General features: G+C 44.4%; 5 protein-coding genes across 16 annotated transcripts; 3 read left to right on the plus strand and 2 right to left on the minus strand.

Moving 5' to 3' along the window:
* Positions 1 to 35,164: 35,164 nt before the first annotated feature.
* ESRP1 (epithelial splicing regulatory protein 1) lies at positions 35,165 to 93,340 on the minus strand. 4 transcript variants are annotated; one of them, XM_084848009.1, is made up of 15 exons: positions 92,843 to 93,340; positions 91,931 to 92,059; positions 88,919 to 89,032; positions 83,050 to 83,164; positions 70,848 to 70,946; positions 69,910 to 69,964; positions 66,741 to 66,851; positions 63,607 to 63,739; positions 63,476 to 63,518; positions 59,917 to 60,218; positions 58,651 to 58,869; positions 53,125 to 53,323; positions 42,621 to 42,789; positions 38,961 to 39,066; positions 35,165 to 36,616 (listed from the first exon to the last, which is right to left on the minus strand). In XM_084848009.1, the coding sequence occupies exons 1-14, from the start codon at positions 93,170 to 93,172 to the stop codon at positions 38,976 to 38,978; spliced, it is 2,109 nt and encodes a 702-aa protein (XP_084704135.1). In that variant the 5' UTR covers positions 93,173 to 93,340; the 3' UTR covers positions 35,165 to 36,616; positions 38,961 to 38,975. The 4 variants fall into 4 exon arrangements, with proteins under 4 accessions (XP_084704135.1, XP_084704138.1, XP_084704136.1 ...); XM_084848012.1 differs by having other exon boundaries at positions 35,169 to 36,616; positions 39,023 to 39,066; positions 53,137 to 53,323; XM_084848010.1 differs by having other exon boundaries at positions 35,169 to 36,616; positions 53,137 to 53,323.
* A 10,290-nt stretch (positions 93,341 to 103,630) lies between these two features.
* Positions 103,631 to 149,886, plus strand: VIRMA (vir like m6A methyltransferase associated). Of its 2 annotated transcripts, XM_084849112.1 has the most exons (25): positions 103,631 to 103,725; positions 108,042 to 108,157; positions 110,275 to 110,361; positions 111,950 to 111,998; positions 113,509 to 113,680; positions 114,126 to 114,248; positions 115,491 to 115,811; positions 120,496 to 121,645; positions 122,629 to 123,120; positions 124,247 to 124,384; positions 124,807 to 124,961; positions 128,166 to 128,248; positions 129,205 to 129,298; positions 130,767 to 131,311; positions 132,885 to 133,120; positions 133,793 to 134,045; positions 135,790 to 136,007; positions 138,184 to 138,316; positions 139,778 to 139,930; positions 142,028 to 142,188; positions 143,513 to 143,609; positions 144,295 to 144,461; positions 145,885 to 146,216; positions 146,787 to 146,930; positions 148,811 to 149,886. In XM_084849112.1, exons 1-25 carry the CDS (start codon positions 103,663 to 103,665, stop codon positions 148,966 to 148,968), a joined length of 5,640 nt encoding a protein of 1,879 aa, XP_084705238.1. In that variant the 5' UTR covers positions 103,631 to 103,662; the 3' UTR covers positions 148,969 to 149,886. The 2 variants fall into 2 exon arrangements, with proteins under 2 accessions (XP_084705238.1, XP_084705239.1); XM_084849113.1 differs by lacking the exon at positions 124,247 to 124,384.
* A 546-nt stretch (positions 149,887 to 150,432) lies between these two features.
* Positions 150,433 to 181,130, minus strand: LOC146346773 (RING finger protein 151-like). Of its 3 annotated transcripts, none has more exons than XM_084849124.1 (7): positions 180,933 to 181,130; positions 162,602 to 162,829; positions 161,063 to 161,202; positions 159,907 to 160,069; positions 154,021 to 154,141; positions 152,068 to 152,286; positions 150,433 to 150,827 (listed from the first exon to the last, which is right to left on the minus strand). In XM_084849124.1, the coding sequence occupies exons 2-7, from the start codon at positions 162,805 to 162,807 to the stop codon at positions 150,813 to 150,815; spliced, it is 864 nt and encodes a 287-aa protein (XP_084705250.1). In that variant the 5' UTR covers positions 162,808 to 162,829; positions 180,933 to 181,130; the 3' UTR covers positions 150,433 to 150,812. The 3 variants fall into 3 exon arrangements, with proteins under 3 accessions (XP_084705250.1, XP_084705249.1, XP_084705248.1); XM_084849123.1 differs by having other exon boundaries at positions 151,908 to 152,286; positions 180,933 to 181,020; XM_084849122.1 differs by lacking the exon at positions 180,933 to 181,130 and adding an exon at positions 177,339 to 177,414.
* FSBP (fibrinogen silencer binding protein) lies at positions 180,945 to 198,027 on the plus strand. 3 transcript variants are annotated; one of them, XM_084849119.1, is made up of 5 exons: positions 180,945 to 181,198; positions 182,612 to 182,765; positions 184,449 to 184,623; positions 190,589 to 191,029; positions 197,080 to 198,027. In XM_084849119.1, the coding sequence occupies exons 4-5, from the start codon at positions 190,659 to 190,661 to the stop codon at positions 197,609 to 197,611; spliced, it is 903 nt and encodes a 300-aa protein (XP_084705245.1). In that variant the 5' UTR covers positions 180,945 to 181,198; positions 182,612 to 182,765; positions 184,449 to 184,623; positions 190,589 to 190,658; the 3' UTR covers positions 197,612 to 198,027. The 3 variants fall into 3 exon arrangements, with proteins under 3 accessions (XP_084705245.1, XP_084705246.1, XP_084705247.1); XM_084849120.1 differs by lacking the exon at positions 180,945 to 181,198 and adding an exon at positions 182,373 to 182,454; XM_084849121.1 differs by lacking the exons at positions 180,945 to 181,198; positions 182,612 to 182,765; positions 184,449 to 184,623 and adding an exon at positions 190,249 to 190,317.
* Positions 180,955 to 243,573, plus strand: RAD54B (RAD54 homolog B). Of its 4 annotated transcripts, none has more exons than XM_084849118.1 (15): positions 180,955 to 181,198; positions 182,612 to 182,765; positions 184,449 to 184,623; positions 211,793 to 211,984; positions 213,496 to 213,609; positions 215,067 to 215,229; positions 224,475 to 224,700; positions 226,682 to 226,889; positions 227,406 to 227,545; positions 229,551 to 229,841; positions 233,015 to 233,190; positions 236,873 to 237,134; positions 239,595 to 239,661; positions 239,958 to 240,158; positions 243,429 to 243,573. In XM_084849118.1, the coding sequence occupies exons 2-15, from the start codon at positions 182,628 to 182,630 to the stop codon at positions 243,440 to 243,442; spliced, it is 2,367 nt and encodes a 788-aa protein (XP_084705244.1). In that variant the 5' UTR covers positions 180,955 to 181,198; positions 182,612 to 182,627; the 3' UTR covers positions 243,443 to 243,573. The 4 variants fall into 4 exon arrangements, with proteins under 4 accessions (XP_084705244.1, XP_084705240.1, XP_084705241.1 ...); XM_084849114.1 differs by having other exon boundaries at positions 213,496 to 213,780; positions 241,974 to 243,567; XM_084849115.1 differs by having other exon boundaries at positions 241,974 to 243,567.
* The last annotated feature ends 8,241 nt before the right edge of the window (positions 243,574 to 251,814 follow it).

Here is a 251,814-nt window from a genome sequence, read left to right on the forward strand (position 1 = left end):
TGTTACTTCATTTAAGGCAGACTTCTGAACCTGTACTATTAAGTAATTATATACTCCTTCCATAGACTCCAGGGAGATTCCGCCTAAAATAGAATTTCATAACTCCTTATCCTAAGGCACATGTTTGGCCTTTGGGTGAACGTGGAAGGGAAGTTTCCAAAATATAAGATCTATTGAGCAAGCATCCAAGGTAAAAGCAATTTTTCAAACTCTTGCTTGTTCTCCATCTAACAACATGAAAGCAAAAGTTATTCAGGGATGACGGTTCACGCCAAGAATGGCAAAGGTAAAATAAACAGAAACGTTAGTGATTCCAAAGTTTATGTACCATTCAAACATATGTAGTACAATGGAGCTTTTAGATTTTAGACAATCTAATCTTAATTTATTTGTTTGCCCTTCCCAGCAAACATTCTCTGTGCTTTTAATGGATCACTTCATCCATCTGGCATGTTTCTTTTATTATGGCAACATTTGTTGATTAAAGGAATATTCATGTATGTGAGAGGCACGGAAGTCTTCATCAGATAGAACAGAAATGTGGATATTTGCAAGATATTGAAGAAAATGTATTATCATGTTTGGATACATTCTGTTAGTATCTATAACTCCCATTTTAATAATTGGAGGAAAATAAATCAGAACAGGAAACACCTAGACTACAAAGATTAAGACCTTCAAGATTATCTGTATCAATATACTTATAGGGCAATCCTGTACATGCCTGCTCAGAAGTAAGTGTGTATTGGATTTCAGCCTTCCTGGCAGCATTACATTCCAGTAAAGTTGGTGCAGTATGACCACAAGCCCATGCACTGTGAATTCTTGTCCCCCACTTTACAACTTCAAATGTAAATGTAAACTGGACATTACTGTCAGGTGTAGGACGCTCTCCATCAGCCTTCCCCAACCTGGTACCCTCCAGATGTGTTGGATGACAACTCTCATCATGCCCAGGTGTTGTGGTCCAACACACCATGTTGGGGAAGGCTGCTCTCCACAAATGTTAACCATCTGCAGTTAGTAGGGGCTACTAATTTTAACCATCTGCAATTAGCAGTATTATTGAGATAATAACCAAAGCTGCTTACATTAACAAATAATTCAATATAACAGGACATAGCAATAAAATTATACCTTTGATTAAAATTTAGTTCTGTCGGTATTTATTAGTATCTTAATGTTGTAAACCATCTTGTGGGCCTTTTTGAGGCATGCAAGGCAGTATATAAGTGCTCTTATATAAATAATTAAGGCTGCAATCCTATATGCACTTACCTGGGAATAGGTCTCATTGAATCTAATGGAACCTACTTCTGAGTAGAAATATATAGGATTGCACTGTGCAATAGTGAGAGGAAGAGGGTCCTAAAACCTCAGTGGAAACATAACAGCAGGTCACTGATGTAAAAGCTACCTTGAATTTTCAAAAAATCTTGACCATCCACCAAAAGAAGGAGCCTAGTATATTTCCATTATGAAGGAGTTCTACAGTTGTAGTACCACCACAAAGAAGACACTGTCTCCTGTACCTCTGTAGCGAATATTATGCATTGACAGGACAGAGAATGGTGTGAAATTAGTCAAACCATATATAAGAGAAACAATTAGATCTTTCCCAGAAAAAGTTATTGTCTCACATTTTCTGATGGGTGTGTCAGTTATGAAACAATGGGCAGTATCCAAAGTTGAACTACCAATAACATAAATAACAGTTTACTAGTGTAAACTATCTCTAATGCAATGCCAATAATGCTTGCTAGTGTCATGAGTTTTCTGGGGTTACCCCCTTGTGCCAGCAAGAGCTAGAGTTCATTTAAGATTTAAGATAGTGCAATGACATTTACATAAGCAGTAGTATAGCACTGAATACTACCCAATGGCCACAATCAATTGAACAGCTGTTGCTTACATAGGTCACTTTGAAATCAATAGGTTTAGGCATGCTTAACTTTATATTGGATTGTGACAAATGTCTGTGGTTCCAGATTTGTTATATGTATTTGGGCCTCCATGAACCAGTTTGAGAGAACTGATGTGGAAACAAACTACAGCATTACTTAATGGAGCACTTAAAGATGCAGGTAGTATCGAAGGTGGGATAGAGATCCAATATATTGATGAATTAGTAAGAACATAAGAAGGCCCCTGTTGGATCAGAAAAAGTTCTGTCTAGTCCAGCATCATGTTTCCCACAGTTGGATTTGTTTTACCAACTTTGTAAAAAACACACACACAAAAGCCAGCAGCCTGGGAATACAATCCCATTCATATCCACCCATGGAGTCCCATTGAGTTCAGAAATTCAGAAATGTAGCAGGTGAAACTTTTTCTGGCATGGAGATAAAGAGATGGAGGAAAAACAGCATGCCTCAGACACGGGCTGGAGGAAGATGAGTGCCCCCGCCCTGCCCCCAGCAACCTTAATTGAACCAGGACACCTGTTCAAGGGCTAAAAACCTGAAGAAAAGACCTCATGAAGATTCACTGGGTGAATGGTTCTTTCATTAAAAGTAAACTAATCCAAGAATGTAGCCCCTGGACTGCATATGACTACATACTGAGGTTTACTGATTTTAGATAAACCCCATAGATATGCTTTTGAATGAAAATCTCTAGGAGAGCTTTTGACATGTTAATCATGCAAACAGGAGCATCATACCGCAAAGCCTTACTCTTTCTCAACAGAGAGGTGGAACCAGTACCTGGCTTTAGATTTTCATCAATGGACTGTTCCCGCACAGCCACCCCATTTTTCTGCAGAGTACTTTTTAAAAAAGAAACCACTAAGCAGCTTGGTTGATATAGTTCTCTTTGAACTGGGGATAACTATAGTGCTATAATCTCCAAAGGGGTAGCTGTGTTAGTCTGTTGCAGCAAAAATAGCAAAGAGTCTTGTGACGTGTTAAAGAGTAACGATTTTATTCTGGCACAAGCTTTTGTGGAGACCGTCCACTTCATTACATGCATAAAGTGTTAACCTCAAATTGGCAGATTTATATTCATATTCTGTGGGGTGGGGTGGGGTAGGTGAGATATAAACGGTGTTGTCACAAAACATTGTTGGTGATAACACAGACATAACTGCAATATTTATCTATTTCATGTATAGCCTGCCTTTTTTCCTCTTGCAAGGAACCCAAGGCAGCTCACATGGATCTCCTCTCCATTTCATCCTCACAACAACCCTGTGAGGTAGGTCAGGCTGGGAGGCAGTGACTGCCCCAAAGTCACCCAGGGAGTTTCATGGCTGATTAATATATGTAGTGTGATAATAAAACTCTTTGCCCTTATTCGAACCACAGGAAATAAGAGTCGAATACCTTGATGATGTCAGGGTGGACACTGAGCCCATAAAATCCCAGAGTAGTTCTGATTCGGAGGAAGAGCAGTCGCTCCTGGGAGAGGAGCGCGCCCCTTTTTCCCAGGGCCCGCAACTGACAGAGATTCCTCCCACCAACATTCCTAGATTAGAAAGCAGTCCAGGGAGTGACCCAGCACCGATAGCAGACTGGTTGGATACGCGGCGCAGACACAGAGAGCGGCACCAAATGGAGAGCGCGGAAAGGAGGTGTAGCGCCCAGTTGGCGCTCAAAGAACGGTTGCACCCAGAGGATCCAAGGGAAAAGGGGAGGGATTCTCCCTAGTCCTTATATTCAGGGGTCTGCCAGTAATTGCCTTTCAAACGGGGACCAACTGTTCCAACTTAGGGCATAGGGATGCTGCTGCTCAGATCTAGTTGCTACCTGTAGAGTTGTTAAGTTGTAAAAGAAGAATAAAGCTTTGAAAAGAATCCCTTTGTCTGCGTCTGGACTTGGCTACTGGATTAGACTGAGAGAGCCCTCCAAGGAGCCCTTGACAGATGAATTCATCCAGAGATTCCAGTCTATTTCTTGTGGTTTGAATAATCATATGTTAAATGGCTCACCACTGCAGTGATGTCTGTGCTATCATCCAACAAGGTTTTGTGAATGGCAACTGTTAAGGTAATCGTCACCATCTTTACTTTTTACATTTCAGTGGCAAGTGTTATGGTAATCATCACTGTACTTTTTGCATTTCAACTCCTTCTGACAACACAGTTGTCCAAAGGGGATTTTTTTTTGAAATGGCACATGTGATCCCATGTGTCGGTTTTGCTAAATAGCCCAGTGTGCTAGTCGACTGTACACACGCTCTGTGTTCAGTATAGTGCCTTCCAAAGTCTTAATACATAGGTTTCTTTGCCTGGCCCAGAGTTATGTGTCATCAATAACAGTGAGATTGCTGAAAGGACAGGTATGATTGATGTGTGGAACACAAGACTCCTTCAGCTTTAGCACCTTTCCTAGTCTTAGCTGTTAGTTGCCCCTCCATCTTGTGTGAATTGCATGAAAAAGGAAGGGTTGGGATTTGAGACATCAGAATGTGTGTCAGGCTTACCTCTGACTAGTATGTGTGATGATTGCAGGAGAAAACCAAGCAGCTGATGTAATATACTGACAATATAATGCTTGTGTTACTGCAGCAAATGATCTAGTTCTAATCACATGCACGCTTTTGCCTCATTTGGCTTCACTCTTCTGATTTTTCCCTCCTCAGTGGGGCTAATAGCAGCTGAGGGTAGAGGACACACTCAGATAATTTAGATAGAGAAAACAGTGTGGGAAGAAGGATTAAACACCCTCTCTTACAATGCTGTTGCTCCTGTCAAAATTAGAACCCCTTTGCAGCTACTTTGTAGTTTTAAAAAAGTTGACAGAGACACCAAACAGTTTTCCCATACTGTGTCGCTTTTGGCCCTTGCTTATAGCAGAGATGGGACACATTCTGCATCAGTTTCTTTACTGAGTAACTTCTTGTCTCTTCCATGGTTGTCTCCCTTATTTTGAAATGTAGTTGATAATTTCCAAAGTGATAGGGACTTGGGGGGGGGGGGTTGACTCATGTTTTCCTGTAAAGTGCCATGTACACGGACAGTGCTCTATGAATAATAATAATACAACTCAGGATACTAGCTCACTATTTCGCACACATGCAGCATGCACTACATACGCACACAGCTCCTCCACTGGTTTTAAAGAGACACATCTGGTGGTACTAAAAATAGGGGCTTGTCAGCAGCTTGGTAATTTTAGGCTCAATGAGAAGCTGTCCCTATGGCAACCGTACAGTTGTTGAATCATTTATTATTTGAAGGAGAATACCATAATAGTGCTGACAATTTTCAATTCCAGAGCATTTTAAGGGTACTTCATTTTCCTGTATTCCCTGTTTCAGATCATTAATATTTATTGAATGGCACCAGCTCTTGAGCTTCTTGCTTGCTTTCATGCTAGGCACTAACAATGTGATGTGTGGAGCCCACGTGGCATTTTAAACAGTGGGAAAGGTACAGACACAACTTGTGATGTACACTGCACAAGAATGGCTAATTTGTGTCCTCAAAAGATGTATGCTCAGGCATCTCCTCCCACACAGCCAGATTGTTCTTTGTTGCATCGGTGGCTTCCTATGAGTCAAATCCTTCAAAATACTGTTTGCTCAGAAGCCTAGACAGCAGAACTTACTGAAGGAATTTTGTACATGAGGTGAAATGCCCAAATGTTCTCTCTCCCTCTTGTTTCTGAGGGACTGCCTGCTCCCTTTGGACCCCGCACATGCTCTAAGGCCATATCAGAGGCCTTGCCTTTAGAGCAGGTATGAAGAACTCTTCATCCGCAGGCCTAATACGGCCTGTGGAGTTGTGGACAACTCCTCCAGGCGGTGGGGCTTGGTCTCCAAGCCTCACCCCCTGGAGGAATCTGCATGGTTACCTTCAATCTCATAACCGCAGGAGTTCCCCAAACGTCTAGGAAGCACAGTTCCTCCACACACTTTCAGAATGGGTCTGGAAACACAGAGGCAGCCATCCTTTTTCTGTATGACCTCTGGAAACTATGCTTCGTGATGACATAGTGTCATTTCCAGGGACATTTCTGGCTCTCTTTTGAAAGTGTGCAGCAGCCTCTCAGCTCCATTACAGAAGTTAAAGAAAAAATAAAACCAATCAGACTACCTTGTATTCCTGAAAGTTGACTACCCACCCTAGCATAAGTAAAATGATTTCTTCCTCTTGCTTAATTTTTCTCCCCACCATCATTGGAAAGAGAGGCATGTCAAAGACTTTTGCTCAGTCCTACTTCTGCCACTGGTCCACATGCAACTGATCTGGTACCTGATCCCCAGCTTGTCCCCAATCGTATCTTCTGCTTCAGGCCCATCAGATCCTGCCTGCCTCAGCACCTGCCTGTCCTAGCCTGTTTGGACCATGCCTTTTGCTTCTGGCTCTGCTGAGGCTTGACAGGACCTGACACTTTGTTAGTTTTAGTCTCCAGATCAAGGCAATGCTATTCTTCAAGAGATTTTAATGGGCAATAATTTAATGCCATTCTTGCTATTTTATTAATGTACACATTTTTATGGCTGACAATTATTTTGTGGTCGGCATGTTGATTACTGCCTTTTGGGTTTGGTTTTATGTTTTAATGGATTGTTGTTGGCCACTTTGAGAGTTTGTTTTTGTACTAAAAAGTAGAGTAAAATGTTCTAAATAATAATTAAAAAGCAACAAATAGGGCACCCTTTTCAGGATAGACAGGCTTCCTTTCATTTAAATTGAGCTTGTGCAGAAAAACTTCCCTCTTGCGTTTCGTGTGTCTTAACTTCCACCACTGCTTTCTTCCCCATGCTCAAACCACTTAAGCTAGCCTTGTATTTAACAACTTGTATAGTCACCAGAGGCAACAAAGAATTCCATGCAGATGAGCCAAGCAAGTGGGTTAGCAGCTGAGGGATGGCTTTCCCCATCCTTACTACTCCAGTACACTTGGTTTCCATGCTAGCAACAGAGGAAGGGACACAGAAGAAGGCACACAGGTGTGTGCCTCTTCACACATGTGTGTGTGCTCTATCGCTGACCTTCCCAAACACAGAAAGTGGTGCCTTTGCAAGGGCTCTATATCTACATTGCTGTGCACAGAGCATCAACTCCTATGACTGATAGCTATGGTGCATGGTTAAAATCAGTGCTTTTTATTGAATAGAGAACAGAAGTACAAGCAGAAATCATCTACAGTTGTTGAAAATCTAGTCCAGGGGTGTGTTTCCACACTATGGCTTCACTTAGTTTGCAACTTTGTTGCGATGTTTCCCCAATCGCAGCTTCTTTTCCAGTTTCCATACGGCTTAAAGTCCCAGTTTATCATTGCTATAGCCTGGGTATATCATGGCTGTAACATGGGGCTCTGTGCTGTTTCCACTGAGCATTAATCGAATTATTTTCTTGATGGCTGGGTGGGGTCTGAGTGGAGTCTGGGTTGGGTCTGGTTACCTCAGCAGTGTGCCCGCCTCCTCGGCCGTGTTTCCCGGACAACGGAAGGGGAAGCTACTGGAGGAGTACCAGCTTTTTTAGAAGACAGCTTTGCTGTGAAGAGAGGCTTTCCCCCTCTCCCCCCTTCTCCTTTCCCCTGAAAGTCCAGATGTACCTGCATTTCAGGAGCAAGCCTCACTGAGCACAATGAGAGTTACTTCTGCTGGGAAAGGTGGGGGGAGAACACAAAGGGGGAAACTAGCCCCCATTTTAACCCAGAGGACCTCACTGACCACAGTGGGAATTCCTTCTGTAATGCGTTTGTTGTGGGAAAGAGAGTAGTAAACAGAATTCAGCCCCCATTGTAACCTGCAGAACAGAAGCTGCGAAGTACTTTCTTCCTAAGGCAATTCACTTGCTTGGTCGCTTAAACGCATTTAAGGAATTAGGCTTTAATGTGTGATATTTCAATGGGGGGGGGGAATCTCAGCCTTATCCACCCCAATGGGAGTTACTTCTGAGGAGACAGGAATGGGTTTGTTGTGGGGGAGAAAGTGAAACCAGCCCTCATTTTAACACAGATCTATATGGAAGCTGTTCATAACAAATTGTGGCAAGTTCTTGGTGGTATGGGGATATCAAGTCGTCTGCCTCCTGAAGAATCTGTATAATGACCAAGTAGCAACAGTAAGAACAGACCGTGGAACAACAACGGACTGGTTTAAGATTGGGAAAGGAGTACGGCAGGGTTGTATACTCTCACCCTACCTATTCAACCTGTACGCAGAACACATCATGAGACGTGCTGGGCTTGATGAAGCCAAGGCTGGAGTTAAAATCACTGGAAGAAACATTAACAATGTTTAATGATACCACTTTGATGGCTGAAAGTGAGGAGGAGCTGAGGAACCTCATGACGAAGGTGAAAGAAGAAAGTGCAAAAGCTGGGTTGCAGTTAAACCTCAAAAAAACCAAGATTTTGGCAACCAGCTTGATTTATAACTGACAAATAGAGGGAGAAAACGTGGAGGGAGTGACAGACTTTGTCTTTCTAGGCGCAAAGGTTACTGCAGACGCTGACTGCAGCCAGGAAATCAGAAGACGTTTACTTCTTGGGAGGAGAGCAATGACAAACCTTGATAAAATAGTTAAGAGCAGAGACATCACACTGACAACAAAGGTCCACATAGTTCAAGCAATGGTATTCCCCGTAATATGGGGAATGGCTGTGAGAGCTGGACCATAAGGAAGGTTGAGCGAAGGAAGATAGATGCTTTTGAACTGTGGTGCTGGAGGAAAATTCTGAGAGTGCCTTGGACTGCAAGAAGATCAAACCAGTCCATACTCCAGGAAATAAAGCCAGACTGGTCACTTGAGGGAATGATCTTAAAGGCAAAACTGAAGTACTTTGGCCACATAATGAGAAGACAGGATACCCTGGAGAAGATGCTGATGCTAGGGAAAGTGGAAGGCAAAAGGAAGGGGACTGACCAAGGGCAAGATGGATGGATGATATTCTGGAGGTGACGGACTTGACCTTGGGGGAGCTGGGGGTGGCGATGGCCGACAGGAAGCTCTGGCATGGGCTGGTCCATGAAGTCACGAAGAGTCAGAAGCGACTGACCAAATAAACAACAACAATATGGAAGCTGTGAAGGAGTTATGTCCTAAGGCGATGGACCAAAGCCTCGAGATCACACTTAATCGCACTTTGGGCTTAAAAGTGTGCCATTTCAATTGAGGGGGAATCTCTGTAAGTTCTGATGTAGGCATTCAAAGGCACGCCTCATTCAGCACAATGGGAGTAACTTCTGAGGAGACACTAATGGGTTTGTTGTGGGAAAGAGAGTAGTAAACAGAATCCAGCCCCTATTTGTAACCCACAGGACAGCTATAATGAAGCTGCGAAGTACTTTCTTCCTAAGGCAATTAATTGGAGCCTCACTTGGTCACTTAAACGCATTTAAGGAATTGGGCTTTGATATGTGCCATGTCAATTGTGGGGCTTCTTTGTTATTTCTGTGGTCATTGAGGGGGCAAGCAAGCCTCATTCAGCACAATGGGAGAAAACACCCCTTGACTGGGGTCATGGGCTGTGTTCTAGTGCTTATTTTCAATGATGATTTAAAAGTTGGTCCCTCAGCATCCTGCTCCAAATGGTGGTGAAACTTCCGGAAAACAGGGAGGGAAAGGGTTGGGTCACTGAGGTCAGAGCGACACACCCACAAAGGCTGGGCTACATGCCCCATGGGCAGGACTATGATACCGGACCCAGTGCGACTGTGGAAACAGGTCAGTAATGGAGCCGTGGTAATCTGGAAAAGTCACATTACAAGCAGTCTCAGCAGAAGCGGTTTTTCAGCAATAAAATGATGGGCTGGTGCTGAATGGCCACAACATCATGGAAACACAGAGACCTCACTGCGCAGCCAAGTTGGAGTAAATCGCTGGTGGAAACACAGCCCAGCATGTATATAAGTAGTGGGGTGGGGGAAAATAGCAGTTGTTGTTCAGTCGTTCAGTCGTGTCCGACTCTTCGTGACCCCATGGACCATAGCACGCCAGGCCTTCCTGTCCTGCGCTCTCTCCCGGAGTGTGCTCAAGTTCATATTCATTGCATCGGTGATGCTATCTAGCCATCTCATCCTCTGCCGTCCCCTTCTCCTTTTGCCTTCAGTCTTTCCCAGCATCAGGGTCTTTTCCAGAGAGTTTTCTCTTCGCATTAGGTGGCCAAAATATTTGAGCTTCAGCTTCAGTATCTGTCCTTCCAATGAGCACTCAGGGTTGATTTCCTTTAGGATTGACTGATTGGACCTCCTTGCAGTCTAGGGGACTCATAAGAGTCTTCTCCAGCACCACAGTTCGAAGGCATCAATTCTTCGGCGCTCAGCCTTCCTTATAGTCCAGCTCTCACAGCCATACATTACTACTGGGAAAACCATAGCTTTGATTAGACGGACCTTTGTCGGCAAAGTGATGTCTCTGCTTCTTACTATGCTGTCTAGGTTTGCCATAGCTTTCCTCCCAAGGAGCAAGCGTCTTTTAATTTCATGGCTACAGTTACCGTCTGCGGTGATCTTGGAGCCCAAGAAAGTAAAATCTGTCACTGCTTCCATTTCTTCCCCTTCTATATGCCAGGAAGTGATGGGGCCAGATGCCATGATCTTAGTTTTTTTAATGTTGAGTTTCAAACCAGCTTTTGCACTCTTTCACCCTCAACAAGAGGCTCTTTAGATCCTCTTCGCTTTCTGCCATTAGGGTGGTATCGTCTGCATATCGGAGGTTGTTGATAATTCTCCCAGCAATCTTAATTCCGACCTCTGATTCATCCAACCCGGCATTTCTCATGATGTACTCTGCATATAAGTTAAATAAGCAGGGTGACAATATGCAGCCTTGTCGTACTCCTTTCCCAATTTTGAACCACTCGGTTGTTCCATGTCTGCTTCTTACTGTTGCTTCTTGACCCTCGTACAGGTTTCTCAGGAGACAGGTAAGGTGGTCTGGTACTCCCATCTCTTTAAGAATTTGCCACAGTTTGTTGTGATCCACACAATCAAAGGCTTTAGCGTAGTCAATGAAGCAGAAATAGACGTTTTTCTGGAATTCTCTTGCTTTCTCCATGATGCAACGAATGTTGGCGATTTGATCTCTAGTTCCTCTGCCTCTTCGAAACCCAGCTTGTACTTCTGGTAGTTCTCGGTTCGCATACTGCTGAAGCCTAGCTTGTAGGATTTTGAGCATCACCTTGCTGGCATGTGAAATGAGCGCAATTGTGCGGTAGTTTGAACACTCTTTGGCATTGTCCTTCTTTGGAATTGGAATGTAAACTGACCTTTTCCAGTCTTGCGGCCAGGTTAGCTGTTTAATTTAAAATAGCAGGATAGCTGTTTAATTTCCAGCTCCCTCTTCTGGAATACTTCCAAGTAGCAGGGTTTGCTCTACTACTCTGGTAAAATACTTCAAAATAATCTGCTGCTTCCTGGAGTTGATGTTCTTTGATGTTAAGTCTGTTTAAAAAAGGAGGGTAAGTGTGCATAGCAGTTTTGAATGGTGTCAATGTACACCTAATGTGTGGACACACAAACTATCAGTCCTTAAACCTAAACTATCTCAAGTTCCGTTTTCTTTTATCGTCAGAGCAGCCAAGTGACTTGCATTGGTTATGCATGCAACCAGGCAGAATCTGTCTTACTCTATTTTCCTTTTCTTAGATTGAATATATATATATATATATATCCCCCTGTAGTTTAACCACCACTAGCAGCAATTTTTAAGCTGCTAAAGTGAGCCATAAAACATACTATTTGCTAATGAGATGAAATACCATAAAGAAACAATGTGCCCGATGAAAGTGAAAGCTATTTCTAAGCATCTTTTCACTGCATGAGCTTTTAAGAAAATAGAAGGGAATCTAATGTGGATGGAGCTTTTGAAGTGGCTTTCCCCCCTATTACTAGGTTGCTGAGTTGAACAAAACAAGGTGGTAACATGTGAGGCCTTTGTGTTCATACTGCAGATGTTTCCTATCTCAAACAGCTTATGTAAGGGCCTTTCTCCCAGATGTTTAAAAAGAACCAGATTCCACTCCCAATAGCACTATACTCATGTTAGGCCCAACTCAGCCACACTAGCATGATTTCCCATTGCTAACTTATTGACAGGGAATAATGACTGGTTGCAGATAGGAATAGCTGTACTCTTGTTCCCAATTTTTCTTAAAAGGGGAGAAAGATGTGCTTTCCAGCCTTGAAGAGGGAGGGTGCATAGCCTTCACGTAACTATTTAAAAAAGAGGAGGAAGCAAAAGATTCAAGAAATAGTGTGGTGTTGCTGCAATAATGAAATAGTAGGGGATATACATTCTGTATATATTATACACTGAAGCTTCCCTTCAATATAAGATATTTTCACAGTGCCATATTCCTTCTTATAAAACATGCTGATACTTCAGCCCTCTTTGCCTACTAAGTCCTGTTCGGTGCCACTGTCAGGGCGGGCCCTACCGTTAGGCAGGGTGAGGCAGTCGCCTCAGGCGGCAGATGCTGGGAGGCAGCAGCAAGGTGTTGGAAGAGAGAACTGTGTGCCTTGCAGCTCCCTATGTGCTCCCTAAGTTAACCTGCTGCCTTCAAATTTAATGGAGAACATTCTCCCATCATTAGTGGTGAAGACAGATTCATCCGCCAGTCCAGTCAGCTTTTGTACATGGAATGGGAGGGGGCACCATCTTGTCCTTTGCCTCACCATGGCCATGGTGTTGCCTGGGTGCCGCAACGAGGTGATGCTCTCATGCTGATCCTCTGTGTTGCAAGCTGCCAGATCCCCTGCTCCTTACAGCCCTCACCACCTAAGCTGTAGCATTCTGCCTCTCGACTCCACTGCTGCTTCCAACATCTGACCACAGTTCCCACCTCACGCCACAAGACTCCAACAACTTCTTTCCTTTTCTCCGCATCAGCTTCACACGCTTCTCTCTTTCTCCCTGGACCAACTGCCCAGATTTTCCTACAGTTTAACTGCCTGTCTCCCCAACAATCTAATCTCCTTGGCAACTGTTGCCAGCAGCTACCTGTGCTGCTTTGACCCTACTTTGCCTTATTTATTTATTTATTTATTTATTTACATGTATTGATAGTTCAGAATTCATTTCCTACATTTCTAGGCAGATGTCTTCTGAAAAAGCAGCTTCTAATATAACCAAACTAATTTAAATACATTCTAAACAATATCATAAAAGTAATTACAAATAAATAGTAACTAACTAACTAAATACTTTTAACAATAAGTCAATAATAATAAATAATTTTAAAACTTTTTTAAAAAATGAAATACGTTAACTCTAAGGCAGCAGCATTCAGAAACACCCCACTTTAGATAAGGCTTTTTATCACACCATCAGTTTCATTCACAGACAACAGTGGTGCTGACAAGGAGGAGCAGTAGATGCCACTGCCCACTTGTGGAACTGGCTGTCGGCCTGTCAAGCAAGCAAGTGGTAGCAGTGATGGAAAAGAGAGGAGGAGCAATAGCAGCTGGTGACAATGGTGGTAAAGAAGGTAGAATCACTGAGGGAGGGCGCCCATTGAGCATGCCTTTCCCAACGAAGGGCCCTCCTAAACCTAGAGCCAGTACTGCAGCCAGCGGTTCCTGCCAGAAAGCGTATGTGCGTGCGTGCATGTATTTATGTGTAGGAAGGGTGGATTCACTTATACACAAGTTGAAGTCCTGTATTCAGTCCGGCATAATTACCCTATTACTGATGCACATTTATTTTTCAGTCATCCTGCATTCTAGCTTTTGGAGACCCTAAATTAAGAGCCTCCAACGTAGCACCTGCACAGACCTCCAAGAGCACCCATGAAACTCTCCATGCCCTGCCCCCTTAAAAATAAAAACCTTGAAAAGCATTAGGGTAGTCTTCTTTCTCTCCCTTTCTCTCTTCTAGCCTTGCTCTTTCTCTCCCCTCTACCTTGGTATTTTCCCCTCCCTCCCTGCCTCTAGCCTCATATTTCTCTCCTCACTACCACCTCTTTAGTTCACTTCTGACTAGTGAGGCCCCACAGCAGCCATTATGTGACTAGCCATATCCTCTGCGGGAGCCATTTTATGGTGGTGCCCACAGCAGTTTCTTAAATCCCCAAATGTGCCCACGGGTCCAAAAAGGTTGGGGACTCCTGCCCTAAATTGCCCTGAAGGATTAGGAGCTTCAGAACATCCAGGCTTAAAAGGTGGGGCAACTAGGACAGCAAACTGAAACTGGAGAGGGGATCAACTGTAATGGGGGAAAACAATTCCTGGATTCTCTAATCGGGATAATGTTACCTTGTCAGCAATTGAGATTGTTGCCTCAAATTCATTTGTGCTTCATTCTCTCTCCCCCTCCTCAGGCAGAACATCTCAAGAGACTTACAAAGAAGTGGGTTTATCCCCATAGCTAATTAATCATTTAGTATATTTTTAGTGCTGGGCTAGATCTACACTAGTGCTTTGTACTTGTCAGGGGGCCCTAGCTGGCCTCTTTCAGTCTACTCCAGTAGCCAACTCCAGACACAGACAAAGGATTCTTTTCAAGGCTTTATTCCTTTTACAACTTAATAACTCTATCACCAGTGACTAAGCTATGAACAGCAGAGTAACCTGTACCCCAGGTTGGGAACATCTGGTCCCCATTTGAACGAGAATCACTTGCAGACCCTGAACTTATGGGCTAGGGAGAGTCCCTCCCCTTTTCCCTTGGGTCCTCTGGACGCAACCATTGCTTGCGCGCCAAACGGGTGCTACGCCTCCTTTCCGCGCCCTCCATAGCTCGCTGTTTGCGTCTGCGTCGAGCATCCAGCCAGCCCTCCTCCTGCACTCTTTCACTCCCAGGACCGCTATCTATGTCTGGAATGCCGGCAGGAGGAATCTCTGACAGCTGCAGGGCCTGGGAGGGATGAGCGCGCTCCTCTCCCACGGACGGCTGTTCCTCCTCAGAATTAGAACTGCTCTGAGGTTCTATGGGCTCAGTATCCACCCGGACGTCATCCCCGCTCCCATGAGGGCCCCCCCAGGCTTGTGGGGGTACAGCTGGTGGAAACGCCTCAGCAGCAACGGAGTATGTACATATTCTGCGGGTTCCCAGGATTGCTCATCTGGCCCGTACCCCGTCCAGTCCACCAGATATTGCAGGCGTCCGCGAGAAAGATGGGAATCCAGAATCTCTGCGACCTCAAACTCCTGCTCCCCCTCCACCAGCACTGGCGGCGGCAGCGGGGGGAGCCGGTTGAGCGAAGAGGGTCATCAGAAACCAGGGGGGACAGCAAGGACCGATGAAAAACAGGATGGATCTTCATGGAGGGGGGGAGAGCCAGGCGAAAAGCAACAGCGTTAATCTGGGCCGTAATCTGGAAAGGCCCCGTGCGATGAGGCGCGAGCTTCCTTGCGGGCGAGTGAGAGGGGAGGTAGTGGGTGGACAACCAAACCCAGTCTCCCGGTTGCAGAGATGGACCCGGCTGGCGCCGTCGGTCCGCAGAGGCCTTGTAGGCTGTCTTGGCTTGCTTGAGGGAGTCCCATAAGAGGTGGCGTACCGCTCGCAACTCCTCTAAAAAGCCATGGGCCGCTGGCACCGAAGAGGGAGCTAGGGTGGACGGGAAAGCCTTGGGGTGGTAACCAAAACTGGCAAAAAATGGAGTTTGGTGGGTGGAAGCATGGCAGGCATTGTTATAAGCAAATTCTGCGAGAGGCAGCAAGGAAAACCAGTCATTTTGCTGGTAATTGACATAACAGCGCAAATATTGCTCCAGAGTCACATTGGTGCGCTCGGTCTGACCGTCTGTCTGTGGATGGTGGGCAGAGGAAAGACGGAGCGTCACATGTAGAAGCCCAAGTAGCTCCCTCCAGAAATGGGCAGTGAATTGGGCCTCCCTATCCGAAATGAGACCCTTGGGCCATCTGTGGAGGCGGAAAACATGAGCCAAAAAAAGCTCCGCCGTCTCCCTGGCTGTGGGCAACCCAGAGCAGGGGATGAAATGGGCCATCTTAGAAAACAAATCCAGCACCACCAGAATGGTGGTCTTACTGTTTAAGGGAGGCAAGTCAGTGATGAAGTCAAGGGAGAGCAGTTTCCAAGGTCCTGAGGGGGTAGGCAGGGGGTGAAGCAAGCCTGTGGGCTTGCCTGAGGGGGCCTTCACCCACTGGCAGGTTGGGCAGGAGGCGACATAGGACTTGACGTCCTGACACACATGAGGCCACCAAAAATCCCACGTCACTCCGTGCAGGGTCTTGGCGACGCCAAAATGCCCAGCGGTGGGGGAGTCGTGGCACTGATGGAGGACCTTCTCGCGGAGGGGTCTAGAAGGCACATAGACCCGGCCGGAATGCTATAGCAGGCCACCTCGCAAAGTGAAGGGGGTGGGGGGGGGACTAGCCCCAATTCCTCCACCTTTGTGCAAATAAAAGCATCCTGAGCCTGTGCAGAGTGAAGGAGCTCCTCCCAAGAGCGAGGCACCGCAGCTGCCACCAGGCTCTGGGGGGGAAGAATCAGAGGGGGGGGATTTTCCTCACCCCCTGGCTGGAGGTCCGGCTTACAAGAAAGAGCATCTGCTTATAGGTTGTTGGAGGCCTTCACATGGCAAATCTTAAGGTGGAACCGGGGGAAAAAAAGCGACCACCTAATCTGCCTCTGATTTAAGGGCTGTCTGATAGGGATGTACGAAAGTCACTTACCTTTTACGAAATTTGATTCGCGGTGGGGGGGAGGCACTCCGTCCTCCCCCCCGAAATTCTGGCCGGGGGGGGAGGCGCCCCGTCCCTCCCGCCGCGAATCCTGTCTGGCCGGGTCTGCAAATGGTGGCGGCCATAGCCGCCGCTGTTTGCGTCACTGCAGTCAGCCGTGATAGGCTGCGTAAATGTTTACGTAGCCTGTCACGGCTGAGTTAAAAAAAACACACAACCGCGCATACGCAAATGGCGGCGCCCATGGGCAGTGCCATTTACTTTCCTTATTTTGGCACGTCTAGTCTACGTAAACATTAACGTAGACTACGGCAAAAATAAGGGGAACGCAAATAGCGTAGACACTACGCTATTTGCGTTCCCCTTATTTTTGCTGTAGTCTACGTAAATGTTTACGTAGACTAGACTTGCCAAAATAAGGAACGAAAATGGCGGCGCCCATGGGCGCCGCCATTTGCGTACGCACGGTTTGGTTTTGTTTTTAACTCAGCCGTGATAGGCTACGTAAACATTTACGTAGCCTATCACAGTATTTTTTTAAAATCTAGCCGTGATAGGCTACATAAATCTTTACGTAGCCTATCACTTTTTTTTTTTTAACTTGGAAATGGTGGTGGTGGCAGCCGGTCGGTAGACCGGCTGCCGAACCGCCACCGACCTGCTGCCGACCCGCCGCCAACCCGCCGCTGCCAGGGAGATTCGCCCAAGGTAAGTCCCGTCTCGGTGGGGGGCAGACCGTTTCACCACTGATTTCGGGGGGCCAAATGCACTGGCATTCGGCCTCCCCGAGATTCGTGGCAAAATTCTCTGACATCCCTACTGTCTGAAGATGTTCGAGGTTGCGATGGTCAATTCTAACTTCGACTGGGCACTGTGCCCCCTCTAGAAGATGACGCCAGGTCTCCAAAGCAGACTTGATGGCCAACAGTTCCTTCTCCCAGATGGTATAATTCCTCTCAGATATGTTCAGCTTCCTGGAGTGGTAGGCGCAGGGTTGCAACCCACTGCCCGCCCGATCTGGTTGAAAAAGCACCGCCCCCACCGCAAAGTCAGAGGCATCAGTTTGCACTACAAAAGGTCTCCTTGGGTCAGGATGTAACAGGATCGGCTCAGAACTGAAAAGCCTCTTAAGTTCCTTGAAAGCCTGTTGGGCAGATGCCGTCCAATGAAAAGGAGATTTCCTGCCCTTAAGGAGGTCTGTGAGAGGAGATGTCAGCCGAGCAAAGCTGGGCAGGAACTTTCTGTAAAAATTTGCAAAACCCAGAAAACGTTGCAAGTCCTTGTTGGTGGATGGAGCCTGCCAGGAGAGGACAGCCTGGACCTTTGCAGGATCCATCCTGATTCCGTTAGCTGAGATAATGTGGCCAAGAAAGTCCAAAGAGATTAGGTCAAATGCACATTTCTCCAGCTTGGCATAAAGATGGTTCTCGCGGAGGCGCTTGAGGACAGCGGAGACATGATGCTGATGGGCGTGGGGGTCCTCAGAAAATATAAGTAAATCATCGAGATATACAATGAGGAAAGTGTCCAAATAGTCCCGGAAGATGGCATTCATAAAACACGAAAACGTGGGGGGGGGGGGCGCAGGCGAGCCCAAACAGCATCACTAGGTATTCATACGCTCCATACTGGGTTCCGAAAGAGGTCTTCCACTCATCCCCCTCCTGGATGCGAATCAGATTGTAGGCACCACGCAGGTCCAACTTTGTGAAAATCTTGGCTCGCCCCAGGCGCTCCAGCATCTCAGGTATGAGGGGGAGGGGGTACTTGTCGGGGATCGAGACTGAATTGAGGGCTCTATAGTCATATACCAGGAGGAGTTCTCCAGATCGTTTGACAACAAAAAAGGTAGGGGCGCAGGCGGGGGGGGGGGGAGGAGGGGCGAATGAAGCCACATTTGAAATTCGTGTCCAAAAACTCACGCAAAGCTCGAAGTTCTGGCTCCGACATCGAATACAGTGGTCCAGCGGGGATGGTCGCCCCTGGAATGAGGTTAATGGCACAGTCAAAAGAGCGGTGGGGGGGGAGCTGGTCTGCCTCCTTCTTGTCAAAAACATCCCAAAAAGCCGCATACTTCTCTGGGAGGATGACGGTAGCTGAAGAACTGCCAGAAACAGACGAAGAGGGAGAGGAAAGGGTTAAGGCCTGGGCTGGGACAGGCGCCTCCTCCGGGAGGCAATGCTCCCGGCAGTAGGTAGACGCAAACTCCACCTGATGAAGCCCCCAAGAAATCTGAGGATTATGCTTAGAGAGCTAGGAAACACCCAGCACGATTGGGTATAGGGGAACCTTGGCCAAGTGAAACTGAATCTGCTCAACGTGGGACTGGGCGCGCAGAGTGGAATTGTAATACGGGTCACCACGCCTGAAGAGAGAGGACGCCCATCGATGGTCTCCACTGCCAAGGGGGCAGGAAGGGGCAGGGTAGGAATCTTGTGGAAGAGAGCGAATGTTTCATCCATGAAACTGGTCGTAGCTCCAGAGTCCACTAAAGCCAGGGCTTCCACCCCACCCCACTGGGAGGAGCAGAGGTGAACCGGCAATAGCAGATGGGGGGGTGCAGAAGGTACACACCCGGTGGGGAACCGACCCCTACATTGGAGTCCCCCAACAGGCTTGGGGGGCAGTCTAGTCAGGCCTGGGGACGAGGAGGAGGAGGAGGGGGAAGGAGAGGAGGGGGAGGCTGAGGAGCTGCGGATCTAATGCAGCAGGTCTTGGCAAAATGGCCCAGTTTTCTACACTGAAAGCAGCAGCGCTCAGCTCACCAGCGCTCAAGCTCCTCTGGCGGCAGCGGGGCTCGGGTAGCCCCCAGCTGCATCGGGGTCTCCTCCGCCCCCACCGCAGGGGCAGGGGGAGGGGGAGGGGGCAGGAAAAGTGGGGGAATGGGAAGAGGGAAATCCCGGTCCCTGGCACCCTGCCGGGTCTGCCAGTGCCCCTCCAGCCAACTATCTATCTGGAGGCAGGTCTGGATGAGGTCCTCCAAAGTCAGCAGGCTGGGCGTACATGCCAACTCATCCAAGATCTCGTCGTTTAAACCATCCAAAAACTGAGCCACCAGCGCGGAATCATTCCACTGTAAATCCTGCATTAGCAAGCGAAAAGTTGTCACATAGCTGGAAACAGAGTCCTTGCCCTGCCTGAGGCAGCGAATCTCCCAAGAAACTGTCTGCATACGAAAGGGGTCACCAAAAAAACGGGCCATCACTGTCATGAAACCTTGATAGTCCCTGAGCAGGGGGTCGTTAGCGAGAAGGAGTCCCAAAGCCCACTTAGTGGCCACGCTGGAAAGTAGGTTAATGATGACGCCCACATGAACCTGTTCCGTCGGAAATCCTCAGGTCAAAGGCTCTGATTGGGCCCTGAAAATCTGAAAAAGTCCCTTCTCCCCAGAAAACTTCTCTGGCAAGGCCACCAGGCACTTGCGGTGGGGGGGAATCGGAGGTGGCGGGGGTTGAACCGCAGCCTGTAGATTCTGCACAGCAGCCATCAGTTGAGCCATTTGATCACGGAGAATCTGGTTCTCTTGCGCCAGAGCCTGCACCGTCGGGTCTCCGGTACCCTCCATTTGGCAGTAGGAGGAGTGCGAGAAAGAGAAAGAAAAAAAAGAGGAACGGGAACCAAGCTGTCAGGGGGCCCTAGCTGGCCTCTTTCAGTCTACTCCAGTAGCCATCTCTAGACACAGACAAAGGATTCTTTTCAAGGCTTTATTCCTTTTACAACTTAATAACTCTATCACCAGCGACTAAGCTATGAACAGCAGAGTAACCTGTGCCCCGGGTTGGGAACAGTTGGTCCCCATTTGAACGAGAATCACTTGCAGACCCTGAACTTATGGGCTAGGGAGAGTCCCTCCCCTTTTCCCTTGGGTCCTCTGGACGCGACCATTGCTTGCGCGCCAAACGGGCGCTACGCCTCCTTTCCGCGCCCTCCATAGCTCGCTCTTTGCGTCTGCGTCGAGCATCCAGCCAGCCCTCCTCCCGCGCTCTTTCACTCCCAGGACCGCTATCTATGTCTGGAATGCCGGCAGGAGGAATCTCTGCCAGCTGCAGGGCCTGGGAGGGATGAGCGCGTTCCTCTCCCACGGACGGCTGTTCCTCCTCAGAATCAGAACTGCTCTGAGGTTCTATGGGCTCAGTGTCCACCCTGTCAGTACTGATATTGAAGTGTGCTGATAACTGTTGGGGCACATTAGACGTTCCGTATACTGTTTTTCTAGCATTATAACCCACTTTTTATTCTGTAGTATCCAAAATACTGCAACCGATGTCATTGTGTGTCCTACAAGGTATAAATGTGCAAGAGGGATATAGCATCACCATAATGGGATTGTATTGATATGACACGAGGTGTAGATCTCGCCCTGATTCCAAGATTTGTGGTGTCCTTGGGCACAGCACTCTCATGGGTCCATCTAACCTGGAAGAGGCAGGATGTGCAAACTGAGTTTTCGTAGGCTGCATTTGATCTTTTGAATACCCTATACAAAATAGAAATGGTAGGACTCTTAGAATGTTAGACCCCCTGAGGGTCTTGGAGCCCTGGCAAAAGACCAATCTTGCCGCCCTTTGGAGCTGCCCCTGTACATTCTGTCTGAATCCCAGCACTGCCTGCAGAAAGCCCTCTTGGCTGTGCCTACAGGAACTGAAGCAGGATGTACAAACTAGATGCTCACAGTAACCTCCCTTCCCCCAACAGATAGCCTGCTCTCCACCTGCTATTTATTGCTCTACCCCTATGGTTGAAGACATACACAAACACACACCCTTTTAAGCAAATGATTTCCTGTCTTCGGTATGCGTACCTGGTACGTAAGTCCATTTTGTTATTTAGGACAATAATCACATTCAGCCCACTCCTGTGCATGTTTACTCAGAAGTAAATCCCACTCAGTTCAATAGGACTGACTTCCAAGTAAGTATACACTGGACTGTCTGCAGCCCCAGCATGAGTCCTTGTCCACCCTAAATGGCACTCTTGAATAAGCTTGCAGAACCATGTTCCACATGGTATTTGCAACTGCTTCAAGTAAGTTATGTTTTCACCCATGGCACAAAAAAATGGGCACCGATATCTTTTCCTCAATGGGTGAAAAAGATGCTGTGGGACTGCTGAGCAGAAAAATGGCCAAAGGGGAAAGGATCAAGCAGCAAATTTTCCCTGTCCCCTTATACTTACACACACACAGACACACGGACACACACACACACACACACACACACACACCCCCAATCAAACTAGCAACCTCCCATGACTGCTAGTGATTTTAAAAAAGCACCCAAACCCTAGGGGTAGGATTGCCAGATTCAGACCTGAGAACATTCATATACCTTTACATTTCCCAGTGTGGCAAGAGACAAGGCAACTGCGACTTCTCTTGCCTATTCTCTCCCTGGGCCCTGTTGTTACCCCCTTCCCACCCAGCTGTAGTTAATCAGGGGCCTCCACCAAGTATGTCATGTAGCAGGCAATATCATCAGGGCATAGATTATAGGGCCAGGGAAGGAACAGGAAGTAATGAGTTGCGGGTGTGTTTTCTTCTGCCATTTTGGGAGTTTTAAAAGTATATGAATGTTCTCTAGCTTTGAATCTGGTAACCAAGTTAGGAGACTGCTGCCTGCATCTCTTGTATAACTTATAGTTGATGGGATTATTTAATAATTATGCCTCCTGTTAGAAAGGCAATTGTTGTTGTTCATTCGTTCAGTTGTGTCCGACTCTTCGTGACCCCATGGACCATAGCACGCCAGGCCTTCCTGTCCTGCGCTCTCTCCCGGAGTGTGCTCAAGTTCATATTCATTGCATCGGTGATGCTATCTAGCCATCTCATCCTCTGCCGTCCCCTTCTCCTTTTGCCTTCAGTCTTTCCCAGCATCAGGGTCTTTTCCAGAGAGTTTTCTCTTCGCATTAGGTGGCCAAAATATTTCAGCTTCAGCTTCTGTATCTGTCCTTCCAATGAGCACTCAGGGTTGATTTCCTTTAGGATGGACTGATTTGACCTCTTGGCAGTCCAGGGGACTCGTAAGAGTCTTTTCCAGCACCACAGTTCGAAAGCATCAATTCTTCGGCGCTCAGCCTTCCTTATAGTCCAGCGCTCACAGCCGTACATTACTACTGGGAAAACCATAGCTTTGATTAGACGGACCTTTGTCGGCAAGGTGATGTCTCTGCTTCTTACTATGCTGTCTAGGTGTGCCATAGCTTTCCTCCCAAGGAGCAAGCGTCTTTTAATTTCATGGCTACAGTCACCGTCTGCAATGATCTTGGAGCCCAAGAAAGTAAAATCTGTCACTGCTTCCATTTCTTCCCCTTCTATATGCCAGGAAGTGATGGGGCCAGATGCCATGATCTTAGTTTTTTTAATGTTGAGTTTCAAACCAGCTTTTGCACTCTCCTCTTTCACCTTCAACAAGAGGCTCTTTAGATCATCTTCGCTTTCTGCCATTAGGGTGGTATCGTCTGCATATCGGAGGTTGTTGATAATTCTCCCAGCAATCTTAATTCCGACCTCTGATTCATCCAACCCGGCATTTCTCATGATGTACTCTGCATATAAGTTAAATAAGCAGGGTGACAATATGCAGCCTCTTCGTACTCCTTTCCCAATTTTGAACCACTCGGTTGTTCCATGTCTGGTTCTTACTGTTGCTTCTTGACCCTCATACAGGTTTCTCAGGAGACAGGTAAGGTGGTCTGGTACTCCCATCACTTTAAGAATTTGCCACAGTTTGTTGTGATCCACACAATCAAAGGCTTTAGCGTAGTCAATGAAGCAGAAATAGACGTTTTTCTGGAATTCTCTTGCTTTCTCCATGATGCAGCGAATGTTGGCGATTTGATCTCTAGTTCCTCTGCCTCTTCGAAACCCAGCTTGTACTTCCGGTAGTTCTCGGTTCGCATACTGCTGAAGCCTAGCTTGTAGGATTTTGAGCATCACCTTGCTGGCATGTGAAATGAGCACAATTGTGCGGTAGTTTGAACACTCTTTGGCGTTGCCCGTCTTTGGAATTGGAATGTAAACTGACCTTTTCCAGTCTTGTGGCCACTGTTGAGTGTTCCAAATTTGTTGGCATATTGAGTGCAGCACTTTAACAGCATTGTCTTTTAGGATCTTAAATAGCACAGCTGGAATACTGTCATCTCCACTAGCTTTGTTGTTAGTAATGCTTCCTAAGGCCCACTTGACTTCACTCTCGAGGATGTCTGGCTCAAGTTCAGTGACCGCACTATCATGGCTATCAGGGACATTCAGATCTTTCCTGTATAGTTCTTCTGTGTATTCTTTCCACCTCTTCTTAATCTCATGTGCTTCTGTTAGGTCCCTGCCTTCTTTGTCCTTGATCATGCCTGTCTTTGCACAAAACGTTCCCTTGAGATCTCCGATTTTCTTGAAGAGATCTCTAGTCTTTCCCATTCTGTTGTTTTCCTCGATTTCTTTGCATTGTTCATTTAAGAAGGCCTTCTTGTCTCTCCTTGCTATTCTCTGGAACTCTGCATTCAGTTGGATATATCTTCCCCTTTCTCCCTTGCTTTTCGCTTCCCTTCTTTCCTCAGCTACTTGTAAAGCCTCATCAGACAGCCACTTGGCTTTCTTGCATTTCTTTTTCTTTGGGATGGATTTTGTTGCTGCCTCCTGAACAATGTTACGGACCTCCGTCCATAGTTACTCAGGCACTCTGTCTATCAGGTCTAATCCCTGAAATCTATTCCTCACCTCCACTGTGTATTCATAAGGGATATGATTTAGGTCATATCTGAATGGTTTAGTGGTTTTCCCTACATTCTTCAATTTAAGCCGAAATTTTGCAACAAGAAGCTCATGATCTGAGCCACAGTCAGCTCCAGGTCTTGTTTTGACTGACTGTATAGAGCTTCTCCATCTTTGGCTGCAAAGGACATAATCAATCTGATTTCGATATTGACCATCTGATGATGTCCATGTGTAGAGTTGTCTCTTGTGCTGTTGGAAAAGAGTGTTTGCTATGATCAGTGTGTTCTCTTGGCAAAACTCTATTAGCCTCTGTCCTGCTTCATTTTGTACACCAAGGCCATGCTTGTCTGTTATCCCGGTGATTTCTTGACTTCCTACTTTAGCATTTCAATCCCCTATGATGAAGAGGACATCTTTTTTTGGTGTTAGTTCTAGAAGGTGTTGTAGGTCTTCATAGAACCAATCAACCTCAGCTTCTTCGGCCTCAGTGGTTGGGGCATAGACTTGAATTACTGTGATGTTGAATGGTTTGCCTTGGATTCGTACTGAGATCATTCTATCGTTTTTGAGATTGTACCCCAGTACTGCTTTTCCCACCCTTTTGTTGACTATGAGTGCTACTCCATTTCTTCTAAGGGATTCTTGCCCACAATAGTAGATATGATGGTCACCTGAATTAAATTCGCCCATGCCTGTCCATTTTAGTTCGCTGATTCCCAAGATGTCGATGTTCAATCTTGCCATCTCATGTTTGACCACCTCCAACTTACCTTGATTCATTGATCTGACATTCCAGGTTCCTAAACAAAATTGTTCTTTACAGCATCGGATTTTCTTTTCACCACCAGACACATCCACAGCTGAGTGTCCATTCGGCTTTGGCCCAGCCGCTTCACTCTTTCTGGCGCTACTTGGAAATGCCCTCTGCTCTTCCCCAGTAGTATATTGGACATCTTCCGACCTGAGGGGCTCATCTTCCAGCGTCATTTCTTTTAGCCTTGTGCTACGTTCCATGGGGTTTTCTTGGCAAGAATACTGGAGTGGGTTGCCATTTCCTTCTCCAGTGGACCACATTTTGTCAGAACTCTCTGCCATGACCTGTCCGTCTTGGGTGGCCCTGCACGGCATAGCTTATGGCTTCACTGAGTTACGCAAGCCCCTTCGCCACAACAAGGCAGTGATCCATGAAGGGGAGAAAGGCAATTAGCTGAGAAAAAAACAAAAAGGCAAAACAGAATGAGCGTTTGTTGTTGTTGTTCAGTCGTTCAGTCGTGTCTGACTCTTCGTGACCCCATGGACCATAGCACGCCAGGCCTTCCTGTCCTCCACTCTCTCCCGGAGCGTGCTCAAGTTCATATTAATTGCATCGGTAATGCTGTCTAGCCATCTCATCCTCTGCTGTCCCCTTCTCCTTTTGCCTTCAGTCTTTCCTAGCATCAGGGTCTTTTCCAGGGAGTTTTCTCTTCGCATTAGGTGGCCAAAATATTTCAGCTTCAGCTTCAGTATCTGTCCTTCCAATGAGCACTCAGGGTTGATTTCCTTTAGGATTGACTGATTTGACCTCCTTGCAGTCCAGGGGACTTGTAAGAGTCTTCTCCGGCACCACAGTTTGAAGGCATCAGTTCTTTGGTGCTCAGCCTTCCTTATAGTCCAGCTCTCACAGCCATACATTACTACTGGGAAAACCATAGCTTTGATTATACAGACCTTTGTCGGCAAGGTGATGTCTCTGCTTCTTACTATGCTGTCTAGGTTTGCCATAGCTTTCCTCCCAAGGAGCAAGCGTCTTTTAATTTCATGGCTGCAGTCACCGTCTGTGGTGATCTTGGAGCCCAAGAAAATAAAATCTGTCACTGCTTCCATTTCTTCCCCTTCTATATGCCAGGAAGTGATGGGGCCAGATGCCATGATCTTAGTTTTTTTAATGTTGAGTTTCAAACCAGCTTTTGCACTCTCCTCTTTCACCCTCAACAAGAGGCTCTTTAGATCCTCTTTGCTTTCTGCCATTAGGGTGGTATTGTCTGCATATCGGAGGTTGTTGATAATTCTCCCAGCAATCTTAATTCCGACCTGTGATTCATCCAACCCAGCGTTTCTCATGAAGTACTCTGCATATAAGTTAAATAAGCAGGGCAACAATATGCAGCCTTGTCGTATTCCTTTCCCAATTTTGAACCAATCAGTTGTTCCATGTCCGGTTCTTACTGTTGCTTCTTGACCCTCGTACAGGTTTCTCAGGAGACAGGTAAGGTGGTCTGGTACTCCCATCTCTTTAAGAATTTGCCACAGTTTGTTGTGATTCACACAATCAAAGGCTTTAGCGTAGTCAATGAAGCAGAAATAGACGTTTCTCTGGAATTCTCTTGCTTTCTCCATGATGCAGCGAATGTTGGCGATTTGATCTCTAGTTCCTCTGCCTCTTCTAAACCCAGCTTGTACTTCCGGTAGTTCTCTGTTCACATGCTGCTGAAGCCTAGCATGTAGGATTTTGAGCTTCACCTCGCTGGCATGTGAAATGAGGGCAATTGTACGGTAGTTTGAACACTCTTTGGCGTTGCCCTTCTTTGGAATTGGAATGTAAACTGACCTTTTCTAGTCTTGTGGCCACTGTTGAGTGTTCCAAATTTCTTGGCATATTGAGTGCAGCACTTTAACAGCATTGTCTTTTAGGATCTTAAATAGCACAGCTGGAATACTGTCATCTCCGCTAGCTTTGTTGTTAGTAATGCTTCCTAAGGCCCACTTGACTTTACTCTCGAGGATGTCCGGCTCAAGTTCAGTGACCGCACTATCATGGCTATCAGGGACATTCAGATCTTTCCTGTATAGTTCTTCTGTGTATTCTTTCCACCTCTTCTTAATCACATCTGCTTCTCTTAGGTCCCTGCCTTCTTTGTCCTTTATCATGCCCGTCTTTGCACAAAACGTTCCCTTGAGATCTCCAATGTTCTTGAAAAGATCTCTAGTTTTCCTCGATTCCCATTCTCTTGTTTTCCTCGATTTCTTTGCATGGTTCATTTAAGAAGGCCTTCTTGTCTCTCCTTGCTATTCTCTGGAACTCTGCATTCAGTTGGATATATCTTCCCCTTTCTCCCTTGCTTTTCGCTTCCCTTCTTTCCTCAGCTACTTGTAAAGCCTCATCAGACAGCCACTTGGCTTTCTTGCATTTCTTTTTCTTTGGGATGGATTTTGTTGCTGCCTCCTGAACAATGTTACGGACCTCCGTCCATAGTTACTCAGGCACTCTGTCTATCAGGTCTAATCCCTGAAATCCTCTTTCCTCTTTTCCTCTATTCCTCACCTCCACTGTGTATTCATAAGGGATATGATTTAGGTCATACCTGAATGGTTTAGTGGTTTTCCCTACATTCTTCAATTTAAGCCGAAATTTTGCAAGAAGCAGCTCATGATCTGAGCCACAGTCAGCTCCAGGTCTTGTTTTGACTGACTGTATAGAGCTTCTCCATCTTTGGCTGCATGGTACATAATCAATCTGATTTCGATATTGACCATCTGGTGATGTTCATGTGTAGAGTTGTCTCTTGTGCTCTTGAGGAAGAAAACCCTTCTCATGGGGTTTTCTTGGCAAGAATACTGGAGTGGGTTGCCATTTCCTTCTCCAGTGGACCACATTTTGTCAGAACTCTCTGCCATGAGCTGTCCGTCTTGGGTGGCCCTGCACGGCATAACTTATGGCTTCACTGAGTTACGCAAGCCCCTTTGCCACAGCAGGGCAGTGATTCATGAAGGGGGAATGAGCGTTTACCAGTCCCATATGCACGCAGTCTATCTGAGAACAATAAAAGACCACACCTTTCTTTAGTAAATAAAACAGTTTTACTCACAAATATTCTTGCATACACAACGCAGGTACAGCGTAGAGTTTCAGAAGAGTTTGTTCAGTCTGTTTTATGTTCCATTACACTACCAGGAGCAAGAGAGCAAACACATGTACTCCCAGCAATGGAAGAGGTTGGGCGGGGGGGTGGGGAAGGAGCAAAAGGAAGAAATCACAGGGAACCACATTGTAATCTATAGAGATTCGAAGGGTAGCTGTGATCAAGAGTCCCATGAACTAACTAACTGCAATACAGCCCCCTTCCAGTAACTTGCAGATGAGGTTGCAATATTCCTAACAATAGTTTGGTCCTAAGGCACCAATTGTGTGGAAATCCAGTGACTGGACAAAGACTTAGATAGCAAGTGTGGATAATTTCATTCTTTCCATGTGATCTTAATTCACAGTAACAGATCAATCAAATGGATCTTTGGTTGCAGCTGTTTTAATGCTCCTTCCAATGGAACAATAGATTCCATTCTTAATATGCAGTTGCTTCTACCGTGGTGCAGTGACCAGCCACTCACATTCCATTGTGCATGTAACACAAAACAGAGTGAATGCAGAATGTGGACAGAGCTTCCTCATTGGCTGATGTCGTACTTTGTTTGCTAATGTTCAGTAAAAATAAAAAAAAATATATTTAATAGATATACTTAAATACTTAAAATGCTACAGACTGCTTCACACATCCATTTTTGAGACAGAAGAATCCCACGAGGTGACGTTCCACCACAACAGAGGCAGTGTGGTGTAGCATTTAGAGCAGGGGTGGTGAATCTTTTTTCTGTTGAGAGTGGTGGCCTTCCCTCAGGGGGAATTTGTCAGAGGCCACATGCTGGCAATGGGTAATGCTGAAGCAAGTGGTGGCAGGCGGGCCCTTCTCTCTCTCTCCCTCCCCTACCTTCCCATCTGGCTGCCAGGGGAGAGACAGATCACTCTTGCCCAAAGTATGAACTGACTGCTTGCAGAGGGCTTTTGAAATTAGGCTGAGGGGCACAGGTTGCCCACACCTGGGTTAGAGTATTAGGACTGAGGAAACAGGCTCAAATCTCTGCTCAGCCACAAAGCTTACTGGGGGAACTTATGCCAGTCACTGTCTGCCAGCCTACTTACCTCACAGAGCCAATGTGAGGATAAAGCGGGGGAGGGAGAAAACTATATATGCTGCCCTGAGCTCCTTGGAGGAGCGATGAGATATAAATGTGTAACAACAACAGTAATTTCATTTATTACATTTCTATACCACCCAATAGCCAAAGCTCTCTGGGCAGTTTACAAAGATTAAAAACCATTAAAAATACGTTATACAAAGTGTAAAAACCATTCACATAGAAACATATAGCACACCCACACATATCTAAAACAATTTTAAACAATCAACAACAACAGTAATAGTATATTTTAAGTACTCATAGGCCACCTTTTGAGGCGAAAGTAGCTTACATAAAGGGTGGCTTACATAAAAAGAACATTAAAAATTCCAACAAGATCACATTAGAAAAGCAGCTAAAGTATTCGGAAGGCCAGCAGCATCTCATTCATATGAAATGAATCTTAGCAACCAGGAAGAGCAATGTAAAACCAACATTTTAAAACAGCAGCAGTAAGAGCCATTGAAAACATGCAGTACTGCCTAATAGCCAGTGTGATAAAAGGGTGAAAGAGTCCACACATGCTAAAAAACCCTAATTATCGTACGTTAGGAAATATGGGAGGCTGGTGTGCACATGGAACAACTGCCAGGTGCAGAGACTATTCTGAATTCCTGCCTGTAGCACTTTCCCCATGCAGCATGTTATTTGCATTCAGAGGCTCATCAGGGGATTTCCCCCATACCACGTCATCACACATTCCTCCCTGCCTGCAGTCTTTTAAAAGAAAGAGAAAATTCCCTTCATCACCATAATAAGCAAGTGAATGGTCTGCCACATGGAGACAGTGTTGTAGAAATGGGTGACGACAGTGAACCCCGCATTGACTGGATAAATGCAGGTTCTAGACATGACAAAGAGGTTACATTCCAATACCCTTAATGACTGTGCCCCAGAACATTTGGTCACAGACCTGACCAGAAGGGAGGTGGCCCTGAATGTAATCCCACCTGGTACTGCCCAGGACCTAGTGCGAGATATGAGCGTTGTTGAACCAACTGGAAACAGTGGGTTGTATCCAACATTAATCCTACTTAGAGATCAATGTAAATGAATGGGAGTTAACTGGATACAACCCAGTGACCATAATACTGTCAAATTTAATTTATATGCAAGTGAAAAATTTCCAAGGAAGTCCAACACAGTCACATTCAATTTCAAATGAGGAAACTGGTAAAAAGGAAGTTGAAAGGGCGAGTCAAGAGGGTTAAATCTCTTCAAAATGCTTGGAGGTTACTCAAAACCGCAATAATAGAAGCTCAGCTATAATGTATACTACAGGTTAGGAAAGGTAGCACCAAGTCCAAGAGGTCACCAGCTTGGCTAACAAGCAGTGTCAAGGAAGCAATTAGAAAAAAGAAGCCTTCCTCCAGAAACTGGAAGTCTTACCCAAATGAGGAAAACAAAAGGAACACAAACTTGCAGAAAGGAAATGTAAGCAGACAAAAAGATGCAAGAAATGATTTTGATGAGCATATCGCTAATAATATCAAGGCCAACAATAAAGAATTCTTTAACTACATCAGAAACAGGAAACCAAGTAGGGAGGCAATTGCCAGTTGACAACGGATTTAAGGGGAACTAAAGAGAGTAAGGAGGTTGTGGAGAAGCCGAATGAATTATTTTTAATTTGTCTTCACTGCAGAAGATGTAGGACAGATACATGCCTGAACTGATATTTTCAGGAAGGGAGTCTGAGGAACTGAGGCAAACAGTGGTGCGAGGAAATAATGTGGAGGAAGTGGATAGGGAGCCATTTTTCTGTCTCTCTCATAATACTAGAACCTGGGGTTATCCCATGAAGCTGATTGGTGGGAGATTCAGGACAGATAAAAGGAAGGACTTCTTCACACAGCGCATAGTTAAACTATGGAGTTCTGTCCCACAAGATGCAGTGATGGCCACCAACTTGGATGGCTTTAAAAGAGGGTTACACAAATTCCTGGAGCAGAAGGCTATCAATGGCTATTAGTCCTGATGGCCATATGCTACCTCCAGTATCAGAGGCAGTGTGCCTGTGTACACCAAGTGCTCGGGAAATGGGCTGGAGGGTGCTGTTGCCCTCGTGTCCTGTTTGTGGTTTCCTGGTCAACAACTGGTTGGCCACAGTGTGAGTGGAATGCTGGACTAGCTGGACCGTTGGTCTGATCCAGTATGGCTCTTATGTTCTTACAGCTGCCATGGGGGGAAATGCAAAGTAACCACTATTGAGCAGCTCTTTCTTGCTAGTGCTTGATTTTTTAAAAAATGTTGGCCTTCTTGGGCAGGGCCAGAGAGGTGGAACCAGAGTGGCCAGGGACAGAACCCTGGAGGTCACCAGCAGACCCAGGATTGAACCTGGCAGGTCTTAGAGAGCCCCATTGACCTCATAGTGAGTTTTCCCATTAGTTAATTAATTAATTACATTTCTATACTGTCCAACAGCCGGAGCTCTCTGAGTAGTTCACAACAATTCACTCCCATGAGGTCAATAGCAATATATCCATCTTTGCACCAATTCTTTACCTGTTTTACAAACCCTGATACTGGTTACTTACCCAGAATACAGTTTTATGAACCCAGGCCTGGATATAGGAGTGCACCACTTTCAACTTACTAGCCAGCTATAGTGGTTGTGACCACCATCCTCCTCTGCATCCCCAAGTACTGTAGGATGTTTCAAGACGTTTCAGCCTTGAAACATACTGTAGGATGTTTCAATCAGAGAAAGGGCAGATGTGTGTTTTTCCCTCTCCTCATACAGGGTAATGTAATAAGCAGAAGGTGCAAGCAGCTTCTTGCTACTGCTGCCACCTACTGGAAAAGCCCCACAGGATAAGCAAGAAACTACTATCCTCTCCTGAGTTATCTCTGGGGAAAGGAGGAGGATTCTCTCTGTCTGTGTGTTACCTTTGAGTGAATACTGAGCTGTTCATAGAGAACTCTGGAGAAAAAGAAGTGAAGGGGTCTTGCTGCTTATGGAGCAGGGGCAGTTGCCAGAAGAGGGACTGGTGCTCACTGTCAGCGAGCTAACAAGTGGCTTTATAGAGCCCTGCCTGCACAACAAAGGGCCTGTGGGCTTATTGCATAGCCCTAGGGAAATTTCAAATACCCATTATTTGCAGTCTTTTTCTGACCACATTTTGGGAACATAGAAGACCCCCTTCCTAGTAACATGGGAGCTGCTGTGGTTCATCTCCTACTTGGACCACCATCATAACATTAGAAGCCCTAACCCAGGTGGGAGGAGCCTATTCTATACCAGCGTTAGGAACGCCACCACCAAAAAGGCCCTGTCTCTTGTCCCAGCCAACCATCTCTCACTTGACTGTGGAATGCAGAGCAGGGCCTCTAAAAATGAACACAACTGACAGGCAGGTTCATACAGTCCTTTTCATTAGTAATAGCACTGTTCAGACATTACTCTGAACACAGAGATGGGAAGACATGGGATTGTGCCTACTTGCAGCTACTGGCCCTGCCTCAACTCAGCATGTTCAGTGTCATGCCTAAAATAGCATAGGCATCTACAGACTGTGCAGACAGGCTCTGGCTGTAGAATTGGGATGCTTGATGAAACGGGAGCTGAAGGCTGCAGTCCTTCTCCTCTGTGTGTGTGTGCAAGGTAACATCTAACCAGCGCTAACAAGTCTATGGACATGGTGGTCATGATCCTTCATATTTGGACACCTTATTGATGTATGAGTCTAGGGCCAGCTCCAGGTTTGAGGGGGACCTGGGCAAGGTGCCTTCAGGTGGGCCCCCTCTTCTGTCAGCAGGCCCTGCTGGTGGTAGCAGGGGGGCTGGGTCCATTTTAACTTCCCACAATGCCTAGAAAGCAGCATTGCTTTGGGGCTTTGTGGGAAATTACATGGCATCTAGACCCAGCCACCTGACACTGCTTGGAGCACTGGACCAGAAAAATAAAGGTACCAGCCACCAAGACAGGTGTCAGTATCAAGCCCTGGTACCTGCCCAAGAGTGTCGGGCACTGACTGCAGCCCTGTGAGTGGTCGCACCTTCACTTCAGCAGTATGGGCACAATTTCCATGGCAACACCAAGGTTTTTGTGGATGTGGCTTTTGCATCAGGTGGAGGGTGGTTAATCAACCTTGTATAGCTTGGGTGTAATCCCACATGGTCAACACATTAGAAATGAGTGATGACTAGAAAAGCATATGCCTAGATAGATATACGAGGGAGGGGAGGGGGGGAAAATGCAACCACTGGCCACAGCGAAGCTTATTTCCCCACATGGGGAAGCCAAGGGATGAGCTAAATGCACTTGGCCAGCACTTCCAGAAGGTGGCTAAGTCCTGCGGCCGGGACTCGGCCAGCTCCTGGAAGTGCCAGCTGATCGGGAAGCAACCAAGCGCTCCATCGCTCTCCCACCCCTCTGCCTTGAGGGAGTGGGTGTGGCTTTGGCCAAGTCCCTGCAAGCCAGATAGGCCCACCTACTAATCCACATTGACCTGTGGACTAAAGGTTCCTCATCCGTGCTTTAGAACCAAGAGTTTATGGGCCCTTATCCAGGGAACTCTAGGCAGGGCTGGCTCCCAGTTTGAAGAGGACCTCGGCAAAGTATCCTCTGGTGGCCACCCTACTGTCAGTAGACCCTGACAGGCTTACCTAGCTGCGGTGCCACTACTCAGAACAGTACCAGGGGGCTGTGTCAAGCAACCCTTTTAATTTCCCACAATGGCCCAGATCTACAGTAGGTTAAATACAGTGTGGAAAATTAAAGGGGTGGCTAAATGTAGCCACCTAGGACTGCTTGGAGTGCTGGGCAAAAAGAAACAAAGGGGTGGCACTGTCTCAGTAGTAGGCTGTAGTAGGGGATTGGGGCCACAGCAGCAGCCCAAGGATGCTGGCTGTGGATGCCAGTCATGACTCTAGATCTTATAGGCTGAGATACAGAGAGATGTGTGCCTCCTGGTGTGCCATGCACTCTTACAAAGTGCAAGTGGCAGCAGCATGCCTTAGTTCCTGCTGCCAGGAATTCCCAGGGCACAGAGAGGAGCCACCAACAGTGTGTGGCTTCATACTGGTAACAAAAGGGGGGGGAAGGCCATGTGATCCCAGGGACAGTGTGAACAGTGCTGCCATGATGAACATATGTGAGTAAATGACTTAGGGCACAATCCTATGCATGTTTAGACAGAAAAAGTCCTACATGCATAGGATGGAGCCCTTAGGCCTGTAGTCTCCAGACTGCAGAGCAGAACTGACACTAGATCCTAGGGTCAAAACAGTGTGAAGGGCATTTATTACCCATGGGCATGATGTCACATCCATGTCTCTCTCTCTCTCTCTCACACACACACACAGAGAGAGAGAGAGAGAGAAAGAATAAGAAACTAAGAAGAAACATAAGGTACTTAAACAAAGGAGTCTAAAAGAAGCTAAAAGACAGTAATTCTCCATTTTTGCAAAACAGACCAGGCCTTTTGTGTGATGGAGAGACCCATATTACAAGTTTGTTCCAAGCACAGGGAAAATTATGCTTGTCCACTGGAATGACTACTTGTATAAACTTTTGGGGGTAGGGCGCATGTTTTGAATTGATCTTTCCATAACAAAAGGCTTGCAGTAAATTCAGTTCCCTTGGAACTTTAGCATGATACTAAATATGCAGAACATTCCAGTTGAAGAGCTCAATGCTTAAAGCATCTGTTATGAAGCTGTAAAGCTAAGCCAACCAGGGTTTCTATCAGGAAAGCTCAGGATCATGCATCGTTATTTGGAAAATGATTTCTACACAGTTTGACACTACACTGATTGCCTTTACAAGAACCAGCCCCTTTCAAGGATCCCAATTCTGTACTGTTCTGTTTAGCTTGGAGAGCAGGTGGTTGACATGCATTATTGTAAGTCCTTTAAAGCCCAGCCCTCGATTTTCCCACCATTCTTGCTTGAACACAGAATTCAAACCAAGAGGTCAATACATGGATTTAAAACAGTTTAATACTTGTGGAAGATGCAAATGCAACATGAGTCATAAGTCAAGGAGCAGAGCATCTACATGGCAGGTTGGTAAAGAATCCATGTAGAGCAGCTCAAAAAATTTTCTATGACAGTGATATAGCCCTTTTTAATTTAATTTTTTAATGCTTTTGGTAAGAATTCATTCTTGATCACAACAGAGGGGCAAGGTGTTAAACGTTAAAATAAGGGTTCCTGTACTACAGTCCCCCAATAATCTCCAATGAACTTCCAATATCATCCACCTTAGTTATTTCTACTATAGTCAAGAGCAGGGGTAGGCTACCTTGGTGCCCTTCAGATCTTTTGGACTACAAGTCCCATAATCCCTTATCATTGGCCATGCTGGCTGGGGCTGATGAAGTTATAGCCCAAAACATCTGGAGGGCACCAGGTTGCCTACGGCTGAATCAAGACCGCTGTGAGCAAATATTGTATCCCCATGATTTCCAAAGACCAGAGTTTAAGATGATACCAGTAATTATATGTTTTGTATCATAGGCTTCATGGAAGAGCAGAATTGGAGGTTTTGTGCACCATAACAATCCCCCTATTAGTATATCCTGGGAAGTAACTTAAATATACAGTAGTCATATGTGCAATATACAAGTTTAGAGCATTCCTTTTTATACTTTATACATATATATTTAATGTATTTTACAAAATGTTACAGTATCACCCCCCTCCCCTGAAAGGTATTGCATTTTGCATTCTTATCCATTTCTACACTGTCAGGTAAGCCTGGCTAGAATCCAAAGATACATTTTTAAATGTACCTCCCCTGAAAGGTATTGCATTTTGCATTCTTATCCATTTCTACACTGTCAGGTAAGCCTGGCTAGAATCCAAAGATACATTTTTAAACAAATAAATATATACAAAATAAAGAATTTTAATAAAAAGCCAAAAAGCATAAACCCTTGGTCTTAAGACCTTCTTTTTTGTTATATAAAAAATCATTTGTGTGCAAATAAAAAAGAAAGATTTGTTTGTCATGGCATGCTATTTCAAGAAATTTCAGCAGTGTCCTAATCTCAAGGAGGGTTCTTTGTGTGATAGGAGAATAATTTAACATTTGAATACAGGAGAAAAGAAACCCAACAATATTCTTTCCTTGTGAATTTGGCAACTGTGCTCTCAAGTAGTGAATGTCCCCAAAGCTTTAATGGCAAGTTTGCATTGCAGGGAGGAGGGCGGGGGTGGGAGGAGACAAAGGAGCATCCCTGTGGTCAAGTGTGCATGTGTTTTGTTACTTAAAGAAAATGCACAAAGCCCCCAACACAGGCAGATATCCAAGACAGTGGAAATTTTTTGGTGTGTGCGCTAGAACGTTTCAGCCACTGCAGAATTAGGAGCATAATAAAAGAGTTCTCCATTTGGCTGGTTGAAGTTGTGCAGGAAGTCAGGTGGAACCTGTAAGAAATACGGAAAGTATCTGAGCATTCTATAGACTGGCATGAACGTTCACTTTGCTCATAGTGTTAAACGACTGGACGTATTTCCAACCAACAGCTCATTGCCACATTTGATTTATTCTCATACAAGCAGTAGAAACTAGGACCATGATCCAGCCCTTCCATAAGCATGCACACATGGAGGGAAAGATGCAGGAGGATAGAAAGCTGGTAAGCAACGGGCCGCTAATGAGCTAGGAGATGAGGACAGGGGAAGGTACAGGCCTGCCCAGTTTATTCTTCCTTTTCCCTTGACTGCTTCTCTCTTGCTGCTCACTGACAGTGCCCCATGGTGGCATCCTCCCTTCACTGCAACCAGCAAGCCACTGTCTACGCCACTTGTGTGGGGGGCACAGTTGCTGAATGCAGCCCATCGGAAGCTGCCTTACACCAAGTCAGACTCTTGGTCCATCTGGCCCAGTATTGTCAACACTGACTGGCAGCAATGGCTCTCCAGGGTTTCAGGGTGGATTCTTTTCTAGCCCTACCTGGAGATGCTGGGGTATGAACTAAGGACTCTGCAAGCAAAGTGTGTGCTCTACCGCTGAACTATGGCTACATAAATGACACCATTAATATATGTGACATGGGCAGATTTGGGTATGAACAGGGAAATGGGATGGAACTTGCTCCCCGGTAAGCTCCCATTACAGCTTACTCCATAAGGCTGTGGCCATACCCTTCGCAGACTGTAAGCCCCGTTTAACGCAGTAGGACTTGCTTTCAAGCAACGTGCACAGGGTTGCACTATGAGGTTACATAGGAAGCTGCCTCGTGCTGAGTCATACCCCTGGTCCATCTAGCCCAGTGTTGTTGACACTGACTGGCAGCAATGGCTCTCCATGTTTTCAGGCAGGAATTTTCCAGCCCTACCTGGGGATGCCAGAGATCGAATTGGGATCTTTGGCACGCAACCCATATGCTCTGACACTAAGCCACGGTCCCGCTGGTGTGCACTATCGCTGCGTGGTGAGGAAGGGGAAGCACTGTAACCCCACTTCTCCCCCTCATTTCTCGGCTACTAGTTATGATGGCTATACACTACTTCCAGGACTGGGGGCAGCATGCCTCCCAATAACAGTGGGAAAGAGTGATTACCCTCTGTCCTCCTATAATACCGCCATAATTTTCCTCATAATAACCGCATAATACTCGACGCTGGGGTCATCCCATGAAGCTGAATGGTGAGAGAGTCAGGACAGAAAAATGGAGGTATTTCATCTCACAGTATGTAAGTTACACTATGGAATTTGCCACCGCAAGATGTAGTGACGCCACCCAGTTGCATGGCTTTAAAAAGGGGATTAGACAAGTTCATGGAGGATATGGCTGGCTACTAGTCAGAATGGCTATATATTACCACCAGTATTGGAGGCAGTATGCCTCTGCATGCCAAGTGCTAGGGAACACAAATGGAAGGTTGCTGTTGCACTCATGTCCTGCTTGTGGGCTGCCTTCGGGCAGCTGGTTGGCCACTGTGTGGACTAGGTAGGCCTGTGGTCTGATTCAGCAAGCTCTGATTGTGTTCTTCTGTGCATAGGAAGGCTGCACCACAGTCAGTGCTGGAAGGCATCATGACATGCAGCTCTATCTAACCTAGTTGACAGTGTAATGCTAAGCACATTCATTTGCAAGTGTGGAAGGCAGCTGAGTCTATCATAAGTCAGCAGCCATAAATAGCTGGACATGGAACATCCATGTTCAAAAGTTGTACAAATGTCTCTGAACATCAAATTCAGGGTTAACCCAGGGAAGGCTGTTCCCCTCAAGCCCCACTGGCAAGCTTCCTACTGGCAACTGGCTGCCCACCACAGGAAAAGATCCCTGTATTCACACAAGCATGTGTGAAGGCTCACCCCCATAGGATGGAAATTCAGACAACTGCCCCTGAATTCAGGAAGCCAGCGTTGACCAACCTGGTGCCCTTCAGGTGTATTGGACTACAATTCTGGGAGTTGTCGTCCGATACATCTAGAGGACACCATGTTGCAATAAGCTAAGCATGCATACAGATGCAGCCATAACAACTCTGTGCTAATGTTTAAAAATGGCAGAATTGGGGTTACTTCAGCTGCCAATCCTGGCTTTAAAAGGCTTGGACAGGAACCCAAAGCAACATGGGGGGGGTGGGGAGAGAGTATGGAGGAAAGGAAAAATACCCTGGGGGAAGACCATAGGTGACTGGAGGAACTGTAGGCGGGTGGGGGGAAGCTTTCACTCCCAGAATAGCCATTTGCAAGTTTGGAGGGTGTAGCAGAGGGTGTAGCTTATGCATTTTGGAGAAGCCCTTTGTTGATCCTTACCTTGGTTAAGAAAATCTAACTGCTCGGACCTTTAAAGACAAAGCCATTCTTTGGGCACTGACCTGGCCGACTCATCTGTGTGTACAGATCCATTCTCTGCTGCATACTATATAAAAGTACAATTAAATCCATGGTCAAAGGGGGGACAGTTGTTAACATAAAGTATTGCTCATTACATTGTTATTCCACAAAGGTTTGGAAGAGCTTCTAACATTTGTCTAGCGGTAGTGGACAAAACAGCGTCGAGGGTGAAGTGATTGGGTTTCAAATGCCTGATCAATATTTACAACATCCAGCTCATACCTGGTGCCCTCCAGCTGCTTTGGACTACAACTCCCAGCATCTCTAACCATTGGCCATGCTGGCTGGGGCTGATGGGAGCTGTAGTGCAACATATCTGGGGGGGGCACCAGGTTGGGGAAGGCTGATTTACAGTAAGCACAAATCACATTCCAGAGAGGCCTTCTGCCCATCATAAAATAATTGCCATACAACGTCCATTACTTGTGTGTGTGTCCTGCATCCTGTAGACTTGAAAAATGTCTAACTTTTCACCATGATGGTTGCAGAGAAGATTGATTAGACAAATTTTTCAGATAGGGTTTTGTCACCGGGGTCAGGTTTGGAAGATCCTTGCTCTCTTGGGGCAGCCTTTGAGTGAACAGCTTTTACAGCACGGATGGGGAACCTCTGGCTGGAAGGCCTAACAGGTCCCCATCATGCCAGCCAACTTCCCTACTTTATCTCTGATTGGAGACAAGACAGTTTCCCTGCTCCATTGCCCATGATGCCTCAAGACTTTTCAAAAGCCTCCATTGGTGCCATTGGAGGCTTTTTACAAGCCTAACTTGCAGTGAGGGCTGCGTTTAGAGGAGGGGGGTTGATGGGGAGGGGGAGCTAACCCTCCCCTCCAATACTGCAACCCACCCTCCAGAAAAATCACCCCTCCCTCGCAGCAATCAGGCTTTTAAAAAACCTGCGTGCAGCAGGGAAGGGGTAATGCATGAGTGTATGTGAGGGAAGGAGTGTGAGAGTAATCATACTGCAGGGCCACATGGGAGCAGTGTGATGGCCCCACCCACTGTGGGCATCTGGCCCCTGACATGCTTGCCGAGAACCAGTGTGGCCCTTGGGCTGAAAAGGGAGGTACTCATCTGCTTAACTGAGTTTACAGGTACAACCCAATGCCACAATTCAGAAAATTCACCCTGTCCCATCAGAAAAGTCAGGATCCTCAGTCCCAGCCTAAGTGGGCAGTGGCTGCCTTTCCCAAGGGGTTTAGGGTTTGGTAGCAAATTAATTCCTTCTCACCTCACCCTTCACTTACATTTTACTTACGTTTATGCATTCATTTAAAATTACTTTTTGGCTGTCTTTAACAGTAGAACCCTTGCATGGTGGTGTAAAAGATAAAAGCCCCATGAAGTGGATATGATAAAAATCAGTGAGAACATAAATCAACAAAACCCCATAAAATGGAGATCAATACAAGTCAATAAACTTTAAAATAATTTTATAATAAATAATATGGGGGGCGGGAGGAGATCTTTTCTAGATCATAGAATCACAGAATAGTAGGGCTGGAAGGGGCCTACAAGGCCATCGAGTCCAGCCCCCTGCTCAATGCAGGAATCCAAGTCAGAGCATCCCTGACAGATGGCTGTCCAGCCTCGTCTTGAATGCCTCCAGTGTGGGAGAGCCCACCACCTCCCTAGGTCATTGGTTCCATTGTCGTATTGCTCTAACAGTCAGGAGGTTTTTCCTGATGTTCAGCCGGAATCTGGCTTCCTGTCACTTGAGCCCATTATTCCGTGTCCTGCACTCTGGGATGATTGAGAGGAGATCCTGGCCTTCCGCTCTGTGACTACCTTTCAAGTACTTGAAGAGTGCTATCATATCTCCCCTCAGTCTTCTCTTCTCAAGACTAAACATGCCCAGTTCTTTCAGTCTCTCCTCATAGGGCTTTGTTTCCAGTCCCCTGATCATCTTTGTTGCCCTTCTCTGAACCCTCTCCAGTTTGTCTGCATCCTTCTTAAAGTGTGGCACCCAGAACTGGACACAGTACTCAACATGAGGCCTAACAAGTGCTGAGTAGAGGGGAACTAGTACTTCCCGGGATTTGGAAGCTATGCTTCTATTAATGCAGCCCAAAATAGCATTGGCCTTTTTTGCAGCCACATCACATTGTTGGCTCATATTCAGATCAAGCCAAGGCAAAGCTCATGGGCTGCTGCAGCAGCTTCTGGGTGAGCTCCTCCTATTTCTTCATCCAACTCCTCCCCCGCACAACTTTACGAACCCTCATGCCTAAGATTTACTGGGCTTCCAAATCACATTTTCCTGCAGCTCACTCAGTGTTCCTGGGGCTCATTCCTTCTATCCCTGCCAGCCTCTGGCAAGTCCCTTGAGTGATGTCACCTTCAGCCACAGCCAAACCAGTCAGACTAGCATCAGGTGGCAATTGAGAATGCAGGAGGCATGCCCCACAGTGACAAAAAGCCAGTGCTAAACTGGTTGCTGGGGCCAGCTGACAGAAAATGCCAACTAGCAGCCATCATAAAATCATCAATCTATATGAGACCTGCCCTGTTATTGGGCCCTAAGAACCTGTTTAATGAATGTGATCACTTACTGTGGTACATCATTTCTGACCAACTAGAGCAGACGGCCACATTTGGAATTATGAATTGTTGCGGGCACTCTCACAAAATGGCTGTTAGGGTGGTTGTGCATTCCTAAAATGGTTGCCATGGTGGGCAAGGCTGGTCACAACACACTTAGAAGACAAACTGGTGAAGCTGAAAGAAAAATTACTTGCCCAAGAACCTAGGTACGAGGCAAAAGTCTGAGCTCCATACACAAGACCATTCCTTTGAACCCAAATAAAGATGGCACCAGAGGGCGGCACTTCCCTTTGCAGCATTGCCAGCCTCCCAGTTAATTTTTTTTATTACAAAAGAAATCTTAATAAAATAAAAATCAGGAGGGACAGGGAGCCTGGTGGGTGCCAAGAGCAGTTTCTGTGGGCACATTGGTTCCCATGGGTACCCATGTTGAAGACCGCAGAACAAGAGTTACTGTTTTTCCATTTCATCATATTTGTAGAGCAAGTCACAGTGATTGACTAACCAGGCCCTGCTGAAAGGAAAAATTGAGGGGCTTGCTTCCAGGGGTAGCTCCTCTACATGAAGAACTGGCCCATGAGAGTTGTCTGCTTGGATCCCAACTTCCCTTCCATGAAAGAAACAGGTTTCATGGAACGGGGCTTTCCTACCTCACCACTTCCCTCTGCAGCCCCCTCAAAACCTGCTCCTGGGGGTTGGGGGCATATGGTGTAGGAAAATGCAGATGGAGGGGGAGCGTTGGCGGAGAGGATATCCTCGCACAAGCAGGAAAGCAATGTAGGATCCAAGTCAAGTCTCTAATTTCGAGAAACGCCCTTTCCAACTGGTAAAACACAACACGCTGATTCCATGCACAAAATGTACAAGGTACAAACCAAACTCACTCCCCACCCTGACACAACTACATTCTCTGCAAGGCATCTTGACCAGGGTAAGCAACAGCTTGTTTACCTGTGGTATAACCATTTGCAACAGCAGGCATTTCCTGCATGAATTCCTCCCACCCTCTTTTTTTAAAATGCTTTGTTTCATTTACCTAGGGTAATATGCTGTGTAGTTCATGAAGAGTTGAGTGCCAGCTGGATAGTATGCAGTGGAAGGCTGAAGTGTCCGCGGATTGAGGAGCACGGACGGTTGGTAGAGTGCTGCTTCTGTTGGGATTACTGCTGTGGGAGCCGGAAAGGTGTATGAAGGTGGAGAAATGCCTAAAATAAGGGAACAAGACAACACAGATGAAGAGCCTCAACATTTCCATGTGGACTTGTTAAAAGCAAGAAACAGGAGAAACCAATCTACACCATGGGTCCAAAATGTCATTGGATATAAGTGACCTCTTTAATTCCACCCATTCCTTGTCAAGAAAGGAGCATATAGCGGCTATGTCTTGCCCTCGCATTTTTAGGAAAAGCTTCTCTGATTGACACAAGCAAGAGGTCATAAAGGACCTGCTTCCTTTCTATCAAAACCGCAAGATGTTGAACCACGTTGGACTCTTTGTCAGAAGAAAGCATTCAGATCGAAATAAAGAAACACTTACATTTTGTATTTTACTCTAAATATTCACAGGAGCCATGGCTTTGTTTTTTACTCTCATGTGCATCCACATTCATTAACTGAGCAGATTTTCCCTTGCTAGTCTGCTAACAGAGAGTAACCATGCAACTCATCCGTGGGCCTTTCCAAAGTTATAGAGATTGAGTAGTATCCGATATTAGTCCTACTTAGAGGAGACCCACTGAAATGAGAGGGACTTATTTTAGAACAACATTGGATACAACCCTTTGCCACAACTTTTCTGACAGGGTAGGCAACTCGGTGCACTCCAGACATTTTGAACTCCAACTCCCATAAGGCCCAACCACCATGGCCAATGGTCAGGTTGTCTAGAACTAAAGCTACCCAACAGCTCCCATGCAAATATTTTCTTGGAACTTAATGCTTTCCAACAAGATGAATTCACTAAGCCATAGAAGCGTGTGCATTTGTTATGTACAGTGATTGTGTTATGCACAGTGCTGGTGTGGTATATTTCGCAAGTGCATTATTTTGTACCTGGGGAAAAACCAAGTATGTTTCTTTCCCCAGCCCAAACAATGCAATCATGGCTATTGTGTTTACATGGCTGCCCAAGTAGCACGTGCACCTGTTTGGAACTTTTTTTGCGACAGTAGTGACTAGCATACATTACTACTTCATCTCCATATCATTTTGCAAACCTTTAAGTTTATGTTCAATGAACTGTTTTAAAAAGTACTGGATGTAATCTCCTGCTTAGAAGGAGTGCAGCAGAAAGTGTCGAGAGCTCAGGAAGAAATGATTAAAAGTATTAAAATATTATTAAAATTTTAAATAATTTCTTCCTGGACACTTTCTACTGCACTCCTTCTAAGCAGGAGATTACATCCAGTACTTATTAAAATAGTTCATTGAACATAAAAGACTCCCTCAGCCATGCACAGCCATTTTGAGAAGCTGCATTTGACGTTTCAGTCCTTTGGTGGCTGCTTCTAACCTGCATGGGACTAAATATCTAGCCAGGTTTTTTTTTTAAAGGGGCTGTTCAAGGGGCTGCAGCAAGACTCCCCTCCACAAATCTTTTACATGCAAGTAGGATATACTGTGCTATTTTCTGTGCAAATGGGGTTGCGGCATTTCACACCTAACTGTAGGGGTAAACCTGGGTTTGTAAGCAAGTGTATACTCAACTGGGAGCTGTACACAACTGCAGCTTCCTGGTGAAGATACCTATATAACACATATATCCTAAACCTTTTGGGATCTGGGTAACTTAATGACTGCTTTCCTTCCCATGCCTCTTATCAACATCTGAGATTCTATTCTGGGTCCCCCTCCGAACTGAGCTTTGGCAGGTGGGAATAACGAGCAGGGTCTTTTTACTTGTGGCACCAATATTTTCCCCAAGGAAGCCCACCTGGCATAGTCTTGATGTTATGTTTTTGTTTGTGAAAACATAACTCTTCAGGGAAGATTTTGTGGGAGTCAATGGCTTCCATTTTGTCCATCTTCTCTGAGTGGAGGCCAATTCCCTTTTATCCCACTGACTGTTTTAATATTATTTTTGCTTTGGTGGGTTTTTAGTTTCTTCAGCTAATTGTTGCTTTATATTTCATCTCTACTTGTCTTTTAAGATTTTATTGTAAGCTGCTTTGTGATAGAAAATATCGAATTATAAATACATGTGTTAGTAAACACATTTTTATCATAACACTACTTTATTTTTAGGGACACCCCTTAAAATTAGCGTGTGTTAAGTAGTGCGCGGAAAGGCCATTAGGCAGAGAAGAGACAATGATCTAGCGTGGCTACAATGACTATTCTTTGACCAAGGCGTGAGCGACCTGAGGCCCTCCAGATATTGTTGGGTTCCAGCTCCAGTCACCCACAGCTGGCATGACCAATGGTCAGGGATAATGGGAGTTGCAGTCAACATTTGGAGGACTACAGATTCCTTACCCCTGATTTAAGCAGATACCAGGTTTTAAACCAAATACCTTCCTACTTATAAAGCAGAGGTAGGCAAAATGCACTCCCCCCCGGAGAGTTCTGCAGCCCCCATTGCTGTGGAGGCATGGCCCCCACCATGGTTGCGATGTCAGATTCCCAGCAGAATTGCACTTCCCTCAGTCTGCCAAACAGTTGTTTGGTGGGTTGGGAGAGTGTGTTTCTGCCAGGAAATAAGGTGTGTGCTTACTGTGTGTTTGGTTTTCCAGCACAGATGGCGGTTCTGCAGAAAAACAGAGAGCATGCACATGATGCAAGTTGTTTCTCTGCAGAATTGTGCTCCCCTCAGCCTACTAAACCACAGTTTGCCAGACTTGGGGGAGCGCATGTCCGCTGGGAAACAGGGTACATTATCCCTGCATGCCTTGTTTTCCAGCAGAACTGCTAGGAATGCAGACACATAGCCACTTCTATTTGTGGCGGCTGGGAAGGAGTGCAGTACCTGGAGGGTGCTAGGGTGTATGTGTCCAATGTGGCCCTCCAACCCTTCAAGTTACCCACCCCGGCATGCACTGTACAACTGAGCCAACAAGCCACTACTCCATGAAACCATTAATTCCTCTAGCCCCAGTACCTCTACCTTGATTGGTTCTAGGTCTCCTATATCCTGTTCCTTGGGAATTTGCAAGAAGAAACCCTAGCTGCTAGCATCTGAGACAGGATCTTAGGGACTTAAAGCTTCCCACATTCTGTTCTGTGCTTGATGCAATAAACAAACAAACAAACGTGTAGGAAGCAGTCCCTGGAGAAGTAGGCATGAATGTGGAGTGGGGCATTTTCTACACCAACAGCATTCCATCACCATGTGGTCAGCACCACCCATGTGCATCCTTTGATTCCCAGCCTTGTGTGTGGGCAGAGGACGTCAGCGTGGGCTTTGTATGCGTGTCTTGCGGGTTCAAGTGTACTGAATGATATCACCAGAGACTCACAGTCCGCCCACCCCCCACCCCAGGTAGACATGACCTACCGTGCAGGTTACATGGAATGCCAAACATACCTTTCTGCAGCACTGTCTCACTGGGGCATATGTGCAGCAAAACTTGAAATGATATATCAAGCAGTTGGACTGCACTAACGTCCTCTTTCTGAAAGCATCAGAACACTGCTGGATTTGACTAAAGGCCCATTTAAGCCAGCACTCTTTCCAACAGTAGCCAGAAGGTTTTTCCCAGGAAGCCCCCAAGCAGGGCAGGAAGGCAACAGCACTTCTCAGCCTTTTGCCTCTCAGTGGTTTGGATTCAGCAGCCCAATAATTCTGAAGCTGGAGGATCCATACAGCCATCATGGACTAGTAGTAGCTACTTAAAAGAGTAATTCTATGGTCCCTAGGAGAGCATCTCAGGGATCACAGGATTGTTTGGATTTCCCCTTCCAAGGTCAGAGGCAGCGTTCCGGTCTCAGAAGGGGGAATGAGAGATTCAACCCTTCTCCCCTGCCCCCTTGCAGCCAGCATTGAGAGATCCGTGCCTTGGAGGAGGAGAGGCGGTGTTCCAGTGGGCGGGGAGAGGAGGAGACTGGAGAGATCAGGATATGAGTTATTCTGAGCCTCCTCCAGCCTCCATCCCTCCCCCTCCAAAGCGCCCTTGCTAGACGGGCTAAAAAGCCTGTCTAGTGAAATCTGCAGGATGGGAAGGCGAAGATTGCCTCCGCTACTCCTTCCACCCTGCATTGGATGATTAGACCCCTCCAAGTTTGGGGGCTTCTGACCACTGAGAATGCAATCGATAGGATCACGCCCTTAGAAACGTATCCCCCATGAATCTGTCTAATCTTTTTAAAAGATGGGGGTCAAACTACATTTTAAGGACAGATTATGCAGCTCTACTTTGATTTTACTCAAAAGAAAGAATGCGGGTTGGAAAAATTTGGATCACAGTACTTGGGAAAGAGATACATAATTCTTTCATCCACCATCACAATACTGAAGGGAACCCACACCCTGCATGGTAGTTTTAAAAGCCCCCATTAGCACCAATGGGAGGTCTTTTTCTACTGCTAACTGTGAGGTAAGGCTGACTTTGCAGGCAAGAGGTCACAGCTCAAGAGGGAAGAATTAAGCCTTCCCTCATGCTGTGTTCCTGATCCGGAAGGCAGCTCCCCGTGCTTCTGAGTAAAATAAAAACAGAGCTGTCCGTTCATGTAGTTTGGCCTAAGACAGTGGCCACCTCCCAACGCTGTGGCAGTGAATTCTCTAAATTAATTACGTACATCGTACTTCCTTTTAACTGTCCTATATATATTGCCAATCCATTTCACTGGGTGGCAGCGAGCTCTGGGAAGGGTGAAAAATGTTTAGCCATCCTCATGCACACACACTCCACAATGTATTTTCTCTACGAGCCCATGAAAACAGGAGGCAGGACTGGAATCCAACGTGAATGTTAATGCCGAACAGCTCAAGATTCACAAATTCTTTCCATTTTTTCTCCTTTGCAGCTTCAAGTGCTTGATATCATCAGGAATTGTAGGTTTACAGATGGTTAATTTAAGAACCTAAGGGCACAATCCTATGCATGTTTAGACAGAAAAAAGTTCTACAACTGCTAGTATTCCTCAGCCAGCCATGCTGGCTGAAGAATGCTGAAAGTTGTAGGGCTTTTTTTAAAAAATCTAAACATGCATAGGATTGCACCCTAAATAATCTTTCTACAATTGCAGCCCTGTTCATTAAATTATTTTTTTAAGAGTTACTCAGAATAGATACACATACATCTTGGGAAGATATTCCAAATTCAACATCCCACCCCTCCCTTGCCCCATCTCTTAGTTCATCATGCAAAGCAGGAGAGCGATAAGTAATTTTCCCGTTCCAGAAGCCTTAAAGTAAATGTTGTAAGCCTTTTATTTCAATATTCACACGTCTGCCCCTGCCTCAAAGGAAACCCTTGCCATTTTACTTTGTGCATGTTCACTAGCAGCACAATAGGCATTACACAGGTTGGCTAATCTTATGGATTTAGGTTTGGACACACAGCTAAACCTGAATGGTAGAACAGACTGTCCTACATCAGACTGCAGGGTGAAGGATGCCATTTTAAAAAAAGCTTTCCTGACACTAAAACAAGCAAATAAACTTCCCACAGATACAGAACTAGAACAGCTGAACCAGAGTCTTTGTCCAGGCTATGGCAGCTTTTTACCTGCAAGGAGCGTTTTGATCTCTCTCTCTCTCTCTCCCGTTCTCTCTCTCTCTCACACACACACACACACACACACACAGTATTCACGAACTGAACCCCCTACCTCAGTCTGAAGTGACAGAGCCCATTCTACCCACCAATTAGCACGCTAAAACCTCATTCCGCTGCATGTATGGAATAGTCACTGCATATCCCATTCAGAGACAAAACACACTGACACTTCTATAAATGGTTATTTGACAGGTCTATAAGCCAGGTGTTCAGAACACCCGGCCTTTGGGCCTAATCCAGCCCTCTGGGCTCCCCAGTCCAGCCCATAGAGCCCCTTGGAGGAATCCTACCAGAGATAAGAGCGGGGATGCATCTTGCCAAGTTGCACAGCACCCCACAGGACACCAGGTGCCATGTGAAGCCAGGGATGTGGCCACTCTTTCCAGTGCCATCCACAGCCAGGGACTCAAAGGGTATTGGGAGAAGTGCCCAGCATTGGCCGAGTCCTTTCTCTGTGCTGGGAGAGGCACGGAACTCTGTGCTTCTCCCAGGTCAGAGAAATGCTAAAATATATGGGATGATTATGTCAATGGGTGTGGCCACACTCACTGATATCATATGGCCCATAGAGGGCCTGTGGGAGAGCGGGTATCTGCCCCCCAACTAGGATGTACAGATTGTGTAAAATCTGTTCTGTTTGTGTTTTGTGGGTTGTCAGGCACCTTTTGTTCTGTTGTCTGCCCACTGACAGAATTAGACTTTTTTTTTAGTTTCCAAATTTGCACAAATCTGCACTTGCGCAAATGCAAATTTGCATAAATTCACATGTGCAAGAATTTCCACAAAATGTGCAAATCCCCCCAAATGTGCATTTTCGGCTGAGTTTTTTTTATATTTTTGCATATTTTTCTACAATGAAATTTGCACAAAAGTCCCAAAGGTTAGAAAAATAGTCCACAAGTCCACAGAATCCACCCAACAGGGGAAAAGCTGGTCTACTGTGAAATCTGCAGGTCAGATTCATAGAAATCCAAACTCATCTGGTTCCGCTGTGGATATCTCCGGCATCCCTACCACCAGCAGTGTTCTGCGCCCCTGCTATAAGGTATTGTTCCTTGTAAGCAACTTCCCCGAAGCAAGTTGCAAGTGTATGCATACACAGACACTGCAAATACCAAATGTTTGTGTGAAGAACAGATAAGTCCATTAGAGCCATGAAGCACACAACCTTTCTAACTGAATACTGGTCTCCTTCCAAGATCCTTCTACTCCAAGTTTAGTTGGGGCTATTCATCCTCAACCAACCACAAACCTGAGGGGCAGACATGTTAGGAGTTTGTCTCAGTGACAAAGAACACATCCACTTCAAGGGAGATGTCATGCTCCCATTGAGCTGCAAGACTACTAGAAGGCAGACTGGACAGAGAAGAGAGCTCTTGGCCTACATGTTATAGTCCTACTCCCAACACAGAGAGACAAGTTTCTTTTTCATTCCCAGTCACCTTTCTGAAAAATGTCTTCCCTGTTTTTTGTGACCACAAATAATGACGTATGGAGTGTTTAATTTCTAATGTAAGATGTTAGGATCAAAGCTTGCCTAGAAAGCACAACTTTTAAACAATGGATGGGGAACTTGTATCCTTCCACACATTGTTGAACTCCAATTGCCATCAGCCCCAGCCAACAGGGCCAATGGGGGCTACAGTCCAACAATATCTGGAGGGCCCCAACCTCCTCCATGTTTTTAAACTTTTAAGCTCTTCTTCCTTCCCTCATATTTCTTAAGTTTATACTCTGCTTTATGGCCCCAGCAGAACCCAAGGGGCAGCTTATAAAATAAAATCCCATATATGAACATTGATTAAAATCCCCAATAATAACACCAAAGAAATTAAACCACTAAACATCAGCACCATACAATTAAGCACCATCCAGTAAACACTTCAGCCAGGTATTCCAAAGGTGTCCTACAATTGCTAGGTCTTAACTGACTTCCAAATCTAAGACAGAGCAACCTGAGAAGCTTCCTTGAGATGGAGAATTCCACAAAAATGGCTGTTTCTCATAGCCAGATCTTAGATGGTTGCATCATGTGTTACCAGGCCTCCTCAGATGCCATGAGGCCTGGTTGAAGTGTCTCAGAGGTAATGAAGAGGCATTCTGAACAGGCTTCCGAGGCATTCCTCCTCATTTGTCACTATGCTGCATGTTCTAGAGTGGAAATACACAAATAAGTGTAGGCCCATCTATGCTCCAACTCAAAGTAAGCCCTGGAAAATATGGTTGACCACCAAGAACCTGGTTCAGATTTTTGCATCAAATTTTGTGCTTGCTCAGCAATCTCACAGAATCCTGGCCTCTCAGAACCAGAGTTGCAATAAGAAGGAGTAAACATATTTCATGTCTTTTGACTGGCAAATAAGGGATTAAAAATGTGCAGGTGCTATCTGGAGGAATCGCAGAAGCTAGAAAGAGGATGAGCAGGACATCCTGTAGCTGCAAGGTATGGCTTAAATGCCTTATCCTCCTCCCACATGGTCCTCTAAGTACATCTGTTCCCAGGCCCTAATTTTCAGTTTCACTTACCACCCAAACCTTATCAAGTAGTTTTGATAGGTTTTGAAACTTGATACACAATGGGTTGTATCCAATGGTAGACCTATTTAGAGTAGACCCACTGAAATGCATGAGACTTAATTAGATTAACACTGGATACAATCCAATAATTCTGCAGACTCAATCTTGAGTCCATGGAATTCAGCATACTTTCCAACATTTCACATGTGAAATATTGGGACACACTTCCAACACCCCCATTTTCATCACAAGGATCACTGTCTGAGTGCCCCTGCCCCAACTGTTATATATGACTGAAGTCCCTACTCGTCCTGCTGTATTCATTTACTCCATAATGGCTTATTTTTCACTCCTTTAGAAGTAAAGAGGATTAAAGATAGACAAATATTGTCCTACAATGCATCAGCAGCAGTTCAAAATATGTATCGACAGCTGCAATGTGTGAATTGGTGGTCATGCATAGGTATTTATATGCTTGTGCACTAGACTTAAGATCTGTCCACCCCCACATATGGATTTATGAACTAGAGATGCTGGGGAGGAAGGTGAACCCAGAGAACAACTGCTCGAGCAACTCACGTTAACTCAACAAAGGCAAAAGCAGAGACATTTATTTTCCAGGGACCAGTGTGAGAAAAATAGGACTGTCCCTGGTAAATACGGATAGTCGGGTGTATGAGAATAGGCCAAGTAAGAAAATATATCCAAATATAGCAAGGGGGTTGAGCATCAGGCTGGGAGGCCAAATCCAGCCCATCTGGGTTGCTCAGACGGCCACACCCCCTCCCCCTTGCTGCCAATTGCTTGGTGGTTTTCCAGTTTCTGCATGTTTTTTCCCCATTCTAAAAGGCTGATATGCCTCTCGGGAGTTTAGTTACTGGCAGTAAGGGCTTCAAGCTAAAACATGCTGGCATCTCGGGCATCTAGGCCCCACCCACTTTTGCTTTGGGCCCCGCCCACCACGGGGATGCAGCCCCCTGAGATCTTCTCCAAAAGTAAATTTGGCCCTCAGGCTGAAAGAGGTTCAACACCCCTGAAATAAAACTTCGGAGAGTGGCGAACTCTCCTTTACTGGAGATCTTTAAGCAGAGGCTGGATGGCCACCTATCAGGGATGCCACAGCAGTGGGTTTCCTGCATTGGCAGGAGATTGGACTAGGCAATGCTTGAGGTCTCTTCCAACTCTATGATTCTAAATTGCTTGATTTAGGGTGCAATCCTATGCACATTTAGACAGAAGTAAGTCCTACAACCCCCAGCATTCCCCAGCCAGCATGGTTGGACTTATTTCTGTCTAAGTAGGCAGAAGATTGCACCCCTAAACAGATTCCAGATGTGGATTTCTTGGCACAGAACTTGGCGGCAGGGGGAGTTGTTTTTGTTTTACTGTGCCAAGTATGCAAAAGCCTGCTCGAGATCAATACGTCCATACATTGGGAGACTTCTGCCAGGGGCAAATCTTCAGTGACGGCGATCAGAGGGAGCAATGTTTGATTATACTTGACTTGGACTCAGTGCTAAACCCTCTCACCCCCAGGCCTTCAGCTGTGACCATTAAAGGTACCTACCCAATCTGTGCTTCTTAAGACTACAAGGATGGATACGTGCACACTGTCTTCTTCTGCTATTTTCTTAGATTCTACCTGGGCTTTGGGCAACTTTTGGCCCTCCAGATGTTTTAGCCTACAACTCCCATCAGCCCTAACCAGCATCACCAATGATGAGGGATGATGGGAATTGCAGGCTGCAACGTCTGGCAGGCCCTAAGTTGCCCATCCCTGGATTAGACCATCCAGACTACTTAGATGCCACCTAGCTGCACTGAAAGTACACAGTTCTCCTCTAATTATTTATTTGGCTAACTACAGGATGTCAAAATACTCATATTTGCTCCTTAGCATACCTACGCATTCATATTTGATCTTGGCTTGTGCTGCCTATCATTTTGAAAGCTAATCATGCGCCTGATCGCCAACTGTAATGTTCTTCAGGAGCTAGGCCACCAAATCGTTCTTTAAAATCATCAACACTTGCCCAGTGCCATTAAGCCCATTGGGGGGGGGGGGGAGTTTGTGTTAGCAGAAAAGCAAGAGTAAGGAAGCCAATTCCTCTTCAAATCACAGTAGTCCACACCCAAAAGGAGAACAAAAAAATCAAGTCTGCTACCGATTTCAGGTGGGAAAGTTTTGCATTCCAGACCCCAAATGCTGAACCTTTCCAAGAGAGGGAACACAAGAGTCAGGAAAAGAAGCTCCAGCACCTACCAGCGTACAGCATAGAGTAGCGCCAAGACCCAAGCAAAACTTACATGGTAACTTACATGGTGGTGGGGATAAGCCATTTCGATTTAAAGTGCCCCCCATTAATACAAAGTTCATCTCCTCAGCAGAACACTGAAAGACTTCAACGTATCTGTCCTTCATTGTTTTCTTATGGCACTTCTGAGCAGCCATAAACGCTCGGTCTGAAGATTTCATTTGGATAAAAGCATCTCCGGAAGGGCGACCCTAAGGACAAGAGGAGGAGAATAGGAGCTGTAGCATCACGACATATGCATTTGTCCAAAGCAGAAGAGAAAAAAATCCGCAACAATTGCAGCTACAAGTTTACATTTGGAATGAAAGCATCGCCCCTGGTTTAAGTAACCATGACCTGCACCATACTGTTTAGCAGAAGCATGGGCTATGCATCATGGAAGAGGAAAAGATGTTGAGTCCACAGCTCCTGGGTGAGAGGCAGTGAGGTAGTGGTAAATTTAGAAATGCAGGTGCTCATCATGATAGCCTCCATAGCCATGCCCCCAAGGACAGTGCAAAAACTCAGGCAGCTGCATTGATCCATTTCATCAAACCAGCTCTAGCAGTTTTCATCACCTTCTTTTGTAAATCTTGCATGTCTTAATTGACCATTCAAGACCAAGACACCAGAAAATACTTTGCATTACAACAGGGAACAATTGTTGCTGGGAAAAGTCACTACCTTCCAGGTACTGTGAAGATTGCAGATAAGATCAGAGGGAATAGGAAAGTTTGAGCAGGGTGGCAGATGATGTCAGCATTGCTAATAAAAAAGTGCTTGCACTATGTACCTGCGATCCCTGGCTCCACTATACCATTCGTAAGAGGGGGCCCACTCAGTGGCCTTTTTCAGATGCATCACTAGATAATGGTTTAGTGTTACATGAACAAATCTTGGCTCATGCACTCCCCACTCTCCAGTGCAGCTGCAAAGAGATCAGAAACTCTCACTTCTGTTTTGAGCTAACTGCAGTTTTTATCCAGACCACAACGAACTGTGGTTAGTTTTAACTATGGTTTAGGGAAAGAAGCCAATTCCAAATCAGGGTTTATGAAGTTGGCTTGTTTCTCTAAACCAGGGGTAGGCAAATTGTGGCCCTCCAGATGTTTTGGCCTACAACTCCCATCAGCCCTAGCCAGCATAGACAATGGTGAAGGATGATGGGAGTTGTAGGCCAAAACATTGGGTGACAAGTTGCCCACCCACGCCCTAATCCATAGTTAAGACTACGCCCAGTTTGTCACGGTTAGGACACAACACTAGACTGCAGCTAATTTAGAAGCAAATGCTCCTGATCTCCTTGCTGCTGTGCCAGATAAGGAGAGGGCAGGGGTGGGGGGAGTGCATGATCCTGAGGCTTGTCCATGTAATGCTAAACCACAGTGTAGTGTTACATCTGAACCAGGCCACTGAAAAGTGTTTCTTGAGCAAAAAACTCCAGAAATACTCAGGTGCCATACTCACAGCACCTTTCAGAGACCCTGATACATGGAATGTACCAAATAATAAAATTTAGTTTTCCACAAACTAAAGTTGCACACAGCGATTCTCTCTCCAAGTTATGCCCGCTGCACGGGGTAGGATCACTCCTAAACCCACTTGAGCTGGCAGAGGACAATGCTGCCGTGGCATAACAGCTTCACACTGGCAGGAGATTAGCATCTTTGGGGCAGAAGTGGGGTGGACCACAGCAACACCGCAATGGGATGAACACCATCATTCAGCTTCACCTATTGCCAAGTGCTACCCAAAGACTTATGACTCATATCTGCCTTGCATGATCAAAGCCAAGGGATATGAAGCAGAATAAACGACAGACAGCTCACAGATGCAATTCCCTACAGTGGATGGGTGAGTTATCCTAATGACAACACTATCTTCGCAAAAATCGATATAGGGAACCACAATAGGAGAGCATGAATCTAAGCCAATGCCAATGATGAGCACCACCCACTTTTACTCATCAACTCTTATGACACAGCTTAGAATCATGGGACTTAAGAGGGAACAATGATAAACAGGAACTTTACAAGAATAAAGCTTTTGATTAATATTTCAAGGGTTAAATTCTGGAAAAATATGCCTTGCCTGGACTCCAGAGGCTCAGAAGCTAGGGGAATTTCATATTATATTTAAAAGGACCCCAAATTTAAAATAAATTGGGGGGAATTGTAGTAGACAATAACTTGTAGACAAAAAAACTGTTTGCTACAGAAGACACAAAAGTGAGAGAAAGCAAAGTAATCCTTCTGAGAGCAATTGTGATCAAAATGCAAGCTTAAAAACCTACTTGAATGTTTTCAATGGTCTCCATAGCACTTCTCAGTATAGCTTTATCCTATTTAAATGTGAATCACTCCCATGATATAGGTCTACATTAGTCCCTCCCCAGTAGCAACCTCTTCAAAAATGCCCCACGCACTGTAATTAGGCTTTTCAAATGCCCTCACTGGTACCAACGGAGACTCTTTTAAAGCTTCACTTGCAATGTGGGAAGGAGGAAGGGAAATCCCTTATCTCTGATGACAGAGAAGGTCAAACTTCCCCATCCCTGGTCTACAAGATGGAGCCTTGCTCACAGCCATCTGCTGAATTTCAGGTAGAGATCTGAATCCAGTTCTCCAGTGTCAAGAAACTTTAAATAGGAGTTTCAAATGACAACATGAAGTCTTCCAACCTGAGGCTCCTAAAACACATGTACAGTGAGAATACGTTTGAGAGCTACAAGCTAGAACATCCACTAGTATTGAGGGAGAAGACAATCAATAATTGACAGCTTGATCAGAATTTTTTAAAAAGCAGGAAAGGGATTGTATCAATAGCCATACACATTCCCTTGTGCTTCCTTAGATTTGGAAATTAGTTGCAGCAAGGAAAAGTTATAACCCTGACAACAGGGCCAGGAAGGTCTTTTAATGGAGACTAGAATTTTCTAGGTTTCTGAGGCTCTCCATTGCTGCAAATTCTACACTGCTGGCAGGCATGCAAACAACCCAGCATTACTGTTCTAAGTTTTGAGATCTTAATTCCAATCCCCAAATCAGTATCTTTGCTCTTGACAATGCCACATTTTAGACTTGGGTTTGAGACCTGATTCATTTCTGCTTCAAGGTCGAATGTATTTAAAGAATCGTCTCCACAGAAACAGCAGCAAAAGTACAACCGTTTGTTCCAGAGAATAAGGGATTCAAATCAAGGCATTTAAAAGCTTCCCACTAAGTTCCCGGGTTTCACTGAACAACCACTATGTTTCAACAGAAAAAAGGACTAACCTTTTTCATTTGCTGTTGACCAGTAATATCTGTGTTGGGCAAACGTCTAGCACATTTTTCAGAATATACATACCTGGAAATTATTTTCAAGAGCACGGCCTAAAATAGTTCCTGGTGTCATAAAAATAAATTGCAGAACATCTTCTCCAAGTGATGTTTGTAGTCAAGATGTCACCGAAACCATTTCTACATTGCCAAGGAGCGGCTGGAAATTGTCCCTGAGGAGGGGCGGTGTCAAGGTTTGGCAAGGCCAGGCACCTGCCGAGGGCCCACACCCCGTCAGGGGGCCCATTGACAAGAGCCCCTTCAACCTGCTCCTCATCTTCATCATTGCAGCCTGCTTGTTCACCCACCTCTTCCCCTGGCCTGGAGGGGTGTCACCAAACATACAAACCAACAGTAGTGGTGAGGAGGAGGACCTGCCAGTGCCTGCTTGCTCACTGGCTCTATGTGTGGCAAGTAAACAGGTGGTAGAAATGAGGAGGAAGAGGAGAAGCATCCACAGCGGATGGTGATAATGGTGGTGTGGGAGTAGACACTGAGTAAGGGGAGTCCCTTGAGGGGGTCTTGCCCAAAGACCTCCCAAAACCTGGCGCTGACCCTGTCCCTGACAACTGCTAGGCAACTGAGAATGCTCTTTCTATGTTCATCCAGCAGCTATCAGCGGAACAAGAACTGGATCTGATAACCAGTGCTGACTAGCACTGAAGCACAGCTGTGGTACAGCCAGGAGCAGTGGGAGCAGCATTTAGCTGATAAGATGGAGGCACAAACCTAGACAGGCTGTGAATCCTGCTCAAAAGTATCCAAGTACATAGGTCCACTGGTTTTTACAAGCCTTTGAGCACAAATGATTGTAGCCTTACTGCTACTTAAACCATCTGGGACGACAAAGACATCTGTCCTAATTTAAAGTTGTTTAAACCGGGCATTCAAGCCCCCAAGCAGCTTAGTAAAGGGCATCTGACATTTCTCTGCATTCCTTTTCTTTGTAGGTTGCATTTTATTAGCTTGTAATATTACAGGTAGGGCCCTGTCTCTTAACTTTTGTGTGGTGCCTTGTATAATGATAGGCACAGCAGAAGTAATAAATGATGGTGATAATGGTGATAATAGACTTGCAGCATCATAGCGAAGAGTGAAAGTCCAAAAATATCCCCAGTTCAAATATCACCTCAGCTATGAACTCACTAAGTGGGCGTTCGGTAAACTTTCCTTTAGACCCGTTCCCTCATTTGCAATATGGGGAAAACGCTTACAGGGCCAGCCCTACCATTAAGCAGAGTGAGGCAGCTCCTCAGGTGGTGGATGCTAAGGGACAGGGAGTAACGGTGAGGTGTTGGAGGGCAGAGCTGTGTATACCATGTGGCCTTCCCTATACTCCCTAAACTAGCCTGCTGCCTCAGGTGCATTGGACGATGTTGTCCCATTGCCAGTGTTGAATTAAAATTTGACTGCCAGTCTGAGCGGCTTCTGAATGAGGAAGGGAGGGTGCATCTTGTCCTTCTCCTCAGGACAAGATGTCCTCAGGCAGCAAAATGTCTTGGGGCAGTCCTGAATACTTATCTATAAGGTTTAGTGTAAGGATTAGAGATGATATATCTGAAAGCAGTGTTGGCTCCACATTTTGGGGGGCCCTTGAGCAAGATGTCTGCAGCGGCCCCCCTCTCCTTCAGTAGTCCCACCTCATTGCCATGGTCGCCACTGCCCATTCGATTGCCCTCTCCCTCTGGGCCCAATCTACACCACAGCCCAGAATAAGAGGGCAAGGGGCGGCTATTTCTTCTTGCTCTTGTCACTAGTCATACTCTTAGGGTGCTTCCTGATGGAGGGCTCCTAGTGCTAACAATCAAAAGGCATTGGGTAGTAACTCCATCTTTTTTCCTTAACGGATTTTCTTCAGGGAGGAAAAAGACGGACGAAGTAGTGGGAAAACATAGGAGGAGCACAACTGAAGATGTCATCTGGACCTCCCGTAACATACTATGAAAAAGGCAGGGGATGGTGGTGCCATGAAAGCCTTGTCTTGAAGCGTCCTCAGAGAAGACAGGTGAACAAGCAAGGCCCAGAGGCTCTTAGGTAACGAGTGGGCCCTGTGCTGGGAAGTAGGCCTCAGAGGATGCCCAACAATGTCAGCTCCTGATGCCAGTCCTGTGTGAAAGGATTGAGTAACCCCCCTTAAGCAAGTATTTCATACAGAGAACTTACAGGAAAGAGTTTCTATACACAAATAAGCAAGACTGATTGCTCTCTCCTTCACCTACCTGGTGATTTAATACCATGTGAACCCCATGAGTTCTGATATCAGCAGAAAACTCCCCCAGGAATCCCAAAATATCGTCTATAGTGGCAGCATAGGGAAGACCACGCAGTCGTATGCAGTCCCTGACATTGGTGGGAGGTACGAATTGCTGAGGTAGTACAGGAAGGATAGGTGGAGTTGGGAGAGGAATGAGAGGAGTGGACGAATATCTGTTCAGTACCTGCAAAAAAAAAACCCACCAAAACAATGACCACAGAGTGGTTTTCATATACATTGGGAGTACAGCTTGCACTATCACAAAACCATTAAGGTCCCCATTTAGCTATAAGCCAACCAAAACCAAAAACAGCCAGATCAGTCCCACTACGGATCATTTAACCTTTTTTTAGGGCTGAAATGATTAAGGGCATAATCCTCTGCATGTTTAGATAGAGAAAAAGTCCTACAACTCCCGGCACTTCCCAGCTAGCCATGCTGGCTGGGGAGTGCTGGCAGTTGTAGGACTTGATTCTGTCTAAACGTGCAAAGGGCTGTGTCTTAAAGCAACAAGGGAACACAGGAAGTGGCCTTTTATCAAGGGAACACAGGAAGTGGCCTTTTATCAAGGGAACACAGGAAGTGGCCTTTTATCAAGTCAGACCACTGGTTGGTCTGTGGGCTATTCTGTCTCAAGTGCCACAGTAACCTGGCTTGCATTTGGTACGGTGTACCTTGACTTGGAGGGCGGGTGGTGATGGCGGGGGCAGACATGCATCATCTGTTGCTCCCCCTTAGACAGCAAAATGTCTTGGGTCAGTCCTGAATCTGACAATGCGCCACCCCCATTCATTTGCCTCACGTTGCTTTAGTCCTGCTATCAGTTCCTTTTATTCTTACAACATAAGAAAAGCCATGAGGGATCAGACCGAAGGCCTGCCTAATCCAGCATTCTGTTCCCACAGTGGCCATACAGATGCCTGTGGGAAGCCCACAACTGGGACATGAGTACAACAGCACCTTCCTACTTGTGTTCCCCAGCTACTGATATACAAAAGGATACTGCCTCTAATACTGGAGGCAAACACAGCCATCCTGACTAGTAGCCATTGATAGCAATACCCTCATGAATTTGCTGAATCCCCCTTTAAAGCTGTCCAAGTTGGTGGTCATCACTACATCTCCTGGTAGCAAATTGCGTAGTTTGACTATGCACTGTGTGAAGTACTTCCCTTTATCTGTCCTGAATTCGCATCTCACACCATGACATTAGTAAGCACCAGTCACTCACCTGCTGGACCTCAGCTGCTGTACTCCTGAAGAGTTCTATGTATCTTTTACCCAACAAGTCCTTGTGTTTTTTCAATGCATTCTGTGCATATTCTTCACAGGCAAACAACACAAATGCATCCCCTGTGGGCCTGTTGTCAGGATATGTCACAAAAAGGATTCCTTCTTTCCCCCCCGTCACGGGACAGTGCTGACCAAAAAATGCTAACACTTCTTCTGTCGTTACATTGAACGGGAGACCCCGCATCCGGACAATCACTTGGTTCTCTTTAGAGAGGAACTGAGCTACTTCATTGGATGTGCCTTGAAGAAGAACCAGAAAAATGAGAAGCTGAGACAGCTATTCATGTCCCATAGTTAAAGAGAAGGGGTGCTTCTAGACTGAGGGCTGCTGGCACTGCCAATCAAATAACACGCAGCAGCTCTCACATCTTTTCGCCCTTAACTAGAGATATGAAGGTATGAAAAAAAAGGGGAAGTGTGTGCGTGTGGAGGGGTGGGAATGGAAAAATTCAATTTTTCCCCATTTTTTCCATAAGGATTTTTGGAAAATTGGAACACTATGGCTCCCCCACCAATCAGTGGGGGGGGGGGGTGGAAAGAAAAAAAAGATGGTGGTAGAAATCGTGGGAACACACAGACGGGATACAAATAGAAGACGATGTCATCTCGACGCCCCATATAATTCCATTAGACTTGTCCGGAAGAACTCTAAGACAGCAACCTTCTCTGTGTGTGGCCTTTATTCATTTAAGACCCACCGAGAATTGATGCTTCCTTACTTCTATGTAAGAGCCAGAAATAATGCCACAGGGGACACACCCCAACAAGTCTGACAGCGCAATTCCTTTAGTCGCTTATGAGGTCCCCCCTCACCTGAGATAATGTGTTGGCTTTATTTAGTGTTCAGAACCTACACAAGCCTTCCTCAGCCTGGTGCCCTCTAGATGTGTTGAACTATAATTCCCGTAATTATTGGCCACACTGGCTGGGAATTATGGGAGTTGTAGTGCAACACGTTTGGAGGCACCGGATTTTGTAAAGCAGGTCTGCACTCAGCAGCGCTTTGAGATGCTAGATTTCCAAATCAAGAACAAAAATTCATATATTGCCATCAGTATGCATTGTGTTTTACAGAATACAAGACAGACAGATCCCAGCCCCAGGGAGTTTGCAATCCCATTTTATAGCCTAACAATAGCAAACACGGTTGGGGAATTTACCATAAGAATTATTCTAGCTAGCAATGGAGCGTAAGACACACATTCAATACTCAATGAATTCTGGGGGAAAGCCACCCAGTTTTCCTCAATAGGAAAAATGAACTCTTTTAAAAATCCTCATCTTTCCACTCAGCTACGGCCCCTTCTCAAAGCCCCTCAACCAGGAGTAAAGCAAATGCTTTGCAAATAGAAGGTCCTAGGTTAAACTGCTGCCATCTCTAGTTAAATGAAAATCAGTAGTAGGTGCTGAGAATAGCAGCAGAGTACACAATAGGCAACATGACTCATTGGTCCACCTTGTTCAGTATTGTCTACACTGATTGACAGCAATTCTCCGTAGTTACAGTATAAGGTAGCTTATATATTATACACCAGACTTACCCAACATGGTGCCCTCCAATTGTCTTGGACTACAAGTTCCATTGTGATGAAATGGTATTTTGTTTTGTTGTTTAATTGTATATTTTAATGTTTGTTTGCTTGATTGATCTAACATATCCCTTTTCCTAAAGGCTATGGTAAGTGGTGGTGGTGGGGAGTTAAAATTTTCAGATTTAAATGGTGTCTCTTGATTGGCTGTTGCTTTTGCATTTCGGGGAGAGAGGGAATAACAGGCACTTGGTTTTCTTTAGAGTGGGAGATAGGGTTTGGCTTTCTGAGGCGTAGGATTAGGGCAATGGGCTCTAGCATTGGGGGTGATTAGATTCGCCTGGGAAGTATATGAATTGTTTTGATATATTATTATTAGAAAGGGTAGAGTAGGTAAGGAATTAATAGAAACTTGAAACAAGAATTTGACCACATAAAACTCAAAACTGCATTGAAACATCTTATACTGTGTAAATAAAGTTTCATTTTTAATTTGTTTTTTCAAACCATGCCATTCTCGGTTTCATTTGTTACCAGTAAAAGGGTCAGATGAAACTAGGAAAGAAGTAAGCCATGGTCTATGAATCTACGCGCGCGCGTGCACACACACACACACAGAAATTGAAGGTTTTCTCCTCATGAGGAAGAGGGTGGTCCTAATAAAGTGGCTGCTTGGGTTGTATTCCTTCCCTGCACACTCGCTCTAAAGTATTACTTCAAGGAAGAGGATGATAGATTTTAGAGGTACTGAAATTCTGGAGCTAGAATAATTACTTGATGTTGTAAAAATATTTATTAGGAGTGGTGATGTTACAATAATCACAGGTGGGGGAGGAAGAGTGATAGGTCACACCCATCATCTCAGCCAGCATGGTCAATGGACATCCTGGCTGGGGGATTATGGGAGTTGTAGTCCAAGACAACTGGAGGGCACCAGGTTGGGGAAGGTGATATGACAGAGATATTACTCGTGCACGCGCACACACTAACAACTAACCAGTTGTTTTCCGGGCCAAATTCAAGGTGTTAGTTTTGACCTTTAAAACCCTATATGGTTCCGGCCCAGCCTATCTTAAGGAGCGCCTCCAGCAACACCAGACAGGCCGCTTAACAAGATCAGCCTCAGATGGCCTTCTCTCTGTCCCATCAGCCAGGACAGCTAGACTGGTGGGGACGAGGGAGAGGGCCTTTTCTGTGGTGGCCCCCACTCTGTGGAACTCCCTCCCTAGGTAACTCCGTCATGCCCCCTCTTTAATGAGCTTCCGTCGTGCATTAAAAACGTGGTTGTTCAGGCAGGCATTTGGGGTGGGTTAGGGTATTTTAAAAAAAATTTTATGGTAGAAGTTTATTGTTTTGAATTGTTTTGTGGTATGTTGTGCATCGCCCAGAGTGGCTGGGTGACCAGCCAGATGGGCGATTAATAAATTTAATAATAAATAAATAAATAAATAACACACACACACACACACACACACACACACACAGTGCAGCTGCCTCTCCAAGGAGTTGTAGCTTACACATAGTGAGGCACATTCATACCATTAACGTTGCAGCTTGGGAGCGCCATTTGCATGTTTCTGTTCACTGCCGCATTGGTAAACATCACAGACAAGAAGCATTGCTCTCCACCCCTCTTCTTAAGCTTGTCACTCCAAACACTCAATTTTGAAGCAACATTGCTATATTACACACTCTTAAATTATTTTCGGTGCTCCAAAGACCTATGCCCAGTATACAATATGCAACTCCTTGCAACCCCGCAAAAGAGGGTGGGAGTGAGAAAGCAAGAGGAAGACACACACACACTCACAGAGAGTTTTGAACCACACTAGATGCACCAACGGTTTGATTCAATCTAGGTAAGACAGTTTAATTTGATCACCAGTCTCAGCTTTAAAAAGGAAGACCTTGCCATTAAACTGTAGCTATTTATAGTTTTAAACTGAGTTACAGGAAGACAAAGATTACCTCCAGCAATTTTCAGGAAGTCTTCACCTGTTGCTTTGTACACCTGGGGAAAAGGAAGAAAAAAGTAATTATGCTGGGCAACCCTTCAGCCACTGCCTTCAAATTCAGATTTTGAAGCTTGAGCAACGTACCTCGATGTAGCGGTTGCCCATATGATGCTTGTGTCTTTGCAACGCTAGATCTCTGTGCTCTTCACTTACAAACCTGACAAGAGCTTCTCCATTCCTCCTCCCTTGGGCATTGAGACAAAGTGCAGCTCCTCCTCTAAAGGGTTAGACAGCAAACAGAAGCAGCAATAAAGCCATATGAGCAAATGTTCCTTTGCACAAAACCTGCGCTTACATGAATGAAAGCAAACACCATAAGGTACTCCTGGGTGCATTCACACACCCCTTTTCAAAAACAGGAGTAGTTGTTACTCCTATGTGGACTTCAGTTGCAAAGGACTTCACTTCTGAAATGCTCACGCTACTTGTATTAAAAATAATATTTCTGTTTTAAAAAATCTATGTCCAGTCAGACACCATTTTAGTCAATTAAAGGGGATGTGTTTGTTTCACTGATTAAACATTGCTGCCCTAAAAAGAAACACATCTGCATAATCATAGAATCATAGAATAGTAGGGTTGGAAGGGGTCTACAAGGCCATCAAGGCCAACCCCCTGCTCAATGCAGGAATCCAAGTCAGAGCATCCCTGACAGATGGCTGTCCAGCCTCGTCTTGAACACCTCCAGTGTGGGAGAGCCCACCACCTCCCTAGGTCATTGGTTCCATTGTCGTATTGCTCTAACAGTCAGGAAGTTTTTCCTGATTTTCAGCCGGAATCTGGCTTCCTGTCACTTGAGCCCATTATTCCGTGTCCTGCACTCTGGGATGATCAAGAAGAGATCCTGGCCTTCCTCTCTGTGACTACCTTTCAAGTACTTGAAGAGCGCTATCATATCTCCCCTCAGTCTTCTCTTCTCAAGGCTAAACATGCCCAATTCTTTCAGGCTGTCTTCACAGGGCTTTGTTTCCAGTCCTCTGATCATCTTTGTTGCCCTCCTCTGAACCATCTCCATCCTTCTTAAAGTGTGGTGCCCAGAACTGGACACAGTACTCCAGATGAGGCCTAACCAATGCTGAGTAGAGGGGAACTAGTACTTCCTGGGATTTGGAAGCGATGCTTCTATTAATGCAGCCCAAAATAGCATTGGCCTTTTTTGCAGCCGTATCACATTGTTAGCTCATATGCGGCTTGTGATGGACAACAATTCCAAGATCCTTCTCGCTTGTAGTGTTGTTGAGCCACGTAACCCCCATCTTGTAACTGTGCATTTGGTTTCTTTTTCCTAGGTGCAGAACTTGGCATTTATCCCTATGAAATGTCATTCTGTTTTCTGCCCAGCGCTCCAGTCTATCCAGATCACTTTGAATTTTGTTTCTGTCTTCCAAAGTATTAGCTATCCCGCCCAATTTTGTGACATCTGCAAATCTGATCAACATTCCCTGCACCTCCTCCTCCAAGTCATTAATAAAAATTTTGAAGAGCACTGGGCCCAGGACTGAGCCCTGTGGTACCCCACTCGTTACCTCTCCCCAGTTTGAGAAGGTCCCATTGATAAGCACTCTTTGAGTCCGATTCTGTAGCCAACTGTGGACCCACTGGATCGTTGTTTCATCTAGCCCACTTTGAGCTAGTTTGCTCATCAGGATAACGTATACAGATGGTAGAATTCAGTTGCTCCTCTTCAAGATTTTGGTTCTCTTTGCGCAGAATTTTAATTATTTTTATTACAGCAAAGGGCTGAGTGTGCCCGATCTCATCTGATCTCAGAAGCTAATCAGGGTCAGCCCTGGTTAATACTTGGATGGCAGACCGCCTGGGATTCAGGCTTCCTGCATTGAGCAGGGGGTGGGACTCAATGGTCTTGTAGGCCCCTTCCAACCCTATGACTTCCCCCCTTTATTTACGGAAGTAGACACAAACCAGAATACCCCTTATTCACATACACTAATTATGGGAATATAAAAGAAGAGGTCTGAAAAAGGGCCTGTTCCCCAACTATTTCCAAAAAGGAGGATGGGAGATGTTACATTCTACCCCTGAACCATCTGCACTGCCTCTTTAGAGCTCTTTCCACTAGAATGCTTGGGACTACTGATATTTCTTCCAGCACTTACTGAGTGAGTCATTAGTAGAAGGCAGTTTGTAGAGAGTAGGGCATTGTTCAGGAGTACACAACTTACTTTTGTACTTTTCACATGCTTTTTGTCCAAGGATGACACACCTGATTTCTGCTCCACAAAGGAGGAGCATACATCCAAGTCTGTGCTCCCTGCAAGTCTAGCAAATTCTTTATGGACTTCTGTGCTACTTTTGTCTATTGTAGTTTCACCAACATTCCTAGTCAGCTCACAAATATCATTGTACTGGAAGCAAATGCCAGGGAATTGTTCCCTAGAATTATGGATTTGTTCTCCAGTAAAATCTATAATCTTAACTTCGTTTGTCCCAACCCATTTTTAGCCATTCCACTTATATTCCTTGGAGATTCTTCAAGGTTTACAATGATAGAAACACGCTTTTCTTTGCTCAGCATTTTGTACTTGAGATCACTCTCTGCTTTAAGCCCACTTTCAGTGAAGACAGAAACAGAGTTAAAGCCCATTTTATCAGCTGGAAATAATTAAAAAAATTATAGTTGCATTTTTGCTGCATTATAATTGTATTTTACGTAGTTATTTTTAATCTTGTCACTGTTTTCTCTTGTAGACCAACCAGAGAATTAATGTTACAGTGTGGCTTATATGTTAAATATAATAAATAAAAGATCCACAGATGCATCCTCTAGCTTGCCATTGGCGAGTGCATCTTTATTTTGGTAAAATAATGGATTCAAAGAAGCCCCCACACTTCTCCTGTGCCTGGAGAAGTGTGAAGATAGAGTGCCAGTAAAACTGAGGCTGGTTAATGAAGGAAGGCTTCCTGGAAAAAAGCTGTTTTCAGGAGGCGCCAAAAACAACCCAGTCTTGGCACCTGCTTGCCCTCCAAAGGGAGGGAGTTCCATAGGAAGGAAGCCACCACACTGAAGGCTCTTCTCTGGACGGACTCCAGTCGGGCCATAGGTCCATGTGGAACCACTAGGAGCATGCCCACTGACTACCTCAGTGATTGGGCAAGTCGGTAAGGGAGAAGGCGCTCTCTCAGGTCCTGCTGACTCTGGAAATAGTTTGGGGACATGGCCAAAGGTAACAAACATGCCATACATAGAGAGAACTAACTTGGCAATATTTAGGCCTTTGAAGAACCGAGCAATGTCCTGGTCCGATGACTGCCACGGTAAACCTCTTGCCCGAATTATGGTGTTATCGTCTACAAGTTCCATCTTGCTGCTGCAGATCAAGGACAAGGCACAGTTTTAACATTCCCATCATTACAACCCATGACTTGAGCTAGGGTGTTCTTTCAGAAGCTAAAATCCACATTCTTCTTCAAAACACTTCCCAAACAAGCAAGTGGGGAGGCTTAACAAGAAATCCACCAGTCTTTAAAATTTAAAAGTATGGGTTTATCCTCCAAGATGTCGTAGTCTTTACTACCGCTGGACTCTACTCATTTTAGCCATTCCACTTTCATACCTATGTGTTGAGTGTTAAGGCAAAAGGGGGCGGGTCAAAGGGGCAGGGCCAAAACTAGCAGCACATTTTAGCTTGAAGCTCTTGCGGCCAGGAACTAAACCTGAGGAGAGGCATTTCAACCTTTCAGAATGGCGGTGCGGCGGGAAGGAAACCCACAAAAGCCAGGAAACCACTGAACAATCGATGGATGGGTGAGGGGAAGGGGGCAGGGCCTTGGGAAAGGACTGGATTGGAACACCAGGTGGGCCAGGTTTGGCCCAAGGGCCTGAGGTTCAACACCCCTAGTGTAGTGGTTAGAATGATGGACTAGGTCTGGGAAGACTCAGGTTCAACTCCCCACTAAGGGCACAATCCTATGGCCGCTAAACAGTGGCTAGACGGCCATGGGATTTTTCAGTTTCTGGGAACCAAGCTCAGAGCCAGCCCTCCAAGGTCGGTTCCCAGAAAACCGCCTCCCCTCCCCCTCCCTTGCCATCTTGTAGGTGGCACGGTTCATCCTCGGCTCTGCAGTCAGAAGAGCAGTGTGGAGCAGCTGAAAAGGGGACGTTCCTGAGGTTGGGGAGGGCGGAAGCTCCATTACAACGCTTCCTATGCGCCATCCAGCCTCCCCCGCTGCTTTGAAGCGTCCTGGCTAGACAACTGGAACTGGCCATCTAGCCGCAAACGCAGTGCAGCTGGAGTGCGGAGGAGACGATCCCCTCCGTGTGCTGCACACTCTGCATTGGGTAGTCGGCCACCTCCAAGTTCGGATATGACTAACTTTCCCCATGGGATTGCGCCCAAAAATACTTAGCAAGTCACTGTCTCTCATCCTAATCCACCTCACAGGGTCACTGTGAGGATAAAATAGGAAGTGAATGATGTATGCCACACCAAGCTCTTTGGACTGAGGGTGGGGTTTAAAGGCAATAAACAAAATGTTTGGGTCACAACAATAGTCAATCTAGCTCACGTTTTTGCCTCTTAACCATGGCGACCCAGATACCACAGGGCAGCTCACTAGCAGGATAATATCTATCATCAGCATCTGTCCGTCAGAGGTATTCTTTCTGCACTTTTGTCTCCACCAGTAATCATATTTCTCTCCTTTGAAAAAGCCATACAAAGAATATCCCATAGCAATGAGTTCCGTATTATCATAATTCAAGGGTTCAGCTGAGAACAGCAAGTGCACATTTTCATTAACCAGCTGCAGGGCAGTTTGTAAGGCATTTGTTCTATGAGGCTCTTCCAGATCAACCAAAAATATTTTGGATCCCAAGAAAGGATCAGTGGAAATAATCAAGAACTGTCACATAGCAGGTGTCAATCTGTAAGATGCAGAAGATGGGGGAAGAGAGAATGAAGTAGGATTTCAGAACCAGCAGCCAACCCCTACAGTTTTATCTTATCCAGGGTTAGAGATCAACAGTTCTTCCTAGCAACTCCATAAAAGCTTTGTTTGCACATGACGACAAATGAAACACCCTCTGCACCATCATAAAAGGATACAGAGTGCAATCACCAAGAAAGAGCTTCTATTTCGGTTAAAATATTTCATGAAATCCAAAGACGGGTATTTTGTTTGGCGGAGAGGCCACAACAAGTTTGTTTTTTTTTTTACAAATTTTACCATCGCATATCCATAGTTATTCCTTCATCTGCAAAAACTGGAATAGTGTTTGTTGACCAATAATGGGTTTCTTAAAATTCTACATCACCAGGATTCACACAAAAACAGCTTTTGGGCCAGAGTTGGCTATAGGGTTGACTGCCTCGGCTAGTAATTTTTTATGTCCATGGGCCCTTCTGGTAGGTTTATCTGGGGGCGGCAGCACTGCTCCGATTGGTGCTGGGTGGTCATAATTTCCCACAATGCCCCGGAGCAGAGCTTCACTGGAGGCACGGTGTGAAATTAAAATGGTGGCTGCCAGGTGCTGAATGCCAGAGGAGGAAATGTAAAGAGGGCCCAGGGTAGGCACTGATGGCCAGTGGTGACATAGGGCCTGATAGGAACACATACGTTAGGAGGAAACAGGAACACAGTGGGTTGTATCCAAGTTTAGACCTACTTAGAGTAGACCCATTGAAATGAATGGGACTGAAGTTAGTAATGACCAACTTAAGTCTCATTCATTTCAGTGGGTAATATCCAATGGTAGTCCTCCCAGGCTAGGCCCATTCACTTCAATGGGTCTACTCTGTGTAGGAGTACCACTGGCTACCTCCCAATGAATTATTGGGGAGGAGGGGCCGTGGCTCAGTGGTAGAGCCCCTGTTTTGCATGCAGAAGGTCCCAGGTTCAATCCCCAGCATCTCCAGGTAGGACTGAAAAAGTTCCTGCCTGAATCCCTGGAGAGGTGCTGCTGCCAGTCATTGTTGACAATACTGGGCTGGAAGGACCAATGGTTTGACTTGGTATAAGGCAGTAGGACTAACACGGGAAATAACCAGTTACACTTGGTGCCAGTAGCTCCACAGCCCTAGAGCACTGTTACTCACTGGAACTGCTGCGCAGAGTTCTGCATACTAAATCTTTAAGAACAGGAACTCCCCAAATCACTTTTGCTTGAGCCAACATGCTGGTGCCATCAACTGTCCCATGTACCTACAGTTCTCTGTAGTGCAGGAACCTCAGCTCTGGGCACTGTGCTCTATAGGATATTGTGCATGTACTACAGTATCCTAGGGAAATGTAACAGCCAGGACTGGGTCTGGACAGGTCTTACCAGTGCCTATTAGTTCTACAAAGCTGCAGATTTTAATAATAGGTCAGATTTAATCTTGACATAAAACTGTTGGGTTTTTTTTCTTTTAAAAAGTAGATACTTACCAGGTTCCACTTTCAAATTTGTAGTTCACCCTTTCTGGATCTGAAAACCTGTGATCTACAACACATGGCATGAAATTAGTTGCCTTTTTAGCAACACTGTCTGGAGAGCAAGGTGAAATACCTCCTAACATGGCACAGGGACAACCCTATACTTTTAAGAACACTCTGTTCTCACTGGAAAGATCGCTGCTCAAGCACCCTTTCTCTCTTTCCCACCCCCACCACACATTAAAGATAGCCCTTACCAGATGTAAGTAGTATACATTTACTCTCCAACAGCCTGTCCTGCATTGGCTTCTGAAACAAGTGCATCTTTAGTCAACCAAAGCTTTAGCTTAGTGACAGAACACCTGCTTTGCATGCAAAGGGTCCCAGGTCCCCTGGCAACCTGGGTAGGCCTGGGTGTGACCGGCAGAGCCACTGCCAGTTAGCACAGACCAGCTTTCCCCATGCTGGTACCCCCCAGATGTTTTGAACCACAACTCCCAGGATTACTAATCATTGGCCATGCTGGTTGGGGCTGATGGGAGCTGAAGTCCACAACACCTGGAGGACACCAGGTTGCAGAAGGCTGGTGCAGACAATACTGAACTAGATGGACCAACGGTCTGACAAGACAGCTTTCCTATGTTTTATATCAGTCACCTTTTTACCCAGTTGATTTTTAAATTTGTACCCCCACCTTTGGCCCTCCAGCTAAAAATATTTAATGTTGCAATCGACCTGGTTCAACAGCCTTCACTCTCTGGATAGTCAGTGTTGGAGAGAAGGAAGCTAGGGGACATCTGCATACTAAACCCTTAAGAATAGGAATCCGCTCAAATCAGTCCAAACAGCAAACTAAAAGCAAAAGTTTACCAGGGATGGGCATCAGAAAATAGGAACAGCTGAAGTCTGAGTGAAGTACTCCCTCCCCCAAATGTATCCCATTTGCTTACTGTATGGTTCCGAAATTAGCGTTAAAATGATGTCGCCCATGTCTTCCACCTGAGACGCTCCAAGCTGCTGCGTTGAACTGTTCTTGTCAAGATTCAGATCTGAGCGTTAGTGTTAAGTAAAGAATCTTAAAGCAATATTTTAAACAGATTATGCTTCAGGGACAGTAATAAGTAATTTAACCTGTATTGATTCATTGCTGCATTCAGACATAACAAAAAGACAGAATGGCTAAGAATTCTGGCTTACCGCACATGGGCAGTACACTCATACACGCTACCCAAACAACCCTGCTTGGCCCCTCCCACCAGCAGAAGCAACTAAACCAACCAGAAATTAAAAAGGAAGCAAAAGCTTCACATAGAAAGGGAAACCAACTTCAAACCCTGACTTCAGACTCTGGTTTGTTTGGGTCCAAGAGTTCAAGTTCGGATGTAACTGAAAGCTTCTGTTTCCTCATTAGTTTACTAGTTTAGCCCAATGATTGGAAGAGCGGGGCGGGGGGGGGGGAAGCACAGAGGGGGCATGCTGCTCATGAATCATAGAATAGTAGGGTTGGAAGGGGCCTACAAGACCATCGAGTCCAACCCCCTGCTCAATGCAGGAATCCAAGTCAAAACATCCCTGACAGATGGCTGTCCAGCTTCACCCTGAATGCCTCCAATGTGGGAGAGCCCACCACCTCCCTAGGTAATTGGTTCCATTGTCATACTGCTCTAACAGTCAGGAGGTTTTTCCTGATGCTCAGCCAGAATCTGGCTTCCTGTAACTTGAGCCCATTATTCCGTGTCCTGCACTCTAGGATGATCGAGAAGAGATCCTGGCCTTCCGCTCTGTGACAATCTTTCAAGTACTTGAAGAGCACTATCATATCTCAGCAATTCTGGTTTATCTGGTTATAGTCAAACGTGTGTTGATACTAGGGATGTACAATCATATACTCTACTTTTAGGATCTACCTATCTACGTTAGACTTGTACACCACACAACTAGCAAATGCCTTTGAGGTGGTTTACAATCATAAAACCAAAAACAACAAATCCACCAAACAAAAAAATATAATAAAAGTATTAAAATACAATATGAAACATTAAAAACATTAACAAATATTAAAAATATACCCAGGCCATATCTGTTCTTCTGGCTCACCAGACACTCCACTATTAAAAGAGGAATTGGAAGCAGCAGGCTTAGATCCTAATTTGGTTTCTGTGAAGAGAAGGACTCTTTCTGTTCATGGACTGAACTGAGATCTAATGAAAGAACCCACTGCTGGAAGGGAAGGGTGATTTTCACTGACACCCTGCCACTGCAACCTTCCTACACAGTTTCAGAGACTCTGGGGACAGGTAAAAGTTGATAGCCCCCTTCTACTGGTGGGAGAAGCCCATAAGTGGAGCTCTGCTCAGAGATGCTCCTGACAAATTCAGAGAACCAGGTGCTATAGCTGAAAAAGCACAAAAGGAAAATATTTGTAATCTTGGTGAAATCTGTCATACTACTTTTTTGTTGTTTAGGGTGCAATCCTATGGGATGTGCCCTGGCTACTCGTAAGCCTCTGAACTTGGAGGATTATGAGTATCCTATGCCTTGCACCTCCTGCTCTGTATATTAGCTAGATGGGTGATTGCAGTGGTTTGGGGGAGGGAAGGAAGCTGGGGATGGCTGGGGATACCTCATTACTCCACGTCCCCAGTCTCCTCCCCTCCCACTTTTCATCATCTCCGTGTGCCGTGGAGAGATAGCCAGAACCGTGCTGGCAACAGGGTGTGGGGCAGGGGAAAGGAGTGGGAGTGCAGTTTCCTGGCTCCCAGCTCGGAGCCCCTACGAGCTTGGAGCCTGGAAACCGAACAATCCTATGTCCCTGCAGACACTTGTCTACAAGACATAGGATTGCTCCCTTAAAATAATACATGGTATGGGCAATAATTTCTGCATCCAATCTCATTAAAACAAATAAATCCAAAACACAACCCTATGCTGCAATGTATTTATTTTTAAAGTAGGAAACAAGCCTTTTGAAAAACTTCATGGCACTGATAGCATGCCTTTTCACAGGGATTATTCCTTCTCCTATAGGACATATCATTCCCCTGCTACATTTTAATATTAACTGTTAGTCTACAGTTAATATTACATGTACATGTAATATACATCATTACTTTCTATTTTCCCCCCTTTGCTATTCCTGAACAGATTGGTGTTTTTCTTTTGCTGTAATCCCTCTTTTTCCTGTAAATTGATCACCAACTACAGCTTATTTCTTCCTTTTTACACAGTTCCTTAGATTGTAAGAGTTTCCCTTAACAGCAACATTTGTCAAAATTGATATCAGACATGCTTGATGATGTCAGAGCCTGGAGACAGTAGATCTAACATCATCTATCCCTTCTTACAAACCACTAACTTATCTCAAAGCCAATTCAAAATGTTCAAAAAAAGCAAGTAATATAATCCTCTCTGGACTGTACCACCTCAGAATTCAGGTGAAGATCTATGTTTGAACGCTTTCCATACACAAACTCTCTGCAGATGGCATTCCACCTAATCTTGCCCCTGATGTGCTAGCAGTCCATGTGCAAGAAGATTATATGTGCAGGAACATCGCTTAGCAATATTATTTGTGTTAAAAATGCAGCTCGAACATCTCCTCCTTCTATCACTTTTACGACATTTTATAGTTATAAAAGTTAAGTTTCTACTTGTTCTTTATCTGCCTTCCAGTAACTTTGTATAATTTTACATTGCTACCAAATATGTAAGAAGCCTACTTCCTCAGCCTGTATTCTAAGTGGTATGGTCCTGCACCATGTACTTTCTCTAGATATTTGAATGGAGTCTCAAAGGATTCTACATAAACACAGGCATTAACAAATTGACCAAAATGAGTCACACAGGTATTCTAGCTCCAAGTATGCTCACTATTGACTGGGTAATGGTTTCTGCATGACTAGTTGTTAAAATAATAGGAGAATGTGTCCTCTGAAGGCACATGATTTATGAATAGCCATGCAAGATTCACTCCACCCTCAAGGCATTTGCAACCATGAACTGGCCAAGCAAGCTTTGCAAGTAGAGAACTGCAGTGAATTAGGCAGGACAGTAAGTACAGGCAGATCATAAAGTAGACGTGCATTTACATTTACAGAGATGTTGAGACACACAAGCCCTTAAATCCCTAGTTCATTTGTCAGCAAACATACCAAAGTCAAAGTGATCTCAAACTGAAAAGGCATGCAGATAAAGAACAAGTCAAAACTTAACATTTATAACTATAACATGTGAAGTAAATAGTGAAGTATAACATGCCGGCTAACTGGCTAGGTAGCAACGTTTCCAAGAATGATGCAAGAATTATAGCAGATCAAGTGAACATGAGTCAGCATCAATATGATGTTGCAGCGCAAAGGGCCAATGTCATCTCATGTTATCACAGGAACATTTATTCCAAGACTTAGGAAGTAATAGCTGATCTCCACTCAGCATCAGTTAAATCTCTTTTGGAATCCTGTATCATATTTACATATTACAGCTGAAGAGATATGAAAGGATTCAGAGAACATAGCTGTAAGACGATAAAGAAAGATGCAACTTCAGAAGCAATGAGGTGTTTTCAGTAAACTGAAGGTTGAAATTTGGTTGATGTGGAGTGACTACAAGTGTTGGAAAATAAAGTATGTTATACTTCTTGCCTAAAATATACAACAGAAGATCTACCTTGCAGACAGCAAGCCAAGCTACACCATGGAGGGGCAGCTTAGATTTTACATGGTAGATATATGCAACCGTCTCCCATCTTTCTTGCCTTTTTCATGTAAGCTTTTAGGAGCTGCAATCAGGAGTGAAATAGTGACAGAGGGAGCTTGCTTAACCCTTTCTGTTCTGGTTGTTTTTCCAGCTCAAAATGTGCTCTCCCCAGCTAGTTCCCCTTTATAGTAAGAACAGAGCAGTGTAAATCCAAGAAGGTTTAACAGCATGATCCCATCTGCAACTCAGGCTTGTTGGAAGTGGAGATGATAGTTTCCAAGTCCCTGAATCAGTGGAACCTGAAAATACACCCATGTAGGGAATCTAAGCTGGTGTATCGTCAAACTTGCCCTAGCACAGAGGTGGGCAACTTGTGATCCTACAGATGTTGGACTGCAACTCCTATCAGCCCTAGCCAGCATAGACAATGGTGAAGGATAATGGGAGTTGCAGTCCAACAACTTCTGGAGGGCCACAAGTTGCTCACCACTGCACTAGCGGTATCTCCAGAACCAGAGAGAAACCCAGGTGGAGTGGGGGAAGCACATATTGGGAGGAAGGAGAGACGTTTAATCCATATTCTGTGCTCACTCCATGGGCCCTTCCACCCCTTGACAACAGCGTACTGTTATGGATGCAAAAGTAGTGGCATAAGTAAAACCTCCCCCATTGAAGCCAATGGAAAATCTTAGGGAACGGCCCCCTCCTTCCTGTCTGCTCCGCCACATTCCCAGCCCCAAGTGTGGTCACTCAGGAATCACCAAAAAAAGTGCTGTGGACCGGATCCTTCAGAACACACTCCGGAATTCTGACCCAGGTCACCTCAAATCAGTGCAACCTTTTATTGTAGCAAGTCCAATGGTAAAAGCTTAATGGTTACACTCTTCAGAAATCATACAGCTGATGTAATTAGCTATAGGCTATATGTAATTCTACAACAGTCCAAAGCGAATAACTATAACTGTGTCAGAGATCCATAGAACTTGGTTTCCCGTTGCAATCTCCACAGCTTGGAATACAGGGCAAAGGGCTCAAAAGATTCCTGGCATAACCCATCCCAGGGAATCAAAGACAAATGTCCCCCCCCCCCGCCCCCCAGAGAGAGGACAAAAGAGAAGACACATTTGCATAAAATGTGCATATGTTATATATACAGATACAGATTTAGAAATAATTATTATAATTTGAATATAAATACAGTACATCTCACCATAGTGCGGAAGACTGTGACCAGGGGACCTGGGTGCCTGAGTGTCCAGTCTGCTGTTCAGGTGCTAATTGTTGATGGGCAACAGCTCTCCTTATGGTTCTTTGTCTTTAAACAGGAATTGGACAGGAGAGCCCTTCAAATAGAGAATGGTCCTTTGGCAGCCCTTCAATTAAAGGACTGTCCCCTGCAAAACAAGGGACACATGGCCACCCTAGTTCTGATCAACCTTGCAACCAATCATGGTACATCACTAGGCAGTGTGGCTAAATATATTTAACATGTTAAAAATCTGGTTAAAAAAAAAAGGACTTTGGAGATTTCAGTTATAGTAACAGTAAGCATCTCTCTTTAAAAAAAAACATTAAGTCCACACATCACTTCAATAGAAATCATATCCAAATAATGGCTACGTTTTATGTTAAAAAAGCAAGAGAAGCACAGGTACGTGGAGAAGAGATTCAGACTTCTGAGGCTAAACATTATAAATGACACAGCAAGTCATGTATTATTTGAGGTTTCCCACTGGATTTGAAGACTAAAAATTTGCCACATGCACTAGAAAACCAGGAAATGCCATTTTAAATCTCACCAGATCATCCATACGGATGACTGTGGACTCTTATTTTATGGCCTCCAACTATGTGAGCTCTGCAACATTTTCAGATCTCAAATATTTATGATTAACAACTAACACACTATGGATATTTATACTTCACCATGGGGGTAAAACCCACTCTTTTGCCCAGTAATTGCTATCCCTCTCCTAGGAAGTCACAAATTATTACAGCTTAATCATAAGCATGTTACTCAAGAGTCAGTCCCACTTTGTTGCTTCCAAGTAAATGTGCGTAGGGTTGCAGCCTTTGCCTTGGAGTGAGCAATCTCAGGTCAGTATCCTTGCATGCAGACTGAGCATGTTAAGTAAATCTGTCTCTTATCATACACAATGGTGAAGTGCAAAATGTACATGCAGGCTGCATGGCCACAGGTTTCGGATGATGTTTCTGGGTGGTATAAAGGCTCTATTTAATTGCACAACCAATATGCTTTAATTGTTATAGCAACCGGTTAGTAGGCATAGTTTCCAACCTCACTCCACCACTTAACGCTGTTCAACAGCTTATGATTATTAGCCAAGAGGGAACCTCCCCGACTTTCCATGTTGCTCATATCTGATGTCTTCACATGCTGGGACATGCACAATGGAGAGGGGAGCACTGGGTTTCATTCTCATCCCACACAGAGCAGAGGCCTTGAATCTTGCCCTCAGAGGCCTTGGAAAAGTGAGGGAGGGGCAGGGGGAAGAGATCCCGCCAGCCTAGTAAACTCCCTCTTATTAATGCTGATGTGATAAGGGTGGACTTCATATAGGGTGGGAAGGGGAGGGGGAGACTGATCACAAGGTGCCCTGGGATAATAACCAGCAGTTGCCGGCAAAATAACCAAATTACCAAGGGAGGTGGGCAAAGAATAAAAGGTATCCTGGGGCATAAATGAGTGAGACGGTTACCAGACTATGGCCATTCGTTCATGTGCTAGTCACGATTATAGTATGGTGAGTTGGTAAGGCCTTAACGTTTTTACAAATGTGTTTTAATGCATTTTAATGTGCAGTCCTATGCATGCTTAGACAGAAAAAAGTCCTACAATTCCCAGCATTCCTCAGCCAGCCACGTAGGGCTTTTTTTTCTGTCTAAACATACATAGGATTGCACCCTAATGTGTTTTAATGTGCTTTTTGTAAACCACTTAGAGATATTTTTAAAATACGGTAAGCAGTATATACATCTATTAATAAAATAATTTTAATTAATTTTTGTGAACCGCCCAGGGAGCTTCCAATATTGGGTGGTATAGAAATGAAATAAATAAATAAATAAATAAAATATATTGGTTATGCACATTCTCCCAGGTGGCCCTAAGCTGGGACCCCGGTGTTCTGAGCCTGTGGTGTTCAACTGAGCTACAGCTCCACACACGGGTCCCTTCGGTCCTGGGCTAAATGGCCAAGAATCTTCCAGAAAGGAGGGGTTGTTTCATAGGATGGGCCCCTGGGAGACTACAAAGGCCTCACCACCTGTCTGCTGTCTGACTCCTCCTGTCACTGCGTGGTTATAAGGTGTTGTTTGTGGCTGCAGGTGTTGGTTGCTGCCTTTGTGTCTGTTGTGCCATTGGAGGCCTGGCTCTGACAAGGGAGGCACTGTGGCCTCTCCCCAAGAGCATGCTTGTGCATTGTGTACACAGAGGGATGTGGACATTAACGCCATCGTGGTATTCTAGCCACTGCTTCTCATCCATTGGTGTTTTCTATTAGAGCTGGATTTAGGGACAGGTGACCCAGGAAACAGTCTGGGGCACTGCGCTGGGAGGGAGGCCCCCCACCTCTCCCTGTCTGTCTTTTTAACCATACTGTCTTTGGTATATGGGAAACAGCAGGAGCACCACCACGTATCTTCAAACTTAAGTGCTATTTATAACTTACAGAAACATAGAGCATCCTTCTTCGACTTGTAAGAGGGGCATAAACAGCTTAACTAAACACTTGACCTTGGTAACTACTATAGTCAGAATGGCCCAGGAGATTATGCAGGCCCAACTGCTCCTAGTGACTTCTGCCCCAAAGTGAAAGCATGCCCTTCTATTCTTCACCCATGGCCTGCTACCGCTGAGGCCTTCTGGGCTTGCCTCTTGAAGAGTTAATACATAACGCTCTCAACACCTGAAGCAAACAGATCAGCTTCAGTTCAAGTCAGCTGGCAACAGTGACCAACATGGCCAGTATTTCGTTTACACCTTTAAAAATCTGTGGAAAAATGTACATCCTTCTTGCCATTTCAACAAATGGGGCATGCATGTGAGTATGTGTGTGAACAGACCCAGGTATGCAAATAGATCAGCTTATTTTTTTATTTTTAGCAATATTTATATACCACTTCTCATGTGAAACAAATCCCAAAGCTATTTACAAAAGAACAATGAACACACACGTACGTACGTATCATGAGGCTGGTACAAAGATAGCTCATGACTGAGAGAAAGCTAAAGCAAGCAGATATGTTTTCAATAAATGCCTAAAGCACACCACCGTTGAGGCCTGATGTATGTCAGGCCTGTCTCTGTACCATCGCCAAGCAGAAATCTGTAGGCCACAGCACTGACCACAGCCCCCGCCCCTCTTAAGACTGTAGTGGCCTGGGAGGTTGGTATAGGGAGAAATGTTCCTTGAGGTAACTTGGTCCTGAGTTGTATAGGACTTTGTACACTAATACCAACACCTTGAACCTAGCTCGGTAGCAGTCTACCTGCTAGTGTACATCCTGTAGCTCAGGAGTAATATGTGCACGGCAAGGAACCCCAGTCAGTGACCTCTCCACTGCATTCTGCACTAGCTGCAGCTTCCGAACCAGCCTTAAGGGCAGCCCCACATAGAGCACATTACAGTAATCCAATCCCGAGGTTACCAGCGCATGGATCACAGTGCCAGGCTATCCCTGTCCAGGAACAAGTGCAGCTGGCATTCTAGCCTAAGCTTGTAATAGGCGCTCCTAGCCATGGAGGTCACTTGAGCCTCCAATGACAGTGATGGATCCAGGAACGCCCCCGAAGTGTGAACCTATTCCTTCAGCAGGAGTACTGCTCTGTCCAGAGCTGGTAATTCCCCTAATTCCCAGACCCACAGTGCATCTATCTTACCAGGATTCAGTTTCAATTTATTGGCTCTCATCCAGCCCACCACTGCGTTCAAGCACCGATCTAGATTGTGCATGGCCACTCCTGATTCAGATGTAATGGAGAAATAGAGTTGGGTGTCATCAGCATACTGATGGCACCTCTCCCCCAGTCTGCTAATGACTGCACCCAGTGGCTTCATATAGACATTCAACAGCATTGGAGACCAGATGGTACCTTGAGGCACCCCACAGCAAGACTGCAAGGGGGGTTACATATAATCCCCCAGTGGTATTCCCTGGAAACTAACCTGTAGATAGGAGTAGGACCCCCACAAAACAGAACCCCCACTCCACAGGGGTGATCCAGGAGGATACCATAATCAATGGTATCAAAAGCCACTGTGAGACTGAGTAAGATTTACACAGTCACACTCCTTCTGTCCCTCTCCTGATAAAGGCCATCTATCAGGGCAAAAAAGGTTGATTCCATTACTGGGCCAGAACCCAGACTGGAATGGGTCTAGGCAATCTGTATTCTCCATGAATGCCTACAGCTGAGTCACCACCATCCTCTCGAGCACCTTGCCTGAAAAGGGAATAGTTGCCATGGGATGGTATTCATTATAAACCCTCTGGATCCAAGGAGGGATTTTCAGGAGTGGTTGTACCACTACCTACTTATGGGCAGCAGAGACCACCCCCTGGACCCACCCAGTCAAATCCCCTCAGCTAGCTCGAATAAGCCTTGTTGGGCAAAAGTCAAGAAGACATATGGTGGGTCGAACTGCTACAAGCATTTCGTCCACATCCTCAGGCCGCAGAAGCTGAAACTGATCCCACAAAACTGGATAAGATGGTGCATCAGAACTTCATTAGGACCTGTTACAGCAGGGCTTTTAAGATCATTAAGAAGGTGAGCAATTTTTCCCCTCAAAAAGCCTTGCAAAATTGTCATCAGGCCTCTGAGGATTGTACGATCACATTTGTCGGGTTAATAATCCCAGCACCACCTGGAACACCACAACTGTTAATAATCCCAGCACCACCTGGAAAAGCTTTGCTGGATGGCTACCTGAAGATGTAATGGCAGCAGTGAAGTAAGCCTTCTTTGAAGCCCTCACTGCCATGCAGTAGGCACAGTTATGAGCTCTAATGTGTGTTTGGTCGGCCTTGCATTGAGTCTTATGCCACCTGCATTCTAGCCATCGTCCAGCCTGTTTCATTGCTCATAGTCTTCTAGAGATCCAGGGAGCAACTTGGGCTCTACTTTATCAGAGATGGCACTCAGGAGCGACCATGTTCATGGCCCATCTTATATGACAGGGATAAATCAATGGAAATTGTGCATCAAGATTGTGAAATGGACTACAAACAAATACAATGACCTGGTTTGTACACAACAACTACACATGGGTTGTTTAAACCATGGGTAGTTGGGGCCGTGTGGGAGCGGGCACACTGTCTCCCAACTGCTTGCTGCTTCTGCTTTCATAAACAACCCAGGAATGCCTCATTCCTCAGTTGTACTCCGACTCTGGATTGTTTCTCCCTCAGGTTCAGACATAACGGAGGTTCATACATCACCGAGCATGACCCAGGAACGGGTTGTTTACTGAAGTAGAAACAAATTGGAAGCTGGAAGTGGTTGGGAGACAGCACACTCACATTCTTCCCCCTCTCTCATAATACTAGAACCCAGGGTCATCCCATGAAGCCAACAGCAAAAAGGAAGTACTTCTTCACACAGCACATAGTCAAAGTATGGAATTTGCTACCACAAGACACAGTGATGGCCACCAATTTGGATGGCTTTAAAAGAGGGTTAGACAAATTCATGGAGGACAAGGCTATCAATGGCTACTAGTCCTGAAGCCTATATGCTACCTCCAGTATCAGAGGCAGTATGCCTGTGTACACCAGATGGACTCTTGGTCTGAAGCAGCATGGCTCTTATGTTCCTGCGCAGTCTCAACTACCCATGGATTAAACAATGCATGGGTTGTCATTATGTGTGAACCGGGTCACTAAGAAGAAAGCACCCCAAAGTTTAACAAATGGAAGGAGAGGGTGCCAAAATGCTCATTGCTGGGGGTGACATTTGGTCTACAGATGGCTCTGCCTTCCAGTTATGAATAACACAGGGGCATTGCCAATACATCATATTGTGGCAGGCGAGCAGTGCAACATCAGTTCTGATTTACACAGGTGTCATGTTACTTTCTATGTTGCTTTTTAGCATAACATAACAGTACAGAACACTGTTATGTTACGTTAACATTAGGACCCACCAGCATAGCAGGGCTACAGGATGGGTCTCCTCAGCACAAGTTTTACAGTGATGAACCTCTCTAAATTAACCCTAACTGTTTGAATACCATTGGGGGAGGCTCAGAAGACAAACATCTCAGGTCTGGAGAATATGCAGATCAGGAAGAACAAGGCTATCATGAGTAAAGGCACCCTTTTAGGCATCCAAGAAAGGCAGTGTCAAGAGCCTGCAAAATGAAAAGCCTGCAAAAACAATGCAGCTGTCCTTCAAGATGAGAAGGCTTGGGGGGAAAAAAACTGGGGTGGGGGGAAACAGAACAATTGCAGGAGGGAACTTCCCTCATCTTTTCCACAAATGTGGGGGGTGGGGCAGAAGCAATGGGAAAAAACAGGGTTTTAAAAAAAAAAATCTAGTTCCCCCACCCCACATTTTTTCTGTCCCCCCGACCCCAGGCCTTCACATCTCTAGCTGTCTTGCAGGACTGTTATAGGGTGCAGAGCTGGTACACAAAGCATATTGTACTAGTCAAAGTGAATGTGAAGATGGTGTTTGACCTCCAGTCCAGACATAAACAAAACAACATACAAGCAGTGTGAATGGAGGAGCTTCTCTCTCTCTTTGGCTTTCTTCACAGACAACTTTTGTCCTGTGATTGAGATTGCTCCCTCACAGAAGTTTGCTGGCTCTTTGCATGACACCGTGAACCTCCAAGGCGTCTCCTGCACTAAATGCCCTTTGTTCCATTTTTAAATAGATCGCAGATAATGAGCTATCAAATTACGTTGAGTTTCCTCTGTGAAAAGAGGAAAAGCAGCAAGAAGAGGAGCGAGATCAGTGAAAGATAATGGAAGTCTCAGTTATGTGGAGTAGGAGGGGGGAAGGGGAGGGGGGAAAGGAAGCAGGTGGAAAAGGGAGGGAGTCGTTGTGATCCTGCATTTAAAAGGGAAGCAGGAAGCCCCATCTTAAATGCAGGATTTACACTGGTGTAGAGATGCCCTTTATCACCCTCCCCCACTCTGTGCTCCAAAACTGACACCATGTGTCATTACATAGGCCTGGCTCACATTTTGGGAACAGAGGGCTTGAAGGAAAGCCAACATGAAATGCTTTGGCATATCGGTCCAATAAGTGTACTTGGTGTTCTGACGCTGCCCTAAAAAGCACCAAGCAGGAGACAATACTCAACATTTTAAACTAAATTATACTGTTTCTATTCATTGGAGGGGGGCACTTACAGTTCTTATTACTGAAGATGCAACTTGTACTTAACGCTTGTGTGCGAGCGTGTCTGTTCTTTAAAAGGATACATTCTGACATGGCTTCAGCATCCAATTTGTCAATGTCAGGTGAGCCAGGACAACACTTCTTGAATTCTTTTCGCAGATCGAAAAAGGAGTAGAAACATTCGGGCAACAAGATATTCTGCAAGGCAACAAGTGAGCTCTAGTAAGCCAAGGTAGCAGCCACCTGCATTTTGTAGGTTGAACAGTCAGGTTGAAAGCATTCTCAGTGAACTTACAGAAAAGCCTTTTAGAAGCCACTTGCCAGTCACTTAAGTATCGGAGTTTCTCCCTTGGCAGTTCTCGCAACACAAACAGGCTGCTGTATGCTGCAAAGCCACAGCTCCTAGTTGCACTACAAAAGGAACTCTCGCTACATCTGGGTACTACGTTTTTATCAACCTACTTCAGTCACTCACAGAAGACAGAGACTACGGGCGGTTCCAAAGGACGCTTTTATAGCGCCATTAGCTTGCCTCATTCACAGAATTTTATGGGACGTCCAGATGCCATAGTCAATGCGTAGTCCCGTGATTTCTCACTGCTTCTCCCATGTTTTTTCTTACCAAAGAAAATCCATCAAGGAGGAAAAGGTGAAATAGCTGCACAGTACCTTCTAATTAGTAGAGCTAGAGGCCCTTCATCTGGAAGCACCCTAACACAGTGTTCCTCGCTGCAAAGCCCAAGGGCCTCGTGGCAGCTCCCAGTTTCCTCAAGCATGACTCTGCCTCTCTCTTTCACTCTCTCTTTTTTCATTCTCAGCAGGAGCTCTCTAGCATTGCCTTGGTGTTTGCTTTAGCGACGGTCTGGCTGTTACGATCTAGGCTACTGGAGGAAGATTCAGGGGTGGAGAGTCAGGAGACCTTGTCAGCTGTAAGATGCCTGGGGGTGGGCTGGGGGGGGAGAATGCAGGAGCAATCAGCCAATTAGCTGTGGCTTCTGCTTGAACAACAGTGAGGATCAGTGCCCTCAGAGAACCAAGGCAGATTTTACAGATGCCATTTTAAAAGCAGGAACACAGAACAGCTGATTCCAGTTACAGCTCTGTCTTTCCATACTACAGCATTAATTACTTCCAACAGAAGGCCAGAAGTACAAAGACCACATTGGGTGGTATCCAATGTTGCCCGTGCGACTCTGCTCATTCTGTTGTGTCAACGGGACCTTCTGTGAGAGCTGCTGACCTGTTCCATTCTGGCTGGAAGTGAGCATTTCAGTTCATTTCCAGTAGTTTTAGGAACTGCAGACTTCCAGTCGCACTAGTGGCGGGTCCCACTGGTTCGTGGGCAGCATGGGATACTGCCCATTTCCTTCTTTTCCAATACAGATCCTTACTATGAAAGGCATTATATAAAATTGACAAGGAAAACTCCCCTGATTTATGTAGAGGAGTGTTCTTCACTGCAAGGCCCGAGGGCCACTGGCGGCTCTCAGTCACCTCAAGTGTGGCTCTCCTGCTCTCTCGCGCGCACGCTCTCTTTTACAGTAGCTGCTCACTGTCAACAGGGGCTCTCTGCCTTTGCTTTGTCAGGAGGCCTGCTCCTCCTCAGCTGTAATGTGGCTGGGTGGCAAAGAGGAAAATGGAGGAGCAATCCGCCAATTAGCTATGGCGAGGGAGGAGCCTCAGAGGCAAAGATCAGCAAGACTGGCTAGCTTAGATAATGTGGAGGAAGGTGGGGCAGAGAGGCCCCAGAAGTTCTCCAGCTGATTCTGTTGCATAGCATCAGCACTTGACCAGGGGGGAGAGGAGAGGCCGTCCCCCCGCCCCGCAAGCCTGGAGAAGGCTCTCAACAGCCCTCAGTGGCAACGCTTTGAGCCAAGTTGCTCCTGCTCAAAATTATTTATTTATTTGTGTATTACATTTCTATCCCGCCATTTTTCCTCCTTAAGGAACCCAAGGCGGTGTACACAGTCCTCCTCGTCCTCCATTTTACCCTCACAACAACAACCCTGTGAGGTGGGTTGGGTTGAGAGTCTGTGACGGGCCCAAAGTCACCCAGTGAGCTGCCATGGCCGAGTGGGGACTAGAACCCTGATCTCCCAGCTCCCAGTCCAACACTCTCACCACTACACCACACTTCGAAAAATAGCGAAGGTCATTGATAGAAGGGGTTTAGCCAGGTAGGCTGTCCTGCCCTACCCCATGGCAACGTTCTACAGATTTGATGCTCATTTTATTGCAATTCAAGACAAAATGTGGCTATTTCATGATACGCACTGAACAGAGATCTAGATACATTACACACGCACCTGTGTGGGCGCACGCACGCACACAATGGGATGATGCAACATTGGAACAACCTGCATTACTCATGAGAAGCAAGAACTATCAGCGAGTTAATTGCAGTTCATCCCAAATGCATGCCAATAAAATCCCTTTTGTCTTGTCATTTTCTATAGGCTTAAAGACCAATTGCCTCGAGGTTTAATTTGTTACGTTTCACTTTTAAAATGCCATGCTTCCTGCCCATCAAATCAACTGCAGAGGCTTTTTGATGAAGAACAAAAACCACAGTGCTACTTTAGAGCTTTGAAGAGGGTTAGTTTTCCTTGCTGCTATTGTCATGGCTTAGAACACTGGGCATGCTATAATAAAGTCAGCCCTGCCCAACCCGGTGCCCAGTGTGCTGGGCCACTACTTCCAATATCCTAGGGATGATAGGAGTTGTAGTCCAACACACCTGGAGGACACCAGGTTGTGGAAGGCTGCTGTAAGTATCCCCTCCCTCTAGTTGTAAGGAGTTGCTTTTGGTGTTATCACTAACAGCAATTGATATTCTATAGTCGGGGTGGGCAGAAAGTAGATCTCCAAATGTTTGGGACTTCAACTCCTAGCACTCCTGACCATTGGCTATGCTAGTAAAGGCTTCTGGGAGTTGAAGTCCAAATGATCTGCAGACCTACCTTCTGCCCTCCCCTGCTCTATAGGACAATACGCTGCAGGCAAGTGCAAAGTATTGGCATGATTCAGGGAAGGGAGAGGTGAAAAATAAATGAGAAGCATGCTTTTGTGGCAGATTGATTTCTGTTTTGCTGTACTTTGGCAAGCATCTGCTTCGAGCAATTTTAAAGGTCTGGAGTGAATGCATTTCTGGAAGACTGATTTGTTGTAGGCAGTTTGACATGAAAAAATGAAATCATATGGATAGCATCACAATATATTATATATATATATATATATATATATATATATATATAATCTTATGCTGAGAATGAAGTACTGAAATAAAAATACTAGTGTGTTCATGCGGTGGCAGCTGAGTGTAGCTGAACATAAAATGTGTCTTCCAGAAGTTTGTGAGGAGGATCAATTTATTCATAGCCTCTCTCTTTTGCATATCATTCCAAGCACCAGTACCAAACCTCAGAAAAACTAGAATATAGCTTAATGTTTGTTATTATGAGTAACAAGATCTAAGAATATATAAAATGCAAAAGAAGGTACACAAAGGATGTTCATTGGGTGAGAACATGGCAATTATTAACATTTAGGGTTGTGTTTTTAAAGAAAACTCATAGTGTCTTGGAATTTTATGCTGAAAAAAATAGGACAAAGTCTGCTTAAACCATGTGAGGTCTTTGGTTCCAGTTCTTCGATATACAAGTTCTCTATTCAGTGACATAGATGCAAGTAGCATGATCTTTTAAAGGGATTAGGACAATCTAATCACAAATTAGGTAAACTGCTGTGTGAGAAATGTTATACATTGCCACAAAAGAATAAATATTCTCTTTATAATGTAGCGAAGGAAGGCTGATCAAATTACAAGCACATCGGTGGCATTCTTTCCTGTTTTCAAAGAAATAGTTTTCAAACTTTTCTAAAGCCACAAATACTCAAGTACCAAGAAGATTCAAAATGCACATGTATTTTTGTACTTCTTACATTTGCGGCAATGGACACACTTGGTAGAGCAAACACTGCTCGCTACCAGAATTTCAAGATCTACAACAATGTGATTTGAAAGGTGTGGAGTATAGATTTAATCTCTTAGAAAAGATGAACGATTAAAAACCCCCACAGCGAAACGCATCAACTACAGCCAAAGCAGAAATTGCTTTACATGTGACTATATAAGGCAAGTGCATATGCGATAGCATCTACCAGTCTTTCCTAACCTAGAGTCTTCCAGGTATGTTGGCTGGGGATGATGGGAGCTGCAGTCCAACATATCTGGAGAGCACCAAGGCGGAGAAGGCTGGTGTACACATTTCTTACACGGAAGTAGCAAAATGCAAGCGTCTCTTGTGAAGCACTCCAAATAGAAACATCAACCACAGCAATTATTCATAACGTGTACGTACACCACATCTTTTCATAATAATTTCAGGTGATTCACAAAAAGGTTAAACAGATACAAAGTAAATCTACAAATAGACAACACAATAAAATTAGCGGCAGATAAAGACATAGATAATAGTTGGGGGATTACAAAATACTTTGAATTTTTAGGAAATTTTAAATTTCTAGGTGAATAGAACATTTTTGTCTGGTGCCCAAAAGACAATAAGGTCAGTGCCAGGCATGCCTCCCAGGGAAGGGCATTACTACCTGGGATGCCACTGGCAAAAAATGCTTACTTCCCTTGTTGATTTTAGTCTGATGAAACTGTCATTTTGGAGAAGGGCATTGGGTGATCACTGTAACATGCGGGCAGCATTGATATGGGAGTAAGTGAGGGCTGAGTGTTAGACTGGGAGTTGGGGGATCTGGGTTCTAGTCCCCACTCAGCTATGGAAGCTCACTGGATGACTTTGGGCAAGTCACAGACTCTCAGCCCAACCTCCCTCATGGGGCTGTTGTGAGGATAAAAATGTAGAGGAGGAGGATTACGTATGCCACCTTGAATTCCTTAAGGAGGAAAAATGACAGGACATAAATGTAATAAATCAACCCCCACCAGCCCTCACCATTGGCTACACTGGCTAGGGCTGATGGGACTTCTAGGCCAAAACATTTGGAAGGCCACAAGTTGCCCACCCATGGAGTAAGCCCTCCTTCAAGTAACTGGACTTTAAAGGTAAATGTCACCACCTTGAACTGGACCTGGAAGCAAATAGGCAGCCCATGAAGTTCTTTTTAAGACTGGCGAGATATGATGGGAGCAAGTAGGACTAGCCAGAACTTAGGCTGCTGCATTCTGCACTGACTGAAGCTTCCAAAACATTTTCAAAGGCGGCCCTAAACATAATGTATTGGAGTGATACAAATGGGATGTTACCAGAGCATGAACAACTTCATAGGATTTTCAGTTCAAGGTTATGCATATTGAGATATGAAGCCCAATCCTACACATGCTCTACTCAGATGTAAATCCCACTAAATTAAATAGATCTTACACCAAGTGCATATAGGATTGCAACCTTCGGGTTTTATCTAAGGTTAGTCCTACTCAGAGTAGACCCATTGAAATGAATGGGCCTTAAGTTATATCATCATTGTATTCCATCTATAGAATTTAAATGTCGTTGCTGACCATAGGGCAGGGAGTATCTTGGAAATGTGTGATCTAGAGAGCCATTTCATTTTGGAGATGCATTATAAAGTATGTACTCAGTTGTGCTTGATACCAACATTCATGTTGAGCCATTCTTCCATTCAGTACAAATTACAGGCAAGCACAACTGTTAAAATGGAATGCAAATACATAAAGATCGAACCTACCCTTAGTCCTGTCACTGTTTTAAAGTATAAAAATATTGTAAACAAGGTGCACTCCTTCTAAACATCCCAAACACCAGTAATTTCAGACAGCCAGAGACTGCCATGAGCCTGGACAAGAGGAAATGAGACCACAAACTTCTGAGTTTCTAAGTAAAAAGACACACAATATGTCATGGCTAACCTGGTCAGCTGTGTGTGCGGGGAGGCAGAATTATAGGAATTTCCTCTTACCTTTTTGGAAGCTTCAGGATGCAGAACCTGTCTGATATGAAGCTGCCCATCAGTGCAGAGACAGAATGAAGTACCTACGCCAATATTTAGTTCATTGCTCACAGACTGGTTAAACTAAAAATTGCAAGACACACAAAAAAGAAGAGATTTGTTTACAACATGGAAGTACATTTTGCAATACTAGATGAACATTATTTTGTTACGGTTTCAGTGGGATGCACTACCAGCCTAAATTGGGAATACTGTTTATGACATTTTTTATCCTGTCTTTCTATCACAAAGTTCCCCCAAGTGGCTTACAAATCAATACATTAAAAAACAATTTAATAAAATCACAGAAATCCAAAAACAGCTAATCAAGAACCAGTATAGGTACAGCAAAATCCATAGTGAATATTTTCATTTCAGCAAATTAAGTCTACTGCAAAGAGTAGAGATGGAGTAAGCTGCTGCTACATTTGTTTTCTAGCTTTAGATTGTTGCATTTCTGTCCTGCCCTTTCTCCAGGGAGCAAAAGGTGGCACACAAGGTCCCCCCCACACACACTTTTATCCTCACAACAATCCTGTGAGGTAGGATAGGCCGAGAGTGAGTGACTGGCCCCCAAAGTCACATAGTGAACTGAATGGGGATCTGAACCTGGGTCACCCTAGTCTATTCTGACACTCTTAACCACTATACAACATTGGCTCTGTCTTTTCACTACACTAATGCGATGGTAATTTGTGGTGATAATATCACCAACTTACCTTACATGGCTATTGTAAGATTATTGTGATAATGTACGTGAAACATTTTGCAGGTATGGAAGGCTCCATTAAAATATAATGGGAAAGGCAGGACTCTTTCCATAGGATCATGACTAGGGACATACAGATTTTGTTAAATCCATTCCATCAGGGTTTCACAGACTGACAGGCATCTTTTGTTCTGTCCTCCACTCACTGACAGAATCGGATTTTAGGGGTGTATGAAATTTTGTTCCACTTGTGCAAGTCTGCATTAGCGCAAGTGAGAATTCGCGCAACCCCCCCAAAAGTTTTTTTAAAAAAAATGGTCCGCAAGTCTGCAGAATCTGTGCAACTCAGAAAAAGCTGGTCTGCTGCAGCCCACAGATCAGAGACACAGAAATTCAAACTCATTTGAATCCGTTGCAGATTTCTCCAACATCCCTATTCTCAACCTTCTAGAGCTCTCTGTTATCAGCTCTCAACAACTCTTTGCAGTTTTCAGAATTTAACCAGAGCACAATTAAAAATATTTATCTTCATACAACACTTAGTTGAAAAAAAAATCCACAGCCACTTATTCCCTTATCTTATACAATTCTGTCCTAGTCTATAATTTCCTCCATGATTCTCTACGGAACCAAACTTTTTAAAAAGCACCCATACAGGAAAATGTGCCCATTGTTGAGTGCAGTGGCTTATCAATGTGTTCACATAACAATTTGCATGTGATACTACGTTATTTTTCATATATTTCAGACAGACAAAGGGTAGGGAGATCAGTCCCCAAAGTTTCTTCCTTGTTAGAGAAATGTACGATTGGGTCAATTACCAGTCCCTTTCACAAATCACTGCAGAAACAGCAGTTTCAAGTAAGTTAGCCTGGTGTACCTGTTTGATAGTCAGTTGCAATTTCCATTGACTTGTGTGGAAGTAACCAGCAACTTTAAAGAAACAGTCTACATTGTTTAGGGTGCAATCCTATGCATGTTTAGACAGAAAAAAGTCCTACAACTCCCAGCATTCCTCAGCCACCACTGGGAGTTGTAGGACTCTTTTCTGTTTAAACACGTATAGGATTGAGCCTTTAGAGGTTGAAAGAGTTACACCATTCTTCAAAGCTTTTCTGTAGTCAACTTGCAGGCAAAAAATGGGATGGATGGCAGAATCAAGGTAAATGTGAGATGTGCTAGCTTTGAATTGGGGAATCTAGATCTTTGGTTTGCGAAGAGAAAACTCTCTGGAAAAGACCCTGATGCTGGGAAAGACTGAAGGCAAAAGGAGAAGGGGACGGCAGAGGATGAGATGGCTAGATAGCATCACTGATGCAACGAATATGGACTTGAGCGCGCTCCGGGAGAGAGCGCAGGACAGGAAGGCCTGGCGTGCTAGGTCCATGGGGTCACGAAGAGTCGGACACGACTAAACGACTGAACAGCAACAAGGGTTGGAAAGGGCCTATAAGACCATGGAGCCCCACGGAACACAGTCCAGCTTTCCATTAAGGTGGTCATTCCTAGGGGTGGGTAACCTGTGGCCCTCCAGATGTTGTAGGACTACATTAGACCCAGCCAACATAGCCAGTGGTCAAGAATGATGGGGATTGTAGTCCAGCAACATCTGGAGGGTCACATGTTACCCATCCATACTACCTGCGAATAAGGTATCACTGACTTCAAAGAGACTTACAGACTTACAGCCCACTTATGTCTGTTTATTTGGAAGTTATGCCTCTAGTATCCGCAGTCATCATCAAGTTAGCTTTTATTGGAGAAAATGTGCTGGCCAGGATTTTAACCTAGTTCACTTTCTTCATGGAAAAAGCAGTCTGGACATACACACTCCTCTCTTCCTGCAGCACTGCTGGGTACTGCTATTGGAAGGCGTCCACCCCTCATGCTTAAGCTGTTTGTGTGACTCACTCTGCCTCCCCTCCCACAACACGCCCAACCCATCCCCGAAGTGAACTGGAGTGTCTTTTCGCTCTCCTTTCTTCTTTTCTTACACACCCGATTACACATCTTTCTTAACATACCCCAATGCTCACAACAGTAACTCAGGGGTAGGCAACGTGGCGCTTTCCATATGTTTTAGACTACAATTCCCATCCACCACCCAACATGACTTCAGTGATCAAGGATTATGGGAGTTGTAGTCCAAGACATTCGGAGGGTGCCAGGTTACCTATCCCTAACTTAGAGTCACCCCACAACAGAGGACCCCGGACAAGCTCCTTGTAGAGGGCCCTCCCTGGAAACAGCAGGGGCAGGGTGGCTTTTTTTACCTGTCTCAGAGCTTCCTCCAACTGCGGGGCGAGCCTCAAGCTATCCTCGGTGATGTGGGTTGCTTCTTTGCACTCGTAGGTCAACTCCAAGTGATCAGGTCCGACCAACACTTCATGAAGACTTCCCACCTCCAGGGAATTCAAAGGGGTGGGGGTAAAAGGAAGAGATCAATTCTTCTGCCATCACTCCAGCAGGGATTTCCTGATGAGGCAGGGCCGCAGAAGTGTCTCGCAAGCAGGATTTAACCCAGGCCAGCAGGATGTTTGACCCACGGAGGCCTAGCCTCCACACCAAAGAAGAATGCGGGCCTTGTTTCTCCAAACGCTGGTTCAGGGCGCAATCCTAGGCGCACTTATCTCTCGGAGTAAGCAAGCCCCCATTTACCATGGTGGGGCTTACTTCGGGGTAGACATAGGTAGGATTGCTCTGTCGGGGGCTCTAACCCTGCCCTACCCGCAAAACTCAGGGGGCATCCCACAAATCAAACTTTTTTCTTTCTTTCTTTAGCTACTTGGAGAAACAGTAACTAGAGTCAGGCGGTGAGTTTACACAGCCCAACCTGGATCTGAAATCGGGGCCCTGACTACGCCACTTTGGCCTGCGCAACTTCAAACCCCTGCAATGATGCCCTGAAGAAGACCCTTTAGATTGTCAGCCGATTTTCCCCTCACCCCCGGGGATTTTAACTCATCTGCTGTACTCCACAAGCCCCAATGGATGGTTTGACTTGGAAGCCAGTCTCATTGAAGCCAAGAGGGCTGACTCCCGGAAAAGCGTGCATCGGATTGCTTGGGATTGCAACCCATGCTGGAGTTGGTTAGGGAGGAAAAATTCAACCAACCAACCTCCCCAAAATAATGCGTGTTCTACGCTCACAAACTAAAAACAGAACACCCCCCCCCCCCAAGTACCTTCTTATTGGCTAGATCGACCACTTTCCAGAGCAGCTGGATCAGCTCCCTCTCATCGGAGCCCAGCCGGGCCCCATGAGCTCCTGCGGTGGTCCCAAACAGGACGACCAGGTAGTCGGGAGACGCCGTCATGCTGACGAGGATGAGCCCCACAGAGGGAGTGCTGCAGAAACGACCTTCACCAAACTTGGCCAAGAAGAAGAACCGCACAGCAGCCAGCCAGCACCCCCAAGTGCAGGAAGAAGAAGAAAAACCCTTCCCTAACCCACACCTACAGCCACCAAAGCTCTCCCTCACTGCCCTGGCCCTGCTTTTAGGAGAGAGGCGCATGCCCCGTGTGGCCTTTTGCTGGGGGCGGGGGGGGGGAGGAAGAGAAGAGAAGAGAGCTTAATTGCATGGGAGCCAATTCCGACGCACAGGTAGGGCTACACCCCTAGGAGGCACGCAATGGCTGCAGGCTTGGCTGTTTGGGGATGTGGCTGTACCTGCCCACTCCTCCCCCCCCCCCACGTGGTGCAGGTAAGAGAAGAGAGAGACACACCTGAGGGAGCTCGCCCATTGGCTCCTTCCCACAAGGACGTGGCAACAAGAGGGAGGGGGCTGGTTGCTCAGAGAGAGGGGCTCCGACCAGGAATGGAAACTATGCCAGAGTTAAAGGTAGGGGGCGGAGGAGGGGGGGAAAAAAAAACTATAGCCGAGAACACCTGACGGACATCAAGGCGCAAAAGAAAGGGGAGTTTGAGGAACTTCTGGATGAGCCTCAGACGCGGATCTCTTCTTCTTTCTTCCCTTCAGAACAGACATCTTAGCGCTTGATCCTTTGTGTTGATAATAATTGATGATAATAATAACAATAATAGAATAATAACAATACATAATTGTAACAATAACAGTTGTATACTGCTTTCAAGTGTTTAAAGCGCTTCACATGCATTTTCTAGTTATAATCCTTACAACGACCCTGCCAGCTAAGTAATCATTATTATTGTTGTTGTTGTTGTTCAGTCGTTCAGTCGTGTCCGACTCTTCGTGACCCCCTGGACCATAGCACGCCAGGCCTTCCTGTCCTGCGCTCTCTCCCGGAGCGTGCTCAAGTTCATATTCATTGCATTGGTGATGCTATCTAGCCATCTCATCCTCTGCCGTCCCCTTCTCCTTTTGCCTTCAGTCTTTCCCAGCATCAGGGTCTTTTCCAGGGAGTTTTCTCTTCGCATTAGGTGGCCAAAATATTGGAGCTTCAGCTTCATTATCTGTCCTTCCAATGAGCAGTCAGGGTTGATTTCCTTTAGGATGGACTGATTTGACCTCCTTGCAGTCCAGGGGACTCGTAAGAGTCTTCTCCAGCACCACAGTTCGAAAGCATCAATTCTTCGGTGCTCAGCCTTCCTTATAGTCCAGCTCTCACAGCCATACATTACTACTGGGAAAACCATAGCTTTGATTAGACGGACCTTTGTCGGCAAGGTGATGTCTCTGCTTCTTACTATGCTGTCTAGGTTTGCCATAGCTTTCCTCCCAAGGAGCAAGCGTCTTTTAATTTCATGGCTACAGTCACCGTCTGCGGTGATCTTGGAGCCCAAGAAAGTAAAATCTGTCACTGCTTCCATTTCTTCCCCTTCTATATGCCAGGAAGTGATAGGGCCAGATGACATGATCTTAGTTTTTTTAATGTTGAGTTTCAAACCAGCTTTTGCACTCTCCTCTTTCACCCTCAACAAGAGGCTCTTGAGATCCTCTTCGCTTTCTGCCATTAGGGTGGTATCGTCTGCATATCGGAGGTTGTTGATAATTCTCCCAGCAATCTTAATTCCGACCTCTGATTCATCCAACCCGGCATTTCTCATGATGTACTCTGCATATAAGTTAAATAAGCAGGGTGACAATATGCAGCCTTGTCGTACTCCTTTCCCAGTTTTGAACCACTCGGTTGTTCCATGTCTGCTTCTTACTGTTGCTTCTTGACCCTCGTACAGGTTTCTCAGGAGACAGGTAAGGTGGTCTGGTACTCCCATCACTTTAAGAATTTGCCACAGTTTGTTGTGATTCACACAATCAAAGGCTTTAGCGTAGTCAATGAAGCAGAAATAGACGTTTTTCTGGAATTCTCTTGCTTTCTCCATGATGCAGCGAATGTTGGCGATTTGATCTCTAGTTCCTCTGCCTCTTCTAAACCCAGCTTGTACTTCCGGTAGTTCTCGGTTCGCATACTGCTGAAGCCTATCTTGTAGGATTTTGAGCATCACCTTGCTGGCATGTGAAATGAGCGCAATTGTGCGGTAGTTTGAACACTCTTTGGCGTTGCCCTTCTTTGGAATTGGAATGTAAACTGACCTTTTCCAGTCTTGTGGCCACTGTTGAGTGTTCCAGATTTGTTGGCATATTGAATGCAGCACTTTAACAGCATAATCTTTTAGGATTTTAAATAGCTCGGCTGGAATACTGTCATCTCCGCTAGCTTTGTTGTTACTAATGCTTCCTAAGGCCCACTTGACTTCACTCTCTAGGATGTCCAGCTCAAGTTCAGTGACCGCACTATCATGGCTATCAGGGACATTCAGATCTTTCCTGTATAGTTCTTCTGTGTATTCTTGCCACCTCTTCTTAATCTCATGTGCTTCTGTTAGGTCCCTGCCTTCTTTGTCCTTGATCATGCCCGTCTTTGCACAAAACGTTCCCTTGAGATCTCCGATTTTCTTGAAGAGATCTCTAGTCTTTCCCATTCTGTTGTTTTCCTCGATTTCTTTGCATTGTTCATTTAAGAAGGCCTTCTTGTCTCTCCTTGCTATTCTCTGGAACTCTGCATTCAGTTGGGTATGTCTTCCCCTTTCTCCCTTGCTTTTCGCTTCCCTTCTTTCGTGAGCTACTTGTAAAGCCTCATCAGACAGCCACTTGGCTTTCTTGCATTTCTTTTTCTTTGGGACGGATTTCGTTGCTGCCTCCTGAACAACGTTACGGACCTCCGTCCATAGTTCCTCAGGCACTCTGTCTATCAGGTCTAATCCCTGAAATCTATTCCTCACCTCCACTGTATATTCATGAGGGATATGATTTAGGTCATACCTGAATGGTTTAGTGGTTTTCCCGACGTTCTTCAATTTAAGCCGAAATTTTGCAAGAAGCAGCTCATAATCTGAGCCACAGTCAGCTCCAGGTCTTGTTTTTACTGACTGTATGGAGCTTCTCCATCTTTGGCTGCAAAGGACATAATCAATCTGATTTTGATATTGACCATCTGGTGACGTCCATGTGTAGAGTCGCCTCTTGTGCTGTTGGAAAAGAGTGTTTGCTATAATCAGCATGTTCTCTTGGCAAAACTCTATTAGCTTTTGTCCTGCTTCATTTTGTACACCAAGGCCATGCCTGCCTGTTATCCCAGTGATTTCTTGACTTCCTACTTTAGCATTCCAATCCCCTATGATGAAGAGGACATCTTTTTTTGGTGTTGGTTCTAGAAGGTGTTGTAGGTCTTCATAGAACCGATCAACCTCAGCTTCTTCGGCCTCAGTGGTTGGGGCATAGACTTGAATTACTGTGATGTTGAATGGTTTGCCTTGGATTTGTACTGAGATCATTCTATCATTTTTAAGATTGTACCCCAGTACTGCTTTTCCCATCCTTTTGTTGACTATGAGTGCTACTCCATTTCTTCTAAGGGATTCTTGCCCACAATAGTAGATATGATGGTCACCTGAATTAAATTCGCCCATGCCTGTCCATTTTAGTTCGCTGATTCCCAAGATGTCGATGTTCAATCTTGCCATCTCATGTTTGACCACCTCCAGCTTACCTTGATTCATTGATCTGACATTCCAGGTTCCTAAACAATATTGTTCTTTACAGCATCGGATTTTCTTTTCACCGCCAGACACATCCACAGCTGAGTGTCCTTTCGGGTTTGGCCCAGCCGCTTCACTCTTTCTGGCGCTACTTGGAAATACCCTCTGCTCTTCCCCAGTAGCATATTGGACACCTTCTGACCTGAGGGGCTCATCTTCCGGCGTCATCTCTTTTAGCCTTGTGATACGTTCCATGGGGTTTTCTTGGCAAGAATACTGGAGTGGGTTGCCATTTCCTTCTCCAGCGGACCACATTTTGTCAGAACTCTCTGCCATGACCTGTCCGTCTTGGGTGGCCCTGCACGGCATAGCTTATGGCTTCACTGAGTTACGCAAGCCCCTTCGCCACAACAAGGCAGTGATCCATGAAGGGGAATCATTATTATTATTTCCTAGCTAATTATTATTATTGGAGAACTGAGGCAGAGAGAAAGAGTGGCTGTGAGTTTATGTCACAGGCAAGATTGGAACCCAGGGCTTCCTCTTAGGCCCTAGGTGCTACTCACTAGCTCTCTGGAGACTAGTTAGGTTAGGGTGCAATCCCATTCATGTTTAGACAGAAAAAAGTCCTATAACTCCCTGCATTTTCCCCAGCCAGCTATGCATAGCATTGTGCCCTTAATAAAGTATCCTTGGCTGCAGTCCTATGCTCACCTCATATACTTGTTGTGAATAAGTCCCAGTGAGACTTACTTCCAAATTAACATGCATAGGATTGTGGGGGGTTTGGGGTGACAATGATAATGGCAGGATGTGGGGAGAACCACAGGAAAGATTGGGTAGCACTGACACCAGAAAATGGAATATAAAAGGATGGCAGAGGAAAATCAAGCCGTGCTAGCCTGGATGGGAAGCTGTAGGAAATCAAGTTAGGTGCAATCCTATGCATGTCTAGACAGAAAAAAAAGCCTACAATTCCCAGCATGCTCCAGCCAGCATGGCTAGCTGGGGCACACTGGGAGTTGTAGATTATTTTTTCTGTCTAAACTTGCATAGGATTGTGCCTTTAAGCTCCAACCTTAGCAGCCAGCTGGAAAGCAAAGAAAAAGCAACTTATTCATTGTAGAATATTTAGCTGTACTACCAAAAGGCAAAAAAGCAAGGTGACATTGTAAAGTCTGAAGACAGACTAATCCTAGCTTTTTTACTTAAGCAAGAGCCTCCTTGGCTTCAATGCGACTTACTTCTAAGTCAGCACACTTAAAATGGCAGCCTGGTTTACTGGGGCATGACCTGAGCAAGTTCACATTATGCATCCGATGAAGTTAAGTGTTGCTTATGAAAGTTCATCCTAAACATGCTTACTCAGAAGTAAGTCCTTCATAAATGTGCCTACAATTAAGCTTTAGTGAGACTACATTAGATTTTACTTCTGAGTAAACATGCACTAGAAGTGCCAGATGACAGTCGCAATTTTCTGCACGCTGGTTTGATGGGAGTATGTCTCATTAAAGCCAATGGTCCAATGAGAGTAGGAGGTGCGACTCCAAGTTATTCAGCTTCCACACTGAACACTTTTTTCAGATGCAACCTAGAAGACTCGTTCTGAGCATGGCATAAGATGGCTGACCCACATTTTGAAGGGTGAGGTGCTGCATGGATGCTGGGGTGGGGTAGGGCCATGGCTCAATGGCAGAACACCTGCTTTGCAGACAGAAGGTCCCAGGTTCAATCCAGAGTGTCTCTCCCAACCCATATTTAGCCCAAAGCAAGTCTCAATAAGCTGTACACTATGGGGTTGTATCTAGTGTTAGTCCTTAGAGCAGACCGATTGAAATGAATGGGGCCTAAGTTATACTAACACTGAGTGCAATCTTTAATTAAGACTGAGTTTTGAGTAAACATGCATAGTAGCCTTCCCCAACCTGGTGCCCTCCAGATGAGTTGGACTACAGCTCCTAGCATCCCCAGCCAGACTTGGGGATGCTGGGAATGGTAGTCCAACTCATCTGGAGGGCACCAGGTTGGGGAAGGCTGACACACAGGATCAGGTCGCAATCATCCCATGCACCGTTCTTGGGGAGTATGCACCATGGGACTCCACAGGGCTTGCTTCTAAGTGACTGCGCATCAGATTGGACTGTAGGGAGCCTTATGCTGCTATGCATACTTGCCTGTAAGCTCCATTGGGTAACGTTTTCAAATAAAACATGAATAGGGTCATGTGGCAAAGTTGCAATCCTAGGTATTTAGAACACCATTGAACAGCAAAGGGCGGGGGGGGGGGAGGTTGCACATGCATGTATTTTACAGCAGAGGTGGGCAGAAAGTAGATCTCCAGATTTTTGGACTTCAACATCCAGCATTCCTGATCATTGGCCTTACTGGCAGGGGCTTCTGGGAGTTGAAGTCCTAAAAACCTGGAGTCCTACCTTTTGCCCATCCCTGTTTTACAGTCTGATCCTATGCATGTTTATTTGGAAGTAAAGAATTGGGAACAGGGGGGACAAGGTAGGAGAATAGGTTGGCTAAGTAGATGCCCTCCCACCATGTCAGGAAGGGAGCCCTGTTCGGTGAGGTTCATGTCTCTGAAATGTGTGCTGCAGACTCATCAGCAGGGTGAAAAACAAACAGAAAATGGGTGGGGGGAGAGGGAGGGTGCATCTTTGTTTGGATATAGGCTTGCAGATACCTGTTCCTTATTTCAATGAATGGCTCTTTACTTAATATTAACATGTTGTGTTCCTTTTCCAGTTAATAAGATGTAGATGTTCCATCAGCATGTTGGTTATAGACTAAAAATTATAATTAGTGAATTCCTATGTTTCTTTAATGATCTTGATTTTTTATGTGTGTTCTTTTTGTTGCCTTTGTTAACTTTATTTCGAAATAAAATTCCATAGGGAAAATGTAAGGAACACAAGTTTGTTCCTTTCTATTATTGTTTCCATAGGGGGTAGCCAAGTGAGTCTTGTTGCAGCAAAAACAAAGTCTTGTGGAACCTTAAAAGCAGGGAGGAGGAACTTGTGTGGCCCCTTCAGATGTTATTGGACTCCAACATCCATCAAGCCGCTCCAGCAAGGCAAAGGGTCAGGCGTGATGGGCTTTAGAGTCCAATAACAGTTGAATCTTACTTCAGCTCTGGAAATGGAACAACAGTATCCTCCACTGCACCTGAGGGCATCAGGCTAGCTTAGGGGGTGCGGGGTAGGCTGTGTGCCTCTAACAACTCACTGCCACCCCCTGCCACCTTACTCTGCCTAAAGGTAGGGCCAGCCCCATCTGGAGGGCCACACGTTCCCCATCCCTGCCTTATAGCATAATCCTATGCATGTCTACTCAGAAGCAAATGCTATTAAGTTCATGGGGGCTTTCTCCTAGATAACTGTAGCTAGGATTGCAGAGTTAAAGACTAACTCTTTTTGTTGTTGCCTTGGCCACAGCACTGACTGCAGTGCACGCACCACATACTGCGACAGGTAACTTCTGACAGATGGACAATGTCTTCTTCTTGCCGTCTCACAACATGTTCCTTATTTTGGAGCTCTTTGCTAGCACTTGGGCTTGTATTAGAGCTTGCTAGAGGAGAGGAAACAGTCATGACTGGCCCCTCCACCACCTCAAACTCAAGTCCTGTTAATTCATTCACTTTTATCAGCTCCATCTATCGGTCCTCTGTCTCCCTCTGAAGAAACTTGCCTGCATGCATCTGGCAGCTGTGTTGTTCTTCCCTTATTACTCTAGAGTAGGCACAGAGCCTGATCCCAAGCAGGACCCCTGCATGGAGAATAGGCAGTGGCTTTTAAGTTCCAGATCTTGCCCCCTCTACACCTACTCTAGGGTAAAAATGGAAAGACAACATGGCTGCTAGACACACATCTAGGGCACAATGCTATGCATGTTCGTACAGAAAAAAAGTCCTACAATTCTCAGGAAGGAAGGCAGGACCTGCTAAGGTTACAGCTTTAGAGCTCTGCCTGTATAGATTGATTCCTTTTCAAGGTACATAATAAAAAGCAGAGGTGGTAATATATGCACTGTTTTCTTTTTTTAAAAAATAAAACTTTTAGGTCGAAATCTTATGCACCTTTAGGACACAATCCTGTGCATGTTCAGACAGAAAAAAAAGCCCTACAACTCTCAGCATTCCCCAGCCAGGGAATGCTGGGAGTTGTAGGGCTTTTTTTTCTGTCTGAACATGCACAGGACTGTGTCCTTAAGTAATGTCTATTTCGGCCTGTAGAGAGAGGCAGCTGCTGCCGGGAAGAAGGGCTCAGCGTCAGGCCCGAGCGAGCAGCTGCCTGAGCTCAGCCCCGCCCGAGGGGGCAGCGTTGCGGCGCAAACAGACTGGCCGATCTGGTTTTGGAGGCGGGCGCTGCCGGCGCGCTCGGAGCTGATTTGCTCTTTTAAGGGCGAAGCGCTTCGCCCCGCGGGCAGCAGAGGGAGCCGACCATCAATCTTCCCAGGCTGGCGGTGGCCGCGGAGGGGGAGCTGGGCGGCTCCAGCAGCAATGCCGGGTTTAAGAAGCCGCAGCAGCTGCCGGCAGATGGTCTGCACCGGCCGTGGCTGCCATTCATCAAAACGGCCGAAATCGCTTTTATTTTCCTCAATGGAACTTTTGGAGTCTACGAACTGTGCAGGAAAGCCCACCTGTTCGCTTGGAAGAGTCGTGCGTGGGAGGTTGCTTCGGGTCAGAAAAAGTGCCTTTTTGCCGCCGGCCAGAGTCGTCATGCCGGGGGGGGGGGAGCGGAGAGTAACATCGCAATCCGGTATAGGTCTACTCAGAAGTAAGCCCCATTGCCAGTAGGCATGTATAGGATTGCACCAAAAATGGCAGGTAGCTGTGTTGGGCCATGAGGGGAGAAAAGGTCCAGATGTACCAATATTTATAATAAATATTTTTACCCTGCCTTTCCTTCGAGATGCTCAGATTAGCGTGGTTTACACAATTCTCCCCTCCCATTTTATTTTAATTGAAAACTTGTACTCCACTTTTCTTTATAAACACAAAGCCATTTATAAAAAAAGTTTTGCCTTCAGAACAGCCCTTTGAGAGAATGGCTCGTATGAAATGCCTTACTTCCGAAGGTCACCTAAACGTGAGCAATTTTTGGCTCGTCTGTTGAGTGAGTGCTGTGTGGGGAGGTGACGTTCTTTCTGTTTTTAACATTCCCTGATCTCGAGGATTGCGGTCTTTTAATTAAACTAGTTCCTTTCAGCCCGGTCCTTATGTGAGCTCATGGAAAGTAACTCTAGCAGGTCCCGGGGCTTACTCCCAACTATCTGCTTTCGTCTATGAGACTGCAATCCTAAACAAACGTAGAGACAGGACCCCATTGGATAAAATAGAATTTATTTTCCAATAAACGTGCATAGGATTTCGCTACAATCCTAAACAGACAGCGCAATCATCTACATGTGTATTCAAAAGTAAGCCCCATTGAACTCAGCGTGTAAGTAAACGTATATAGGATTGCAGCCTTAAGGATAAACCCAATTGAACTCAGTGGGAATCATGTAGAGCTATTGGGCTGCGATCCTATGCCCACTTACTGACGATCCTTCCGAACTCGTGGGACTATGCCAGTAGAGGCTGGTGGCTCCGATTGTGGTGGGGCAGTGAATCCATTCTGGGTTCTAGTCAGAACTCTAACGGAGCTATCCAAGGTGCTGAACCTATTTTGGGGCGGGGGTTCAGCACCTTGGATAGCTCCATTAGAGTTCTGGCTGGTTCTGACTGAAACTCAGAATGGATCCATAGCCCCACTGAAATCAGGGCCACCAGCCTCCACCGGACTATGCATAGGATGGGGCAGAATAGTTGCAATCCTATGTACACCTGCTTAGGAGTAAGCCCCCATAGAACCCAGCTGCACAAGTTCTGGAAGGGATACTATTGTCCCCGAGGTTCTCCCCTAAATCGACCCGTGAGTTGAACACCGTTGAACACAGTGGACCGCCCAGGTTCACGCAAGGGAAGGGTCGATCTGGTGCGAATTCTTGGCTGCCACATTTCACTGGTCAGGCGTTTACTACTCGCATTAAAGATACTAGGAAGCGGGCGGCCAGATGGTATGCAGTTAGGCGCGCCGAGCGTCGGTGGGTTCAGATGTGCCTAGCTCTGCGTAGGATCGGGCTGTAATAATACACCGTCTTCAGGGCCACATGGGTCAAACCCACGGCGGCAGGCCGGAGCGACAGCAAAAGGCAGCCAGTCCACCGTCCCTGGCGAGAACAGACAGTAAACAAACGTTCGTCGCATTCACAACCCGGTAAACAATAACCACCAGGTGAGCGTTTCTGTGCGACGTGGTGCTCCCGCTATTGCCAACATGAACCCATTTCGAGGGCTGCAGCGGCTTTAAAGAAAGCGAGCGCTTTTCAGCTTGATCCTACGCGTATTTACTCAGAAACACATCTCATTGTCCCAGCAGGGCTTACTCCTAAGTACGCGTGCCTAGCAGCCCGATCTTACGCAGGTTTGCTTGGAAGACAGTCTCGCTATCCAGGGGGGGTCTTACTCCCCAACAAAGTCCGCGTACGAGTGCAGGCCGAGCCCACCAGGCTTACTCGGAAGTAACCCGCACTATTTCAATGGGGGTTACTCCCGAGCGTAGGGACTCGATCTCATGCAGGTGTACTCGGAAGTAACCCACGCTGTTAAAAGGGGCTTACTCCCAAGCAAGGATGCATAGGGTAAAATGCAACGTAAGTCCTGCTTAGAGTAGACTCATTGAAATGAATGGGACTGAAGCTGTTCATGGCTAACTTGGGTCCCGTTCATTTCAATGAGACTACTCCAAGTAGGACTCACGCTGAATTTCCCCCATAGTATTGCACCCCCAATTCCTCCCCTCCCCCGGTCATTTGCTACTTTCCCTCGCTTCGCTCCTCCAGAGTGCAGCCACGTGGCGCTCTTTCAAGCCAGCCTCCGCAGAACGAGGAACCACGGCAGGGCCTCGCGGCGAGGGAGGCGCGCGGAGAGCCCCTCCTCGCCTCCGGAAGTGCTCGTGTTCTCAGGCCAGGTGCTTCCGCCGACGCAAGATGGCGGCGGACACAACAACGGAGCTTTTGTTTTTAGACACTTTCAAACACCAGAGCACGGAGGTAACGAGGCCTGCGAAGGCCTTCCCTTCTTTCTCGGCTGGCATTTCAGAAGGACGGGAGAGCGGGGTGTCCGTCTTTCTGCCCCCGGGTCGGGGGTTAATGTCGTGCGCAAGTCTCAGGGCGGGGCTAGAAGCGCTTTCTCTCCGTATCCCCACAAAGGAAACCGTGGTCACCAAAGGGCGATTATAGTCTGGACTCGCCCCGTTTTTTAAGAAGGAGGCTCTGTGTGGTGCATACGTACGTTCGCACCCAAGTACAGACAGATGTGGAAATAATACTTCGAATTCCTTGATGCCTTGGTAAAGTTTCCAGGCGTCCAGCAGTATTTGTTGTTCAGTCGTGTCCGGCTCTTCGTGACCCCATGGACCATAGCACGCCAGGCCTTCCTGTCCTGCGCTCTCTCTTGGAGCGTGCTCAAGTCCATATGGATTTTTTTTCCCCCTTTGCGAAGTGCGCTGAAGTGTTCGCCAGTATTTAATCAGGAGTATCTACTACCTGCTGGTAGTTTGTAATGACTACAGTATGGGTAACGATTAGCTCTATAAGCGATGATAATGCTTTGTTGGGATAAAATAATCCTACGTTTGTATTAATGTTTATGTAGGTAGCGACAATGATAGAACAGGTAAGGAGAAGCCATCCTTCTCATCCCTTTTGTATGTTATAGCAGAAAGATGAGAGAAATGTCTGATAGATGAGTGTTATTGATAAGAGAAAAGGTTAGAAACTGTTGCACATAAAGCTATCAGAGTTGGGTATTATTTGCTTTCTGAGTATTCTGAGATATTAACTTGCATGTTATAGTTGTATAATCTTCATTTGTACCTTGCTGTACAAATAGAGCCGATTACGCATGTTCAGCAAGCTTCTGATCCCCCCCTACCGGTGCGGTCTTTGTATGGGGGTCTAACACATCCTTCCTGTGCTAGAAGGTTAACTAACCTATAAAGTTCTAGGCCAAGTGGTGAGATGGTTGTGAACCATAGGATGCAGCTGGTGCCTTTTGCCATTGCCTGCCCTAATCTGCCAGCAGCATAAATATGCAAGGGAGGGTCAACTATGTGGCTCAGTGAGAGGTCCCGTGTGAAGCATTTGTACTTGCGCAAATCTGCGGCACCTATTGTCATACAGGTGGGTTGGAGTTAACACTTGCAGTGATGATACATCACTGCTTGTGTAGTTGCAGCCAGCCACACAAGCAGTAGAATTAATCTGTAGAATTTGGTTGGCCATAATTCAAATGAAAACCATATAAATCATTTGTAAATGTATTCTTTTGCACTCCTCGTACACTTAAGCATGGCTATTTATTTTCTGTAGGGTATGCATGCCAAGTGACCCATGTTATGACCATTTGTTTGGATTTTAGTGCACTTAATCATGCCAGTGTGATAATGCTGTGATTATACTATGCAATGGCATTTAACATTTAGCCATTAAGACATGCGTGTACTCGAGTGTATGAAGAGTTCTATTGCTTGCCGCATGTACTCATATGCTTATAGGGAAGTATTAATTAGATGGGTTATGCTATCAGATCTGTGAAAATCCAATGAAAGATGTCTGTTAAAGTGAGATCTTCAAAGCAAATAAGTCTGCATTCTTTCAGAAAGTTATACCCAAGAATATTAGTTTTCTTCTTTGAAAAAAGAAAAGTCTGACTTGATGTGCATGATTGTACAATGCAAGTTCGTTAGAACAGGGATAGGGTAAAAGTTATCCAGAACATGCTTATAAATAGCAACAATAACATTAAATCACTCCAATATTTTGCTACAAGATGTTTAGTCTGTTGGGTATCCCCTCTTGTGTTCCTCAGCAGGGAGGTCCCTTACTTGAACTATTTCTTTAATCTGCCAAAGTAGTATGGAAATTCTGTTGGGCATATCTTATGTGGGAATAGCAAGGCACTTTAAAAAATAAGTTGGGAGTAGAAGAACTTCATGAGAGAGAAGAGGTGTCAAGATGTACAGCAAAACTTGTGCAGGGGGTCCTGGCTGTAACCCTGCCTAAATAACATGAAGCTTGCTGCTAAGTAATCAAACTGTGCTCTTGCTTATAAATAATGGCTTGATCTAGCAATTTCTTATGGACATCTTTGGAGAAACCCCAACTGAAAAAAATGCCCTCAAAGCCGTCTGTCCCTTGGAAGGGCTGCCCCTTCCATTTGAATTGCTTATGTTGTGCCATCAGGTGTGCATCAGAGCTTACTTGCAGTTCTGGAGCAGGTTATACTTATAGTGTAGGCCAGCATACATTTGACCCACCAAGCTGAACACAGTTTGTCTGCTGTGCATTGTGGTCTGCCAGATGTTTAATGACACTCCCTGTTCAGTTTATTATTGATTTATTTGTTAAATGTGTATCCTGCTTTTCCACCAAATGGTGCTCACAGCAGGTAACACCAATAAAACGTAACAGTAAGTTTCAGGCAGGCAGGAAAAGAGGAAGATCAGTAAGTCACTGGTAGGCTGTGCTTGGCTTGATGGATCGCACACATTTATTAGTTTGGAAAACGTCTGTGCTGCCCTTCAAGAAAAAATCCTAGGTGGTGAACAATAAAACAACAAAAACAGTAAATATATAAAACACTACAAAAATAAAACTACAGAAGTTGTGCAGGCCTTTTTATTTCATTCTTATGGATTACTTACCTTTTGGTGTATTAAAGCAATTTGTTTGATAACCATTGGGACTGAGATTCTTTATTGAGCATAAAATAAAATTAATATTTTATTGAAATCCTGTAAAACAGTACTATTTCTGAGTTGGGCTCAATTTGCATTAACAGTGCAATCCTGTGTGTGTTTCCTCAGAAGTAAATCCCACTCTAGTCAAGGGAGGGAGCAAGCCTATGGCCCCTAGATAGGGTCTGAGGGGCCATAGGATTGTTCAGAGTTTCCTTCCAAGGTCAGAGACAGTGCTCCGAGCTTGCAAGGGGGAGCCATAGAACTGATCCCCTGACCCCTTCAGCTGGTGCAGAAAGAACCATCCTGGCTGGCTTGCGAGGTTGGAAAATCGACCTTGGAGAGAGGGAAAAGGGCGTGTTTCAGTAGGAGGGGAGGAAATTGGAGAGGACAGGGTACGAGCTATCCTGAGCCGCTGCCACCCTCCCTCCCTCCCTCCCCCTCCCTCCCTCCCTCCCTCCCTCTGAGACTCCTTTGCTAGATGGGCAAAAAAGCCTGTCTAGCAAAAAATGCAGGGTGGGAGGATGGGGAAGCGAAGATCGCCTCTGCTACTCCTCCTGCCCTGCATAGGATGATCATAAGCCTCCGAGTTCAGGGGCTTACTGTCCTATGGATTATGCCCTAAGTGTTTTTAAGATTGCAGCCTAAGGATCTGGTGGTAGTAGTGAAAGGTTGTATTCCTTTTGATTTGGTAGTTTACTCCCTCCGGTAACATTTATTTGCACTTTTTGAATTATATAATGTGTAGCTATGTTATTTTAAATCTGTATGCTATGGCCATTGAGTAATGTATTAAATAAAAAGCTGATAGATCACTGAGTCAGTGTGTGATATTCAGGCACCTGTGATCACAGTCTTTGTGCCTTCCCTCCTGTTTCATGCTATCACATACAGCTTTTCCCCTGTTTTGACCAACTGTTAGGTTTTCTCCACTCGACCCTTTCTGCTGTTTTTTTCTTTGCTTGACACCCTGCAACCCTGTTCCTTGAATCACTTTGTTCAAACCAACTGTCCTGGTCCCTCTTCTCTCTCTTTACCTCAACCTGCCTCTTCACCTTCCCGTACCTGTTAACAGAATGTAGTGCTTCCTGCCCCTAGTGTGATTTTTCCCTCCACCCCCCCCAAAGCCATATAGAACACTGATTCCCTAACATCTGGTATACTGTTCATTATTGTTATGACTGGCCCTTCCCATAGTAATTACAATGTTTGTGAATATTCCATGACGTAGCATCAGCTCAACTGAAAGGCTGTCTGTATGTAGAAACAAGTGTATCAGAGTATATGATACACAGTATTAACATGTTTATCACAGGAGATGGGCAGCCTTTAAAAAGACAAAAATGAAATTGTAGTGTACTCTTCAAATGCTGTGCTCGATGGCTGAATGCCATTTTTTCACGGTCTTGCCCACTGCAAATGGTAAGGGTGTGGGTGGCACATGTCATGAAAAATGGGTCGATACAGCTGTAGTACCATTGCTTGCCTTTTAGACAATTTCTGGGCTGCGTGCCATGCATTTTTCTTTCAGGGAGATTTCAGAGCGCTTATGAACTCTTGAAGCCAAACAAAAATTTTTTTTCAACCTTCATAATTTTGTTTGCTTTTTATTTTTATTTTATTTTTTAGCAAAGTACTAACGTAGACGTGGTTCGCTTTCCATGCGTGGTTTACATCAATGAAGTGCGTGTCATCCCTCCGGGAGTAAGAGCTCATTCTAACTTACCTGAAAATAGAGCTTATGGGTAAGTGCAAAATGCTAAAACAAGTTACACACTAGTGCAGGTTTGTACAGCATTTTAAATTTGCAGTGCCTTTTCCTGTTCTCCACTACCCATGTGGGGTAGGCTGTTACTCCCATTGTAAAAATGGGGAACTGAGTATGAGAGAGATTAACAGCAAGTCCATCATGGAGAGATTTTGAACTCGGGTCTCCTAGATCCATCCAGCACTATCTACTAGAATATACTGGTGCTGCTTCAGCCTGCTCCACAGCTTAGAATGACATGAGAGAATTTTGAGAGATCTGTTTGTGGATCAACACAAGAGACATAGCCAGAAGCACTCCACACAGCAACATTCTGTTGCAAGGTCCCACTTTTGTCTCCATATTTTGATACAGCACAGAATTAACAAACATTTATTAAACATGCTTGGATGCAAGAGGCCTAGCACTAGTAAAAGCCACTTCCACTGATGTGAAAGTGTGCCCCTGTTTTCCACCAAACCCTGCTTTCCACAACTGCAGCTTCCTTCACCACACTGCATGCCATTCCAAAGTTTACTTATTTAGGGAGCAATCCTATGGCTGTGAGTCGGTGGCTAGATGGCCATAGGATATGTCGGTTTCCAGGAACCGACCTCAGAGCCCGTGCTCTCAGGTCAGTTCCTTGAGAACCGACCTTCCCCCCTCCCGCACTGCCTCGCAGGCAGTGCGGAACGGCCCTGTGCTCCATGCTCAGAATATCACGACAAACTATGGTTAGGACAAGCTAGGAAAGGGAGGTAGGAATGGTGCTTTCCCACACCTTCCTCCTTGCAGCAGCCTCTTGCACCCCACCCAAAAGCTATTTCCAAGGGTTGGGGGACCCTTTGGAATGGCATGCAGTGTGGTGAAGGAAGCTGCAGTTGTGGAGGGCAGGGTTCGGTGGAAATCAGGGGCACACTTTCACATCAGTGGAAGTGGCTTTTACTAGTGCTAGGCCTCTTGCATCCAAGCATGTTTAATAAATGTTTGTTAATTCTGTGCTGTATCAAAATATGGAGACAAAAGTGGGACCTTGCAACAGAGTGTTGCTGTGTGGAGTGCTTCTGTTGAGGGTTCAAGGCACTTCATTCCATTTTCTCCTCCCTGCCTCTCCCCCCCACCACACCTGCCTGCCCGCCCCCAGTTTTCCTATTTTTTTCCCTCCAGCAGTCCATGCCCACTGTGCATTGGGTACTCATTGGGTTGTTCTGGTCCCCACGCCTCTATTTGGGGACTTTGAGGACTGTGTATGGACACACTTGTGCCTAATCTCAGCTACACGAAATGGCATACTCATAAAATTCTATAATTTAGGATGGGCTTGTAACACTCTTGCATGTTGCCCAAAGTCTGGGAAATTGATAGATTTAAAGAAGAAAGGCATAAGAGACTTTTGTAAATGTACAGTGGCCTTTTATTGGATTTGATTTAATATTGAAAGTTTGAATTGGTATAGAAATAAATATCTGTAATTGTTTTTGTTGGGTCTTATATTTGTGTAAATGTATGTATTTGAAATCCTGTTATTAATGCTGTATGAGAGAATCTGACAAAAATGGATACCTTACTTTAATGAAAAGGCTTCTAGGTTCAGTTCGCATGCAACACCGACCTAGTTGTTGCAAATGCAGTAGCGAGCTGGTGTACTCTGCCTGACCACTTCCACTTTGTGTGGGAGTGGCTAAACAACCCAAGACTGCTCTGTCCTTGGGTTGTTTAGCATTGCATCTGAAACCAGACCTGTCTTTCCTCCAGTATCTCAGAAAAAGAACCCATGGTTTATTTTAGGGTTGTTTCTCTGGCCAGAGGTCTGGTTTTATATGCAATGCTAAACAACGCAGGGATGGAATGTCCCTGGATTATTTAACCACTCCTGCTAGCAGTGGGAGCAATGTACATTCACAATAGTCACAAACCACGGGTTGTTGTTGCATGCAAGCCGGAACATAAAGAGTTGTAGCTTTGTAATTTAAAAGTTGAGCACATTTTTAAAAAAAAATTGGGAGCTTTCTATCCTTGCAGATAGTTTGTATAAAAATTGGTATCTCAAGGCTTGACTATCTTGTTTATCAGGTTTCTCTAAAATATCTTTTTTTACTTTGGCTCTTTTCCCAGTGAGACATCCCCTCACACATTTCAGTTAGACCTGTTTTTCAACAATGTCAGCAAGCCAAGTGCCCCTGTTTTTGACAGGCTGGGAAGGTAAGCATGTATAAAAAAAATTCTTAAATACTGCCGATTACTTAGCTCCAAAGCTGTAAATTGTACAGTCTACAGATAACAGACATCAGTTCTACCCTGAGAAGAGGTTCTGATTTACTTGAGAGGATAGTGCATGGCAGTGAATTTGCTATAACCAGGGATTCTGTGGCTGCCTCTCCACCACCACAGTGCCAAAGTCTGTGTAACTGTACCATTCTGTAACAATATTAAGATGCTGAGCATAAGCTAAATGGCTCCTGATGTTGGTCACAGAATGTGCATCAGAATGAATTGAACTCCAATAGGGCAGTGCAAGAGTGGAACTTTCTCCAAGTCACTGCTTTCAGGGAAGAGAGGCCCATGTTGGGAAGGATCTGGGAATCCTAGGTCTTCATATTTTCTGGTGGATTGTACTGTATTTTAGTATTGTTAAAGGCTGATGTGGATGTAATATTGGGTAACTGCAGCTGAGAAATTAGGAGCAGGCTGTGGGATTGTACACTTCTTTCCCAAGCCCCTCTTTTCTTCAAAGCAAGTTTTTTCCAGTAGTAACGATTGCATTGACCCTGATGTTGTGATCAACACTAACCAGATTCCTTCTCCACAAATTTGCTAGCCAGTTTTAACTAGCCTGGTTAAAGTGGAAGCCTTGTTAAGTGTTAACTGTGTCGAGGCCAATGTAACACTTCAGGGCTTAGGCCAGCATGGGAACTAACTACGGAAAGGGGAGAAGCTGAAGGAGGGAGCACCTGATTACCATGGCCTCCTCCCAAACTTCCCAGCATTGTATCTGCATTGTGTCTGACCCTAAGTGTTCAGGAGAGTTTGCCAAACATTTGAGCATTAGATAACATTCGATCAGCTTTAACTGGTAGGAAATGGTGCAGTTTTGGGGTGGCTGTTTTTGTGCTTTCTGTCAGCTTGTTGCCAGAGTGTGTAAGCTTGGCAGTCTTGTTAGTGAAATATTGTGTAACCCTGCTGTGAGCTGAAAATGATGTCTTATGTCCCTGTTGTCCATAAGCCTGCTACATTAGCACATTGCCTTATAGATGTCTGATTCTAGCCTCACCACAGGTGTAAGAGGGCTGAAGGGCTGGTTGGGGCAGGGAGGGATCCTCTCTAGGCCTCTTGCATGGCATAAGGCTGTAGGAGCCATAGAGGCTGGTGCAGATTCTGCTTACCAACAAGTAAAAATGAGGCTGTGGGTGGAATCAAGAAAAGTCATCTGATACTGCCCCACTTGTCAGGAATGGAAGCGCTGCAGCAGGAATGCAGCAGGAAGCGCTGCTGCAAAATTCTTTTGCGGCAGCGCTTGTGCTGCCCTGGTGGAAGCTGAACCATGGGATCAAGGTGCCAGTTCCCATGTGACATGCTTATAATGAAAACAGTCTACAAAAAGTAAAGAAGAATGCAGGCATGGAGTCCCTCTGTTCTGCTCTTTGGTGTAAAAATAAACAGGTAATTGCTATCGTAATCCTAAGAACAATGCTTTGAAGAAGGTCCCATTGTGAGACTGGCTAACACAGGATGCCAGTACAAATTCTTGTTCCTTTAACATCAACATATGTTTCTGTTCTGTTTAAAACAGCCTGGAGTACGATGAGAATTCTTCAATTATTTTCAGGCCCAATGCAAAGGTAATTATCATTTTGACCCTGATGATCAGATAAATTCTGATGTTGACCCTTTTCTACTTTAATGACATGTCTTTTAATGACCCCCCTTGGACAGAATCTGGCCACAGTTACCCATGTGTTGGCAACCTCTTCACTGGACTGTTGCAATGTCTTTTACACGGGGCTCCTTTTGATGTCTTCTCAGGAACTTTAGTTTGTGCACGATGCAGCTGCTAGGTTACTAACCGGGCCCGACTGTAGAGAACATTTCTTATTAGTTCTTAAATGGCTATACTGGTTGTCAGTCTGTTTCCAGGCACAACACAAACATGCTAGCTGTTACCTATAAAGCCTAAACAGCTTGGGGCTTGGCAACCTGAAAGACCACCTCATACCACATCAGCCTGCCTGGACCTTACGGCATCCATTGGAGACCTCCTCTGAGTCCCGCTCCCATCTGAAGTGAGGATCAAGGACCTTCTCAGTTATGGTGGCTCACATCTGGAGTGCCTGTCTCAGAGAAACTTGCTTGGTGCCCACTCTAGCTTTTGCCTGGGCAAAGACTTCTTTAAAAATTCTCCAGGCATTCCAGTATGTTGAATAGCTGGTTTTAATGGTGGTTTTATGGTTCACCTGGCTTATTGAATTGTGATGCTGATGTACCTGTGTTTATTATATTATTGTTTATTATTTTTATTCTAAGCCACTCTGGGAGCATATACTGAAGGGTGACTCATACTTTCTATAAAGTGTCCTCTAAGAAAGGGTGTAGGGAGAGTCATGATGCAGGGTGGAATGCACACCATCGGAAGGGTGGAATGCGCACCATCTGAAGCCCTTTCCAAACATTTTTGGGTAGAACCAATGTTCCTGGAGTGGAGTGGAGGGAAGAGCACCGTTGTGCTGACAGTCGTCATTCCTGACTTACGAATGTTCATTCAGATGTCAGAAGAGAGTCGATGCGTGTAGAATCTCTTCAGATGTTTAAATGAATATGCGTGGGTTGACGAGCAGAGCCTACTGCCAAGATGCCATTTCTCCTCGTGGCATGTTTCTTCTAACCAAACCAAGTGTTTCTAAAGGGCTTTTATTCATCTATAGATGAAGCTTAGCATAAATGATACAACTGAATGAGTAAGTAATAGTGAACCTTGCCTTTCATTGGTAAAGTAGCTGAGCCTTCTTTCAAATTCCAGCTGTTCTTTGTCCATATAACAGCCTTATGGGGTATTTCGTTTTCAGAAAAAATTCCTGGCGCAGAGTTCATATTTTTCAGGCATATCTCTGTAGCTAGAAGCTTTTAAAATAAAAGCAGAGGCTCTTGAAACTGCTACGGATGTATGTGTCTCAATCATTTACAAAATGCCTTTATCTCTCTTTTTAGCTGGTAAGCCATATGAAATCTAACTACAACAGCACTGATGTCGTACTCTGTTGCAGATGGGTATTGATACCGAGATTGTAGTATAGCTGCACAAAGTATTGGTTTCCTTTGGATTGTTTTAAATTCTGTCTTTTCTTTCAAAACCAGGTCAACACAGACGGGTTAGTTCTAAGGGGCTGGTACAACTGCTTGACGCTGGCAATATATGGCTCTGTAGATAGACTAGTAAGTCATGATAGGGACTCTCCTCCGCCGCCGCCACCCCCGCCACCCCCCCCTCCTCAGCAACAAACTACGTTGAAAAGAACTCCGAAACTTGGTGAGGATTTAAAAATTAATCCAGTTTAATTTTCTTTTTTTTAAAAACTCTTCAAGTTACAAAAGTGATTTTTCCCCTATAGAAGTCAAATCATTTACCTCTAAATATTTGCCTTTCACTACTTTTTTCATCAGGAGTTTTTGTCTCTAATCTATACATTCATGTGTACAGCACTTGCATCAAAGTCCGCCACCTCCTCCCAAATATTTCCCTTTCATCAATTTCCCAGTTTTAAACTCCATTTGATGTAACAGCAGAAATTATAATGCGTGCACTGGAGGCAGTTTTTTAGCAGCTCTTGCTTCAGCCCCCCCCAGCCCCCCCACTACTTTGTAAACCAAATGGAATTTTAAAAACAGTTTGGTCTCTTGTTTCCTTTGTAGTTGTGATATTTTAAAAACACCCAACCCCTTTCTTTGTGTAAAACCATTATTTTTTTTTACAGCTGATGGAGAGAAAGAAGATCAGTTTAATGGCAGTCCTCCACGACCACCGCCTAGAGGACCAAGGACTCCACCAGGCCCCCCTCCTCCTGACGATGATGAAGACGAGCCAATGCCTGTGTCAGGTACCTATGCGAGAGATTCTGTTTCCTTTTTTGTTACATATGTGTGTGCTGTTTCCTTTTTTGTTACACACACACACGTCAGATTTATTCTTTCATGCAGTGTTTTTTCTGGAGCTCTAGTGGCTTGATGTCTAGTAATGAGTTTATGTTCAGTTTTAAAATGAGGTCACCTTGAACATCCTTACATCTATACCATGTGAATTGAAATCTGTCGTGCAGCAGCAGTGTGTCAGGGTGGAATGTGGGGATCCATGGAATGCTTCACACGTTATACAGTGTGAAAACAGGGTTTTGCCACAAGTGTACGCTCAGCAAAGAGTTGCCTCTAATTCAGTTTCCTCATACATGTGTTTTCAAACACTGATTCGTTAACATCTTTAGGTGTATTGTACACACAAATTATTTTAGGCGTGAAAACAACACCATTTACAATTTTTTTGCTGAACAATGCAGTTCTGGAGGTTGTCGTGGGTATTTTCCTCATCCTATCTCTTTGGCATTCAGTAGATGTATTGGAACCCTGATCTTCATGGCACTGATACTGGCTTATTTAGCTTCTTAAAAAAAAAAAAAACCCAGAAAAGTGAAGGTGGGGGGAAAGCGTTTCAGAGAGATGGCCTCAAATTTCTGCTTGACCTGAAGCTTACTGGGGGACCTTGAACCAGACTGACCTACATCACTATGTGAGGAAACATAGGGGGTGGGGGAGAAAGAGAACTGTGTACACCACCTTGAGCTTCTTGGCCAAGGAGTTGCATCTGAATGTTTCATGAGTGGTGTGTTTCAGGCACTACTGAATTGCTGCTGGGAAGTGGCAGCTGTACCAGGAGATGCAACACGATACGTCTCCCAAGCTACTCTGTATGGAAGGATTGGCAAATATCTGCACTAGCCCACTAAGACAAAAACTTTGACTGCCTTAGGACTGCAGAACCAAAGCAACCATTTATTAACTTATGAAAATGCTTAGCTTACCCTAGCTCAGTGGCTGAGGGTGGCTTTTGAATGTTTTAAAAATACCCCCCCCGGATTTCTGTTCCAAAAGGGCATATAATTAGCATCTGGAGGTGGGTTGAAATTGTATGTAAAGTCTACAGAATTCTTTTAACAGAACTTTAAATCATATAGCAGCATTGCTTAATTAACTTTTCTCGTAGGAGGCTTTCTCTATATTTTTAAAACTAGAATTTTCTACAATAAATGCTTAATGCATTGTCTTGCGGTTAATGACATTCTTTTCAGTGGTTGGAGAAAAAGATGATGATGTTGACCACAGAGAGGATTACTTTGAGCCCATTTCACCTGATCGGACATCTGTTCATCAAGAGGGTCCATATTCTGATGAAGCAGAAGTGGAAGAAGACCAGCCAGAAGAAGTTGAGGAGGATGAAGAGGGGGTGGATGTTGAGGAGGAGGAGGAGGAGGAGGAGGAGGAAGATGATGATGGTCAAACAGTAGAGAGTATTCCGGAGGAGGAGGAGGACGAGGAGGAGGAAGAGGAGGAGGAGGAGGAAGAGGAGGAAGAGGAGGAAGATGATGGCGAAGAAGAGGAGGAAGGTGAAGGTAGGCAAACACTGAAATTATTGGTGTGCCGTTTCACATGTGCCTACATGTCACTCATCACTTGATTACTCAGCACTTGACACTCACCTGAATGTGTGTGCTGTTCCTATTGAAAAACATTCTTTTTGACTTTGTGAAACTTCTGTGTTGCTTAGCCTATGATGGCCAGTTCACACATGCATGTTTTCACTTGATGCTAACAGTGAACTGGTGATGAGCATACAGTTGAGACTGGAATTTAGGAAGCAATTGTCAGGAGCCCAAGCACTTGAATGAACAATGAGAAAAGATAATACAGTTTTTAAAATGCTGTGGAAGCTTTGACAATTAACTTTTGGGGAAGGGTCAAAAGACTGAGTTCATTTTTGCAAGAGAGGAAGTGGCATATAAATTTTGCATCATTTGTGAGAGTTTGGGGTGATTTTACTCAAGATGGTACTTCTTGAAAGGATATCTTAATTTTTCCTTTGCTTAACCTCCAGTGTTCTGTTGCTGTGCAAAGATCCCTTTGTGCACCCCATCCTCTTGTGAGTGCTATATAGAATGTGATTCTGTAGGGGCTAGTTAGTGCCTGTAATGACATTTTGTAATGAGACACAGATTATCTTCAGGGCTGCACCATTTCATCCTTTTCATTTTTAAAATGTTAATTTTTTAAAATGTTCTTCCGCTGTTCCACTAAAGCACAGCAATATTCATCTAGCTCTCAAAACAAAACAAAACTCTATCCAAACAAATGGCAGACAACAGCTATGCATGTTGATTGGCCTAATAAGTAAGCCAGTTCACTGCTGCTCAGTCACTGCAATAAAGGTTGTTTGCCCCATCCTTTTGAGGGCTGCCCGGATTGTAGGCAGTGGTGGCTGGTGGGGCAGAGGACAGGTCACGAGAGGCAAAGGGCTGGGTGATGTTTCTGACCCATAGAACTACACCAGAAAACATTCCTTTCGGCCCACGTTATCATGCTCCAGCAGCAAGCAATTGTACAGCATCCAAATTCCATCACTTGACAGAAACTACATGAGTGCCCACAGCCACACAAGATGATGATGATGATATTCCCAAAGCCACACAGAAAAATAGCCTTTGGACTATCCCAGGAGCAACCCATTGCAAAAGGAGACACAGAGATAATAACCTCAGATCTGCACACAAAAGCATCCAAAATGTTGACAAGCGTGCCCATTGGGTTCTGAGCATCCAAACATACATTTCTTTACATAAGCCCTTCTCCAAACCTTCACAGAAGCAACCTCATGAAGCAGTACACTTACTGCAAATAAATCCATCTTATAAATGCCTATTCTGAAGCCAGAAGGATTGGATTACTCAGGTGTAAGCATGGCTGCAAGTTCTAACTGCAACAAAAATCCACCCACCCCACAGCCAACTGCAACCAGATTTTTTAAAAGGAAAAGAAATACCACCATTGCCACTCCAAGCAGTTTTAAAAAGAGTGGTGGTAGATGTTCTGGACTACAGCTCCCACCAATCAGCACAAAATGGCTTGTGGGGGGAAGGCCACCAAAGAGCACAAAGGGGCTTTGAAAAAATATAATGATCCCCCTAGCAACATAAATGGCTTTAAATTACCCTTAACACAGCAATAAAACAGGAAGATCCCCAGCCCCAAATAAAAGCAAATAAGAAAGGCACCCTGCCTGAATAAAATCAAATATGCAGCCCTGCTGAATAAAAGCAAATGAGGCTGCATATACACACATACCTGAGAGTAAGCCCTGTTTAATTCAATGAGGTTTACTTCTGAGTAGACATGCATAGCACTGCACTGTAAATAAGTTTAAGTTACATACAGTTGCTGCGGGAGCTTCTAAAGCCATTCCACCAGAGTCTCTGGTTTTGCTAATTTGACTCTTCCTATCTGTGGACTATTCTTACATAAAATTAATAAGGAGAGAAGCAAGGTAACCAAAGCGTTCAATGTTTAAGCTTTCTTTTCTAACAATCACAGCTCTTATGTACCAAAACTTACTCAAGCCCATCCAAGTGAAACACTCAGAGACACAAAGAGAAAAATTTGCTTGAAAACTAATCTCCATCTCTAGGATAGACAGGAGAACTTGTGTGCATCTTATTTGACTACCTGAATGCAATTCCTTACATGTCAGCCAAGCTCAACAAAGAACATATCCCTTATGCATCTACTAACTTTTAATACTTCAGTGTGAATGGTAAGAGTAGAAGCCAGCAAGCAGTTTATCTATATTTCACACATGAATCAATGCTTGGACTACATCACAGCAGCCACGTGTAAAGGTGCTTTCAATTCCTCCACAGGGAATAGGTTTTGACTATGAAGTAAACCATTCCCATGGAGCCATTCATTTCTACTGGTGCATTTTTCTTACAGACCTCTTTTTGAGCAATTATACACACTCAGTTCCATAGGAACTGGTACCAGCTTAATTACAGATACCAATCAAAACACGGCATTGATTCCTACAAAACAGATTGCAAATCATTGGCTCACAAATGTTTTTTTAAAGGTACACACAATCAAATACTTCTTAAAAAATGAATATGGCTACTGTGAGAAAAATATCCTTTTTTAAAATAATCAATTTTGGCCGCAGAGAGTCAAGCTGATCATTTTTTTCTTTTCTTAAAAAATGGATTTTGGTAGCAGACTAGAAATGTTGTTAAGAAAAATTACTGCCACACCATAAATAATAAAAACACATTGGCACCACATTGTGCCGGTATCTGAAGACTTCTGCAGTGGTTGGGCTGGTGCTAGCTCTCCCTGCACTCTTCCTCCTCTTAAAATGGCTCCATTGGTTTACATGGGGAAGGAAAAAGCCCCCCTGTTGCAAATCTGCTGGAGAGGGGGTGAAGTCCACCCCCTGCCAAGGAGGCTGTTGCCCCAAAGGTCCTTCTCTTCTCTTGATATGGCTGCTGCTGTTGTTGGTTTTATTGTCGGCTTTTATTGTTGCTTGCATTGCTCTTTTATTGTGTGTATGCTTTTATTGCTTTTAGTATTTTAACTGTTTTTATGTATTTTCTTACGGTGAGCAGCCTTGGGAGGGCTTCTGTCCTGAAAGGCGGCCAAGACATTTTTTAAATAAATAAAATACATTGGTGGGGTGGGTATGGGTGGACTTGGCGCCTCTCCAGCTGATTTTCAGCAGGGAGGGGCTTTTTTCCTCCCTATGTACTTCTATTGATGAATTACTCCATTGGGTTACATAGGAAAGGAAAAGGTCAGCTAGAGAGGGGGCCAAGTCCACCCTCCAGCCAAGGACCCTGTTGGCCAGAGGTTCCTTGTTAGTGGGTAGAACTGCCCCTCTCCAGCTGATTCAACAATAAAACAATAAACAATAAAATACTCTACGAAGGGAATGTGGTTCTGATTTGCTGACCTGTTCTGGGCCAGCTCCCACGCAGCTGTACAGTTTTTGTCCACTTCCTTCCTGCCTCTTCTCTCACTGACCAAGCTGGTCACACATGTTGGATCTGTGACTGCCTCATCACAACCTGGGCATTCCTCAGCGATGCCCATTACAAACTGTTGGAGTTGGGTCCCTCCTCTATACAGAAGAGAGAATGTGGCTGCAGAGCCTTTAATCCTGTCAGGGATCATTTCCCCAGGGCTCTCTCCAGGAAATCAGCCATCTTGCCTTGCCTACCAGCTGCCGCTATAATACAATCTGTGTACGCATGTTTGGGGTGCATGCACAGTTCACAAAATAAAGTAGCACCGTGCCAGATCCCTGAGCTTGCAGAGTGATGAGGGTGGCAGCACTCATCCTGCCACTGTGCTGGAAAGACAGATAGAGAGCAAGGTGATCAAGAAATCAGTAGTGGAGCAGTGGGGGGTGGCAGGGGTCCTCAGGGTACCCAGAAGAACACACTGTTATTAGAACTGCGACTGGTTGTGGGTCAGGAAGGCAAAATTATTTCTGGAATGTTTTCCCTTTCTTTGGGTCCATCTCTGCACGTTAATGTGCACTTGTGCCTATGTGATCCTACCGGGTGGGGCTTTTTTGGTAGTTGCTTGGGTTTTCATTGAGCCTGAGAGAGCATTGCTAGCCAAACAACTTGTCTGTGTTTTGTCTTTGGACATCTGAAGCCCAATTCTGACCATGTTTACTTGGAAGTAAGTCTCACTGTGAGGCTTGCTCCCATGAGTGCGGTCTTTCAGGAATCTAGGCTGTTGTCTTGTCTGAAGAAAGATGGCTAGAACCCCAGGTTAAGAATCCTTGTGTGGAAAGACTCTTTAGGCCAAAAAAGATATTACTTTAAATCTGTATATAACAGTGACATCTTAATTTTTTTTTAAGACAAGGATCCTGATCCAGACCTTAAAAGTGCCCCTACAATCCCCATATTAGGGTCCCACTCCAGATTGGGGAGCCCTGTGCCTACTCTAGAGTAAATTGAAAAAAGACCTAGCTGCTAGATACAGATTTCAAGCAATTTTGGACCTTAATGGTGTTTTGGTGCTTTTGCACCTTTCTCTTTCAATGGGTCTGTTGTTGACTGTTGGTGAAAGATCCTGCAAAAAGTTAAGGATGCAGTTATTTATTACTGGAGCTCCCATATGTGAACAAAAGAGAAGGGGGTGCTTAATTTTTTTTGTCTAATCACTTGCTAATACATGGCTGCACATTGTTTGAATATAGTTGAATGTATTCAACAAGGTCATTTTAAAACTTCATTTCAGGGGATGATGGTTATGAGCAGATTTCAAGTGACGAAGATGGAATTGCTGACTTAGAACGTGAGACATTTAAGTATCCAAGCTTTGACATAGAGTACACTGCTGAGGATCTAGCCAGAGTGCCACCTGTGACTTATGATCCTTTTGATAGGGAGCTTGGACCACTTCTGTACTTTGGCTGTCCCTACAAGACCACTTTTGAGATGGAAGTTGCTAAAATGAGAGATCAAGATCCAGACAAGGAAAATTTGGGGGCAGTTGAGGCCTCTGTTAAATTAACTGAACTCCTTGAATTATATCAGGAGGAGAGAGGTGCAAAGTGGGTCACTGCTTTGGAAGAAATTCCAAGTTTAATAGTGAAAGGACTGAGCTATTTGCAGTTAAAGGACACAAATCAGGATTATATAAGCCAGTTGGTTGACTGGACGATGCAATCTTTAAACTTGCAGGTAGCCCTGAGACAGCCCATTGCTTTGAATGTCCGTCAGCTTAAAGCTGGGACCAAACTTGTCTCCTCCTTGGCAGAATGTGGAACTCAAGGAATAGCAGGACTCCTGCAAGCAGGAGTAGTCAGTTCTTTATTTGAACTGCTCTTTGCGGATCATGTCTCTTCTTCTCTTAAACTTAATGCATTCAAAGCTTTGGATAGTGTAATTAGCATGACAGAAGGAATGGAGATTTTTTTGAGGAGTGGCTTAGAGGCACATGAAAAAAGTGGTTATCAGCGACTACTGGAACTTATCTTGCTGGATCAGACTGTAAGAGTAGTCACTGCCGGGTCTGCAGTTCTACAGAAATGCCACTTCTATGAGATTTTGTCTGAGGTCAAAAAGTTTGCTGACCAGTTATCGGAAAATCCTCCGTCCCTTCCTAATCATTCTGAGCCTGAGCAAGATCCGGATGCTGGACTCGAGAGAGGGAGCCAGGAATATGAAAATGATGTGGAGGCCCCAATGGATATGGACAACCTTTTGGAGTCCTCCAATATGAGTGAAGGAGAAGTGGAGAAGCTCATTAACCTTTTGGATGAAATTTTGCATTTGATGGAGACTGCCCCTCATACAATGATCCAGCCTCCTGTGAAATCTTTTCCAACAACAGCACGTATTACAGGACCCCCAGAAAGGGATGATCCTTTCCCAGTCCTCTTCAGGTAAGTGGCTTTCGCTGTGTTTAATATGTTCTGAACGGTTGCCAGTTCATTTGTTCCTTCCCCATCCCAATTGTTGGCATGTGTGCTTGTAACACACGTGGTGTACGTTGTTTAAGAAGGGACATGGTTGTGTTTTAATGTTGGAGATGTTTCAACTGGTCTCTTCCTCTCATTTCCATCTCTGTGTCTTCTGTCATGCTGTCTCATAACTTTTTTTAGCCGTCTCCTCTCTCTTCATCAAGTCACTTCACTCTCTTCCTTCCTTTAAGTCAGTAGGGTGGAGGATAACAAAGCTGAGCTTGGACTGCGAAGCTATGGATTCAAATTCCCACTCACAGTTAAAGCTTACTGAGTGGCCAAGGGCAAGTCACACTTTCTCAGGCTAGCCCCCCTTGCTTGCAGAGTTGCAGTGATAAAATGGGGTAGCTGTAGGACACCCTGAGTTCCCTAGAAGAACAGAACACAAATATGGCAAATCAGACCCTTTTTAGGATCCGGTTCTGTGACACAGTCTTTTCTGAGCCACTCCAGCCTCATCTTATCTTCTCTCTCTCCTACAGGCCTCTGAATTGCCCTTATCCTATCACCTGAAAATCCCTCCCCTACTTCCTTGCCTTGGAAGATTTTAGCTGCCTCTTTGTCACTTCTGTGTTGTTGTCTGTTGGTATAGTAGTGATACATAGTTATTTTTGTAAATAAAGAGAAGAACATAAAAACGATCACTAGTTAAGTGAAGCTTAAATTCCAGAATTAGATTGTTAGTGTTTCTTTTTGTGTGCGTTGTTAATGCTTTCTTGTATTGGTGGGATTTGGTCCTCTGTGCAGAATCACAATGGTGACTTGTAATGTGAACACAGAGTAGTCTCTTTTTTTTGTAGCCCACTGCATGTAAACTAGCAATCACAAATCGGGAGAGGGGGGATCCTGCTGATAAACTATATTATCGAATGAAATTATGCATACTTCTCTTTGCATTTATCTAGGTATCTTCATAACCACCATTTCTTGGAATCCCTCACATTGCTGTTGTCAAACCCAGTTACAAATGTGCACCCTGGGGTTCTTCAGGCTGCCAGGGATATACTAAGGTTCTTGGCGCAGTCACAGAAAGGTCTCCTTTTTTTCCTCTCTGAGTACGAAGCCACAAATTTGCTGGTTCGAGCCTTTTGCCAGTTTTCCGATCCTGATCAAGAGGAAGGTCTCCAGACAGATGGTGCAAGTGATGAAGCGTTTCCCCTGTGGCTTCTGCATTCGACGCAGACGCTTCAGTGCATTTCGGAACTCTTCTGCCACTTCCAGCGCTGCACAACCACGGATGAAACTGACCATTCAGATCTCCTGGGAACACTTCATAACCTTTACTTGATCACTTTCAACCCTGTAGGAAGAGCTGCTGTTGCCCATGTCTTCAGCCTTGAGAAGAATCTCCAGAGTCTTATTACTTTAATGGAGTTCTATTCCAAAGAGGCATTAGGGTAACTCTCTCATTTCTGTTGTCTTAATTTTAGGATTTCTGCTTTAAAATGGATGTTTCAAGTCAGGGTGGGTTTGCAAATGCTTAATTGTTCCCTATAACGGAACGAAGCATGCCATGGTATAGAATCCAGCTTCTCATCCCTTCTCCTTTTCTCTTCTTTATAGAGTTTTTCTTTTGAAGGAATGAGCTAGGTTTTCCCATTTATGGGATGGCAAAAACTCATTCCCCAGCATAGAGTGTGTACGTCTCTGTAGTTGGGCCATGGGGTAGTCTCCTGTTCTTCCCAGTCAGTCTAGTGATTTGGGTGCAATTGCTACTGAGAAGAAAGGAAATCCTTACGACTCTTGAAGAGATTAAGCCCTCCTGCCCCCAGCCTCTGAAATGAACAGGCTTAATATGACAGGGTTTGAAAACAGTAGATCAGCAGCATATGAATCTGCTATTTCATCTGAAATATGAAACCATAGATGATGTGAAACAACAGTGGTGAAACCAAATATTTTAAAACAAGACTGTATACCGACTGGGACATTACAGCGATGGCAAGGGGAACAGGTAGTGTAAGTGCATTGTGCTTCCTCCTCATCTTACCTTTTGCATTTCCATCAGTGTGGAAATGTTCAAGTTGCCTGCATATTGTGGACAACAAAAGGTCGATATTGCATGTCATGGAAATCTGGGCAAACCGGAAGAGCTAAGCCTGACTTTTGTGCTTTGTGTTCTTTCATGGTATATCTCATGCTGGTGTGAATCTGGTTAGCAAACAGTGTTGCTATACCTGCAATACATTTTTTTTGTCTTGTCACATACCTGTTGAAAATAATTCGCAGAAAGCCCATTTGTTGAGGCTGAAAGAGTGATCCAGAAATTTCTTCCAAAGTTCATGTAATAGGCTTCTGAAAAGAAGTCTAAAGGGAAGCGTTCTAATCTTAGTTGTGCTCAGGTTTGGATTGTGTGAACGCAATTTCATTTTTTAAGTATTGCATTTAACATATTTGTTTTCCTCCTGGTTTTAATGTTAGGCAGTTTGTATAAAATGTGTATTGATAAGTAGATGAATTGGGATATAGAGGGTATTTTAGGTGAGTAGTTCTGAATCACACTCTTGTACATTGTTGTTCCAGAGCAATATGTTGTGAATCAGGGTTGGGGAATCTTTGGTCCTCCAGATATTGGGCTACATGTCCCATCATGCCTCACCATTGGTCATGCTGTCTAGGACTGATGGGAGTTGGAGTCCATCAACATCTAAAGGTCCACAGGTACCTCATCCTTATTGTAGATAAAAAGCTAAATTGACAATCAGATAGAGGGGTTTCATAGCTGTAGGTTGTGCTATGGAGGCGAATGTTTGCCTGTGGCAGGAGTTATAAGATCTATGCACTGAGTTCAGAGCAGTGCTGCTCTTTATCCCTCTTGTGGGTTATTGCTTTATTCTGGTTAATGTAATTCACTTTTCTCTTTGAGTTCTGAAAATTTAAAGGGGATAATGAAAAGTGGTGTATCTAAAGGTGTAAGGACTATGTAAATAGTCAATTTGATGGACTTGAAAATATGTCTCCCACTTGTAGTAAGAACTTTTTTTTATTCTCCTCTGTACAAAGTAATTATGTAAATCAAAATCCAATGAAGTTTGTAAGTAGACTTGTAAGTGTTGCAATTTTAAGAAAAATCTCTGTTTCAGCGATTCCAAGTCAAAGAAGTCCGTTGCCTATAATTATGCCTGCATTCTTGTTCTGCTGGTGGTTCAGTCCTCCAGTGATGTCCAAATGCTCGAGCATTATTCAGCACCCCTTTTGAAGCTTTGCAAAGCTGATGAAAATAACACCAAATTGCAAGGTACAGTAGTTGAAACTGTTCAGGAGAATCCTTTCTGGTACTTGTAAAAAGGATGTTTTGATTATCTGGTTTTTGATAATGTGTGTAATGAAATTCCTTTTCTATATACAGATTAGTAGGCTGAATCATTGAAAAGCTGTGTGGCCTTTTCCCTATTATCAATGAGGTTTTGAAACATGAAAAGCTTCCTAGTTGATATAATGTACTACTTATTGGTGGGAATCACTGGATAACTGCAGAACATGTTAGTTCTTTGAAATCCTCTAAGAAGGCAGATGTTTGACCCCTGTGATTCTTTAAACTGCCCTCTCCCCTTGCATGAGTGCACTTCTTCATGCATTTGTACAACTTTAAAATGTAGTGGTCAGGTTCCAAAGAACTGTACAGCATTCCCAAGAGATGTTGGGGCTTGTGTTTCTTGAACAGCAGTCTCTCCTGCCTCGTATACTACATGGTAAATGGTTTTGAAATGAAAGGATTATTAAAAACAGTTTGTAATATCGTTTGGGGGTCTGCTGTTAAATAGCCAAAATATTTTTTTTAAGAAAAAAAAATCCCAATGTATGTACCCAATCTCTTGCATGTATCTAATGTAGTTCTGTGGATTCTGGACAGTATTAAGAACAATGTGCTGCATCCAGGCTTAGCCGTGTTTAGAATAGACTTGTTGAAATCAGTGGGACAACTCAGTCATGACTAATTTAAGTCCCATTGATTTCAGTGGGTTTCCCTGCAAGCATGCTAAATTCTGTATCCAACCTAATATTAAAGTTTAATTTAGTTTTTTTTTATTTACTTGTATTATTTTTAGTCTGCTTTTCAGTCCTTTCCAATTCCCAAATTTGGTCAGAACCTTTGGTGGTTCAACTTCTGCTCAAAGTCTGGAGCTGCTGAATGTGATGCTCTGTCCAGAGCAGATGCTTCCAGGGGTTCTTCAGTACCCTAGGCTGCCCTCCACTTCTTTTTTTGTGGAACCATCTAGCCTCTTGTAGGCATGCTCCGAAGTGGCACAGACATTAACACTGTCACTTGGCTACAGGTTCCCTTGCCACGTGGCAAACTGATTTTGAAACTGAGGGGACTTTCAAAAGTAGCTTGTGATCTTGTATGTGTGGCAGGAGGGCTCCTGTTGAAATAAAGTTAAAAAAAATCTCACTAGGCAGGCCCAGTCTCGTGGATCTACAGGAGATTTTTGGATCCCAACTATATTATCTTTCAAATGATGCACACTTCAAGTAAGGCAGGTGGATCTACTTATCTACCCAATGATGATTATTAGTTTATTACATTTCTATACTGCCCAATAGCCAAAGCTCTCTCAGTGGTTTAAGAGAACATCCAATGAAAGAGCTCCATCCAACATCATGTGGGTGGGCTTCCCCTTGCTCTCCTCTCCTTTGCATGTCCCCTCAAATCTGTTCCAGGGGCTTCCCAGTCCGCTGGCGCAGATTTGGGGGATGGGGAATCAGTTCAGTCAGCAGTTCCTGTTACGCTGATGAATGAACAGTCGTGGATACAACCCACAGTGTTTTTCTAACATAAAGCAGTTGAAATTACTCAAGCTTGCTTCAAAATTATGACTCAGACCCTTTCAAATCATGTTGACTGTCTTACGATATACCTTTAAAGTCCTTAGGGAGCAATCCTATGTGGATCGATGGTCGCCTCTGACCCTGGGGGCGACCACCTATCCAGTGCAGGGTGGGAGGAGTGGTGAGGAGCGGATCTCCTCGCTTCCCCTGACGTGCTTTCGTGGCTAGACGGCCAATTTTGGATGTGTTGTCCCAGCATTTCCAACCTCCCTTCCCCACCCCTGGGAACGCCCCGTTTTTGCTGCTCCATGCTTCTCTTACAAGCGCAGAGTGTGGAGCCAATCTGTGCTGCTTACAAGGCGGTGTGGGAGGGGGTGGGGGTTGGTTCTCCAGGAACCGACCTCAGAGCACACGCTCCGAGGTTGGTTCCTGGGAACCAACCTATCCTATGGCCATCTAGCCACTGACTAGCAGCCATAGGATTGCCCCTGTAGTAGCCTAGACCAGAATATCTCTGGAACTGCTTCCTTCCCCATATGAGCCTTCTTGGGACCTTTGCTCCATTTTAAGGCTCTCCGTCATGTCCTGCCTCCATCTCAGATAAAGCAGATGGGTACCTAGGAATAAGCTTTATTGGGCAGGGTTCCAAGGACCTGGAATGGCTTCCCAAGAGGTAAACCTGGCCCCTTCAGTACCTGTTTTTAGATGGACAGTGAAGAACATTTTAATTAGAAGGGGTCTTTTTAGAGTCTTGATTTTACCATGAATTCAGTTGTTCTGTTTCAGAATTCTGTGCTTATTTTGCTTTCTTAAACCTCTGTTTTGGTTTTCTTTCAGCCATACTTTCACTGAATCTTCAGTCTGCTTTTGTTTTTAGCAGACCAGATAGGCTGTAGAGTTTACTGCATGTAAGCCAAGGCGAATATAACCAAGTTACTTTGGGCCAAGGAGAAAACTATCCTTTCAGAACATGTCCGTAGAAAGCTTTTGTAGCTACCATTTGATTTAATACTGAATATTTACGAGATTGAATGTTTCAGTTGTGCTAGACCAAATGATCTTTTTGAACAAGTAGAGAGTGATGGTTCATATATTTGTTTTTTAAATGGCATTAAATGAGTCCAGTCTTAAATTCCTCCCCCTCCCCCAAAATTCTTAAGACTCTTATGTAACTAAAACAACAATCCTGTGTATTTGGGAATAAACTGAATTTAAATAAATGGGCTTTATTCCCAAGTAAATATGCTTAGGGATTAAGTCAGACCTTAATTAATTTTATTCAGTATTGAATAGAATACTATTTAGGAGAGAAAGGTGTGTCTACCTTGATTATATATGAGCACAACTGTCTTTATTAGAGAGAGATACTTAAAATAAATAGAAAGAAATAGATCTTCAACAGTGTTTGTGGTGCTCTGATTCTTACATTGAGGAAGAGATCACCTGAACTGTAGCATGATATTAAAGAATAATTTTAACCAAACAATTACAATTTGGCGCATATGTATGCATTGGGTCTCCATTGTTCGAATTAAAGGCAGTTTAAAGCAGTTATAAAGACTAAACTGATTTGTACCCAAAGAAAGCCGTGTCACTCTGATGCTTGTCACAATTTCTGAATATAGAATTTTATGTAATGTAACATTAATCAAGTTGCCTTGTTTGTTTTTAGAACTTGGCAAATGGCTGGAGCCTTTGAAAACCCTTCGGTTTGAAATTAATTGTATCCCAAATCTCATTGAATACATTAAGCAGGTTAGTAGAAAAACTCAAACATTCAACACCTGCATTGTCTTAAAATATCTGCTTAGAGGTTTTTTCCCCAGTTTTACCTTTTGCAATGTGCATGTAATACTTTCCTAAGTTTATAGGAGAACGTCTGTTTGCATAGTTTTAACAAATAAGATTAATAGAAAGATTGGTAGGTACTCTTTATTCATAAACGTTTTATTATATATAAATTCTGTATTTGAAGTTTTTGAATGGTATGTTGTACATTAAGTATATCCTGCAGTATTAAAACAGACTTTAAAAAATAGAGTACCCTTATTTTAAACTGTATGTTGGCTGGTTACACTTATTTCAAATAGTGCCTTTTTAAGAGCCAAACTAGATGTGATGTTATTCATGCAATTTCTCATTGTATTAATTTTTGAAAAAGTAAATAGCTGTGGAGAGGGAGGAGAGATTTGGTTGTGACCATGGGGTTCTGATCCATTTCCGCCCTGCCCCCCCAGCTTTGCATTGGGATCCTCGATCCAGATTGAGACCAAAGCACTGGCAAAGGGTTAAAAAACAACCCTCCAGCTGTGGTCCTAATCCAGCTTGTGTCCTGTCCCATCCCCAGGCACTATTTACTGAAACATCAGTTAAATTAGGAATTGTGTTTCTGGGATTTCTTGCAATAATATTGGACTAGATGGACATTAGTCTGATCCAGCAAAGAGATTTTTACATTTCTAAGTAAGAGTGCATTCTCGGGATCACATAATGTAGATCCGTTAAGCCTTAACTGTTAAATGTTGAGTGTGCACTGTTTTAAAATCTAGAACACGTTGATGGATTATAGGTATGTTAGGGGGGTTGGAAGGAGAGAGCATGCAAGACTGAACTCAGCCTACCTATTGTTGTACAGAGGCAAAGCTGATTTGTCTATTACCTTTGTCGAATATTTATCTTTAATAACCTGAATGGTATCTTTTATTTTTAAGAATATTGATAGCTTGATGACCCAGGAAGGAGTCGGCCTTCCTACTGCACTTCGTGTTCTATGCCATATTGCATGTCCACCACCACCTGTTGAAGGTATAATACTTGTTTTCACCTCTCGTTTCTCATTCATTAAAGTAGGGGTCCCCAACCTTTTTGGACCTGTGGACACATTTGGGAATTTGATCAGCTACTGAGGGCAACTTCACAAAATGGCTCCCATGGAGGTTGTGGCTAGTCACATAATGGCTGCTGTAGGGGCCTGGCTGGTCAAAAGACAAGTAATTTACCCAAGCAACTAATTACAAGCAGAGGAAGGGTCTGGACCCCAAAGCCAATCCACGTACTTGATCCCACAGATGCACAGCCAAATACTTACTTAACGTTGCAATCCTACACATGCTTACACGGAACTCAGTGGGAATTACTTCTGAGTAGGCCTACATAGGATTACTGTGATCATCCTATCCACTCACACATATACCTTTCTCTAGTCCCAAAGGAAGGGGAAATGCCCTCACCCCAAAAGGAACGAAAATGTTTTCCCTACCATAACCATAGGCTCAGCCACTTCATTCCCCACCTGGCACTCCTGCCTCCTCCTCGTTCCATCAAAGGCCCTGTCTGGGAAGGTGGTGTGTGTGTGTGTGTGTGTGTGTGTGAGAGAGAGAGAGAGAGAGAGAGAGAGAGAGAGAGAGAGAGAGAGAAGGTACTTGAAAAGGAGAGAAAAAAGCAAGGCTAGGGGCTGGGAGGGGGAAGAACTACCAAGATAAAGGGGTGAGAGCGGGAGAGAGAGCAAGACTAGGGCTGTGAAGGAGGAGGAAATAATGAGAGAAAGAGCAAGCCTGAAGGCTAGGAGGGGGAGAAATGGCAAGGTAAAAAGGTGGGGAAAGAGAAATAATGAGGCTAGAGGCTGGGAGGGGGAGAGAAGGAGCAAGGTTGGAGCCTAGGAGTAAGCGGGGAGAGAGCAAGGAAAGGGGTTGGGGGAGAGAAATAGAAAGGCGAGGGGCTGGAAGTAGTGAGAGAATGCAAAGGGGAAAGGTCTGTGTGGCTGGAAGATTAGGTGGGGCCAGAAGCAACTCTTCCTTTCTCTTCCTGCTTGCCAGACAGCTCATCAGCAGCAGGTTCAGGAACAGGGAGAAGTACCTGGTGCCCTAATGTTTTTGCAGCTTTAAAAAATAAAATACATTTTTGAAAGGGGCAGGCCCTGGAGAGCTTTGTGGGCATTATTGGAGGTCCCGGCAGGTGCCGCATTGGGGACCCCTGCGTTAGAGTATCTCGGATTTAATCACACTTACTACAGTGATACTAAAATGTATTATTGTTTGTTTGAACCATCTTATTTGGTAATTGAGCATGTACATTTTGGGGTCACTTCAAAATCTTCATTAAGAAAACTGTAACACAGAAATGTTGTGTAACCTCAATATCTGCGTGCTTGGTCACTGACAGAAGCCGGTCTCATAAAGAGGTATTATTGTGCCAAATCCATATTTCTTAAAAACTGAGAGCAAAATGAAATATGTAGAAAGTTTCTCTATTTTTTTTTCTCCCCATCCTAAAGGTCAGCAGAAGGACCTTAAATGGAATCTTGCAGTTATTCAGCTGTTCTCTTCTGAAGGAATGGACACTTTTATTCGAGTTCTACAAAAGCTAAACAGCATCCTTATTCAGCCATGGAGGCTCCATGTCAACATGGGAACTACCCTTCATAGAGTGACTACCATATCCATGGCCCGATGTACCCTCACTCTCCTGAAAACCATGTTAACTGAGCTGCTACGGGGAGGATCCTTTGAGTTCAAAGACATGCGTGTTCCTTCAGCGCTTATTTCTTTACACATGCTTTTGTGTTCTATTCCCCTCTCAGGACGTTTAGACAGTGATGAACAGAAAATCCAGAATGATATTGTTGATATTTTGTTGACTTTTACCCAGGGTGTTAATGAAAAGCTAACAATTTCAGAAGAAACTCTGGCCAATAATACTTGGTCACTCATGCTAAAAGAGGTTCTCACTTCTGTTCTGAGGATTCCCGAAGGATTTTTCTCTGGTCTTATACTGCTTTCTGAATTGCTCCCTCTTCCACTGCCCATGCAAACCACTCAGGTATGTAAAAACTATGAATTGGCTTTAAAAATAAAATAAAAAGACTGAGATGAAGAGGGTGGGTCAGTAAGAATTGACAACTGAGGAGCTGTGCAATATACCTTTCGGTGGGTCAGTAAGAACTGACAACTGAGGAGCTGTGCAATATACCTTTCACCTTGGCATATTGTATATGAATAAAATATCTACATACATGGAAACTCATTTTGTTAGTGGCTAGAACCACCCCACCACTTTCCCATTGTTTTAACAGCATAATATATATGTATTCACTTCATCATTCTAAACTATCTGTCCTTTTAACTACCCTATCAGCAGATTTTGTAATGACCTTTTGGATAAGGTGTCTGTTGGTTGAAGTTGTTGCATAGGGACAATATTTTTCCTTAAGTTTATTGTTACCCTGTCACATAGATTTTTGGTGAAGCACCCAATTCTTTGGCTTAGCCCCAGTTCATGCATTCAAAGATCCGCCTGTACTGGGCAGACCTGAGACCGCAGCCATGTGACAGAAGTAATGTATGAGCTGGGCACTCCACACCAGAGGTTCACTTGCAGGCTCTGCTGCTCTATTTGTGTGTGTATGGGGTGGTGGGGTGGGGGATGGATCAAGAAATCATGCCAATAGGGCCTCCACGGAATTAGGCCTCATCAGTGTGAAGTGCCTGGCTCATAGGCTGACTCCCCTCTCACCTGTGGTGAGGGAGCTGCTCTGTGGGAGGACTGCTGAATGTATGAACATAGGTTAAGTTTACATATTTTCCTTGACAACTGTGGTGGGAACTGTAGGGTCCCTTCTTGCGTGACTGTGTAGCTCTTTTGTTTTCAGTGGAAGGTTGTTGGAGGCAGATTGCTAAGCACAGCAGGCTGGGAGTGAAACCACATCCAGTTGTTCCGCCGGTCTGTTTTTGCCCCCAGGTTCTGCTTGACTTCCGGCTTTTGGTATATGTGGAATTAAGCAATCAAACTGTTATGATTTTAGGTTTAGGTTCCAAACTTTATTTTTCCTGAACTGGAACATGATCCAAACCATTATTTTAAAGTCTTCGTTGAACCCAGACCACTTTGACTCCCTGAAGGCAGGCAGATTTTTCCGATTTCCTTTTCCTCCAGAATTGCAAATTATATTTCTGCTTTTCAATAGTTTTATTGAGTTTTTGTGTGTGTTTTTTTGTATTTGTTTTTAATAATACAATTAGAGCATGGGAGTACAGTATGAGGACACCTAGGCTTATCTGTCCATGTATGCCACCCAGATGTCCAAATAAGTGCATGGGAACTGTTGCCATTAGTAAGCTGCACCTTCAGACATGGAAAGGGCAGTAAAGATCCTCTGTCAGTAGGGATTTCTCCCTCTGGGTATGAGAATGGGTACGAGTGGGGATTTCATAGCTGCGGGTGGGCAGGGAAATCTCCGTGTGTGTGTACACATTTGCTAGGAGAAAACTCCTGATTGTCAGGAGATCATCAGGAAGCAGGCCATTAATTGGCATTGACAGTTGTTTTCTCTTTGCCAAACAAATGTTTTGTGATTTGTAGCTTTCAAAGGCTTATTTTGTTTTTCCACTGGTAGGTTATTGAACCACATGACATATCGGTGGCTCTCAACACTAGAAAACTATGGAGTATGCATCTTCATGTTCAAGCCAAATTGCTGCAAGAAATAGTCCGATCCTTCTCTGGCTCCACCTGTCAGCCTATTCAGCACATGCTAAGGCGCATCTGTGTGCAGTTGTGTGACTTGGCCTCACCAACTGCTCTCCTTATTATGAGGACTGTTCTGGATCTGCTTGTCGAAGATCTACAAAGGTACACTATGCTACTTTGTCCAAAGATTTTTTTAAGTACCAGCTAAATTGATCCCATTAGCCACAGTCATGCCTTGGGCTCCTGCAAGTTGAGGCTCAGAAATGGACTGTGCCTCCCTTCCTATCTTGCTTATCAGTCAGCATCAACTGCCTTGACCCTAGGCCTTTTGTTTCTCCCTTTGCATGGTGCTCACTCCAGCTCATGGATATTTCCTGGAGGGTGGAGGTTGGTGCCGGTGGGAGGAGCAAGCAGAAGGCTGTGGTGTGTTGCTGCATGGCTGACAGGGATGTAGTATGGAAGAGAAAGCATTATAGACTGGTCCTGAGAGCCTGCCCCATCTTCTACATGGAGCAGGCTGAATCATGGCCATTCTTTTTAGCACTTTGTCAAGCTGACTCCCGATCCCTAGCACAAGTCTGTAGCAGCTGTCCCATCTTTGGTTGCAACTAATTATGCAGTGATCATTATTTGATGGTAATCAACTGATTTGTGGCAAAATCATGCCACTGATCTGTATACATGTGTGTATCTTTTAGTGAAAGATGTTCTGTCATAAACTTTCATGCGGTATGTAAATTGTATTTTGGGGGTTGGACTTGATCGTCTTCTTAGGCCCCTTCCAACCCTACTATTCTATGATGCTTCCTAATAAGAGCACTGGTGTAATTTCAGCAACCCAGAAGAGAAAGAGAAGCAGTACACTGGCCAGACTACACGCTTGCTTGCGTTACTTGATGCCCTGGTTTCGCACAAAGCTTGTAAACTGGCTATTTTGCACCTGATTAATGGAACTGCTAAAGGCGATGAAAAGTATGCCGAAGTTTTCCCAGAGCTTTTGTCTTTAATGCGAACTGCAGGGGACAACATCATTCATCAACAGTGTGCTGAATATTTGGCTTCTATTTTGCAGTCCCTCTGTGACCAGGTATTTCAAAGTGATAATGTAGAGAACCCTTTAATTTGTTTTTGGTTTTTTGCTGAGTGCATATTGTCATATTTATACACACATTTAGATAAGTGTACTCTTATGCATGTGTAGACAATGACAGAATGGAGTAGAGAGGCCTCTGTTGCTTAGGAAAGCCTGTGCCTAATGTTGAAGCAGATTCAGGATCTTGTTTGCTGTACCCTAGCAATGCAACCAACCCATCAAGGCTTAAATTCTGTTTTTTGTTTGTGTTTCTGTAGATAGATTTTTCCCTTGAAAAGCTCCCCTGAGCTAAGAGCTGCCAATCTCCCTACTAACTCCACTTCTTCTCCAGGTGATATTGTCCCTGGATATGATAAAAAAATGTAGAGAGTGAATTGCAGGGGTCTGAATAGAGTGATCCAATTTATGGCCGCAAGGTTTCCCCGTTCCCAGTATGCTGAAATATGTAATTAGTTTCATGGGCACTGGTATATCACATTTGTATAGCACTTTTCCTCTATTTTTATTTGTGCTTTTTCAGAGGTAACATTGGGCAAGTTCGCACATCACGCTAAGCCACCCTGAAGATAAGCTACTGTGGGTTGGTGGTTCTCTCGATAACTCATGTTACTCCCAACAGACGATTGGGCACACTGAGGCTTGCCATGGGTTATTGCCACCTTAGTCCTCCCACCTGCTCCTGGCATGTATTCTAGGCACCTTTGCAGCAGAAATCCTCCTTCCTACATCAGCACCCTTTCTACAGTTGGTCTGCTCATGAGGGAAAGTCCCCCCACTCCACTCCTGCATCAGATTGCCAAGTGCATATAATTTTCTGAGCCCTCATGAACGCGGTAATGTGCTCGCAAACCTGAAAACATTTTTCCATTCAGGGTCTATTGCAAATCACTCCCCCCACCCAAAGATTTTGAATACTACCACAAAAAATACACTGCACCTATTTTTCTGAATTTTTACATGTTTCTTAACTAGTGCCAGCTCTATGCGATATGTCATTTCCATAACCGTTGCCCACAAAACCCGTAGCAGGATAAGTGCATTCTTTTTTTGAAATCTCCAAACTGTAAAGGCTGCTCTTGCACAAAATGCCCTGCACTTATTCATCTGAAACCGGGCAGGCTTGATCTCCTCAGATGGGGGAACTATCCCTGCGGATTTCATCCAATTCAGACAAGAAATAAAAAAGTTCTCAGCACTTCCCTTCTTAAAAAAAATAAAAATCAACATTTAACGGTGTGTAGCACAAATGTCTTCACTTATTTGCCTGACATCTGAGAGGCATAATCCCCTCAAACAGGTCTGCTTTGCCTGTGAATTTCATCCAATATAAAAAAAGCGATGGCTGTTGGTTGATTTCCAGTGATCGTCAATGGGAGACATGAAGGTTTGTGTTTCCAAACTGATAATCGAATTTGGACCCGATCTAAGCCGAATTAGGCTGTTTTCTGAACTGGAGTTTGAACTGAATCTTGTGGTTGGTGTACACCCCAGGCCTACAGCAGCTCCGTGCCTTGCAGTGTTTGCCTTGCTACTGTGGGGAGTCTCAAAAACCGTTTGCGTTATGCCATGGTGGTCATCTGTTAAAAGAAGACAAGAGCATTTTAAAATAAAATCCTGCTGGGCTAATGAAAGCTCTAAACTAGCTCTTTGAATCCCAGCCATCACCTACATAGCCATGGCTATGAAGCATGCCTGGGTATCTTTCTGCTCTCAATAATGTCGTGGCTTCTTTTTTCAGGACATTGCACTGATCTTGCCCAGTTCCTCAGAAAGCCCTCTTTCTGAGTTGGAGCAGCTTTCCAATTCGTTGCCCAGCAAGGAACTCGTGGCTTCCATCTGTGACTGCCTGCTGGAAACGCTTGCTAATGCTGAAAGTAGCTATAGCTGCTTGCTGACTTGTATCAGGACAATGATGTTCCTTACAGAGCATGATTATGGATTCTGTCACCTGAAGAGGTACAACTTTTTTCTGCCAAGCCATTTCTAAATATACTTGTGTGTTTTTTCTGCAATTCTGATTTGTTTTCAGTGGGGTTTAGAAAACAGATGAAAGCTTGTAGTGACAATCAAGGGCTGGAAAAATGTTTCAGATTCTTAGGTATAAGCGTCACAATTTTTTTGGTGCTGATGATGTACAATTTTCCTGGCCCTGGCAAGAAATAGATCAAATCGCCAACATTCGCTGGATCATGGAGAAAGCAAGAGAATTCCAGAAAAACGTCTATTTCTGCTTCATTGACTACGCTAAAGCCTTTGATTGTGCGGATCACAACAAACTCTGACAAATTCTGAAAGAGATGGGGGTACCAGACCACCTTACCTGTCTCCTGAGAAACCTGTACGAGGGTCAAGAAGCAACAGTAAGAACCGGACATGGAACAACTGATTGGTTCAAAATTGGGAAAGGAGTACGACAAGGCTGCATATTGTCGCCCTGCGTATTTAACTTGTATGCAGAGTACATTGTGAGAAACGCCGGGTTGGATGAATCACAGGTTGGAATTAAGATTGCCGGGAGAATTATCAACAACCTCAGATACGCAGACGATACCACCCTAATGGCAGAAAGCGAAGAGGATCTAAAGATCCTCTTGTTGAGGGTGAAAGTGGAGAGTGCAAAAGCTGGTTTGAAACTCAACATTAAAAAAACGAAGATCATGGCATCTGGTCCCATCACTTCCTGGCATGTAGAAGGGGAAGAAATGGAAGCAGTGACAGATTTTATTTTTGGGGGGCTCCAAGATCACCGCAGATGGTGGCTGTAGCCATGAAATTAAAAGACGCTTGCTCCTTGGGAGGAAAGCTATGGCAACCCTAGACAGCGTAGTAAGAAGCAGAGACATCACCTTGCTGACAAAGGTCCGTCTAAACAAAGCTATGGTTTTCCAGTAGTAATGTATGGCTGTGAGAGCTGGACTATAAGGAAGGCTGAGCGCCAAAGAATTGATGCTTTCGAACTGTGGTGCTGGAAAAGACTCTTACAAGTCCCCTGGACTGCAAGGAGGTCCAATCAGTCAATCCTAAAGGAAATCAACCCTGACTGCTCATTGGAAGGACAGATACTGAAGCTGAAGCTCAAATATTTTGGCCACCTAATGCGAAGAGAAAACTCCCTGGAAAAGACCCTGCTGCTGGGAAAGATTGAAGGCAAAAGGAGAAGGGGACAGCAGAGGATGAGATGGCTAGATAACATCACCGATGCAATGAATATGAACTTGAGCACACTCCGGGAGAGAGCGGAGGACAGGAAGGCCTGGCGTGCTATGGTCCATGGGGTCACGAAGAGTCGGACACAACTTAACGACTGAACAACAACAAATTGTCCAATAAAACCCTTAGGGTAGTATCCAGTGTTAGTCATATGTAGAGTAGATCCACTGAAATGAATGAGACTTCAGTTACGACTAATGTACTACCCTTATTGTGTGAGTTCTTATTTCTGAAACTTGATCTCAAGGTATTGTTTTGTGATACATACATTCTTTATTGGAGATATAATTCATACTGCCTGGCTGATTAAATACATTTAATTGATGATACGGGTTTTGTTCTATGGAGTTGTCAAATCTGCATAAATTTGCATGTGAATAAACCATAATTCTGAAGAAAAAAGCATACTTCCTTTATTTTAGGTTAGCCTTCCTGAACCTGGTAGGCTGCAGATGTTTTGTTCTACAGCTTGCATCAGCCTCAGCCAGTCTAGGTAATGGTGAGGGGTGAGGGGAGTTGAAGTCTAAAACATCTGGATGATGGGAAAGGCTCCGGCAGGGTATTACCTTAGAAGAGGCATTCCCTCGTGTGAGAGAGAAGGAGTAACCTCTTTGAAGGTGAAACGTGGATTATTATTTTTTATTTTTTAACATCTGTTGTCCAGTTAATCAGGAGCATATTTTAGTTGATTAACTGATTAAATATTGCAACCCTACATGAGGGGTTTGCTATACCCTAGAATGGTAACAGTAGTTCAGTTCTTGGACATTTAGCAATATTTAAATACAAATCCATTCGAAGATGGGAATTTGTGTCTTTGAAATGGTCTGTGTTTTACCTGCTTTACATCTGTTGATCACATTTTCTTCATGTGTTATTTTTTGTTCTATGGTTAAAATATTTCTCTTTGGAATAAAAATAGCTCTCTAAGAAAACACTGTGGTGCTTTGCAAACTGTACTGAAGCGAGTAGTAAGCAGCTTTACTAAGGACACCGGGGAACTTGCCTCTTCTTTTCTGGATTTCATGAGACAGATACTAAATTCTGATGCACTGGTAAGTAAATGCATACAGAGCATCTTTTCAGAAGCTTTGTCTTAATTCAAATTTCTTGGCCAGCATTTCGGCACTGATGAACTATGCAGGAGGTAAGTGGCTGTATTCTTGATCGAACACTACTGCAGTATCTTTATTTGATGATAGACGTTATAGCTATCTAACCAAGATACCAGACGTAGCCTTATGGTCTGTTAGCACTGATTCTTATGACTGTTAATTATTTTATTTAAGAGGATTTATGTCCTGCTTTTCTATTGCCTCAACAATACTCAAGGCTGCTCATATCAATTTAAAAAGCTATACAAAAAGCCCGTCAAAACAACAAACAGTAAAAAATTAAAACAATAGAGAAGGGAGTCTATTTACAGTAGGTGAAAACAACTTACAAATCAAGGGATCAAATAATTAAAACCACTCCACCCAGCAGCTTAAATGCCTGCTGGAATAAAAACGTCTTAACAGAGTGGCAAAAAGCCTAGGGAGGGAGCTGTAGCGAGTATCATCTTAAAGCAGCCTTTCCCAACTGGGTGCCCTTCTGATGTGTTGGACTACAAGCCTCATCATCCCAGCTGGAGCTGATGGAACTTGTCATTCAACACATTTGGAGGGTGCCAGGTTGGGAAAGGCTGCTTTAAGGTGACTTTTCTCTGCAAGATCCACTTAGTCAACTTTTTAAAAAAAGGCCTCACCTGGTAGGGCTGCACGTTAACATGTCCTGCACCTTAACTCTGCTTTTCTAATGTTTATCCCAGCTTGGTGCCCTCCAGATGTTCTGGACTACAACTCCCAGCATTCTTTAATGTTGGCCATGCTGGCTGGGGCTGAGGGGAGTTGTAATCTGCAATATCTAGAGGGCACTAGGGGCAGTATCTAACACTGTCCAAGTACAAGCGGGACCCACCACTTGTGCAGTGGGGTTTTAGTGCTTTGGATAGGAACCAGGAACAAACAGAAACACTCGTTTCTGGGACAGAGCAGGCCAGTGGAGCTCTTCTGACCTGTCCTGATCCAGAAGCAAATGTTTCCACTTGTTTGGGGGCTTGCTTTATGAAGTGCCAAATCCCTGTTGTGCAAGTGGTTAATCCCGCTTGCACAATGGAGTCGTCAGGAGCACACCGGCCCCATTGGATACTATCCAAATTGGGAGAGGGTGGTTTATCATACGACCTTTCAACCATGTCAGTATGGGGGGGGGGAGGCATCTCATATAGACTCCATCATCCAGTGGTACATGTGAATTGTCTATCTCAAAGAGCAGAATGGGTATATACCTATCAGTGAAAAGAAATTGTACACAAAATTACTTGTTACAGCCAGTGCAAGGTGTTTTTTTTAATGCATCTTGTGTGTTTGTCATGGAAATTATGTCGGTTTGCAATAATATATGTGGCTGTAGTGTGATTTCTGATAAAGTTTGCAAGTTTCTCACATAGCTACTTTTTAATTAATGTTCCTTAGGGATGTTGTGGGGATGATGGAAGTCTTGTTGAAGTAGATGGAGCCCACCCCACTAGAACGATGGGACTTACTACTGCGGAATTAAAATATCAGTTAAAAAACAAAGAAGAAACTCCTGAAAATCTGCTCCTTGAACTGGAGAAACTAGTTTTGGTAATGTAGTTTTAATAATGAAGTCTATAATCATTTCTAAACTACCTTGCTTTATCACTGGATGCTGTGTACACATTGCTCACATTTAATAGTTGCTATGTAATGCTAATGAGAGAACTCTAAATAGGCCCTTTTTATTGGACCAGGCTTTCTTTATTTGAAGAGTATGCAAGCTTTGGTATTACAAAAAACTCTTTTGACTGTCATTACCTACGTATGCTTACGCCTGTCCCAACCTAATGGGCCAGTGCACATAGTTCCCCAATGTGTAGAACATGTGCAACTGGTACGTGTGTGCCCCACACTTGCTTATCCGTCTGTCACAAAAAGGGGTGGGGCAAATCATGTGGGCAAGGAGCATACATGTAAGTCTGTATGTGAATGTGCTCAATTAACACTTAAAGCCCAACATGCGGAGGTTGTGGTGCACATGGGTCCATGATATGTTCCTATAGCATGTACAGTTCACACTGTGTGAAGCAGACTAATGAGTCTGTAGCAGCTTGGAATGAGCAAAAAATGTAACTAGAGTTTGAGCTACACATTACTATGAACGTGGGCTTACCACCATAACTGGCAGTCCTGTATTGGGTTTCCAACTGTCCTTCTACCCCCCCACCCATCTTACATTCAACTTCATGTCCTGAGATTGTAACATTAGGCATTTCTCCAGTTATGTACAGTGGGATTTAAGGAAACACATATATCAATGTCAGGACGTAATGTTAATTGATCTAGACATTATAAAGGGGGAGGAGGAAACTCAACACAGGGCTGCCGTTTTTGGCAGCAGCCACATGAAGTGTCGGACACGACTGAATGACTGAACAACAACAACAACAACAACAACAACAACATGTTTTTTGTAACAAGTTAGCATGTCAGAGTTTGACAGCCGCACTCAAGTTACTCTTTGTTGTGTATAGTGAAACAATTGGCCAAGGACCTGATTCTTAGCCTTTGTTTTGGGGGGAATAAAAACAATCTTAATATGGAAGTCTCTTAACTTCTCCTGAGAATTCGTAATGATGTAACTTTGCCTCATAGGTTCATCAGATGTTGGAGTGATTCCAACATAGAGCCCAGGTTCACACGTAATGGCAGCAAATCATGGGTTATTTAACCCATGATTCACAGGGACACAGTCCGACTGCAAGCCACTTCCACATACTGGAAACAACCTCCTGTTGGTGCGATTGAAGGTTGTTAGAGTGACATGTTAACTCTGACTGATGGGTTGTTTAACCCCTAAGCAACCCAACAGTTAATCTGTGATATGTTGTTGGGTTAACTGCTGGATTATTTAGCCCTAAACAACCCATCAGTCTGGGTTCACACATCACACTGACAACCTCCGACTGGAGGTTGCTTACAGTATGTGGAAGCGGCTTGCACATGGTGTATATCCTGGCAAATCATGGATTAATTAATGTGCTCAGTGTGTCATGTCCTAAGAATCACTTTTGTCATCTAATATTGGAACAGAGATTCTGATGGCACCTGAAAGACTAACAGACCTCTTATGATATGAGATGTGGACTAGAGATCACTTTTTCAGATGCCTGAAGTGTTATCCAGAGTTGGTGTGTGTGTGTGTGTGTGCATGCATGCACGCACACACACATATGCATGCAGAGAGAATGGGTTAGCAGTAGGGCCAAATTGCAGTGGTGATACGCAGCATCAGGAACTGATAACTAGCTTTATCACCGATTCTGGCTCTTGTGAATGATCCCTGTGTTCCTCTTGTATACATTTAAGCTTTACACGGGATTTATGTACCGCTTACATTTCATGGCCATTTGGACCCATTATTTCATTTTTTCCTCTGCCCCCTTGTGACTTTGTGCATTTGAAAATGGACTCTAGTCCATGAAAGCTTATGCCATAATAAGTTCTTAAGTTACCATCAGACTATTTTGCTTCAACAGACTGACAAAGCTACTTAGGATTATGTAATTAGCAAATCATAAATCCATGATAATATGAATCTGAAATATATATGGAAAGAGATGCTGCTGATCTGCTATATCTGTGAGGTGGCAAGAATATACATTCTCTCTCTCCAAGTGAGTGACTGCAGTATTTCTTACACAGGAACATTCTAAAGAAGATGATAGTCTGGAATCTTTATTGGACAATGTTGTTGGACTTCGGCAGATGCTGGAATCTGCTGGTGATGCTTGTTCTCTGAGCGACCAAGATGTAGAACCAATTCTTCCTGCGCCAGAATCTCTCCAGCACCTTTTCAATAATAGGTAAAGTGTCAAATGTGCATCTGTGTCCACTATAATGAATGAAAATGTGGCATGCGTATATTTGGGAACAGGTTTACATTCATGTATTTTCCAGGGCTCTGTGAAGTCCAGCAGAGTCCCCAACTCCATAGCCTACCACCAGTCTCCGTTTTCTAACAGATGATGGGTTGAAGTTTTGAGAGTTGTGTGATTAAATATTTCAAGATCATTTGGTAATGAATGCCATTAAGCCCTGCTGACTTGAATGTATTCAGATTGCTCGAGTATCATTGATGTGGTTCCTTGTTAATCATGACATTTCCTTGTTTTTGTCAATATTGCTAAATGGTTCTTCAGAGCTACCTTTTTTTTGGTAAAGACTGGAGCAAAGTACGTATTGGATAGTCCAGCATTCCTTTTATCGTTTGGCAGTGTCTTTCCTTTTGAATTAAGCATGGACCCAGTCTATTTTTGTCTGTTCTTTGATTTCTAACATACATAAAACTATTTCTAGTTATTTCTAACACTGCTTGCGATTTCCAGCTTTTGTGCCTAATAAACCATTGTTTATCATGTATTTATTGTGAACAGTGCTCTGGACAGGTAGAAGGATGGGGCATATGTTCTTAAAATAATTAAGTAATTAGTGTATTAGGGAGCAATCCTATGGACACTAGACACTGTCTAGCGGTCCATAGGATCTTTTGGTTTCTGGGAAGTGAGGTCAGAGCCCTGGCTCTGAGCTCAGTTCCCTGAAACCATGCTCCCTTCCCCTCCCCTTCATGGCACAGTTCTTCCCCTTCTCCGTGGTCGGAAACAGAGCACGGAGAGGACAAAAAGTGGGCAGTCTTGGGGGCGGGGAGGAGAGGAGACTACAGAAGCCTCTTTGCGAGGCTTCATATGTGCTATGCAGCCTAGGTGAGAATGCAGAGTGGCTGGAGCACGGAGGAGAGGATCTCCTCTGTGCTCCAGCTGCCCTGCATAGACTAGTCACCAGCCTCTGAGTTCAGAGGCTGAACTTCATAGGATTCATCCTTGGATGCTGAACAGAAGTGATACAGCCCCTGCCCTGGTGAGCTGTCAGTCTGTCTTCAATGAAACAGAAAAAACAGGGCTTGATAAAGAAGTAGCAAAGAACGGGACACAGGAGGACTGGGTTGCAGCAGAGATGTAGATATGATAAAGCCGTGGTTCTTTAGGAATGGCTTTCCTAAAGAAGTGGTTTAGAGGAAGAGGGGAGAGTGGCTTGATCAATAGAAATGGGGGGAACTTATTCCATGAATACACCTTGGTGGAGGAGACAGCAAATACTGAGCACTAATCGAAAATGTATTTAATATTACAGGACTGCATTCATCTTGGCAGATGTGATGGATGACCAGCTGAAGTCTATGTGGTTCTCGCCATTCCAGGCTGAAGAAATTGAAACTGACCTTGACATGGTAAAGGGCTTGAATTTAATACTTGAGCTGGGCATGTGAGGTGGGGATGGAATATTTATTGCATTTTTTGCAATGAAAATGCACAGTGGCATTGCGGGGGGCGGGGCGTTAGCAGACAGCTATGGCCAACTATGGCTCCTTGGCATGTACATCTGAATACTGTCACTACAGTGAGTCCATGATTTGACTGGAGTTGGTGTGACACTTGTGGATTTAAGGGACCCTCTACCTTTTCTCTCATAATTGGAGCGCTGGAGAAGGCTGTGTCTGTGTGTGTTTGCGTTACTTTTTTATTTACACGTAATATGTGAAGCAGCCTTGAGTGACAGAAAGGCCTTGTCTGCATTATGTCCACTAGAGACTTCATTTAGATTGCTTCTCCCTCTTCTGCTGTATTGTTTCCTGTTCTAATTATATTGAATACCCCCATGTTGGCTGGGGATATTATTGGGTTAAATCCAGTATTGCACAAGCAGCTTCTCTTTGTGCAATGGGACTTACTTTTACTCTCGTCAGCTTCCTGTGAACCCCCAAATCTGGTCGGGAAGATCCCCTAACCTTCCAGAGCAGATTTGGAGGGCATACGGGGTGCTGGGGAAATGTTTTGCCACCAGTTTCTGTTCTTCTGGTAGACTGCTAGCATTGGACACAACCCATTAAAGTGGAATGATTTTCTCACTTACAGGTAAAGGTTGATTTAATTGACCTGTCAGAAAAAGGATGCAGTGACTTCGATTTGCAGGCAGAGTTGGAGAGGTCATTTTTGTCAGAGCCTTCCTCTCCTGGTCGGACAAAAACCACAAAAGGCTTTAAACTTGGCAAACACAAACATGAGACCTTTATAACGTCCAGGTAACGAGTGGCTTTGTTTATGCATAGAGGTGGGTTTGGATTACCCCACTGCACTGATTGCGACTGTTGTAGTCATGCTATTTTGGGATCAAAGTGGACTGTGGCCATTTGAAGGGGTCCAGCACATGATTTGCTCTGCTGCAGCATACCTTGAAAACTTGGTTTTACATGAACAATTATGTTCTGGACCAGCCCAAATAGCCCGAGTTCCACGTGGATTGTACCAAACAGTATTGTGAAATAGAAGAAGGCTCAGATTTCCCAGTTCTTGGGTTGGGATACACAAAAAACAGTTCCCTTGAATGATGGATAGTAATGGGACTAACCTGGGTGAGATCTAGCCTAAGGGTTGCTTTACCTTGAAGGAATTTACAAGGGCCTGGATTGGAGGAAGCACCTCTTAAGGCACACTCCTATGTCAATGCCTGTCCGCCTCCAAACTTGGAGGCTTACTAGCATCCTATGCAGAGCAGCGGAGCCGATCTTTGCCTTCACACTCCTCCTGCTTTGCATTTTGGTCTGTCTCTGACTTCAGATCCAGGAATCCAAATTATCCTAGGCCCCCCTGCCCCCCAGACTCTGTCTAGGGGCCATAGGATTGCTCCCTTAGTCTCTAAAACCTCGCAAACTGATGTGCCGGAACAGAAGTAAGGAACTGACTATAGCTGACAGAGACCTCAGAAGGTACACGGTGGGCTCTGGGTATTATGAGTTTTTTTTCTGTACAATGGTGTATCTGGGGGAGGGCAGCATGTGTGAACTGTTGTCCTAAGGTGTCTGCTATCATTCTAGAAATTAACTTAAATAATAACTCTGGGAATCAAGGGATGAGGGTGTTAAAACTGAGCCCTCACCAAAGGCCACCATGGAGAAACTTGTCCTAGTACTCCACCTGTCTCCTAAACCAAAGGAGGGAAAAGGACATTGAAATTTCTTTTGGGCTTTGCATTGAAGTTTAGCAGATGATGTAGATTGGAGCAGCATGTTATGGGAAGGCTGTTCATACTAACTGCCACTAAAAAGCTCACTTGAGCAAACAATGTTGATGTGGATTAGTAGTGAGAAGCTATGGATGTGAGCTTAGAAAGGATAGGAAGAAGAGGCATCTTCTGCAAACAGACCATTTATATGATTTTTAGGGAACAATCCTATGCATGTTTTAATTTATTTATTAATCGTCCATCTGGCCAGTCACCCAGCCACTGTGGGCAATGTACAAAGTGTATAATGTTTAGACAGAAGAAGTCCTACAACTCCCAGCATGCCTCAACATGCATGGGATTGCACCCTGAGTTTACTTGTGAAGAACGTGTCAAGGTTCCCATTCTCTTGTATATATCAGTGCCTGGAGAGGTGATTCTTGTGTCCTGCCACACAAACTATCTTAATGCAATCACTATGCCAATCTTTTGGGCCTTCATAGTGGAAAATCCGAATATATTGAACCTGCCAAGAGGGCCCACATTGTGCCCCCGCCTAGAGGAAGAGGCAGGGGAGCATTTGGCCAAGGCATTCGGCCGCACGATATCTTTCGTCAGAGGAAGCAGAATACAAGCAGGCCACCCTCGATGCATGTCGACGACTTTGTGGCTGCAGAGAGCAAGGAAGTGGTTCCACCAGATGGGATTCCTCCCCCCAAGAGGCCGCCAAAAGTTTCACAGAAGATCTCTTCGCGTGGTGGATTCTCAGGGAACCGAGGAGGGCGAGGGGCCTTTCACAGCCAGAATAGATTCTTCACACCACCTGCTTCAAAAGGTAAGTGCTCTGGTCTGTGTGGAATATGGTGGGCTTTATGCTCTTTGGGAAGCAGGGTGGAGAGATTCATTTATCCAGCATGCTTGTTTCAGTAAAGTTCATGGTAGTATTGCTGTTATTGTTCATCACTGCAAGTTAAAGGTGTGTTGTACAAGTCCTCTACATCAGGCATGGGGAATTTGTGGCCTTCCAGATGTTCTGGCCTACAACTCCCATCGGCCCTATCCAGCATAGCGGATGGCAAGGGATGATAGGAGTTGTAGGCCAAATATCTGGAGGGCCACAAGTTGCCCACCCCTGCTCTACATTATTTGGTGCTCACTCCCAACAACCTTGTGACTATTCCTATTTTACAGATTGCTGAAGGCCGCTCATGAGTCCATGGGAAAATCAGGACTTGCATCCTAGATCCGAACCCAACATTCATTCCACTTGGCTAAGCTATAGTGCTGCCTTCTCTCATTTTAAATGAACATAATGCCCTTTAGTTCAGGTGCAATTGAATATTGAGATATTTAAAATATGGGCAATCCATGAATGCCTGAGTGGTTCTGCTTTTTTTTTTTTTAGGAAACTATAGTCGCCGTGAAGGCGCTAGAGGGTCAAGCTGGAGCGCACAAAGTTCTCCCCGAGGGACTTACAATGAAAGCAGAGGGGGCCAAAGCAATTTTAACAGGGGTCCGCTTCCACCTCTGAGGCCATTAAGTTCTGCAGGTATGTGATTTTTTCATAGTATGTTGAAAATAAATGCACAGTTAGTTGAACCAGTGATATTTCTTATTTTTGGTGTTTATACTTACCTAGCCTTTCTGCTCTATATGAAGCATCCACGGCACCTTGCAGAATAAGTGAAAACCAGTACTTGTAAAGACGCAGCTAAATGAGAAATTAAAAAGATTTTTCAGTGCTGCCATGGTACTAGCAGAAACATGCTAGCACAACAAGGAGCAAGCCCTTGCTAGCACAACCTTGGAAACTATCCCGAACTAGCGCGTCTGGAATGGGACATTGTGGAGCTCACAGAAAAGAGCTCTGCTGACTTGTTCCATTCCAGAAGCACTAGTTTGGGCTAGTTTCTGGGGTTGCTCTAGCAAGGACTAGTTCTCCCCGTTGTGCTAGCATTTGTTTCTGGTAGCACAGTGTGCTTAGTGCTGGTGGATTGTGAGTGCTGGCTACTGCCCAGAGGTGCCAGATAAAAAATAATCACTAAAAATTCCAGAGAATACAAGACAACTAACAGCATGGCAGACCAAAGAACTATCGAATAATAGAAAGGTCTTCATGAGATGGTGGAAAATCGTCACAGAGAGGGCAGAGCACGTCTCCCTAGGCGGAGCACTCTACAGCAAAAGCACGGCCACAAAGAAGGGCCTGATGTTCGAAGCTTCTAACGTCCCACCAGGCCCTCCTATTTGTGCTTGAAGTATTTTTGTGGTAAGAGAGCTCTGCCCATGATCACTGTCTCAGGCATCAGATCTATTAGGCAAAACCCCAAAAGCCTGTGCATGCAAATGGTCTGACATATCTCCAAATTTATATTAGGCTGCAGCAGTAATAATGGCCCAGTCATGCTTGTGTGTGGGCATAGGAGAGATGATTTCCCCAAGCAAAGACCAGCCTGGCCAACCACTTCCTGCTGGAACTAGCTTCTTGGATTTCTTTTGTGTTTTACTCACATTGATATACTGCTTTTCTGCCAAGGCACTCAAGATTGTTTACAGTTTAAAATAGTAAAACACAACACATTGCAAGAGGGTTTTTTTTCTTTTAAAAGCAGAATTGTCTCAGGCTGTTGAGATTTCTTGAGGAACTAGTGGCATGAATTCCTTGGTCTGGGCTGCTTCTTTTGAATCCACATGAGAAGGCTCATGTTTTACTTGTTAATGGTTGAAGTGTATGCATTTTATAATAAAATGGGAGTTTAAAATGTGTTTATAATGGAGAATACCAAAAGCCAGGGTTGTGCTGTTCAATGTGATGATTATATGATCTCCATTCTGAGCAAATCCTCACATTTCCTATGTTTGCGGCATGAGTGTAATGGGTTTTACTTGGTAGGAAGCCTTAATTACAATGGAACTTCTGTGTAGGTGTGTGTAGAATTCCACCTGTAATCAATTTTCCTTGTCTGTGCTGCACACTTTGGCTAGTGTGATGACACAGATTCTCTGTACAGTAGGGGCAATCTGTATTTGGAATTGCTGATACTGGCATAGACTACAAGCTGTTCCAAGGGGCCTCAGTGTGGAGGTTATAACACAGGGGTTGGCAATACGCAGCCTGAGCCCCTTTGGTGCCGACGCTGGCAGAAAAACCATGCCGAAAAAAGTGGTTTGCTGCCAGATTTGTCAAAGACACGCTAAATTGGTCACTTCTAAGCCTCCATAGATGTTTGCTGCAGAAATTAGTTGGCAAACTGATTTTTTTGCATTTTTCTGTCGCCACTGTCATGGCAGCAGTGCAGCCTGCGAAGCTGAGGGGGAAGTGACCTCCCTGAGCCCTTGGAGTTGCCCACTCGTTGTAACACACAGGGTGACCCTTATTTAGATCCTTACTGATACTAATAATCTCTCTTACTCTCTTTCTGTCTTAAGGCTACCGGCCAAGTCCTCGTGATCGTGCTTCCAGAGGCCGCGGTGGACTTGGGCCTTCCTGGGCAAGTGCAAATAGCAGTGGCAGTGGTGGCTCAAGAGGAAAGTTTGTTAGCGGAGGCAGTGGAAGAGGGCGTCATGTCCGTTCTTTTACTCGATAAATAGACATTTGAGAACATCCTGACTGTGAACATTTCAAGACGGTGACAAAAAAGCGCTTGAGGACCAATGCTAGACTTACTGGTATCTGGGGGCAGCAAGATTTTTTTTTTTGAAGAATCCAATTTTGTTTGATACGAGATCTGAGATTTCAATAAAACTTTTTGTGTGTGTGTCCGGTTGCCTACGTTTTCTGGCACAACAGGGCAAGTTAACATTTGCTTTACAGACTTGCAATGTGGCCCTCATCTGCGGTAAGTAGGAACTGCTGCTCCCACGCATGTAGCCACCATGGCACTGTATTTAAGCTAATTTCAGCCCAGTGGAGCCCATCTGCATTTCTCTCTCATAACATTAGTGGCAGCCTTTTGATGCTAGGGTTAGCAGGGTTGGGAAGCACTTGTGTGAAGTGCTTCTACTAATGTTCTGCTAAGTGATGCAACATCACTTCCAGTGGCAGTGAATCTCTTGGCAAGAGGAAGAGCTGCTTTCAGAATTTTAGGTAGAATGTATAATATAGGTGTTTAGGCTAGCTTACAGTAATATATTTGGCATCCTTAGATGTGATGTAACGTCTCAAAATCCTATCCTTCAAAATTATTGCAATTCCTATGGTCCCATCCTTATGACATTGTATCTAAATCAGATATAGTTTCAGAGTCATAAATATTTTTTTTACTTGTGCCAATGTATTGCTTGTTCCTTCACTTGTTCCAGTTCCATCGAACTTTCTATATGAGGACTAGTAGCATCTCTGGGGAGGGTTGTGTACAGGTAGGATCATTGCAAGAACAAATTTTGTCTAGCTTCAGAAACCAACCAAGACTTGTTGACCCCCCTGACCTTATTACCTCTATAAAATGACAATAAATATAACCTACATTAGAGGGTTGCTTTCACTACAAATAAGGAAAAGGTGTCTGCCCTGAATGAAAAATATTGGGAATGAAGTGTTTGTATTTCAAAGTAAGATGTACCTGTGTAGATTTGTGAATGAGTTGTGTGCACTGCTATCTGGGTCAATTCCCCCTTCACATACATTATTTGCACTACATATTTAATACTCTTGTTATTTCCTCCTCTGCTGCACCCCCTTCCCACCACCCGTGGGATGTGCACAGCCCCATCTGTCCCTTTAGCCTTTATTCATTGGTGGCTTTTTTTTTTAACAGAGCAGTTGGAATGTTTGTAAACATTTGGCTGTTTGTAACAGTCAAGCCAGTGACAAGGGAGGGCTCATTTAATATACTGAAGCCAGAGATGTTACAGCCATTAGAGGCTACATAAACTGCAGGCTGCATTTTTCTCCTCCAGGCTCGTTTTCCTTTGCATGTGTCTAATTTATTGACTGTACTTTAATTTGATTTGTTGCATCTTTCTGTCTCTGACCATGGGAAGTACCTTGATTATCCAAGTCTGGCTTTGATCTCAAAAATAGAACATCGGTAGACATCCACACACACACACACAGTTAAATTAGTTTTATTAGCTCACACATTGAATGTTTTCTAGTATGTAAAAATGTAATCATTCTTGACACCTACAAGTTTCAGTGTCTGATGTTTGGTAGCAGCTACAATATTGGAAGACATGTTGGTCCAAAAGTTACTTTCTATCATTTTCCCATCATGATGCATTGTTTAATGAGGGAATAGGTTTAACAAATATTAGAAACAAGGTTTGCTGGCGTTGTAGTGGGAAAAGATGCTTAGTCCATTACCAGGAACAGATTCTGCTCAGATCTTAGCCTTGTGGTAGGAAAAAAACACCCCACAGTTGCATGATGTAGCCTTACATTTCATAAAGTCTTCAGCATCTACAATCATGGTTGTATTCAGTGTTGATCCTATGTAGAGTAGATCTATTGAAATGCATAGAACTTAAATTAGACTACCATTGGATATAACCCATAATGCTTAACTTCTTTTAAAGGTGCTGCAGGTAAGATCACATGCTCTTAAAAAGGTGTCTATAAAAATAAACAGTTGCTAGCTTTCTCAGTCTTAACTGCATATTAAGGATCTAGGACTACGAACAAAACAGACTAAGAAACTGCTGCCACTTTTAATGGAACAGCAGCTATGATGAGAGTCAGAGGCTGCTTTGTTTGAGCTAATGGAAATGATATTCTGGTCTTCTAGCAATGAAAGCTATTGTGCAAACTTAATGTTTTTACAAGCAGAATTCTCTGAACCTTGGCCATAGGACTTGATTTGCAAGAAGAAAAGTAACTATTACACTTGCTAGTTATTTTTCTAGTAGTCCACTAGAATTACTAGTGGACTCGTCCACATACAAGTTCATGGCTTACACATGTTTCCCAAAGATTTGTTTAATACATAAAAGGCACTGCAAAATCTGCTCTCTCTCTAGATTTAAGCTGTAGGTATATCAATTGCATTTTTTCTAAGTTTGAAACCTGACCTGTTGAATTTATTGTTAACCTGTTTTAAGGATATATGTTCAGAACGAGACCAAACAATTACTTCTGCAATTTACCAAATGCTTACGATACAGTAGCTGAGGTAGCTTATTAATTACCTGGAATGGAGAACTAGCCACTCAGTTTAGCATGCCCACAATTGAAAGGCCCTTTTTTTGCTAAAACACTTCAGTGTCGTTCCTGCAATTATCCACACTAAAACTAAGGGCTCAGGCACGCTAGTTTTTGCTTGGCTATAGACTGTGGCTTAAGTGAAGCCATTTCACTTTCACCCATTTGTATACAGAGGAAAGACATTTTGGTAAATATTTGGGCAAATGTGAATAGACCGAAATGGTTCTTTATATGAAAAGCAATTATTTTTAACCACACACACTAAATTCCTAATATTAAACCCTGAAATGATTAAAACTTAAGGGTTATGCCATTCAGCCATAGCTGTTCACATCCTCTTATTAGAGGGGATCGAGAGGATTCCAAGGAAAAGAACTGGTGGACCTGATCTCATTGATGTACATGTTATTCAAGGCAAGTTGCTTTTAATGATGTTTTCCCTCTAGGAGCTAGTCCAAATGTAGATGGAGAGGTGGGGAATCCAGTAATTTCAGCTGTTCACAGCAGGAGTTTGAAAGCTTCTTTCAGCTTATATGACAGTCACCTCCCGTGGTTTTCGTTTCATACTCTCCAGTCGCGTCAGAGGTCGGAAGTTTGTTGCTTTCTTGCTTCCATCCCTAGTCAATCGACAGTCTTTCTGGAGACCCTTCATTAACTCCAGCAATTCCTGTTTTTCAAGCTCTGCCCGTTCCAGCTCTTGACGATGCTGCCTTTCTGTTGTCATCAAGGTCCGTATGTCAGACATCATCCTGGACACCTGACTCTTAAGAAACAACAATACAGTAATGCGTTATTTCTAAATGAAAGTGCTGTGCTAGTATTGCCTTTTATTGGAAGAGAACAGCCTTCTCCAACCAGGTGCCCTTGGACTACAGTTCCCATCACACCCATTTTATGATTCTTAAACTCCTGTTGTGTAATCCCCTTCCTTTTGCCACATGGGGCTGGAAACTATGCCAGTCTGACCCACACTGTAGTCCTCTTAGCCTGAAGCTGTAGAAAGGGCTACATAAGGCATGTACTAGTTCCATGCGAGCTCATTTGACTGCATTAAGTAACAATTAGCAATGGGGTGGAATCCAAATTTTGTGGAGGGAGGAGGAGTTTGACATTACATTTTATAGATCATGGGTGGGCAATCTCCAGCCTGCAGAGGTTCCCAATCAGATCCACAGAGGACAACCTCTGTAGGCCTCCCTCCAACCCCCACCGCCTGACCTGGAGGCTACCAGCAGCTTGGGAAGGAGGCAGGGAAAGGAGTCCCCTTATTTCTGATCTGTGACAGAAGATAATGAGGGGGTTCCCTTGGGGGAGCGGTCGCTGTGCGCTTGGCCAGCACTTGGAGGAATCCTTGCAAGTGCTGACAGTGAGTTTCACCTGCCCTGTGTCCTCAACCAGCTGGAAAAAGCATGGGCTAGGTGCAGCCAGTCCGAGTGGCTTTGCTACCAGTGGCTCTTCCCCAACATGGGAAACTCCAGATGCAGCAAAGCTGGTTCCAAGCCAATGTGCTGGGAGGATTATCAACCCGACTTCTCAGATGGGGACCAGACGTCATCATTCGGCCTGCGGAGGGCTGGAGTGTGGGTGTCATCTGGACCCCCACTGTAATTCTGTGGCTCACCTGTATCATAGATCCAACCCTCAAATCCATTTTGGATCCAATCTGCTCTGGAGTCCAGGAGCAAAATGGATGTGTCAGCCAATGGCCCTTTCCTTTAAGGCGGGCTGCTATTGTCTTAGTATGCCTCAGGCCAGGCTCTACATCAGTCTTCCCTATCCTGGCACCCTCCAGATGTGCTGGACAACAACTCACACCACCCCCAGCCAACAGGGCCATGTTGGCTGGGGATGATGGGGGTTGTAGTCCAGCACACCCGGAGGGCACCAAGTTGGGGAAAGCTTCCTTAGAAGCTATAAGCAGGGGGAGCGCAGACCCCAGGGTTTTCAATAGTCCTGGACACTGGTGCCCATGCTCATATTGGTGTTTGAGGCCTATTATAAGGACAGAATCCTCTCTGCTATCCCACTAAGTGTGGGAAAGGAGGAGAGTTCTCAGTGAGAGGGAGATACTGACAGGGAGAGCTCAAGGCCTATTTGGAAGAGGTCTGATTTTTAAATAAGATTAGTTTGGGACACAAGACAGTCATTCTCCCAAGGTAATCTAATTTAATGGGACTGGGGAGAATTCACCAATCAGCAGCAATGCCTCCTTTGTGTGTCTAAATTGCAGCTGGAGTATTTGCTGCTGTGAAAGCATTGGTTCTAAAATACATGCTGTAGGTATTTGAAGATGGAGAGTTCAGCATGGAATAGAACAGTCAGGAACACCAATTCAGAGAAAGCCAGCGTTTAAGGCAAGCTTCCTTAACCTGGTGCCATGCAGATGTGTTGGACTGCAATGGGAGTTGCAGTTGAACACATCTGCAGGGCACCAAGTTGGGAAAGGCTGGTTTAAGGGAGCAAGACTGCCTAGTAGCAAATGACACAATCCATTTACCTTCAGCTCTTCAATCTCGTTTTGCAATAGCGACTCCTTTTGCACCATATGTCTCCTTTGAGAATCTAAGCGAGATTCCATCTCATGTTTTGCCTCTTCCATTCGATAGATCATCTCTGACCTAAAGAGAGAGCATTCTTAAGCCTAGTAATTTCATCTGCAACATAAAAATCCAAAAGATCCTAACATTTCTAGTTGGGCATACTAGTCATTTTGACAGTAGTTCGTGTTTCTATACTGTGAACCATCAGCCATGTACGTTGCTTTATCAGCTTGCTACACTCCTTGGTATAGCACAACTTTTTAGGCAGCAGTTTCAGCCTCTCCTTGGTAAACTGGCATTTCCAACACTGGTGGAAGTGTAAGGCACAGAGTAGATGGTTTCAAACTTTCTAGAGCTCAAGAACCAGTGATATTTTCCCCCTTCATACAAGCACAGCATTCAGTTTTCAGGACTGTGTTTTGAACGTTACGTAATTCAGTGGTAACATAGGGTCTGTCTAGCCATTCTTCCCCAAATGACTGTGTAATGGGAAAGAAGCAATACAAAAAAAGCAATCAGGATAAAAGTGTATGACCATGACACACTACTGGTAAAGGTGGTCATGGCATTAGACAACAGGTAATCCATCGGTCTTGCTTTATAGCAGCCTTCCCCAGCATGGTGCCAGGGTTGGACTGCAGTTCCCATTATCCCCAGCCAGCATGATAATGCTGGGGCTAATGGAAGTTGTAGTCCAACACTTTCAGAGAGCGCCAGGTGAGGGAAGGCTGATTTCTGTTAGCCCGAGAGCCCCAGATTTTTATCCTCTTGACAAGTTGCAAGTGTCCAGCATGTTAAGTGTACGTTACCTACTGCACTTACCAGGAAAGTGAATGCTGCTGATTGGGGGACTAGAGGAACAAGAGGAGAAACCAACAGAAAAGGGTGGGAAGAATAGCAAGACTGCAGGGAGACCAAGAGAGAGGGACAAAGACAGTGTAAAGGGAGAGGTCCCTGTATATTCCATGCATATGCTCATGCTGTGCAGGTAAAGTATGACATCTTGGAAATATATTCTACTGAGAAGAAAGCTTCACATACCCATAAAAACATGCTCAATTTCAGAAAGTGATGTTTCAGAAGTGGATTAAGCAGCAGACCCTCAACTCCCCTGACCTTCCTTTCCCTCCTCACTCTGCCACCTCTGCAGGAATTCCTACAATTGTGACATGACATGTTTCACTTGCAGTTTGTGGTTTTTAAAAAAATAGTAAACAGCAGCTGCTGGGCCCCTTGATCAGGATAAAGACCACAGTATGCTAGGAGACAGTTTAAACTTTTTCCTCCTGGACTACAATCCTAACAAAAGTGCCCCCAAAATTGCTCCTCTACCAGAGAGCTTCCCTACCAAGGTTGAGAGCAACTTTGGGTGTGATTTTATTGGGACCCTGGCATGGGAGGAAAGGGTTAAATGAGGGATGAGCACCCTGCAGCCCTCATCATACAATCAGTTCAGACTTCTGGCACAAACCATCTAACCCTAGTAGCTCACTGCAGGGGAAGAAAGAGGGAGAGAGAAAAAAAGGGGTGACCTGCCACAGACGCATGGTTTCCGACAGATTACTAAAGAGGGAACGTGGCCCTTAACAGAAAAAAGGTTGCCCACCCCTATGCCCTGTGATCCTGATTTGGGAGTGGGTGGGGCTCAGCAGCTGCTATTTATAGTAAAAATAAATCATGCCAGTGTTGCATTTTTAAGATGTGTAGTTTAACTCTCAGTCCTTGTGACAAAAAATTCCCTGAAAGCCAAACCCTTGACAGACAGCTATGCACAATAAGCACTTGAGTTATTTACATCAGGTGTGGGCCACCTTGTGACCTTTCAGATGCTTTGGCCTACAACGTCCATCAGCCCTAGCCTGCATAGCCAATGGTGAGGGATCATGGGAGTTGTAGGCCAAAAACCTGGAGGGCCACAAGTTTCCCACCCGATTTACATAAAGCAGCATAATGGGAGCTGCCATTTTTATGCTATGGCACAATTAGGATAGTGCTTTCTTTTTGAGGAGGGACAGGCATACAGGTAAGGAGAAACACATTAATGACCAGAACATGAAGTGATGCTGCTGAGTCTACAAGATACAAATGAGATCTGGACTTTTTACCTTCCATCTGTTCTAAATAATACCTAGGTCCTCTGGCAACCCAAGATAAACAAGCATCACATTTTAATAGCTGTCTCAGGCATTTTCCATAAGCTAGTGCTGGAAAACAAGCTTTTAACTTGTAGTCAAAGATGAAATGTAGGTTTGAGGTCAGTAAGTGGCCAAGAGATCTATCATTTCAATCAGGACAAAATGTTTGGGATACCAACATGATTATAAGGAGGCAGTGGTGATGGAGACCACTCACCCAGCCACCAAACTGATTTTTGCTGGCAACTAGGAAATTGCAGAAACACTATTGTGCTTTCAAAGAATGTTATTTTAAATTATGCATGGTGTGGAGAAGTGAACAATAATTTTTCATAATACTAGAAGCCAGGGACATCGAATGAAGCTGAATGGCATCAGATTCAGGACAGATAAAAGGAAGTACTTCTTCACACAGTGCACAGTTGAACTATGGAATTCGCTACCACAAGATGCAGTGATGGCCACCAATTCAGATGGCTTTAAAAGGGGATTTGATAACTTCATGGAGGAGAAGGCGAGCGATGGCTATTATATTACTCCAGTATGCCTCTCAATACCAGTGGCTGGGGAAGACGAGCAAGAGATGTGGACTTGTGTTCTGCTTGTGGGCTTCCTATAGGAATCCAGTTGACCATTATGGTAACAGAATGCTGGACAAGATAAGACTTTGGTCTGATCCAGCATTAGGACTGTGCACTGCTTTGGTCTGAAGCCCAAATAACAAGGTGAAGTGGGCTGATTAGAGGTGCCTCATCGCAATCAGAAGCAGATCACAATAGCAATGAGGCAACCCTAAGCGAAGCAGCTCATCGACAAGGTGCCTCGTCCACCTCAGAGATTCATAGCTCTTCTTATGCCTTCTGAGCAGCCCAGACAGGCCGTCTCCAAAATGTGCCAACTTATGAAAGTCATGTGGAGGGGGGCGAGGAGGAGAGAAGGTGGAGGCGCCAAATGTATCAATTTGAGAGAGATCTGGTAGGGGTGTATGGATTCCCCACCGTCTGTTCCGGTGGGGAATCCATGGGCGGGGGTGGGGAATCCATGGGCGGGGGTGGGGAATCCATGGGCGGGGGAGGCGATCCATTCCTCCCCCTTGGAATCCTCCGGAGTGGCTCCACTCTGCAAGGATTGCGGGGGGGGGGGGGAGAACCAGCTTGCAGGCCGCTTACCTTCCCTCCTGCGAGCCAGAGCTGTTCGCCTCCTCCCTGTCCCTGCCGATTGCCATGTCTTTTCTTTAAAAAAATAAAATAAATGGCGATCAGCAGGATGTGCCCATAGACTTATACACAAAATAGAGCTGTGAATCTTGCGTATAAGCCCATGGACACATAGACTTAGACGCAAGATTCATGACTCTATTTGCGTCTAGGTCTATGGGCACATCCTGCTGATCGCCATTTATTTTATTTTTTTAAAGAAAAGACATGGCAATCGGCAGGGACAGGGAAGATGTGAATGGCTCTGGCTGGCAAGAAGCAGCCGAGTGCCGTTCTGCCTCCAGTCCTCCTGGAGCGGAGGTAAGTGGTCCTGATCCGCTGTGAATTCCTGAGGCCGGATTCCAAAGAATCCACAGTGGATTTCTCTGACATCCCCAAGATCTGGCCATTGGGAAGGGCAGAAGACGAGGAGGGAGGGGAGGAGGGGAGAGAAGGCGAGGGAGTGAGCTTTGCTGTGAGTCAGCCTCCATTTGCTCATTGTGAGAGAGGTGGTGTTACTGGAGAGGACTAGAAGCTACAGCAGTGGTCTCCAAAGTGTGTGTTGGGGGAGACAATCCATTAGAGCGCGCGAGCCGCCTGATAACTGAACAGCCTTTAGCTGCCCTGACAAGCTGCCATTGTGTTCAATGATGGTGGCTGCGGCGGCAGCAGCAGCAGCAGGATGGGACAAGAGCTGAGAGGGAAGCTCCATGGCATTTCTCTCTCGGCTCCAGTCCTATCCTGCCTTTGCTGCAGCAACCAAGAGCAACTGCATCAGTCTCTGCCAGGCATGGCAGAGGAAACCAGGGCACTGGAGCAGCTGGCATCCTGCCAAAGCAGAGTGGGAAGATTAACCCTTCCCACTCTCCTTTGGGAGAATGAAGCCAAGAAGAAAGCGTGTGCTATGACAGCTATGTTAGTCCCTCCCCACCCCACCCTTCTGTAATAAGTTTACATTTCATTCTTCTTGTTTGTTCATTTAAAAATCCAGAAAATTTCACTGTAGTTGCTTATCTCCCCCACCCCACCCTCCAGCCCTTTTCAATTCTCTCTCAACCATTAATTTGCCCTTACTTTGATTCTGTCTAGATTTTTACACACACACACACACACACACACACACACACATATACACAATCTTTCCTTTCCTTGTCCTTGGCTCCCCTCCACCTTCCCTTCTATATTCCTGTATTCCTTCTCTTCCCATTTTTAATCTCTTTTCCCTAAGAAATAAAATTAAATTAAAAACTCCTTTCTCTTGTTATTATTGTAGTTTAGTGTTTGCTTTTCTTTTGCTTGTGTGTGTGTGCACGTGCGTGTGCTTGTGCCGTGTGGACAAGCAAACAGTGTGTGTCAAAGGAGTACACACAGTCCGCATTTCCAAAACAGTGGGAAAAACACTACACACATTAACAGCTGTTATTTAAATAATATAATACTACACTGTGTGTTGCAAAGCAAGCAAGCCCAATATGAGGAATCTTCGGGGTCTTGGCAGGGGCAGAGGTGGGCGAGGTGCTGCTGTGCCCTCCTGGCAGGGTTGCTGTGTTGCTTCCTGCCTCTGTCAGTACAGCAGACAACTGTCCTTGCTCTTTGTTCAAGTCAATGTGCCCACCTGGCAGGGTTGCTGTGTTTATTTGCTTCCTGCCTACCAGCCAGTGTTTTCCCAGGCAATTCAGCCAAAGAGACTCTGAGGTTATTGCCTGTGAACAGGAAAGTAGTACTAGGGGAAAGGGATTATTTGCACCTCAAAGAAACCTACAGCAGAGTTTAGGGATAGTGACCTCCTTGCTGCTTCAACACCTAACTTGATTATCCCTTTATGAACTTTGGTTTGAGTTTCTGAGAGAGGCACATTTTACCTGCGCCTTGCACAAAAACTAGTGGGCCAAACTGTCTAAGATTTGGCAAGTGGGATGCCCTCCAGGGGGGCTGTGCACTCCCCAACTTTCATGCACTTCTGTGCAAGCAGTATAAAGTTATAGTCTTTGCTTTGAGAGATTAGCTTGAAAAAAAAGAGATTAGCTCACCTGTGCCTAGCCACAAAAACTACTGGGCCAAATTGCCTGAAATTTGGCTGATGGATACCCCTCCAGGGGGGCTGAGAGTTCCCCAAATTTCATGTATCATGAAAACTGAAAAAGTTATGGCCGTTTGTGTTTTCCCATGCAAGTCAATGGGAAAACGCCAAAAACGAGTGATTTGGATGTCCGAATCTTGCTTCAGATTCAGATCCGAGTCAAAGCGGATGGGGTCCAAATCAGTCCGAAGCAAAGCAGGGCTGCTTTGGAAGGTCCGAAGTGGCATCCGAAGCAAAGCAGGAGGTCCGTGCACAGCCCTATCCAGCATGGCTTTTCTTACTTTCTTAGCATTCACCTTTTGCTTGTCAATGGATTCACAGATGCTTAGAAAAACTGGCAATTAAGAATGACTACTTGCCATCTGAAGCTATTCATTCATGCTTAAGGTCTCAAAAGGCGAGCAGCTAAGGAAATACAGAGATCAGCTCTACCTGAGCAGTTCTAGTTCTGTTCTCAGCTCTGCCACGCAGTTGTGCTGTGCACTGTCAGCACTGAGAACGGCATACCCACAACCGTTGGGGCATTCACGGCTCCGATACTCGCACACTGCCAAGTGGCTGTCCAAGTCACGCCATTCAACCTGAACTGGGCAACCTGAATGAAAAGCGGAAGATTGGAGTAAACACAGTAAGTGATTTTATCTTCGAGACCACACACAGGTAGAAGAATTCTATATTTATGCACTAACATTTGAGGATCTGGTGCAAGAGTGGGGAATCTGTGGTTCTCCAGATGCTGTTGGACCCCAACTCCCATCAGTCCCAGCCACCATGAATGGTCAGGCATGATGAACGTTGTAGTCCAATATCATCTGAAGGGCCACAGGTTCCCAGCACTTGATCTATCCGGCGCAGGGGTAGGCAACCTTTGGCAATTTGAGAAACTGTTCTGGGCAACATCACAAAATGGCTGCTATGGCAGGAATGGCAAAAGACAAATAACATGCCCAGAAGACTGAGTACAATGCAAAGGTGGGATCTGAACCCCGATACAATAAACCCTATTGAACCCACAGTTTTCAGCAGCAACAGAAACCTATTTCACAGCAATCCCAGTGCTAGTAAGAAAATGTATTAATTAAAATAAAAGTGGGAAGGGGAGGGCACCTTGGTGGGTGCCAAGAAAGGTATCTGGGGGTGTGTTGGTGCCCATGGGCACCATGTTGCTTGCCCCCAGTCTAGTGTTTCTTAATGTTGGTTAGGACTTCCAAAGGTTGAGCAGATACATGGGAGAAAGGAATACTGCCATCCAGTTCCTCAAATACCAGTGCTGACTCCTCACTGAATCTACACTTTGCTTCAACCAATAGGTTGTATCCAATGTTAGTCTTACTTAGAGTAGACCTGTTGAAATGAATGGGACTTAAGTTCGGCTAACATTGGATATAACCTGATGTTGGCAACAGGTAAAAAGGGACCACTCCTGCATGGGAAAGGGAGTCCATAGGGGAACAGAAACTTCGAAGGGCCATGCAAGAACAACTTCCAACTCTGGGAATCCTCTCCAGTCTACAATTCTAAACTATGGAACTGAATTTGGGAGACAACAGAGATCCACTATTTCCAAATGTCTCTGCATTCCACTTACCAGTGTTTGAACAGGGAATCTGGCTGTATTCACATTCGCATTCGTGCCGGTCGATGGATTCCAGCGAACACACCATTTCACAGCCACGCTCTCTGTTTCTGCAGCGAAGCTGGAGACGATTAAGATCGTTCTTCATATATCTGGATACAGAAGTTAACTTGTTTCATTCTTGCAATACTGTAAGATGGTTTACTTTCATAAGATCTCTTTGTTCCACAAACAAACAACTGAGATGGCAACATTCAGGAAAATGAAGACTTGTCATGTAACGAGCACAGACAAATCAGTGAACTGAAATTATACAGTTCTGTGTTCCCCACTCCCATGAGCAGCAAGAAATTCCAGAGCCGCTGCTACTGGCTTTAGCTTCCTTTCAACGAGAGAGCACAGATAGCATTTTTGTGATATTTGGTGTATTTATAAATATATACGTAAAGCATAGGTTCGACTTCCCCAGGCTGGCTGGGGATGCGTTGGAAATCCAACATATTTGGAGGGCATCAGGGTGTGCAAGGCTGGCAAGCAGCAGATCCACTGCCCCACATCAATTCCCCATAGAGGGGCACCAGGAGATACTTTCCTTCATCTCACAGCTTGCTGCCTTTGTCCCCCAGAAATGCTTTTGTCCCTTCGCTCACACATGCCTTACATCAGCCACCTCTCTTTAGCTGGGGTGTGCACGCACCCTCCCCACTTAATGGCTTTCCCATTCCAAACATTCCAGTGAAGACACCTGCATCGAGGAACCTTCTTCCAACATTCAGCTCCTGGAAAGAGACATCTCTGACCATCTTGGGCCATTAACAATAACATTTCCCACCCCCAAATTCCAGAATTTTATCAGCCCTCGCTTATGGCAAGCCATAGCAACAGACGTATGTCCAAAGATCAGACAGCAAAGCACGCAATGCTAGGTAACGCCTGCTCTTCAGAATATTTTTTTCTTCAAAGTGAAATTGACTAAGGGAGCAATCCTATGGCCCCTAGGCCACAGGATACTGGAGATTTCCCCTTCTGAGGTCAGAGAGAGCGCTCCAACCTTGGAAGGCAGAGTTGGAGATCCACCTCCCCTCCCCTGCCAGCTGCCTTCCAAGGTCGGAAAATGGAGAGGGGGAAAGGGAGCATTTCGGTGGGCAGGGAGGGGAGCAGACTGGAGAGGCCAGGATACTAGCTATCTCTGAAGTGCTGTTGCTAGACGGGCCAAAAAGCCCATCTAGTGAAAAATACAGGGCAAGAGGACAGGGAGGTGAAGACTGCCTCGGCCGCTCCTTCAACCCTGCAATGGATGATTGGAAGCCCCTGAGTTCAGGGGCTTGCGATCATTGCGGGCACAACTGATAGGACTGCGCCCCATCTCTACCCTCGTCAATTTCACTATTCTATTGTTTCATATGACAAGAGGGGAAGCAGCTGCAGCTTGGAAAAGGGAACAAACAGGATCCCCATTTCCCACCAGTGCAGTTGCTCAGGCTACCAATGCTGTATTAGGACTAGTGAGAGTGGCAAGCTGCTCCTCAGAAATAGTAGTTTGTTATGCACCTGTAAAGTGGTCGGAGGACAGACAGATCCAGTGGCTGACGATCTTCTGGGCAGCTACTGTGATGAACAAGCCACCCGTGTATGCAGGAGGTGCAGAAAGCGTGTTCACAAGGCGCCTGCAGAGGACCTTCTAGCACATCTCGGCAGATGCAGCACAGCAGTCCTTCATTAACGTAACCAACGAAGCGCTCAGTATCATAACCCATTCTTTCCTCAAAGTCCTATAGCCTAATACCGGAATGAAACACAGAATTAGCAACAAATGGAGAACCACAGCCGCTTCCTTTGAAAGTCAAGAAAGCACATTGGAGATACCAGCCTGGGCCCTGAAGAACTATGAAGGCATAGGGGATTGAATTGGCTTGCGGGTTTTATGGAGCCCCCAAGTAACCCAAGAGCCGATTCTGCCAAGACTTAAGGGTGTTGCTATAGCTAGTTGCATGCAAGCCTCTTCCAGCCATTGGCCAAGCTTCTGAAATGTCGTCGAATGTATACAAACATTACGGCAACAACAGAGCTTCAGAAAACTGTGGCTTCCATGAGGAAAGCAAATGTTTCACTTGGCTGTACAACAAAGTCTCCAGCAAGGAGGCGTACACTGTTTGGGGAGGCCAAAAGACTGCATGCAAGGAAGCAAGAGTAGGAAGAGGACTATAAGGCACAGCGAGGGCACTGAACCTCAGGCTCACCTGGGGGGCAAATCAAGGTGGGTCCACCCCCTTTCTCACAACCATCAGTCATTTGGGGATTTCCCAGCTTTTGCATGTTTTCCTATTCTCAAAGGCTGAAATGCCTCTCCTAAGGCTTAGCTACTGGCAGTAAGGGCTCTAGGCCACAATATGCTGGTATTTTCAGCTCCGCCCCTTGTGCCTTCAGTCCTGCCCACCACTGGAATGTTGCCCCTGAGAGTGTCTCCAAAATGGAATCTGGCCTTCAGGCTGAAAGAAGTTCAGCTCCCCTAAGTAGAGAATCTGAAGGAAAAGGAGGATGTAGAAGAAACTTTGCTGAAGGAAAAAAATAGGTTTTGGCATGAGCAAAAAAGACATGAGGGCAGAAGAGGTAGGATGTTGAGAAAGGAAATGGGACAGAGTACACAGTGGGTTGAAATGCAGGGTTCATGGAATAACTTCACACAGAGCCTATAGACATGAGGGCTACGTATTGTCTGCAAGAAGGGAGTGGACAAAGGCGGGCGGAGCGAGGCTTAGAGACCAAAATTATCTATTGTGTGCATTTGTCACATATTGGGCAGAATCAAACGAGGCACTTCCACCCCCATAGACTCCCTTCTGCCCAATCAATTCCCTTCTGCCAGCAGTGGGTCCTGCCAACTCTGTTGTGCAAGCAGGACCCACTGCTTACGCAAGGGAGATTTAGTGCTTCCTGGAGGAAGCCCTGAAATGAGTGGAAATTTTCATTTCTGGAAGGAGGCAGGTTGGCAGAGCTCCCTTATGTGAGCTCTACTGACCTGCCTCCTTCCAGAAACTAGCATTTCTGCTTGTTTTGGGTTGCCCTGGAAGTGCAAAATCACCATCGCACAAGTGGTGGGGGGCACTTGCACAATGGAATTGGCAGGGCATAAGAGAAGTGAGGGGGGGGTGAGCACTCCATTGGACTCTGCCGTCGATTTCAAACGACTAGTCAACTCTTTGACTTCAGATCCCTAGTGAAAATAGAATGGAAAAGCAAACGGATGGAACAAAGAGTTCTTATTGGGAACAGCTTAATCTCTTTGCATGCATATTTTTGGATGTGGCTTTTTTGCTACATAATGTCTAAACCATAACAAGTTATGATATCAAAAGAAGATGATGGGTGGGGGGAAAAATTCCAGAAGCAGCTCCCATGGTTATGCTCTGTGCACTGTGTATTTCAAAGAAGCAAATATTTGTTGGCAGGGTGAGCGCCACGGCCATCTATGTCCTAGGAAAGCATACTGAAGATATGAGACAGAATTCCATGGGTTCTTATGAAATTAACTCTTCAAAATCAGGTGAAAACAGCACTAACCATGTATTGATTTTGGGATCCTGATTTACTTAGGTCCCAATTAAAGCAGATTCATATATGCCGAAGTGAGACAGAAATCACAAATGGATCAGTTTAACAGTTTATTGATCACACAAAGACGATATATGGAGGCAGAGAGAACGTACAAAGGAAGCTCACATCCCTTCAGTGGACAAGAGCAGTCTGCTGTCACAGCTTGTGTGCTGGAGTCCCCACAGTACATGAGATGCCATGGACCGGCAAGTTTCTCCAGGCTGGTAGCATGCATATTCCCCTTGGTGCAAGACCAAACTGGTCAGCTCTTAGCACAAGCTTATATAGTTCCTCCCTCCTTCCCGAAGATGCTCGAAGCACCTAGGGTTGGCGGAGAATTTCTCCCCGAAACTTCGGGGGGCCGAGCGCCAACGTGTTCGGCCCCCCAAACAAGTTTCGGGGAGAAATCCTCTGAACCCCCCCCAGCCCCCCCCCGGGACGGGACTTACCTTCGCCGAATGTCCCTCCCGGCGGCGGGTCCGGCCGGCGGTTCGGCGGGTGTTGGAGCGGGGTGGGAGCGGCAGCCGGTCTTTCGACCGGCTGCCGCCGCCACCATTGCAATAAAAGAAAAAAAAAAAAACGCCCCCTGATAGGCTACGTGACGATTCACGTAGCCTATCACGGCTAGATCTGCAAAGTCAGCCGTGATAGGCTACGTCAATCGTCACGTAGCCTATCACGGGTGACTTTAAAAAAGAAAAAAAGAAAGTGTGTATGGATAATGGTGGCCCCCATAGTGAGCCGCCATTCCCGTTCCTTATTTGGTCGCTGTAGTCTATGTAAATGTTTACGTAGACTACGGCGAAAATAAGGGCAACGCTATTTGCGTTGCCCTTATTTTCGCTGTAGTCTACGTAAACATTTACGTAGACTACAGCGACTAAATAAGGAACGCGAATGGCGGCTCCCTATGGGGGCCGCCATTAGCGTACGTGCTTTTTTTTTTTAAAGTCACCCGTGATAGGCTACGTGACGATTGACATAGCCTATCACGGCTGACTTTGCAGATCTAGCCGTGATAGGCTACGTGAATCGTCACGTAGCCTATCAGGGGGCGTTTGTTTTTGGTTTTTTTAACTTTCGCGTTCGCGGCCGGGCGAGGCGGGAAGCCTCCTCCCCGGCCTGAATTTCGGCCGGGCCGAGGCGGGAAGCCTCCCCCCGGCCTGAATTTCGGCCGGGCCGAGGCGGGAAGCCTCCCCCCCCGGCCTGAACTTCGCGGGGGGAGCAGCGAAGCGCCTCCCCCCCACCGCGAACGTCTTTCGAGGACAGGTAAGGGACTTTCGTCCACCCCTAGAAGCACCGCAGCTGGGAAATCAATCACCCTCTCTCTGAGAACAGGGGCCCAGCATTCCACCATGGGAGGGGGAGTTTCTCAGCTCCTCCACGAGAATCAAGGCACAGCACCCTTACCTTTAGAAGGAAGAGGTAGCTTGGCACAGGCCTTGTAGCTGTAAGGTTTGTTGACATATGGAGCTGTACTTGCTTGGTACCAGTTAAGGTGTATGAGAGGCCTACTTGAAAGTGCTCATTATACAAGGGGCCGTAGTTAGCTAAAGCTTGCTAAAATCTACTCACTGTGTTAAGCTACACAAGTCTCTATGCATTCAGACAGCATATAGGACACTGTGTCAGTTCAAATCTGACTACTCGCCAGTTCTTCCGGTGTCAAACCCACTACAGACATCTATGATAGGCGTTAGCATTATCTGAAGTAATGACATTAAACAGCCATTAAAGGGTTGGTACGTGTATCACTTTTATGTTTTGTTATTGTTTTTATTGTGATTTTATTGTACTTTATTATGCTATGCTTTAAATTATATTGTACAATGCTTCTGTTTTATGAGATGTTTAGCTGCTGGCTGGGGATTATGGGAGTTGTAGTCCAGCACATCTGGAGGACATCAGGTGGCGAAGGCTGGCCTAAAGCCATTACTAATAAGAAATGTAGATAAATGGTAAAGATAAGAAATCTGGCTGTTCAGTGCTTGGATGCAATTCTGATTTGCTATCTTTTCCCAAGTGAGCAAAACTATAAAAGAGATAAGAGCAAATGTAAACTTTTTTTTGTTAATTCAGTGATGCTTCAATGTGGGAGAGGGACCCGTTTCTGGGAAAGCCACACATGGGCATTAATTTCAGGCTTCTTTGCACTGTGTCCTGTCACCAGAAAAAAAGTGAACGTCTTTTATTTTGGGTCTCCAGTTTCTCCATCTATAATTAGATACAGATGTGAAAAACTTTTTCTTTAAGCACATAAAGCAGTTACAGCATCTGATCAACGTATAAGGTGCTGGAGCAAACAATAAGTAAATTCCTTTTCATATAAATAGACTGTTGGATTCCTGATAAAGGTTACTGTGTTATTAAAATGGCTTGGTAGAAGTGGTGCTGTTTTTAATTATTTCACTCTGTTTTATGTCCCCCCTCGCTCTCAGAATTCAAAGAAACATATTCAATTGTTAAGTTCCCTAAGTAACTGATTCCTGGACTCAACCAAGTAGCAATTAAGTATACAAAAGCTACTATTCATAGAGCTATAGAAAATATTATTTTCAAACGCGTAGCACCATGCAACATAAAATTCAGACAGTGACAACTGGGATGAGCAACAAAATTTTGCACAGTATTTTGTTGCACGGGGTTGGATCCAATGCTGCCTTTGGATGGGCGGCCCGGGCACGCTGGTGGCGGTGGCACATGTGCAGCTCCTACCACTGATGGCTGTGATGTAGTGCTTCCAGGGGCAAGCACCGAAACGAGCAGAAGCACTAGTTTCTGGAAGGGGCAGGTTGCGCTCCTTCCAAAAACAAGTATTTCACACGGCTGTCAGTGGTAGGAGACGCGCATGCGTCATTGCCAGTGTGCCTGGGGCATGCATGCAAGCGCGGCACTGGATCCAACCCCATGGTGTTTAGGATTTCAGGCACTCCATTCTATTCCATCCCATCCCTCCCTGTTTTTCTGTCCTGCCTCTATAACAGTGGCCATCGAATATGACTGTGCATGCTCAGTCCTTATTGGGTTCATTTGCGGAGTTCCTCTCTAAAGATTTTTTGTATTTCTGCAGACCTTGGGGTTTCCCTGTGTCTGCTGAAACTTCTCCTTTTGTGCATGGGTGGTGCTGTTTTGGCTACATAAGGAATGACACTAACACCTGAACAACAGAAATAGAACGATGCAGATTGTTTTTGGAAATTTTCCGCTGCCCTAAATTGATGGAGATCTGATTTAACATGTCTATTTGACTTACATTTAGTAAACAAAACTAAGGCTTCAATCCTATATCCATGTACTGGGGAGTAAGCCCCCGCAAACTCAACAGGTCTCACTTCTGAGTAGACACGTATAGGGTTGCCCTCTAAAAAAGTATGTCTGTCATGTTAATTCTATATGCTGTGCAAGGATCTGAAAGGCCAAGAGCCAACAGTTCAGCTGAACTGAAATATTTGATCAGAAAAAAATATTGTACTTAGTGTGATATGAATTTTATATTCAAACAAATTCAAGCTTTACCTGGAAATTATTTTTTATTGGGAAACTAGTAAATATTTTAAGGCACGTCAACTCAATCGTATACATTTTCCTTACATTATTTTAGATTTTAAGAAAAAATGAAGGCTCTGAAGTGGTTTACAATACATACTAATTTTAGCATGTCTGAAGAACTGTGCATGTTTAATATATGTGGTTCCCAGTGATAGTCACCTGAAAAAGGTAGTAACAACCCTGATTTTAGATTTGACGTGTATTCTACCTATTCTAGTTGCCCAATTTTACTTATGTGGTGTTCATTTAGTATGTTACTCATTAATTTTATGAAACGATGCATTCCTAAAAGTGGGAAATTTTATGCAGAATTTAGTTATCGATAACTGTTCAGGATGGAGATACTTTTGCATGGGTATGTTAAAGTTGCAATGCTATGCATGTTTAGACAGAAAAAAAGTCCTACAACTCCTAGCATTCCCCAGCCAGCCACAGATTCTCCCTGAAGTGCAACCCAGCCAGCTATGGTTTGTAGCACACAGTAGTGCAGGGTCACCCACGACGCACGGACAGGCTTGGATCAAGTTGACCAACAGCAACCCTGAACTGCACTTTCAAAGGCATCCCTCTGTTTACTTGTATGTGGTTCCCCAGCTGATTTTTCTGTGGCTCAATGCTCTATGCTACAAAGAAGGTATCTGTGATGAAATGGTATTTTGTTTTGTTGTTTAAATATATGTTTGGAAGTTTGTTTCAATGACTGATGTATTCTAACATATCCTTTATTTTAAAGGCTGCGGTAAGTAGGTGGGAGGGGGGAGTTAGAATATTCAGATTTTAAATGGTGTCTCCTGATTGGCCATTCCCTTTTCAATTGAGAGAGTGAGGGAGTAAGGGGGCACTTGGTTTTCTTTAGAGGGGAAGGTAGGGTTTGGCTTTCTGAGGGGTAGGATTAGGGCACTGGGCTCCAACCTCAGGGGTGGTTAGATTCCACTGGGAGGTGGAGGGAGGTATATTTATTATTGTAAAGCTTTATCATTAGAAGGGGTAGAGTAGATAAGGAATTAATAAAAACCCGAAACAATACTTTTACCACGTATTATACCTTCTAAATAAAGTTTCATTTTTTATTTGTTCTTTCAAACCACGCCACTCTCGGTTTCGTTTGTTACCAGAAAAAGGGTTAGATGAAGCTATGAAAGAAATAAGCCATAGTCTATGATTTTACACCCACTCACACAAAAATTGAAGGTTCTCTCCTCATGAGGAGGAGGGTGGTGGCAGCGTCCTAATAAAGGTTTATAAAAAGGTTTTCTATTAAAAAAGGGAGACAAACACAACAGAAGAGGTTGCGGGGGTTATAGTTGATGTAGTCCTTCCACACACACTCCCTCTAAGGTATTACCTCAATGAAGACGCTGGGAGAATATAGAGGTACTGAAATTCTGGAGCTAGAATCAGTACTTGGTGTTCTAAAAATATTTATGAGGCGCGGTGATGATATAATAATCACAGGTGGGGAAAGGGTGATACATCACACTCTCCCCCTCACCATTTTAGGCAAAGGTCTTTCTGAGGCCTGATCCTTTTTTAACTGGAGATGCCAAGGACTGAAACTAGAACCTTAGCCATATGCATGTGCTCTACCACTGAGGCATAACTTCTCCCCCTAGTTCTGGGACAGTATGGGGCATAAGTAAATTGAAATGTGACAAGAATGCTGTAAACACACCTTACACTATATATTTTAATCTGTGCTTTATAGAAAAATGAAGTGGGGATGGAGAGAGCATAGCATAAAGTTTTGTTCTACAGTTAAGCTACATTTTGCATCCACAAGCGTGTGACAAGGTATGGAGAAAAAATGAGTAACCCCCAAGTAAGTATATTGTTTTCCCAAATGTTAAGAATGGCAAAGCGAGCCTGTAAACTCACTTAACTGTTGCAGATTCTCCCCTCTCAATTTGATGGGACCCAACACTAGTGCAATCGGAAGCTAGTAGTTGTTGTTCAGTCGTGTCCGACTCTTCGTGACCCCATGGACCATAGCAGATCCTGAAGCAACTGGAAAAAAGCCTAAATGCTCGTTTCCAGAATGGGGCAGATCAGTAGAGCTTTGCAGAAGGGAGCTCTGCTGTCCTGTTCCAGAAATGAGCATGTCTGGGGCTGCTTTTGGAAGCACTAGCTTCCTGTTGTGTGCTGGCACCACAGAAATAGCTGGAACGCAGTGACAATATTGGATACTGCCCTAACAGTGCAATCTTGTTCATGTTTATGCAGATGTAAGTACCACTGTATTCAATAAGGCTTACGCACTAGTAAGTGTGTTTATGATTACAGCCTAATTTTCCTTTGTAGCACCATCAGTAATCTAGAGGCAGCTCCCCAACCTTGTGCCCTCCAGATATTTTCTTTAGATCCAGTCAATGGATCTAAAGAAAAATATTGTAAATCATCCAGGATTTCAATTTCTGCATTTTTAAGCTATTCTATTTTTTAAAGGTGAGGGAATCAAACCCTTCTCTCCAGTTATTTCAAAAAGGAGGAAAAGGAATGAATCCCCTATTCAAAATGGAACAATTGATGATCCCTTGCCTACAGCAATCTTTACCCTTCTAGATGGTATGGAAAATCAGCATGATAATGAAACGCAAAGTATAATTTTCCACAAAAACAAAATAAAAAATAAACCTAGCCCCCCTAAATTGCAATAATATGCTTTGATTAAACAGCATTCTCCTCCAAAACAAAAACGCTGACTCTGAGCTTGTAGGAGAGTTCCTCCTTTGCAGATGGAATGGAATTGAAAGTATCCCGTAACATACAGACTTGAGCCCCTGGAGAATAAATTATTTTCACTGCAGCATCAAAACCTTTTAGCTTACGGCAAGGGTGGGCAGACTTCAGGCTTGTGGAATCTATTTTTGTTTTTTAGTGGAACCCCGAGATCCACCAAATGGAGTCTGGTGCAAAAGACATACATTTAGAATTAAAGAATTCTGAGTGCAGGAATTTGTTTTGACCAGAACTGACTTCACATTCCTTCCACAGAAAAAAATCCACCTTAATCTTTCTTCATTTTAGCTCTATAATTTGTGGATGGTGTATGTGTATCATTTTATTGATGCTGCTGTTAAACAATTGGGGGTAAAAAATTTTTGCTGATCTACTGCAAATCACTCAGAGATCTACCCGTAGATCCAGTTCTACCTTCTGCCCATCCCTGGATTAGGATATAAATGGATTCAGAAGAAGAGTGACAATCTAATTTTGCAACTAAGGACAGATACGTACATTTCTTCCTTCGTTTTTGAATAACAATGTAGGGCAAGAGCAAAATTATAAATATCCCACCCAATGACCACATCAGTTTTAATCTTTTTCTATACCTACATCCAGTACTGAGTGCCTTTAATAAAAAATGTCAACTGGAAACTTTCAGGATGGCTTAATGAAACAAATCAATATTATGTACATTTGTGCAATTATGTCCTTTTCCTAATGAATTTTTGAAAATAGAGAGCATATTTTTAACACCTACAGTGGTGAACTAACTACTGATTATCCCTTGGAGCTATAAAAACCTCCCATAAAGATTACAGTCCTAAATATTTGTATACTGGAAGAGGGTGGAAAACCCTTAGCTGCCAATATTGTGAATGTGATTTGTTTGTAAATGTATTTGTAAATTTGTAAAACCATTTGTTTCCATATGACAAAGCTAGCAGAGTTTTCATTTGGCATGTTTTTCAGCTGCCACCCTTTGAAGCTATTTTGATTTCAAAAGTTTACATTTTCATCAAGGTTTATCTCGATATTTCAGCCACAATCAAGAGAGAAAAATGGACTGGGGTGTAAGTTTTCCTTTTAACAGTTATGGAAGGACACCTCTCCACACTTGCTTTAAGAACTATCCTGACTTCACAAATTATTTGGGAATTTGTCACAAGATAACAACTTCTACATAATAGGTCAAATGCATTTCAACATCAGTATTGGAGGGCTGAATAAATCCAACCATGCAACTTAAAAGTACGCTCATAGAATCATAGAACAGTATAGTAGAGTTGGAAGGAAGGAAGACCATCAAGTCCAACCCCCATCGGAGGCCATCTCGCAGTAAACAAACAATAATTAGCATCAAACAATTTGTCAGTTGCCTGATCTCCAAATGTTCCCTAGACTCACTTTTAAGTTGCATGGATGGATTTATTCAACCCTCCAATCAAAGATTTATTTACCTGAGTTTAGGCCAAGTGGTGAGTATCGGCTGCATTTCTAAACTACCATGTGTTCGATATTTTGCCAGTGCTGAGTTTGATATGTTATGTTTTTGCTTTGCAGTTCTTGTAGGCCACTGATGAAGACTGATATCAAAATGCATTTGGCCCATTATGTTATAGCTGTTATGTTTTACATATTCAGGTTTTAATGCTTTATATTAATATACAGTATGTGTCATGGTTATATTAAATATGTTATATTCATATTTATTTGTATTAAACCAACTTGTTGAAGGTTGCACTGTATGTGAAAAATACATATCTCTCCACAGAAATACAGGAGGAGGAGCTTGGTAGCCCCATCGAGAGCATCTGGGTTGAAATAAATGGAGCAAAGAATAAAAGGAACCTGGTGGTCGGAGTCTACTACCGGCCACCCAATCAAGGAGAAGACGAGGATGAAACTTTTGAAAAGCAAATAGCCAATGTTTTAAGGAAGCATGATGTAGTAGTAATGGGGGACTTCAATTTCCCCGATATTTGTTGGGAGACAAATTCTGCAAAACGTGGCCCCTCCAGGAAATTCCTGACTTGTGTGGCAGATAACTTCCTCCTACAGAAAGTAGAGGAAGGAACTAGAGGATCGGCTATCCTTGACTTGATCCTAACCAACAGAGATGACTTAGTGGATAAAGTAGCAGTTACAGGAACTCTGGGGGAAAGCGACCATGTTGTACTTGAGTTCTTGGTTCTAAAGGAAGCAAAAGCCGAGTGTAGTCAAACGCGTACCCTGGATTTTAGGAAAGCTGATTTTCATAAACTCAGAACAATGATCAGTAAGGTCCCATGGCAAGCAATGCTAGCGAGAAAAGGAGTCCAAGATGGGCGGGAGCTTTTAAAAAAGGAAATTCTCAAGGCACAATCACAAGCAATTCCAACAAGAAGAAAAGGTGGAAGACAACAGAAGAAGCCAATGTGGCTTCACAAAAAGCTTAGGGATGACCTGAAAACAAAAAAGGACACATATAGGAAGTGGAAAGAAGGCCAAGTAACAAAGGAAGAGTACAGGCAGATAGCACAGAATTGCAGGGATGGCGTCAGGAAGGCTAAAGCTGAGAATGAGCTGAGGTTAGCAAGGGATGTTAAAAACAACAAAAAGGCTTTCTTCAGCTATGTGCATAGTAAAAGGCAGAGGAAAGAAATGGTGGTTCAGCTATTAAATAAGGATAGCAAAACAATAACAGATGACAAAGAAAAGGCAGAGGTGCTCAATTCCTACTTTGGCTCAGTCTTCTCCCCAAAGAGGGTCTATGACCCCCCTGGCAAAGGCGAAGTACAGGCTGAAGGGGCAGGATTGCAGCTTGAGATCGACAGGCATATGGTCAAGGAACACCTCATTACTTTGAATGAGTTCAAATCTCCCGGGCCAATGAACTGCATCCTAGAGTCATAAAGGAACTGGCAGAAGAACTCTCAGAACTGCTGTCTATTCTCTTCGACAAATCATGGAGGACAGGGGAAGTGCCAGAGGACTGGAGGAGGGCTAACGTTGTCCCTATCTTCAAAACGGGTAAAAAGGAGGAACCTGGGAACTACAGACCAGTCAGTCTGACATCAATCCCTGGGAAAATTCTGGAGCAGATCATAAAGCAATCCATCTGGAAGCACCTTGACAACAATGCCGTGATTACTTGAAGCCAACATGGATTTGTCAAAAACAAGTCCTGCCAGACAAATCTGATCTCATTTTTTGATCAAGTAACCTCCCTTGTAGACCGTGGGAATGCTGTAGACATCATATACCTCGACTTCAGCAAAGCTTTCGACAAAGTGCCCCATGATATCCTGATGAGCAAACTAGCTTGAAGTGGGCTAGATGAAACAACGATCCGGTGGATCCACAGTTGGCTACAGAATCGGACTCAAAGAGTGCTTATCAATGGGACCTTCTCAAGCTGGGGAGAGGTAACGAGTGGGGTACCGCAGGGCTCAGTCCTGGGCCCAGTGCTCTTCAACATTTTTATTAATGACTTGGAGGAGAAGGTGCAGGGAATGCTGATCAAATTTGCAGATGACACAAAATTGGGAGGGATAGCTAATACTTTGGAAGACAGAAATAAAATTCAAAGTGATCTGGATAGACTGGAGTGCTGGGCAGAAAACAACAGAATGACATTTAATAGGGACAAATGCCAAGTTCTGCACCTAGGAAAAAGAAACCAAATGCACAGTTACAAGATGGGGGATACGTGGCTCAACCACACTACAAGCGAGAAGGATCTTGGAATTGTTGTCGCTCACAAGCTGAATATGAGCCAACAATGTGATGTGGCTGCAAAAAAGGCCAATGCTCTTTTGGGCTGCATTCATAGAAGCATCGCTTCCAAATCCCGGGAAGTACTAGTTCCCCTCTACTCAGCACTGGTTAGGCCTCATCTGGAGTACTGTGTCAAGTTCTGGGCACCACACTTTAAGAAGGATGCAGACAAACTGGAGAGGGTTCAGAGGAGGGCAACAAAGATGATCAGGGGACTGGAAACAAAGCCCTATGAAGAGAGACTCAAAGAACTGGGCATGTTTAGCCTTGAGAAGAGAAGACTGAGGGGAGATATGATAGCACTCTTCAACTATTTGAAAGGTTGTCACAGAGAAGAAGGCCAGGATCTCTTCTTGATCATCCCAGAGCGCAAGACACGGAATAATGGGCTCAAGTTACAGGAAGCCAGATTCCGGCTGAACATCAGGAAAAACTTCCTGACTGTAAGAGCAATACGACAGTGGAACCGATTACCTGGGGAGGTGGTGGGCTCTCCCACACTGGAGGCCTTCAAGACGAGGCTGGACAGCCATTTGTCAGGGATGCTCTGACTTGGATTCCTGCATTGAGCAGGGGGTTGGACTCGATGGCCTTGTAGGCCCCTTCCAACCCTACTATTCTATGATTCTATAAGGTATGTATTTTCCTTAACTTTGGCTTTTGTTGATGGTACATAATGACATAATGGGTTTGCACAATTGCCACTGCTCATCATGGTGCCCACAGGTGCCATCCTGAAAATTCAAGCCACTGCCATGGCTTGTTGTGTAGTCCAAACCCAGCAGCAGTGGGTTAACCTAAAACAGGCCATGGGTTTAACCCTTGCACAACCCACTCCCACCAGGTTTGGCGACACAACAAGCCGTGGTCGCAGCTTGAAAACTCAAAATGGCCACTGGTACATTCTGCAGCCTACCGTGGCTTAAATAAGCCATGGTGGGCTGTTTGATCCTGCAAACAGGCTCATTGTTAAGGTCTATTTTTCTCTGTTGTTTATTTCACATGAGCTGCTAAAACAGGATAACATAACAGGAAAAATCAGTGCATGCCCTAAAGACAGTTTCCATTTCAGCAGCCCACATGGTAATATTATTTTACACTGTGTTGTTTTTATTGCTGGACTTTGTTAAATTGTTTTTAACTTTGTTCTCTGCCTAGAGTGTTTGTATATAAGTGGGTTATACATTGAATATGTAATAATTATTATTTTATATGGTTCCATCAGTGAGCATGGTGCTTTACAGAATACAGGAGGGCAGTTCTTTGCACCGAGGAGCTTAACAACTAAAATTTGACACAGGGGACATGACAGAGGAAGTGGAAGGAAGCAAAGGCAGGGGGAAAAAGGGAAGCAATATGGTTGCTTCAGTTGCATCTGCTTAGGAATAGTTACTGGCTGAGTTCCAGTAGGACATGGAAACTAGGGGATTGTGCAAAAGGCATCACAGAAAAGGTGGGACTTGAAGGAAGTAAGAGAGATGGTATCACATGGGTGTTCTGGGAGGCACTTCCAAGCATACATCACACTAAGACACATCAATGTAAATGGCAGTTTTTTACCCCTTTGACCAGCCTTCCGCAACCTAGTGTCCTCCAGATGTTTTGGACTACAACTCCCAGCATTCCTGACCATTAGCCATGCTGGCTTGGGCTGATGGAAGTTGAAGTCCAAAACTTCTAGAGGGCACTAGGTTGGGGAAGGCTACCTTAGACAACTGGACCAGAGCAAAGCAAGTTTACTTTATTCATCCAGAGCGACTACTCACATACTAGCTTCTCTCTACTCACAATGAGGACAAAAGTCACCCTTTTATGTTAACATCCAATGACAAGAGAGAAACAGAGACAATGTGTTCCTGTTCCACTCTTTATCATTCCAACTGTAAGTACAACAATAAAAAGACGTTCCTTGGTGAGTAATCTGGATTAAGTGATCTTCTCTTAGAGGGTTGCACTTTGTAACCTAGAAGACCTACAGTGTTCATGGGGCAACCAAACAGACAGCTGTAACTCCTCATTATCCTGCACAGCAACTTGACAAAACAGCATACAGCTTAGGTTTTTTGCACACTTTCTGTTGCTCTTTGCTGACTCCACAAGTTCTTTTTCACCTCAAATATATATATTTGAATCAAAAGACACGACTAATGGAAATACCAGCACAGGGTTGCACTCCAAGATGTTTTTGTGATTTTGGCTGCAACACCCATCCCGTTGCCCCCTGGAAGTTGCAAACTTCATGGGAAGCCGGCTTTAGGTCATGAAAGCGTATTCCCCAATCTCTTAACTCAGGTGCGGGCAGCAGTTGCTTTGGACTTCAACTCCCAGAAACCCCTGCCAGGATGGCCAGGAATGCTAGGAGCTGAAGTCCCAAACATCTGGAAAACTACTTTCTGACCGCACTGCCGTAATGAAATTTTTAAGGTGCCACCACAGAACTCGTTTTGTTCAGCTTTACTGGCCACCCCGCAACACGCCCTATAGCCGCCCTTGCAAATGTGTTGTGTCCTGTCTTTCTTTCCTAAGAAGTGTGTGCAATGAAAGCTTGCACGGCAGAAGAACCACCGCTCCCCTGCCTCCCCCTGCCAGGCTCCCCGCGCACCCTCTCCCTATGCAAGCAACTCTGCCCCCCCAAGGAAAGCCCAGAATCTACCCTTCGCCTCACCCCCTTCCTGTAAGAGCGCTCCCGCGGACATCAGCCATCAGCCGTCCGCCAGGCAGTCAGGAGGGTGACCGGCCCCGCCTCCTTCTAGCTACGTCCCGCTCAGTGCCCGCCCTTCTTCAGCATAGACGCACAATTTGTAGAGTCACACAGGCTTTCCAACTGCTGGGTTCCTCTTGACGCCCCCACCGCCTTTTTTTGCGGGTCTGGCCTGGGGTGGAATAGAGAGCTGCCCATGGAAAACAACGGAGAGACTGACTGCATTTTTAATCTGCGCAATAACTAGTGTCTTCTTAATGTTTGCCATGTCTGCTCAGAAGGTTAGTGCGTTCAATGGGACTTATTTCCAGGGAAATGCGCACAGGATTGCAGCTGACAGCAATCTTAGACTTGCCTACACAGAAGTAAGCACCTTTGTGTTCAATGGGACTTATTTCCAGGTAAGTGGGCGTAGAACTTGGAATGTAAGAACAATGAATCAAGGCAAGCTGGAGGTGGTCAAACATGAGATGGCAAGACTGAACATCTACATCTTGGGAATCAGCAAACTAAAATGGACAGGCATGGGCGAGTTTAATTCAGGTGACCATCATATCTACTACTCTGGGCAAGAATCCCTTAGAAGAAATGGAGTACCACTCATAGTCAACAAAAGGGTGGGAAAAGCAGTACTGGGGTACAATCTCAAAAACGATAGAATGATCTCAGTACGAATCCAAGGCAAACCATTCAACAGCACAGTAATTCAAGTCTATGCCCCAACCACTGAGGCCGAAGAAGCTGAGGTTGATCGGTTCTATGAAGACCTACAACACCTTCTAGAACTAACACCAAAAAAAGATGTCCTCTTCATCAGAGGGGATTGGAATGCTAAAGTAGGAAGTCAAGAAATCACCGGGATAACAGGCAAGCATGGCCTTAGTGTACAAAATGAAGCAGGACAAAAGCTAATAGAGTTTTGCCAAGAGAACTCACTGATCACAGCAAACACTCTTTTCCAACGGCACAAGAGACGACTCTACACATGGACATCACCAGATGGTCAATATCGAAATCAGACTGATTATGTCCTTTGCAGCCAAAGATGGAGAAGCTCTATACAGTCAGTCAAAACAAGACCTGGAGCTGACTGTGGCTCAGATCATGAGCTGCTTCTTGCAAAATTTCAGCTTAAATTGAAGAACGTAGGGAAAACCACTAAACCATTCCGGTATGACCTCAATCATATCCCTTATGAATATACAGTGGAGGTGAGAGGAATAGATTTCAGGGATTAGACCTGATAGACAGAATGCCTGAGGAACTATGGACGGAGGTCCGTAACATTGTTCAGGAGGCAGCAACTCAATCCATCCCAAAGAAAAAGAAAGTCTGTTGAGGCTTTACAAGTAGCTGAGGAAAGAAGGGAAGCGAAAAGCAAGGGAGAAAGGGGAAGATATATCCAACTGAATGCAGAGTTCCAGAGAATAGCAAGGAGAGACAAGAAGGCCTTCTTAAATGAACAATGCAAAGAAATCGAGGAAAACAAGAGAATGGGAAAGACTAGAGATCTTTTCAAGAACATCGGAGATCTCAAGGGAACATTTTGCAAAGACGGGCATGATAAAGGACAAAGAAGGCAGGGACCTAACAGAAGCAGATGAGATTAAGAAGAGGTGGCAAGAATACACAGAAGAACTATACAGGAAAGATCTGAATGTCCCTGATAGCCATGATAGTGTGGTCACTGAACTTGAGCCGGACATCCTCGAGAGTGAAGTCAAGCGGGCCTTAGAAAGCATTACTAACAACAAAGCTAGCGGAGATGACAGTATTCCAGCTGAGCTATTTAAAATCCTAAAAGATGATGCTGTTAAAGTGCTGCACTCAATATGCCAACAAATTTGGAACACTCAACAGTGGCCACAAGACCAGAAAAGGTCAGTTTACATTCCAATTCCAAAGAAGGGCAATGCCAAAGAGTGTTCAAACTACCATACAATTGCGCTCATTTCATATGCCAGCAAGGTGATGCTCAAAATCCTACAAGCTAGGCTTCAGCAGTATGTGAACCGAGAACTACCGGAAGTACAAGCTGGGTTCTGAAGAGGCAGAGGAACTAGAGATCAAATCACCAACATTCGCTGGATCATGGAGAAAGCAAGAGAATTCCAGAAAAACGTCTATTTCTGCTTCATTGACTACGCTAAAGCCTTTGATTGTGTGGATCACAAGAAACTCTGGCAAATTCTTCAAGAGATGGGAGTACCAGACCCCCTTACCTGTCTCCTGAGAAACCTGTACGAGGGTCAAGAAGCAACAGTAAGAACCAGACATGGAACAACCGAGTGGTTCAAAATTGGGAAAGGAGTACGACAAGGCTGCATACTGTCACCCTGCTTATTTAACCGAAGAATTGATGTCTTTGAACTGTGGTGCTGGAGAAGACTCTTATGAGTCCCCTGGACTGCAAGGAGGTCCAATCAGTCCATCCTAAAGGAAATCAACCCTGAGTGCTCATTGGAAGGACAGATACTGAAGCTGAAGCTCAAATAATGCGAAGAGAAAACTCCCTGGAAAAAACCCTGATGCTGGGAAAGATTGAAGGCAAAAGGAGAAGGGGACGGCAGAGGATGAGATGGCTAGATAGCATCACCGATGCAATGAATATGAACTTGAGCACGCTCCGGGAGAGAGCGCAGGACAGGAAGGCCTGGCGTGCTATGGTCCATGGGGTCACGAAGAGTCGGACACGACTGAACGACTGAACAGCAACAAGAAGTAGGCGTAGGACTGTAGCCTTATGGCGCAATCCTATGCGGCCTACAACTGCCAGCCATGCTGGCTGGGGAATGCTGGGAATTGTAGGACTTTTTTTCTGTCTAAGCATGCATAGGATTGCACCTTCAGTGTGGCTGTGAATCTCACAGCCAAAGCAAAAAGAAGCATTCTATGCTGCTGTCTCCGTGCAATATGAGGATAAACATCTTCTGGCACTGGAATACGTGAGACCATTCAAACATGTTTTAAAACTAAACTAAAATGTTAAAATACGTTTTTCATATGAAATAAGACCCGAGTTAGAAAGAATATGAACTCCTGATCTTGCTGCTATTTTTTTTTTTTTTTGGTGTGTAGACAGGCTGCGGCCCAAACACAGCTATGCCCCAATCCTGCATTTCTCCATTGTTTTCAGTGGGCAGCTCTCACTTCCGTACCCGGAGTGAGGGAGAAGGCTCTTCTAAAGGAATCAGAAACTTCTATATCTCCGTGTTGTAGTGATTTGGGGTGCAATCCTATGCATTTTAGGCAGAAAAAAGTCCTACAACTCCCAGCATTCCCTGCCGGCTAGGGAATGCTGGGAGTTGCAGGACTTTCTTCCGCCTAAAATGCATAGGATTGCACCCTTACCCTATTTCTTCCTATCTCTATGATCTGCAGCCAGTCGGCGGGCCCCTTCGCTAGCCTCCCAACATGGTTGTCACCCTCGCCGGCTTGGTTTCCAAGCATCGCCGTAATTTCTGTCAAAGTAGAATAGGCTCGAGGCAGCGGGAAGGAGAGGAAGGCATTTTTGCGACAATATGCTTGACGGCCGCGCGTCGTTAGAGTGTACTGTACCAGGCATCCGACCATGTTGAAAGTGGCAAAACCATCAGCAGGGCGCGCGCAGCGGGGGACCTTCTCGTGACGCTCGCAGGTCTTAAGAGTGGCGACGGGGAGGCAAGGGCCGAGCATTGATTATTGGGCATGCGCAGTGGGGCGAGCGGAGCCCGCGGGCGGGAGCATGGCGTTAGTCTGTTGCGGCGAGGCGCGCATGCGCGGCTTAGCGAGCGGCTGGCAGGAGGAGAGGCTCTTCCGGCGTGGCGGGACGATTAAATCGTAGTGTAAGTCCGGTGTTGTGCTATGGCTACGGGGGGCAGGAGCGAAAGAGGGAGGTGGAGAGACTATGACTGGCCACGATTAGGTATCAAACAGCCAGCACAGGCATACCTTCATCTGGGGTTAACGATGTGGGCATTGTTATGTTTTTTAAACTATATCCACTTTGGAGGGCTTCTCCTTTTCAGATATGTATTTTCACAACCACGTTTGAAGGAGAAGGCAAAAGACACTCTGCACATTCTCAGAAGCAAATGGTTCAGCAATCAGTTGTAACAAGAAAGTTGATTTCCTTCAGTAGGAAAACCATCTTCTGCTCATGCTCAGAGGCATTTTGCTGTAGGACATTAAAGACATTATTTTGCTTCTGCACATGACCCAAAAGCCTGAGGTATCTTCAGGCAAGCTTACTTAGGGCACAATCCTATGCATGGTTAGACAGAAAAAATGTCCTACAACTCCCAGCGTTCCCCCAGCCAGTATGGCTGGCTGGGGGAATGCTGGGAATTGTAGGACTTTTTCTGTCTAAACATACATAGGATTGCACCCTTAGAAGATCTTATTGCCGGTCAGGGGCTAATGGTGAGCTCTATGTAGAACTGAACATATATGTAATCACCAAGTTTGAATGCCTTTGCTTGTATTTCTTTGTATTACTAACTGGTTGTGGGCAGTTTGGGTGGGATTCGATTGCTGGATGTGGGCAAGAATTTTAGGATGTGCCATAGATATCAGGATCATATTTATTTTACACATTTTACTGTATACATTATAATCCCCCCCCCCCCCCGTTTCAGTGCAAGAATTTCCAGGGTGGCTATGGCTGTCAACCAGTGCGGTGTAGTGGTTAGTGTTGGACTGGGATTTGGGAGATCTGGGTTCTAGTCTCCACTCAGCCATGAAGCTCACTGGGTGACTTTCGGTCATTCACGCTCTCAGCCTGACCTACCTCACAGGATGGTTGTGAGGCTAAAATGGAGTGGAGGAGGATCATGCAGTCACCTTGGGTTCCTTGCAAGAGGAAAAAAGTCAGGATATAAATGTTGTAATAGTAATAATAATTAAAAAATATTGCCTAACTTGTCAGATCTTTGGTCAGTGGATTAATCTGAGTTGCAACTGGAAGTGTCTGTTGTGAGATAGACTCAACAGTTTGTCTTTATGATTTCTAAACATTAGGAAAGCCATCCTGACAGTAAGAGATTTATTCAGCAGCAGAACAGAACTGCTTCCAGAGGTGGTGGTCTCTCCTTGGCTGGAGGTATTTAAACAAGAGTCTGGACAGCCATCTGTCAGGGATGCTGAGGTTGCATCCGGCATTGCAGATCCTGCATCCAGTGGGTGGTTGTACAAGAATACCTCCAGGGTCCCTTCCAAATCTATGATCTGCCACACACTTCTTTATTGCTATTTTTCAGGCCAGCAGAACTGAACATGAGACGATCAGCAGCCCCAAGTCAACTGCTGGGGAATTCAGCCAAAAAGCCGAGGTTTATACCTCCAGCAAAAACCCATATGGTATCTCTGAAGAAAGAATCTGAACACTCAGGCCCAGAAATTCAAATAGCTGAGGTAATATGTAAGGGGGGAGAAGGAAGCAAGTGTAGTATTATTACTAAATGCCAGCTGTGCTTCAAGAACCAGTGTTAATAATTCATGGAATCTGAGGAGGACTGAATTCTAACTTTTTTTCTATAGCCTAGTTCTGAGGCGATACATCTGTTTTTGAGCTAGACCACAGGTGGGAGATCACATGATCAAACACTCCTCTGCATACACAAATTTCCTCCACATAGAAAAATAGATGTCAGGGAGCACAGAGTTCTAGTGCAGCTGATATCTTTCTGTGTGCTTTCTATGTGAATGTTTCCCTGGGATTTTGCATTCTTCCCTCAGTCTACACGTGGAAAGGTCCTGAAATCATTCCTGTGCATTACAACATACGTAGGCAAACTGTTTGAAATATGGCTCCTCAGCTAAACAGAGGACATGCTGCATGTGCCCCAGATCTGCTCCAGAGGGGCTCCCAATCCTTTGGAACAGATTTGGGGTGTGTAGGGGGCTGCAGGGGAGAAGCGGAAAGCCATTCCACCAGTGGTTCTGTTCCGCTGGCAGAGCAACACCATTGGATACAACTAGGGATGTATGGATTTTGTTAAATCTGTTCCGTCTGTGTTTTGTGGATTGTCAGGTGCCTTCGTTCCATCATCCGCTCATTGATGGAATTGGACTTTTTAACCAGAATTTCATTCTACATTAGCACTAGTTCACATTAGAACAAATCCCACCCCCACCCCCGAAGTGAAAAAGCAGTCTGCTGAATCCACATGACTTGGAAAAAGCTGGTCTGCTGCGGAATCCACAGGTCGTATTTATAGAAATCCAAACTCTTGAATTGGTTGCAGATTTTTCTGACATCCCTATACAACCCAGTGCTAAGTATAGACCAAACCCACAAATACTTGATATGTTCTTTCAAAGTTCAGATGTGCAGAAGATCAGCATCGGCCATCTCAGTCCAGAAAAATCTTTTCCCTTCTTCAGACCTAGTTTCATTTGCCCTCTAAGCCCTATGGTGCTTTTCTGGGATTCTAAATTGCACAGGGAGGCTCTACACGAGTAGAGAAGGCTCCCTGCTTCAGAAGTTACCCCTCCAACTTGTCGAGGGCTATGAGGATGGCAGAAGGGTGGAGTGAGCATGCTTATTTTTGTTCTTCCCTGTCATGTGTTGATCAAACACAGAAATAGATTGCCTGAATTAGGGCTTTAGTTTCGTTTGGACTGATTGGAACGTTCATATGTTTTGTGGCCCAGTGTGCTTGCTGGACAACTTTACTACTTCCCAGAGGAGCCATCTCTGTTTCCAAAGTTCTCTATGGAAGGGCAGAGTAAGCTCTGTCAGCTGTTATCTTGGTCGGTGCCCCCTCCCCAATCTCAGAAGTGCTTCCATAGGCACTTCTAGGACAGTCACTCACAGCCCCAAATGTTGAGTTTGCTTAGATTAACAAGGCCAGGGGACACAGACAAGCCTCACTTAGCTTAGAAATTGAGGAGAGAGCATGGTTCAGGCTGGACTTCTAAAGTCTCTCCATAATACGTGAGCCTCCCTCCCTCTACAAGGCTGTCTCCTGCAACATACATCCATGAATTATTTCAGGTTTCATTATCTATATAAATAAGGGGGAAAGCTGCACATTAATTTTGATATTTTTGCATGAAAAACTGAATAATCTAGACTGTTTTGGTGCATTGTAGGTGGATGAGAGAAAACTGGATGGCTCAACATCAGTAAACGTTTGTTCTGCAACTTCTGGCTTCAGTTCTACTGTGGCTGTGAAATCTGATCAAGGAGAATTTTCCTCTCAAAAAAATAATGAGGAGAATTGCCATTTGGAAACTGGAGCGAAATCGGTATATAGAACTAAAACAGGTAAGATAACTCATATTTGATATCTTGATATATAAATTGGAGTAGCTTTTAAAATGACTTCTGGGGAAAAGCTGACAGAAATTGTGGAGCATTTGTTTCAGGTCGACATCCCTCAGGGATGGTGATGTCAATTTTTAGGTCCGCAAAGTGAGGGAAGGGTAAAACTTGAATATACAGAAACGAATTTTAAAAAGACTAAATGCAATTCTCAGAGGTCTGATGATTTAAAAAAAAAAAATTGAACACAACATGTTTTGGAATGAAGAACACCTTCTTCAGGGGCAATCTTAGATATCCACATTCTAGGAACAGGCCAGCCAGCTTCCAAAGATAGTGGCCTCTTACACCATCAGGGGAAACATATATTCAAGTCATGACCAAGAGACAAAATTTCTATTTACAATAAACAACAGTGTTTCAGAATATTTAGCTGAGGAGGTGACTCTGACTTAGGGTAGTCCAATTTCCACAGCGGACTCCACTTTGAGTGTTGACCTATCATTGTGATATTTACAGGATGGAGGATACGGGGAAGCCCGCAGCTATGGCTAGCAAAGGTCCCTTCTGAGCTCCAGCCCTAACCCATAGCATGATTATATTAGAACAGATGTTGGGGGCGTGGCAGGAACCTGGAGAGGTGAACTGCTGACTATTTCAAGTTTCATTCAGTTCTCAAATAATTGTGAAGTGTCTGGGCTGAAGTCTACTTCCTCTTTAGCATCCCAACCTTAATTATGCATGGTGTGGGGAAAAAAAATGCTTGAACTGGGGGGTGGTCATCCAATAAAGCTGAATGGTGGGAGATTCAGGACCATGAAAAAGAAGTACTTCTTCACATTAGTTAAACTGGAATCACTAACACAAGATATAGTGGTAGCCACTAACTTGGATGGGTTTAGACAAATCATGGAGGGTAGGGTTATCAATGGCTACTAGTTATGATACCTATATATTACCCACTATAGGAGGCAGGGTGCCTCTCAATACCAGTTGCTGGGAACGTGAGTGGGAAGGTGTTGTTACACTCACGTCCTCCTTGTGGGCTTCCCCTGGACATCTGGTTGGCCACTGTGGGAACAGATTGCTGGACTAGATAGGCCTTTGGTCTAAACCAACATGTTTTCTTATATTCTTATGGTGATGGTTAGATACAGGTTCTGTTGGCCCAAACGTCAGACTTTTGTTACCGAAGCTGAAATGGAAATTATATTAAATATTAAACCTGTGGGCCATTGCAATGATAGAATTCTAATTTACGTAATTAAATTTTGTTGCTGCTGCTGCTGCTACAAGAGTGGTATTCAAATCAACTGACTTTTGGCTAAATTCATACTTTGCATGTATAATTGCAGTGAGCCTTGTGCACTTTGGTGGGTGAAGATGATTTTGTTGTCTTTGGCAGCTTATGATGACTGAGTCTTTATTTACTTATGAAGATTATGTGGAACATTGTCAACGGTTCTTCAGAGGACTGAGAATACCAAAAAGTCACATCATTTGTGGTGAATGGTGCTATTTAACAAATTGCGGAAGTTGATTACAGATATGGAGCCCTGGATTTGGTCCATATAAGGACCAAAGAAGACACCTTATACTGAGTCAGGCAATTAGTCTATTTAGCTCAGTATTGTCTACACACTGACTGGCAGCAACTTTCCAGAGTTACAGACTGGGGTATTTCTCAGCCCTACCTGGAGATGCCAGGGATTGAATGTGGAACTGTCTGCATGCAAAGCATATACTCTACCACTGAGTTATGGCTCTGAACAGTGCCACAGGAGTGATGCCACAATATAAATAGTGATGTGGTTTCTAGCGCTCATAGGATTGGCTTGCCGGCTCCAGACTTCCAAAGAACACTTGACTTAAATTATTTGTGTTTCCAAGAATTCCAGTAGGAGCATCTTTTCTTGTTACAGTGCTACAGTGATGGGAGAACTTCTCCCATCACACCATTCCCTGACCTTAATATATTAGATCGGAGCTGGGCAACCTGTGGCCCTCCAGTTGTTTTCACCTATGATTCCCATCAGCCCTACCCAGCATATTCAATGGTGGGGAATGACAGGAGTTGCAGTCCAACAACATATGGAGAACCACAAGTTGCTCACCCCAATAACAGAAGCACAAGAAAAGGCCACCTTGCAAATCCAGGCGTTCATGGTCAGCTACGGACATTTAGTTGGGGGAAATCAATGCGACTGACTTCTGAGTAGAATGCATGGGATTGCGCTGTATAAGTAGTAAGGCACTTCTTGAAACCAGGATCTTCACCATATTACTAAATGAAAGAGCATTTCATCTACAGGATTCTGTGTGTGCTCTGGAAGCCCCCGATTTTTAGTGCCTTTCTAGAATAGGGAGAGCTTGCTATGCTCAGGGATCAAAACTTCTGTGATCTGCTGAGTAGGCTGAGTTTAAAGTGTATCCATTGAAAAATGAAGTTAAGATATATATTTTCATCTAGCGGTGGACATGACACAGATGTGTTTTCTGCATTGTGCCATATTGAGATGGTGTGTGTCCGCCTTTTATCCTAAATATAAAGCTGATTAGATCTTGCTGTCTTTTAACATGCCCTTTCAGATTTGTTTTTCTGTCCATCCTGTTTGATGCTTGCTATGAGTGCTGCATTGGATGAACAGTACTTTTATGAAGGTTTTATTTTATATAAGCTTTCTTGTTTAGGCAGGCTTTTGGCTTGCATAATAATTCTGCTGGGTTTCTTGGGTTTTTGTGGTTCCCTTGCTTTTTTACCTGATGATCTTCTGTTAAATTTTAAAATTTGGGGGTTTTGTGATCCTGTTCTTAAGTGCCTGTATTTGTTAGCCACGTTGAATGGTTTACCTGGGAGTAAGCCCCATTGAACTCAGATTTACTTCTGAGTAGACATGTGCAGAATTGCTCTCACAGTATTGAACTAGGAAGGTTGAATATAAATATTCCGAATGTATAAATAAAAAAATATTCCATTCAGATCTGATATACTTGGTTAGACATACTTTGCTGAAATATTTGCACATACCTAACATTCCACAAAGTTATTATGTCAGATTGCATCCGTTGTAGGCGGATACTTCTTAATATCCTTGAACTATGTTGTATCTTCCTAGTCTGTAACAGAGCTCTCTGTTCCACAATATATGAAAGAAAACTAACAAAAACTGAATATTCTGTTTATGCATAGACATATATTATTTATTACATAATGTCATTACATTTTTATTCCATCCTTCCTCGAAAGAGCTTGGAGGGAGCTGCTGTTCCCCTTTTATCATTATGACAATTCTGTGAGGGAGGTTAAGGGCACAATCCTATGCATGTTTAGACAGAGAAAAGGCCTACAACTCCCAGCATTCCCCAGCCAGCCTGGCTGGGGAGTGCTGGGAGTTGTAGGCCTTTTATCTGTCAAAACATGCATAGGATTGTGCCCTTAGTTGAGAAATAGTACTTGGTCCAAGCTTGAGAAGCTGAACAGGGATTTGAACTGAGGTCTCCCCAGCTCTAACCAAAGTCCAGAGTCTAACTGCTACACTACACCATACTGACTCTGTGTGAACTCACACAACATATAGATTTGTAAGTGCTAAGTTAGTGAATATTAGAGATTTTGTTTGTCTATTTAGAAACTTTTATTTTTACTTCCCCAGAACTATATTCCCATACAGGTCTACAGGAAATCATATTTCAGGACTCTGCTTTCATTTGCTTGGGCTTAAACATGACTTAATAAAACTGCCAGCAAAAATATACACAATATTAATATAGTTAACAACTGGGTTTGTGCGGGGCGGGGGGATTCCTTGAAGCTTCCTACAGTAGATAAGGATAGTAAGTTTTTAATTTGTTTATATTGGCATGTTGTTGTGTTATTTGTTCTATGTCATTACAAGGATTTGTATTTTATATAATGTATTTTAATGGTTTTTAATTTTTGTAAACTGCCCAGAGAGCTTCAGCTATCGGGTGGTATAGAAATATAATAAAGGAAAGGAAAGGAAAGGAAAGAATGGCTTTTAAATTTAAAGAAGCAAAGGAAGCCGTGTTGGGCCATAAGAAAAATTCCAGAATCCACAGTCAGGTAATACCTTTTATTAGTGAATAAACTTTAGTGTTCTCCAGAACTCTTCATCAGGCGGGATAATAAGCGGGGGGGGGGGGGGGGCTGGCTGGCTGGCTGGCTGGCTTGAAGTTGTAGCCACAAAGTCTGCATTTGGTCACAAAGTCTTAAAGTGGAAGAGTAGGAGGAGATAGCAGACTTAAATGGATTAGGCTAGGTGCTATGCAGGTTTCAGGTTGCATCTAGGACTGCTGGGACAAAGAAACACTCACAATGGCTGATCCCCCCCCACCCTTTTCGAAAATATCAAAACCAGCTGTTACCTGGATCTGTCTCTAGCCTTAAGTGAAACAGAGCTTCTTTGTTAGGTAGCAAAGAAAATTAAAGAGAAACATGCCTTTGTTAGATTTGCATCTCTTCCAGCTTTCTTGGTTTAAAATATTTTGTTTGGGCAGGAAAGAAATCTGAATGTCTGTCTTATAGGCACAGGGCAGGTTGCACTATATTCTTATCTCATAATTTATCTTTGCAACAACCCAGGGATGCAGGTTTAGCGAAGAGATAGTGCTTTCTCTTTGCTAAACCTCTAGTCCCTTTCTGGAGTAGGTCTCCCAAGTCCAGCAGTTTCTTTAGTCCCCTATTAATGTGCATGTCCCGAGAGAGAATGTTGTGTGGGCTTACAAACAGTAGTTTAAAAGTTGATGTTTTCCATTTCTAGAATGACCGGATTTCTCACAGCCTTCCCCAACCTGATGCCCTCCAGATGTGTTGGACTTCCCAGCCAGGGTCCCCATAGCTGGGGGTGATGGGATCTGTAGTCCAACACATCCGAAGGCCACCAGGTTGGGAAATCCAGACCGAAGTGGGCTGCAGTCCACGAAAGCTGATGCTGGAATAAATGTGTTTGTCTTTAAGGTGCCACAAGACTCTTTGTTTTTTTTTGCTGCAATAGACTAACACAGTCACCCTCTGGAAACTGTCTTTATTACGTGCCCCATGAGAGATGTTTCTCCGCCACAAGCCCACTGAACGGGGGTCACGGGTGGTGTAAGTTGGGCCAACTTTGAAAGGGGTACGGCCGCAAGGGTTGGCAGGCGGTGCAAAGAACTTGGTTTGGTGTTTTCTGCCCTCTTGTTCGTGCACTCATCCTGTCGGGCGACTGCCTCTTTAAAAAGTGTGTGCGTGTGTGTGCGGGCGGGCGGGAGAAGTGAGGCGCACACTGCAAAGTGCTGGGGAAGCTTAGCTTTGCTGTGAAGCCTGAGCCCTGAGTGAAACCTAACTAGCTAGGCGATATGCAATTCCTGATTGACAGCAGGACTAGCATTATGCAAATAGTTCCAGAGAGAACAGCAGCTCAGAGCTGTGATCAGGGGCTCTGTTAGGGATCTCTCTACACACGCTGGCTCCCAAATCCCCCGGCTTGCCGTGGCTGTTCTTGTTTTTCAGTCCTCTTTTTGCTGTGGTGGTTCGGCTTAACAACCAATAAATGATGCCCCCCCCCCCCCAAACACACACAAGTTGTTGCTTTCTTGGACATGAATAAATCCAATCTTCCGTGCAGTTTCAGTTTCTGTCAGCTCAAAGGATGTGCGTGAGCTTGTTAACTCAGGATGAATTGGGTAATATTTAGCAGGGTAATGCGCTAATCTTTAAACCTTTATGTTTTCAATCCCAGTGTATGTATGGGGGGGGGGGGAACTCTTGACACAAAAAGTGTGTGTGTTTTGCCTGCTGCTTCTCGTCTCCTTCAGTCTGAAGCCTTATGTAGGTCAGGCTTGGCTTAAGCAGATTTCCTGAACCTGCGTCAGCTTAAGCTGGAGGAATTTTAATAAACCCTCCCTTGTAGGCGGGGGCCTAAATGAGACAAGCCTAGTTAAGCCTGATCTTTTTCTGTTTGTGAAAAAGAGCCGAGGAGAGCTAGGATCGGCGTGGTGGTTTCAGGAACTGCTGCTGTTGCTTCAAGCTGGAGAGGACGATGGTTGGGAAGGCCCGGTCCTCAAATTTTACCTTATCTGAAAAGCTCGATTTGCTGAAACTTGTCAAGCCCTATGTCAAAATTCTCGAAGAGCACACCAACAAACACTCGGTCATAGTGGAAAAAAACAAATGCTGGGACATCATAGCTGACAACTACAATGCCATTGGGGTTGACCGCCCGCCTCGCACCGCGCAGGGCCTGCGCACGCTGTACAAGCGGCTCAAGGAGTACGCCAAGCAGGAGCTTCTGCAGCAAAAGGAGAGCCTTTCCGATTACAAAAGCTACATCTCTGAGCCCACGAAGAAAGTGGTCGAGATGATCCCCCAGATTTCCAGCGTGTGTTTGAGAGAGAGGAACAACCTGCCCTGGTAAGTGGTGTTTCCCTTGCGCCTCAGTGGCAACTATAGCACCTCCTGTCTTCTTGGCCGGCCCTTGTTTAAGCCAGCCTTAGGAAACGTGGGAAAGTGCTGTGGCTCAAGCTGGTGTATATTTTACATGTTATTTACTTAGGTAATAATAATAAGGGCTGACCTTTGTGTTCAACTTCCAGCTCTGTTTCAAAGATCTTTATTGTCAGACCTTTGGCAAGTGACGGTTAAGAAAGAATCCAAGTGAAATAGGACTCCAACTTTTACCCCTCCCCTTTTAATAGGCATAGCATTCAAACACTGACCAAGGGAAAGGCTGTTCTACATTTAAGGTAGTACTGCAGTATCTGCCTGCCTACGGAAGCTGATGCCTGTTTTGGATAAAATCTACATAAAGTAGAGTTGGAGAACAAAGAAGCCTCTCTCTCTCTCTCTCTCCCCCCCCCTTTCTGTTTCTCTCTTTCTCTTTCTCTCCCCCGCTAGTACAGTGTGCCCCATCAAGGATTATGTTAATCTCCTAGGTGGAACACATTTTAACTGAATTTAGACCTTTGAGAAGGTTTTACTTGATATGTGCCCATGCCTATGGATTGCTTTAAAAATAATAATCATTCTTTTGCATTCTCGGAGGCCAGAATGCAGATAAAAGCTTTAATTTAAACTGTAAACAAGAGCGCATGGAGTACATTTATGAGGTTTGGGCACACACATCTTGGAACACTGCAGTCACACAAAATCTTTCATTTTACAGCCGCCTTTTCGTGTTTAATCAAATCAGAGCCTGTCTAGATTTGAGCCAGACATAGAACAGGGTAGGCTGTTTTTCAAGCTCCCTCACAGGGACTTTGCTAATGCTCCCCTCCCCCTCCGCAACTGACTTGCAACACAGGGCTGCCGCTCAGATGCTTCCCAGGTCAGATTTATCCTGTGCCTGGATGTTGTAGATATTTTTTTAAAACTAAGGAAAAGTGAACAGCTCTTTTCCTTGCTCCTGTCCTGTCATAAACCATTTAAATTCACATCACTTACTGTGCAAAACAAATATGTTAGTCTGAGTTTCCAGGGAAGCCGGCATCAGTGTGCATGCTGGCCAGTCCTTGATTTGTGCTGCCTCTGTTTGTGTTGAATGGTCCCACTTGTCCAAATCCCACCATGGTAGACGCTCTAAAAATAACAGCATGTAGGCAGCAGGCCTTTTGTTGTACAGATTCTGCACCAGCTATGGCTAAATAAATTACAATAAAAATGCAGTCCTACATGTCTGCTCGGAGGTGAGCACCAATGAGTTCCGTGGGATTTGCTCCCATGTAAGTGTGTGCCGGATTGCAGCCTAAGTGCTGCAGCAGTTTCTTGGAAGAGGGGGGAGGGCTTTCCGCAATATTAAGACTGAAACGCTCAGCACAGGCCAGGAGCATTGCACCAGCTTTGTGTGGTTGGATGTTCTCTTACTTCAGCCATTGAACCACTACAGCAGGTGTTTTGGATCTTGCTAATTTTGCAATAGGGGAAATGGGTAGGTTTACATTTGAGTAAGGACCGCTGCAATGCACCTTACAGTGTATTTTATTCCTGTTTAGTTCACTGCTTTGGGCGCTGTGTGAACAGCGCAAAAAGGCAGGATATTCATTTTTTATTTTTTATTTTAAATATAGGATTGATGACTGGTGCAGAGGTGAAGGGTTATGGGAATTGTAGCCAAACACCATTGGACAGCACCAGGTTGAAGAAGGCTGTACTACCCAGTTTTCAGTTGCCCATTTGTTATGACCCCAAGCTGTGCTTTCCTCTTTTCTTTTTGAATGTCCTGAACGGCACTTAGACTGAAATCGCTGTGTCTTTAGCTTCCATAGAAATGTTGGGAAATATTGCACTGGGATTGTTTTGCTCCCTCTTTGCTAAGTAGTAGAAAGTTCAGGGCAGCCTTTATGGGGCCAATCACCTGCAAGGGGAAGAGAGCGTTGGTGTCAGCCAAAGGAATAACCTGGGGCTAATGTGCAAATGTGAATAATAGAATCCCAATTTTTTTTAAAGAAAGGTCCTTGAAGGGGAAGAGTTTTGAGTGGAGCAGTGGGGACAGGGAGGGGAGGTGCTTTTAAGCCTTTCCTTGTCCACCTTTTCTCTACTCCTAATCACCACCCCATACCATGTTTACCGTTATGAGGTTCAAAATGCTTGGTTACATATTGTTTGGACCCCATGGCAGAGGGAAGCCACTGGTGGGGGAATTTGTAGTGGAGAAATGGCAGGTGGGGAAGGGGATTTAACACCCCCCTGCTGTTGCTTCTCTCAAAATCCCCCTACCAAAGCTGCTTTTCTTTAAAAACACCAGTGTCAGGACTACATGTAATATGTAGTTAAGAGTGAGTAAATGAATAAGCATAACATAAAAAAGAGTGCCGGCCTCAGGACTGAATACTCAGGAGTCCTTGTTCTCCCCCTGCCAAAACAGCTCTTAGCTCCATCCCTGGGCTTGCAGCGTTTCTCAAGTACCTGCATTCTGTTTTTACAAGAGCACCTGCACTGTCCATATAACTGACTCATCAAACAGGTTTGGGCCACCAGGGTGAAATATAACATGCAGCTGTTACCCAACAAATGTGCCAAAGACATCCGCTCCATTATTAAAGCGAGTCATGGTAGCATTAGTCTGCCCGTATCAATATATACCATGTTTGGAGGTATTACAGATTTAGGAATCCAGAGTTCTCAGCCATGTGGCATCCAGCAAGTTGAGGGTCAGTTAGATCTGACAGAACAGTGACTCATAGCAAACAGATGCTTGGTGGGTTCTGAATACGAACCTCTCTACAGCAACTGCCTTTTCTCACTTTTCAGTAGAGGTGCCCTCACTCTGCTAGACAAAACCTTCTTTCTTGCAGTTTATGATTTTAATGTGAATCTGTGCTTTAGGGAGCAGGGAGCACACTCTGAAAGTATTTCGTGAGATGTACAGTACAATTCTGCAGCCTGGTTCTCATTTTGACCCTTTATTTTCCATGGTTGTGTTAATATAATAAGTGATATTTCCAGGTTCCAGAATTGGGGGTCTGAATATTATCCCCCCAGTTAGCACTTATTTTCTTGTATCTTAGTTTTCATAGATGCTTATTTAAAAAAATGATGACAAGCTAAGATGGTGCCATACTGGCGGTGCATCACCAAGTGCTACCTGCTGGCTTTTATAGCTGCCCAGCAGTTTGCTGGTCAATCTGCTAGTGGGCTTGAGTCACAACAGATTCCCTCCTCTCCAGTGCTAGACTCAATCTATACCTGGGTCTAAATGGGTTGGGGTGAGGAGAGATGTAGTAATCAGAGCAGGGACACACTCACTGGTCGGCATCTTCAGCAGCCTCTCCTCCCCAGTGGTGTAGCAGTAAATTTTGAAATGCAGGCTCCCATTATAATAGCCCCCATAGCTAAGCCCCTAAGAAGAATCCATAGTCTCCCCCCTCCCACCCTCCCGGATATCTATATTGGAGGTAATACTCTGGTTTTAAAAAATCCATCATAAAACATGGATATCTAAAAAGAAACCACTAATAAAATCTCACAATTAAGTTTATAGAGATGACTCCGGTCCTATTCATAAAGTAAGCTCCACTAAAACGGAGGGAGTGGAACTTACTTTTGACTACATAGGTTCAACCTGTAAAACAGGTTGAGCTTTATCAGAATATCTTCAGCTGGCTGAAATGCAACCTCTATCTTTAAATTAAAAATACAAACACTCTTACAAAGAAGTGTTGCCTTGTTTGTGAAGTAGAAACACCATCAAAGAAAAGTAAAGAAACATCCGACAAGCGTATGATTATTTTCCTAATTTCTGACTTCCGCTATAGTAATCTGTCACGAACCTTAGTAAAACTTGAAAGCCTTGTTATCACCTCATTTTCTTGTCAGAGCAAGAGAGTTGCTTTGGTGCTCTAGTAGGTGACATCATTGTTCCTGCTCCGAAAAGAGTCCCTGGGCTTCACTCCCTGGCTTGCTCTCTTTACTTCCCCACCACTGCACTCACTAACCACCATACCTTTGAGAGCCCTCTGAAAAGGCAAGAGAGATTTATAGCTGTTTCCAGGTGCTACCTAACCCCGTGAAAGGTGGATCTCTATTCTCCCCCTCACCCCATCCTCTGGAAAGGGCAGGGTCATTCACTCACTGGTGCTGGACTGGGACACACTGGAAAGCCGCTCCAGTCTCTCTCACTGCTTCTGAGTGCTGCCCAGCCCAGCACCAGGTGAGTGACTGATCCCCTCCCAAGTGCTCTGCAGGTGTCAGAACACTTAAGATAAGGGGGAGGGGTTGGAGCAGCCACAGGTTATGGATGACTACTCAGGCCAGGCAAAATATTTGGGCCCCCGCTGTTGGGTTTTGAGTCCCAAAAAACTATATTAGGGTAACAGCTTTATCAGGCCAGCTCAAGGTCACAAAATATGTGTAAGCTTCTGAGTTCTCCAGATCCTCTTCATCCGGCAATGCAGGATGCTTCTCATGAATAATGGATGCTGGAGGATAGATGGGGAAGGAAACGCGTTGAGGTAAAACATTCTTCAGGCCCTTAGGAAAGGAAGCCATATTAGGTCCATGGAATTAGACCAACAGGAATAATTAAGATCTTATTCCTCTCTCTCCGTTCACCATTCACTTGGTGTATAAAATAATCTTCTGCGCTCCTCTCTTTTTCCTCTGTATTTCTTTTTTACTTCTTTCACTTGATCAGCTCTCCCTAACCAGGTGTCTTCCAGATGTGTTGAACTGCAACTCCCAGCATTCCCAGCCAGCATGGCTGGGAGATGCAGTTCCGCACATCTAGAGGGCACCTGGTTGGGGAAGGCTGCACTAGGTTTTATTATTCACCCTGTGACAGAACGTTACTTCTACATAATCTTTGCACCTCTCACAGTGGCAGCGGCACCTCTGCATGTCAATAACTGTGATGTTTTTGGTCTCTCCCTCTCTCTCTCTCTCTCTCTCTGTCTCTCTCTCAAAGGCTAGCTCACAACTGGCTTAAACAGGGGTCCCCAATTTTGAGGGGCTGATGGGCTCATCTGGAATTTTGAGACTGTGTTGTGGGTGCTCTCACAAAATGGCTGCCATGGGGGCTTGCCATTCAATATCATACTGCCTTTATACAAATCTATGGTGTAACTACACTTAGAATACTGTGTACAGTTATGGTCACCACACCTAAAAAAGTATATTGTTTAGCTGGAAAAAGTGTGGAAAAGGGCAACTGAAATGATCAAGGGGCTGGAGCATCTCCCCTATGAGGGAAGGTTACAACAGCTGGGATTGTTTAGCTTGGAGAAAAGGAGAGTAAGAGGAGACAGAGGTGTACAAAATTATGCATGGTGTGGAGAATGTGGATAGAGAGACATTTTTCTTCCTCTCTCATAATATTAGAACCCAGGGACATCCCATGAAGCTGAATGATGGGAGATTCAGGAAAGATAAAAGGAAGGATTTCTTCACACAGTGCATAGTCAAACTATGGAATTCACCACCACAAGATATAGTGGTGGCCACCAATTTGGATGGCTTTAAAAGGGTGTTAGACAAATTCCTGGAAGAGAAGGCTATCAATGGCTACTAGTCCTGATGGCTATGTGCTACCTCCAGTACCAGAGGCAGTGAGCCTATGTACACCAGTTGCTGGGGAAGATGGGCGGGAGAGTGCTCTTGCACTTGTGTCCTGCTTGTGGGTTCCCAGTCATCAGCTGGTTGGGCACGGTGTGAACAGAATGCTGGACTACATGGACCCTTGTTCTGATCCAGCATGGCTCTTCTTACGTTCTTAAGTTCTTATTCACATAATGGCTGCCACAGTGGGCATGGTCAGTCACAAAACACCCATTTCCTAGATGGCAAACTGGTGAGAGTAAAAGAAAAGTAACTTGCCCAGGACCTTTAAAAATCAGGAGGGGCGGCAAGCCTGGCAGGCGTCAAGGGAGGTGTACGCAATAAAGACAAACGTAGAAATTTGTCTTTATAGTGGACAGAGAAGACCCGTTCTGTTTTCTGCTAATGACTAAAATATGGTCTGTCTGTTTTAGTGCTGCCCTGGAAAAAGAAACCATTGCTACTACGAGCTCACCACAGCCAGTGCTGGAGCACCACCCTGCAGCTATCACACTGGAGCTGGATCAGGAGGAGGAGGAGGATGTCAAGCCACCTCCATCACTGATTGTAGAGTTACAAACACAGGAGAGCTTAGAGCAAAGAGAACAGCAACATTTGGTCCATGTCCTGGAGAGATCTCCTTCGACGTCCCTGTCTTCTGTGGATATAAGAATGCTTTCTCCATCCCCTATCTCCAGAAGAGATGAATTTTTCAGGCTTGAAAGCGGGGAACGATTTAGGCCAGCATGTGGTGGGTATGATCCACAAATGTTGCAAATGCTAAAAGAAGAGCATAACATAATTTTGGAAAATCAGAGGAAAATTGGGCTTTATATCCAAGAAAAAAGAGATGGCTTGAAAAGAAGGCAGCAGCTGGAAGAAGAGCTACTAAGAACCAAAATTAAAGTAGAAAAGTTAAAGGTAATACGGCTACGTCGTGATCTTCCTGAATTCAACAGTCTTTGAATATTTAGCAGTTTTGCTGCATAAAACCAGGGTTATTTCATACTTCTTTTTGATCTAGAAAAGATGATTTACTACATTTATTTGGATGGATCAAAAGCCAGCCTTGGAGGGTTTCAGGGGGAAGAGTGCATGTTTTTTCCATTTTGCTTTTCATGCACATTTGCAAAAAATTCAAAGCCATCTTTCACTGGTCTTCCCAGGTTTTTTGATTTGAAGTAGAACCAGATCTAAGACTTAAAAAAAAAAAAATCCTTCGAAATCTTGTGATCATATTACTGTTAGCAAAAGCAGATGATTTATGCAGCTGTTGTAAAAATGCTGATTTTATTCATATCATTTTTTCCCCCTGGAGTGATTCTTACCTGCCCGTTTAAAATATTCATTTATTTGTGGGTCAATAAACATACTCAAAGTCAAGAAAAAAGGCTGTTTTTCTTTGTTTCCTTCTTTTCATAAAACATGTGGTAATTGCTGTTGCTCAAATGCAGTCTTACCCTGTCAGGAAAAGCAAAGAAAGGAATTTCTGGGAGGGTATTTTGATGCTGCGCTGAACAGAGGGAATATGCATTCACAATGTTTTATAACATATTTCTCAAAGCAGTAAGTGGCTAAGAATAAGAATTTGTATCTGCTTTTTTTCTCTTCCATTTACTCCAGGGGTGGGGAACCTGTGGCCTCCAGATGTTGCTGGACTACATCTCCCATCATCCCTGGCCTTTGGCTATGCTGTCTGGAGATGTCCCAACAACATCAGGAGGGCCATAGGTTCTTTACCTCTGTTTTAGGACTCAATCCTATGCACGTTCAGACAAAAAAAACCTCCTATAACTTCCAGCATTCTCCAGCCAACCTTGCTTTCTGTCTAAACATATATAGGATTGAGCCCCTTAGGGTGCAATCCTGTGTATATTTAGACAGACAAACGGTCTTATAACTCCCAGCATTCCCCAGCCAGCATGGCTGCCTGGGGAACGCTGGGAGCTGTAGGACTTTTTTCTGTCTAAACTTGCATAGGATTGAGCTGTTAGTCTGTTAAAGTAAAACTGAAGACAGTGCTCGGCATTTTCAGGTCTACGTTTATGCATCATTTCAGTCTGCAGCTACTGGTGCATAATTAACTTGTGGAATTCCTCACCAGAGGATGTTGTGATGGCCATTACCATAAAATGGCTTTCAGAAGGATTAGATGCATTCATGGAAGGTATATCTGTTGATCACTACTATCCATGAAGCCCAGGAACACAAATGTTAAAACAAAGAAAGGATGCATCTCCATCTTGCTGTGGGCAGTCAGCTGGCGTGAAGTAGGACTGATACACACAATTGCCAACTGGAAATTCTGCACCCGTATTGGGGCATTGACCTGGCATCCTCTGCCTACCACCGTACTTGTATGTTACAAAAAATGATGCATGGCTTACCTGCATGCATCCATACTTGTGTACATTCAAGTCTTGAGAGCCTCCCACTAGAGAGAGAGTTTTCATAAATGTTTGAAGCCATGGGGGAGAGAAAAATCTTCCATGCATTTTTGGGGAAAACTGAAATATTTTCAAAGGTTGCAGTCAAACACTCTATACCCACTTTGTGTGCTGAATTATCATTGGAGTTTTTTCAGAGTCACCCTCCCAGCCCAGTTTCAGTTTTTTTCCCCTCGGCTATCAGCATTCCATGAGCACTGATCATGCTTAGTCCTTATTGGACAGTGTTTGGGTTTTTTTTATTTAGGGATTTTTCTAAAAGAAAAATTATATATCTGCAAAGCTTGGAAATTATGTATCTACAGCCCCTGAGTCTGCTGATACCTCCCTTTTGTGCATGGTTGTTGCTGTTTTGACAACAGAAGTGATGGTGCTCTGAGAACTGAATCGGAATTAGAATATAGGATGATAACATTTCTAATCAAACCTAAACTAATCTTGTATTGTAAGATCATGATCTATATTGCGTGTACTGCTACATAAATTGTGCTGTTCGGTATATTTATGAAATGAGACTTAAACGTGCATAAAACCAAAGCCTTTATAAAAAATTACGAGATATACCTTCTTCTGCCCTCAAGATGTTTTGGACCTCGACTCCCATCAGCCTGAGCCAGCATGGCCAGCGATCAAGAATGTTGGGAGTTGTGCAAAACATCTGGCGTGCACCAATCTGCGGAAGGCTGAACAAGGCTTTTGAATGTCGCTGTCTCTTCGATGTACACTGCTTAATGGCCTGCCTATCTGTTTGTAAAGCTGCTAGCTTCTGCTTGTCTAGCACTTCCAGCTGGACCAGTTTCCTGCTTGTAGTCTCTTGCATTTGGCTCTTGTTCAGGGAGACTCACCTCCTAGATAGTAATTCTCCTGTGTCTGTTACGTGCAAAAAAGGTTATTACCATGTAAAGTAAGAGACGGGGAAAGAGAAGATTACTTCCAGGTAATCCTGTTTGGTTTAGTCCTTTCATCCTTTATCCTTCTTACCTTCACTTAGGGAGCATTGCTGGAATTATTTTCCCCCCACAACTGCATTCTTTTTTCCTTTTGTTTAGTTCTTTCCTCCTTGAAATAAATTGGCTTTAATAGTCTGTAAACAATTTAGAAGCCCTTTGTTTTCATAATAGGCCAGAGACTTAAACATTAGAAAGCGCCCAACATTGTCTTGATCAATAGTGCAAATAGGGTTAGTTACCAGTGAGAAAAACGTGTAGCATTCTCCCATAAACTCCACAACCCTTTAGAGTGAAAACATTTATTTGTTTAAAATATTTGTGCAGTCCTTCTGCACTCATGGCAGGCTACAGCAATTCCTAACATCTGTGTAGTATCATAAAAATGGCATGTAAAATATCATTAAAGTAACACAACAAAGCTGCAGAAAGCAGCAGCAGCAGAATTTAACCCCGCCTAATAATTCTCAATACCAAGTTAGCCAAAGCTTCCTTAAAGAAGAAAGTCTTTAAACCACTTCTGGTTGCTTCTTCAAACCTACTTGGAAGGATACAGCCTTGGGGTCCCTGTCAAAATGGCCCTGCACTTCTCTCAGACCAATCTGATCTTGCGCAACAATGGTACACAAAGTAGGGCGCCAGTAGGTCTTAGTTGATGAGGGGACACATATGGGAAAGGGTGGTCTCTGAGATATGTAGGTCCTAGGTCATCAGCTGTTTCATTTCTGACTGTTCCTTCCTTCTAACTACCACTCTGGTTCTCTACTGAAAAAATTAATGCAGGTTAGAATTAATTAATTAGAATAATGCATTAACAGATGGGTAGAAATTTTGCTTTTACCACTTTTGAATCACCCCAGTTGGGAATCCAGAAAAGTGATGTACAGTATATTTAAAATGGCACTGATTCATGTTGAACGATCTTGAGTATTACACCCTTTATGATATTAAACTCACAGTTGCTTAGAGGAACACATAAGTTCTAAGAAGAGTGAACCAAATGTTCAGTTAGGCACTGTACAGACTATCATTTCTGAAGAACAGTGGGATCAACTTTCCCTTTAATGCTAGTATAGCTGTAGTCCTAATCCACCATTAGTAACTTGAAAACTGTGCAAGTGAAATGGGGGTATTAAGTGAATCTTGCTGAATGAGAGAAAGCATTCATATCTTAATTCAGGCCCATACCATTCACTTAAGTCATAAAACTGACTAGCCTAGCTTGCAAGCAATTTCTGATCCAGTCAATTTCCATCCTAAGGGAAACTTCCAAAAAAGAAAAGAAAATGTTGTGGAATTATGGAGCTTATTTTTTTAAAGAGTTAGATATATGAATACACATGCATCCTTTCATGTCCATTTTAGAAATAAAAAAGATATGAAGATAAGTGGCTGGATCTTTCTGGGTCTGTGTGTTTTATTGTTTACAGAGCCCCCCCTGTTCCTGGCTGACTACCTGCAGCCCAACTGGCTGCTGGGACTATTTAGTGAGCTTGCCTGGAAATCCAGGCAGGTTTTGCTACAGGAATCCAAACCTTTCAGATAGAGGGGTTGGAATTGTGACCATCAGGCTGGTACCTGGAGCTGTCCTTAGCTTGGTTGCCTTGAGTTTGGCATGCATTAAAGGCTGTTGGATGTGCTTAGGCACTCCGGTATGGACTTGTTTCTGTTTGTTATTTGGACTAGTTTTAGTTCCTGATTTTGAGGTTGAGTCCTGCCAGCATTTCGTTGCTGTTTCCTCAAGAAGTTTCTGGAGAATTGCAAAAACCTTCAGAACTGGCAGGACCAGGCCAAGACATTTTGCTACCTGAGAGGAAGTATAAGATCGTATCCCCTTTCCATTCCGTGTACAGAAGCCAACGGGATGAGCAGCTGAATCTTACTTCACTACCAGCTTACTTCACTACCAGTCAGCCACTAGAACTGCAACAGCCTGAGGCTAATTTAGGGGCCTAGGACAGGTTGTGTGGCATATACCGCTCTGTCCTCCCAACAGAGGGGAACAGCCAAGGAGTTTGGGAGGCTGCCATTGCTTTCCTGCCAGCATCTGCTGCCCGAAGCAGTCACCTCACTCTGCCTAATGGTAGGACTGGCCCTGAGAACAATATTAATCAGAGACCACGGTGCGATAGAGAAAATGAGCACGCGTACTGTAATAAGTTTGGGTCCATATCTTAAGAAGATAACATGGTGGTTTTATTAAATAGAATTACAACAACAAACAGTTCTTTGCTGGAGCTCCCTCGGCCAGTCCCAGTTCTACCCCCTCACCCCACTCTCCAGGGATCATCTCCAAATTCCCATCCCAATGTTTCTTGTAAGGAAATGTCTCTAAATTACTACAATCACTACACGTACTCTGGGTCATGGCAGCTCCAGGAGACTGCTTCTGTCTCTCTCACAGTGTCTTCACACAGTAATTGTATATAGTGCCTGGATAACTGGTGGCTGTGGTCTAGAGGCTGGTAGTCAGGTTGCGTGGGTGGAATCCCTTTTAAGGCTTGTTCTGTGGTCAGTCAAGGGCAAGGAAAGGTTCATGACACAGAAAATGGTTCTGAGCAGTCAAGAAAGAATGGGAGTCAGAAGCTGGAGAAGAAGTCAGGCAGGTTGAAGCAGGGCTGACTTGCCAGACATAGGGCAGTGACACTGTCAAAGGCTGAGTCTGGTTATAATTCCAACAATGCTGAATACCATGGTTAGGCAGTCTTCAGGCTTGTGGGATGTACTTTGTTTTCTTTACTAGAACTCTGAGATCTACCAACCAGAACCAGGTGCAAAAGGCATATGCTTAGAATTAAAGAATTATGAGCCCAGGGATTTGTTTTGAGTACCAGAACTGAATGGGGTTCACAGTCCTTACACCACACACAAATCCACTCCTGGTCACCCCAAGCTTTCTTCATTTCAGCAGTATAATTTGGCCGTGGGTGGCGGGGAGTAATTTTATTGCTGCTGTTAAATAATTGGGTGTCAGGAATCCTTGCTGATCTACTGCAAATCTCCCAGAGATCTACCAGTAGAGCCAGGGCATCTTTTGTTGTCTGCACCATCCGTTCAGCTTGGCCATTTGCTTGGGGATGATGAGGTGCAATGGTGACAGCCTGAGTAAGGTTCTTGTCCGCAAATGTTTTAAATTCAGCAGATGTAAAAGCAGTCTCATTGTCTGAGACTATAGTATCAGGCAACCCATGGGTTGCAAATAAATGGCGCAGTGCTGTGATTGTTGCAGCGGCTGTTTGTGATGGTGCTAAGACTACTTCAGGCCACTTCGAGTAAGAACCTATCACAACTGAGAAGTTTTTTCCTTGAAATGGTCCTGCAAAATCAATATGGATTCTTGACCAAGGCTTCTTGGTCACTTCCTATGGAAAGATAGATGCCCATGGTGGATTGTGCCTAGTGGCTTGAATAGTTTTTTTCAATATCTGAGTCAATACTGGGCCACCAGACATAGCTCCTGGCCAATGCTTTTATACAAACGATCCAGGATGAGCTGCATGCAGCGTGGTCAAGATGGTTTGATTACCCTTATCTGGAATAACAACATGGTTTCCCCATAGCAGACATCCCTTATGGGCAGTCATCTCATGCTGACAGCATTTGAATGGCTTAAATTCCTGTGGCAGTTCCTCATCCGGCCATCCCCTCCAGCCCCAGTTTAAAACACAAGCCAGTACAGGATCTCGAGCAGTCAGCCTAGCAATTTGCTCAGCCTGAAGAGGTGGGTCAGGAAGGGCTTCGAGTATCAAGGCTTCCAGTGGAGGAGGTACAACAAAATCTGGAATCTGAAGTGGTACCCGACTCAATCCATCAAATAGCTATTGCCTTTCCTGGCTTGTAGACAAGTGTATGATCATAAGCATTGAGAAGAATGCTCCAACGCTGTATGCGGGGTGATATTGTTGCACTGCATATTATTACATACAACACAGAATCGTGAGGTTCCTTGCCACAGACCTTCTGAATGTGACATAGCTGTTGAGTTTCATCACCCTGTAGATAAGCAATTCCATGAGACGCTAGGCGGAGTGACTCTTTGTTATAGTTCCTTGGCCTTGTGCTAACAGATTTTGAACGGCAGACTCGCTCAAGGTGGCCCTTCTTCTTGCAAAACCTGCACTCAGCATCCTTGAATCTACACAGAGAGTGCTGATGTGGTTGTCCACAGCTTAAGCAGGAATAGGTAAGCCAGGGCCTATCTGCAGATTTTATAGAGGGTGCATTTCTTGCATTCTGTTGATGCTGCCCAGAATTCTCTGCTGAGAGTGGCATTTACATCATCTGCATCTCTCTGTAGTTCTGTGACATATAGCGAGTGATGCAGTCTTACTGGCTAATGCCTTTTTGTGAGCCCTTGCAAATGTCAAGTTTGGCTCAGACAGGAGGCGTCATTGGAGTGCTTCATCATAAACCCCACAAACAAGGCGATCCCTCAACATATCCTCCAGAAAATGTATCCCCGATAACCCTAAAAGTTCATCAAATGTCTTAGTTTTGGGTAAGGCGGGAGCAGAGAGGGATTATTATCTTATTATGGCAAATTTCTGTGGCCCACAAACAGTTAAGAGGACAGCTCACTTTGTTCAGCATTGTTCTTATTTGCTTCACATAGAATGAAAGCTGTTCTGCATAAGAATCCTGAAAGCAGGTTGACTAACATCAAACTCTTCCATACCTCCAAAAGCAGCCTGTTGATTTTAATTCTCTTAAAAATCACACACACACAGGAGTTGCTCAAGTTCTTAAGTGGGTCTAGCTGACTGCTTACCAGTTACCTGCATAAATGGATTCACAGTCCTTGCTGCCTGTATAGCTCTCAGGATCCCACCTTCTTCACCACAAAATGTTGTATAGGTAGAGGGAATGACTGTAAGACTCAGCAGGCCTTAACCACAGCTGTTTTTTAATTCAGCACACTCAGAAGTGACCATTTAGCAGAACCCACTGTTGCTACTCCCAGCTCTACAGGAGCTGCCAAGGTTCAAAACAATAACTAAACCACAGTGCCCGCCCCCCAGGATACATAACAATGTATGAGTTAGTTTGCTCATAAAATTATCATATTTTAAAATGTTTAAAAGTAAACTCAGTTAATAAATTATTGCATGAATAGATTAGAACTACATTAAATGACTGCTACAGCATCAGAAACACAGGACTCTAGAACAAGATCCAAGCTGTCAAGAATGCACATTCACTGTCAAGAAAGCACAATAGTGACTCTGCTCACATGTTGGGAAACTGAGCATAAATGTCTGTCAGTAAAATATATTTTAGATCAATAATTTTAATAAGGAATGAAAGAACTAACTAGGCTGAGAATCTTACAGAGAGAATTAAAAAATTTTCCCCATGGCTTCATTATTTCAAGTCATTTTACATCCCTAGTCTTTCTATAAAAGTGTTCATATTACATAGTTTTTAGAAATCGTTGTGGGGGAGTAAAGGCTGGGTAACAATAAATAAATACTTTGTCTTAAATTCTAAAAGAAAATATTCCATAATCGAAAGCTGGTCAATTTTTCCAATTTTTTGGAAAAGAACAAAAATGGTCCTGGGGAAAAAAATAAATTTCCACAACTTTTTCTGTTTTGTTTTTTTCCAGGCCTTCACATCTCTAATTAGAATAGATTATTAACCCAATATAGATAGCAGTAGCTCAGACATCATACTACTTCAGTGCACAATGATGATTTCACATAAAATAAAACCAAGTTACATTTCAATGTGTGTGTAATTTGTCTAACTGTGCTTTGTTTGAATCTGGATTAGCACAAAGGTTCTCAAACGTTCTAGCCCCAGGGCCCACTTGAGAGAGCTGAAAATTACTGAGGCCCACTTGTCACAAAATGGTGACAGATGGAGGTGGAGTTTGGCATAATCAGCTAGCAATTGCTAATATAATTTTTTTATATATATCTAATCCCTCTTTGCAAATTGCTAAACTCTTTGACACAGCTGTTTCAAGTTAAGTACAAACATTGGCTCTGAAGATATCATGACTCAGCCTCCCCATTTTGGGAAGAATTTGCTGATCTAAAAGCTCTAAGTCTGGGCTTCCAACAAATTGCCCATGGACACCTCTCTTGGCCCCCACCAGGCTCTCTGCCTCTCTTTATTAATTTAATTTCGTGAGATTATTATTATTATTATTTAACTGAGATTTCCATACTGCAAAAGAAAGTGCTGTCCTTTGTTTGGGTTGCAAATCTTTATTCAGGTTCCAAAGAGTTGTTTTGTATTTTGGAGCTCAAACTTACACTTCTACCTTTCACTTAGATCCTTGGGCTTGTTACTTTTCTATTAGTCTCACCAATAGGCCTTCGGGGAAACAAGTGTTTTGTGACGGGCCATGCCCACCATGGTGGCCATTTTATGAATGAACAAGCACTTCCATGGCAGCCATTTTTTAACAGTGCCTGTGACACTCTCTCAAGATTCCAAATTTGCCAACTGACCCCAAAACCGTTTATTTTATATTGTTTTCCTCCTTCCCTCACATGCCCCTCAAAATCTTCTAACCCATCTTCTGTTATTTCATCTCCCCTTCTTTCACACTTAACTTGTATCCTTCCCCAACTGCCATGTTATTTATCCCTCCCTCCCGCTGCTTTTACATTAACTTCATTCTATAACAACTTCTGTCTCATAACCCCTTTCTTTTTATTCCCAGTTTTTAAAAATTATTATTGTTGTTAGCCTTGCTAACTATTAGCTTTGCTAACTATTATCCTTGCCGTCTTACCAACTCCCACTGTCACACCTACCTATGCAGTGTGCATGGTGTGGCCATAGCACAGGGTGGTCAAGCAAAGAGGCACTGGGCTGTCTGCAGTACTGAGACTCACCTGAAAGCTGGCTCAGAATGGGTCCTGATCTACAGTTTGAAGAAACACTGGATTAGCGAGTTTTTGAAACCTTGCACTAAAGTAAGGTCCCTGTTCATAGAAAAGACTCTCTGCTAGGGCAGAACATTTTTTTTTTATAGAGATACCTCTGCACAATCCCTGTTAAATTTGGTCTCTCCTATTGTTTTCCTGCTTGAATTATTGAACGGATTGCATTTATGTAAATCGGGCTTATGTAATGCAGTTTGGAAAGGTTACGTCTTGCCCTTCCAAGAATGTCTTCGGCTTGTCTATAAGTAATTGCTCCTGCGTAACACATGAGAACACTAAAAAATATGAATAATCTTTCAGACTTCATCTTCCAAGGTAATCCCACACATGTTAAACAGGCAAGCCTGTTTAAATTATGTAGATAGGGAGTACTGGAATAAACTATGTTTCAGATCCACTGCAGAGGATATGATTGTGTTTTATGGAGATGTGCCCTTTGAAAAAGAAAAATAACAACACAGTTTGTTGTGAATTAATATTATGCAGATTATCAGTAAATGCTCCAACAACCCGGAATGAAACCAAGAAAGCAAAGAGGTTGATCTGAAGTAGATTGCCAGCAATGTGCTAGAATTAAATGTTACTATTAAGTATTCATAATATTAATTCTCCCTACTTAATGTTTGCAAGGATGTCTGCCAGCAATGCGCTGAAATTAAATATTAAAAATTAAGTATTCATGGTGTTAATTCTCCCTGCTTAAAGTTTGCATGGACTTCTGCAATCTATTTGGGCTTCTTTGCTGTTGTAAGCCGCGGCAAAGCTTTTAGTAGTTTAGTTTGGGCTGGAAAAACTCACTCTCAGGAGTGTGGGGGTAAACTGTAAGTTATTATTATTTTGCTTTTTTCTATTCCTCCTTTAAAGATAGTTTTTTTTCCAAGTCTGTCCACAAGTAAAATCAAAATATTAATAAAATAACAATGTTAGGCTCCTTCCCACAGGAGCAGTTGTTGTAGGTTGGTTGGTTGGGGCTGGGGGGATGACGACAGTCCAACTGGAGCAGGCTCTGAGGCAGGCATGGGGATGTCAGGGGCTCCTTGGAGGCCTCTCTCAGTCTAATCCAGTAGCCAAGTCCAGACACAGACAAAGGGATTCCTTTCAAAATTTTATTCTTCTTTTACAACTTAACAACTATACCATTTGCAACTAGATCTGAGCAGCATAGTACCTATGCCCTAAGTTGGAACAGTTGGTCCCCGTTTGAAAGGGAATTACTGGCAGACCCCTGAACTTAAGGACTAGGGAGAGTCCCTCCCCTTTTCCCTTGGAGCCTCTGGGTGCAGCTGTTGTTTGCGCGCCAACCTGGCACTACGCCTCCTTTCCGCGCCCTCCATCTGGCGCCGCTCTCTGCGTCTGCGTCGCGCATCCACCAAGTCTGCTATCTGTGCTTGGTCACTCCCTGGACTGCTAACTAAACTAGGAATGCTGGTGGGAGGAATCTCCATCAGCTGTTGGTCCTGGGAAAGAGGAGCGCACTCCTCTCCCAGGAGCGACTGCTCTTCCTCAGAATCAGAACTACTCTGGGATTCTGTGGGCTCAGTGTCCACCCTGACAGGGGAATCTGTGGTCCTCCAGATGTTGTTGGACTGCACCTCCCATCATCCCTCATTGCCGTCATTGGCATGCTGACCAGGGCTGATGGGAGTTGCAGTCCATGGGCCCCACATTCACCACAGGTTTTCTTTACCTGTCCCCCTCAATCACATTTTCATCCCCACAGGGCAGTAATAGATTGCAAATCATTAGAAAATGCCCTGAAGGTTGGCATATGGGATTTAGCTGCATGCTTTTTGTTAACTCTGATGTGCAGTGCATGCCAAAATCCCATTAACTGCTTTGGAAACTCACCCATTTGTTTATATTGCGAGTAAGCTTCGCCTTTCAATATTGTAATGTTATGTGTGTGCTCTGTGTCTGACAATGAAAGAAAACCTGTCAAACAGAAAATGAGCTACAATGACCATTTTACAGTAATAACGTAATACAGAAACCTCATTTTTAAGTTGCATTGGTCAGTCCGTGGTCATTTTTTTAAAATACAAAAAAATGCTGCTGCAGTGTGAACAAGAGATACTGGCTGGTGTAAATGGTCAATTTGGATGATATTTGAATTGGTCCAGTGCTTGATCTAGAAAACTGCACCATTTAGTTTTATTCAGCTAGGTGAAGTTGTATGCTGTCATAAAGTAAATGAGCCATGATTCAGACATTTTTGATTGGCTGCACTGACCACACAAGTTCCCATTTTAAGATAAACTATATACAAACTCAATGTTTCTGTTGCGTTTGTTGTGTAATTCTTACTTCATTCTTTATCCATTATACACCTTTGCATCTGGAAGAACCTCTTTCTTATATTTCAAGGTATTATGTGTTTGGGGCTGGTCTAGAGCAGGGGCTCGGAACCTTAGGCCTGGGGGCCAAATCTGGCCCCCCAGGGTTCCCAGCGGGCCACACCCCTTTCCCTCAACCACCGATTGTTTGGTGGTTTCCCAGCATTAATGCACCTTTCCCCCCATTCTCAATGGTTGAAATGCCTCTTCTAAGGCTTAGTTACTGTCAGTAAAAGCTTTAATCTACACTCTGCTGCTCTCAGGCTGAAAGAGATTCCTCACCCCTGGTCTAGACTCTAGAGAGCCTCTCAAGGGACTCTCACAGCTCAGTGCTTCTGATTGCAAAGAGGGTCAGGATCCGCTCCAGCTGTGCAGTTCTTGAAAAGACAGCTCATAGCTAGTAACATATGGCACTGGAGACTGGTGGCTCTGCTTCACACCTTGGATAGCTCCTTTAGAGTTCTGACTGGTTCTGGCTGCAACATGGAGCAGATTACTGCCCTACTGACATCAGAGCCATCAGACTCCACTGACATTCGGTTGATGTGTTTCTTTGGGAGCTGGGATGGGCCACGAAAGCATAGGTGATGGGCAGAGATGACCCATCTTTTCTCCCCGCTCCATAGACTATTCTGGAGAGGGCCTTACCTTTCTCTCAGCCCGCCCTAAGAAATGTGCTACGTGAGAATGGAGTGAGAACAATAGAAGCAAATGAAGTCTCTGTGTGTAACCTTCAGTCTGCGCTGGAACTGGATCTGAAAAGGAGTCCAAGAGATGGCTGCAGGAACTCCTATGGCACGATAGGTTCCCCTGCACGTCTCATGGGGAGCAGGAATGTGTTGGAATGTTAATGGTGTGAACACTCATCTTATGCTCAGCTGCTATATATGTGTAAATACACCTTATATCGTAGGCGCACTGTAAGTCTCCAGTGACCTCCTTCTAAGGACACTGAACACCGAGGGAGTGCTAGAACCCCTGAAACTTCTCACTGCTCAGAAGTGGGGTGCACACACGTAAGGATGGTTATTTCCCTGAGGCAGCTTTCCCCAACTTGGTGGCCTCCAGATGTGTTGGACTACAACTCCCATGATCCCCAGCTACATGGGCATAGTGCTGATTGAGTGATACTCCATGCTTGGATGCAGTGTCACCAAGACATCCTTCCACCTTGTATCTCTCTGTTTCTTTATCTCGCTATGTGTATGCATGTGTGTACTATATATAAGTGTGCGTGCATATGTATTTTTATACACACACCCCACTTGGTTACTCACGAACACAGTTCATGGAGAAAAATCAACTCTAATGAAAGGTTTAACTTAACTAACTGCGTTTATTGAAACGTTCAAAGTGTTACATCTTTTATCTTTACAAAACTTCCGTAAAAATATAATGTTCTTGTCGTAAACTCCAGGGCAGCCAATGTAACATCCTTTTCCTGGTCCATCAACAACTTGAATCTTGAGGTTTGCCAATGAGCGCCCATGACTCATGGCAACATAGAGCCCTTCATGATTTGTTTTCAGGCTGTATGTTACTGGCGTATCATTGTACTTTGGCCTGCACCTGTGTTTATAAAGGTGTACAGAGACTTTTAAATGTTACTTTGTTAAATTTAACAGCTAGAGACTACCTCTCTGAGCAATAACTACACTTTGACTGGGTTACTTTTAACTGTAGGTGTCTCTTAATCCCTTCATGATTTGTTTACAGGCCGTATGTTACTGGCATATTGTAGTGCTTTGGCCTGCACCTCTGTTTATAAAGGTATACAGATACTTTTTTTGTTCATATTTCATTTTGCTCCGATTTGGAATTAATTATGTTTGTGTAATTATACTTTACTTTTTGGATATTAAAAATAAAACTTTATAGTACATTGTTATAGAATATAGCCTAATTCTTTAAAAAAAAGCATTATGGATATAAATACACGCTTGACTTTGAATTATAGTGAAAACTGTTGTTATTCATGGAGTCTGTGTGTTCCAATGAAGTGTGTTTCATGAGAGTTGGTCAATGGGAAGGCAGTCAAAAAGAGATGACCAACTAACTCCCGACATTGAATTAATGACTGAATAAAATAAATAAATGCATGAACATTCATGCAGTGTTTAACTGTAGCCTTCTGGACTGATGTAACTGTTTACTCCAGAAGGTTCTCCCTGCAAGAACTTGCAGGTTAATGGCTAGGCAACTTTTTTTTTCTTTTCTTTTTAAAAAACAGAGGCGTACAGCCTCCCTCAACCTGGTACACTCTAGATATGTTGGACTACAACTACATAGCTGGCTGGGGAATGCTGGGAATTGTAGTCCAACCCATCTGGAGGACACCAGCTTGAGGAGCACTGACCTCCCTGACACATGAGAGAGGGGCAAGATTGACGGCTGGGCTAGTATTCAGTTTGCTGGTCCGCACAGCTCTCAGTTCATTTGCAACCCTGGGCTCACCCTGCAGCTGAGGGACCCGCTCGCCATAAGCTCTCCTTTTTCTGTTCTGTTGTCTTCATCCTTACAGGTCCAGCATGGATGGTGGCAACAGAAGTAGCAGGACAGCAAGAGGAGCCCAGCTGCCTCACAAAATACTTCAGCGTAGTATGGTGCAAGGCCTCAAAGAAGAAACACAAGAAGTGGGAAGGGGATGCTGTTCTGATTGTGAAAGGGAAGCTAGTGACATTAAAGGATATGGAAGGCAAAGACATTGGAAGAGGTAATGCAAGTCAGAATGTAACTGTGATGCCTGAAATTCAGGCATTAACTTTGCATGTGTGTTGGAATAAAATGAAAGTTATTGCCATAGTCTGAACTGTAAGGAGCTAAGAAATGTTATGGTGGAAACTTTGGCAGTGATTGGCTGAACTGCCCTGGTGTCCTGGAGAGGCAGGACAGGCAGATGGGTCTCTGGATGCTATTTGCTGAGCTAGTTGCTCAGATCCAAGAGAGAAGGGCAAGGCAGGCACATGGGCTTGGGAAAGGAGGGATAAACAAGTGAGGGGCCTGAGGCGGAAGCTTCCAAGAGACCTAGGGAATGATTATTGAGACCTGGGAGAGATCCAGAGGAATGTGGAGAAAAAAAGGCCAGAGAAAGGAGCCTGAGAGGGGATCTGAGAGAGAAAAGGGCCAGTAAGGAAAAGACACACATGACCAGGAGCTGTAGAGACAGTGCCTGATATGAAATAACTAACCAGTTCTTTCACCGCAGGCTTCTAGTAATTTTTCATACCTCAATTTGTTTATACTTTCATTGATAAATCCAAAAACAACAGAATCTTGTGGCACCTTAAAAACTAACACATTTGTTCTGACATAAGCTTTTGTGGAATGTAGTCCACTTCATCAGATCCATGAAGTATTATGGAGAGTTTCAGATTTATATACAGTACATGTTGGAGGGGTGGGTGGGGTGGAATTGTGAACAGTGAGGTCAGAAGGAAATTAAATGCCAAAAATGCTGAGAGTGGCTGATGTTATTAACAGTAGTCATTCACAGTGCAGTTGTTGCTGATAACACAAACATCCTCGCACTAGGTAAGCCAGATGAACACATGTAGTGTGGTAATAATCCTTTATCACAATTTAGGCCTCTGGAAATAAAATTAAACTCACTGATTAATTCTAATTCAGCAGTCTCTCATTGAGCTTCCCAGGACACACTAACTGGATTTGGACAATCGTGACAGGAAAAGAAGCCATCGTGGCTTCTCTTCCCGCCCCTGCGTGTAACCATCATTTGCATAATTCCCCCACAATGCAGTCTGGGTTGGCGTGTCATCCGAACCCGGTGTGCAGTGTGGTGGGCATGGCTTCATGCCCACCCTACAACCCACAATGTGCAGTAGGGGTTGTAGGGTGGGGATGAAGCCACCCCTGCTGCGCTACGCTCAGACAACATGCCAGCCTGCCCTGCATCATGGGGGATTATGCAAATGGCAGTTGTATGTGCAGGGGTGGTGGGAGAAGCCACGATGGCTTCTTATCCCGTTGCGGTCGTCCAAACAAGCTCTGTCACTGACCTTAAAGTGGCCACTGTGGACTAGAAGAACGTCAAAGCAAGTTTAGAGTGAGAGCATTCAGTTTCTATTTGAATTTAAAGAGAATGCAGCCATAGTCCTTAGACAGGGTGCCTGCAGTTTCTCTGGTTCCCTTTCCTTGATATATTTGTATTTTGATTATTATTTTATTTTATTTTCATCTTGGCTTAACATTTGTGATCTCTCTTAGGTGCTGGATACAAAGCCAAAGACCTGGAAAATCTTGATGAAGGCCAAACTCTGATGATTGGAGGCAAAGAAATTGAAGTGATGGGTGTAATCCCAGAAGAGGACTTCAGAAGTGGCAAGTGTTTTCAGTGTGGTGTGGTGACTGCAGAGGATGTTTGGAATTTCCCACAAGCTACTGCAAAGCCATTCTGTAACCCTCTCAAAAATGTCTGCAAACCCAGCATGAAAGGAAATTTTCCCAAAGTCTCCCAGAACTATAAACCACGTCATGATCCATGCACACCAAGTGAGGCTTTTAAAATTTTATCCATGTCAGTTTGTTTTTTTCCCTCTGTTTTTTTCCTCTTCTGAAGGAGCTGAATAAGTAACCAAGATCTAGACTTTTTCTGCCCTCCCCCATTCAGTATATCAGAACTAGGCTGGATTTCTACAAGAAATGTGCAAAGGTTTGAAAGCACATCACTAGTAACTGTTAATGACTTTAAAGGCACAATCATATGCATGTTTAGGTAGAAAAAGGTCCTACAACTCCCAGCATTCCCCAGCCAGCATGTAGGACTTTTTTTTCTGTCTAAACATGCATAAGATTGTGATGTGCAACTAGATAACGTGTCCCCCCACCTCTGATTAATTCAGGAGGATGCCATCTTTTTTGCCACAGGGATAAGACAACCATACAATAGCCTATATAGTCCTTCATAGCTTGAGGCAAGTTACCGCTCAAGAAAAAGTCAGTCTTGGCCACTAATTTTGTTTTAGGGACCATTGTTGCTGGCTTACAGGAAAGGACTAAGATCCCTTCAACACGTCTCTAAGCAAACCTTTTGGCCCCAAAGAATATGGGGTTAAATAGGAAAGTTTGAGAGTTCATACCATTACACACTAGATTTTGAACCATTATAAACTCTCAGGTTTAGTATTAGCTAAAAGTGCTGGGGGAACTATTTGGCCAACACATTGGGTCTTAGAGCAAGAGATTCAGTGTCTTCAACATGCCATTGGTGATACCATAAATTATTATGCCTGTCTTATATCACATTCTATCTGTGTCTTTAAGTATGGGTCATTCAGTTAGATGGTACACACAAATAAAACCACAATATAAAAGCTGTTATTACAAAGCTTTGGGAGTCCGCGTAACAAACTGGAATTCAATTTCGAACTAGGTCTGAACAAACCCAACTTGAAATGACTAGGACTTGCTTTAAGGACTGTCGTAGAATTTCCATTCATTACAGTGGGACAGGTGTAGGTTTGAGGGTATTGCATCCTAATAAATTATCGAGTATCACTTTGCACCTCAGAATTCCTGTTGTATATTATACACTTTATTTTCCTTAGTGAATGTTATGTAAATAGCTTTCGCAGTTGTTTTGATGTGAATATTAAACAATCACTTGTTACTCTGTTGGTTTACTTAATCTGAAAATTAAACGCATAACAGGGTTTTCATACTGTTGTTTGGATTTAGCAAACCTTGCATGGTGTTTTCATTTTTCCCATAGAAAGCAAGTAGCTTTTGCTTAATAAGTAATCATTTTGCATTTACAATACCTGTGTCTGAAATTTCAGATTCCTTGGTCATGCCACGCCCATCCCCAAACCACCTGCGGATGTTCAATAGGTCAGGCTTGCCAGTTGTGGATGTCGTCATGGACCCTTACATTGTAAACCACCTTCGCCCACACCAGCGAGAAGGAATCGTATTTCTTTATGAATGCATGACGGGAATGAGGTAAAAGGAGAATAATTTTGTACTTATTAATTGTGCAAACAAAAGCTTCCAGCCATCTGTAGTAAATCATAAAATTGGGCAGAAATGGGAACATGGGAAGCTGCCTTATACCGAGTCAGACCGTTGGTCCATCAAGTCCAGTACTGTCGACACTGACTGGCAGCGGCTCTCCAGGGTTTCAGGCAGGATCCTTTCTCCTACCTGGAGAAGCTGGGGATTGAACCCGGGACCTTCTGCGTGCAAAGCAGCTGCTTTACCACTGAGCTACAGGCCCTCCCCACTTCTTACTTTTCACTTTAATCAGTCCTAGAATCTTGGAGTTTTTTTGGAGTGGCAGAAATCTCCAAAGATTATTGAGAACTGGCCTGCACGTTCACGTTATCAGGGGCATGCTACGGAGCAGGGGTGGGCAACTTTCAGCTGTCAAGGGGGGCACACCCCTGCTCCCGCCATGCTGCTCAGTTTTCCAGGAGCCTCTCAGGAGCACAATTTTGCTGGAAAACAAGGTGCACGCTCCCTGTGTACCTTGCTTAAAACAAACTTTCAGGGATTTTTGCTGCAACTGTGCTGCTGAATTTCAGCGGCAAATTCCATGGTGAGCGGATGGGGGGGGGTCACAAAAACATTGAGGGAGTGCATGTGGCCCACGAACCACATGTGGCCCACCCCTGCGATAGAAAACGGCATCATTGTGGCAAGGTCTCTGCCTACCCAGCTGCAACGTTTGCAGGTCCTTACCGAACATGGCGATGTTATACCCCTGCTCCTCCTCCACATGCAGGCTGGCCACTGGGCACCAGCACAAAATGGCTACTCCAGGAGGTGTAACTAGCTGCAAAGGACAAGCATGCTGCCCCAAAGACTGCGTACAAGACAGAGGTTGGAGCTAAGCCTCAACACAGTAAATAACTCCTTTGAGACCCCTGTTTTCAGTGGCAACAGAGACCTATTTCACAGAAGGCAAACTCTTTTCCTCTACTCCCTCTCTAAGCCAGCCAACTCATTCCACCCCATCTCTTTTTCTCTCGCTCTGGACCACCACCCATACTCTCTCTCTCACACACACACACACACATGCGCGCGCACACACCTCACACATACCCCGCATGCCTCATCCATCCATTCACATCCATACAAGCACCCTATGTATCCATCATGCGTCCATGCATACACACATCTCCCTCCCTTCTCCATAGTGCAAGCACATGAAAACCCACACACACTCTTTTTCAGAGTCCCTCCAAAATCCTTACTGGACCCTCTCTTTCTCTCTCTCTCTCTCTCTCTCACACACAGACACACACACACACACACACGCATGCAGCCCCCATCCATTCAGACATACAAGCACACTACCCTCCCCAACCCCCAGGTTTTCCCCAGCTGGCTCCCCAGCCCCCACTGGCTCCTTGCTGCTCTCCCCCCTCCCTGCTGGCTTCCCTAACCCCTCTATGCTTACCACTGCCCTTCCTAACTCCTCCACCAATTTAGGAGAGAGAAATGCCAGGAGTCCCTTTTCCTTTTTCCTTGCTTTTCTTAGTGGCTGGGCGCACTACAGAGAAAAGCGCTGGCCTGCAGCCACCAACTATCTTTATTTCTTAAGGAAGTCTCTGAGCCCCACTGTGTAGCTGGGAGGCATTAATGGAAAATGGAGATGGCAGCGGCTGGAGGCCCTCACTTTGCTTTCATGCAATCCCAGCTGCTGGTAAGAAAATTACTTAATTAAAGAAAAGTGGGAAGGGTAAGTCACCTTGTTGTTGTTGTTGTTCAGTCGTTCAGTCGTGTCCGACTCTTCGTGACCCCATGGACCATAGCACGCCAGGCCTTCCTGTCCTGCGCTTTCTCCCGGAGTGTGCTCAAGTTCATATTCATTGCATCGGTGATGCTATCTAGCCATCTCATCCTCTGTCGTCCCCTCCTCCTTTTGCCTTCAGTCTTTCCCAGCATCAGGGTCTTTTCCAGAGAGTTTTCTCTTCGCATTAGGGGGCCAAAATATTTGAGCTTCAGCTTCAGGATCTGTCCTTCCAATGAGCACTCAGGGTTGATTTCCTTTAGGATGGACTGATTTGACCTCCTTGCAGTCCAGGGGACTCGTAAGAGTCTTCTCCAGCACCACAGTTCGAAAGCATCAACTCTTCAGAGCTCAGCCTTCCTTATAGTCCAGCTCTCACAGCCATACATTACTACAGGGAAAACCATAGCTTTGATTAGACGGACCTTTGTCGGCAAGGTGATGTCTCTGCTTCTTACTATGCTGTCTAGGTTTGCCATAGCTTTCCTCCCAAGGAGCAAGCGTCTTTTAATTTCATGGCTACAGTCACCGTCTGTGGTGATCTTGGAGCCCAAGAAAGTAAAATCTGTCACTGCTTCCATTTCTTCCCCTTCTATATGCCAGGAAGCGATGGGGCCAGATGCCATGATCTTCGTTTTTTTAATGTTGAGTTTCAAACCAGCTTTTGCACTCTCCTCTTTCACCCTCAACAAAAGGCTCTTTAGATCCTCTTCGCTTTCTGCCATTAGGGTGGTATCGTCTGCATATCGGAGGTTGTTGATAATTCTCCCAGCAATCTTAATTCCGACCTGTGATTCATCCCACCCAGCGTTTCTCATGATGTACTCTGCATATAAGTTAAATAAGCCGGGTGACAATATGCAGCCTTGTCGTACTCCTTTCCCAATTTTGAATCACTCGGTTGTTCCATGTCTGGTTCTTACTGTTGCTTCTTGACCCTCGTACAGGTTTCTCAGGAGACAGGTAAGGTGGTCTGGTACTCCCATCACTTTAAGAATTTGCCACAGTTTGTTGTGATCCACACAATCAAAGGCTTTAGTGTAGTCAATGAAGCAGAAATAGACGTTTTTCTGGAATTCTCTTGCTTTCTCCACGATCCAGCGAACGTTGGTGATTTGATCTCTAGTTCCTCTGCCTCTTCGAAACCCAGCTTGTACTTCCAGTAGTTCTCGGTTCGCATACTGCTGAAGCCTAGCTTGTAGGATTTTGAGCATCACCTTGCAGGCATGTGAAATGAGCGCAATTGTGCGGTAGTTTGAACACTCTTTGGCATTGCCCTTCTTTGGAATTGGAATGTAAACTGACCTTTTCCAGTCTTGCGGCCATTGTTGAGTGTTCCAAATTTGTTGGCATATTGAATGCAGCACTTTAACAGCATCATCTTTTAGGATTTTAAATAGCTCAGCTGGAATACTGTCATCTCCGCTAGCTTTGTTGTTAGTAATGCTTCCTAAGGCCCACTTGACTTCACTCTCGAGGATGTCCGGCTCAAGTTCAGTGACCCCACTATCATGGCTATCAGGGACATTCAGATCTTTCCTGTATAGTTATTCTGTGTATTCTTTCCACCTCTTCTTAATCTCATCTGCTTCTGTTAGGTCCCTGCCTTCTTTGTCCTTGATCATGCCCGTCTTTGCACAAAACGTTCCCTTGAGATCTCCAATTTTCTTGAAGAGATCTCTAGTCTTTCCCATTCTGTTGTTTTCCTCGATTTCTTTGCATTGTTCATTTAAGAAGGCCTTCTTGTCTCTCCTTGCTATTCTCTGGAACTCTGCATTCAGTTGGATATATCTTCCCCTTTCTCCCTTGCTTTTCGCTTCCCTTCTTTCTTCAGCTACTTGTAAAGCCTCATCAGACAGCCACTTGGCTTTCTTGCATTTCTTTTTCTTTGGGATGGATTTCATTGCTGCCTGCTGAACAATGTTACGGACCTCCGTCCATAGTTCCTCAGGCACTCTGTCTATCAGGTCTAATCCCTGAAATCTATTCCTCACATCCACTGTATATTCATCAGGGATATGATTTAGGTCATATCTGAATGGTTTAGTGGTTTTCCCTACGTTCTTCAATTTAAGCCGAAATTTTGCAACAAGAAGCTCATGATCTGAGCCACAGTCAGCTCCAGGTCTTGTTTTGACTGACTGTATAGAGCTTCTCCATCTTTGGCTGCAAAGGACATAATCAATCTGATTTCGATATTGACCATCTGGTGATGTCCATGTGTAGAGTCGCCTCTTGTGCTGTTGGAAAAGAGTGTTTGCTATGATCAGCGGGTTCTCCTGGCAAAACTCTATTAGCTTTTGTCCTGCTTCATTTTGTACACCAAGGCCATGCCTGCCTGTTATCCCGGTGATTTCTTGACTTCCTACTTTAGCATTCCAATCCCCTCTGATGAAGAGGACATCTTTTTTTGGTGTTAGTTCTAGAAGGTGTTGTAGGTCTTCATAGAACCGATCAATCTCAGCTTCTTCGGCCTCAGTGGTTGGGGCATAGACTTGAATTACTGTGATGTTGAATGGTTTGCCTTGGATTCATACTGAGATCATTCTATCGTTTTTAAGATTGTACCCCAGTACTGCTTTTCCCACCCTTTTGTTGACTATGAGTGCTACTCCATTTCTTCTAAGGGATTCTTGCCCACAATAGTAGATATGATGGTCACCTGAATTAAATTCGCCCATGCCTGTCCATTTTAGTTCGCTGATTCCCAAGATGTCGATGTTCAATCTTGCCATCTCATGTTTGACCACCTCTAGCTTACCTTGATTCATTGATCTGACATTCCAGGTTCCTAAACAATATTGTTCTTTACAGCATCGGATTTTCTTTTCACCACCAGACACATCCACAGCTGAGTGTCCTGTCGGCTTTGGCCCAGCCGCTTCACTCTTTCTGAAGAGTGAAATCTTTCTACTTGGAAGATACCAATGCTACTTGGAAATACCCTCTGCTCTTCCCCAGTAGTATATTGGACACCTTCCAACCTGAGGGTCTCATCTTCCAGGGTCATATCTTTTAGCCTTGTGATATGTTCCATGGGGTTTTCTTGGCAAGGATACTGGAGTGGGTTGCCATTTCCTTCTCCAGTGGACCACATTTTGTCAGAACTCTCTGCCATGACCTGTCCATCTTGGGTGGCCCTGCACGGCATAGCTTATGGCTTCACTGAGTTACGCAAGCCCCTTCGCCACAACAAGGCAGTGATCCATGAAGGGGAAGTCACCTTAGCAGGCACCAGGAAAGGTATTCAGGGGCACACTGGTGCCTGTGGGCACTACGTTGTCTGCCCCCACTTCAGAAGAACCTCTTACTCCGTTGGAGGATATACGCAAGCTGGTTAATTGGCCCCAATGTAGCCCTGGCAGATAATTCTGTTGAATTGCACTCAGACCAGCTACAGCAGGATGTTTCTGTTGATGAATAATGCAACAGATTCTCCCTTAGCAAATTCTACCTTCAGTGAAGTGGTTAACTCACTTGAGATAAATGCAACACATTATGTATTAACCGGGAAGTTAGTGAGCAAGCCCTTTGCTGAAATTGAAGACATCATGCAAATGTTACCTAATGGTTCCATGCAATTTACTGTACCCAGCTCTGTAATTGAATTAGGAATGTTAAGTACCAATGAGAAAGCCATGAAGAAAAGACGAAGCAAAGATATCGATTCACGTTTAGCTAGCGCAGCCATCTCATTCTCTCGTCAAAAAGGGTTGGGAGAGCTTTTGCCAAAATTAGAAGCTTTCTGCAAAATTGATTCAGGATTTGGAAGGGATAACTATAGTTTCTGCTGTGATGGAAGCATTTAAGTTAAGCTTCCTTGACCTGGTGCCCTCCAGATGTACTGGACTGCAAGTCCCATCATTCCAATGGCTATGCTAGCTGGGAATCATGGGTTTTGGAGTCCAACACATCTGGAGGGCACCAGGCTGATTTAAGTCCACCTTGGGGCTTCTGGATCACCCTTTTTATTTATTATTATAGTTATATACCACCTTTTCCCCTCTTACAAAGAACCCAAGGTGGTTTACATGGTCCTTCTACACTCCATTTCATCCCCACAACAATCCTGTGAGGGACGTTAGGCTGAGAGACAGTGACTGGCCCGAAGTCACCCAGTGAGTTTCATGGCCAGGTAGGGACAAGAACCTGGATCTCCTGATTCCCAGTCCAGCACACTACGCCACACTGGCTCTTCCTCAATCTTCCCCTCAATACATGGAGTATATGCTCCAGAAGTGATTCTACAGTTAATGGCTCTGGATCCAGAGAAACATCAGCAGAAGAGGGTGGGCAGAAGGTGCTCTTTTTTGGGCACTTCCTCCTCAGCCCCCTGTACTGCAGCCCACCCCATTCAGGAGGGTTTCCTGACCTTCAGGAGAGGCTTTTGAAGGGGCAGGAAATAATCTTCCTTTCTCCCCTGCTTGGGATCTAAGCCAGCATACGGGGCTGAAATCTTGGGTGCAACAGAGGCAGACTAAGTGGAAATTCCATAGAATAAATTTGAAGAGTTGTTTGCAGCACACTCCCTGGAAACACCTGCTGCATATATTAGAATGGAAGTAGGATTTATACTGGTCATGCTATGCATTTTCATGCTACATTTTCTTTATTATTTGACATTACAAAGAACAGAAGACAGCACCCCCCATCCCCCGCCCAATGCCTGCTGGAGCAGATAAACTGCAGAAACTGGAATAATTGATTTTTGTATGAAACAAATGCATGCATTTGGTACAGACATTTCTAATTTCTAATGACTTAGATGAGGAGGTGCAGGGAATGCTGATCAGATTTGCAGATGACACAAAATTGGGCGGGATAGCTAATACCTTGGAAGACAGAAACAAAATTCAAAGTGATCTGGATAGACTGGAGCGCTGGGCAGAAAACAACAGAATGACCTTTAATCGGGAGAAATGCCAAGTTCTGCACCTAGGAAAAAGAAACCAAATGCACAGTTACAAGACGGGGGATACGTGGCTCAACCACACTACAAGCGAGAAGGATCTTGGAATTGTTGTCGATCACAAGCTGAATATGAGCCAACAATGTGATGTGGCTGCAAAAAAGTCAAATGCTATTTTGGGCTGCATTAATAGAAGCATAGCTTCCAAATCCCAGGAAGTACTAGTTCCCCTCTACTCAGCACTGGTTAGGCCTCATCTGGAGTACCGCCTTGAGTTCCTTGCGAGAGGGAGAAAGGCGGGGTATAAATGCAATAAATAAATAAATAATAAATAAAATACTGTGTCAAGTTCTGGGCACCACACTTTAAGAAGGATGCAGACAAACTGGAGAGGGTTCAGAGGAGGGCAACGAAGATGATCAGGGGACTGGAAACAAAGCCTTATGAAGAGAGCCTGAAAGAACTGGGCATGTTGAGCCTTGAGAAGAGAAGACTGAGGGGTGATATGATAGTGCTCTTCAAGTACTTGAAAGGTTGTCACAGAGAGGAAGGCCAGGATCTCGTCTCGATGATCTCAGAATGCAGGACAAGGAATAATGGGCTCAAGTTACAGGAAGCCAGATTGTGGCTGAACATCAGGAAAAACCTCCTGACTGTTAGAGCAATATGACAATGGAACCAATTATCTAGGGAGGTGGTGGGCTGTCCCACACTGCAGGCATTCAAGACGAGGCTGGACAGCCATCTGTCAGGGATGCTCTGACTTGGATTCCTGCATTGAGCAGGGGGTTGGACTCGATGGCCTTGTAGGCCCCTTCCAACCCTACTACTATTCTATGATTCTATGATTCTATTCTAATTTAACAACCCAGCGCATGGAACAGATACATAAATATATTAGCAATGGATTGAGGGAGCTTTATGCTTTGCAGAATATAGAGCTGATTACATGCTTGATGTTTTTGCTGTATTCTGTAGCTTACATTGTGTGCTTCCAGATGAAGCTTTTATTGTGCAATTGCCCTTTCTCATTCACTGAATTTTATGAAGCATCCAGACAGCATCTTCCATTTCTAACCCTTCCGTGTTTTCCCACTGGTTTTTCCATCTTTTTTTTTTCTTGCCACAAAGAATCGGTTAAGGAGGAACATATGGATGAGCTGCACAATTCCTTCTGATAGGTAGTGCTAGGAGCTGTTTGTCCGGAAGTGTCCTAAATTAATGCGCAAACCTCCCCATCCTCCCACCCTGCGTTTTTTACTAGATAGGGTTCTTTGCCTGTTTTTTGCCTGATGTGCTTCAGAGGGGGGGGGGAAGGAGGCTGGCCTCAGGATAGCTCGTATCCTTTCCTCTCCAGTCTCCCAGTCTCCCAGTCTCCTCCCCTCCCCGCCCACCAGAATGCCCCCTTTTCCCCCTCTCCGAGGTTGTTTTTCTGACCTCAGGGAGCAGCCAGCACAGTCCTTTCCGCACTGATTGTGAGGGAGCAGAGTCGGGGGGTGATATCTCCGATTTCCCCTTCTGAAGTTGGAGTGCTGTCACTAGTCTGTGTGGGGGGACTCCAAACAATCCTATAGCCCATCAGACACTGTCTAGGGGCCGTGGGGTTGCTCCCTTAATGAGCGTACATATAGGTCAGTGGTGGAGCTTGTGGCCACGGTGCTTGCCACATCCTACTCTCAGTCACGGAACGTGCAAAGAATGTGTGTATAGGGCTTCTGTATTTGTGAACACCAATCAATAGAAAATATGTATAATCATAGCATTTAGAGCTGGAAGGCAACTTGGAGGTCATCCAGTCCAGCCCCCTGTTCAGTGCACAATTTCACGATGTTGTATGTTGCTGTACTTCCAGAAAAAAGTTTACCGAGAATTGTTTAAAGTGATTGAATAAAGCTGGTGATTTCTTCAAATAGATGATCTTTTGTCAAACCTAGAAAAGTGCGTAATGTATAGAGTTGCTAAAGTTAGTGTAGAGGCTCAGAAACTTAAAAGTGTGTTCGTTGAAAAAAAACAAAACAGATTGAACTGATAATTATAGGACTTATTTTTCTGTTGCTCCCTATAGCCTTTTCTGTCTGTCATCATTTTAATCCTTCTCAGTCTTCTGAGGTCCTTTCTGGTTTCCCAATAAAACTGAATATTTGAAATGCATTATATAAACTGGCGGTGGCTGTAAGAATGAAGGTGTGTGTGGTCATGCCTTCCAGAAATGAGTAGTAATTTAAGGACACAATCCTATGCGTGTTTAGGCTAAAAAAGCTTCCTACAACTCCCAGCATTTTCCAGCCAGCATGGCTGACCAGGAAATGACATTTTTCTGTGTAAGCATGTGTAGGATTGTACCCTAATTAAATGAAAATTGAAAGAAGGCTTCAGCAGACTTGAGTACACTATATATATATATATATATATATATATATATGTGTGTGTGTGTGTGTGTGTGTGTGTGTAAATATTTAACAAAATGGAATCCTATGATTGGTGTGCAGATAATTGCCAAGCTTCCTTTTGAGATGCATCAACAATGTAATGATCTCTTTTCAGAGTGAGCAGTAGATTTGGAGCTATTCTTGCAGATGAAATGGGTTTAGGGAAAACGCTCCAGTGCATTGCTCTCATCTGGACCCTCCTGCGTCAAGGGCCCTATGGATGCAAGCCTATAATAAAACAGGCCCTGATAGTCACTCCTGGGAGTCTGGTGAAGAACTGGGGAAAAGAATTTCAAAAATGGTTGGGAAACGAAAGAATCAAGGTGTTCTTAGTCGATCAGGTGAGATACTGAAGGAATAAGGCTCACCTGCTGTCTATAACCACTTTAGGTACTTAATTGTTGTTTGAATAGGCTTCGGTTCTGTTTTTTCCTGTTGCAGAGCCTTATTGGCTAGTTTGAAGAATTTTTTAAAAGAACATGTATGCAGCACCATGTTACCATCTGTGTTTCTTTTCTTTTTTAGCCATTTGTTTTCTCATCGCCTTGAGCATCCTCCTCAATCCTTGTCCCTTTCCAATGTGCTGGTCTTTGACTCCGATCACCCCCAGCCAGCTTGGTCATGCTGACTGGGGAGGGTGGGAGGTGAAGTCCAACAGGTTGGGAAAGTCTAGCCTTGAGCATTGCTTTTTGCTGTTTCACCAGATAGGAAAATATAGACACATGCACACACTGTGGGCTATTGCCAGTCCATGAACCTACTCAAGGACTTGCAGCAAACAGCGGTGTGGCGAGGTAATTTTAAAGCCTGTCCTTAATGACCGTATGGAAGCCCACTGAAGACTTCCGTCTATATTACTTCAGTTGGGAAACAACTAACACTTCTCTTCCTCCTCCTGCTATGTCAGAATAACAGCAAAACTGCTTGCCAACCCTGATTTTTTTTAAATCGGGGCATGTACAGTTTTTCATTCTTAACCCCCCTTAAATCATAGCACCACCATGACTACAGGAATTGAATGGCGTTTGCTTAAGCTGTCCTGAAGCCCTTGTTGCCTGCCACTCTCTGGATGGTCATCTGGGGTGTCTTAGAACTTTGCCCCCAAGTCCCACCCTATTTGCACCACTGGCAGCACAACAACTGGATGAAAATACCTCATCGCTTGTGAATAATGGGGAGCTTTGAAGTAGAGCAGTTCTCTTTCCTTCATTCCTGCACAGCAGCAGCAGTGGCATGGGGAGAGGGTATCTGCTGTGATCCATTCTCCCACCATCCTCCTCTGCTGTTAGTGAGTTGTTACAACTGGTGGAGACAAGGGCAGAAAAAAATGGAACACAACAGTGCTCCCACCCTGGAGCCATTGGCTGCTTTGCAGTTAGAGAAGGTGCAACGGTTTTGACCCCATTTGTGAAGAGACGGGCATGAATGTGCCTTAGGGGGAAGATGCTTATACACACCCACATAGCTAAGAAGAACCTTGCTAGACTAGGCCAAAGGCCTATCTAGTCCAGCATCTTGTTTCCCACAGTGGTCAGCCACTGTCTCTGGGGAGCCCACCAGCTGGACATGAAGGCAATAGCACTCCCCCACTATTGTTACCCAGCATCTGTCATTGCCTCTGATCCTGGAGGCAATATGTAGCTACCAGGTAGCCATTAGCAGCCACCGATCACATTATGGACCATGAATGTACCCAGTCCCCTTTTAAAGCCATCTAAGCTAGCAGCTGCCATCATATTTTGTGGCACTGACCTGATTTGCACGATTACTGCAGCCCATCGTGGCTTATTAGCCACGGTAGGTTGCGGCACCCACAGGCGCCAGGTTGCCAGTCTAAGTCCCCCGCTGCTGCAGCTTCTCATTGCATGTGAATTTTATTTATTTGTTTGTTTGTTTGTTTGTTTATTTATTAATTACATTTCTGTACCGCCCAGTAGCTGAAGCTGTATGGGCAGCCCACGAATCCAGCGAGGGTGGGTTATTGGGGTGGTTGGCAAGCCACCCAGAACCCATGGGCTGTTTTAGGGTTGCGGGTGACTTGTCAACCACCCTAACAACCCACCCTCGCTGTGTTCGCATGTAACGAGAAGCTATGGCACACCCCTGCCCTGCCCTGCATATTTAAAATGGTGGCAGCTGCTGCAACGAGAAGCCCCCCAGCGAAATTTACCCATGGTGGCTTCTCATTATGTGTGGACTCGGCCAGTGAGTTACACAAATTAACTATGTGTGAAGAAGTCAGAGGAAGCACACATGGGTATGCATTTTAATTAATTTAAATTATTATAAATTATCTTTCAACATTTTCTTTATGATTTGCAGGATCACAAAGTGGAAGAGTTTATCAATTCCCCCCTTTATCCAGTCCTGATCATTAGTTATGAGATGCTTCTCCGCTCCTTGGACCAAATTCAGAAAATAGACTTCAGCCTTGTAATCTGTGACGAGGGACATCGTTTGAAAAACAGCTCCATTAAGACAACCACTGCCCTTGCTGGCCTGCCTTGTGAGAGGAGAATTATTCTTACTGGTAAGTATCATTCAGTTGTCAAGAAGTGGGCTAGCATGGGGATAAAACAAATGGGTAGTATCCAACTGTGTCTGTCTGCTAGTGCTTTTGACTGCAAGTAGTTTCCCCTTGCACTAGAAAGTGCTGATTACAGTTGTGTAAGTGTTGGTTTCCACTAGCTCAACTTTAGCAGAAATGGATGGACACGGTTGGATATTACCCATTGTTTGTTACATTGTTTGTTAACCACAAAGAAACTTTAGCAGAAATGGATGGACACGGTTGGATATTACCCATTGTTTGTTACAATGTTTGTTAACCACAAAGAAACAAACTCCAGCCCCTCAGGAGAATACTTGAGGAATTTGCTTAGTGTCCAAATGAGATGTTGAGACCTGACCTCCTGGTGGAAGTGCTATTCAGCCTACAGCAAATTTACATGTCGTGAGTGATGCAAAAGACAAATAAAATGTAATATAATTCAGCAAAATTTTCCAGGTGTAAATACACATTGAATCATCTTTTCTCTCCCCGAAGGCACTCCAGTGCAAAATGATCTGCAAGAATTTTATGCATTAATAGAGTATGTAAATCCTGGAATACTTGGTCCTTTGTCTGCGTACAAAAAAGTGTATGAGGAACCCATTATCAGATCCCGAGAGCCTTCAGCAACAGAGGTGTGTCATTAAAATCTGAAATTAGATTTTGTGATTGGCTGTATTAAAATTAAGAGGTTCCTTGACTGCTTGAAGAATAAACAATCTGTTTGAGTGAGATTATATAAAGAAGCAATGCTTGCTTTACTCTTGAATGGTTGTGTTTATGCCTGAGGGAAAGTTACAGCAGCTGGGATTGTTTAGCTTGGAAAAAGGGTGAGTAAGGGGTGACATGATACTGGTGTATAAAATTATGCATGGTGTGGAGAATGTGGATAGGGAGACATTTTTATCCCTCTCTCATAATACTAGAACCCAGGGTCATCCCGTGAAGCTGATTGGTGGGAGATTCAGGATATATAAAAGGATGTATTGCTTCACACAGTGCATAGTTCAACTATGTAATTCACCACCGCAAGATGTAGTGATGGCCACCGATTTGGATGGCTTTAAAAAAGGGTTAGACAAATTTCTGGAGGAGAAGGCTATCAATAGTGACTAGTCCTGAGGCCTCTGTGTTACCCCCCGTAATCAGAGGCAGTATACTATGTACACCAGGTTCTGGGGAACATGGGCAGGAGGGTCCTACTTGCACTTGTGTCCTGCTTGTGGGTCTCTGGTCGACAGCTGGTTGGCCACTGTGTGAACAGAATCCTGGGCTAGATGGGCCCTTGGTCTGACCCAGCATGGCTCTTCTTATGTTCTTATGATGTTGAGTGCCATGGAAACCTGAAAGTACTGTCTATTGAGTGTGTACTGCATTTCACTTCCTCTCAGGATTCAGAAAGACTATGTCAGGGTTCAGAGATCCAACTCTCTCAGCTCTGCCAACCACCCTGTTATAAATGACCATAGCCTGGTGGTAGAACACATGTTTTGCATGCGGAAGGTCCCAGGTTCAATCCCCGGCGTCTCCAGGTAGAGCTAGGAAAGAACCCTGCCTGAAACCCTGGAGAGCGGCTGCCAGTCATTGTCAACAGTACTGGGCTAGTGGAGCAATGGTGTGATTATAAGGAGCTTCCTATGTCCCTAAAGGATCTCTTTCTTTTAGGAATAAAGTTGTACATCTTGCTCAGGACACATTTCTCTATACACATTTGCAGACTACTACTTCATGTTCGGGTAATAAGCACTTCCAGAACATGGATGACGGGGGATTTCAGCTGAAATGTGCTAGGTGAATTGTTTCCCAATGCAGTCCTGGCTCTATTCTGCCAGGAGACAGGCTGTTCTCTGGCTAATAGCGCTGGTCAAGAAACTAGCACTCTAATCGAAACACCAGAGAGCCAAGCACGAGTAACTGAGGATTGTTTAGTCAGGACAGTGGGATGCCCATGTAAGGTACTCAGGGGAGCAATGGAGATTAAGTCAGAGGTTTTCATAAACATTTTATTCAGAAAATACAACAAAATAGCAGTTAAAAGGTTAACTGTCGAAGACTTCCCAGAGAAGGGAGGGAGAGAGAGAAGGTGGGGTTGATGGTATGTTTGTTGTGCAGTTGCATACTGTGATTGCAGCTTCTGAGAAGGAAGGAAGGGGAATATGTAGTAGGGCTTAGAAAAACAGGAAAGGAGATTTACAATGCAATCCTATACATGTCTTACTCAGAAGTAAGTTCCACGAAGTTCAGTGGGACTTATTCCCATGGAAATGTGTATAAGACTGTAGTCTTAGGCTGCAGTCCTACTTACTTGGGAGTAAAAGCACTATTTAACTTAATGGGACTTACATCTGAATAGACATGTGTAGGATTGCTCTGTTAAAGAAAGAGAATTATTATCAATCCTTTATTATATTCTGAACACCAGAGAAGGGGCAATGATTGAAGGGTGCAAGGATGGACATCCAGGAGGGAGCTCATGAACACGAGGGAGGAAAGATATAGGAAGAGGGAACAAGACTCCAAGGAGGCATGTGTATCGGGAAAGGGAGACCCTATGGAGGGCAGACAAGAAGCAGTAGAAGGTGTCAGTAGACAATCTATAGCTTGTATGAGTACACTTGACCATCCGCTTCATTTTCCTAGGAGGAAATTGAACTGGGAGAGAGAAGGGCAGCAGAGCTCACTCGCCTGACTGGACTCTTCATTCTTAGAAGAACCCAAGATGTCATCAACAAATTCCTCCCTCCTAAAAAGGAGAGCATCCTTTTCTGTCGCCCAACAGCATTGCAGCTTGATCTCTATCGCAGGCTGCTAAGCTCTCAGGTTGTTAGATCTTGCCTACAAGGCAGTCTGGAGAACAGCCCACATTTAATCTGTATTGGAGCTCTGAAAAAACTGTGCAACCATCCCTGCCTTCTCTTCAAGGCAATGAAGGTTTGTGTTTTGTTTAAACATAGATTCTTAGACAATCTGTCTGATGGGGAAGCCTGGAATTGATATTTAAGTTGACATTCAGTACAGATTATGATTTAATTTAAAATTTATACTCTGCTTTTCCACAACTGGCTTGTTCACAAAGAGGCTCATGACAATTCCATGAAAAACAAAATAAATAACATTTCAGTCAAGATGACAGCTGAAAACCAATGGGTTGTATCCAGTGTTAGGCCTACTTAGAGTAGACACATTAAAATGAATAGGACTTAATTTAGACTAACATTGAATACAACCCACTGTCCAGTATCAAAACCACAATAGCATATCAAGCAATTCAATAAAAAATAACAGCAATTTAAAAATAATATATCACAAAAATCAATAAATGCAGTATAATCATTCCCAATTGTATCAATGAAACATAAAAAAAATTATGAGTCAGCAGCCTGATAATATTACTTATCATCTAGTTAAGAAACGAAGTAAAAAAGCAGCATCAAACCAACTAGCTTGGGTGCAGACATAATCCTCTAAATAGAAAATAGGTATGGTGCTTGCAGAGCCGATAGATCTCAATTTCAGCAGGCAACAAAAGAAGGACACAAATCCCATACTTACATCAGGTGGCAGCCGTGTCTCTCATTTGTGGTAGCCCACCCCCCAGCTCTCACCTGGGCCTTCCATTCAGTTCTTCCCCCATCTCTTACCTGGGCTACAGATAGGGATGTCAGAGAAATCCGTTTGGGGGGTGGAGTTCTACAAGTTTTCCTAGGTTTGGCCCCCTGGATTTTGTTTCCTGCTGTTGCACCTGACTAGATCTGCAGCGAGTTGGGCCAGTTCGCAGAATTTTCCATGTTGTTTGTGCATTTTTCCCCTTGCGTGTTTTGCAATTTGCGCAAAATTCTGAGCAATTTTGTGCGAATTATAGCTGAATTCATGCAGTTTGGCCAAATCCGTGCAAATTGCTCAGAAATCTGCGCAAATTGCTCGGAAATCTGCGCAAATTGCTCGGAAATCTGCTCAAATTACAGAACCTGAGAAAAAGGTGGAAAAGAATTCCTGGAGTTTGGGGGAAAGCCCGCAACTCAGCTTGCAAACGCAAAGCAAGTCGTACATGCTGTGGAACTCTGTCGAATCAAAAAACAACCGGATTTCTCAGTGGTGGACATCCCTAGCTGCAGATCTTTAATCTTAAAACACACACCTCAAGGGTAGCATCCTCAGGCAACCCCCAAAGGGAAGGACCCCCCCATTTTGAAGGCAACCAGCTTATGGCAACCTTGGAGAAAATTCTTCCCTCTCCAGAAATTGCTGCAGAAGTAAGGCTGTGCAATGGATGTTAGTCTGTCCTTTGATGGCTCCCAGGATCAGTGGCATCAGCTACAGTTGAAGGCATTGGAGGAAAAATTCAAATGATTTCTCCCCCAGTCCTTCAGCTGTCCCTGCTGCTGTTACAGGATGACTGAATCCTCCTTGTCTCCTTTCCCCTCTGCCTGGAGGCCTCCTTGCTTGTTACTAACTGCAGCAGTATCTGCTACTGTTGCTGCTACCAGCTGTTCAGCTACAATCTCCAGGGAAATTCCATACGTCAGAAAGTAGCTGGACCTTTTTAAATCTTCAAAAACCTCAACCCTGGAAAGTGTAAAAACAAAATGCTAATCTTTATCAATTCAGTTCCCTACAGACTTTATTATCTCAGCTAACTTCTGCTCTCATTATTAGTCGGGTTTTCCTCTTCCCACCTCCCTTCCTTTCAAACTGTTTAATAAAAGATTTCAAGAGATGCATGTCAGTGGATCTTATCTAGCCCTTTCGCGAAGGAATGTCTCTCCACTGTTATGTATGGCCAGTAGGACACATGGGTGCTTCCAAATGGGGCTTTTCATCGCTGTGCCTAGTTCGTGGGATTTTACTGGGGTGGGTGGATGTCCAGATGATGCTGACTTCAACTTGTAGCCTTCCCATGTTTTCCCAGCACCTCATTGGTCTTTTCTATTACTGTAGATAATCCATTAAGAAAGAACAGACAGAATTCCGGTACAATGCTTTCAGAAAGGTAGTGCTAGGAGCCTTCCATCTGGACGCAGCCCATAATTCCTCTAGGGCAGTGGTTTTACAATGTCATACCCTTGCAGAATGTTTCCCATGCTGATTTGACTGCCAAGGACCTCCTTTGCAACTTCCAAAGAGCCCCTGTGCAGAAAGATGCCTTATGGGTCCATCTAGCCCAGCACAGTGGTTCAAACTAGATGTTATGCTAGTGCAGGGTTGGGTAACATGCGGCCCTTGCAGTCTCCCAGTGCAGCCCCTGCGACTCCCTGAAATTCAGGGGAACCCCCCCCAATGGAGGGAAAATATTTTTTTGCCACCAAAATGGCATCTGGAGTAGCCCAAGGGGTGGTCTGGGGGCAAAAGTGACCCCTGGACCTTCCAAGCTTGCCCACTCCTGTATTAGTGGCATGTTTGGAAATCATGTTTGGGCATCTTTTTCTTTACCAAAAGCAGTCATGGGGCCCCCCAATCAGGATGAGGACCACATGTAGAAGGGCATTTAAACCTTTCACTGCCATGCTGTTTTTCCACTGAAAATTCCCCCTGCAAATGTGCAGCTCTCAAAATAGGAGTGGGCAGCCCTTTTCCCATTGAGGGCCACATTTCCTTGGAAGTAATCTCTCGGAGGCCACATGCTGGCAGTGTCACCCCCCACAATCTCTCTATTTCTCTATAAACCAGAGATGGGCAGAAGGTAGGTCGGAATCTCCTGGGAGATCTCTGGTTGATCAGAAGTAGATTGACAAGGATTTCTGGCTCCCAGTCATTTAACGATGACAACAACATATGAGTGGATTTTTATGTGGAAGGACTGTTCAGATACTCAAAAAACAAATACACCCTGGGCTGTGAATGCTAGTAAAAAAAACCAAGTAGATCCTGGAAGCCGCATTCCTTTAAAAAAGGTGGCAGTACTTGTAGAATGATGATTTCTTCATTAGAATCTTCATTGCGGTCATTCTTTTTTGTGTAGATTATCTTTGTACCTTGGGCAACTCTAGTTCAAATATTTACATTTTTATGCATATCTTAGCAAATGAATGGGGTTATCACATTTGGAACCTATATTTATATATCATGAGAGTTGTTCAAGTTCTTGAATATTCTGTTTTTCACAGGAGAAAGAATGGGATCCCACTGGTGACAAGCAAGAGAAGCAGAACCTCTACGAGGGGCTGCTTGATATTTTTTCGCAAGAATATACCCCGAGCTCTTTCTCCGAGACCGACTGTGGGAAACTGAAGGTGCTGACGCAGCTGCTGGCAGCAATCCATGATCTCAGCCCTTCAGAAAGGTAGGGACAAAGGTTGACTGGCTTTTCTTTTTGAGTGCAGTTGAACCTTTTGATTTAAGCCACTTTCCCTCAAATGACTTCAACTCATTTCAGACATTCCCAGCAACTGCATGGATATACACAAAGCAAGCAAGAAGTACTCCCCACCCCCCGCAGTTATGCAGATAGCATCTGCCTGAACTGCCCATCTCTCTAAGCTGAGCTACCATGCAGGGTTGTTGTGGGGATGGACAGGTCATGAAAACCACCCTGAGCTCTTTGAAAGAAGAAAACTGAGCCTCTACAACAACCTTTCCCAACCTGGTGTCTTCCAGATATTTTGGACTACAACTCCCAGCATTCCTGACCATTGGCCATGGTGGCTGGGGATGTTGGGAGTTGAAGCCCAAAACATCTGGAGAGCACCAGGTTGGGGAAGGCTGCACTACAATGTAATAATTTGTTCACTTCATATTCCAGGAGCCCCAAACCTTTTTGGACCCGTAGGCAGATTTGGGAATGTGAGAAGCTGCTGTGGGCACCACCACAAAATGGCTCCCACTGTGGATGTGGCCAGTTGCATAATGGCTGCCATGGGGGTCTGGCTAATCAAAAGTGAGCTAGAGGTCGAGGGGGGGAGAGAAAGAGCAAGGCAAAGGGGGAGAGGGGAGAGAAAGAGCAAGGCCAGAGACGAGAAAGGAAAAGAAGATTGCCCTAATGTTTCCCAAGGTTTTTGTTAAAATATTTTTTTTTAAGGGGACAGGGAGGGGAGAGCTTTGTGGGTGCCATTGGAGGCCCCCATGGGTGCCATGGCACCCCCGGGCACCGCATTGAGGACCCTTGTCATATTCATTAAGTAGGACCACAGGAAGCTGCTTTATACCAAGTCAGGCTGTGGGCACATTTAGCTCAATATTGTCTACGCCAGCCTTCCCGAACCTGGTGCCCTCCAGATGGTTTGGACTTCAACTCCCATCTGCCCAAGCCAGCATGGCCAATGTTATGCTGGGGGTTGCAGTCCAAAACATCTGGAGGGCACCAGGTCGGGGAAAGCTGGTCTATGCGAACTGGCAGCGGCCGGCTCTCCTGGGTTTCAGGCAGGATTCTTCCTCAGCCCTCACTGGAGATGCCAGGGATTGAACCAGGGACCTTCTGCTTACAAAGCAGGGGCTCTGCCACTGAGCCACAGCCCCTCTCCAAGATCAGATCTAATCATGGGGAGTATTGCACTGTGATATGATGGATGTATTTTTACAAAACAAATGAACAGTTATTTTATTGCATAGGGTTTATGCCAATTTCGTATTATTTGTTTATTACAATGAAAAATAGAAACCTTAAATAATTTTTTTTAAGGAATGGCAAGATAAAGCAATCACCAAGATACCCGTGTTCCTCATTTGTCTGAAGTTGTTTAAGATATATATTTCTTTTGTGTATATTGTCTGTTTTTTATGTAAATGGTTTTTAATCTTTGTATATTGTATTTTTAATGTTTTTAATCTTTGTAAAACCGCCCAGCGAGCTCCAGCTATTGGGCGGTATAGAAATGTTAATAATAATAATAATAATTATTATTATTATTATTATTTTAAAGTTTATCTTGCCTTTCTCAAAAAGAAGCAAAGAAATCAAACAATAAAAATTACAAAGCAATAAACACTCAGATTAAGCTTTAAAAATATACACAACAGTAACATCTGGAGTAAAACAAAGAGCCACTGAAACCCTCCTGTGTAGTTTGCCCTAACACTTTGCCAGTAGTTCTGGCAGTATTTCCTAAGATGTCCAGTTTTTGAATACTGTTCCATAAAAATGACTTTATTTACTACTTGCCTATGAGCTCTTTCCTGCACAGATAATTTTTCTGTCTTCGCCATGTGTTCTATTTAGAGAGGCATTTAGGCTACAGTCTTATATGCAGTTACCTAGGAGTAAGCCCTATTGAACTCAATGGGGCTTACTGCTGAATAGAGATTTATTTATTTATTTATTTCTATACCTATATACATAGGATTGCACTGTCAGGCTGCAATCCTGTACCTTCTTACCTTGGAGTGAGCTCCATTGAACTGAATAGAAACTACTTCTGACTAGAAATGTCTAGGATTGTACTGTTAGCAGCTTGCAGTTGCCTTTTTCTGAGAAAATGTTTGGGAAAAGCTTCAAACATTGTGCATTGTTGGCATGTCTCCTGCAGCTTATACTAAGCCATTTTATTTTGACATTTTAAAATCATTCTCTCTGTGTTGTTGGTACCATATTTCACCAGAATCACATTACATGTACAGTGTGTGGACTCCTAAATGAAATAATTTCTAGAAATATCTCTTCTATTCAGGAATGGGAAAATTGCCTGTAATTTTTTATTTGGAGCATGGCATCTTATACATTACTGTAATGCACAGACACTTTACCATGCATCATGTACATGCATATTGTGATGGTGAAAAAGTGTCAATTTGTTCAGACTTTTACAACCTGCCTTTTCACTATTTATGTATTTATTAACTGTATTTATATAGCTGCCACATAAGTTCCCTGGGTGGCTCACCAAACAGAAACAAGATTTCAAATGCAATATAAAATAACAATAACAAAAATACTAAAAACCTAAGACACGATTATAATTTCTTATCAGCATTGCATCGAAGGTAGGGCTTTTCAGCCTTGGTAGACTCATGGCAGTGATGGCTCATAATCAACTTCTGATCATTCATGATTTATTACATTTATATCCCACTTTTCCTCCATGGAGCTCAGGGTGGTGTACATAGGCCTCCCCTCCCCCGCCGCCCATATTTTATTGTCACAACAATCCTATCAGGTAGCTTAGGCTATGAAACAGTGACTGGCCCAAGGCCACCCATCGAGATCCATGGCTCAGCAGAGATTTAGACCTAGGACTGCATCATTTTCTACCCACTGCACCACACAGGCTCTCCATGATGTTCCCACCTAGTCCTTTTCATAGGATTATCTCATTTGTCCATCATAAGTTCCTGATCCTTCCACAAACTCAGGCTTCCGGTCATCTGGATATTTCTTCAGCATGAACCAAAGTTTCCTGTCAGTAGCAAAAATATTGCATGAAATCTGCCACAAGAACGTGCTGTAAGGAACTCTATTAATTGCTTCTCTTTTAACATGGAATTTGCTAGTAAGGGGGCGATAATAATAATAACAACAGCAACAACGATTTGTATAGCACTTTCAAGCACTTTAAGTGCTTCGCATCCATTATCTAGTTGTAATCCTTGTAACAATTCTATAAGGCAAGTCTTGAGCCGCCTTGAGTTCCTTGCGAGAGGGAGAAAGGCGGGATATAAATGCAATAAATAAATAAATAAAATAAAGTCAGTACCCTAGTATCTCCTGTACTGCAGGTGGGGAGACTGAGGCTGAGACAGAGGGGATTGCAGAAGGCCACCTAACAAGTTCATAGCAGAGGCAAGGTTCGAACCAGGGATTTCCTGAACTGTATCTTAGCTATTATGGTAGACCAGTTCCTGGTGCATGATAATTGAGGATTGGTAGCCGTAGATCTTGCTCTTAGTTTTCTTTAACTCCAAACCAACCTCGGTACAAACTGGGATAATTGATGATATCTGTGCACATTTTGTGTGTGTGTATGACTTATGTTCAACAAACATAGAGGATATTGATTAGCCAGTAACAAATTCTCTGTATTCTGGATTGACAGAGTCATCGTGGTATCTAATTACACACAGATGCTGAATATATTACAAGAGGTGTGCAAATGTTATGGCTATTCCTATACAAGACTTGATGGCAACACTCCCGTCTCCCAGAGACAACAGATTGTTGATGGTTTTAATAGTAAATTCTGCCCGGCTTTTATCTTTCTGCTAAGTTCAAAGGCCGGCGGTGTGGGTCTGAACCTTGTCGGAGCATCTCATTTAATCCTGTACGATATTGATTGGAATCCAGCCACTGATATTCAGGTTTGTTGCTTTAATGTCAGGACTGAAAAGCCTTTAGCACCAGCCATCATTAGCTGCATCCCTTTTAATTATGCAGAGCCTTTGTTCAAGGATTCATTCATTCAGATCAGATCATTTTATATGCTGTGTCCTGGGCATGCTTAACATATTGATTAAAAGATGAATGCCAGTGAAATTAGTATGTTTCTGTTGCAAAGGTTTCACTTATATTCTCATAGGAAATTGCAAATGTGATGTTCAAAGTCCACTTCAATCAAACAGACAAATGTTCCCCCGCCAAGGGTCATACAAGAGTTACTTTAAGAATAGGTGGTTGCATAGGGGTATAACCCCCCTTTGTATCAGTTTGAGGAGGCTACAAGAAAGGGAGAAATTATTGAACCGACTTGCGCAGGCAATTAAATCATCTGAAATCCTGAAACAACATCCAGAGGGTAGCCATGTTAGTCTATTGCAGCAAAAACAACAGTCTTGAGACACCTTAAAGACTAACAAAATCATAGAATCATAGAATAGTAGGGTTGGAAGGGGCCTACAAGACCATTGAGTCCAACCCCCTGCTTAATGCAGGAATCCAAGTCAGAGCATCCCTGACAGATGGCTGTCCTGCCTCATCTTGAATGCCTCCAGTGTGGGAGAGCCCACCACCTCCCTAGGGAATTGGCTCCATTGACATATTGCTCTAACAGTCAGGAAGTTTTTCCTGATGTTCAGCCGGAATCTGGCTTCCAGTAACTTGAGCCCATTATTCCGTGTCCTGCACTCTGGGATGATCGAGAAGAGATCCTGGCCTTCCTCTCCGTGACAACCTTTCAAATACTTGAAGAGCGCTATCATATTTCCCCTCAGTCTTCTCTTCTCAAGGCTAAATGTGCCCAGTTCTTTCAGTCTCTCCTCATTGGGCTTTGTTTCCAGTCCCCTGATCATCTTCGTTGCCCTCTACGAAGGCAATGAAGATGATAAGGGGACTGGACACTAAACACTATTGTTGTTATCAGCAGAACCTGGCTGGAACTCCAAAAACTGTGCAGCTAGGTCTTCACACCCACGCCGTGTAGCAAACTGCTTTTGAAACAGAAGGGCATTAAAAGAAGTGTGATGTGGCATTGGGGCCTGCTGTTCAAAGAAGTAAAAATGAAATGTCCCTTGACACGGCCAAGCTCTTGAACACCTAAAATTGTCCTTTGGCTCCCAGCCATTACTTTGCATGCATGCACAGAGATAGATGCATACACGAACATTCTGTAGAGGTGACCAGCTGCTGTTTTCCTTAGTAATTCAACAGAAGGTGAAGTTGTTGAGGACTGGCCATCGTGAGGGAAGTAGTTAATTTGAAAAATAGATGTGTGTGAAAACAATGGCTGTGGTCCAGTGGAGGCATGCATTTCCATGGTTTGCTGGAAAAAGGGTTGGTGAGTGAGTATGGACTTTGTGGGAGAGGAATAGTAAAGACACTGTCATCAGACCAATAGAAAAAGGGTGAATGCATTGTGATGCTTTGCTGTTGGAACTGATGATCAGCACTCCTGTATGTACCTGCCTGGCCCCTTAAGCCCTCTTTGGAGGTCCTCCTCTGAGTCCCCCCCCCCAAGGAAGCTAGCTAGGTGGCTACAAGAGAGAGGGCCTTCTCAGTTGTGGCACCCCAAGGAGGCTTGCCTGGTGCCCACACTGTTATCTTTTCGGTGTTAGACAAAGACCTTTCTCTTCTCCTGGGCCTTTTAGATTTGTATTATTGTTTTTGTTGCTTTTAACCTGTTTTAATGGCATCTTCCTAAGTCTCAACACCTATGCACACTTGGCATCAAAAGTTGATGTGACTGGAGCCCCATGTACTGGAGCTCCCAAGGTCTTATTTTTCTTGTCCAAAATGCAGCTGTGGGAAAACCTGGTTTTGATTGGGCCGTGGCACAGGGGTGAGTTCTTTTTAACCCTTTATGCAGATTGCCTGATACAAATCAGTCCCTCTCCCTGAAGCTCCTATTAGCCATGGAGGGCCTGCATGTTATCCTCTCCACAATTAACAGTAACTTCAGGGAGAGCCGGTGATTCTCTTCAGGAAATTCGGGAAGGGAGTAAACACTTGACTGCCCTCCCATGGTCATAATCCAAATCTCCCCTCCCAACACACATACAGCTGCTTTTTGAAGAAGAAAAGTACATGGGGAGGCTCCAGTCACCGTACTCTCATCTCACATGTAGTTTTGACCCTTATTTAAGAATAAGCCCTGTTGGCCTCAGTGGAACTCACTTTTAAACAAAAATACATAGGATTAAGTTGCAGCGGTTTTTCTTTCCAAACTCAGGGGGCTCATAGTAAAAACAGGAGTCAGGTCATAAAAGGAATTGCCAACCAAATATTAAGAAACAACAGTAAATACCCAAAACTGGTGATATGATGTTGCCCAGCACAACAGATGGAACAGCCTGCCTAATAATCGCTACTGTCTTGTTCTCTTTTAGGCAATGGCCAGAGTGTGGCGAGATGGACAGAGGCGCATGGTGCATATTTACAGGCTGCTAACGACAGGTCTGCCACATCATAATTGTCAATGCTGTTTGAATTTGATTAGTACAACCTTCCCAACCTGGTGCCTTCCAGAGGCATTGGCCTACAACTCCCATCATCTTCAGCCAGCACCAGTGCTGGCTGGAGATGATGGGAGTTGTAGGCCAACACTTCTGAAGGGCACCAGATTGGGGGAGCCTGGGTTAGTGCAATTGGATGCAGACATTCTTAAGAATCAGAAGGCGAATTTTTGTTGGCTACTATTTCAGGTCATTGTTTCTGGAGGGGTCTTAGTGAATATGCTTTCTTCACTGCAGGCACAATAGAAGAGAAAATCTATCAGAGGCAGATCAGTAAGCAAGGGCTCTCGGGGGCAGTTGTAGACTTCTCCAGGGGAACTGAACACATCCGCTTTTCTGTTGAAGAACTTAGGAATCTGTTTATACTTCATGAAGATTCCAACTCTGTCACCCATGATCTGCTGGAGTGTAAATGTATGGGGAAGAAAGATGCTCAAGGTGAGTTTTGTTTTTCTTTTGTTTCTTGGCTTCCTTCAAACACCGATGTACAATTGTAGATCTGATGGTGCCTTTTGTTTTTACCTAATTGGCAGAAACTGGGATTGGTACTAAATTTCAATACTACTTGGATTTACGTAAACAGCAAACTGCCTCTCTAAGGTGCCTTTCAGCTAGGCCTTTTTGTGCAAAAATGTAACCTGGATTTAGTCATAGTCACAGGGGAGAAATTCAAGACAGGCGAAAGGGAGAACTTCTATACGGATTGCATAGCTAACCTAAGGCAGGGGCGGAGATCCTCTGGCAGGGGGGGCTACATCTGGCCTTTCTGGGGTCTCAGCCCAACCCTCCAGGGTTCGCCAGATGCCCACACTCCCTTCATAGGAACGTAAGTTGCCTTATGCTGAGTCAGACCATTGGACCATATCGCCCGGTGTTGTCAACACTGGCAGTGGCTCTCCAGGGTTTCAGGCAGGATCCTTTCTCAGCTGGAGACACGGGGCTTGAACACGGGATCTTCTGCATGCAAAGCATGCGCTCCACCACTGAGCAGTGGCCCCTCCATGGCCCCACCCCCTTCCACCCAACCACCAATCATTTGGTGGCCTCCTGGCTTTTGCGCAGTTTCTTCTCCATTCTAAAAGGCTGAAACGCCTCTCCTAAGGCTGAGTTACTGGCAGGAAGAGCTTGAAGCTACGACAGACTATTGCCTTTTGTATTTTGGCCCCGCCCCTTTGCCTTCAACCCCGCCCATCACTGGAACGCGGCCCCCAAGAGCTTCTCCAAAATGGGATTCGGCCCGTGGGCTGAAAGAGGTTCGGCACCCCTGGCCTGTGGAATTTGCTGCCACAATATGTGCTCACAGCCTCTAGCTGAGATGGCTTTAAAGGGGGGCCGCACACATTCACAGGGGATGAGGCTCTCAGTGGCTAGCAGTCCAGATGGCGGAATGCGACATCTGGGATCAGAGGCGGAATGTCTGTCTGTCTACACCAGTTGCTGGAGGGCTGTTGTACTCATGCCCTGCTTGTCGGTTTCCCAGAGGTATCCGGTTGAGCACCGTGGGAAACAGGAGGCTGGATCAGATATATTTTTAAATATCTTAATGTTTTTATTGTTGTATTTATTGTTCTGGTTGTGGTTTTTTGTTTGTTTGTTTATGAGTGTAAACCAACCTGAGCTCATTTGCGGTTGGGAGGTATATAAGTTTGGTAAATAAATAACATTGGCCAGAGAGTTTGATTTGGTTGGATCCAGCAGGCCCCTTCTTAAATGTTCTCTCTCACTCACACTCCTACTTATTTACCAGGAGCATGGGTGCACAACCTTTTTGGCTACGGAGCCACATGTGATGCTGGCTCAGGGGTCAGGGTCCATGCGCACACACGCACACACATATGTGCACACACATATATACAGATGCATACACACACAGGCACATTCACATGTATGCATCCACACATGGACATGTGCGCGCGCACACACCTCCCAACAGTCTTGATACAGATTGCTCTTTCCTTGCTACTAGCTGAGGTGGAGGAAGAGTGATCTGTACGAGGGTCTCTGGTGCGGGGGGCGGGGAGTGGAGGAATAGAGAGTATAAGCGGGTGGGGGGATTCCGTGGCAGTGCACCCTTGGGGAGCTGCGGGTTGTGCACCCCTGGCCTAGAGCACATAAGGACAAATTAAGGGCTCTTTCCCATGATCCTGCATCTCTGATTCTGAATGTTCATATTGTTCTTTGTCCAAAATACTGATTGGGGGCGGCGGCAGTTGCCATACCTCACCAGCTTTTTTCCGTAATTATTTATTTCAGGTCCTTCAGAAAAGCTTTCTATACAACATGACTGCCAGCTTGGCCAAAGCAATATGAAATCTTCATCCAAAAAACCCCTATCTATGTCACAGCTGACAGAATGGAAACATTTTTCTGTGGATCATGAAGTTCTCCCTGATCCCTTCCTTGAAAGAATAAAAGAAAATGTTACATTCATTTTCCAAAATATGACCAGCTGAGAATGCCACTGAAGTAGGGCAAGTTGGTTCCCCCCTTAGTCACAATGAACTCTTGTTCACTAGTGTCTTATCTTTTTAAAGCAAAATTAAACAACAGTATTGTTATTAATAATAATAGGATTATTGGGGAATTAAAAAGAGCATATAATAAGGTTAACCCTGTATTAATTTATTTTGACGATTAAAAAAAAATGTTCCGAGGGAAAAAAGTCTCGTTTGCTACCATTTATGCTGATATGGTACAGTAAGCAAAACAATTTTGTAACTCTTATCCAATAATTTCTTCTCCATTATGGCCAGAAGATGCAATCTCACAGTTGTGTTCTCCCCCTTTCCAGCAATAAGTATGCATTTGTTGCTTAGAGTTAACACGCCTTCCCCCAATACTGTGCTTCTGTTGTGGGGTTATTGCATTTTCCAAGTAGTGAAAGCACTACTTTGTACGTGGGCAAGTACTCCACTCTCCCCCCACTCTTGATATCTCATCAGATATGATCAACACATGTAGAGTTCTGCACGTGTCATGAGCATCTGTTGCACCCTTTGTCACTTTTGTGACGTCCAGATACTTTGAACTACAACTCCCAGCATACCTGACCGTTCACCATGGTGGCTGGGACTGATGGGAGTTGAAGTCCAAAACAGCTGGAGGGCACAAGGTTGGGGAAGTTTGATCTATTGGATAATCGTTTCATTGACCAATGGCATATCTCCTTCTCTCTGCACCAATCGTGCAGAGGGGGTTCATTCTTCTGTGGCCCTTTTCTATACCTTGCAGTGCTTAATACATTAATATCAAATAATCCACCACTTCTATCCATTAGTCCCAGAAGTGGATTATATATCAAATAATATATCAAATAATCCACTTTTATCTATTGTTGCTGTGGTGCAGCAGTTAGTCATGGTAATTGTCCTCAGCAAATAGCCTTAGATCGCTCCTTCCCACCCCACCTCCTCGCTGATTCCTGAATGTTTAAGAAATGTACCATAGCTCGGTGGGAGAGCATGTGTTTTGCAAGCAGATGGTCCCAGTTTCAGCTCCCAGTATCTCCAGTCAAAAGGATCTTGGGAAACAGGGCAGGGAAAGACTCTGAGCCTGTGGCACGCCACTGACTAAGTAGTCAATTTTGCAGTAGCTTCATCAATTTCAGTATAAGGCAGTTTCCTATTGTGTTACCCTCTTTTCCATATCATGGAAGACGAGATTTTTGAAAGTCCTTTTGTATTGCCTCCTCTGGGGCTTTTCTTGCAGTCTCCACCTGCTAGAGGCCACCTGTCCATTGCTACATTCGGAACTAATGGGCTTTCTAATAGCAGACACCATAATCTGATATGACAGAATGAAAATCTACGTGCAAGAAAACAAATATAAAAATAAAGATGTTACCCCCAAACCACAATTCTTCTCAGATGTGTACCGCCAAGCACCCTCTCCTCTATTACTTAATCGCGGTGGTGGGCAACTTGTGACCCTTGGCCTAATTTAATGCGGCCATCAGTCTAATTTCAAAAGCCTTCTGCATGCAGTCAGTCCAGGCCCAGTGGAGGCTGGCGGCTCTGATGTCAGCAGGGCAGTGAATCCACTCCAGGTTTCAGTCAGTCAGAACTCTAACGGAGCTACCCAAGACAAGGTGAGTGGAGTCACCATCCCACTGATCTGGGAGCCACCAGCCTCCACTGTTCAGATCTCTGGCAAGAGCAATCTGTCCCTTCCTTGGCAGCCTGCTGGGTGAGAAGGAAGAGGGACAGAGAGAAAGGGGGGGGGCACGTGTAGAAATAACAGAAATGCTGGGATGGGGGGGCACTTACAGACTAAGACTAGTTGGAAGAGAGGGGTGCTTAAACTTCCCCAGGGCTGCCAATTATCTCAAGCAGAAGCATCTTTGGAACTCAGCTGGTAAAAAAAACAACCAACCCTTTAAAACAACTGGGCAGGTGGAGATTTTCAGAGAAAAATCAGTGGACAAGAGAAGGCTTAAGCAGACCCCTCCCACCTGATATTTCCCCTGTGGGAGGCTCCATCCCCACGTTTGTTTGGGAGTTCAGCCTTGTAATGTCTAGGGATGGATGAATCATCAGTTTCATTTTCTTTCATTTTCTTATTTTCCCAGTCTTAAATTTGGTTCATCCCGAACTTTCAGACTTTTTCCAATATTAAGTTTGTTTCATTCCAAACTTTGAGAAATTAATTTTTATATATATATATATATATATATATATATATATATATGTTCACATGAAAATTCATACACATTTTTGTGTGCATTTATCCTAATACATGTTAGGGATGTTTGAGAATTTTGTTTCAGTTTGAAAATCAGCAGGACATGCCCTGATCGCAACCCCAAATGTGATCGCATTTTTCAGAAAAATCTTGAATATTCTTGGGCTTGCAGTTGTGTTTACAAATGTGCCCTTTTTGAAAAATGTGCACTAAAATGCACATTTTTCAAAAACGATGCATTTTCACACTTTAATCAATGGGGGGAGTGCACATTTGGTGCGTACTTTAAAAATGTGCATTTTTCTTGTTTGAAAATGTGCACTTTTCCTTTTTTTTTTTTTTTAAGACACTGGTGCTCGAGAATGAGGTAAACCAAGCAGTGAGGTGGAAAATGGGGAATTTTAACAAACTTGAACATCTCTTGTTGTCCCATCCTTAATACATACATTTTGTATCCAATTTTGCTTAATATACACTTAAACAATTTTTGTACACAATTTTTTGCAGCATGCTTTCTAATATAATGCATTTCTGAACTTTATTTTCACTAATATATTCATTTTTGTGTGCACTTTTCCCCAATATATGAATTTTTGCACACATTTTTAATTGGAAAACTCCACTGCAAAATTCAGAGACATGTGAATTTTGATGAATGTGTTTTGGTTTGCATATTGGTTTGAAAATGCAAAATTAGGCAAGTTCGCATTAAAATGTGAATCAAACTAATTTCTCCCCATCTAATTTCTCCCCTCATTTCTCCCCAAGTAATGTCTAGTTCCACCTAAAGCCTGCAGCAATAATTTGATTGTTTGACTTCTGCCCTGCCCTTTTACCAAAAATGGCAATTAATAATAGCCACAATAGGCTTATTTATAGGTTGCCTTAATGTCCAAGGCCTCAGGTGGTTTACATTGACAAGATACAGAATATGCTCCAAGATTATTTTCCATCCTAGGACAATCTGTGCTGTCATTTGGGGGTTTGAACTTTGCAGCAAAGGTTGCCCAAGTCACCATGGAGATTTGGATGCAGGAAGAATCAGCTTAAACAAACCGCACAGTCAGCAAACTTAACCACGTATGTCCTATCTAGTGGATGTACTTCCATCGAGAGGCCATGACGGAATGATGCACACCACCATTTTCCCATGAGTGTGATGCTGCAAAAGGTAAATAAAAAAGGTAAATAAAAATTAAAAAGGTAAATAAAGCTATGATAAACATAGCTTTACAATGCAGAGCAACAATGACTACTGGGTTCCAGAGCTTTTAATCACATGTAAGGCAGTGTTTATGCTGCTAATACCAACATTACAGAAACCCTGCAGCAATGCTTTCCTCAGCTTTTGTGGCTTGATTTAATAGTCTTTCATGTAACATCTTACTAATTTCCACAAACAGTGCCTTTCCAGTTTATCTGACCTTATCATTTGATTCATTTATATAACCCAGGGAAAACTGCAAACAGAATGTGTACCATAAATTATAAAGAGCATTCTGTTAGACAAAATAACGCCATATATGTACATTTACTTTGGAACATACTATATAAAACAAATAGGTCTAATTGGACAGAATCACTTATACCATGGAACTAATAAAAATTCAGATGGGAATAGGAATGTGCTTGGTGAAAATATATTTAAATTTGCCTAATTTAAATCAGTTTTAGCTATTTCTACATGAGAATTCCAAGAGTTAGGCTGAAATCCTATGCAGACTTACTTGAGAGTAGGCACCAATGAGCACAGTGGGACACACTTTTGAATAAACGTGCATGGTGCTGTCAAATAGTCTTTGCCACATTGTTGTCGATGCATATATTAAAAAGTGGTTGCTTTCAGGTGAGGTGAGGTGAGCGTACCAGCTTCCAAACCCAGCTCTCAAAAGGCTGAAACAATTTTGTTTTCCCCCCAGAGTGACCTGATGGTGGCAGCAGCAGCTCATAGTGTGCTATCTGGTTTTACCAAGGATGCACAACAAAACTTTATACGAAAACCTTTCAGTTTTCTTCTGAGTCAAAAGCTACATTCAGTGCTGCAGCACCTAGTTCGATATGAGGTTCACATTCTTGCCTTGTCTTACCTCTCCTCTTTTACCCCTCTCTTTGTTGCTCCTTTTATCCTCTTATCTTTTACGAACATAAGAATTCCCTTGTTGGGTGTGACCAACATTCATCTATTCCATTCTGTTCCCAAGAGGGGCTAGCCAGGTGCCTGTGAAATTTCACAAGCAAAGCATGCTGGTAAAGGGTGGTCCCTGTGTTTGCTGCCCCCCGCCGCACTGAGAGCCAGTGTGGTGTAGTGGCTAGAGTGCTGGACTGGGAGTCGGGAGATCTGGGTTCTAGTCCCCACTCAGCCAGGGAAGCTCACAGACTGTCAGCCCAACCTACCTCACAGGGTTGTTGTTGTGAGGATAAAATAGAGGAGGAAGAGGATTATGTATGCCACCTTGAGTTCCTTGGAGGAAAAAAGGCGGGATATAAATGTAATAATAAATACATTAGGTATTCGGGGGTAGCTGATATCCCTGAACATGGAGGGTTCACTTAGTAATCATGCCCAGTGACAGGCAAACTCTCCACCTGTCTCGATTTAGAATTAGGCTTGGCAAATCAGGCAATTTCCCCCAGTAAGAAAATAGCTTATTTTCTCTGAGCCCAATTCTGAATTCGGAAATTGTTATGCTCCTGCTGATGTACATGAGAGTGCAACAACATTCTCAATTACTTCTCCCGTTCCCATGAGCCTCTAGAAAAGCGGTGGGCAAAGTGCAGCCTATAGGCCGTGTCTGCCCCCCAAAATGGTATTTTTAACAAATGGAATCCAGAATGGACATTTTGACTCCGCAAGCTAATTTTGAACCTTTTGGCACTCCAAGTGCCATTTTTTATTTTATTTTTTAAAATATTTGGCATCGGGGGGGGAGGTATGACCCACTGGGAGCAAAAATTGCCTCCCAAATTAGTCAACCCCTGCTCTAGAATGTGCCATGATGCCTCCATCAGTTCCCCCAAATTTACTTGTTGACAATAGCAAGGTTTATCTCTCAAGGCCTCTTTATTCCATTATTCCATTCCTTCTCTTCCTTCCTTCCTTCCTTCCTTCCTTCCTTCCTTCCTTCCTTCCTTCCTTCCTGGCATTTATACCTCCACCTTTCCACCAGAATGTTCAAGGCACCTCTACGTATTGACAGCATTGATCGGATGCCTTATAACCACATTCTCAGGGTGGTCTGGGACAATCAGGTCTTTGCCAAAGTAGGTGCCACTCACTCTGGACTGAAACCAAATATATGAGCCACTGCAGTTCAAATCCCAAGTCTAGAAGTTACAAACCTTGGCGGACTCACTGAATATGACTAATCATCATTGAAAACATTTTCATGAAAGCCCATGAGACTTTCACCCATGCGATCCATGACTCAATCCTATTCTTTGTAGAGTGGAAATGACCAACTGATTGGATGTGAGCTCCAAAGCAAATTTCTTGCCTTGGGGTGGCCTTACCCAAACGTTTTTTTTTCAATTTGTAAGCAATAGAAGTGTCACATTTCAATGCCACATGTCTTTTTCTTTGGGGATTATGTAAGTCATGTGTCAAGGTTCATATTTGTATGTAATGCTATGCTTGAGCACATGGGCCCATACAATCTCCCATACATTAAAGCAGGAGTGGGCAGACTTCAGGCTTGCAGGATGTCTTTTGTTTTTTATTAGAATGCTGAGGTCTACCAACTAGGGCCAGATACAAAATGGTGGATAGAGTCAATTATCTACTGCAAGAGTGCACAACCTTTTCAGCCCCAGGGGCCACATTGGGTCCTGGGATGCTGGAGGTCACACATGTGCACGCAAGCACGCACGCACATACACGTGCACATACACTTACTCTCATTCGCACACATATATACTTGGGGTCACTGCGGGAAGGAGGCTGCAGCCTTCTCCCTGGCCCAGTCACCCTGACCTGATAGCTGCTTTACCACCGCTGTTAGCAGCAAAGCAGTGATGTTGCCAGTCTGTTGCCACTTTTTGTTTTTGACGGTGGCGGCTGCGGGGTATTGCCCCTCCCCTGCAGTCCTTGGTGGGGCGTGCTTTTTTACACCCCTCATCTATCGCACCGCATGAACTGGGATATATGCAAATATACCTGTGAGTTACCAGAAATCAGTAATTCTAACACAGCCCTCTAAAACTGTTTTAGCAGACCTGAACAAAGAACTGGTCAAAGCAACCAAGTAGTATTCCTGTGTTACAGATGAGGAATACTGAGGCTGGGAGATTAAGCAGTCACCACAAGGCCAGGCATGGCAGAGACTTTTTTTCCTTGCAGTTTTCCTTACTCTCATTAAAGTACCTACCAAGAGGCAGATCTGCCTTGGAGATCTACTGCAAATCACCCAGAGATCTACCAGTAGATTCCAGTCTACCTTCTGCCTGCTCTTCCATTTAAACCTCTTCTTTTCTATTCACTCATGTACCTTAAATTTCCTTGAAGGGAGACATTTCTAGTGTTCCCTTCTTCTGTTTCTACTTTTAAAGCAGTTAGAACACACTGTTTCTCCCTAGTGTGCATGGGCGTTTGTCCAGGCTACCCTCTTTTCTAATTGTATACCAACTCCTCCTGGGGAAATATGAAATGTGATATATCTGTGTTATAACAATTTCCATGCAGGCTAGGAAAGTGAAACATGTGCACATTAATAGCTCAGTTTGTTTAGAAAATCTTCTCTTACTAATGGATGGAAGGAGAGATTGTCCATCCTTAAACGTAAATTGTGTATATCTCTTGTTCCATTCACTTACCAGAAGTTATCACTGGCCAAACACAATCGTACGTGCTACAGAGCAGGTAATAGCAAGTAATGCCATCGTTATTTGCTGTTACAGAAGTGTATTGACCAAGAACACAGTCTTTTGGGAAGAACTAGGGAGTCTGTACTTTGGTTACAAGAACTCCACCGTCAGTGCTGGCTCCAAGTTTCTGAGTGCTCTTGGGCAAGGCACCCTCGATGGACCACCCTCCTCAGGGAGACCACCTTCTCACCATCATTATCACCAGCTGCTATTGCTCCTCCTCCTCCTCACCGCTATTGCTTGCTTGCTTGAGAGGCGGAGGGCCAGTCAACAAGTAGGCAGTGGCATCTCCTGCTCCTCACCGCCACCGTTGTCTGGGCCAGAGCGAGAGGCAGGTGAAGAAGCAGGACGCAATGGTGAAGAGGAGGAGCAAGTCCAGGAGGCTCTTGTCAGCATGCCTATCCTTGACGTCAGCCCTGTCCGTCCGTCCCCCACCACCCAGTGACTGATAACTCTTGCCTTGCCATTGGCATGCTGGGTTTTTTCTTGTGGCTGGTAATGCCCAACCAGAGATTGCTAAATATTCCTGGTTAAACAAGAATGGGCACGGTGGTGCATTTAGGTGAGTAATGTTCGCTTTCAAGACTTCCAAGCTTCTGAAAACTAAATTATTATGACGGGGTTTTTGGATGCTGTAATTCAAACATATACTTGTTTGACCCTCTGAACTGGAATCCAGAGATACAGCCCCTGTTTGTGAGCAAGTGCCATCCCTCACTTATGGAAGGTGCTCTCTGTTTGCTATCAGTGCTGCTATAACATGGGGATTCCAACCAGAAATCCTTGCTACTGTTGAGAAACGCGGTTGGGTCTGCCGTTGCGACTCCACTGAGACAATGAAATAAGTATCAATATACACCAATGTATGGTGGCTTGTTGTAACCAGCCAGTCACCTGCATGAAAGCCATGTGGTGTTGTGGTCAGAGCAGCCTTCCCTAGCCTAGTGCCCTCCAGATGTGTTCAGCTGCAACTCCCATCATTCCCAGCCAGCATTTCCAGGTTTAGATTTGCATAGGAATAAGGTCTGCTGAAACATGGGGAATGCCTTGCAGGAAGAGGCAAGGGATTTATCTGATGGTTCCCAACCTTGGGCCCCCAGATGTTGTTGGACTAAAATCCCATCATCCATGACCTGAAAGTAGAGGAGAATGCTTAAGGAATCTTTCTTTCTTTCTTTCTTTCTTTCTTTCTTTCTTTCTTTCTTTCTTTCTTTCTTTCTTCCTTCCTTCCTTCCTTCCTTCCTTCCTTCCTTCCTTCCTTCCTTCCTTTCCTTCCTTCCTTCCTTCCTTCCTTCCTTCCTTCCTTCCTTCCTTCCTTCCTTCCTTCCTTCCTTCTTTCTTTCTTTCTTTCTTTCTTTCTTTCTTTCTTTCTTTCTTATTGCATTTATATCCTGCCTTTATTCCTCTTGCAAGGAACCCAAGGCAGGTTACGTTATCTTCTTCCTCTCCATTTTATCCTCACAACAACAACCCTGTGAGGTAGGTTAGGCTGAGAGTGTGTGACTGACCCAAAGTCACCCAGTGAGCTTCCATGGCCGAGTAGGGACTAGAACCAACACTTTTGCCACTATACCACACTGGCTCTTTGAAAGACCTCTTGAAATAAGGGTCAGGCATCATTGCAGATCCTGTGTTCATAGTACTTTTGCACATGGAACTTTCTACAATAGGCAAGGATTCAAGAAACACATAGATCTGTCAGGACAGGATGTGGGTGACTGAGAGCCCCTGCTGTATGGGGTTGGCTGCTGAGTGACACAATTGTGTTTCTAGTTCAGGAGGAGCATCACAAACTTAATTCGAGGCTTATGTTTCAGGTTGTTTTTCCAGCCTATGATTGTTCGTTGTTCAGTCGTTCAGTCGTGTCCGACTCTTCGTGACCCCATGGACCATAGCACGCCAGGCCTTCCTGTCCTGCGCTCTCTCCCGGAGCGTGCTCAAGTTCATATTCATTGCATCGGTGATGCTATCTAGCCATCTCATCCTCTGCCGTCCCCTTCTCCTTTTGCCTTCAGTCTTTCCCAGCATCAGGGTCTTTTCCAGGGAGTTTTCTCTTCGCATTAGGTGGCCAAAATATTGGAGCTTCAGCTTCATTATCTGTCCTTCCAATGAGCAGTCAGGGTTGATTTCCTTTAGGATGGACTGATTTGACCTCTTTGCAGTCCAGGGGACGCGTAAGAGTCTTCTCCAGCACCACAGTTCGAAAGCATCAATTCTTCGGCGCTCAGCCTTCCTTATAGTCCAGCTCTCACAGCCATACATTACTACTGGGAAAACCATAGCTTTGATTAGACGGACCTTTGTCGGCAAGGTGATGTCTCTGCTTCTTACTATGCTGTCTAGGTTGGCCATAGCTTTCCTCCCAAGGAGCAAGCGTCTTTTAATTTCATGGCTACAGTCACCGTCTGCAGTGATCTTGGAGCCCAAGAAAGTAAAATCTGTCACTGCTTCCATTTCTTCCCCTTCTATATGCCAGGAAGTGATAGGGCCAGATGCCATGATCTTCGTTTTTTTAATGCTGAGTTTCAAACCAGCTTTTGCACTCTCCTCTTTC

The sequence above is a fragment of the Heloderma suspectum genome, chromosome 4 (assembly GCF_057233095.1).
Source record: "Heloderma suspectum isolate Gila_16-S chromosome 4, 16-S_ref, whole genome shotgun sequence".
NCBI classification, from domain to species: Eukaryota; Metazoa; Chordata; class Lepidosauria; order Squamata; family Helodermatidae; genus Heloderma; species Heloderma suspectum.

Bases quoted from the DNA above. Each gene is read 5' to 3' on its own strand.
- ESRP1 (XM_084848009.1), bottom strand. From the start codon at position 93,172: ATGCGCCTCTCTCCTAAAAGCAGGGCCAGGGCAGTGAGGGAGAGCTTT. The intron at 66,852-69,909 runs GTAAGTATCTAC...CTTGATCTGCAG, and splicing joins AAATTTGAAAGTGGAACCTG to CAGCAAGATGGAACTTGTAG. The intron at 42,790-53,124 runs GTAAGTTTTGCT...CCCTTATTTTAG, and splicing joins ACCACCATGTAAGTTACCAT to GCATTTCTCCACCTTCATAC.
- RAD54B (XM_084849114.1), top strand. From the start codon at position 182,628: ATGAGACGATCAGCAGCCCCAAGTCAACTGCTGGGGAATTCAGCCAAA. The intron at 211,985-213,495 runs GTAATGCAAGTC...GATCTCTCTTAG, and splicing joins AGGCAAAGACATTGGAAGAG to GTGCTGGATACAAAGCCAAA. The intron at 229,842-233,014 runs GTTTGTGTTTTG...TGTTTTTCACAG, and splicing joins TTCTCTTCAAGGCAATGAAG to GAGAAAGAATGGGATCCCAC.
- FSBP (XM_084849119.1), top strand. From the start codon at position 190,659: ATGGTTGGGAAGGCCCGGTCCTCAAATTTTACCTTATCTGAAAAGCTC. The intron at 191,030-197,079 runs GTAAGTGGTGTT...TGTCTGTTTTAG, and splicing joins GAGAGGAACAACCTGCCCTG to TGCTGCCCTGGAAAAAGAAA.
- LOC146346773 (XM_084849124.1), bottom strand. From the start codon at position 162,807: ATGGGTTATGATACTGAGCGCTTCGTTGGTTACGTTAATGAAGGACTG. The intron at 161,203-162,601 runs GTGCATAACAAA...TTCTGTATCCAG, and splicing joins GTCCTCCGACCACTTTACAG to ATATATGAAGAACGATCTTA. The intron at 154,142-159,906 runs GTAGAGCTGATC...CTCTCTCTTTAG, and splicing joins ACAGAACTAGAACTGCTCAG to GTCAGAGATGATCTATCGAA.
- VIRMA (XM_084849112.1), top strand. From the start codon at position 103,663: ATGGCGGCGGACACAACAACGGAGCTTTTGTTTTTAGACACTTTCAAA. The intron at 128,249-129,204 runs GTTAGTAGAAAA...TTTATTTTTAAG, and splicing joins TCATTGAATACATTAAGCAG to AATATTGATAGCTTGATGAC. The intron at 133,121-133,792 runs GTACACTATGCT...GTGTAATTTCAG, and splicing joins CTTGTCGAAGATCTACAAAG to CAACCCAGAAGAGAAAGAGA.